The sequence below is a fragment of the Budorcas taxicolor genome, chromosome 5 (assembly GCF_023091745.1).
Source record: "Budorcas taxicolor isolate Tak-1 chromosome 5, Takin1.1, whole genome shotgun sequence".
Lineage (NCBI taxonomy): Eukaryota > Metazoa > Chordata > Mammalia > Artiodactyla > Bovidae > Budorcas > Budorcas taxicolor.
The window spans coordinates 16,310,434-16,554,000 of NC_068914.1; the positions used below are offsets into that span (position 1 = coordinate 16,310,434).

Genomic DNA, 243,567 nt, shown 5'->3' on the forward strand with positions numbered 1-243,567 from the left:
GCTGCTGGCTTTTCACAGAGCACCTCAGCTTCACTCCTGGAACCTGGCACAGTGCAGCTTAGTGGCCATAGGGGCCTCTATCATGACTTCTGGGAGGAGCAGATAGAGACTGGGCAGATAGCCCATCCAGATTTGGTGGTGGCATTCCATCCAGGTAAGAGCCATTGGTTTGGGGGAATAAGGGGTCATTCCTCTGGGAGTTTTCCATCCTGGCCCTGTACTTTTAGAGCCCTCTTCATTGGATCAGGTTAAGCATAATAAAGACCCTGTTTGATCATTATGTGCTTTATTTCGGTTCATAATTTTCTGTTGAAGAATCTAGGGTAGGTGATGGTGGTAGATGAGCATTGGAGGTGAGCTAGGTGAGGGGTGGACACAGTTATAGAACTATGTTGTTTGGGGTCTATCTTTGCGTTTCCCCTTTCTATTCCTATCTTATTTTGTTCCATAGGTTTCCATGCTTCCCCGGACTTGATGGAGGCTTGGCTGCCCACCCTCTTGCTACTTCGTGATTATGAGATCCCTACAATGATTACTGTTTACAGGTTTTGACTTCCTTTCTTTGTGGTACCTCCCTGATTCACTCACACCTCTATAGATAAGCTCATTTCTCTCCCCCTTGCTTATTTTCTGCCTTCTGGTGAGGATTTTCTTCCTTCATATACTTGGCTTTCTTATCCCTTCAAAGTGCTATGCTAATTAATTGAGCAGGTAGTATAGACATTCGGGAGTGGGGTGGCCATTGCCTTAGTCCGGCCTTAGGTAATATTGGGGGTTAATGAGCAGTTCTTCTGTCTTTTTCATAATCAGCAGAGCAATTTTTTTTTCTTTGTCTTCCATAGCCATCAGGAGTTGGCAGCCTCGTTGCAGATTTTGGTGGACCTGGATACACACATCACAGCCTATGGAGCTAACCCTTTTGCGTCCCTAAAACCTGAACAGGTCTACTCCAACCCCAACAAGCAGCCAGTTTACTGCAGTGCCTACTATATCATGTTTCTTGGAAGCTCCTGCCAGCTGGATAGAGGCAATTGGAAGAGAAAGTAAATGGCAGGGTATAAATAGCTGAGCCAGATCATGACTGGATGTCTAGAAAATGGAGAGGCTGTGATGAAATACCTGCTGATGCCAGATTATTGCCAACTTTCAAATCTACTATATCGTAAACCTAATTCACTTGTCTGGGTAGAGTCTAAGCTGAATGGGAGCTCCTGTATGATGTGACTCATTTCTAAGAGGTTAGCCACATGTTGCTTCTAGAGACAAGATTCTAGATTTAGTGTATGGCAAAAGGCCCTCATATTCAACTTAAGTTCTTAACAGTTTCCTTCGTGAGAAAGTTATACCTTTTGACTTGAACCACATGGCACCAAGGAGAAGAATGGCACCTTGCTCTTTTGAAAAAGACTTTCTTCTTATACAGCAGTTTGGGCTAAAAAAATGCAGATGTCTTAATGACTTGAAGTGGTGGAAGAAAGAACAATTCAGAGAAGTGGTTGGGAGCATGGGGGAGGTTGTGAGGATTGGCAAACTGTTCTACTTCCTGGCTTTTTCAAGATATATTTCTCATTTCCCTGTTTCTTTTGAGGACTTCTAACTTCAGAATCCCAGGGACAGAGGAGACTAGTGGGCTACCATCTATGGGGTCGCACAGTCGGACACAACTGAAGCGACTTAGCAGAAGCAGCAACTTTAGAGCAACTTTTTGCCCTTGTGTTGTATTTTAGATATCCCAGGGTGTATCTGTATATACTGCAGTTTGTTATCACTTGGTCTATACCACAATAAATTCAGTTTTGGGCTTCTTAAATCACTTGTCTTATCTTATTTCCTATTCACTGGCAAGTGTTACTTGTCTACATAGACCATCTCAAGATTGGAGTTTTCTCTCTTGCCAAAGGAGTGGTTAACATCAGCTCTCTTTTTAGGCCTGTCACTGTACCACATCCTGTCCATTGTCATCCATTTCTTATCACACGCTCAGGATTAGGATATTCCCTAAGTATTCTTTGGACTTCCCTGGTGGCTCAGACGGTAAAGCGTCTGTCTACACTGTGGGAGACCTGGGTTCGATCCCTGGGTTGGGAAGATCCGCTAGAGAAGGAAATGGCAATCCACTCCAGTACTATTGCCTGGAAAATTCCATGGACAGAGGAGCTTGGTAGGCTACAGTCTCTGGGGTCGCAAAGAGTCGGACACGACTGAGCGACTTCACTTTCACTTTAAGTATTCATTTCTACAACTTGTTAAGACCTCAACCTCTCCACTTGTATCCAGAATATTATATATAACTCTTAAAACTCAATAATAAAAGGACAAAAACCTCAATTTAAAAATGGGAAAATGATCTGAATAGATGTTTCTCCAAAGATACACAGATGATCAGTAAGGACATGAAAAGATGCTCAACATCATTAGTCATCTGGAAATACAAATCAAAAGAAATTTGTATTTGTACAATAAAAAAAAGCACTTCTTTTGCAAGGATAACAACAATAAAAAGATAAGTGTTAATGAGGATGTAGAGAAATTGCAACCCTCATACACTACTTGTAGGGATGTAAAATTGTGCAGCTACTTTGGAGAACAGCCTGGCAGTTTCTCAAGAAGTTAAACATTGAGTTACCATTTGATCCAGCTATTCTGCACCTAGGTATGTACTCATGAGAAATGAAAACATTTGTGCACAAATGTTCATAGCAGCATTATTCATAATAGCCAAAAGGTAAAAATAACCCAAGTGTCCATGAACTTGTGAATAGATAAAATGTGGTATGAACATATAATGAAATATTTGGCCATGCTGGGAAGGGTTGAGGGCAGGAGAAGAGGGTGACAGAGGATGAGATGGTTGGATAGCATCATCAACTCAATGGACATGAGTCTGAGCAAACTCCAAGAGATAGTGAAGGACAAGGAAGCCTGGTGTGCTGCAGTCCATGGGGCTGCAAAGAGTTGGACATGATTCAGTGACTGAACAACCAGCATGAAGTACTAATTCATGCTTCACATGGATGAACTTTGAAAACACGTTCATCCATCTTCATGTTAAGTGAAAAGCCAGTCATAAAAGACTACATATTGTCTGAGTGCATTTATATAAAATGTTTAGGGAAATCTGTGGAAACAAAGTAGATTAGTGGCAGCATAAGATGACTGATGAGAGTATTGAGGATGATGGATAAAACATGGGGTTAATTTTGGGGGGTGATGTGTTTGCTAAAATTGATTGTGGTGATGGTACAACTCTATATTGAAAACCATTAAACTGTACACTTTGTATCAGTGAAGTAAAATGAAGCTGTTACCAAAAAACAGTTTTTTAAATCAGAGTGTAAAAGAATATTTGTTAAGTGCTTAACACAGTGCCTAGCACATAGTATGTATTTAATAAATGGTAGCTATTACTGAATACATACCACTTTAAATTTTATTCAGTAACATAAATAGATTGAATTTACTATGCAAGATGGCTTGACAGGGAAATATGGGTTAGAATGCCATTTTTATGGTTCAAATGATGTACGTGTGAGCTAAAGTCGTTTATAGAGGGTATGGCAAAGGTAATTATGATATTTTGTAGCTAGAACATGTAAGTAAAATATATAGGGCTTCATTACTGATTATTATGTGTGAAGTGTGATACAGTTAAGAGTCTAATCAGGAGACAGAAACCATATAGCAGTGGGTGACACAAAAATTTCCAACTTAACAATGGTGATGACAATACATGAAAGTGCCTGCAGTTCAGTTCAGTTCAGTTCAGTCACTCAGTCATGTCCGACTCTTTGCGACCCCATGAATCGCAACACGCCAGGCCTCCCTGTCCATCACCAACTCCCGGAGTTCACTCAGATTCACGTCCATCGAGTCAGTGATGCCATTCAGCCATCTCATCCTCTGTCGTCCCCTTCTCCTCCTGCCCCCAATCCCTCCCAGCATCAGAGTCTTTTCCAATGAGTCAACTCTTCGCATGAGGTGGCCAGAGTACTGGAGTTTCAGCTTCAGCATCATTCCCTCCAAAGAAATCCCAGGGCTGATCTTCAGAATGGATTGGTTGGATCTCCTTGCAGTCCAAGGGACTCTCAAGAGTCTTCTCCGACACCACAGTTCAAAAGCATCAATTCTTCGGCGCTCAGCTTTCTTCACAGTCCAACTCTCACATCCATACATGACCACTGGAGAAACCATAGCCTTGACTAGACGGACCTTTGTTGGCAAAGTAATGTCTCTGCTTTTGAATATGCTATCTAGGTTGGTCAACTTTTCTTCCAAGGAGTAAGCGTCTTTTAATTTCATGGCTGCAGTCACCATCTGGAGTGATTTTGGAGCCCAAAAAAATAAAGTCTGACACTGTTTCCCCATCTATTTCCCATGAAGTGATGGGACCAGATGCCATGATCTTCGTTTTCTGAATGTTGAGCTTTAAAGCCAACTTTTTCACTCTTCTCTTTCACCTTCATCAAGAGGCTCTTCAGTTCCTCTTCACTTTCTGCCATAAGGGTGGTGTCATCTGCATATCTGAGGTTGATATTTCTCCCGGCAATCTTTGATTCCAGCTTGTGCTTCCTCCAGCCCAGCGTTTCTCATGATGTACGCTACATGTAAGTTAAATAAGCAGAGTGACAATATACAGCCTTGATGTACTCCTTTTCCTATTTGGAACCAGTCTGTTGTTCCATGTCCAGTTCTACCTGTTGCTTCCTGACCTGCATATAGGTTTCTCAAGAGGCAGGTCAGGTGGTCTGGTGTTCCCATCTCTTTCAAATAGCTGTGAAAAGAAGAGAAGCAAAAAGCAAAGGAGAAAAGGAAAGATACAAGCATCTGAATGCAGAGTTCCAAAGAATAGCAAGAAGAGATAAGAAAGCCTTCTTCAGCGATCAGTGCAAAGAAATAGAGGAAAACAACAGAATGGGAAAGACTAGAGATTTCTTCAAGAAAATTGGAGACACAAAGGGAACATTTCATGCAAAGATGGGCTCGATGAAGGACAGAAATGGTATGGACCTAACAGAAGCAGAAGCTATTAAGAGGTGGCAAGAATACACAGAAGAACTATACAAAAAAGATCTTCATGACCCAGATAATCACGATGATGTGATCACTCACCTAGAGCCAGACATCCTGGAATGTGAAGTCAAGTGGGCCTTAGAAAGCATCACTACGAACAAAGCTAGTGGAGGTGATGGAATTCCAGTTTAAGCTATTTCAAAGCCTGAAAGATGATGCTGTGAAAGTGCTGCACTCAATATGCCAGCAAATCTGGAAAACTCAGCAGTGGCCACAGGACTGGAAAAGGTCAGTTTTCATTCCAATCCCAAAGAAAGGCAAATGTCAGTTTTCATTCCAATCCCAAAGAAAGGCAAATGTCAAAGAATGCTCAAACTACCGCACAATTGCACTCATCTCACACGCTAGTAAAGTAATGCTCAAAATTCTCCAAGCCAGGCTTCAGCAATACGTGAACCGTGAACTTCCAGATGTTCAAGCTGGTTTTAGAAAAGGCAGAGGAACCAGAGATCAAATTGCCAACATCTGCTGGATCATCGAAAAAGCAAGAGAGCTCCAGAAAAAGATCTATTTCTGTTTTATTGACTATGCCAAAGCCTTTGACTCTGTGGATCACAATACACTGTGGAAAATGCCTTCACTTCATGCTAAATGCTGAGGATTCTAAGTTTGCTTTTGCCCTTAAAGTGTGTACAGTTTGCTCGGAGACTGACAAAAGCAGGAGCAATATAATGAGTTATATTTTCTAAAGTCAGCATATGAAGTAAATCTGTATTTTCAAAACTACATTGAAATTCCCTTAGGATAACACTCTTGTGGATTCCAACATATCTTTCTCTCAACAAGTATTGGAAAAAAAACTTTAGTTGATCACTGGATGAAATAATTGGCTTGAGTTTGGGGGTCCCTGTTGTAGTCAACAAAGGATTTATTGAAAATTTATTTCTAGTCACTAGAGATATCCCTGTTCTCAAGGAGCTTACATTCTGAGGGCAGCAGAGGAAGATGACAAATAGTAAATACAGAACTTGATCTGCTTTTAAGTGCTACAAAGAAAATTAAATAGGGCAATCAGTGTGTTTAACTGGTGGTGGTGGTAGTAGCAGTGGGACTGCTTACGCTACAGTGCTCAGGGAATACGTACCTTTCTGAGGAGATGGAATATATTTGAGATATACAATGGAGAACATTCTAAGTAGGAGCAGTAACAAGTGCAAAGATCCTGAGAATGTCTGGTGTGTTTGGTCATAAGGCTGGTATGTTTAGACCGAAGGTCATTTTGATCAGAGTTTACTGCTTGGAAAGGTAGATGAAGAGGGATGAAGTCAGCAAGGTAGGCAGGGGCCAGATTATATGGGGCATAATAGACCGTGGCTATTTGAGTTTGGATTTTATTCTGCTTTCAGTGGGAAGCTAGTAGAGTTTAATCAAAGAAATTACATGATCAAATCCATTATTTAGGAAGATCAGACTAAAGGAGTTTCTTAACGTCAACATTACTGACATGTCAGGCTGAATAATTCTTTGTTGTAAGAGTGAGCCCAGTGCATTGTAGAATGTTACATCTTTGGCATCTCCCCACTGATTCTAGTAAAACCCTTCTGGTTGTGACCAAAACATCTTCCAACTTCACCGAATGTCCCACTGGGGACAAAATTACTGTTCTGTCTGTACAAAAGCTGTGTGTTTTTAAGAATATTCACATTCAGTTCAGTTCAGTCGCTCAGTCGTGTCCGACTCTTTGCGACCCCATGAATCGCAGCACAGCAGGCCTCCCTGTCCATCAACCAACTCCCGGAGTTCGCTCAGACTCATGTCCATCGAGTCAGTGATGCCATCCAGCCATCTCATCCTCTGTTGTCCCCTTCTCCTCCTGCCCCCAATCCCTCCCAGCATCAGAGTCTTTTCCAATGAGTCAACTCTTCTCATGAGGTGGCCAAAGTACTGGAGTTTAAGCTTCAGCATTATTCCCTCCAAAGAAATCCCAGGGCTGATCTTCAGAATGGATTGGTTGGATCTCCTTGCAGTCCAAGGGACTCTCAAGAGTCTTCTCCAACACCACAGTTCAAAATCATAAATACTTCGGCGCTCAGCCTTCTTCACAGTCCAACTCTCACATCCATACATGACCACAGGAAAAACCATAGCCTTGACTAGATGGACCTTAGTCGGCAAAGTAATGTCTCTGCTTTTCAATATGCTATCTAGGTTGGTCATAACTTTTCTTCCAAGGAGTAAGCGTCTTTTAATTTCATGGCTGCAATCACCATCTGCAGTGATTTTGGAGCCCCAAAAATAAAGTCTGACACTGTTTCCACTGTTTCCTATCTATTTCCCATGAAGCGGTGGGACCAGATGCCATGATCTTCATTTTCTGAATGTTGAGCTATAAGCCAACTCATTCACATTAGGAGAAGCAAAATGGCTCCTGTTTCACATGAACTCTGGAGCAATTGATGACCTTCAGAGGTGTTTTGTTTTTGCTAAGTTTATGTGGTTAAATACAGGTAAGGTAAATGTATGCTATGACTACTGTTAAATGTGCCATAGCAAATAGCTACAAAAGGTTTAGTTGGGTGCACAAAGGGAGTCTTACCCAAAGAAGGTAAGGGAAAGGAAAAGTTCAGGAAAAGCTGCTTGAGGCAGGAAGGAGATGGGTGATCTTTGAATTGAATCTTAATAGATTCATAATTGTTGGAAGGCATGCAGTGCTTTCTAGGGAGAGGCAGTATGAAGAAAGGACCTCTGATCCTAGAAGGCCTTGTCAGGAAAGAAGGATGAATTGAAAGGATAAAGTGGAAAATCCAACAGTACTGCCTGAGTAGGCTAGTGGATATTTGGGCCTATAGCTCAGGAAAGTGGGCTGGAAATAGGCTTGGAAAATAACCTCTCCAGGTGATAGGGCAGAGGGAAGGGCAGGGATGAGATCAGCAAGGTATTAATAGTAATATAGAGCAAAGAGAAGTAAGGACACCCTTGTTATGGAATGCTGAGATTCCAGAGGTCTCCAGGCAGCCTGGGCAAAAAGGCCCAATGTTTGCCGGACAGACTGGTGGGAGTTGGGAAATTAATGCTGGGTTCCCAGAGAGTTGTGCAGTATCGTTTAAATTTTGGCAGTGACCTTTCTCTAGTACCTTACATTTCATCCCTGTTTTAGGGCCATGCATATTTTGCCCTTCCCACTTAAAAATTTCATCTACCCTATCCCACTCCCATGAGGAAGCCTTGGATAGTTCTCGAAGTTTAGTGTGCATAGACCCACCTTGAGGACTTGTGAAAACAAACTGCCAGGCTTCACCTCTAAACTCTCGAGGTGAATTAATTCAGAAGGTCAAAGGTGGAACCGAATAATTTGTGGTTCTAACACGTTTCCAGGAAATGTGGCAGCTGCCAGTCTGGGGGCCACAGTTTGAGAACCACTGTAAAAGGTAGCTAGCTGTCTTTTTGTTGCTTTGGAATATAAACTTTCCGGCTATGGTTTTTCCTGTGGTCATGTATGGATGTGAGAGTTGGACTTTGAAGAAGGCTGAGTGCCGAAGAATTGATGCTTTTGAACTGTGGTGTTGGAGAAGACTCTTGAGAGTCCCTTGGACTACAAGGAGATCAGCCCTGGGATTTCTTTGGAAGGAATGATGCTAAAGCTGAAGCTCCAGTACTTTGGCCACCTCATAAGAGTTGACTCATTGGAAAAGACTCTGATGCTGGGAGGGATTGGGGGCAGGAGGAGAAGGGGACAACAGGGGATGAGATGGCTGGATGGCATCACTGACTGGATGAACGTGAGTCTGAGTGAACTCTGGGAGTTGGTGATGGACAGGGAGGCCTGGAGTGCAGCGATTCATGGGGTTGCAAAGAGTTGGACACGACTGAGCGACTGACCTATTTAACTAATGAGTTTAAAATACTGCTCTGGGCCTTGAAATGGCCTCAAATGTTTAATGCTAGTGTGTGTGTAATTCGATAGGGCTCTGGTGTGAGGTGAGCCTAGAATCACCTAAGAATTCCCTTCTGGAGTGGTTTTGATTAATGAATCTCGTGTTCCCACTATTTAGGATCCCCAAGAATATTCATTTCACAAGGCACTATTAAAAGACACCATTCTTGTCCTTAGAAGATAACCAGAGAGGACTGCACATCAGGCAGAGAGGCTGCCGCTGGTCTCCAGTCTCGAGGCTTCTGCCGCCCTCCACTGAAGGGGCTCCAGGATGCCTCAGAACCGCCTCGGTTTCCCAAATGGCTTGAGACAGCTCAGAAGGAACTGTGATAAAACTGGCTGGTGCGCCCGAAGGGACCTCCTCCTCGCAGGTGGAGGGGCGACGCGGGGTCGAAGGGAAAGCCCGAGCCGGGGTCCCAAAGGTCGCCCGGACGGGCCCCGCCGGCACCGCCCTGTCCTACCCCAAAGGCGTTCCCGGCCTCAGCTGCGGCCCTAACGGGCTCTGTCGGCGGCCGGGGGCGCCCCGCCCTTCCCAGACCCGCCCCCGGCTCCATCTTGCTCCGGACCAGGTTGGGCCGTAACGCTGCTCCGCGGGGTCAGGTGAGGAACGGCGCCCCCGACCCTTGCAACCCCTCAGCCCCTCGGTTACCTCGCCGCGCCCAGCTCCGTGGCCCGCCACCCGGGAGTGGGCGGGGCCCCGCCTGCGGCCTCGAACCGGCGGGGAGGTACCGGGGGGAGGCTGGAGGGGCCTGTAGGCCCCAGGGGTGGCCGGCGAGCCGGTGCGCGCATCTTGGGACCCGGGCTGCCTGGTGGGGACGTTTGGGCGGGGTCGGCGAGGTGGCCAGCCCACGGGAAGTCCTGTTCGCCGGTTGTCTCTGCCCCTCGTTTGTCCGGGGATCCTAGGGAGCAGTGAGGCCTCCGGCGCAGGCAGGTGGACCACAGGTGGAGGGACGGAGGCCAGAGGATGGCCCTGCTGAAGCGGCCTTCTAGGAGAGCTGAGTAGGAAAACCAGCGAGCAGCTAAGTCCGCCTAGACTTCTTGGTGACACAGCAAATTTAGGGAAACGGGAAATCTGTACTTTGCTTAGTGAGCCCTAGGACGAATGCGGAAGGAAGCCTGAAATTGTACACTGGCCCAGGTTTATAATTCTTCGAAACTACTGTAGGAAGAAGCATTCCAGGTTTGATTCCTAGTCCCTAACCGGCAGCAAACCTATGCGGATATGCGCCTAACCTGGGTGAACTCTTCTACAGAAGATGATGGCTGATGTCCACCATAAAGTGACAGAAATGAAAGGAAGTCATGCACCTGCCTCTAAACTTCCTCCATTTCTGCCAGTTGGTGGGGAAAACTGATCTGATAAAGTAACCTGTCCTGATTAGATAATGAGTATAATGAGTTACCTACCAGTCAGCGAAGGGGTTTCAAGGTACTAGATAAGGAGGTAGAACTGCAAACCGAAGCCTTTCAGTCCTCCCTGGTGGTGTCTGCCTACCCTGTCCATGCCAGAGCCTAGTCCTGCCTCCAGTTCTTTATCGAAGAGCCCTTGCTGACAGATTTAAATGGTCCTTCCCAATCAAGAGGCAGATTTTGGAAAATTGTAGCATCTACTGTTGGCCATCTTCATTCACCCTTCCTGTTTTGCTTCATTTGTTTCATAAATTTGGAACAGCTACCTCCTGTGTTCCTGGGCTTCATGCCATCTCTGAGACTTGCCTAGTGAGACCCAACCCTTTTAGTAGTTGACTCACTGGGTGGGGATGGTTTGGAGAACCAGGAATGCTTTTCTAGTCTTTTTAAAAGTAGTTGCTGACTAAGAATGTTGAAAAGGAAGTAAAAATTGTGGTTCACTAGTATAGTCTAATTATTCTTTGGGCAAAGTTGAGTAGTTTGTTGAGTCACCCTTGGGTTTGTTTAAGCTTCGTACAAAAGCTTTTAAAATCTGAAATAGATGATACATGCATAATTCCAAAAGGTCTATAGCTACATTGAAAAGTCTCGTTATGGTCTAGTTCTCCTCTCCAGAGGTAACTGTTTCGTACTTTGTTGAGTCTACTTTCAGGGATATTCTCTATATACAAATAACTGTATGTTTTACACATTTGGTTGCAGATTATCTATGCAGTTTTTCATCTTGCTTTTTTCCCACTTAATGTGACTTAGAGATGATTTCATATATGAATAAAAGGAGAGCTGCTCATGTTTTTTTTATTAAACTGTTTCTTTTGTATTGGAGTATAGCTGGTTAACAATGTGATAGTTTCAGGTAGACAGCAAAGGGACTCAGCCATACATATAAGAGAGCTGCTCATTTTTAATAGTTGCCTAACATTTATTGTATGGCTTTCCGTAATCTGTTTTAGCTGTCCCTTATTAGTGGTCTTTTAGGTTGTTTTTAATGTTTTATTTTGGCCAAACTGCATGGCTTGTGAAATCTTAGTTGCCTGACTACGCCATGGCAGTGAAAGTGCTGAATCTTAACCACTGGACTGCCACGGAATTCCCTAACCTTTTTTTGTTACAAATAGTGCTGTAATGAATAGCTGTGTATGTATAATAATTTTGCATTTTTGTAAGTATTTTTATAAAGTACATCCTGGAAATGGCATTGCATTCTACTCTTTTATATTATTATTCTTTAAAATGTACCCAGATTCACTTTCTTAAAGTTGCTTTGTTTTCTTATATACAGATAGTATTTATCTTCATTCTGTTCTGCAACTCTTGTTGGCATAATTCCTCTAGAACCCTTAAAGGTGAGACTTAATGTAGTAGTTTTAGACTGTAGAAATAGGACTTTGTCACTGGAACAGGTCCTGAGATTTAGAAATTTAAATAGCTTATATAGTCTTTGGTGCTATAACACTTGTTGTCTTTAAAATTATTATTAATTTCTCCCATAAATTATTTTCAGACTTTTTCTTTGGAACCTGACCTCTTTTACCCTTGGTCCATCTGACTGTTCTTAGATGGTATTGCTTCTCCTTTACTCCTTTTATCAACTGGGCTTGGAGAAGAAGGAAAAAAAAATGATTTAACATCCTTTCCATCCAGATCTTTGGATCCCAAATGACTGCTTTAGAACTGTCTGAATCAGTATTCTTATTGTCTTTCTTAATAATTTTTAACTTCCGCTAGATATATGCCCACTCATTTTCAATTTAGCAAGTTTTTAGCTTCTGTATTGTGCTTATGTCATAAGGGACACAATAATAACTTAAATTTATTTTCTAATTTTCCTATACTATACATTCAAAAGTCGGGCTACGTCCCCCTGCCCCTCTCATCTCTTTATCGCACCTAGAACAGTGCTTTTTACATTATGGGTTTTTGTAAATGTTGAACTGGATTTGTTTGGGATCTTTTTTATTTTAATTGGAGTATAGATTTACAGTATTGTGTTTATCAGTGTTAGTTTCAGGTGTATAGCAAAGTGAATCACTTATACATATACCCACTCTAGATTCTTTTCCCATATAATCCATTACAGAGTATTGAGTAAAGTTCCCTACACTAAACAATAGGTCTTTATTATCTATTTTATACATATTAGTGTGTATATATCATTGTTTGGGGTCTTGATAAAAGAGAAATACAAATCATTTATAGCTGTACTGGGGAGAAGAGCCAAAACCCATATTGAGAAACTTGACAAATTAAATGGTAGATTCAGAAATACCTAAATATTCTGATATCAAAATATTGTTTACAGACCAGCAGCAATAGCATCACCTGGAAGGGTAGTTAGAAGTACAGAATCTCGGGCCCCATCTCAAAACTACTGAACCAGCCTGCCTGATAGACTCTTTCAGAAGATGTGATTTGATTTAAATTGTGACAATGTGTATCTTCGAAGGCCTTATTCCTTATAGGAAATTACAGAGGACATTTCTTATTGTTGTTACAGGATGTCATACCCAGGCTATCCGCCCACAGGCTATCCACCTTTCCCTGGATATCCCGTAAGTATTGCCACTCATGATGCTAAAATAGCTCATGCCCTGGGAACAGGTGTTGTATAGGACTAGCCAGCCCATGACAGATCTTACAAATATGCTAGAGCAGGGGTATTAAATTCAAACAGCCAGAAGTACTGAGTAGAGTACGTGAGTAAAGGCAGGGTTGTGGAGGGACGACAAAGACTTGCGTCACCTATGGAAAGGCACCTGTTAGTCCACTTCAGCCTGATGTGGCCATACAGGGAGGTTGATTCAGTGTTGCTGGATATTCCATTTCTTTAAGTAAAGCCAACAATCTGGATTTTATATGAAACTGCCCATTTTTTTTTTATTGGGAAATGCATATTTTTAAATGTTAAATACTGTATGATTCAATACAACATGTATGTAAACTAAATCCATCCTATGAGTCACTGGTTTTTAACCTTTGTGTTGGATGTTTAAAATAATTAAGAAGGGCTTGACTCAGAGAAGACAAATTACAGTGGATTAGAGGGCCCTGGATTTGTAGTTCTGAGACTTTTAGTATTCTGAGTACATGTTATAAATGTGCCACCAAGTTCTACTTTGTTGTTTATCTATACTGTTCTGAGGAATAACCTCATAGCTGAGGTTAATGTATTTCAGTTTTATGCTCGTAAGTATGTAGGGCTTCTTTGTAATTCTGGGTAAATAGAAAGAGGGGCCTATATGGATTAGTGACAATATGTGTACCTGTGTGTAAAGTGAATATATAGTTCTCCTGAATTTGTCATAGAGAAATGAAATTTGTAACTATGTTCCCAGGTCCCTATGTACTAAACTGGACTCTGGCAACCATTTCTGTCAGTATAGGCTGATGCTGAAACAGACAATCTCACCATCCCAATGCTTCAACACAATAAAAACCTATTTCTTGCTTACTTCAGTCTCCTAGAAGTCAGTGGTGGGGATGATGGGGGAAGTGTGTGGTAGGGAGCTAAGAGACTTTGTTCCATTTCATCTTGTGGGTTTTCAGGCTCCTTCTATCCTCTGTTGCCGTAGTATATTGACTCTACCTACCATCCTCTATTGCTTTGGAGTCTTCCACTGGATTCTTTGCTTCCAGCTGGCAGATGAAGGAAATGAGCGAGGAAGAGAGATCTTAGAGGACTGGGCAGGAAGCCGTGGGGACCAGGCTGGAAGTGGTGGACATTACTTCTGTCCACTTCTGTCCACTGTCGTTTACCAGTATTCAGTCATACAGTCCTATTTAACCGTAAGGGGGTCCTGGGAAATGTAGTCTCTGTGGCCTGGGGAAAAGTTTAGTGAACATGTAACCATCTCTTTGGGCTTCTTCCCAGGTGGCTCAGTGGTAAAGAATCCACTTACCAAGCAGGAGAAGTGCGTTCAATCCCTGGGTCAGGAAGATCCCCTGGAGAATGAAATGGCAACTGCCTCTAGTATTCTTACCTGGGAAATCCCATGGACGAGGAGCCTGGCAGCTACAGTCCATGGGGCCTCAAAGAGTTGGACACGACTTAGTGACTAAACAACAGTCTCTTCAGACTTAGACATTGTGTGATCTGAATTGAGGTCCAAAATGTCACACCCAGTATGTGCTTAGGTCACGTTTTTATTCTTTCCGTTATACACAGGTCCAGTGTATTACAAGAAAGCCATGAATTCTCTTTAAGGTAGAGAGGCAGATCTTTCCCATATTTCCAGGTGCTAGGAAAATGAAGAAACTATACTGAGCTTTGCTAGTTGTTCATGAAGCCTTGAGGTTTGAAACGAGGCACTCCCAAATAGAGAAACACTCTTCTTGCCTGACACAGGTAGATTTACATAAAACTGAATTCTGTCAGACAGGTATCCTGACAAACTACTATACTGATAAACTAGTATGAGATACCAGGACTTCTAATGGGCTTTTTAATATGTAAAAGAATCAGCTAGACCTTAACAGTTAGCTCTGTTTTCTTAGCTAGGTTCTGTTTCTCAATGAGCACATTCATTTGAAAACTTTTCTGGTTTTTCAGCCTACGGGTCAGGAGTCCTCTTTCCCTCCTCCTGGTCAGTATCCTTATCCTAGTGGTTTTCCTCCAATGGGAGGAGGTGCCTACCCACCAGCACCAAGTAGTGGCTACCCAGGAGCTGGAGGCTACCCTGCTCCTGGTGGTTATCCAGCCCCTGGAGGCTATCCCGGCGCCCCACAGCCCGGCGGAGCTCCATCCTATCCTGGAGGTGAGTCGTGGGTTGTGGAAGTAGTGTAACACTTCTTTTCTTGTCTCTTTAATCCTTTTCGTTCCTGCTTGTTTTGTATGAAATCAGAGTTGCTCTTAGCCTGCTTCCTACCTTAGATAGTAAAGACTTAGCTGGCAAGATAGAGGGATAAAGATTCTGAGGAGGCATGAAAGCTGGAGAATTCTCAGGAGCAATCTCCAAAATTCTGTTGTGAAGGAATTAGAATAAATCTCATGGTCATAAGGACTAATGGTTTGCTTGATAATTTGTAATCTTAAGAACTGATGGAGACATTTGATTTTAGCATGATTGTGACCTTAGGACAGCTCTGTCCACAAGATGTAAAAAAAGAAAAAAAGAAAAAACTTAGCACTTTTATATTGTAAGTCATTAGGGCAAATGAAAGAAGTAACATTTTTTTTAATGAGGAAGGAGTTGTTGAGAAGTTGAATTTAGATCAAAGGGACTGCTGCTGTAGCATTATAGAATGTTTCTTTTATTATTTGTAAAGTTTTCACTTCAATCATGAGACCTGTCACTATAGTTTATTTTTCTCTCTTGTTCTTCTTCCAGGCCAAGGGTTTGGAGCCCCACCAGGAGGAGCAGGCTTTTCTGGTTATCCACAGCCACCTACACAGTCTTATGGGGGTGGCCCAGCACAGGTCCCGCTACCTGGTAGGTATCAGTTGTCCAGAGAAGCACGATGGCTTGATATTTTGAATTTTTCAGTTGCCATTGAAAGAACTTAGTTTGTGTTTGGGATCATCTTTAGTAAATGTTTATACTAAATACTTCTTAGGTACTATCTGGTTTCATGAAAATGTATTAATCTGATAAAAAAGGTTTAATCATAAGATGGAAATAAGGACCTGTTTTTTTCAATTAAAAAAAAATATCTCTCCTGAAGCCAAAAAGACAAAACCTTTAGGAATTTCTCTGTCATTCATGTGACACGAAGGGAATGAGCCCAGAACCATGTGCTGCCATCCTTTCCAAACAGAATCAGAATTAATCTGGTTCAACTATTTTGTTCTTCTTTTTAAAGTATTATTTTTAAAGAAATTGTGTTAAATTGTTTTAAAGAAATTATAACATGGAATATTTTTAAAGGTCCTTGTGACCAAAGTTGTGTTTTGATTCAGTATATCATGATACCTAAAAATTATTCTAGTGAATAACATAAGTGTGAATGTCCTCATATGTTTCCATATTCATAATAAATCAGTGCTGTTTTGAAAAATTAGATAGTTAATACCTGTTTGCTGTATTTTTTTCTTAATATATAGGTGGTTTCCCTGGGGGAGCGATGCCTTCTCAGTATCCTGGAGGACAACCTCCTTACCCTAGTCAGGTATTTTTCGTTTCTGTCTTTTAAATTAAGTCTGCTAAAGAAGGGCACTACTCCTTTATTGATCTTAGAGATTTCCTTGAAGCAGGGAAGACGGTCTATAAGAGACACTTAAGACTTTAATCTTTGCTTCTGATAGACTCCATGCTCTTTGGTCCACCAGTGTCCTGATGACTTTGATAAGACCAACATAGGTCCCTTCTCTCAGGTGATGACACCCATACTCTTTTCTTCATAGAGATTCAATCATTAGATTGGATTCTCGGCACTGGTTCTAGTTCTCTTTCCTCGTCCCTTGCTGGCAGTGTAACTGTGAACTCAGGTGGCTGGGTGATTGATATTTCTAGCTGTGTTTTATGAAGTATTGTTTTATTTTCCATTTTTGCCTTTATAACTTTCCACTCTTCTTTCAGATCAATACAGAATCCTTTCCTTCCTATCCTGTTTTCTCTCCTGTTTCTTGGGATTATAGCAGTGAAGTGAGTAAGGTTTTCTAATGTTCACTAATCACTCAGTCCCCTAAACGTGCCTTCATTTGTTTCTAATTTCTTGTGTATTTGTCTCTCACCACTTCCTCGAGGGCTCATGATAGCTATTTTATCTTTATGTCCCTTTAGTGCTTGGCAAGCCCTTTAAGCGTGGTAGTGATTAATGTCTGCTGAATTGATTTTTCAGTAGTCTTAGAAGGCCTCCCATATATCAAATCCTTGCCCCATTTCAGTGTAGCTCCTTACTTTAATGTGAAGTTTTATTCTTTAACTGACTTGTTAATTCTTTTATACCCTATGCCGGTTACTAGGAACATAAGCAGTTTTACGTTTACTTTATCTTGATTTTCTCATTTCATACTGTCTATTCATAAAAGTCTAGCGTTTTTAAGCTTTTTCTTCGGCTGGGTTGGGAAAGGGATTACGGTATTGGAAGAGAAACAATTTAACCATTTTCTGGCTTACTTTCCTGATTTGAGGTATTTGAGCTCCAGAGAGATTAAGGAACTTGTCCTGGGCCACACAGCTAGTGAATGACAAAGCTGAGACTAGATTCTAGCTCTTCTGCTTTCCAGAACAGCGGTCTCTGTTAAAGTATGCTACTTTACTGATAGAGTAAATGATATTCCTTGAAAGCCCATAGTACGTTGCTTTCGCTTCTTTCTTAAAAAAATTATTGCAAGTTGATTGTCAATCATATTATAAAACTGTAGCTATTCTAATCATTTGTTATGAGAATTTTTATTTTAGTTTAGTTTAAGCATGTGTATACTTTTAAAGACATCATTTTATGAGTGAATATAAAAGATTTTTAAACATAAAAACACTTAAAGTAAAATACACATATACCTGCAGCTTATCTTGTGTAACAATTACCACCTTAAACTAAAACCAGGGAGTTAACAGAGCGGTAGATTTTGGAAGAGCTTTTAGATGGAGACGGAGTAGACTGCCTCGTGAGCTCCCTGTCACTGAAAATCCTCTGGTGGAGGTTGGTTGCTGTGTGTGTGTCTTGCTTGAGTAGTTCAGGCAAGTGACCTCTCCTGATTGATCCAATTCTAATTCTATGGCGGGTTTTCAGCAAGAAGGTTGGAATCAAATGGGTGTCAAAGGGTGGAACTCTTGGTGGCAGATAGTATGGGCTTTGCTGTGCTGGGAAATCCTCTGTAGTTAGTGATTTGACCTCAAGAACATGGACCCTGATTTCTTTGGAGTTCAAAATAATGCCTGCAGGATGATAGTATTCTTGATGAAGAGTCACTTCAAACTTAGACTTTGAACAAAGAATAAAACAAAGCGATTTTTCCCTCCAGATGAAAAGTGGAATAGGTTTTTGTTGTTTTTAGAAACAAGATGACAAAATGAGAGTCATCAAACAGTACCTGATGGGAGTTAGTTTCTCTTACTACCTAGTTCAGTATATTTTAAACAGAACCTTCTGCCCTGCTTAGGATTTTGGTCACAATGGTTACATCAAAGGAAACTTTCATAGTTTCATAAGCCTCATGTAAAGGCAATATGTTGAAAAAATTTTTCTATTTGAATATATGCTACAAGTAGAATATTTTTAGTTTTCCTTAAAACCACAATACAGATATTTCTTTGCTTACGTTGCTGGCTTAGAAACTAGTGACAGATGATTGTTAGGCTTATTGGTAGGAAAAAATGTATAGATGAGTGGGAGGAATTACAGACTGTAAAAGTGTTTGCTGAAAGATGGTCTGGTCTGCTTCTCCCCAAACACTTTGTCCCCACAGGTACTAGCATATTGCTGTATTCAATGGGTATAACTTGAAATACAGCTTCAGTTGCCTAAATAGCAGCTGAATAATTTTATGTTTTGAAGTGATGTTGATTTCATCTTTAAATGATACTTTAGAAATACTTGGTTAAATAAAACATATTATTAAAATTAATTTTTTTTCAATGTGGTGGTATATCATCTTGTCTCATCTCTCTTAAGCCCTGAGTTGAGTCTTTTAAGAAAACTAATAAACTGTTTCATAACTTTGTATTTAGAATTTTTAAACTTAATTTTGTAATAATTTCAGACATTAAAAAGTTGTAAAAATTATATATGGTTTAGTTACTAAGTGTGTCTGACTCTTTGCAACCCCATGAATTATATGTAGCCTGCCAGGCTCCTCTGTCCATGGGATTATCCAGGCAAGAATACTGGAGTGGGTTGCCATTTCCTCCTCCAGGGGATCTTCCTGACGCAGGGATCAAACCCAGGTCTCCTGCATTGCAGGTGGATTCTTTACTGACTGAGCCAATTCCTATATACATACCCTCTACTCAGATTCCCCAAATATTAACTTCTTACATAAATACAGTGATGAAGAATTAATGTTTTAATGATGCTATTACTCCACCTTTAGTCTTTATTCAGATTTCATTAACTGTCCCAGTAATGTCCTTTCAGCTCAGGATCAAATCCAGAATGAAACACTGCGTTTGTTGTCATGTCTCTTCAGTTTCCTTTAATATGAAATAGTTCTTCAATCCTTGTTTTCATCACCTTGACATGTTGGAAGAGTACTTCCAGTTATTTTGTAAAATATTCCTTTATTTGGGTTTGTCTGATAAGTCCCTCTGATTAAATCTAGGTCATGCCTTTCTAACAGGAATACCACAGAAGTGATGCTGTGCCCCTAGTGTCTCTTATTGTTGATTTACCCTCTTACTGGTGATAACTGGTGGTGATCATTTGTTTCAGACAATGTCTGCTAGGTTTTCTGCTGTAATGTTACAAAGTATACAAATTATACTTTTATCCACTAATTTTAGCATCAAATTAGTGACTCTTGCCTGAAACACTTATTACTGTGGTCTTTGTCATTGGTGATTTTTAAATTTCTTCAGAGACTGGTGTTTAAAAAATGTATCCAATTTATATTAAAAATAAATAAATAAATTTTTAAAAATAAAAAATGTATCCATTGTTTTGCTTTTTGGTTTGTCCTTAAAAAATTGATGAATAACTCCAAGAGTCTCTAGTCATCGATTTCATTTTTGTGCTTTTCTTATTGTAAGCTGTTTTATTTTATGTCTAGTAATCAGAGCCTATACTGAAAATGAAGAGAGATTACCAAAATTACTTTGCTTGTTTGAAATCTCACTGGGCAACTCCGACTCTGCCTCCCTAAAGCCATTATTATATTCTTTAAATAAAACACTGCCACTCATCTCACACTACTCAGGGATCAATCTCTTTTTCCCCCTATTCTCCCTTGAAGAAAACCAAGGCATAGAAAGATTGTGACTAACTTCACAAGCTTGACTGTCTTGTTTCCTGAAAGTCTGGTGTCATGCTGTCTTTTGGCAGGAGAAGGATGGTCTATATCTGTTCCACCACAAAAATAAATATTCTTGCCCTGAAACCTCAGCACTGGCTTTCTTGCCCAAGAGTGATGATTGGAGAAGTCTTAAGTTGTTGTCTTATTAGCAGAGAAACCTGAGTTGGGAGGGATTTTTTATTTTAAGCTAGTGTTTCTTTTATTAAAGATGAACATTTTTTCATACTGTTTTTCTCCCAGTTTTATTGAAACCCAATTGAATAGAACATTGTGTTAGTTTTAGGTATGTAACATGTTGATTTGGTATATGTATATATTGTGAAAGGATTAGATTGCCACAATAACTGACCTGGGTTTTATGCCTCTTGTTCTCAGCCTGCTGCGATGACTCAGGGAACTCAGGGAACAATCCGACCCGCTGCCAATTTCGATGCCACGAGAGACGCTGAAGTTCTTCGTAAAGCGATGAAGGGTTTTGGTAAGGAAAACGTATTTTTGTCTTATTTATAATCAGTTCAAGTGATTGGATATAAAGTAAAACTAAGGTTTATATCATAAAACCAAGTTTAAATGTGAGCCTGTGTGTACACGCCTCAATTTAATCTAGCACCAGGAACCTTGTAATCTAAAAAATGTCCTCAGTGAGCACCCCACACAGACCTCATCCTTACTTAGACATGTGTGGTTCTTCCAGGTACAGACGAGCAGGCAATTATAGATGTTGTGGCCAATCGTTCCAATGACCAAAGGCAAAAAATTAAAGCATCTTTTAAGACCATGTATGGCAAGGTATGCTTTGTTTTGTTTCATTTTCTTTTTAGGACTCAGCAAGAACAGTGGCCTGTAGGCCCCGAATTCTGTCAGGTTGGATACTATATTTTTATTAGTACTGATAAGTATAAAGTAGAGACAGCTAGACTTCAGAGACCCCAGAAGAGGTGTATTCAATATTTATTTCTCTTAAAAGCCTTTCCAGTTCTAGAGTAGTCCTTGATCTCATAATCATACCCATGTACTATGTCTGGTAGGTGACACATGTTCAGTAGAAAGTAGATCATGACCTTAATGATAATCATTAGCTTGGTTCAATCTTCTCCTTGAAGTGGGATTCAAGGACTTCTTATGTGGCCCTTGCTTATTCTTGGCCCGTGGCATCGTCTTTCACTTCTCTCCCTCCTTGCAGACATATCCTGTTTTACAGTTTTATAGAACCTCTTGCCATTCCCTGCACACATGCTTCTGTGGTTGATATATGTTGTTTTCTCGTCCTGGAATACCTTTTCCTCTTTTGTCATATGGCAAACAAGCTCTCCAGGATTTGGCTCGTTTAAGCTACTTTGTGAAGTTTCTCTCATTGCTTGTTCCACTGTGATCTCATAGCACTTTGTAAGACCTCTGCTGTAACTAATCTCAGTGCCCACTCCCTAAAAACTGTGAGCTGCCCTAGGGCAAACCATGTCATATTCATCATTGTGTTTATAGTACCAAGGACAGGAACAATAACAGATAGCCACATAAACATTTGTTGAGTGGATGATCAGTGAGTAAATCCATCAAGATCCTATGGCTGACAGGTGCCATGGCTTCTTAAATGTAAAGGGCAAGTGGGGGTAGCATTGGTTTGTCATTCAGATAGGAATCCTAATTTCTGACATTCTCTGGATCCAGTTAACTTTTCTCAGAATGGGAGTAGAGACCCACTGACCTGATTCATCTTTCCTACTCTGCTTTCCCTCTCTGCCCAACCCAGTGTCCACTTCCTTAGTCTTAAGTCTCCTTAAGCGACACAAGCTCTAGGTTCCCTTAGGGTGCAACATCAGCCTCATTTTTCTCACAAAAATATTTTTTATATTATGAATTTCTTTAGTTCACATGTAGTCTGTGCTTTGTTGTCCTAAATTTTCTTGTGTATCACTTTTGAATTAAAACTAAATTCCCAGACTATTTTCCTTACCCACCGCCACTTTTTCTCTGGACTTCTTATTAATAAAAACACTGTTCCTCTAGCCAGCTGTGGAGTCTTTGATCCCACATTCTTCTTTCTCAATCAGTCAGTGAATATTGTTTCAGTGCCTGTGTATGCCAGGCACTGCTTTGTCCTGGCAACTGGTTATTGCTTGTCTTGTAGATCTAATCTGTAAAAAGGCTCATTAGAAATGTGTCTTCTATCTCCTTCTTTTCATTCCATTTCCACTGTCACCACTCAAACCCAAACCTTTATTACTCCTTATCTAAATATTCCAGTAGGCTAAATTTCATATATATCTTTGGTCATTATAATCCATACTGCCTGTTGTTTTCTTATGTAAAAATTTTCAGTGACTCCTCCCAGCATGCAGAATCAAATCCATGTTCTTTAGCTTGGTATTCAAGGTAATCATTCAAGAATATAGTTTCAACTTTGTTTTTATTGTCTAAAAACATTATTCTTAACAAAATTGGTTGTCTTATTGTCCCACTGAGTAAACTTTGCTCATTCTTGTGTCTATACTAAGTAATTCTCAGCCTGAGCAGAATATCACAATTTCTTTTCACATTTAAAAACACATACAGAATCTCTGAGTATTCATTCTTGACCTAATTTTTTAGAAAAATTCTGCAGATCATTTTAATGCACATAGCCAAGGCTAGGAACAGCTTGTGTCTTCTTGTTTGTTTCCTTCCTCCTTCCCTGAAATATCTTTCTCCTTTCTCTTTGCTAATTTTTGCATGCTCTTCAATATCTTCACTGGTCTTCTCTGACGCTCTCTAGCCCACTTTAACTTTCCCTACTTCAACTTATTTCTGTGCTGCTTATTCAACTGGTGCTGGAGAACAGGCTGCTGTATTTTAGGTTTTAGGTGTTTGTCTTTTCTTCTCAAATAAGAACACAATGATGATGATTTCTGCTTCCTCATAAAACAAGAACAGTTTCTTACACTAAGTAAATACATGTTTATCGTTTTATTGATTTGAATTATTCTTTGTTTCCGATTCCTCTTTTTTTGTACCTGGTGTAGTGGCGGAACTACAGTAAGTTTATTATCAAGTATTTATTGATAGGATGACTGAAATATATCTTCTTGAATATAATAAGCTTAAATACTTATTCCATAGTGTATGATATTCTGAACAGAAATTGAGGTTTTCTTAAAGTAGTTCAATTCCATTTTTCTCGTATTTCCCTTAAAAAAATTTAAGCAAAACAAAATTTGGAGAGCTCATATACTGAATTTGTGTTTGTAATGTAACAGGATTTAATCAAAGATCTTAAATCAGAGTTAAGTGGAAATATGGAAGAACTGATCCTTGCCCTCTTCATGCCACCTACATATTATGATGCCTGGAGTTTACGGAATGCAATGAAGGTACTATATGGCATTTACTTTGAGTATTTTATCCTATTTCAAATGTAAAACCCCATAAATTATGGCAGTTCTGAGTTTACAGTGACAGGTAAACCAATATATTATTTTATATCATCTGAATATATAGAGCTCTTCAGTCTGGAGGCCAGAGTTATATTTGGTGGAACATTAAGATTTAATAACTTATAGAAATTTGCTTTTTGTTTGTAATTCTCTCTCATTCTCCCTTTATTTCACATAGGGAGCAGGAACTCAGGAACGTGTGTTGATTGAAATTTTGTGCACAAGAACAAACCAGGAAATCCGAGAAATAGTCAGATGTTATCAATCAGAATTTGGACGAGACCTTGAAAAGGACATTAGGTCAGATACATCCGGGCATTTTGAACGTTTACTTGTATCCATGTGCCAGGTGAGTATTGAATTAAGTGTCTGAGTGTTGGTGGAGGGAACATTCTTTACTGCCTACTGCCAGTGGGCATTCTTTATTCCTTTTAATATCTAGTCCCCTTGGAATCTTGACATCTTTAAGAGGGACAACAGAGAATCATTTGTATGGGTTTCTTTATTTCTGTATTGAAAATGATTTCTGCAAATCTGGTTGTTGTAAGGAATCGGCAATAAACCGCATGAAGGTTGTATGAAATCAGAAATCAACTTGAGGCTCTGTGTCTTAGAATGAAGCTGAGTCTGTATTTTTAAGGTTAGCATCGTTCTGCTAGTTAATTGGGACCATCAGCTGAAGATATGCAGGCCTGCCATGCAAGGTGACAAGAGTGAGACAGAAACGCAGGAAACGTTTCAGCATCCACTGAAACACCGTGCTTAAATACCTTCCTTGTTCTGATTCCCTAGATTTGCTGGCAGAGTTGCAGAAAATTCTCCAAATAGGGTATTTGGAATGATACTATAAATAATCAGGGTATATTTGAAGATGATGATGCAAAAGACTAGCATACTGATTCAGTATCAGGAGTTACTGGCTGTCCCGCTAGTACACAAGGCTGGACAGTCTTGAAGATTCTAAAAGCAGAGGAGAGGCTCTCAGAGCAAAGGGATGTAGTTGCAGAAAAGACAGTGTGCCAGAGCGTGTGGGTATGGAAATGAGAAAACAAAGCAAATGGGTGGGAGGACACTGAATTTACCGCAACAGAGCCGGAAGGTAGCTTAGCATGAAAAGAAACTCAGAAACACAGATTTAATGCTAAAGAAATGATTATTCAGACTTTAATGAGGTGCTGAATGTCTCTTTATGCAGGGTTCAAGGCCCAACCATTTTATAAAATAAAGGACCCTCTTCCAGGAAGTGGCTTTCTAGGACAGTGGGACCATATTGTGTGCTTGAACCCAAAGGCAGTCATCTGGGGAGTTGGTGTTGAGCTCCTTTGCCTGTGCTGTATTCAGCCTATTTAGAATAGGCTTCTATACATTGCTTGTGCCAGTGATCTTCAGAAAACAGTTCCTCAACCTTCAGGAACATGGCTCCATTCTGTTCCTCAGACAGACACTAAGACTCTAGAGGGCGACCTTTTCCTTGTTTGGGTTTGTGTTTCTGTTTCAGAGAGAAACCAACCACCCATCTAAGCTTTACTCTTACTCAGGCCCCGAGCTTCCTCTCTCCCTCTCTGCCCCATCCCATCCCAGGGAAGAGTTTGGTCTATAAATGGATACAGACTGTCAGCACTTGTGTTACTCACATATTAAGATTGCACTTGAATGAATGAAAGGAAGTTCACGAAGCCTCTATACTGTATGCTTCCTCTTTTGGCTTAACTTCCTTGGAGGGAGGGGCCTTGTCTTTTCTTGGGTCCCCACCACATAGCACATCCTGTTGGTTCTGTTCCTCTGGAGAACCCTGACTAATACACTCTGGTACCAAATAAGAGCTCCATACCTTTTAGGTACATGGTAAATGTAAAGTGGAACTCAGTATAATGCTGATTTTAAATCCCAGCTAAGCAAAATCATACTTTGTTAATTTGAGTGGTAGTTCATATCTCCTAGGAGACGAGGTCCGCAAAGTATGGCTTAGGAGTCGCTTCATCATGAGAAATCTAAAGTTACTTCAGACCTTGGAGTTCAGGGATATCCAGCTTCTGGGACATCTCAGTGCATCTCTCCCCAAGCTAGACAAGAGACAGTGCTCACTGGCTCAGAACATGGACTGATGGAAGGAGACCCTGTCACAAGAGAAGCGAAAAGTGAAATTCCTTTGATGGCCGAGGGATTTCTCCCAGAGGGTGGAAGTGGCTGCATTGTCAGTGTTCAGGACTTGTGGGTCATGAGTTTGTGTGTGTGGCCACAGCCTCTGGAGGTGCTATAGTCTGCAGTTTCAGTACAGTCTCTTTCTCCTGGCCCAGTTACCACCCTTCAAAGCACCTCCTCAGAGAAGCTTTCCTGGGCTCTCCTGGGCATTTGTCATTCCCTGCTCTGAGCCTGCATTTAATTCCCGAGAGTTTGGTTGTAGCCCTAATCCCTCTTTGGAGACACCTTTTATCTCCTTCGTGGGAGGAATGGAGTAGTGATAGTCATTTCCAATCTCTTTGGTTTGTATCATACCTAGACTTTCAATACCTGCTACTGGAGAAATGTTTATTGAATAAAAACAAAAAACCCCCACAGCTTGTAAACCAAGGATCAAACCCAAAAGAGTAATTTCTTTAAGAATCCCTGTCTCTTTAGTCTATAGAGAAAGCTTTTTAAACTGAATATCAGTAAAATTGTCTATACCTTCAAAAGTAAAATGTCTGTGTAATTTTTTATGGAAACGTTTTCTAATTTAGCTCTCAAAGCCCTGTAAAACCTCTTGTTTTAATATAACCTCATCAAACCATGATCATACATTATAAAATCCATAGTTGGCAATGTAATAAAATACTAGTTACACTAGTATAGTTTCTTTGGAAGTGAGAGACAAGTGTGACAAACTTTATGCATTAATTTTTAGTAAATTGTCCTTTTAAATTCAAAAGTGACCATATTGGAAAACCTTGTTTTAAAAATAAGACTTGTATCACTTTCTTCTAACTGCTGCTTTCCTTTTTTTGCAGGGAAATCGTGATGAGAACCAGAATGTTAACCACCAACTGGCTCAGGAAGATGCTCAGCGTCTCTACCAGGCTGGTGAGGGGAGACTAGGGACAGATGAATCTTGCTTTAACATGGTTCTTGCCACAAGAAGCTTTCCTCAGCTGAAAGCTACCATGGAGGCCTATTCCAGGGTATGAGCTTTTCTTTTGAAGATTTTGCTTCTATTTTGAGGTGTCAAAATATTTCAACCCCTATACTTTTTTGTCTACAGATGGCTAATCGAGATTTGTTAAGCAGTGTCAGCCGTGAGTTTTCCGGAAATGTTGAAAGCGGTTTGAAGACCATCTGTAAGACACCTTTCCTGTTTTCGTGTTTTGCTTCATTTTGTTTGTAAATGAGTGTTATTTGTTTCAAATAACTTTGAATAGTTGTTCCCATTAAGTGGTGATTCTTAGTATAGCCTCCCTGGAGTCTGCTCAGGCAGAGACAAGCTAATCCTATGTTTTTATATGCAGTTCCCTATGAATGGTTGGTGGTATGATCAAATAGGATTGTTTTGGAATTATTTGGTCTTTATTCTCTATACCCTTCTTGAGGACTATACAAAAATATATAATGGGTTGTAGCATTTCCATTAAGGTAAATGGGAAGCCCTAAGGAAACTACAGAGTGCCACCGCACAAACCATCATTTTGAGCCCCCAAACGCCTTTCAAGTATTTAGCCAAAGGAGACCCTTTTCCATTTGAAATTAAAAGCCCAGTTTTTGGTCCTGACGTCCAGAAGCTTAATGAAATGGAAATATTGTTTTCATGGAGAATATAAGACTAAAGAGAATATTAGTAACACATTGGTATTAGCAATTGAATATTTTATAAATACTACTATTGTAATTGTAGCTAACACAATAACGTACAGTTAGTCCATCTCTATGAAAGGTAGAGCCTTTGCTAACTTAATTTTCTTAAGAGAAATCATGTCAGATTTCTTATTATCATTCTCAAGTCTGTGTTTTCTTATTTATCTTGGAATCTATCTTACATCCTTCTTTCAGTCAAAGGATACATTTGACATCTAGAATTCAGATTTTAGTCATTTTTCCGTTTAGTTAGGTATTACCAGGCTACAGTTGCTACGCATTTTCTCATGTTAAGGGGGAAAATGTTAAGAATCTTAAGTGACTGCATCTGTGGAGAGAAAATAGGATTTACTGGCCAGAGGGAATCTTGTAGAATTGAAGGTAGACTGTCTGATGTAGCTGGAAAGAAAGAGGGATGCTGAGAAAAATCATGGGGGAGAGCACTCTACAACTCACCTAAGATTTCTGAGATAATTACATGGGAAATGCTCCAAAGCAGCTGGAAGTGATAGATGAAGCTGGTGTGTGGACATCGTCAAGTCACGATTTCTCGTCTGAAGCCTCTCTCGCTTTCAGTGCAGTGTGCCCTGAACCGCCCTGCCTTCTTTGCTGAGCGGCTCTACTATTCTATGAAAGGCGCCGGCACAGATGACTCCACCCTGGTCAGGATTGTGGTCACTCGAAGTGAGGTGAGGCGCTCTCTTTCTGTCTGATCGTCACTTGATTTTGAATGTTGATTCTTTTTTCTTAGTGATATATTAAACACAATTTTTCTTCTAGTTTTATTGAGATGTAATTGATACACCTCACTGTATAAATTTAAAGTGTGCTGCATAGAGATTTGACTTACATCAGGAAGCAATTGTCACAGTAAATTTAATGAACATCCATCATCTTATAAAATACGAGATTAAAGGAAAATATTTTTCCTTGTGATGAGAACTTCTAGGATTTACTCTCTATAACATAAAGCAGTGTTAATTATATTTTTCACATTGTATATTACACCCCTAGTAACTTATCTTATAACTGGAAGTTTGTACCTTCTGATTGTCGTTCTCCAGTCTGCCTCCCTCAATCCACTACCTCTAGTAACCACAAATCTTATTATCTTTTTGTTTAAGTTTGTTCGTTTTTGAAGTGTATTCGCCTATAGTACTCTGCTGGTTTCTATTATAAAGCATTGTGATTTGATATTTCTATACATTTTAAAAGGATTCCCATGAAAAGTCTAATTATGACATATCATCATACAAAAATATTCACATAGTTATTGACTGTATTCCCCACTCATTCATACTCTTCGCTCATTTATTTTGCAACTAGGAGTTTGCACCTCTTACTCTTTCACCTATTTCTTTCCTGCCCCCAACCCCCTCCCTTCAGGTAACAAATAGTTACCTGTTTGTTCTTTGTGTCTTTAACTCTGTTTTGTTATATTTGATCATTTGTTTTTTCAGATTCCACATGTAAGTGAAATCATACAATATTTGTCTTTCTCTGTCTCACTTAGAATGTTAATTTCTTAAAAGTTCCTCCGTTGGTTGTCAGTCCATGAGTGACGTTAAGAAAGAGCTCTGTTTTTCACTGCTGGTAGAGGTTGTATAAAGCATAGCGTTCACCTTCTTCCTGCTGTGAGAGGCTTGCTTTAGTGAAACAGACTGCCAGGGAATTCAAGAAGAGGTTTATCTTTTCATTTTCATTTTGCTTATGTAAAAAACTGGATGAGGGAATTCCCTGGTGGACTAGTGGTTAGGGTTCGGCACTTTCACTGCCAAGTTCAGCGGTCAGGGAATTGAGATCCTGCAAGCATGAGGCGCTGCCAAAAAAAAAAAAAAAAAATCAACAAAAAGCTGTATGAAAGACCTATGCAGATTAACCCTATTGGACATAAAAATTCTTAAAATTTAGCATGCACTGTATAATAAAATAACTTAAAAGTTTTATCTTTATCTTTTTACTTAAATATAGCCTCAGTTGTATTCCTTTCTTTGACTTTGTATATTTAGTAGACTTTTTTTAATTGAAAGAAAGCATGTACTACAAAATTGTATGAAAGATGGTAAATCATTTTTTAAAAGACAACTATAATACAATATTTGGAAAAACTTCGTTGTGTCTTTGTTTTTAGACTTAAATTTTCTAAGCAGGATCTCTTTCTCTTTAATTATAATAAAATATACGTAACACAATTTACCATTTTAATCACTTTTAAGTGTATAGTTCTGTGACATTAAGTACATTCCCATTGTTGTGCAGCCATCACCGCCAGAACTTTTTCAACTTAAAAAACTGAAAATCTATATTCATTAAACAATAATTCACCATTCTTTTTGCTTCCCAACTCCTAGCAGCCACCATTCTATTTTCTATCTTATGTACTGCAATTTGACTTCTCTAGCTAATTTATGTAAGTGGAATCATAAGGTATTTGTCCTTTTTAACATTTTTAGGGTTCAGCCACATTGTAGCTTGTGTAAGAATTTCCTTCTTTTCTAAGGCTGAATACTATTCCATTGTATGTATACATTGTGCTCATGTCCGACTCTTGGTGACCCCATGAACTATAGCCCGCCAGACTCCTCTGTCCATGGGATTTTCCAGGCAAGAATACTGGAATTCCTTCTCCAAGGAATGTATACTCTACCTTTTGTTTATCCATTCATCTGCCAATGGACACTTGGGTTGCTTCCACCCTTTGACTGTTGTGAATAATGCTGCTTTTAACATGGGTGTGCAAATATTTGAGCCTGTGTTTCACTTTTGTGGATACTCAGAAGTGCAATGGTTGTGTCATATGGTAATGCTATTTTTATTTATTTGAGTAATTACTATACTGTTTTCCAGTGGCTGCACCATTTTACATTCCTACCAGCAGTGAACAGGGATTTCAACTTCTCTGCATCCTGGCCAACACTTTGCTAGTGCTGGTATAAATGCTAGCTATCAAATGTCAGTCCTTTGGTGTTTTTTCCCCTCTGCTTTGGTTAAAATTAGGATCTTTTCACTACTAAAGAATAATTTTAATAGATTATCAGTTTTCTTTAACAACTTTTTTCTAATATTACAAACATCGTGTCTTACATGCAGATCGATCTTGTGCAGATAAAACAGATGTTCAGTCAGATGTATCAGAAGACGCTGGGCACAGTGATTGCAAGTGACACGAGTGGAGATTACCGAAAGCTTCTTCTGGCCATTGTGGGCCAGTAGGAGAGATTTTTATAAATGAATGAAGCTATTCAAAGCTTATCCTGCAAAGCAATGACTGACCTGCATGCAGCAACATCAACCCTCACCTAACCAAAAGAGCTTTTACTAAGGACTGTGTCAGGGTATTGTGCTTGGTTTGCACATGTGGTTATTGCCTTAATTCCAATGTTATTTTTTTCTCTATGTACAATCAAGTAAAGCCATATCACAATGATGAAGTAATAATGCAATGTTTGTAAAGCGTAATTCTCACTGCACTTATTCTAAATAGGATGCCGAATTGAGTAAAAGTCACAATAGTTTCAAATTCTGTGTAATAATATTGAATAAATTTTAATAAATAATATTGAACATTAGAAAAAACTCTTTGCTTTCCATTGGACAGTTATAATTGGTAGTATGTCAAAATTGTATTACTTTTTAAAACAAATTCAGCTGTTTTGACCTAAAAGAGTAATTTGCATCTTACTTCACATAAATCAGTATTCTATATTCATAAACACTGAACTTCCCACATAGAAAATAGTTTAGTATTGGCTGTAGCGGCTTTTTAAAAAGAGATTATATGTTTATATGCCTAAAATATATAGCCTACTTTTGTGTCTACTAAGACTGCCTATAGATCTTTATTGGCCCTTGATTTAAAAAAAAAATTATAAAATACTTGAATTTTAGTTGCAGTTTAATCATGATTCAGGAAAATGAAGCTTGACACATAAAAGGTGCCAAATTAATGAATGAATGAATGAAGCTTAAATCATCTTCCTGGGAGACTGAATATTAGGTTTTTGGAGAAGTAGTTCAGGAACTCAGTTTGTGCTATAGCAGTGTGATTTCAAACCTGGGTTTATTCCCAGTACTAAGCAATTGCTTATTATGTTGAGCATTACAATAGGAAGTTAGGGAAAGTACAAAGGAAGGAGGTTTGTAATCTAGTGGGGTATCTAAACAAAACTTAGGATACAAGGATATTGTTAGATTATAAATTCTTCTGAGAATAATAACCCTATTTGTTCTTTTTGTTGAACTCTCTAGCACAAAGCAGATTTTTAATATATATATGGTGAATGATTGTACTAAAAATTGAGGGAAAGAATAGTAAATATCAATTACAATTCAGTGAACATTTGTTTGGGGGTAAGTGCCAAGGGACATACATGCAAGGTGGTATAAGACACAACCTTACTCCTAGAGAGAGAGGCCTATGTATAGCTGTAGTGTGGGGCGAAAGCAAGATGCACTGGTAGAAGGATAGCAGGCCAAGATAGATTTCTGTCATAGATTTTGGAAAAATAACCAACAGCAATAGGATTTGGTAAAGGAAAAGGGGTGTAAGTTATTAGAGAAAAAATTTGTGAGAAATATATTTTTAAACTTTTAAAGATTGAGATATAACTCATATATCATACCATTCATCCTTTTAAAGTATACAATTTAGTGGGTTTTTAGGATATTCACATACTTGCGCAAGAGTCACCACAATTGATTGTTGAATATTTTCATCACCCGAAAAGAGAATTTACACCCATTAGCAGCCTTCTTTCCTTTCTTCCTGCCTGTCCCCTGGCCATCGCTAATCTACTTTCTGTCTCTGTGGATTTCCCTGTTGGGGGCTTTCGGTATGAATGGAATTATACAGTGTGTGGCCCTTTGTGTCTGGCTTCTTTTAACTAACGTACCGTTTTTAAGGTTCACCTGTGTGGTAGTATGAATCAATGCTTCATTCTGTTTATGGCTGAATAATCCATTGTTTGGTCCATTGTTTGGATTTACATTTTGCTTGTCCATTTATCAGTTGATGGATATTCGGGTTGTTTTCACCTATTTACCATTATGAATAATACTGCTATGAATATTCATGCGCAAGCTTTTCTATGGACACAAATTTTCAATTCTCTTGGCTATAATAACAGGAGTGGAATTGCTGGTAGTAGTAGTATCTTTAACTTTTTGAGGATCTGCCAAACTATTTTCCAAAGCAGCTGTACCATTTTACAGTCCTACCATCAATGAATGAGGCTTCCAATGTCTTCATTCTTACCGACACTATCATTGTCTCTTTGATTCTAACCATCCTAGTGGATGTAAAGTGGCATCTCATTGCAGTTTTGATTTGCATTTCCCTAATAACTAATGAATATATTTTCTTGATTGGCCATATTTTCTTGATTATCCATTTGCATATCTTCTTTGGGGAAATAGCTATTAAAATGCCTGTTTTTAAACTGGGTTATTGAGAATTCCCTGGCAATCCAGTGGTTAGGACTCCATGCTGCTGCTGCTGGAGGCCCAGGTTTGATCCCCCGTTTGAGGAACTAAGATCCCACAAGCCACGTGGTCCCAAAAAAGATTATGATGTATAGAAGGTAGGATAGTTATCTCAGCACAAACTCAGTCGTAATCTTCACTTGGGAAAAAATCCAGGGAGAAACGTCTTATTCAACAGTTACTTGTTTTTGTTTTTGAGAACTTTTATGACTTATAACACTAACTTTAAAAGCATTTTTCTCAATTTTTATAATTTTAATGTTTATTAGCAGGAAAGCAATTTATTTTTAAAATTAGACTCTGGTGACTCTCCATGGAAAGTAATGTGTGAGTGTGTGTATAGTTTAATAATTTGTTTTGAAATAATTTCAAATGTATACAAAAGTTGCCAGGACAGTACAAAGAACTCCCATGTCCTCTTTACCTAGATTCTCATACAGTTAATATTTTATTGGTTCATTACTTACTCTGAGTGTGTGTGTGTGCGTGCATAAGTCTTTTGTTATTAGTCTTTATCTGAACTGTTGGTGGGTTGAGAGAGCAAACTGCAGTCACGCTGTCCCGTCACTTCTAAACACTCCAGAGGGTGTCTTCCCCTGAACAGGTCACTCTTCTACATAGTGGCAAACAATCTTCCACATCAGTAAATCGATATTGGTACAACACTACCACCCAATCTATTAAGCCTATTCAAATTTTGCCCACTATCCCAACAATGTCTCTTTTCATTTCTGGGTCAACATCCTATACAGAAATACGTACTGCATTTAGTTGTGTATTTTCAGACTCCTTTAATCTGGAAGAGTTGCCAGTCTTTTGTAGCTTTACAGTTTTATTAAAAGGTACAAGCTTTTATTATAGGATGGCTTACAATCTGGGTCCTTTGTCTGTAGGAATACCACAAAATGATGCTTTGCTTTTCTCAGTGAGTCTCATCAGGAGGCATAAAATATGGACTCCTCCCCACACTGGTGATGTTAACCTTGATCACTTGATCATGCTGGCTTCTTAAATTCAGTTTTTCCCTTTGTAATTGATTAGCATTCCAAAATCATGCCACTAAACTATTCCTTATCAAATCTCCACATACCAGCCTTAGCACTGAAGACTCCTGTCTGAATCATCCACTTCTATAGTTGGTGCCAAGTGGTAATTCTCTATTTCAATCATTTCCTCTCCATTATTGGATTGACATTCAACTGCTATAAAGAGCTTTCCTTTCTCATTATATCAATGTGAACTTGTGTATTCCTATCTTATTCAACAGATTGTAATCCATTATCATTGTTTACTTTGATGTTTAAATTGTTTGATTTGGCCAGGAGCCCCCCTCAAGTGGCTCCTAACAGTGCAACATTTTAAAGTATGTATACTGCTAAGATTCATCCACACGGTGAATAGCTATAGTTAATCCATTTTGACTGCTTTGTAATATGCGATTTTTTGAATATATTATCAGTGTATTCATCCACTCTTACTTTGGGTTGTTTCTAGGTTTTTGCTATTGTATTTTGCCTTTCCAACTCTGAGGTAATGCTGAATTTCAAATGTATTAAATGTTTCCATTAACATCGTATACTTGGAGTCTATTGTGTAAATATTGCACACTAGAAGCATAGTGGTTTTGCATTCTTCCAACAGTGTGTGAGGCACTTACTTTGCAAATATTGTCTTAGCCGCATTTTTCACGGAGAAAAACTTAAATGATCTGTTTTCAAAATCGTTTAATAAAGGTTTTTATCTTTAAATAAATTTCTTTTTGGTTTGTCTATTTATGGAGGGTTATTGAAAGAAAGGAAATGGCAACCCACTCCAGTACTCTTGCCTGGAAAATCCCATGTACGGAGAAGCCTGCAGGCTACAGTCTATGGGGTCGCAAAGAGTCGGACACGCTGAGCGACTTCACTTTCACTACTGAAAGAAAGGAGTCGAGAAAGCAAACTCGAAAGTGGAAAACTTTGTACTTAGCCAACACCCTGGGTAAGGGAAAGTGGCATCTACGAAAATACGAAACCCCAGCCAGCCACGGAGGTTGTGGCTCAGGAGCAAGGTTTCCAGGGCGCACGCGCAAAATCTCACCTGGCGCCCCCACCCTTTCTTCCCCCGGGCAATGTTATCGCGAGTCTTGGGATCAACTTGTGGTGATTGCGGAGGCAAAGTTATCGCGAGAGGTAATTGGTTGCTATAGTTGCGAAAAACGCTTCTGCGGCTGTTCGGTAAGACTGATAGTACTCCTTAGAAAATCATCTCTTTTCGGGCTCACCACTCCAACCCTGCGGCCACACCGCTTTACCTTAGTCTCTTCTCCTTCAGCTTAACCCACAGGCCGCGTCCCTGCACGATTGTACTCGCGTACAGACCTGAAAGCTGCCGACCCCGATAGGCCCCCGACTCTCCCGCCAGGCCCAGGCCTCCCGCCCAAAGCCAGACTCAGAACCCACTTCCCGGTTTGCGCCGAGATTCCCCCCCAATAAGCGCACACTGGGCTTCTGTCTCCAGACCACCGCCAGTTAACATTATCTTTCATGTAAACGGTTCCTTTTTCGTTGTTTTTTTTAGCTATTTAAAATTTTTTTTATTATATTAAAATTTTAAAGATTGTAGTATAGTTGATTTACTGTAGTGCATCTAACCTATTTCTAATCTGACTTCCCCTCCTGAAACTTCTGAGCAGATAACAATCGCGTACCTTGTCGGTGGCAACAGGAGCCCCCACCTGATTGCCTTGACTATAACTTTTAGCTGGCCAGATTTCTTGCACTCATTTAACAAATATGCTGCTAATGACTCTTGCCAAGGCATGATGCCAGGCACTCGGGCTGCAGAAATGTGTGACAGATTACTTGTCTTTAAAGGAGTAATTGAGCATTCAGTAGCACTCAAGTAGTGCCTGTCAATAACACCTTTTGTGAAGTGCTTCATTGATTAAGCAGTTTTACTATTTTAGTGGATATTCACAACAAATGTGTAACAGGTCAGGTTATAGTATCCGTTTTACGGAAGGTGACACTGAGGCCCAGAAAAGTTAGGCATTTCTCCAGGGTCAGGCTAGTGAAGGCCTAATTCGTGTACTGCTTTTGAAAAAGAAAAAAGGAAACTTATATACAAGATCATTTCAAATGTAAACTTGGTAAGAAAGTTGTCAGGGCCACTTAGGCCCTAAGTCAGCCTGGAGACATAACGTTTCGCAAGTGATCTGAGACTTGTAGGTAACGGAAAGTGAGCGAGTTGTTAGAAAGAGGCAGAAGCTTGGGGACAGCAATATCTTTTTTTTTTTTTTTTACCACTAGCCTAGACACACTTAACAAAGTGTATCCTATGAAAATGTTGGAATTGCATTAAGTTCCATTTTTAATTGAGTCAGAAAATATGACCTTTTTTTTCCTTAACAGCTATCCACTTTATTTTTGAAAGTGTGTCCTTAGTGTTGTAAAATCATTTGAAAATATCTTTGACTAAATAAGACATATGTCAGAACTTTTTTCAGTGGGCTAACATTCTGTATGGTTGCTTCTTTCTTGTTATCAAAATGTGTTTTTCTAAAACTGAGAGCTTAAATAACCCTTGAGGGGAGTCTTGCACATCAGAAAAAAAAAAGAAAAAAGCTACCAAAACCACTATGAAGGATGTGGGGGATGGGAGGTGGGGTGATGGCATTCCTACCCTCTTTGCCTGGGCTTCCCTGGTGGCTCAGAGGTTAAAGCGTCTGCCTGGAATCTGCCTGGAATGCGGGAGACCCAGCTGCGATCCTTGGCTCAGGGAAGATCCCCTGGAGAAGGAAAGGGCAACCCACTCCAGTACTCTTGCCTGGAAAATCCCATGGAGGGAGGAGCCTGGTAGGCTACAGCCCATGGGGTCACAAAGAGTCGGACACGACTGAGCGACTTCACTTCACGTGCCTTGTCATAATTTGCTCGTAATGGGTAGTTACATGTATAAAGAGGATTTTTTAGCACTAACCAGCAGAGTCATCCTTGTGACTAGCTCCCTAAAGCACTGCCTGTCTGGCATCAATGGTTGGAAAGAGGACAAAGCAGTACTGGAGTAAGGCATTTCCCTAGGTTTTCCCCTGGTATTGGTTATGATGTAATGTGGATAGTTGTGCAGCTGTAGAATATAAGGGAACAGATTCACTTCTTATGTTCACAGAGCTCAAAGAAGACCAGAGAGGTTTTGCCCAGGTGCTGATATGGAGCAGGTGTCATCGACAGGCAGACCTGTGCAGATCACTGTGACAGAGGGATATGACTTGGTAAAGTTATTTTCGGGAATTCTGGAAGTCCCTAGTTTATTCGTTCTTGAGAGCACTTTTGTCTTTAGCCTCCTGTCTCCCTGTCAGTCATCCTATTGCGGCTTGGGCAAGAATGTGTTGGGAACATTAGCAGGAGGAATGGAGTTCTGCATGTTTCTGTCCCACCAAATCCCATGGCTTTACATAGTAATGGCACTTCCTTCTCAGTGTTCCTGTACTCCAGTACTCTTGCCTGGAAAATCCCATGGATGGAGGAGCCTGGTAGGCTGCAGTCCATGAGGTCGCGAAGAGTCGGACACGACTGAGCGACTTCACTTTGACTTTTCACTTTCATGCATTGGAGAAGGAAATGGCAACCTACTCCAGTATTCTTGCCTAGAGAATCCCAGGGATGGGGGAGCCTGGTGGGCTGCCGTCTATGGGGTCGCACAGAGTCAGACATGACTGAAGCGACTTAGCAGCAGCAGCAGCATAATCTGCAAGTCATGTTAGTGTGTATAAAATACCTGGCAATTTAAATACTAAACTTAATGAGGGTAAAACAGCTGGTTTTCATTTTCCTAAACAGCAGTTCCTTTCTCCTGAAAAGGATCTGAATTCTTCCAGAGCTTCTCTTGTGATTAATTTCATTTGGTGAAACTGCAGTATAACTATTAAACTTTAAAAGAATAATGAAATGTCAAAATATTCATTCAGTACTATGAAGTCAAACAGCTTATTCCAAAACAGGATATAATAAATGATCTCTACTTTATTTTAAAGGTATATATAAATGTGTATATATATATCTACATAACAGCAAAACACTAGAAAATATATTATTACAGGTAATTAGTTTTTCTATGTGCTTTCCTCACTTTTTCAAAACTTCCACTCCAATTAAAACAAAATCATAAAAAATTTCCAGTGTGCTTTTATAATCATATAAACACAATAACTTATTTTTCAAAACTTCCAACTTAATGGCCTTTAAATAGAATATTGCATTTAGCTGCAACTGTATTTGTTTAATGACTTTCTACTTCCCCCATTTGTATCTGTGGTATAGCTTGTTAGAAAAATGTTTGAAATGTGTCAGTTTAAGTCACAATGGGTTGCCAGACATGTGGGAAAATTCTTTATTTGAATATAATTGTAAAGTATGTTTCTGTCAACAGAAAGGTTTTAAAGGAGATACTTCAGTTACCTTTATTCGTGCAGAATTCAATCAAGTGGTTCTGGGAGACTCTGCAAAAATTACTGTTTCTCCAGAAGGAACTGCAAAATACAACTTCACTTGCAGCTTTGAGTTCAATCCTGAAGGAGGAGGAATCGCTTTAGATGACCTCGCCCACAAACCTGTGTTCTGTAAGTCCTTGTGATTCTAGATACATTAATTATGTGAATGATCAGGGTATTCTGAGGTATTTAGTAGATCTTGTTGGGACAGATGAACACATCTTAACCTTTTTAATTTAGAAATAACACAGAATAATTTGAGTCTTACCTGGTTCTGGCAGCTGTCACCATAACCTGCTAATTTTAATCAGTTTGTATCAAAGACCTTTTGACATGTAACTGGACTTTTAAAAATGATTTTAAATTTTTTTTCCAAATTGGCTTTATTCTTTCCAGCAGTTGATAATAAAACACATATATGATCAAAAAAAGAGAGAGAATTTGTACAATTTTAAAGAAACAGTAAGCAATAATATAGAAAGAAGTAAACATACTCTCTTATGAAAAAAAGGAACCCCAAGTTTGAAAGCAAAACCAGTGATATATAGATAATTTGATCTGTTCATGTGTACAACTCATTTTAATTTCCCTAAAAATATTATTTAATAACTATTTAGTAACTAGTAAGTTCTGTTAACAGTCAAACAAGAATGGAGATAATCCTCAAATAAATCCATGGTCATAAATGAATAGACATATAATTGGACTTTGCAGCATTGGTCTCCTAAGCTGGTTTGGAAGCTTTTCCTTTGTATTCTTATATTTAGGGCTGTTAGATTTAGGGGGGAAAAAAAAAAGCAAAAAACTATTTGAGACATATTTACACTAAAAAATTATGTGTTATCTGAAATTCATATTTAATTGGGCATCTGGCAACCCTATCTGTACTTCAGTATATTCACCATACTGTAGAGCAGTTTTTAACTATCTTCCTTTTTAGAGACACTTTTTGAAATCAGGCAGTGTCTTATTTCAGAATTTCTAGCACCTAGAAATATCTGGGATATAAAAGGGCTAAAAAATATTTGTTGAAAGAATGAATGGATAAATAAATGGACAGTTTCTATATTCACACTTTTACAGTTGCTAGCTACATAATATTATCTCTGAAACACTTTGTCCCTAAACCTATATTCTAGGCTAAGTCTTTTTTTGTTTTATTTTGTTTTAATCCATATCCTTTTTTTTGATAGTGTGATTTAAAAGTTTTATTTTGTTTATTTATTTTTATTGAAGTACAGTTGATTTCTAATGTTGTGCTTGTAAGGTAAGGGAGTTATAGAAGGCGAGGTTCAGAAAAAGAACGAGACTGGCACTTTATAGGAACAGATCACCTTTAGAGGCAAGAAGGGGCAGCAGTCAGATTAGCGAGCTGCTGCACTAACCTAAGAAATGAGTAAGTATATATAGGCATGTATGTGAAAAGTTACGGTCTTAAGGGGGCCCTGTTCTTCTCCAATGTTGTTCGGAGTAGTTATCTCTTAAATGGCTGGGGCAAGGAATTTTGGAGATCGGCCAGAGGCTGGACCAGCTGGGAGCTGCATGTAATCAACCTTAATGTCCATTGTTTTCCTTTGTGTGAGAGTTCTTTGTTTTGCATAGAATGGTGGGGAGAACCTGAAGGGGAGTGTTAGCTCCAGGCTATTTTGAGTCAGGTAACTTTTCTTCAGTGCTAATTTCTACTGTACAACAAAGTGACTCAGTTATACACATACATGCATTTTTTAAAAATATTCTTTTCCATTATGGTTTATCCCAGGAGATTAGATATAGTTCCCCGTGCTATACAGTAGGACCTTGTGGTTTATCCATTCTAAACTTGAGAGTTTGACTTATTGACCTCACACTCCCAGTCCGTCCCTCTCCCTTACCCACTTTGCCTTGGCAGCCACAAGTCTGTTGTCTGTGTCTGTGAGTCTGTTTCTGTTTTATGGATAGGTTCATTTGTGCCATATTTTATTTATTTATTTTTGTTTTGTTTTGTCTTTTTTATTATTAACATTAGTAGCCTTGAGATATGTTTAAATTGCAACTGTCATTTTGAATGTTCACATTAAGATATACTATAATTTGACTTATGAGGACTTTTTTAATTTAAAAAGTTTTTATTGGAGTATAGTTGATTTACAGTGTTGTGTTAGTTACTGCCATACAGCAAAGAGTCAGTTACACATACATATATATCCACTTTTTTGTGCCATATTTTAGTTTCCACATATAAGTGATATCATATGGTAGTTGTCTTTCTTTTTTCGACTTACTTCACTTAAAATGGTAATCTCTGGTTGCATCCATGTTGCTGCAAATGGCCTCATTTCAATTCCATTATGTGTGTGTGTGTGTGTGTGTGTGTGTGTGTGTGTGTGTGTGTATGTGTGTGTATGTATCCTCCTTATCCATTCATCTGTGGATGGACATTTAAGTTGTGTCCATGTCTTGGCTATTGTGAATAGTGCTACTATGAACAAGGGTACATGTGTCTTTTTTGAATTTTTTGAATTATGTATCTTTTTGAATTATAAATTATAGATGGATAAAATGTACGTACAAAATTAAATTATGTACCATAATTAAACAAACAGAGTAGTGAAGCCTTTCTAAGTATTTTACCAATGCAGAAGCCACAGAAGGAAAACAAAATACATTTTACATAAGCAACTATAAGATATCACAAACTGAGACACAGTTTGTAGTTCTGTACTTTCCCTTTAAAGAGCTCCTATATGCCAATGAAGAAAACACGTAGAACCTAATGGATAAATGCACAAAGCATATGAAAGAGATAGGAAAATTTCACAGATAAAGAAACATAACTTACCGTTAAACATATGGAAAATGTTCAGTCTCACTTTAATACGAGAAATAAAATTAAGCAGAGATTCCATTTTCACAATTAGCAAGATCACAGAGTTTAATAATGTAACATTTAGACAAGTATGTTACCAAATTGTATTAACTTTGCTAGAAATGCTGACAGAGGAACCTAAATTTAGAGGAAACAAGGATTGAGAAATAAATGCAGTGAGAAAGAAAAAAGATGAATCCAGAAGGTGAGATATTCTCTATAACTGTCCTGATGTCTTCAAGAAAGCAGTGCCATATTAAAAAAACATATGTGGGAGGAGGGACGGTTGTAAATGAAAAGAACATGAAGAAACATGACAGCCAATTGCAACATGTGGCCTTTGATACAAACCAGCTACAGAATAAATTTTAGGACAGTTGAGAAATGTTAGATGTAGACTGGGCATTAGATGCATTAAGTAAGGCATTATATTTAATGCTGTTGTGCATATTTACTAGATGTGATAGAGGTGTTGTGGTTATGTAGGAAAGTACTGTATCTTGGATTTAATATCTGGGAGTAAAATGTAAAGATGTCTGTAACTCACTTGGAAGTATTTCCACAAACCTGAAGCAAGTATATGCTAACTATTGTTAAACCTCCGTGATGGTTATCAGTCCAGTTCAGTTGTCGCTCAGTTGTGTCTGACTCTTTGCGACCCCATGAACCGCAGCACGCCAGGCCTCCCTGTCCATCACCAGTGCCCGGAGTTCACCCAAACTCTCGTCCATAGAGTTGGTGATGCCATCCAGCCATCTCATCCTCTGTCATCCCCTTCTCCTCCTGCCCCCAATCCCTCCCAGCATCAGGGTCTTTTCCAATGCGTCAGCTCTTCGCATGAGGTGGCCAAAGTATTGGAGTTTCAGCTTCAGCATTAGTCCTTCCAGTGAACACTCAGGACTGATCTCCTTCAGAATGGACTGGTTGGATCTCCTTGCAGTCCAAGGGACTCTCAAGAGTCTTCTCCAACACCACAGTTCAAAAGCATCAGTTCTTCGGTACTCAGCTTTCTTCACAGTCCAACTCTCACATCCATACATGACCACTGGAAAAACCATAGCCTTGACTAGATGGACCTTTGTTGGCAAGGTAATGTCTCTGCTTTTCAATATGCTGTCTAGGTTGGTCATAACTTTTCTTCCAAGGAGTAAGCATCTTTTAATTTCATGGCTGCAGCCACCATCTGCAGTGATTTTGGAGCCCAGAAAAATAAAGTCAGCCACTGCTTCCACTGTTTCTCCATCTATTTCCCATGAAGTGATGGGACTGAATGCCATGATCTTAGTTTTCTGAATGTTGAGTTTTAAGCTAGCTTCTTCACTCTCCTCTTTCACTTTCATCAAGAGGCTCTTCACTTTCTTCACTTTCTGCCATAAGGGTGATGTCATCTGCCTATCTGAGGTTATTGATATTTCTCCCGGCAATCTTGATTCCAGCTTGTGCTTCTTCCAGCCCAGCGTTTCTCATGATGTACTCTGCATATAAGCTTAATAGGGATATTCATTATACTGTGTGTGTGTGTTAGTCGCGTCCAACTCTTTGTGACCCCATGGACTGTAGCCCACCAGGCTCCTCTGTCTATGGGGTTTTCCAGCTAAGAATACTGGAGTGGGTTGCCGTTTCCTTCTCCAGGGGATCTTCCCAACCCAGGGATTGAACCCAGGTCTCCTGCATTGCAGGCAGATTCTTTACCATCTGTGCTACTCATTTTTACATATTTGAAATTTTTCATAATAAATATCAACACATACAAGGAATGATGCTGCAGTGAAAAGCCTGGTACATACCTTGCATGCTCTATAAATTACTCCAAGGTGTGCTAAGTCCTATGCTGGGCAATATGGGAAGATCTGGAACAGTGTTTTCAAACTACAGATGGTGATTTTTAGTCTTTCTGAAAATTGATTGAGGGAGTCATGACCAGTAATTTCTTATACATGAAGCATAATAGAAAATACCTAAGGATTTTGAGCTAGTAAGGATGAATATTATGTGAAGCTTTGTTACAGTCATATGTATCAGTAAATTTATACTGATGTGTGTACATGATTATGATCTAAAATCCTTTTTAAAAATAATTTGCATGGAAAGAAGTTTAATAAGTCACTGAGAAGGTCCAGCATCTACCACTGGAAGTTGCTAATAACAGTGCCTTCTCGAGTTTCCAGTTCATTTCTCTTAACTTGCTTCTCTGTGACAGTGCTTTGTTTGTTTGTACCTTGGTTATCTGATTTGTGAGTTAGACATATTCTCATTTCTTTGTTTTGATTTTTCTAGTAACAGTGACTGAAGTTTTACCAAAGGAAAAGAAACAGAAAGAGGAGAAGACCATGGTTCTTGGTCAAGCTGTGGTGGACCTTCTTCCTCTGCTGGAAGGTCAGATGTGTGATTTGCTCAACAGCAGAAATAACCAAGCCCATAAAACTTAGTTCCAGAGAAGTGCAAAAATCACCCGCAATGAATTTGAGAGATGCGATGAAAAGATGAGCACAGCTATCTCTGCAAAACCCTTCCTTTTTTGGCTTGACCTGGGCTTCTTTTCACAGGAGAAAGTTCGTTTGAAACAGTGGTACCACTGCACCCTGTGCCAGGTTCGCCCATAGAACCTTTTCGATCAGGTGTTAAGGTAATCAGAGTTTTAACTCTCCAACATTTCAGCCTGATGTTCAGTCAAGACTGTCTGCTCTTAAGGTTCAATTTAGTTGAGTCTAATTCGTCAGGCACCTTCTTTCCTTCTTTTCACAGGCACACATAGTGTTAGGTTCTGGGAAACAAAGATAAAAAAGGCAGAATCCTACCTTAGGAGTTCATAGTCCACTCATCAAAAGTTATGACCACCAGTGTGATTAAATGATGGGGTGGGGTATATGGACACAGAGTAGATATCTGTTACTTTGCCCCGGGGTATATATAGGGAAGGTTTACCCATCAAAATACCTCTTTAACTATGTCCTGGTGGGTTAAATTAAATAGTATATGAGTCAGCTAACACAGTTTCTGCATGGTAGCCTGCCCCTGACCACCGGAAGAGGGGAAGCATGAATCGGTAGGCTGTGCTACTGGTTTGTGTTCTGGGCCTTGTTTCAGTTTCTCCTGGCATCAGCAGATTCTTGAGGCACTGCTGTTACCATTCTTGTGCAGGTACACACTCACTCTTCAGCAGACACCACAGCTGCCTTCTGTTTTGCACAAGCAAAGGAGAGAGAAAGGCCCAACTGTCCCAACTATTCTGAATGCAGTTCCCTGTTTAACAGTTGAGGTGGGCCCTTCCTGATTCTTGTGGATTCTGCCACAATCCACTCCTACATCTGCTGTGATTCTCTCCTCTTATTCTAGGATATGATTGTTTTTTTCCTGTTTTTTTTTTGGTCGGTCTGATTTAATTTTCTTTCTGTCTGTCAAGGATTCCTAAAACTGTGTAGTCCAGGGATGGTGTTTCTTGTTCTTGGGCTGTTATAGCATTATTGTTTTATTGATGATAAGGATAATCATTTAGTATCTTTCTGTCATTTCATATGCTGGAAAGAGGTAGATATTTGAGCTCAATTTGCCTTCCTTGGTCCAGTGTCCCAGCCTCTGTGCTGTTGATTTCCTTTAAATCACTGTAGGGGAAAAGTTAGTCAAATGATTTGTCAGTCCTCATGACCTCTGCTCATAATATTCCTGTGTTTAATTGCTTCACATACTCAAGGAAAAAATATATGACAAGAGTTCTCACTAATTTTATATAGTAGCATATATACTAGTTTTTTCAAGACTCAGATGCTAAAATGACATAAACCTGTCCTTGAAAAGGAGACTTCAATTTGTCATCTGGTATTCCTTATCATATTCAATAATACAAATTAGAAACCTGAGGGACATTCCACTTATCTTCTCGGAGACATATTGATCAGAGATACCACATTCTCCAATGTCTCTCCTGCTTAAAAAGCTTTCCTCCCTTTGGTATTCTGATTTCTAGCTCACTGAGTCTACCTTCTTAGCTTCCTGAATTGCATCTCTTTCCCCTGGTGGTGGTGGTGGTAGTTACTAAGTCATGTCTGACTGTTTGCAGCCCCATGAACTGTAGCCCACCAGACCCCTCTGTCCATGGGATTTCCCAGGCAAGAATGCTGGAGTGGGTTGCCATTCCCTTCTTCAGGGGATCTTTCCGACCCAGGGATTCAAGCCAGGGCTCCTGCACTGCAGGCAGATTCTTTACAGTCTGACTCACCACTGAAGCTCCTCTCTTTCCTCTATCTGTTGCTTAGTATGAAGGTTCTGTCCTTGGTCACCTTCTTCTCTTAATCTGTGTTCAATTCCTAGGGAAGGGCTATCATCCATAAATTTGAGGGGAAGGGTATCATCCATGAATTTCACATGTAAAGTCTGACATTCTGAAATTCAGGAAAGGGATCTGAGCTGGAGCTGCTGAATTAAAAGTCTTCAGACCCCTCTCCTGAATTTCAGAATGTCAGACTTTACAATTACCGACTGATTTCTCTATAATGAAATTCCACTCAACATTTTAAAACTGAACTTAGCATCTTCCTTTTACTTTATTTTGGATAGTGGCATCACTCATTCATAAATCACAGGACATCTATAGAATCTATATTACTTCCATGACTGCTCACCCAGACTCTGACACTAACCTGCAAATTGGCCCTGCACCAAATCCAGCCTTTTCTGTATCCTCAGTGAGTGCCTTTGGAATCTCTCTTCTTAGCTTTATTCTTACACTTTACCACCTTATAATCTCTCACCTGGAACATTACAAGTAGACTTGTAACTGCCTTTGCTTTCCTCCAGTTCTGCCTTCCCACTGCTTGCAGAGTGACTTAAAAGTAAATACGATCTCATCTCTTCCCCTGCTTCAGATCAATTCAGTTCAGTCGCTCAGTCGTGTCCAGTTCTTTGCGACCCCATGGACTGCAGCACGCCAGCCCTCTCTGTCCATCACCAACTCCCAGAGTTCACCCAAACCCATGGCCATTGAGTCAGTGATGCCATCCGACCATCTCATCCTCTGTCGTCCCCTTCTTCTCCTGCCCTCAATCTTTCCCAGCATCAGGGTCTTTTCAAGTGAGTCAGCTCTTCACATCAGGTGGCCAAAGTACTGGAGCTTCAGCTTCAACATCAGTCCTTCCAATGAACACCCAGGACTGATCTTTAGAATGGGCTGGTTGGATCTCCTTGCAGTCCAAGGGACTCTCAAGAGTCTTCTCCAACACCACAGTTCAAAAGCATCAATTCTTCGGTGCTCAGCTTTCTTCACAGTCCAACTCTCACATCCATACATGACCACTGGAAAAACCATAGCCTTGACTAGATGGACCTTTGTTGGCAAAGTAATGTCTCTGCTTTTCAATATGCTATCTAGGTTGGTCATAACTTTCCTTCCAAGGAGTAAGTGTCTTTTAATTTCATGGCTGCAATCAACATCTGCAGTGATTTTGGAGCCCAGAAAAATAAAGTCAGCCACTGTTTCCACTGTTTCCCCATCTATTTCCCATGAAGTGATGGGACCAGATGCCATGATCTTAGTTTTCTGAATTTTGAGCTTTAAGCCAACTTTTTCACTCTCCACTTTCACTTTCATCAAGAGGCTCTTTAGTTCTTCTTCACTTTCTGCCATAAGGGTGGTGTCATCTGCATATCTGAGGTTATTGATATATCTCCCGGCAATCTTGATTCCAGCTTGTGCTTCCTCCAGCCCAGTGTTTCTCATGATGTACTCTGCATAGAAGTTAAATAAGCAGAGTGACAATCTACAGCCTTGACGTACTCCTTTTCCTATTTGGAACCAGTCTGTTGTTCCATGTCCAGTTCTAACTGTTGCTTCCTGACCTGCATATAGGTTTCTCAAGAGGCAGGTCAGGTGGTCTGGTATTCCCATCTCTTTCAGAATTTTCCACAGTTTATTGTGATCCATACAGTCAGAGGCTTTGGCATAGTCAATAAAGCAGAAATAGATGTTTTTCTGGAGCTCTCTTGCTTTTTCGATAATCTAGCAGATCTTTCAATGTCATTTCTGGTTCCTCTGCCTTTTCTAAAACCAGCTTGAACATCAGGAAGTTCACAGTTCACGTATTGCTGAAGCCTGGCTTGGAGAATTTTGAGCATCACTTTACTAGCGTGTGAGATGAGTGCAGTTGTGTGGTAGTTTGAACATTCTTTGGCATTGCCTTTCTTTGGGATTGGAATGAAAACTGACCTTTTCCAGTCCTGTGGCCACTGCTGAGTTTTCCAAATTTGCTGGCATATTGAGGGCAGCACTTTCACAGAATCATCTTTCAGGATTTGAAATAGCTCAATTGGAATTCCATCACCTCCACTGGCTTTGTTCATAGTGATGCTTCCTAAGTCCCACTTGGCTTCACATTCCAGGATGTCTGGCTCTAGGTGAGTGATCACACCATTGTGATTATCTGGGTCGTGAAGACCTTTTTTGTACAGTTTTTCTGTGTATTCTTGCTACCTCTTCTTAATATCTTCTGCTTCTGTTAGGTCCCTACCATGTCTGTCCTTTATCGAGCCCATCTTTGCATGAAATGTTCCCTTGATATCTCTGATTTTCTTGAAGAGATCTCTAGTCTTTCCTATTCTATTGTTTGCCTCTATTTCTTTGCATTGATCACTGAGGAAGGCTTTCTTATCTCTCCTTGCTATTCTTTGGAACTCTGCATTCAGATGCTTATATCTTTCCTTTTCTCCTTTGCCTTTTGCTTCTCCTCTTTTCACAGCTATTTGTAAGTCCTCCTCAGACAGCCATTTTGCTTTTTTGCATTTCTTTTTCCTGGGGATGGTCTTGCTCCCTGTCTCCTGTACAATGTCACGAACCTCCATCCATAGTTCATCAGGCACTCTGTCTATCAGATCTAGTCCCTTAAATCTGTTTTTCACTTCCGCTGTATAGTTATAAGGGATTTGATTTAGGTCATACACGAATGGTCTCGTGGTTTTCCCCCCTTTCTTCAATTTAAGTCTGAATTTGACAATAAGGAGTTCATGATCTGAGCCACAGTCAGCTCCCGGTCTTGTTTTTGCTGACTGTATAGAGCTGCTCCATCTTTGGCTGCAGAGAATATAATCAGTCTGATTTCGGTGTTGGCCATCTAGTGATGTCCATGTGTAGAGTCTTCTCTTGTGTTGTTGGAAGAGGATATTTGCTATGATCAAATCTTGGTAGCCTTACTAAAAAAGTTCATTCCTAGAGCTTTTCATGCTGCCAGAAATACTTTTTCACCTTTGAAAAACAGAAATATGTTGAAGAACATGATTTTAAAATATTTAATAAAAAACATAAAATTTTTTTCAGCTCTATATTTAAATTACAGAAATAATCATAAAATGCAGACTGGCAATAAAAGCACCCTAATCTCACTCACTCATGTGCAACTATTAATAACATTTTGGCATAAAACTTTCTGATTCCTTGTCTATATGTATTTGTATTCATACTTGCCCTCAGAAAGGAAGGGCTCTAACTTTGAGATAAGATTCTCTTCTTGGCTTTATCTCTAAATTATGGGACCTAGAAAGAGTTATTTGACTCCTCTGTATGGAAATAATTAAACCTGACCTTCTTACCTTGAACAGTGATGTAAGATTCAAGAGAGATAATGTGCAACCTGGGGAGGCCACTGGCGTTTTGAAATTTCTGTGTAATTTTACTCTTTTATAGCAGTGCAGCCTTGAAGTTAAAGTATTTGTCGCGGAGCCCTTATTGACCCCAGCCCAGATCTCAGGAGGCAGTCTTCTGAAGGTCACATTGGAGGCTGCCTACTCTGTGCCTGAATCCTTCATTCCAATAGGGCCGCTGCAGAACTACATGGTTGGTATGCAGGTTCCGTCAGCTGGAGAGGTAAAGACTTACAGCCCGATATTCATACAGATTTAGACACTCGTATGGCTCTCTCTTCTTCTCCTTCTAAGATTTTATTCAAAGCAAGCTCTGTTAACAGCTGAGTTTTTTAGGCTCAAAAAAAATCAAGTTTACTTTTTTTTATACATGGATGTTAATTTTATAGTTTACATGTTACATATAGTCTGTGTATAATTTATATCAATAAATACATATTTATTGTGGAAAATATGTGAATCACTTAAAAACTGACAATTTTTGGAAGTCGTATTTCTACAAAGATTACTTTTTGCATATATATTGTAAATTTTGTATAGTGTTTTACGTTAGAGTCTTTCACTTCCAAGTTATTTTCTTAGTCCAGATTTCTATAGAATGATGTGTATGGGTCTTTTGAGGCTCTTAAAAGAGTTTTTCTAATTGCTTGCTAAAAAAGTATAATAGTTCCATCTGTGTTATTGCCATTTCACACTTTTTATGCATAGAAATCTCCAATTCCTTTTCACCATTCAGCACTCCCACCTGCAGTGCAGTTTCTCTAATATTTACCAACTCTTGTTATTTTCTTTTTTCATAATAGCCATTTTAATAGGTATGAAGTAGCAGACCTTGTGTTTTGATTTATATTTCCCTAGTGAAATAAAAATTAAAGGATGCTGAGCATCTTTTCATGTGCTTATTGGCCATTTTATATCTTCTTTGGGGAAATATCTATTCAAGTGCTTTGCTCATTTCTGACCTGGGTTGTTTGTCTTTTTGTTGTTGGCATTTTAGGAGTCCTTTATATTTTTTAGCTGTTAATCCCTTATCAGCTGTGTGATTTGTAAGTATTTTCTCCCATTTTGTTGGTTGCCTTTTCTTATGCTGGTTAGTATCTTTTGATGCCCCAGAGTTTTCAATTTTGATGAAGTTCTATTTATCCATTTTTAAATTTTGTTATAACGAAGAAATCATTGCCAAATGCAGTGTCTAGAGGCTTTTCCCCTGTGTTTGCATCTAACAATTTTATAGTTTTAGCTCTTATGTTTTGGCCTTTGATCCATTTTTGAGTTAATTTTTGTATATGGTGTTAGGTAAGAACCAGTCTCATTCTTTTGCATGTGAATAACTAGTCTTCTTAGAACCATTTGTTGGAAAGACTGTCCTGTCCATATTGAATGGTTTTGACATCCTTAATTTTGTCAATTTTTGCTAGTATTATTGGGTTTTTTTTTTTTGAAGAGCAGATTTTCAAAGACTGTTACTCTACCATCCCGTAAAGGCCCCTCCTTCACAGAAGTTTTAAAACTTAACTCAAAGAATTAGAATAGTTGACTTACAGGTTATGCCAATTTTAACTTTTATAATAGACTACAAAATTGCTTTCCATAGTTATACCAATTTACATGTCCATCAACTATGTGTAAGAATACCATTAACTTTACAGTGCTGTCAACACTTAATATTTTCAGACTTTGACTCTCCCAATCTGCGGTTTAAAATGATATCTCATGGTTTTAATGTGCATTTCACTTATTCATGATATTTAGCATGTTTTTATTTAAATGTTGGATTTTCTGATTTGCTTTTCTCTAAATTATCTCTTTATAGACTTTGCCAATTTCCTGTTGCAAGTTTATTTTGGATGAATTGCAAATATAAAAATGTTTATATTTTTGGCCTTTGTCACATTTGTTTTGTAAAAGAATTTTTAAAACGATACATTGTGACTCTCATATAAGTATAAAATGAAATAAAGGGATTAAACCAATTCAAACAAGAATCTGAACAAATGACCCAGATTTGTTCAGAGGTAAGGTTGCTTACCTTTTCCTGGTAAGTGAAAGTGAAGTCGCTCAGTCGTGTCCGACTCTTTGCGACCCCATGGACTGTAGCCTACCAGGCTCCCTCCATGGGATTCTCCAGGCAAGAGTACTGGAGTGCGTTGCCATTTCCTTCTCCAGGAGATCCCATGGGATTCTCCAGGCAAGAGTACTGGAGTGCGTTGCCATTTCCTTCTCCAGGAGATCTTCCCTGACCCAGGGATCAAACCCGGGTCTCCTGCATTCCAGGCAGACGCTTTAACCTCTGAGCTACCAGGGAAGCCCCTATTTCTTGGTAAGCAACCAGGAAAGTTATAATATATTTGCTGATAATTCAAACCTTATCATCAGCCATAGGGGAATAATGAGTTATATTTTTACTGGACAAAATACATGTGCATATCTATGGACAAGAATAATTTGCATTATTATCAATTTTCTATAAATTAAAGAATTATAAAATAGCACAAAGACAAATGAAGGACATAGGCCCCTCTTTAGACTCAGATAATCCCAGAAGGGTCTGTTAGACAATACCTGATACTCCATTGAAAAGACACTTCGATAATCTTTTTTTGTCCACTTCAGAGTCTTTTACAAAATTTCCTGTTATATAGAAGGACTATCCCATCTTCTTCAAGAATGGAACTCTGAAGGTTGGAGGGGAAAGAGAACCTGTTCCTCGGCCCAAAAAATGGCCTATTGCCAACATTCTGGCTCCTGGAGCTAATAACATTCCTGATAGTTTCATCGTTGGTGGTCCTTATGAGGAAGAAGAAGGGGAACTCAACCACCCTGAGGTGAAAGAATTAGATGGTTTTTTGGTGGTAATCTCAGTGCACTGACCTATGATAAAACATGTTTATAGTTTGTAAATCACTGTAACTCATATACATCCATTACCTCTTAAAACAGTTATGTCAAAACAATTATCTATTAAAATCTGATTAAAATATTTCCCGACTTAAGTCCAACAACCAAAATAATTGATTTAATTCATATTTTACTGTTTATCTCATTTGCAATTTATTTATTTATGAGTAGGTTATAATATAGTCACAAGTTGAAAAAGCATGAAGAGAGATGCAGTTAAAGTCTCCCTGCTCTTCCTTGCCTCTTCTTCCTAATTCCTTCCTCGATCATCACCCTGATAGTTAACCTTCACTATAGTTTCTTGTGTTCCCTTTCGGATACTTTTTATGAATATAAATAAAGCAAAAGTACATAATCAAAGGAAGACTCAGAAGCAAAAATGTTTAGAAAAGTGAAGTTTCCTAAAGATTCCTCACAAAGGGCGCAAGGGAGTCAGATTTCGGAAAGACTGGCTTATAGACATCGACATAGTAAAAGTCAGGGATCAGATTGTTTTTCTTTAGGGAGTCTGGATTTACAGAAAGTATTCAAAGTCTTGCTGTTTTCAGAACTAGAACCTTTCAGGAAGACTATGCTATTTTTGCTTTATTTCAAGTGTGAAGTGTTTATTTATTTTTAACTGAGTATTATATAAAGTGCTTAATCATATTAGAAGCACAGAAAGTGTGTTTTTTCTTCACATATTCATACACACAAATACCTACATGTATTCTTTCCTTGTCATTTTTTTCCACAAATGGTGACATACTCACATACTTCTGCAACTTGCTTTTTTTGCTTTATAGTATATGATGGAGATTTTTCCTACCTAAGTATACGGAGAGCATTCTCATTCTTTTTCTTTATTTTACGTGCTATATGATATGAAATAGTATGAACATACTTAAATTTGCTTAATTAGTCTCCTGTTGGTGGACGTTTAAGTTGTTGAAATTATTCTTTTGATTCTTCCTTTCTTCCCTCCTGCCCTCTCTCCCTCTGTTCCTTCCTTCATATTTTTCTACAACATATGTTTATCAAGGGCATAGGAAATTCTGTAAACACATTTGCAAATGTGTCTTGAACAAACATAATCATTAGTGGAAACATTTGATGAAGTAATTTGATAGTGAGTGGTTGAATTACTTTAGCATCTGATTCTAAATATTTTAAATAGAGCCACTTGGGAAGCCCAGAGATAAGGCTAGCAGTATTTTTAAAATATTGTGTAGTGTCTTTTCTCATCATTGTGATTACTAAAAATTCATGCTTTACTTTTATTAATATTTTCACCTAGATCAGATATTTTATTTTAGATATTTAGATTTTATGTTCCATTTTAGTTTGGGTAACTAGTTCTCAACCTTGGTTGCTCATCATAGTCACATGGAAAGCTTTTAAAACAACATTGGCCAAACTCTAACCAGGTCAATTGTATAAGAATTTACTTTTAAAGTAATACCAATGCCCAAGTTTTGATTTTTTGTTTTTGAAAGCTTCCAGATAATTCTAATATGCATCCAGGGTTGAGAATCACTGATTGAGGTTACGTGAATGAATATTTGGCAGTTAGTATTGGATTGATAAAAGGATAATATAAGTAATTTATTCTGTGTACTTTATTAATAGTAAAGTACTCAAAACTTTAAGATGGTGTTAGTGTTTTTAGTAGTAGTCATACTTAGAGTAGTAATAGTAGTAGTAGTAAAACTATTATGATCAAATCCATTAAAAGAATGCCCTCCGATGGAGCTGGCGGCAACCATGCCATATTGAGAGAATAAAAGTCTCTGTCTTATGATTTTCTAGGATAGGGAATTTAGGAACCAAGCAGAATGCATGAAGAAAAGGATTACTTGGGACTTGGAAAGTCGCTGCTACCTTGATCCTCCTGCAGTGGTCAGGTAGGAAGAGGGAGGGAGTATGTCTAACCCATAGAGACTGTGGGAAGAAATGTTTTACTATACTTTTATTTACAATTGAGTTAAGGTGATCTGAGATTCTCTTCTACCACATCTGCTAATAGCAGGCTTCTAGTGATGGTGGTTTAACCATGGTGGATTCTTCTTCATATAAAAGATCAGACCTAGTATGTATGGTGGCTCTACAGTACTGTTAGGTATGCAGGCTCTTTCTCTTTGCTCTACCTTCTTTAATGTGTGCATTCCGTACACAAGGTTATCTCGTGGTTCAAGATGGCTGTTTGGATCTGCACCGTCACATTCCTGGCAGAAAGTTGGGAGAGGCAACTGCTCATGGATTAAAAAAGGACACATGCTGGCTGTATTAGCCCTTTTTGTAGAACCTTCTTTCATCTCATTGCCCGTCTCTCAAAGAAAAAGAGACTTAGGAAAGTGTGGTTTTGTTGGACACGTTGCCACCCATACCAGATCAGGATTTATTTACTAAAGCAGAACATGACACAGTTTTGTGTGGTTAACTGTCAATCTCTGGTCACAGTGACCTCGTGATTAGGGAGAAGTGAGACATAAAGGATTATCAATATATGTATTAGCTGAATGAAAATATATACATTTTTAAGTTAATAGGATATTTTTAGAACAGTTTTAGAATTATGAAAAAATTGATCACATATTTCAGAGTTCCTATATACCCAATGTGATCGTAGTGTATAATATAAATGTGCATTGTTAGGTTTGATTTGCTGATACTTCATTAAGGATGTATTGTTGCTATTATTACTTTGAACAGTTATCTATTTGACTAATTAAAAGTAAGAAAAAATTTAAATTTATTTTACCTAAATCTGTTTCATTCTTATTCTCTTCTTGTCTTTATATGGATCCACATTTCCGACCCATCTCATGTCTTTTTCTGTGAAGACTTTTAGCACTTCATGCATCACAGGTTTACTGGCCACAACTTGTTTCCATTTTTGTTTGACTAAAAGTCTATCTTTCCTTCATCTTTGAAGGATAATTCCAGTAGATACAGAATTCTAAGTTGGTAGTTCGTTTCTTTCAGAACTGTAAGTATTACACATCATTCTCTTCTTGCTTGCATTTCTGAAAGGAAATCCAAGATAATTCTTATCCTTATTCCTCTATAGGTAAGTTTTTTTTTCTCTGAGTTCAAGATTTTCTTTCTCTTTGGCTTTCTACAATTTGAATATGATATACCTAGGGGTAGATTTTATATATATATATATATTTATTTATTATGCTTGGTGCTCTCAGCTTTCTAGATCTGTGGTATCTGTCATTAATTTGGTAAAATTTGCAGCCATTGTGACTTCAAATATTTCTTCTGCTCCTTTCTCATTTTTTTGCCCCTTCTGGTATTCCTATATACCTTTTGTAATTGTCCCACAGTTCTTAGATATTCTTTTGTGATTTAAAATTTTTTTTCTCCTTTCTGTTTCAGTTTGGAAAATTTTTATTGGCTCAGTAGCTTCAAGATCACAGATTTTTTTCCCTCAGTTATGTCCAGTCTGTTGATAAGCCCATCAAATTAATTTTTCTTTTTTGTTAGTGTTTTTGCTTTCCACCGTTTCCTTTTGATTCTTTCTTAGAACTTCCATCTCTCTACTTATATTACCCATCTGTTCTTACGTGTTTTCTACTTATTCCATTAGAGTCCTTATCATATTAATCAGTTATTTTAAATTATCTACCTGATAATTTCAAAATCTGTGTCATATCTGAGTCTAGTTCATATGATAGCTCTGCCTCTTCAGATGGTATTTTTCTTACTTTTAGCATTTCTTGTAGTTTTTTCCCTTTGAAGGCTGGACGTTATGTTTTGGGTAATAAGAAATGTGGTGATTGGGTTTTTCAGTGTGAGGTTTCATGTTAACTGGGTTGGGAGGTAGGCTGTATTTAATACTTACTATAGCTGTAAGTGCTAGAGGCTTCAGTGTCCTTTTACTCCTTCCCTGTTGTCTTTGGATTTGCTCAGAGCTTTTTCCCAAATAGGGTATGTGTTTTGCAGATTATCAGTTATAATTCACTGTTATTATACTGGATCCTGTTGAATGGTGGTAAAGTGTTGGGGAAAGGAAGTTTTCTATAATCCTGTGATTAAATCTCAGTATTTCAATGAGTTTGAGTTCTGAGGTTGTGACTTCATAAGTGTGTCTTTTTTTCTTCCTCTTCTCATGTGAGAGAGGAAGGCTAAATAAGGCTAGAGTTGTCTAATTGCCCTTTCCTTGGGTCAAATAAAACTGTGATGAAGTAGTTTCCCTTACAGAGCAGGCCTTTATTACAGAGATCACTCTGGACATATTTTAATACAGTTACTTTTCCCTTCTTTCTTGCTAAGACAATTTTTCTCCTGTTTTCACCATGAGAATCTGATGGAGCTCCTTGATTTAAACCCTAAGAAGGTGTGGAGACTCCCTAAGAGTGGGCACCCAGGAGTTTTTAACTCTCTGGTTAGTTCATTCTGTCTCCAGCAGTTTTTCACAATTATCTTTAAAGTGTTTCTACCAGTTAAACTGGCTCTAGTGGCTTCTGATGCCTGTAAGCTAATCTTAGCTATGCTTCTCTGTACTTGCTTGTTTCTCTATTTTTCAAGGTGGTGATTTGCCATATGAACTTAATTCTTAGGTGGATCTAAGAAGTCATTGATTTTTTATTTGAACAGCTTTTTTCTTGTTGTAAAGACAAGAATGACAGCTTTCAAGCTCTTTATGTGTCCAAGGTGACACTGGAGATCCTACTGTGATTACTTTCACAGTAGAAATAAATGTATTTTGTACTTTGTGCAGACTTGTTTGATTATTTCTTTAGAATTAATTGCTAGAAGTAGAATTTCTGGGTCAAGGACTATGAACATTTTAAAGACTTTTGATTTATATTGTCAAACTGCTCTCAAAAACTACAACTTGCTTTTCCTAGCAATATAGGATAATTATTTTTGGAATTTTATAACTATGAGAAGATTTTAAAAGTTCACATACCAAATAAGAATTTTTGCATATAAGTATTCCATTGCTTTTAAAGAGCAAGATACTTCATTTTAACCTTAATTACATTAATCTCCTTTTTGCATATAATGCTAATGGGCTGATTCTTAATTTGCAGTTTTCAGAAGCGAATTGCTGATTGCCGATTTTGGCCTGTAGAGATCACAAGGGTTCCTCTGGTTGCTGTGCCCAAAGGGAAATCTGCTAAATTTGAAAAGGTAAATTTGTTCACTTAAAAAATATTTGTAGAAGAAATGCTGTGTCAGACCCAGCCTGTTACTCTACTTCTGATTCTAATACCAAAGGAAACTGTGAACTGTGTGGCTGTTCCCTAGGGTAGCCAGCTCATCCTAATTTGCTTAATATTAATAATTTCCCAGTTTTAGTGCTGCAAGTCTCCTGTGTCAGGAAACTCCTTGCTCCTGGCAAATCAGAATGACTGGTAACCCTAGTTCCCTGTTGTCCACTAAGAATTATTTAGGCTTTATTCTCAGATATCCTGTTTCCCTTTAGCCCTTTGTTATAGTTTTACCATAAGTAAAACTATGAAATAGCCTTTGAATATACCAAAAGTAGCTAAATATTGGCTGTATGGTTCAACCTAATACATCTTTCCAAATTTATTTTAGACTGACCTACTTAAAATGTTTTAGCCTGCTAATTTTCATAGATGTGCTACTATTCTATAAAGATATAGCTTTGATGAGCCTGGAACAAGTTCTCTACTGTTTTTTGTTTGTTTATGATAAAAATAAATGCATTTGTCCGAATGACTCTATTTCCAATTCATCCCACTGATGATGCCAACAGTTGCTTCCTATCCTGCTGAAAAGGAAACCACAGGAAGTAGGTCAATCAATGTCTACTGCAGAAGACCTTTTTTAAAAAAAATTGAAATATAGTTGTTGCACAATATTGTTAGCTTTTCAGGTGTACTACATAATGATTTGACACTTCCATACATTATGAAGTGTTCACCATGATAAGTCTAGTAGCCATCTGTCCCCGTGTAAAGTTATTACAGTAATATTGACCACATTCCTTATGTTGTATATTATTACAGTATATCTCTGTGACATATATTACATAACTGGTTGTGTGGACCTCTTAATCTCCTTCAGTTGTTTCCTCTCACCCACTGAATCACCGCTCCCTTCGGGCAACTACCCGTTTTTCTCTGTTTTTGTTTTGTTTTATTCTTTCTTTTTGATTCCACATATAAGTGAGATGATGTGGTATTTGTCTTTCTGTGTCTGACTTATTTCACTTAGCATAATACTTTCTAGATCCATCCATGTTGTCACAAATGGCAAGATTTCTTTTTTTATGGCTGAGTAATGGAACAACAGACTGGTTCCAAATAGGAAAAGGAGTACGTCAGGATGTATATTGTCACCCTGCTTATTTAACTTATATGCAGAGTACATCATGAGAAACACTGGACTGGAAGAAGCACGAGCTGGAATCAAGATTGCCAGGAGAAATATCAATAACCTCAGATATGCAGATGACACCACCCTTATGGCAGAAAGTGAAGAGGAACTAAAAAGCCTCTTGATGAAAGTGAAAGAGGAGAGCGAAAAAGTTGGCTTAAAGCTCAGCATTCAGAAAATGAAGATCATGGCATCTGGTCCCATCACTTCATGCGAAATAGATGGGAAAACAGAGGAAACAGTGTCAGACTTTATTTTTTTGGGCTCCAAAATCACTGCAGATGGTGACTACAGCCATGAAATTAAAAGATGCTTAGTCCTTGGAAGAAAAGTTATGACCAACCTAGATAGCATATTCAAAAGCAGAGACATTACTTTGCCGACTAAGGTCCGTCTAGTCAAGGCTATGGTTTTTCCTGTGGTCATGTATGGATGTGAGAGTTGGACTGTGAAGAAGGCTGAGCGCTGAAGAATGGATGCTTTTGAACTGTGGTGTTGGAGAAGACTCTTGAGAGTCCCTTGGACTGCAAGGATCACCAACCAGTCCATTCTGAAGGAGATCAGCCCTGGGATTTCTTTGGAGGGAATGATGCGAAAGCTGAAAGTCCAGTACTTTGGCCACCTCATGAGAAGAGTTGACTGATTGGAAAAGACTCTGCTGCTGGGAGGGATTGGGGGCAGGAGGAGAAGGGGATGACAGAGGATGAGAAGGCTGAATGGTATCACTGACTTGATGGACCTGAGTTTGAGTGAACTCTGGGAGTTGGTGATGGACAGGGAGGCCTGGCGTGCTGCGATTCATGGGGTCTCAAAGAGTCGGACACGACTGAGCACCTGAACTGAACTGAACTGATGGTTATTGGTATTGAACATCTTTTCACATATCTGTTGGTCATCTGTATGCCTTCTCTGGAAAAATGCCTATGAACATCTTCTGCCCATTTTTAAATCCAGTTGTTTGGTTTTTTTTTTTTTAATTATTATGTTGTGTTGTATGAGGTCTTTGTACATTTTGGATATGAACCCCATTTTGAATATATAGTTTGCAAATATTTTCTCCCGTTTAGTAAGTGGCCTTTTCATTTTGCTCTTAGTTTCTTTTCCTGTGTAAAACCTTTTTAGATTGATATAGTCCAATTTATTTTTACTTTTGTTTCCCTTGCCTGAGGAGTCTTATCCAATAAATATTGCTGTCAAAGAGTGTATTGCCTCTGTTTCCCTCTAGAAGTTTTATGGTTTCAGGTGTTACATTTAAGTCTTTTATCCATTTTGAGTTTAGTCTTGTATACATTTTGAGAAAGTAGGCCAGCTGATTCTTTTGCATGTCAAGTTTTCCCATCACCATTTATTGAGGAGGCTGTATTTTTCATGGTGTATCCTTCTTTCCTGTGTTATAAATTAATTGACCATATGAGTGTTATTTCTTTACTCTCTATTCTGTTCCACTGATCTATGTGTGTGTTTTTGTGCCAGTACCATACTGTCTTTATTACCCTAGCTTTGTAGTATAGTTGAAATCAGGGAGCATGATATCATCAGCTTTATTCTTCTTTCTTGAGATTGTTTTGGTTATTCAGAGTCTTTTGTGGCTCCTTTTAGAGCCTTTAGAGCCTCCTTTCGTGGCAAATTTTAGAATTATTTGTTTTAGTTCTGTGAAAAATGCCCTTAGTATTTTGATAGGAATTGCATTGAATCTTTAGTGCCTGCAGAGTAGTATTCTAACGATATTAACTCCGTCAATCCATAAGCATGGTATATTTTTACATTTGTTTGTGTCGTCTTCAGTTTCTTTCCTTAGTATCTTGTACTCTTCAGAGTACAGGTCTTTTGCCACCTTACTTATATTTATTCCTAGATAGTTTATTTTTTTTGATGCATTTTTAAATGAGAGTGTTTTCTTATTCTTTCTGATAATTCATTGTTAGTATGTAGAAATGCAGTGGATTTCTGATATTGATTTTATATCCTGCAAATTTATTGAATTCATTTATTAGTCCTAGTAGTTTAGGGATGGCATCTTTAGGATTTTCTGTGTACAATACCATGTCTGCGAACAGTGGCAGCTTTATTACTTGTTCCTTTCTGATTTGGATTCCTTTTTTTTCTTTTTGCTTTCTGAGTGCTGTGCCTAAGACTTTTAATACTATGTTGAATAAAAGTGAGAAGAGTGAGCATCCTTGTCTTGTTCTTGATCTCAGAGGAAATACTTTCAGCTTCTTACCTTTGAGGATGATGTTGGTTTTGGATTTGTCATATGTGGCCTATATGATGTTGAGATGCATTTCCTTTATACCCACTTTCTTGAGGGTTTTTAATCATAAATGCATGTTGAATTTTATCAAATGCTTTTTCTGCATCTGTCAAGAAGATCATGTGATTTTTATTCGTCAGTTTGTTAATGTAGTATGTTGCATTGATTGATTTGTGGATATTAAGCTCCAGGAGTTGGTGATAGACAGGGAAGCCTGGCATGCTGTAGTCCATGGGGTCGCAAAGAGTCGGACACGACTGAGCAACTGAACTGAACTGAACTGAACCTATTCATATATCCCTGTATTAAGTCCCAGTTGGTCATAGTGTATAATTCTTTTAATGTATTGTTAAATTTAGTTTCCTAATATTTTGTTGAGGATTTTGAAATTTATATTCATCAGGGATATGATTTCTAAAGCAACGTAATGTTATCCTATGAAGACAGGACTTTAAGTCTGATTTCTGATTACTGTTTTTGTCTTGTTTTCTTCTTTTCTTTTTGGTTATGCAGCATGTTCATTGCTGAGCGTGGGCTTTCTCTAGTTGTGGTGAGTGGGGGCTACTCTGTAGCTGTGGGCTTCTCATTGCGAAGCACAGGCTCTAGGTGTACGGGTTCAGTAGCTACAGCACACGGGCTCAATAGTTGGTGGCTCATGGGCTTAACTGCTCCATGGCATGTGGACTCTTCCTGGAGCAGGGATCAAATCCATGTCCCTGCAGTGGCAGGTGGAGTTTTCTCCATTGTACCACCAGGGAAGTCCTTTGATATTGTTATAATCAGCAAAATCAAAGAGATTACTTTTAACCTTGTAGAAATTAAATGTGTTTTCCTTCATTTAATTGATTTTTTCCTTGTAAATGTTTTCTATGGCAAACCATACAGCCATTAAGAATTATGTTAACGTATATTTACTGACATGTTCTTCATCTGTGTAATGAGAATTTAGATGAGGGCAGGGTTGACAAATATATGATGGCAGACTGTCATTCATCCTCCTTCATCCATGGCAGATAATACTGATCAATCAAAATATCCTTTCCTTTTGAACCCATCCTTTTGAATCCAGATAAGGATGTAGAATCTTTGTCAACACAGTATTCTAAAACACCTCCACTAATATCAGAATTTAACCATAAGTTAAATCCTGTTTGTCATCACTGGTCCAGATGATTTGTAAGGGTCTTTTCATTTATATGAACCTGTGAACTAAAGCTAAGGCCACAGTCTGATTTCTTTTAAGCCTTTGTTATTGTTATTGTTTTTTTGCAAAGTTTCATTTTTTCCTAAGAAGCAACATGGAGAAATTGACTCTTTGGTTGAATATACATTATTAGAGTATTTGCTTATCAAACTACTATCTTTACTGTTAATTAACACCATTAATATATATTATCTCAGTGATCATGATATTATTAAACCCACTTATAAATAAATAAGCAGAGACCCAAAATGTCTATATAACTGGCTCAAATCAAGTAGCATAGCTAGTTCCTAAAGTCAGGTCTTTGCACTGCTCAGTCAGAGCTCCAGACCTTATGCTACATTACTCTGTAACACTAACAGCTATCTGTTTTTATTCCTTTAGACTGATGATGAAGGTCAGTTTTCATTTCATGGTGTGGCTTATGTTAATATGGTGCCATTGCTGTATCCAGGTGTAAAGAAGATTCGGGGAGCTTTTCATGTTTACCCTTACCTAGATAGTACAGTCTATGAAAAGGTAAGAAAAATTAATATAGAAGTTATCATCCTAATTTATTCTTATATATGTGTTTACTTATATCTTTAGCACACACATCTTTGCAGTTGATATTTGAAAACAGTTGATACACTGGATGTTAAATATAGAGCCTTGAAGTCTTTTGCCTTTGAATCTTAAAAACTTTAGGATAACAAAAAGCCCCAAACTGGAAACAACCCAAATTTCTATCAACAGGTGTTCAGAAAAACAATTATGTGGTATAACCATACAATGGAATACTATTTGGCATTAAAAAGGAATGAGCTATTAAACATGCAACATGGATGAATCTCAAATGTATTATGATAAATGAAAGAAACCAGACAAAACAGGGTACATACTGAATGATGCCAATGAAATACAGTTATCAGAAAGTAGAAAGCAAATCATTGGTTGCTTGGGAGCAGGGATAGACGGAAGCATGGATTACAAAAGAAATATCAGAAAAAATTTAGAGATGGTGAGAATATTGGTTATTCTGACTGATGAAATCATATACTTTAAATATGTAGTTTATATTAAAAAGCAGAGACATTACTTTGCCAACAAAGGTCCATCTAGTCAAGGCTATGGTTTTTCCAGCAGTCATGTATGGATGTGAGAGTTGGACTATAAAGAAAGCTGAGTGCCGAAGAATTGATGCTTCTGAACTGTGGTGTTGGAGAAGACTCTTGAGAGTCCCTTAGACTGCAAGGAGATCCAGCCAGTCCATCCTAAAGGAGATCAGTCTTGGGTATTCATTGGAAGGACTGATGCTAAAGCTGAAACTCCAGTACTTTGTCCACCTGATGCAAAGAGCTAACTCATCTAAAGAGACCCTAATGATGGGAAAGATTGAGGGCAGGAGGAGAAGGGGACAACAGAGGATGAGATGGTTAGATGGTATCACCGACTCAGTGGACATGGGTTTGGGTGGACTCCGGGAGTTGTTGATGGACAGGGAGACCTGGCGTGCTGTGGTTCATGGAGTCGCAAAGAGTCGGACACGACTGAGTGACTGAACTGAACTGATATAGGCATGAGTGCGTGTGTAGTCACTCAGGCAGATCTGACTCTTTGGGACCCTTTGGACTGTAGCCCACCAGGCTTCTCAGTCCATGGACTTCTCCAGGCAAGAATACTGGAATGGGTTGCCTTGCCCTCCTCCAGGGGATCTTCCAAACCCAGGAATCGAACCACGTCTCCTGTGTCTCTTGCACTGGCAGGCAGATTCTTTACCCGCTGAGCCACTGGGGAAGCCTCCTATATAGGCATACCTTATTTTATTGTGCTTTGCTTTATTATTCTTCACAGATGTTGTGTTTTCTTCTTACGAATTGAAGGTTTGTAGTAGCCCTGAGATAAGCAAGTCTGTGGGTGATATTTTCCAGCCGCATTTTGCTCACTTTGTGTCTCTGTCACGTTTTGTTTATTCTCACAGTATTTCAAACATTATTGTTTTATTTGTTATAGTGATCTGTGTTTTTATGAATCTAATCATTTTGGCCTTTGTTTAGTGAAGAAGTGAAGAAGTATTTTTAAGTGAAGAAGTATTTTTAAATTAAGATCTGTACATTGGTTTCTGAGACATTGCTATTGTACACTTAATAGATTACAGTATAGTGTAAACATAGCTTTTGTTTGCATTGGGAAACCAAAAAATCCATGTCTTGCTTTACTGCAATATTTGCTTTATTGATGTAGTCTGGAACCAACCTGCAGTATCTCTAAAGTAAGCCTATATTTCAATTTTACCTCAATCAAGTTGGACACAAAATCTTTAGAATAATGCAAGAAGTCTATTGTGTTCAGTATGCAAAAATTTAAATCCATGTACTGATTAATGAGCTGTAATATGGTTCTTGCAATTTTCAGATGTTAAAATACAAATTATTTATTTAAGAGAAAGATCAGTTTTATGATGTTGCTTCTTAGGAGAAAGTGCAGCTTTATAAAAATCAAAAATAACAAAAACACATTACTATTTCAGCATTATTAGGACAGCTATTACTCAATAACAGAGTCATGAATGACCCATCATCTCTATTTGAAAACCAAATGAGTAATAAGCTCTGTATAAGTATCCTTTGAATCAGAAGTCAGGTTTATAGGGATGTGTCTGAAATAAATAATAGGATCAAAGGCCTTATATTCATGAAAACTTTTGGGGGTCAATAATAGCAAACCTAAACTTAAGATTAAATGTCTAATAATACAGGATGGATTAATAGACTATTGTAAATAAAAATGGTGGAACCCGCGCCCATTAAAAAGATAAGCATTATGGCTTCCCTGGTGGTCCAGTGGTTAAGGAATCCACCTTGCAACACGGGACACAGGTTCAGTCCTTGGTTCGGGAAGATCTCATATGCTGCAGGGAAACTAAGTCTGTGCATCACAACTACTGAAGCCTACGTGCCTAGAGCCTGGGCTCCGCAACAAAAGAAGCCACCATAGTGCAAAGCTTGGCACCTCAACTAGAGAGCAGCCCCCATGCTCCACAATTAGATAAAGCTTAGTGCACAAGTGAAGACCCAGTGCAGCAAGAAAAGAAAGTAATGAAGTATATATACTTAGGAAATAAAATTTTTTAAAAAGATAAATATTAATGCTTTGTAGATAATTAAATGCAAAAAAGGAAGCAAAAATTTTGCATATAGCATAGATCATGATAAATTCCTAGTGAGTTTACTAAAGTGAGTTAAATGTGAAGTCTATAGATATAGAAGTGGCTATTAATTAAATATATGAATTAAGGGAAGACTTCCTGTGCTTGAGAAGAATGAAAGGTATAAAAGATTTAGATTGCCAAAAAATAAAGATCTCCTATACATAGAAGACAGAGAAGGCAATGGCAACCCAGTCCAGTACTCTTGCCTGGAAAATCCCATGGACGGAGGAGCCTGGTAGGCTGCAGTCCATGGGGTCTCGAAGAGTCGGACACAACTGAGCGACTTCACTTTCACTTTTCATTTTCATGCATTGGAGAAGGAAATGGCAACCCACTCCAGTGTTCTTGCCTGGAGAATCCCAGGGACCGGGGAGCCTGGTGGGCTGCCGTCTATGGGGTCGCACAGAGTCGGACACGACTGAAGCGACTTAGCAGCAGCAGCAGCATACATAGAAGAAACCACTGCAAACCAAATTACAATGTACCTAAAAAATAAGGGGAAATGTTTGAATATGTATCAGAATGATGACTATTATTCCCAAAATACAAACTACTTTATCCTAACAGTCCTTTCAAGGTGCTCTGGGTGAGGGAAACAGTATATCATAATCAAAAGGTTATAGGCTTTGATGTCAGGCAGTTTCTAGATTGAATTCTGGAACTTCCAGACTAGCTGCCATTTACTGACTTACGGCAAGTGACCAAATTTCTCTCAATTTTATGTGTTAGTAAAATGGAGACAGTACTTGTTTCTTATAATTCTTTTACATATTAAAAGAGAGAAAATACATAAAGCACTAGAGATATATGTGACACACAGACATTTTTATTTATTACTTTTATTATATGCATGTGAAGAAGATTAATCAAATTATTCTTAGGAAAAACTTAAAAAACATGAACAGATACATGTGATAGTCTGTTAAATGAAAAAGGGTATAAAACTACATCTACTATGATCACAACTTTTTATACATACATAATCATAATTTTTTAAATATATGAAAAATACTTGAGAGGAATCACTTCTGGCTATGTCTGAGTGACAAGGTAGTCAAATTTTCTCCCCCTAGAAGCAACTGTAAAGCTCAACACATTGACAAAATGCCATTTTAGCACTCTGGAAATTGACCAAAGACATCAACAAACTGAGAAGTATTAATGCATGAAAAACTGTGGAGTTTGAGGCATTCTTACCAACATCTGCTTCTAAACCACCTCCTCCTCCCTTTACTCTGAAAGTGAAAGTCACTCAGTTGTGTGTGACTCTTTATGACCCCATGAACTATAGCACACCTGGCTTCCCTGTCCTTTACTCTCTCCTGGAATTTGCTCAAACTCATGTCCATTGAGTCAGTGATGCCATCCAACCATCTCACCCTCTGTCATCCCCTTCTCTTTCTGCCTTCAATCTTTCCCAGAATCAGGGTCTTTTCCAATGAGTCAGCTCTTCACATCAGGTGGCCAATGTATTGGAGCTTCAGCTTCAGCATCAGTCATTCCAATGACTACTCAGGGTTGATTTCCTTTAGGATTGACTGGTTTGATCTCCTTACTGTCCATGAGACTTTCAAACGTCTTCTCTAGCACCACATTTTGAAAGCATTACATAGATATAACTTATATACGATAATAGTAGCATAAAGGATGGAGAATAGAATGGAGCTGTAGTACAATAAAGTTTCCATTTTTACAAGAATTAAGTTAGGCTCAATGTGCAATAGATTGTGATTAGTTCAGATGCGTATTGTGATCTCTAAAGCAACCGCTAAAAAAAGTGTGTGTGTAGGTACCATACGCATGGGAAGATCCTCTAGAGGAGGGCATGGCAACCCACTCCAGTATTCTTGCCTGGAGAATCCCATGGACAGAGAGGAGCCTGGCAGGCTACAGTCAGTAGGGTCGCAAAGAGCTGGACATGACTGAGTGACTTAGCACTTGCTCACTCACGATACACATGCATAAAAGAAAAAATATATTTATTTAATATTAAAAGAAGGCACTTAAAGGAGGAACAGAGGAGCAAAAAAGATAAGATATATAGAACACAAATAGCAAAATGTCAAATATAAATGTAAATATTTTAATAATAACACATGTGAGTAGTCTAAACACACCAATGAAAGGAAAGAGGTTATGAGATTGGATTTTTTTAAAAAGTCGGGATTTGAGAAATCAAATATATGATATCACTTATGTGTGGAATCTAAAAAATAATACAAGTGAATCTATATACAAAACATAAATACACTCAGATTTAGAAAATAAACTTATGTTTACCAAAGGGGAAAGGAAGTGAGGGGAGGGGTAAATTAGGAGTATGAGATTAACAAACTACTGTGCATAAAATAGATAAGCAACAAGGATTTACTTCAGAACACAAGGTATTGTTTTCAATATCTTGTAGTAACCTATAATGTAAGATAATCTGAAAAATGTATGTAACTGAGTCACTTTTCTGTATATCTGAAACTAACAACTGTAAATCAACTATATTTCAATAAAAAAGATTCGATGATATGCTATCTATAACAAATACATTTTGATTCAAAGACATAAGTTGAAGTAAAAGGATGGAAAATATATCCTATGCAAATAGAAACAGAGCTAAGTGGCTATATTTATATCAGATAAAATAGACTTCAAGATGAGTAATATTATTACAGATATAGCGTGGCATGTCAATTAATCAGGAAGCTAAGATTTATAAATTATAGATTATTATATATAATACATGTTTAATAAATGTATGTACATCTAACAACAGAACCTCATTATGCATGAAGCCAAACTCAACAGATTTGAAAGAGGTAATAGGCAATTTGGCAGTTAACATTTAGAAATTTCAATATTCTACTCATAATACTTGGCAGAACAACTATTTAGAAAATCTTTGTTAAACATAATTTATGTTTAATAATTATGTTTATAATTAATAATTTAATAAACAGAATTACTTTAATATAGACAATCTGCATTAAATATAAACATAATCTATATTAAGCTTACCATATGTGTGTATGTGTGTGTGCTCAGTCATGTCTTTGCGCCCCTGTGGACTGTAGCCCACCAGTCTCCTTTGTCCATGGGATTTTCCCGGCAAGAATACTGGAGTGGGTTGCCATTTCCTCTTCCAGGGGATCTTCCGAACCCAGGGATTGAACCCATATCTCCTGCACTGCAGGTGGATTCTTTACTGCTGAGCCACCTGGGATTCCCCAGGTTTACCATGTGAAGTGAAGTGAAAGTCACTCAGTCGTGTTCCGACTTTTTGCAACCCCATGATCTGTCCATGAACTTCTCTAAGCAAGAATACTGGAGTGGGTAGCCATTCTTAGGAACCTACCAAGAGAACTGAAAACCTGCAGTTTTCACAAAGACATGTATATGAATGTTGATAGCATTATTCATAATAGCTAAAATGTCACAGCAATCCAAATGCCCACAACTAGTGAATCAATAAGCAAACTGTGGCACATCTATACTAGGGAATTAGTTCAGTTCAGTTCAGTCGCTCAGTTGTGTCCGACTGTTTGAGACCCCATGGATCGCAGCACAACAGGCCTCCCTGTCCATCAGCAACTCCTGGAGCCTACCCAAACTCACATGCATCGAGTCGGTGATGCCATCCAACTATCTCATCCTCTGTCGTCCCCTTCTCCTCCTGCCCTCAATCTTTCCCAGCATCAAGGTCTTTTCCAATGAGTCAGCTCTTTGCATCAGGTGGCCAAAGTATTGGAGTTTCAGCTTCAGCATCAATCCTTCCAATGAACACCCAGGACTGATTTCCCTAAGGATGGACTGGTTGGATTTCCTTGCAGTCCCAGGGACTCTCAAGAGTCTTCTCTAACACCACAGTTCAAAAGCATCAGATCTTCAGCGCTCAGCTTTCTTTATAGTCCAACTCTCACATCCATACATGACTGCTGGAAAAACCATAGCTTTGACTAGACAGACCTTTGTTGACAAAGTGATGTCTCTGCTTTTTAACATGCTCTAGGTTGGTCATAACTTTCCTTCCGAGGAGTACTAGGGAATACTATTTAACAGTAAAACGGAATGAACTACAAGTAATGTAATATGCCAAAATCATTGAACTTTATTTTTCCAGAGCAAACTGGGGAGAATTCATTTCATTGTCTCTTTTGAACTTGCTGCTGAAACGGAACCTTATTTCACCTTTGTTGATTTTTTTTTTTCCTACCCTAGTTCAATGAACTAGGGTAGGCAGCTAATTTTCTATGAATGCCCGTATGGCAAGGCAATTAAGCTTTTTAGCTTCTATTTATCTCTGATTGTACTATACTAAAATGATCTGGAAAACTAAATGATATTAAAGAATAATGTGCTCAGAAGTTTCTCCACCATTATACATAGTGAAGTAAGTCAGAAAGAGAAAAACAATATACTATATTAATGTATATATATGGAATCTAGAAAAATAATGTTGATGAACAGCAGGGAAGGAAAAGAGACACAAATGTAGAGAATGGTCTTGTGAACACAGGGGAGGGAGAGAGTGGGGCAAATGGGGACAGTAGCATCAACATACACACACTATCCGGGTGAGAGGGATAGCTGGGGAAAAGTTGCTGTGTAGCACAGGAGCCTAGTCTGGTGCTCGTGATAACCTGGAGGGGTGGGATGTGGGAAAGGAGGGAGACTGAGGAGGGAAGGGACATATATACAATTATGACTAATTTGTGTTGTTGTGTGGCAGAAACCAACACAACATTTGTAAAAATTTTAAAAACTCAATAAGAAAAATATAAAGGTTTTTTTTTTTAAGTTTGTTTCATTTGCCTGTGAGTAATTACATTTTTTGTTTGTTTCTTTTCAGACCAAATGTTTATTTAGCTTGTTCCGGGATACTGGCCATAATTTTATTCAGAATAATAAAGTAGGAGGAATTAATTCTCCAGTGTCTAAACCAGTTGTTTCTAAGAACCTGAAAGAGGATAAAACAGTCAAAGAAAAGGATATGGAAGGAAAGCCTAGGCCTGGGGATGTGGTAGGTTGTCGAGAAGTTGACGATTTTGCTGGTTTTGTTACTTTCCAGAGGCTTGCACTGATTTCTCTTTTGATGAATTGCTTCAGTTTAATTGACATTTTGATGTAACACAATGGTCCTTGCTCCTGCTGTTGTGGAGACCGTGTAAGAACTGAATTTTTGATGCGTGCTTATTTTGTTTCAGCAAGTACCTAGTATAAAGTCTCAGAGCTCAGATACTCCTTTGGAAATTGAACCCTCCCTTTGCAACAATCCAGAAGGACAGGTAACTATGCATGAAGAGTTTGAAAATGAAGTTTGAATCCATCAGTCCTTTCTAAGCAGGATTGTATCATATAGTGGAAAATGCTCAGGAAAATTCATTTTCTGAGTAACCATCCCATATTTGCCACGACTAGCTTACTCGAGTAAGGTCATGTCTTTGTCTTGTTGAGACTCTAAAATGAGTGGATAACAGATTAATTTCAAGGTCCTTCCTAGCATTAAAAAATTATGTCTCATTAATTATGCTTATTAAGCACTATTAGGGATGTAGAGATACTTATCATCTACAGCATTTATTCATATGCTCTCAGGACACTCAACACTCTGGTGGGCAAAACAGACTGGTATATAACTAACTGTAAGACAGACACTTGAAGACTGCTGTAGCAGAGGTGCAAATGAAGGCGCTGTGTGAACTCAGGAGTCAGATGAGGCAGTCTCAGAAGTCTTCAGGAAGGGGTGGCATCCAAGCTAAGTAGTGAAAGATAAAGGGAACCCTCTGCCAAATGGAGACGGAAGGAGAAGAATTTCAGGATCAGAGAATAACTTGAGTCAAGACACAAAGAAGTTAGCAGAACTCAGGGTATGTCAATTAATTCAGTGTATGATATAGAGAAATGACAACCCACTCCAGTATTCTTGCCTGGAGAATCCCATGGACAGAGGAGCCTGGAAGGCTATAGTCCATGGGGTTGCAGGAGTTGGATACAACTTAGCGACTAAACCACTGCCACCACCATGATACAGAGAAATGAAAAGAAAGTAATGGCTCTAGAAGGAGGTGATAAAGAAGAGAGAGACTGAGGTGGGGTTTAGAAATGCTTTGAAAGGCTTGCTGAAAAGTGTGGGCTTTATTCTGTGGAGGATGACGGACTGTTAGGCCTTATCTTAGAGATGCACATTTAAGTTTTTAAGTCATGTGGAGATAATACCTCATGAGTGTGTCAGGGCAATACTCTTGCCAGGATATGGAAAAAAGAGATTGAAGTTGTGGTAGGGGATTCAGATGTCAGTGTATAGGTTTTTCTTATAGTAGAGGAGTGTTAATGACAGTTTAATCTAGGGACAGGGTTGCAGTAAAGAAAGTAAAAAACCGGCAGAGGCAAGGTATGAAATTTGAAAGCTTTGGGTGTTGAGGAATAAAAGTTAAAGCTAACTTGGGTATCAAGCCTCACTTTCTGGAAAGATGACAGAATCACTAGAGAAAAATAAAGATAGTGGTTATTATAGGGGAATGATAAGTTCAGTTTTGGACCTGATGTATTTAAGATGCTGGCAAAAATCTAGGTAGAAGTGTCCTAGGTTGAAGTTGATAGATGGTACTTAGGAGGGTGTGGGTGGGAATATCAGGTTATGATATTATTGCTGCAAGACTCCTGAAAGATGTTTGCTAGAAGATAGAATGACACTCACTTAAAAGAATTCTAAGAATAGTGTTGAACAAATTAAACAAGACTTCAACTGGGGTAGATGTTTTCAAGAGTAAAACTGAAAACCTTTTTCTGCAAGAGATAACCACTGCCACTATTTTAAAAAAATATTTATTTATTTATTTACTTGTGGCTGCGCCTGGGGCTTTCTCTAGTTAGGGCAAGCTGGGGTTGCTCTTTGCTGTGGGGTGCAGGCTTCTCCTTGCAGAGGCTTCTCTTGTGTAGTAAGGGCTCCAGGCACACTAGCTCCAGTCCTCAGGCTCAGTGATTATGGTGCATGGGCTGAGTTGCCCTTCTGCATGTGGGATCATTCCAGACCTGGGATCAAACCTATGTCCACTGCATTGGCAGTCGGATCCTTAAGCACTGAACCACCAGGGAAGGCCCCCCCTCCACCATTACTATCTTTCTTTCCAGTTATTTTTCTATCTAAAAAATATTTTAAGTCATAATCACCCTATATATAGTTAAATATACAGTTTTCTCATTTATATTGTGAGCATTATAGTACTAAAATTTTTTCATGAATATGTATTTTCCTGGAAAGAATAAATTAGAGAAAAATGTCTTTGCAGCAATATGTAGAAGCAGGGACTTACATTGTGTTGGAGATTGAACTGGACAAAGCCTTGGTTCCGAAGAGAATGCCAGAGGAACTAGCCAGAAGGTGTGTGGCAATGGTTCTCATACTTGTTTTGCAAGACAATTTAGGTGACTTCCTTTAAAGGAAGTCATTTTGTCTACATAAATGTAATTTTTCTTGGGTTAAGCAGCAGACAGTTTTCTGGGTGTTTTTTTAAATGAAGTTTTTTTCGTTATTTTGTCTTCTTTTAAAAAAAGCCGTATAGGCCAATTACAAAAATATTGAAAATTTCAAGATCAGCAAGAAAAAAAAAATCAATAAGAAAGTATCTAAAAATACCCAGATTTCTTTCTACTCACCCAAAGATTACCATTTTTAACACCTTGGTATTTATCCTTCTGGAGTTATTGTAAGTCTCTGTATTACACACACACACACACACACACACACACACACACACACACACCCCTCTCATATAAATATGTGTAATTTTTTAGAACTATGCTTATGTTGTACCACAGTGCTTTGATTGTGTTTATAAGAAGTTGTCTGTTTCATCAAGGTTATCCAATTTATTGATGTATAATTATTCATGGTATCCTTTATTGTCTTTTTTATATAGATAGATGGAGAATAATGTCTCCATGTATATGAGGAATCCCTCTACATTTCCTCTCAACCTTCATGCCATTTCCCTACCAACACCCTGCACCCCAGGCCTAAGCAATCACTTATCTACTTTTTGTCTGTATAAATTTGCCAACTCTGGAACATTTCGTTTAAGTGGAATCATACCAATGTGGTCTTTGCTGACTGGCTTCTTTCATCTAATATAATGCTGTGAAGGTTCATCCAGAATGGAGCATGTATCAGTACTTCATTCCCTTATTGTTGAATAGTACTTCATTCTATGAATATACCATATTTGGGCAATTTATTCTTATTATAACATTCTGTGATGATTATATTAAAATGGAAATCAATTCATATAACTCCTCTCTTCAGAAGCTACCAGTGACTCCCATCATACTCTGAGTAAAAGTCAAAGTCTATAATGACCTACAAGGGGCTGGCTATGTATTCTGCATGTATTTTCTCCTCATTTTTTTCGGTCTAGCCAAAGTGGCCTCTTGTTATTGCTGACACATGCCAGGCATACTTTTGCAGCAAGGCCTTTACACTTGCTGCTTGCTTTTCCTATAATTTCCTTCACCCCAGTTATCTACATGATTTGTTTCCTCACTTCTATCGGGTCATACTCAAGTATTATCATCTCAGTGAAGCTTTCCCTGGTGAAATATGCTCCCCAACTCCACTGCTCCCAACCCCCAACATAGTTTGTCTGCCTTCTTGCATTATTTTTCTGTGTGGAACATATCACTAACATATTTATCTTATTTATTTTCCTTTTTCCCCCAACTAAAATGTAAGTGCCACGAGGGCAAGAATTTTTGTCTTTGCTTAATACTCTATCCCTGGCACCTGGAAAAGTGCCTGGTAGATAATAGGCACTAATATATATTTTCATTGAATGAATAACATTATCTCTAGAAAGGAGACTGGGTGGCTAAACAAGGCTGGCAGGAGACCATTTACTATATATTGTTTCATATTTCTTAAATTTTGAATCATATGGATATATTATCTAATAACATAGATAAAATTAAAATTAGGAGTTATGAGCAAGGTCTAAAATTACATAGAACCTATTCTCACTTTTCTTTTCTTTTTGGCCATGCCACGTAGCTTGCGAGATCTTAGTTCCCCAACCAAGGGTTGAACCTGGGCCACTGCAGTGGAAGCACCAAGTCTTCACCACTGGACCACCAGGGAATTCTCTCATATATAGAACCTATTAAAGAAAAATTAGATTTGTGAGTTTTTTGGTAAATTTCAAGACAGTATAGTATACCTAAGTAGGAATCTGAAACTATAAGAAGGAAGAACTATAATTCCGTTTGTGTGTGCGCTTAGTCGCTCAGTCATCTCTGACTCTTTGCGACCCCATGGACTGTAGCCCGCCAGGCTCCTCTGTCCATGGGGATTCTCCAGGCAAGAATACTGGAGTGGGTTGCCATGCCCTTCTCCAGGCGATCTTCCCAACCCAGGGATTGAACCCAGGTCTCCCACATTGCAGGATTCATTACCAAGTGAGCTATCAGGGAAATCCCTAATTTCTTTTGGGTTCTTGTAAGAACTCCTGAAAATGGAAGGTAAAAGTTTTGGTGTAAGTAGTTTAACAGTGGTAAAATGTATTCTCTTATTCACTGTAAAGTTTTTTTTTCCACCGTAAAGTTTGATGTCTTTACTGTAGCTTAATGCAGTCTTATAAATTCTGACCAAGAGTATACTTTTTATCCTTATTGTTATTCAGTCATTCAGTTGTGTCTGACTTTTTACAGTCCCATGGACTGTAGCACATCAGGCTTCGCTGTCCTTCACTGTCTCCCAGAGTTTGCGCAAACTCATGACCACTGAGTCAATGATGCCATCCAACCATCTCTGTCACTGCCTTCTCCTCTTGCCTTCAATCTTTCCCAGCATCAGGGTCTTTTCAAATGAGTCAGTTCTTCACATCAGGTGGCCAATGTATTGGAGCTTCAGCTTCAGCATCAGTTCTTCCAATGAATATTCAGGGTTGATTTCTTTTAGGATTGACTGATTTGATCTCCTTGCAGTCCAAGGGACTCTCAAGAGTCCTCTCCAGCACCACAGTTCGAAAGCATCAATTTTTCCTACTGGAGAGGAAAGAAAAGCTTTCACTTGCTTGTACCATTTATATTTCCAAAACTTTGTGCTTTCAGAGACTCTACCAAAAGTCAAAGCAGCTACTGTTAGTAGCTACAAAAAGCTACTAAAGTAAAAACACCTGTTTCTTTCTAATGCCTGAGTCATGTAGCTTCTTGTGTACAAGAGGTTTTAAAAAAATGTATAAGGGTAAAGCCGGGGCTCAAATTAGCCGGAAGTGCAACTTAGCTACTTTCCAGGTAGCTATTTAGTCGCTTCCTACCTTCCTTCCTAGTTCACAGTTATATGCTGTTCTGAAGTTCACGTCTAGGTTCTTACATGAGATAATAGCATAGTGGTCAAGTGTGATGGGCAACTGACCTTTGATATCCCTCACCCAGACCTTTGGAGGTGGGAAATGAAAGAACATACACTTGGATATAGGAAAGTTTATGTGTTGGTTTTTTTTCCTGATACAGGGTCAAGGAAATGATTCCTCCAAGGCCACCTCTTACCCGTAGGACAGGAGGAGCTCAGAAAGTAAGTGCCAAGGCCAAGGTGAAACTCTGAGATGTTGAGTGCACCCACTTGAAAATAGGGCATGGGCTCTTCAGTATGTTTTCCAGAAGGGGTGAGAAAGTGTAGCTTCACAAATTTTCCTGCTTCAATCTGACCAGTGGCATGCAATGAATAGCATACAGTGTTTAATCTTTGGCTGATGGTTTCTGAGATGGGAAGAGAAGGGCAATTTATCCCTAAAGTATTATTGAATGTAAAACCCAATCAAGTTTCAGACGTTCTTTCCATGTCTTGACCTCTTTGAGGCCCCTTTACCAGATATTTTGTATTTTTCTAGGCGGTGAGTGACTACCACATGCAGATTAAGAACATTGCTAGAGCCATTCTGAATGAATATCACAATATGTTTGGAAAACAAGTAGTCAAGACTGGGAATGATATAGACAGTGAAACCCTGGAGGAGCAGAAGTGCCAGCTCAACTATGAACTTAACTGCTCTGGAAAATACTTTGCTTTCAAAGAACAGCTCAAGGTAAATATTAATTTATTAAACCGTGGATTTTTATGAAGCATCTTCTCTGCATATGTGGTTATCATTTCTTTTCCAGTTATGTTCAGCTATGCTCTACCTTTCTTGCTACTGGTGCAAAGACCTATGTTCTCTATGATAGAATGTCTAGAGACATTCTTCCACTCCTATATAGTCTTGGTATGGTTCAGTATCCATACTGAGTGTAAGCCTGTAATAAACTAATTCCTCACTTGAAATTAGGCCAGATTTCGTGTTGTACTAGCAGGCAGACACTCTGTACCTGGTGTTGATTCCATGACAGTTTTCTGTTTCCCATTGCAAACCTTTTCCTAGCCCATAGAATCACTAAGATTTGAGAAATATTTACTTAATAATAATTTCCCAAATAATAATGGCTAACATTTATTGAGTATTTGTTGTATACAGACAGATTTTTAAATACTTCATATTTTACTAATTTCATCCTCACAACAACTATAAGAAAAAGGTACTCCTCATTTTATAGATAGAGAATTGCAGTATTTAGTTGGTTAAATAATTTGCCCAAGATTATAGAGCTAGTAAAGGTCAAAGATGGGACGTACATTCAGGCAATCTGGCTCCAGACTCAACTCAGAATCTGGCTTCTCATTTGCTACACTGCAGTGCCTCTCTGTGTACATTTACTATGTGCCCTAAACTGTACCAAACAGATACAAAGAAAGTACGTGGAAATAATAAAGTGAAAAACAACTGGTAGCCATGGAGACACGAGGCTCTTCTCAGGTGGCACAGGCGCATCTCAGTTTGATCCCTGGTTCTGCTATTAGTAGCTGGATGACCTTCTTCCCCTGTTATTTCTCTTTGGCCTCTCAATCCTCTTTTGAAGTAGGATAAGAATACCAGAAGTACGTATCCATTTAATAAATGAGGAAACCGAAATACCAAGTGTAAAATAATTTATGAGGTTGTACAGTGGCAGGATTAGAACCAGGATTCCATTGTTCAGTCTCTCAGATCAGGCCTTTCTCCTTTTCTCCGTTGAATCATGTTGCCACTATGAGAAACATAATGCTAAGGTTTTCTTTGGCTTTATGACTCTCTTTGCAAAGTGTGAATCCTGTATTGACCATTTTGATGATGATGGTAATGTCAAGAAAAGAATGATGTCATGAAGACATACTTTGATGTCATGCAAAGTGTGTTGATTGGAGGAAAATCAGAGAGCCAACAGTCTAGCAGTCACCAAGGAAAATCAGTTCACCTTCTGGGTTTCTGATGAGCCTTAGATCAGAAGCTCAACGGAAGTCTTCTGCTGAACTGTGTTATCAGATGGTGATGTGTGTCTCTTGCAGCATGCTGTGGTAAAGATTGTGAGAGAGAAGTACTTGAAGACAACATCATTTGAAAGCCAAGAGGAGCTGCAGAAATTTATCAGTGAGCTATATGTTTTCTTGGTGGATCAGATGCATGTGGCCTTAAACCAGGTAGGTGCTTTAGAACTAAGCACTCTTCCTTTTCTCTGTAGGTCATCAGGGTCTCCTCTAAATAGTTCCTTTCTTCTTGCCTCTTTTCTTCCTTAACACCACAGACATTTATTGGGGTAGCTGCTCTGTGCTAGGCATTGAAAACACAAAGATGAATGAGAAACTGCCTAACTTATAAGACGAATTTTTGGAAAAATAAGGGGGTATCCTCTTTCATGCAATCTCAAAAACTACAGAATGATCTCTCTTCGTTTCCAAGGCAAACCATTCAATATCACGAATGCCCCAACCAGTAACACTGAAGAAGCTGAAGTTGAACAGTTCTATGAAGACCTACAAGACCTTCTAGAACTAATACCCAAAAAAGATGTTCTTTTCATTCTAGGGGACTGGAGTGGAAAAGTAGGAAGTCAAGAAACACCTGCAGTAACAGGCAAATTTGGCCTTGGAGTACAGAATGAAACAGGGTAAAGGCTAATAGAGTTCTACCAAGAAAATGCACTGGTCATAGCAAATACCCTCTTCCAACAACACAAGAGAAGACTCTACACATGGACATCACCAGATGGTCAACACCAAAATCAGATTGATTATATTCTTTGCAGCCAAAGATGGAGAAGCTCTATGCAGTCAGCAAGAACAAGACCGGGAGCTGACTGTGGCTCAGATCATGAACTCGTTATTGCCAAATTCAGACTTAAATTGAAGATAGTGGGGAAAACCACTAGACCATTCGTGTATGACCTAAATCAAATCCCTCATGACTATACAGTGGAAGTGAGAAATAGATTTAATGGACTAGATCTAATAGACAGAGTGCCTGATGAACTATGGATGAAGGTTCATGACATTGTACAGAAGACAGGGATCAAGACCATCCCGAAGAAAAAGAAATACAAAAAAGCGAAATGGCTATCTGAAGAGGCCTTACAAATAGCTGTGAGAAGAATAGAAGCGAAAAGCAAAAAAGGAAAGATATACCCATTTGATTGCAGAATTCCAAAGAATAACAAAGAGATAAGAAAGCCTTCCTTCAGCGATCAATGCAAAGAAATAGAGGAAAACAATAGAATAAGAAAGACTAAAGATCTCTTCAAGAGAATTAGAGATACCAGGTGAACATTTCATGCAAAGATGGGCTCAATAAAGGACAGAAGTGGTATGGACCTAACAGAAGCAGAAGATATTAAGAAGAGGTGGCAAGAATACACAAAGAACTGTACAAAAAAGATCTTCACGACCCAGATAATCATGATGGTGTGATCACTCACCTAGAGCCAGACATCCTGGAATGTGAAGTCAAGTGGGACTTAGGAAGCATCACTACGAACAAAGCTAGTGGAGGTGATGGAATTCCAGTTGAGCTATTTCAGATCCTGAAAGATGATGCTGTGAAAGTGCTGCACTCACTATGCCAGCAAATTTGGAAAACTCAGCAGTGGCCACAGGACTGGAAAAGGTCAGTTTTCATTCCAATCGCAAAGAAAGGCAATACCAAAGAATGCTCAAACTACTGCACAATTGCACTCATCTCACACGCTAGTAACGCTCAAAATTCTCCAAACCATACTTCAGCAATATGTGAACCATGAAATTCCAGATGTTCAAGCTGGTTTTAGAAAAGGCAGAGGAACCAGAGATCAAATTGCCAACATCCACTGGATCATGGAAAAAGCAAGAGGGTTCCAGAAAAACATCTATTTCTGCTTTATTGACTATGCCAAAGCCTTTGACTATGTGGATCACAATAAACTGTGGAAAATTCTGAAAGAGATGGGAATACCAGACCACCTGACCTGCCTCTTGAGAAACCTATATGCAGGTCAGGAAGCAACAGTTAGAACTGGACATGGAACAACAGACTGGTTCCAAATAGGAAAAGAAGTACAGCAAGCCTGTATATTGTCACCCTGCTTATTTAACTTATATGCAGAGTACCTCATGAGAAACGCTGAGCTGGAGGAACCACAAGCTGGATCAAGATTGCAGGGAGAAATATCAATAACCTCAGATATGCAGATGACGCCACCGTTATGGCAGAAAGCGAGAAAGAACTAAAGAGGAAAGTGAAAGAGGAAAGCGAAAAAGTTGGCTTAAAGCTCAACATTCAGAAGACTAAGATCATGGCATCCGGTCCCATCACTTCATGGCAAATAGATGGGGAAACAGTGGAAACAGTGGCTGACTTTATTTTGGGAGGCTCCAAAATGACTGCAGATGGTGATTGCAGCCATGAAATTAAAAGACGCTTACTCCTTGAAAGGAAAGTTATGACCAACCTAGACAGCATATTAAAAAGCAGAGACATTACTTTGCCAACAAAGGTCCATCTAGTCAAGGCTATGGTTTTTCCAGTGGTTAAGTATGGATGTGAGATTTGGACTGTGAAGAAAGCTGAGCACCGAAGAATTGATGCATTTGAACTGTGGTGTTGGAGAAGACTCTTGGGAGTCCCTTGGACTGCAAGGAGATCCAGCCAGTCCATCCTAAAGGAGATCAGTCCTGGGTGTTCATTGGAAGGTCTGATGTTGAAGCTGAAACTCCAATACTTTGGCCACCTGATGTGAAGAGCTGACTCATTTGAAAAGACCCTGATTTTGGGAAAGATTAAGGGCAGGAAGAGAAGGGGATGACAGAGGATGAGATGGTTGGATGGCATCACCGACTCAATGAACATGGGTTTGGGTGGAATCCGGGAGCTGTTGATAGACAGGGAGGCCTGGTGTGCTGCGGTTCATGGGGTTGCAGAGTCCTACACGACTGAGCAACTGAACTGAACTGAACTGATGCCAGTTATATCTTCATAAACCTGGGGAGAAAAGAGAACGTCTGAAAAGATTTTATTGTATTTGGCCATAAAGAGGCTGTTGTTAACCTTTACATAGCGGTTTCATTGGTCTAATGAAGTAGATCCAAGTTATAGTGAATTGAAGAGTAAATGAGTGATCCAAAAGCAATTGGGATAAACATTCAAGAAGTTGGAAGATAAAGGGAAGAAGTAGGAAAATAGTAGCTGGAAATTAGAGATTTTCTTTTTAAGATGGAAGTCTTTAGAATGTCCTCAGGTTTAGGAAAAGGAGTCAGTAGATTGGGAGAAGTTGAAAGTTGAGGGGAAAGAGAGGGCAATCAATGGCAAACTTGGGATATACAAGTGGAAAAGGGTCAAGAATTTAGATGTAAGGATTAGTCTCGAAACAGAGAAGGATGTGATACCTCTTCCTCTGAGGCTGAAAGGAAAGACATACAATGGATGCAGGAATAAACAGTTTAGGGGCTTCCCGTCTTAACCACTGGTGGTTAAGTGGTTAAGAATCTGCCTTGCAATGCAAGGGATGCTGGTTTGATCCCTGGTCTACGGAGATTCCACATGCTGTGGACTAACTAAGCCTGTGCACCACAGCTACTGAGCCCATGCTCTTGGCCCTGAGAGCTGCAGCTGCTGAAGGCGCATGTGCCTAGAGCCTGTGCTCTGCAACAGGAGAAGCCACCGATGAGCAGCTCACACACCGCGATGAAGAGGAGCCCCCACTCTCTGCAGCTGGAGAAAGCCCACATGCACCGACAGAGACCCACCACAGCCAAGAAGTTAGATACATCTTAGAAAACAGAGCTTGGTTGTGGGATTCAAAAGTTGTAGGATTTTTTTTTTTTTTTGGCCTAATAATTTCTATTTCCTCTGTGAAGTAACTTCTTTACTGCAAGTGAAGGGAGTAAGTGTTGAATGTCAAGTTTGAAGAGAAGAAAATTTAGATACTGCCTAGCATAATGGAAAATGTTGCTGAACAAGGACAAATACATAGATTATTGAGAGTATTAAAGTCCTCAGCTAAGACCATATGCAGTTTTCTTCAGGCTCAATTAGCAGCTTCTGCCTAAGAAGGAAGAAGTCAGGTTGTAGGATTGTTTTGATTTGGGAGTTGTCTGAGCAAGTGCAGGAAAAGGACAAGGATGCCCAGGACTTGAATGTGCTGGTGAGAGAGCAGTATGAGTAGATAGATAATCATGAGGTCCAGGCTTATCCATTTGGGAAATTATAGGCGTATTGGAAGTCAGAGAACAGTTTTAGGGGACTAAATGACAAGAAGACAGAAGGCTTGTAATGTGGGTGTGGGGAGTGGATATTAGAGGTAAAATATTTCTGGTTTGGGCATAGGAGTGTGTTGCTATAGGGATTTGGAGCTCAGAATTAGAAAGAACGGAGTACAGAGGCATTAACAGTGATCAGAAGCTCTCTTTGGCCCATCCCAAACTTAGCTTCACTCTTCACATTCCTTAGTAACTCTCCTTGTTAAAGTCAATGATATAAGTTTTATTTCTGGTTAAGAAATCGGGGGAGGGGTCTTCCCTGCCTCTAGCCTCTGGCCCAAGAGATTGCTTGTCATACCAGACCTCGTTTCCTAAGGAGGGTATAAAGGATATGTTATTTTTCCTTCTACCTTTCTGGCTATGTCTAAAATGTCTCCTTGGTAGAAGAATCTGTCTATATATCCCACTGAAAATATAGATGTGGCTGCCAAATATTTGCTTTCTCGATGTTTGAAGATTCTAGCTAGTTCTTGCCCTTTTCATGTCATGACACCTAAAAAATGATAATATTTCTGTACACTAGAGAAAAGGAAAGAAGCTATTTGGGGTTAGAAGTGACTTAGGGATGCTGACTGCCCAGCCTTGAGGAGAGCAGTTCTGCTGTAAATAATTTTTACTCACTTCCATGACCTCAGACTTTTGGTGTTCAGATACCTGAGATTCTATTTCACCCTTGATATTTATCTGTTGGTTCACACGCACTCTGTTACTGTACTGGCAAGACTGTGAGAAACCTCAATATCATTTTAGATATCATAACTAGAGTCTCATATCTGGTTTATTCTTATAAAACTTCTCTGCTTATAACTGCTTCATTTTGTCTGCCTCTCATCTTGATGCTGACAAGACCATACCAGATGATGTCCAAGGCACCCCTCCAGTCATTTATACTAGCAGTGAACAGCTTCGACTCTTTGCATTTGAAGCAGAAGTCAGTGAAAACTATGAAATGGCGACAGTGTACTATGAAGAGGTAATTAAACATCTTTCTGGTGGTTGTTGCTACTACTAATTGTAAATATGGGTATAATACATAGTAGTGTTTGATTGTTTAAAATCCAACCTTGTTGGTGAAAAGACTGACACATAGATCAATAAAACAGAGTCCAAAAATAGGTCCAGAAACAGAGCCATTATATTTTTGACAAAATTGTTTACAAATTTAAAAATTCAATGCTGAAAGGATAGGCTTTTCAAAAAATTGTGTTAGAACAGTTGGTTATCCACATGCAGAAAATGAACCTGGAGGGAGAGAAATAAAGATGGCAGAGTAAGAGGACATGGAGGTCACCTCCTTGCCTTAAGCACATTAAAAATACATCTACATGTGGAACAATTCTCACTGGAAACTGACAGAAGGACTCCTGTACAACCAAGGCTGTAGGAAAGATACACGCATAATTTAGTTGAAAGGGAAGAAAAGTGATCTGGTTGGGACCTGTGTCCCTAGGAGGGGACTCAGAGGAAAAGGGAGGGTGCGCTGGTATATATTCAAACTGAGGAGTAAGTCAGCTGGAGGAAGATTGTCACATCCAGTTGTGAAGCTGTTACCCTGTGTTTTCTTCTGAGAATTTTATAGTTTTAAGTACTACATTTATGGCTGTGATCCATTTGAATTATTTTTTGTATATGGTGTTAGGTAAGGGTTCAACTTCATTCTCTGCATGTGGATATTCAGTTTTCCTAGCATAGTTTGCATAAAAGATTGTCCTTTCCCTACCGAATGGTCTTGACATCTTTGTCAAAAGTCATTTGACCATATATGTTAGGATTTATTTCTGGACTCTCCGTTCTATTCCCTTGGCTTATATGTCCGTCTTTATACTATTACCAGACTGATTACTGTAACTTTGTTAAGTTCTGAAATCAGGAAGTTTGAGTTTTCTAGTTTTGTTCTTTTTTAAGATTGTTTTGGATATTCAGGATCCTTAAGATTCCATATGAATTTTGGAATGGGCTTTTTTATTTCTGCAAAAAAATATCATTGGGATTTTGATAGATATTGCATTGAATCTGTATATTGCTTTTCACAGTATTGTCTTCTAATCTAATCTGTGAACATGCAATGTGCTTTCATTTGTTTAATCTCTCTTCTTTAATTTCTTTTAGCAATGTTTTATAGTTTTCACTCATCATAAGTTGTTTTTAGTATTACATATTTGTGGATAAGCTGATATTTGCCTCCTCAAGACTGTGACAGAAGTGATTATATGTAAATCTTTAAAATGAAACATAAAATGAATCTTTTGGTTCCCAAGTATTGGATGAGCATATGGTGACCAAAACACTGATACTAGAAAGCAATGAATTGAGGATTCATTTTTTTTTTGAGGCTTTCATTTTTTACATTATTTCCAGAAATATTTATTGACCACATAATATAAGCCAGACAAGTAAGTGACTGTTCTGGGCATTCAGAAGTTAGTGGCAAGCAAAAAAGAAGTCATATTTCTAATTTCATACAGCTTATAGTATTTTTGGAGTGCTTGCTCTGTGATGTTATGCGCATGAAGGATGTAACATAGCGTCACAGTAACCTTGGTCCTTCTGATGTTTCGTGTGGCAGAGGTTAGTTCGGGAGCCCCAGAACCTGGAGCACTGGCTGGACTACGGTGCCTTCTGCCTCCTAACTGAAGACAATATCAAAGCACAGGAGTGCTTTCGAAAAGCCCTTTCCCTGAACCAGAATCACATCCAGAGGTATGGTTGGAAGAGAGATGAGGAATGAGTAGGGGCAGATAAGCTTCGGTGTGAGTTTGCCTTGGTTCCTGTGACGTGGGGCCATGTTGTCAGTCATGCTGGTGGTCTCTTCTCAGCTTGTTGCTGTGTGGTGTCCTGGCTGTCCTGATGGAGAACTATGAGCAGGCGGAAGTTTTCTTTGAAGATGCTACTTGCTTGGAACCAACCAATGTTGTAGCCTGGACTTTACTTGGTTTGATACTTTCCTATGATACAAATGTCTCTTCTTTCATTAGAAGATTTTCCCTTTCTCTTTCCATTCTTTAATGGCTCATCATGTAATTCTTAAAGTTTGGTATAAGTGTGGGAAATCTAAATGAAATGCTGTCCTTCTACAGTATTTGATAGTGGGAAATTAGTCACATTTGTTTCAACGTCTTTTTTTTTTTCAGGCTTGTACTATGAAATTCAAAATAATGATATTCGAATGGAAATGGCATTTCATGAAGCCTTCAAACAGCTTCAGGCACGGGTTCTTCAGGCACAAGTAACGAGGCAGAAGAGTGCTGGCACTGTAGAGTGTGTTGAGGAAGGAGGGAAAGCAGAATCCAGCTTAGGTCCTTGGGGAGTTACCAGTGGTTCTTCTACAGCAGCCCTCAAAGTGGAAGCCCCAACAGGTAGGTCCAGGGAGATGGTGTGTGGCTATTGGAAGAATTATTGGCCTCATGAGTGGGACCTGGCACATAGTAGGTACTCAGTAAATAGTTGTTAAATGAATGAGAACGTGGAGTTTTGAGTTGTTCCAGGGCTACCAGGCAACAGTCCTTCTAAACATTTCCTCATTCATGTGACTGAAAGTTGGAAATTTCTACTGTTGTTGCTTGTCAATTTTTTGAGACTTAAAAATTTTTAGAGAATTTAACATCTCTGAAGGTGAAGCTGAAGGTGAAGTCGCTCAGTTGTGTCCGACTCTTTGCGACCCCGTGGACTGTAGCCTACCAGGCTCCTCCATCCAGGGGATTCTCCAGGCAAGAATACTGGAGTGGGTTGCCATTTCCTTCTCCAGGGGATCTTTCCGACCCAGGGATCAAACCCGGGTCTCCTGCATTGGAGGCAGATGTTTTAACCTCTGAGCCATCAAAAGGGGTATCATTTTAGCAGAGTAAGTTTCATTCTTTTCCCCCTCACTCTCTTCCCCAGGATCTAAAGTCTCAGTAATGTGATTGTAAAATTTTTAAATTTATTTATACACATTTTTTTTCCTGTTCTTCATTGACATTCTCCTTTCCTCCACTTTAGGAAATCATTCTAATGTGTTTAAGTTGTGTGTTTTTATGTGTTTCTTGCATGTGTTATTTTGTTTATAAGTTGTTACACTTATTAACAAAGAATTGTTAATTTGTGTACATATATTTTCAACAGTTTAAGGTATAATGGATATTTCATAAACTGCACATATTTAACGTGTACAGTTTGATAAGTTTTGACATACGAACACATCACCACAGTCAATATAATGAACATAATGAACATATCTGAAAACTCCAGAACTTTCTTTGTGCCCATTTGTAATCTCTTTCTCCCATCCAAGTACTCAACAGGCCTGACCCTGATCAGGTGAGATCTGGCACATTCAGGGTGGTATGGCTGTAGACTGTAATCTCTTTGTCTTGGCCCTGTTTCCATATAAACACCAATCAACTTTCTATTACTATGTGCTGGGAGCCAGCGTGAGGAATTCCACCCGTGACAAGGTCATGCGGCAGAGCTCTGATGGCAAGGCTAATCAGACCTCAGGTTTTACCCCTGGGATTTCCTGAGCATCCACGCCCAAAAAAATAAGAATCTGCCTGCTTTTCCACTCTTCTAATATTCTCTGGAAAAAGTCAAATCAGGGCTTTAGCCTTCTGCATTTGAAAGGGATGTTTCAGTAAAAACCCCTCTGATAACTCTCTAGCTTGCCTAACAGGTTCCCCCAGACCTCTTACAGCTTGTGAATTGCTTACAGCCCCCCAGCCGTGAGAGGCACAAAGTTTAAAAGCATCTTAAAGATACAGAGCCTTTTCTAAAGAGTTAAAAATTATATTGGTAGAGGGTTTTCACTGTTGACTCAATGACTGCTACCAGGCCTCCATATTCTTTATCTTTTAGGCACCTGGGAGGATGTTAATCAATGTAAACGGAATATGGAAAAAGATATATAGTAGTTTTGATGTTAGCAACACTAGACTTTTGAGTTAATTACTTTTGTTATATATCACTGCACTCCTCTTGTGTCCTTGCTATGTAAGAATGTAACTTTATTTAGTGCTTTCTGAGAGTGGCACCAGACTTTGGGAAGATCAACACAAATAAGTCTTCTGGTTGACAAACCCTTATCAGAAAAAAGGCTGTAAAATGTTAATTGGCCTTTTTGGCTAGAAGATGATGTCAATCACCTAAGACTTGTGTATACAATGAGGTATGCAGAGAGAAAAGCCTGGTTTTGATAAGAGTCTGGGCTGCTAATGCTGCATAACTTTGTGTTACCCATTGATCTCCATGTTTTATTAAAAGTATAAAAGGCCTTCTGAACAATAGAGGACGGGGCCAGTCGCTGGACTGGTTTCCCCCGTGTCTCCTCTTTACTCTAATTTCAGGCTGAATTCCCATCTGGAGTGGGGCGGCTCGCCATGTCTACTTACTTGTCCCGGCTTTTAAGATCCACGCGAGGGAGAGCCCAAGGCGGGGCATTCCCCCCCCCCCCCCCCCGCCCCCGATATTCAAGTGGGCGCCAGTGGCCCAACGTAGATGGTGCTAGCTCCTTGTCTGGAACTTTATTGGCCTTCCCCGTAAGCCAAGTTATTCAGCCTTCTTTCTCCACTTAATTTTCCTACTACACTATATCTTCCTAATCTAATCTTATATTAATAAATAAATAAGTTTTCCTCGCCAACACCGTCCCTGCTTCGAATTCCCTGGATCCACCGGGGCTGGACCCCGGCACCTATGGATGAGTTTGCATTTGTTATACTTTTACTTATTTATTTATGGATGCGCTGGGTCTTCATCAATGTGTGCAGGCTTTCTCTAGCTACAGTGAGTGCGGACAGCTACTCTTTGCTGTGGTGTGTGGGCTTCACATTGTGGTGGCCTCTCTTGTTGCAGAGCAAGGGCTCTAGGGCTTTGGGCTCAGTTGTGGATCACAGGCCCAGCTGCTTCACCGCGTGTGGAATCTTCCCAGACCAGGGGTCCAACCTGTGTCCTCTGCATTGGCAGGCAGATTCTTAACCACTGGGGATGTCCCAACTTTAGAATTAAAAAGAATTACACAGTATATACTCTTTTTTGGTCTGACTTTTTCCACTTTAGTTAGTCAGTCAGGTCAATCACTCAGTCATGTCTGACTCTTTGCAACCCCATGGACTGCAGCATGCCAGGCCTCCCTGTCCATCACCAACTCCCGAAGTTTACTCAAACTCATGTCCATTGAGTTGGTGATGCCATTCAGCCATCTCATCCTCTGTTGTCCCCTTCTCCTCCTGCCTTCAATCTTCCTAGCATCGGGGTCTTTTCATGAGTCAGCTCTTCGGATCAGGTGGCCAAAGTATCGGAGTTTAAGCTTCAGTATCAATCCTTCTAATAAACATTCAGGACTGATTTCCTTTAGGATGGACTGGTAGGATCTCCTTGCAGTCCAAGGGACTCTCAAGAGTCTTCTCCAACACCACAGTTCAAAAGCATCAATTATTCAGCACTCAGCTTTCTTTATAGTCCAACTCTCAGATCCATACATGACCACTGGAAAAACCATAGCCTTGACTAGATGGACCTTTGTTGGCAAAGTAATGTCTCTGCCTTTTAATATGCTATCTAGGTTGGTCATAACTTTCCTTCCAAGGAGTAAGCGTCTTTTTATTTCATGGCTACAGTCACCATCTCCAGTGATTTTGGAGCCCAAAGAAATAAAGTCTGCCACTGTTTCCACTGTTTCCCCATCTATTTGCCATGAAGTGATGGGACCAGATGCCATGATCTTCGTTTTCTGAATGTTGAGCTTTAAGCCAACTTTTTTACTCTCCTCTTTCACGTTCATTAAGAGCCTCTTTAGTTCTTCACTTTCTGCCATAAGGGTGGTGTCATCTGCATATCTGAGGTTATTGATATTTTTCCTGGCAATCTTGATTCCAGCTTGTGCTTCATCCAGCCCAGTTTTTCTCATGAAGTACTCTGCATATACATTAAATAAGCATGGTGACAGTATACAGCCTTGACATACTCCTTTTCCTATTTGGAACCAGTCTGTTGTTCTATGTCCAGTTTTAACTGTTGCTTCGTGACCTGCACACAGGTTTCTCAAGATGCAGGTCAGATTGTCTAGTATTCCCATCTCTTTCAGAATTTTCCACAGTTTATTGTGATCCACACAGTCAAAGGCTTTGGCATAGTCAATCAAGCAGAAATAGATATTTTTCTGAACCTCTCTTGCTTTTTCGATGATCCAGCTGATGTTGGCAATTTGATCTCTGGTTCCTCGGCCTTTTCTAAAACCAGCTTGAACATCTGGAACTTCATGGTTCACGTATTGCTGAAGCCTGGCTTGGAGACTTTTGAGCATCACTTTGCTAGTGTGTGAGATGAGTGCAATTGTATGGTAGTTTGAGCATTCTGTGGCATTGCCTTTCTTTGGTATTGGAATGAAAACTGACCTTTTCCAGTCCTGTGGCCACTGCTGAGTTTTCCAAATTTGCTGGCATAGTGAGGGCAATAATTTCACAGCATCATCTTTTAGGATTGGAAATAGTCCAACTGGAATTCCATCACCTCCACTAGCTTTGTTCGTAATGATGCTTCCTAAGTCCCACTTGACTTCACATTCCAGGATGTCTGGCTCTAGGTAAGTGATCACACCATCGTGATTATCTGGGTCATGAAGATCATTTTGTACAGTTCTTCTGTGTATTCTTGCCACCTCTTCTTAATATCTTCTGCTTCTGTTAGGTCCCTACCATTTCTGTCCTTTATTGAGCCCATCTTTGCATGAAATGTTCCCTTGGTATCTCTAATCTTTCTCATTCTATTGTTTTCCTCTATTTCTTTGCCGTGATCACTGAGGAAGGCTTTCTTATCTCTCCTTGCTATTCTTTGGAACTCTGCATTCAGATACTTATATCTTTCCTTTTCTCCTTTGCTTTTGGCTTCTCTTCTTTCCTCAGCTATTTGTAAGGCCTCCTCAGACAGCCATTTTGCTTTTTTGCATTTCTTTCTCTTTGGGATGGTCTTCCTCCATGTCTCCTGTACAGTGTCATGAACCTTCATCCATAGTTCATCAGGCACTCTGTCTATCAAATCTCGTCCCTTAAGTCCATTTCTCACTTTCACTGTAAAATTTTTAGCGATTTGATTTAGGTCATACATGAATGGTCTTGTGGTTTTCTCTACTTTCTCCAGTTTAAGTCTGAATTTGGCAATAAGGAGTTCATGATCTGAGCCACAGTCAGCTCCCGGTCTTGTTCTTGCTGACTGCATAGAGCTTCTCCATCTTTGGCTGCAAAGAAGATAATCAGTCTGATTTCAGTATTGACCATCTGGTGATGTCCATGTGTAGAGTCTTCTCTTGTGTTGTTGGAAGAGGGTGTTTGCTATGACCAGTGTGTTCTCTTGGTAGAACTCTATTAGCCTTTGCCCTGCTTCATTCTGTACTCCAAGGCCAAATTTGCCTGTTACTGCAGGTGTTTCTTGACTTCCTACTTTTGCATTCCAGTCCCCTATAATGAAAAGGACATCTTTTTTGGGTGTTCTAGAAGGCCTTTTAGGTTTTCATAGAACCATACTTCAGCTTCTTCAGCATTACTGGTCAGGGCATAGACTTGCATTACCATGATATTGGGTTGCCTTGTAAACGAACAGAGATCATTATGTCGTTTTTGAGACTGCATCCAAGTACTGCATTTTGGACTCTTGTTGACTATGATGGCTACTCCATTTCTTCTAAGGGATTCTTGCCCACAGTAATCAATTTAATAGTCATCTGAGTTAAAATCATCCATTCCAATCCATTTTAGTTCGCTGATTCCTAAAATGTCAGTGTTCACTCTTGCCATCGCTGGTTTCATCACTTCCAGTTTGCCTTGATCCATGGACCTAACATTCCAGGTTCCTATGCAATATTGCTGTTTATAGCATTGGACCTTGCTTTCATCACCAGTCATATCCACAACTGGGTGTTCTTTGTATTTTGGCTCCATCTCTTCATTCTTTCTGGAGTTAGTTCTCCACTGATCTCCAGTAGCATATTGGATACCTATCGACCTGGGGAGTTCATCTTTCAATGTCCTATCTTTTTGCCTTTTCATACTGTTCATCGGGCTCTCTAGGCAGGAATACCACACTTTGTCAGAACTCTCCACCATGACCTGTCCATCTTGGGTGGCCCTACACAGCATGACTCATAATTTCATTGAGTTAGACAAGACTGTGGTCCATATGGTTAGATTGGTTAGTTTTCTGGTGGTTTTCAGTCTGTCTGCCCTCTGATGGAGAAGCATAAAAGGCTTACGAAAGCTTCCTGATGCGATAGACTGACTGAGGGGGATACTGGGTCTTGTTCTGATGGGTGGGGCCATGCTCAGTAAATCTTTAATCCAATTTTGATTATTTTGAGACTCAAGCATGTTGTTGCCCATATAAGTAGTTCATCCTTTTTTATTGCTAAATAATATCCTGATGTGTGGTGATACCACACTGTATTTATTTAATCAACGTTGGGCTGGAAGAAGCACAAGCTGGAATCAAGATTGCTGGGAGAAATATCAATAACCTCAGATATGCAGATGACACCACCCTTACGGCAGAAAGCAAAGAACTGAAGAGCCTCTTGAAAGTGAAAGAGGAGAGTGAAAAAGTTGGCTTAAAGCTCAACATTCAGAAAACGAAGATCATGGCATCTGGTCCCATCACTTCATGGGAAATAGTTGGGGAAACAGTGTCAGACTTTATCTTTTTGGGCTCCAAAATCACTGCAGATGGTCACTGCAGCCATGAAATTAAAAGATGCTTACTCCTTGGAAGAAAAGTTGTGACCAACCTAGATAGCATATTGAAAAGCAGAGACATCACTTTGCCAACAAAGGTCCGTCTAGTCAGGGCTATGATTTTTCCAGTGGTCATGTATGGATGTGAGAGTTGGACTGTAAAGAAAGCTGAGTGCTGAATAATCGATGCTTTTGAACTGTGGTGTTGGAGAAGACTCTTGAGAGTCCCTTGGACTGCAAGGAGAGCCAACCAGTCCATTCTGAAGGAGATCAGCCCTGGGATTTCTTTAGAGGGAATGATGCTGAAGTTGAAACTCCAGTACTTTGGCCACCTCATAAGAGTTGACTCATTGGAAAAGACTCTGATGTTGGGAGGGATTGGAGGCAGGAGGAGAAGGGGACAACAGAGGATGAGATGGCTGGATGGCATCACTGACTCGAAGGACGTGAGTCTGAGTGAACTCCGGGAGTGCATGATAGATAGGGAGGCCTGGTGTGCTGCAATTCATGGGCTTGCAAAGAGTCAGACACGACTAAGCGACTGAACTGAACTGAACTGATATATATTTGGGCTGTTTCTAGTTTGGGACTGTTAAAGTTGCTGTGGATATTGTGTACAAATTTTTGTGTAGACATGGACTTTCATTCTTTTGGATAAATACTTATTATTTTTTGTCGCAAAGTTGTGTTTGACTCTTTGCAACCCCATGGAATGCAGCATGCCAGGCTTCCTTGTCCTTCACCATCTCCCAGCATTTGCTCAGATTCATGTCCATTGAGTCAGTGATACCATCCAACCATCTCATCCTCTGTCACCCCTGATACTAGGAAAGATTGAGGGCAGGAAGGAAAGAGGATGAGATGTATAAATACTTAGAAGTCGAATAGCTGGGACTGTTCAACTTAGAAGTTGAATATCTGGGTTATCTAGCCATATGTTTTTTATTTTCTAATATTTGAGAATTTTTCCAGATATACTTGTTTCTTATTTCTAATTTAACATAATAGTGGTTAGAAAATGTACTTTACATGATTTGAATCCTTTTAATTCTATTTTGACTTGTTTTATGGTCTAGTAGTTTAATCTGACTTTATCCATGTACACTTGAAAAGAGTGTATATTCTGAGGTTGTTGAGTGGAGTGTTGTAAAGTGAGTTTAATTAGTTGATTATGTTGTTCAGCTCCTCAAATGCTTTATAGTTTTGTGCCTTTGAAGTTTTGTTTAAATAGTTCTTCCTACCTCAAGTCACATTTTCTTCAGTTAACTTTATAATATTAGTTTTACATTTACATGTTTAATCTGTCCAGATTCCATCTTTGAGTGTAATGCTAGGTGGGAACTAGTTTCATTTTTCTCCATGTAGAGAGATAATTTTCTCAAAACCATATGTTAAACAATCATCTTTTATCATTTGATTTAAGGTGTATATGTCTCTGAGCTCTATGTTCTGATTTGTCTGATCTGAAAACAACATCACATTCCTTATTGCTGTGGTGTTATACTATGCCTTGGTTTCTGGCATATGAGGTTTTCCCATTTACTTGCTTTTTGTATACCTGATTTACCTGTTCATGAATCTTTATTCACCTATATGAATTTTATAGTGAGTTTATCAAGTACATTAAAAAGCCAGTTGGACATTTTATTTCGACTGTATTGAGTTTATAAATTAATTTAGGGGTAATACACATCTGTGCTTCTGTGCCTGGTCCTCAGTCATGTCCAACTCTTAGTGACACCGTGGACTGTAGCCGTCATGCCCTCCTTCAGGGGATCTTCCCAACCCAGGAATCAAACCCAGGTCTCAAGCATTGCAGGCGGATTCTTTACCGTCTGAGCCAACAGGGGACCCCAGTAGACATCTGCATATTATTAACCATTCTATCCAAGTTTGTGGAGAATCTCTCCATTTACTCAGGTCATCTTCTGGGTTCTTTATTAAAGTTTTTAACATTTTTTCACCAGTGAGGCCCTGTTTAAGTAATTCATAGTTGTTTTATTGATTGCATTGCTATCAGAAGAGTATCTTATTTTAATTATGTTTTCTAGTTGGTTATTGCTGGTGTTTTTTAATGTATGCTATTGATTTTCTACATTTTAGATTTTAGTGTATACTATTGCTCTTTAAATTTGACTTGTGTATGATAATCTAATTTGACTCATTTTTTTAAAATAGGGAGCTTAGTTTATTTATTTGTTTATTTTCAGCTGGGCTGGGTCTTCGTTAGTATGCGGGCTTTTCTCTAGGTGCAGAGAGTGAGGGCTACTCTCGTTGAGGAGGGCAGAGTTCTCCTTGCAGTGGCTTCTTTTATTGCCGAGCACAGGCTCCCGGGCGTGCAGGCTTCGGTAGTTGTGGCACTTGGGCTCTAGAGCACAGGCTCAGTAGTCGTGCACAGGCTTAGTAGCTCCTTGGCACGTGGCATCCTCCTGGACCAGAGATCGAACCTGTGTCTCCTGCACTGGCAGGAGGATTCTCCATCGCTGAGCCACCGGGGAAGCCCGTAATTTGACTCTTATTGACTCAGGTAGATTATTACTTCTATTGTTTTTTCCAGAATATGATTATTATATCATCTGCCAATAATGATAGTGTTACCTTTTCTTCCCAATTCTCATACTGCTCACCTCTTTTTATTATTTACAGTAATATGTTGTATATTAGTTGTAGTGTTCAGCCTTGTCTTCTTTCCCTAAGGGGAATGAGTTTAAAGTTTGTCTATTAAATCTAAAATACGGTTTTAAGATTTTTCTTAAAAATAAGAAAAACAAAACCTTTACAGAATTAAGAAAAGTCTCTTCTGTTCTTAATTTCCAAAGAGTTTTTTTTCATTAATAAGTATTGATCTTTATCAGATTCTTTTTCTGCATTAATTGAGAAAAAATTTTCTCCTTTTATCTATTAGTATAGTGAACAACATTGATAGATTTCTTTTATACTGAACAGTCCTCGCAATAATTGAATAAATACTGCTTGATCATAGTGTATTAACTCTTAATATACCTTTTGATTTGAATAGCTAACTCTTTATTTTGGATCTTTGCATCTGTGTTCATAAATGAAAGCCTATAATTTGTTTTGTCTAGTTTTATGATCCAGATTATTAGGTACCTTTTGTTCTTTTGCTTTTAGTCTTTAGTGTATTTGTATTTTATGTTTATTAGTGTTATTCATGGCATTTTCTACTTTTTTGCATTTTCTACTTTTTAGAGTTCATCAATTTCATCTAGGTTGAAAAAATTCATTAAAAGGACATGTTTTTTCATATTAATATATTATTTTTATACAAACTTTATTTTTTAGAGCAGTTTAATTTCTAAGGTTATGTCTTGTTCTTTTATTGATAACATATTCATCTATCTCTTCATTTTCCCCAATTCTCTATTTAGTTCTGTGTTAGATAGGTCGGTTGGCTACATTTCCCTGTCTTGAAGAAGTGCCTTATGTAGGAGATGTCCAATGGGGTCCAGCAGGGCACTCTTCTCTGGTCACCAGAGGTATACACTCTAGAAGTATCCCTCTTCTCTTGTGGCAAGGTGAACTTTATCGGCATGCTGGTAAGCAGGACTGGCCCCTGGCCCAGTTGTCCATGAGGCTGTGCCTCACGTGGTGACTGAGGGCCCACTGGATAGCACAGTATCTTCCTGTGTGGTTGGTCGTGCGTCCCTGAGGGACTCAAGGCTGGTGCCAGTCCACTGGTGGGCAAGTCCGTATCCCCAAACAGCTGTTTGTGAGCTCCAGGGGAGCTCATGGCTTGTGCCAACCCACTGGTGAGTGGGGTCGATTCCCTTTGGTAATAGGCCGAAGGGAAGATTCTAAAATGGCATTTGCTAGTACCAATGTTATTATGGTAGAATGCTTCAGAAATAGCTGTTTCACCAGTGTTTGCATCCCTAGAGGGAGTACCAGCTTCTGCCACTCCAGAAGGTTCTCCAAGATCAGCAAGAGGGTCTGACCTGGGCTCCTTTCAAGTTAATGCCTCTGCACTGAGACTTGGAGCATGTGAGATTTTGTGGATGCCGTTTGAGTGGATTATCTATTTCCTATAGTCCTTTGGCTCTCCTTATCCTAAGCCCCACTGGTTTTCAAAGCCAGATGTTCTGAGGGCTTGTCTTCCTGATGCAGAATCCCTGGGTTGAGGAGCCTGATATAGGGCTCAAACCCCTTGCTCCTCGGGGAGGACCTCTATGATGGTGATATTCCTCGTGTTTGTGGGTCACCAAGCTGAGAGTGTGGATCCTGACTATACCATGTCCCCATCCCTCCTACTATCTCATTGTGGTTCCTTTTTTAAGTCTTCAGTGTGGAAAACATTTTCTTCTAGTCTCAGTCATTTTCATAGATAAAGACAGCTGTTCTATAAGTGGTTGTAAATTTGGTGCATCCAAATTTACACCTCCCTCCAAATGGGAGGCGGTGAGTTCAGGGTCTTCCTACTCTGCTATTTTGGCCACCTCCAGTTTCTTTTTTTTTTTTTTTCATTAAGATCATCATGTCTCGATGATCAGTCTGCATATTTAACCAGTCTCTTTTTCCTGAAATGCATATTGTATTACCTCCATCTCTAATAGTTTGGGTTTCCTTCTCTTTCTTGTTCTGCCTACAATGCGGGAGACCTGGGTTCAATCCCTGGGTCGGGAAGATCCCCTGGAGAAGGAATAGCAACTCACTTCAGTACTCTTGCCTGGAAAATCCCATGGATGGAAGAGCCTGGTAGGCTACAGTCCATGGGGTTGCAAAGAGTCGGACATGACTTAGCAACTTCACTTCACTTCGCTGTCTTGATACATCCATTGGGTGTAATCATTTCCCAGTAATATTGTCTTACTTTCTAAGATCTCACCGACCCTCACAGTTTCTGTTTCTCTTCTCATAACTCTCAAATGTCTGTCTTTAATGCTGACGCCCCTCCAGAGTCTAGCAGTGGATTTTTCCACTAGTTAACTCATCTCCCCATATCTCAAACTGACTACATTGTTATATTAGGCACCCAAGCTCATGATCTCAGAGTCAGTCCTGCTTCTTCTTGCTTGCTTACTTGACCTTCCCCATATCTTTATATCAAGTTGATTTCCCAGACCAGCTGATTCTCTTTTGAAATATTTCCACCGCTATCCATTACCAATATCCAGAGTGTTATAACAGCCTTATTATGGACTTCTTCATCAACATTTTTTTCTCCTTGCTGCATAGTACTGCTAGAGTAATCTTCATAAAATACCACTTTAATCCTCTGATTTTTCTGCTAAAACTCTTCATTGTAACCCTCTTCTTTTTCTTATAGAAGAAAACTCCTAGCATTCAAATACCAATACAGTCTAGCCCCTAACCTCCCTTTCCTTAATTTTTGCTATGCAGTCCTCAGTACCTATTAAAATAATTAGCTTGCTACTCCCAAGCTTTAGCCCCTACCTCTTTACCTATCCAACTTTTACCTATTTTTCAAAGCCATATCTTTTTCTCTAGCTGAGAGTGACCTCTTCTGAGTCAGAGCTAATTGGCATTGATCATTTCCTAACTGGCATTGCTTTTTATTTTTATTCCTAAAACATGTATTTATGTGAGAGGCAGCATGGTATGTTTAAGAGCTTCAGCAAATTAACTTTTCTGTGGTGGTTCACTTTGTTTAAGGCAACATAATAAACATATCTCATAGTGTTGTGAAAAATAAATAAAACTATGCATTACAGTCCTTATGTTCAAATACAGTCATGTTCAAATGGAGCTACTTTATATGACGATGATGATGATGGTGACGATTTTTGAGTAATGAGATACAATGGAATTCTTGTCCTCAAGGAGTTTTAATATTTTGTAAAACTATGTTAATATTCTCCTTTGGATTCTTGAGATTCTAGGTATAGCTTTGGCAATAGGTATTTGTTTGGCATTATCAGGTCTTGGGCTCACAGCAGGTTTGGACTAGCGAGTCATTGTGGCAGGAGCTGTGCTGTCCGTGTAGCTTGTGCTCTTTAAATTAATCAGAATAAAAGTCTGCAAAACAACGTTTCTTTCCATGAAATATTTAGAGGATATGTATGCTTTGGAAGTTACTTGTATTTTATCTTCTTTTATAATAAATTTTTTTCACTGTATTTGTCTTTCATTTTTTAAATTATGAAAATATGATAACACATTTATAGGAGACTTGAAAATGCATAACAGAGTTACTTGTAGTTCCACTTATATATTATAATTATTTTTTAAAGTAGGTAAATTAAGAGTTTTAGTTGGAGATTCAATATCAAGCTCTCAAAGATTAACAGAATGAATATACAGAGAAATAGAAGGATATAGTAGACCTGAAAAGCACTATAAACCAATTTGACATAATTAAGATTTACACAATTTTCATATAACAATAAGAAACAAATTCTGTTCAAGGTCCCATAGACTATAAACTATGAAGACATTGGAACATATCCAGTGATATAAGACCAGGTGCAAAAATTTCATGGTCTAAATATACTGATATCATACAGTCTGTTCTCTTTTCACTGTGGTATTATGTTAGAGATCAACATCGAAATATATTTGAAAATAACTCACATATTTTCAAGTGCAATATGACATTTACCAAGAGAGATATTTGACTTAGCTATTGAGAGCCTCAACAAAATTAGAAGACAAAAAACACAGAGGGTAGTTGCAGAGAAGAAAGTGTTTGAATGAGAAATTAATATCAAAGATACTTTAAAAATCTCATTTTGGGGAAGTTAAATGTCACAAATATTTGTAATAGAATAAAAATGAAAAGAGAATTTACCAGAATTTGTTGTACACTGAAGCTGCTCAGTGCAATTAAATACAATGTGGAGTCTTGAATGAAGTATGAAAACAAATAATGGACACTAGCATAATGAAGGAAATGGCAACCCACTCCAGTGGTCTTGCCTGGAGATTCCCAGGAATGGGGGAGCCTGGTGGGCTGCCGTCTATGAGGTCGCACAGAGTCGGACACGACTGAAGTGACTTAGCAGCAGCAGCAGCATGATAATGAATAAATACTGTATCACATGTTAACTTCCTGTTGTTTTTTTGCCAACATAGTATTTCTTTATATTTTCAGAATTGGATTAGAAGTTTCAAGCCTCCTTCAAATTTTTTCCTATAATAAACATTTAAATATTAATACAGTTTAGGAAGGTGTTTCTTTTCTCATTAAAATATAATCTTTTTAGGACTAGGAGCTCCATTATCCATTCTAGATGAATTTCTTGATGAATCCTCTCAGCTGCAGTCTGATTCCCATGAACCCATTTTGTCTGTACAATCTCAGGATCCAGCTGCCAGCCAAAAAGCATCTAACATACTTATCAAGGAGACAGCATCAAAAAAAGGTAACTAGAATAAAGATTTCTGCTTGAAAGAAGGGCATAAACAAACTAGGCAATGATAAAGACTCTTATGATGACCAAAATGGCAGTCTTGTTTGAAGTTGATTGGTTTATGTGTTATGTTTAAATTCCTTCATATGAGGCTAGTCTCTGAAATCCAATATCTAAAGGTTCAAAGTATCTACAGATCTGTTTCACATTCAGGAAGATCTGAATACTTTTTTTTGGCCGGAGAGGGGGTGGGTGCATGCTGTCCAACATGTGGGATCTTAGTTCCCTGACAAGGGGTTGAACTTGTGCTTCCTGCAGTGGAAGGGGGGAGTCCCAACCGCTGGACTGCCAGGAAAATTGCAGGAAGATCTGAATTAAAAAAAAAACTCTCATTTCATTCAACTTTTATTTGGAACCACCAGTAGACTAACCTTGAGAACCTATGAGATCTCTTTGGGGGCCATTGTTGTAGAATAATCTATAGCTTTCAAGATTATACTTTCTCTCTTATAATTGAGTAGAATACTCTCTCTTCTATGTATCTGAGGTTCTGAATTTTTTCTTTATATCTAATTGTCTATTATTTTAATATCATATTTTCAGAAGCCCTAAAATCTCAAGAGTCATCAACTTGTCTGCATTCCACCCCGTATAGCGTTTCCCAAACTCCTACCACCATTTTCATGGAGACCATACGCTTCTTGATGAAGGTCAATGCTGTGCAGGTAAGAATATTTGGAATAGGGCAAGTAGAGGGAGAGATTTTAATGAACTACTTATTCTATTATAGTGGTGTCTTTGCAAGTTTAAATGTGTATGATGCAGAAATCAGACATGTTTCTAAGAGCACACTGTAGGCCTAATGGTATAAACATCCAAATGTGAACTACTCTCTGCAGAAAGCATTAGCAGACCTCACTGCCAGTCTGCTTCCTATAGAATATCAGCAAAGCAAAGTCAGACTCTGAGTTGTATAGCCTGATGTTACTTTAATATGGGAACTCATATTATGTGAGTGTTAGGGGTTCACAGGAGCCTAAGCACACCCTTCTTTCCTTCCAGATTCTGAACCAATTGAAACTATTACACAATGCTATTGAGGGATAAAAATATTAACTTTTTATTGGTAAAACTGGGCTGGATATGTGATTGGTCCCAGATCTGACCTAGCCGTGCAGTCATATGTGGAACAGCTGGAAAGGTGCAGTCTCCTCCCAGGGAAGAAGAGCATCCTGCAAGGTCTACCTACCACATAGGCAATGAGGAACATACCCATGAAGCAAGCAGTAAGAGAGAGAGCAAGATGCAGGAGCCAAGAGAGCTGGCCCTCAATCTGTAGAGTGCATGTCCCACTTGAGGGTGGGCAAACTCAAGAAAGGGCAAGAATTACAAACTCAATGAGAGTGGACCGCATAAAACAGGAGCCTTTAACATACTAACCATTCACAGTAGCGAAACAGGCTCTCTGTCTTCCTAATTAAATGAATCACTTTTCCCCCCAGGTCCAAGAGCCTGAGTGCAGGTAGAGGAGAGAGCTGCAGAGCCTTCCCCTGTATTTTCCTAAGCAGGTATTAATGTTAGTGGAAGTTTCTGTGTTATAGCCTGGGATGAGAACAGAGGGAGAAGGGTTTCTCCTCTACTTAGCAAGTATATATGAGTTTGTCAAATTTGCAGGCCTTAAATCATATTAAAAACAAAGAATAGCCCAAAGTATAACTGGTGAATCTAACAAATATTTGAGAGTATGTCAGAAACAGACATTTATGTTTCTAAGATCCCAAGTCTAGAATTTTAGAAAGGGAAGTTTTGCCTCATTCTGAGTTTCCTTGTAAATGCCTGAACATTTATGTTATATGTTAATTTGGTGGTTGATGAAATGCCTATGTATGCTACACAGTAGGCTAAAATTCATCTAGTATGATGAGCAAGAACAGGATTGTATAGTACTAAGATAATTAACTTGGAAATATTCCCACATGAATAGCTCTTACTGGAGCCATGATATGCTGAATGTTCATAACTCACCTCTAGCCTTTTGAAATTGATAATCATCTCATTCTATAATATACTCTTTATTATTTATTATCAGAGACACAATCTTCAACCATGAGAGCTGTGGAACTGACACAATGCAGTCATTTACATGTTTCTTATCATCTGATTTTTCCTTGCAGTATGTACACAGAGTGCTTGCCCATGAGCTACTGTGCCCTCAAGGAGGCCCCAGCTGTGAGTATTATTTGGTGCTGGCCCAGACACACCTTCTCAAGAAGGACTTTGTCAAAGCAGAGGAATACCTTCAACAAGCTGCCCAGATGGACTACCTGGTAATTACTTTTGCTGCTGCTGCTACTGCTAAGGCGCTTCAGTCGTGTCTGACTCTGTGCAACCCCATAGATGGCCTCCTACCAGGCTCCCCCGTCCCTGGGATTCTCCAGGCAAGAACACTGGAGTGGGTTGCCATTTTCTTCTCCAATGCATGAAAGTGAAAAGAGAAAGTGAAGTCGCTCAGTCGTGTCCGACTCTTAGCGACCCCATGGACTGCAGCCTACCAGGCTCCTCCGTCCATGGGATTTTCCAGGCAAGAGTACTGGAGTGGGGTACCATTGTGTCTTAAATTTAGTTTGGAGAAGGGACAAGCAGTTAACTCATTTTATCTAATTTCCTTCCATTTGTTTTTCTTAATTAATCATGACTTTTACAAAGGCCAGAGAAAAGATAAGGACAGCTGTTTAGCAGACAGTTTATCTACTTCAGTTTTCCTGAACTTCTACTTTCTCTCTGTAAACACCATCATGAATGTTTTTCTTAATATTTACCCGAAGGACAAAATGACTTTGAAGAATGAGCGGGCAGTCCTAGAGCAGTATTTCCCAGTACAACTGAATGGCCCTCTTTCTAATTTGCAAAAAACACGGACTTCATTTAAATAAAAATATTAAACAAAAATCATTAATATGCTTTTAAATACTATCTCATCCCATGTACTACTTGTTCTTCACTTTCTCAGAACCCTAATGTCTGGGGCGTAAAGGGTCATCTCTATTTTCTGAGTGGAAATCATGTGGAGGCCAAGGCATGCTATGAGCGAACCATTAGTTTTGTAGTGGATGCTTCTGAAATGCACTTTATCTTCCTGCGCCTGGGGCAAATATATCTGGAAGAGAAAGAGGTGAGGAATAGAGGATGGGGAATAACTGGTCATGGGCTGGGACCTGATTAACATTAACATCCTTCTTTGAGGATTAAAAATAGTAATATGATACTTTTACATCCAAAGGTAGTGACTTGCTCAACATCAGATAACCAGTAATTAATAGAAGTAGGATTCAAACTCAGGCAGTCTAATATTCAGTTAGGTTCAGTCGCTCAGTTGTAGCTGACTCTTTGCGACCCCATGGACTGCAGCACACCAGGCCTCCCTGTCCATCACTAACTGCTGGAGCTTACTCCAACTTATGTCCATTGAGTCGGTGATACCATCCAACCATCTCATCCTCTGTTGTCCCCTTCTCCTCCTGCCTTCAATCTTTCCCAGCATCAGGGTCTTTTCAAATGAGTCAGTTCTTCACATCAGGTGGCTAAAGTATTGGAGTTTCAGCTTCAGCATCAGTCCTTCCAATGAATATTCTGTGAAAAAACATTTATAGAGGATACACTGCTTTGTAATAAAAATACTGTGAAAAAAATTACAGAGAAAAAACATTTACAAAAGAGACACCGCTAAAGGCTGCTATCCAGAATATACAAAGAACTCTTAAAACTGAACAATAAGAACAACAATTCTTTAAGAAAACAATATTTAAGAAAAGGGCCAAGAACCTTAACAAACACAATACAGATGAAATACAAAAGACAGAAGGGACCTGCCTGGTGGTCCAGTATTTAAAATTCCATGCTTCCACTGGAGGGAGTGCAGATTTGATCCCTGGTCAGGGAACTAAGATCCTGCATGCCACACAGTGGGGCCAAAAAATTTAATGAAAGAAGAAATACAGATGGAAAATAAACACATGAAAAGATGCTCCACATCATATATCATTAGGGAAATGAAAATTAAAACAGTAACGAAATAAAACTATACACCAAAATCTGGCCAAAATCTGGCACATTGACATTGCCAAATGCTGCTAAGGATGTGGGAGCAACAGGAATTCTCTTTCATTGCTGGTGGGAATGACAATTGATACAGCTACTTTGTAAGACAGTTTGGCAATTCCTAACAAAATCAGAAATATTTTTACCCTCTGATGCAGCAGTTGTGCTCCTTGTATTTACATAAAGAAGTTGAAAACTCATCTCCACACCAAAACCTGCACATGGGTGTTTATAGTAACTTTATTTATAACGGCCAAAACTTGGATGCAGCCAAGATGTTTTTCAGTAGGTGAATGGATAAATAATCTGTGGTACAGCCAGATAATAGAATATTGCTATGCTAAGTCACTTCAGTCGTGTCCGACTCTGTGTGACCCCACAGATGGCAACACACCAGGCTCTCCCGTCCCTGGGATTCTCCAGGCAAGAGCACTGGAGTGGGTTGCCATTTCCTTATGCAGTGCTAAAAAGCTATCAAGCTGTCAGGCTATGAAAAAACATAAAAGGAGCCTTCAGTTCAGTTCAGTCGCTCAGTCGTGTCTGACTCTTTGCGACCCCATGAATCGCAGCACTCCAGGCCTCCCTGTCCATCACCAACTCCCGGAGTTCACTCGGACTCACGTCCATCGAGTCAGTGATGCCATCCAGCCATCTCATCCTCTGTCGTCCCCTTCTTCTCCTGCCCCCAGTCCCTCCCAGCATCAGAGTCTTTTCCAATGAGTCAACTCTGCACATGAGGTGGCCAAAGTACTGGAGTTTCAGCTTTAGCATCATTCCCTCCAAAGAAATCCCGGGGCTGATCTCCTTCAGAATGGACTGGTTAGATCTCCTTGCAGTCCAAGGGACTCTCAAGAGTCTTCTCCAACACCACAGTTAAATGCTTGTTATTTAATGAAAAAATCAAATAAGCGCAAGCTAGGCAGTGCATGATTCCAACTGTATGATATTCTGGAAGAGGTAAAACCATGGTGACAGTAAAGGTATCAGTGATTTCCGGGGACTGGAGGAAGGAGAGTGATGAGTAGATGAAGCATAGAGGGTTTTAAGGGCAGTGAAAATACTGTAATGATGGAAAAATGTCACACGTTTGTCCAAACCCATAGAATGTACAACACCAAGAGTGTACCCTGAGGAAAACCGTGGACTTTAGGTGATGATGATATGTCAGTGTAGGTTCATCAGTTTTAACAAAGATAGTACTCTGGTGGAGGATATTGCTAATGGGAGAGCCTATGCATGTATGGGGACTGGGGGTAATTGGAAAATCTCTGTATTTTCAGTTTTGCTGTGAACATAAAACTTCTCTTAAAAAGTTATAATATGAGTCCTTAATAATCCAAGGACTCATCTAACTTAGATTGGTGTGGAGTGTTAATACAATTACAGAAGCCCCATGATTATTCTGGCAATGCAGTATTTAAAGCTTCTAGAAGAACAACAGCTTAGTGGTGCTTTCTTTCTACAGTACGGAAAGGCAAAGAAAACCTACTTGCAAGCCTGTAAGAGATCACCTTCATGCCTTACCTGGCTAGGACTGGGAATCGCCTGTTATCGGGTAAGAGTATGAGGTATTGAGACTAGCCTGTGCGTATAGCTGACCTTGACTCCTTGGCCTTCCAGGCATCCATGGGGTTTGAATGATGGTGGGAAGGCTATCAGGGCAATCTTCTCTAATAAAAAGCTGCTCTTCAAAGCTGTTCAGTAGAAAAGTGAAGTTCCATCTGAACTACAAAAATAAAATGTTCTTTAAAAATCCCACAAAAACTAAAGTGTGAAGCTATATAATAAAAAAATTAATGTTATTTGGTACATAAGCTCATAATTTTATGATATTACCTGTAAGAGAAAAGTGATATAGGATGTGAAGAATCTACTCAATTAAAGAAGCTAATTGATGCTTATTAAGCTCTGTGGCCCTTCTATATTCAGGAAAAGTTGCTACAGCCTCTGGCAGATCTTCTGTTCCTCTGCCCCTGAAAACTCTTTAGTCACCCTTCCCTCCTTTTCTCTAATCTTTGAAAGAGGCATGTGTTCTCCTGTTCTCGTCTAACTCCTTCATGCATATTTGTGATCTTTCCCTTTCCTTTTCTCCTAATCCCTTACTTTATTAATATTTTCTTTTTTTAAAATTTACATTGCTAAGCTTTGCTTCTCAATCAGCTCTTTCCATATACTTCCTCCTTCTTTAACAGCGATAACAACCTCCCTGGTTGTTAACCTTAACCAAAAGAGTGTTTATGTGCCTTGATTCCTATCCCTCATTGCTGTTTTATTTTTTAAGTCATAAAGGTAAAATATGATCATTATAGAAAATATAGATGATACACAATATGAAGAAAACATGAAAGTATTCTTAATCTCACCATTGATGATAACCAAAGGTGTTAACGTTTGAATGCATTTTCCTCCAGTCTTTTTTTGTACATATATGGTGCTAGTGGTAAAGAAACTGCCCGCCAGTGCAGGAGACATAAGAGACACAGGTCTGATCCCTGGGTTGGGAAGATCCCCTGGAGGAGGGCATGGCAATGCACTCCAGTATTCTTGCTTGGAGAATCCTATGGACAGAGGAGCCTGCTGGGCTATAGTCCGTGGGGTCGCAAATAGTTCGACATGACTGAAGTGACCTAGCACGGAAGTAATTTTAATGTATAAGATTGTAAATAATATATTTGCTACTTTGTAATCTTTTTTCTACTTGACAATATAGCATTGGTACTTTCTCACATCTTCAGTTAGTCTAAAACATGAATTTTGATAACTGTGTAGTATTCCCTGGTTTGGATGAATAAGTAAGATTACCATGTAATTTATCATATAAACCTGGACACTTTTAAGAATGTAAAGGGCAATATTAATACTTACACTGGGATATAGTCAACTGGGACATGTGATCACTTATATAGAAGCCGTATGCCCTCTGTTCCACCTTCCCAGAAGGGATGTAAAACAACTGTTGGTGTTAAAAACCAAACAGCACTTGCGAAAGTACAAGAAACCAACTATATAAACTAGTCAGCATAAATCATGCTTCTGTTTGTTTTAAGTAGTATAAAAATATTTTTATTGATATAGAAATTCAGAAAAACTTGTGTTAAGCCCTACTGCTAAGATGTCCAAGTAATCTCTGCCCCCCAATGAGTGTTTCAGTCGTAGTTATACTATATCTATGTGTGGGGATATCACAATTTACTTGACCAGCCACTTAGTATTGGACTTGTCATTAGTTTCTACAATTATATTATTATAAATAAAGCAGGAATAAACATTCTTAGACATAAATCTCTGTGCATAATTCTGTTATTTCCTTAGGATATATTCACAGAGAATGTAGAAAAATGTTAGTCTTTATAGTGTCAACTCATGTTCTAGAAAGGCTATATACTGATTTTTACTCTGCCAGGTAAGAGAATCCATTTTACTGTTAACTTCATCAACAACGGGCATTATCATTTGCCAATTTGATATGTATCTTTTGTTCTTGGCTGTGCTGCACAGATTGTAGGATCTTAATTCACTAACCAGGGATTAAAACTGGGCCCTTAGCAGTGACAGCATGGAGTCCTAACCACTGAACCACTGGGGAATCCCAATATGTATCTTAATTTACATTTTCATCACAAAGAAGTTGAAATCATGTGATACAAGTATTTCTTTACTTGTGAATTATATGTTCATTTCCTAGGTTGCATTTACCCTTCACTTCCTTGCAATTAGATGTATAACCCTAACACTTGGCTGAAACTTCTCTGACAAGGACCACATATAACACCTTAATTGCCAAATGCAGCAGACCCTTAGATGAATTCTGTGACAGTTAACCTGTTGACTGCTAACTTCTTGAAGCCCTCTCCTCCATTGACTTCCACAAGGGTGTCCTTCTCAGCCTTTTTTTCGCTGACTCCTGGTCTTTTACCCACCATAATTGTTGGGTCCTCCTGGGTTCTATAGCCAGCTCTTCTGTCACTGTATTTCTTCTCACTAAGAAATATCATCCACCCCAGTGGGCTTAACTACCGCCTGTGCCCCAGTGAATTCTAAAGTTTCAGTTCCTAACACTTTCATGTTCTGACCCTTCTGTCAAACAGCTCCCTTTGGTGGTCCCCGAGACACCTCATAATTTACATATCCAAAATATAACCTAACTTATCTCTGAAGGATTCTCACATTCCTTAAGCCTGTACGTTCCCCTTTATTCCCTATCTTAGTGAATGGGACTAAATGAACTCTGTCAACCAAACCAGAAACTTACAAGCTATCCTAGTCTACTCCCATTACTTCTAATTAGGCATCGAATATCCTATTAATTTTGCCTCCTAAGTGTCTCTATTCTATCCTCTTCATCCTACTTTTGCTGCTCTAATTCAAGCTTTATCCCCTTTACTTGCTAGGCTGGTCTCCTGTTCTCCCTCAATTCGTCTGCTGCTGTTGTTATCAAAGTGGTCTTTAAAATATGCAGATGCCTATTACTTCCCTATTTAAACCCTTCAATACTACCCCTTGTTTCAGAATAATAATCAGATTTTTTTAAAATTGATCTGGTCTCTCCCTAATCCTCTCAGTGTTATCACTTCCTTTGTTCTCTTTCTCTCTCACCTTATTTCTCTCTCCCCCACCCATCTCTTCTCCAGCCACACAGGTTTATTAAGAGTTTCCTGAGCATGCCATTCTCTCTGAAGCCTCCATGCTTCTGTATATGAAATTCCTCTTATCCGGAATGCTTTGAAATACAGCTAACAGCTCTTTATTTGCTGAGATTGACTTTAGCAATGTTTCTTCTCTGAAGCCATCCTTTACTCTCAGGAAGAATTATTCCTCTGTCCCTCCACTAAATTATACGTACATACACGTATATGTGTGTGTGGGTGCTTATTTTGTATCAGGACTCTTCATGTGTTTGAGTTTTCATTTTGTCTTAATTTTTTATATATCTGTCATAAAAGGGCAAAGGTTGTATTTTTTTCTTTTGTATTTGAGGACAAAGATTGTATTTTTTCTTTTATTCAAATTATCTAGCATATTGCCTGGCACAGAGTAAAGCCTTAGCAAGTATACGTTGATTAAATAATTAATATCTCCAAGACATTTAAAGTATGGGAAAATGTATGGGCATTTTTGAAAGGCCATTGTTCATATTGTCTTGGGCCTAGAAACCAATTATCATCTTTTATAAAACAGGATAATGAACAGCAGTTTACTAGGGAGAGAGAAGTATCTTATCCTTTCCTTAGGTGGCCTTTTGGAAGATTTTACAAAGCAAACTCACCATATTAGGGGCAACAATGATATCCATGTGCCCAGACCTCAGGGAGCACCCTAGAATCTCTGAATACTTTATAGATTGCTCAAGATTGTGCTATCAATAACTAATGTTAGGGGAAAGAGAACCTTTCTGACCAATAGTAATTTGACAGACTAATAGGACTTTAACTTAAGAAAGGGATACATGATGTAAATGAAACAACTACAGATGTCTCTGACACCCCATTGTGTGCAGGGAAATCACTGAATGATGCACACATGATAGAGAATACTTTTGGTTTTTCCAACCCTGGCACCTGAAGCTCCATGGGGCATGGAAGCCCTCATGGGCCTGCTGTAGAGAGAGGGAAGAAGAGGGGTATAAATTGAGAGCCCAGCAGACAGGGCTCCAGATTCCCCTACCTGATTTTTTTTTTTTCAGTAGTATTTTTTTCTGCATGTTCTTTATTTACTTACTTATTTTTGGCCACATGTGGTCTTAGTGGAGAAGGCAATGGCATCCCACTCCAGTACTCTTGCCTGGAAAATCCCATGGACGGAGGAGCCTGGTAGGCTACAGTCCATGGGGTCGCTAAGAGTCAGACACGACTGAGCGACTTCACTTTTTCTTTTCACCTTCATGCATTGGAGAAGGAAATGGCAACCCACTCCAGTGTTCTTGCCTGGAGAATCCCAGGGACAGGGGAGCCTGGTGGGCTGCCGTCTATGGGTCGCATAGTCGGACACGACTGAAGCGACTTAGCAGCAGCAGCAGTGGTCTTAGTGGCAGCATGTGGAATCTTTGTTGTGCCATGTGGGATCTTTGCAGTGCACGGGCTCTTCCTCGTGGAACTACGCTTCTCTCTAGTTGTGGTGAGAGGGCTCAGTTGTCTCATGGCATGTGGGATCTTAGTCCCCCAGCAGGAATCGAACCCACATCCCCTGCACTGGAAGGTGAATTCTTAACCACCAGACCACCAGGGAAGTCCCCTACCTGATTTTTTAATCAAAGCAGTTCTACTTTTAACTCATTCACATTGCTCAGTCATGTCTGACTCTGCGACCCCATGGACTGTAGCCCACTAGGCTCCTCCGTCCATGGGATTCTCCAGGCAAGAATACTGGAGTGGGTTGCCATTTCCTTCTCCAGGGGATCTTCCCGACCCAGGGATCAAACCCAGGTCTCCTGCATTGCAGGCAGATGCTTTAACCTCTGAGCCACCAGGGAAGCCTCATATATTGGAACACCACCACAAAAGATTTTGTTTGAACAATGATTTCTGTTGCTAAAATTTTTTTTAAGTTGAAAATTATTAGTATGGGTCACACATACACCAGTTATTTGGACATAGCATTTTCAGCCAAACAGATTCTAGCTGGCTTAAGTGGAAATTACTCTGACTTAACAAATCACATATCTTCTTTTCCTTTCAAGCTGGAGGAGCTCACAGAGGCTGAGGATGCTCTCTCTGAAGCCAATGCTTTGAACAACTACAATGCTGAAGTGTGGGCATATCTGGCTCTGGTCTGCCTGAAGGTGAGTGTTTATTATCCTTACACAGTGTCCTTGGGCAGAGAGGTGAGGGGCCAAGTAAAGAAAGGGATAGTGGGAAGGCCATCAATTCATGATAGTTGAGGTCTGGTGAGCTTAGATTTGGTCATTATACTGGTGATGAAGGAGGGGCCATGTCTGGGAAGCTTCTCCTTAAAATGTGCCTGAAAATTATATGCTTAGGTGTGTTTGTCTGGAAAGGAGATTCTAAAAATAGAAGTGAGGCACTTGGATTTGGTGGTCTCAGGTGAGTGGTAAAGAGGGTGGACTGGAATTGACCACCAGTGGGGGTTTCAGGTGGAGTGGGCTCCATGAGACATTTTTGAGCTGTTCATCAGGCCCAACCCCAAGCCACACAAACCAAGCCCAGCCCAATGTGTGCCCTGCCCCAAGATGAAGGAGCATGTACAGATCAGATTGTGGTCTGGGGCTGTAGTTAGGAGATGTGCAAGGGTTATGCAGTGGGATGGCAGATTAGACTTGGGGAAGAGAGGTTCTCCTTCTGCTCTCCTTTTAGCACCCTCTCATGTTTAGGACCTCAAGTCTGGGAATTGTATAGTCATGCCATTTATGCTCTGGATCTACCAAAAATGTAGGATATGGTCTATAAAAGCGATATAAAAATCCAGTGATTAAAAAAAGGCAAAGTAGCCTATAAGGGTATAGACATAAATGAATTACCAACAACAGAAATCTCTGATAGACTGAAGCTATTTTCCCCAAAAGTCCTATCATTTAAAACATGTACCCAAAGCTGTGAAGCATTCTTCTTCATAATTGTCTCTGACATTTTTCTCTGAGAGCAGAATTCAGATAGTTTAGCTATTCAGAAAGATAGATTAGATATTTACCTGAGTTCTTACCTCAGCTCTACCAAACTAATCAGGAAAGGCATGGTGTTTATATGTTAAATGTATTTAGTTATATTTAATGACCTGAGTTCCTGTTTCATTAAAGAAGTTTTCATTTAAAAGAATTACAAATGGGAGTGATATTGTATCAGAATGTAACAAGGTCAGATACCAGCAAAGGAGATTCTCTTATACTGTTTCTGAATCATTCCTTCCTGTTGAACTGCTGGCTAAGGGTGGAAATTTGTGATAGCTCCTTAACCTGTAGGAAATAACCCTCTCATAATTAAAATAACTTGCTTCAATAACTTGCACATTAGCCTAAGATTCAAATTGGGAATGATGAGAGTGGCCCTCAATTTTTTGTTGGCCAACATAATACAGAACCAACAGGGTATATTGTGATTATAAGAGAAACTAACAAAATAAAAATGATTGAACTTTCTCTTTGGAGTAAATATCAGTATGAGGAATACATGAGTTCTTACCCCAGCTCTGCCACAACTAGCTGTGGGATCCTGGACAATTTATTTAAACTTGCTGGGCCTCAGTTTCTTCATCTATAAGCTAAAATGCAAGCTTTCAATACACTTTGCTCAGAAACTGATTGATAAAACATGGAAAAAATTAAGGATATTTAAGTACAGGAGACAGGGATCAAGATGATTCCCATGGAAAAGAAATGCAAAAAAAGGAAAATGGCTGTCTGAGGAGGACTTATAAATAGCGGTGAAAAGAAGAGAAGTGAAAAGCAAAGGAGAAAAGGAAAGATATAAGCATCTGAATGCAGAGTTCCAAAGAATAGCAAGGAGAGATAAGAAAGCCTTCCTCAGCAATCAATGCAAAGAAATAGAGGAAAACAACAGAATGGGAAAGACTAAAGATCTCTTCAAGAGAATTAGAAATACCAAGGGAACGTTTCATGCAAAGATGGGCTCGATAAAGGACAGAAATGGTATGGACATAACAGAAGCAGAAGATATTAAGAAGAGGTGGCAAGAAAACAGAAGTGTACAAAAAAGATCTTCACGACCCAGATAATCACGATGGTGTGATCACTCACCTAGAGCCAGACATCCTGGAATGTGAAGTCAAGTGGGCCTTAGAAAGCATCACTACAAACAAAGCTAGTGGAGGTGATGGAATTCCAGTTGAAGCATTTCAAATCCTGCAAGATGATGCTGAGAAAGTGCTGCCCTCAATATGCCAGCAAATTTGGAAAACTCAGCAGTGGCCACAGGACTGGAAAAGGTGTTTTCATTCCAATCCCAAAGAATGCTCAAACTACCACACAATTGCACTCATCTCACACGCTAGTAAAATAATGCTCAAAATTCTCCAAGCCAGGCTTCAGCAATATGTGAACCGTGAAATTCCAGATGTTCAAGCTGGTTTTAGAAAAGGCAGAGGAACCAGAGATCAAATTGCCAACATCCACTGGATCTTTGAAAAAGCAAGAGAGTTCCAGAAAAACATCTATTTCTGCTTTATTGACTATGCCAAAGCCTTTGACTGTGTGGATCACAATAAACTGTGGAAAATTCTGCAAGAGATGGGACCACTTGACCTGCCTCTTGAGAAACCTGTATGCAGGTCAGGAAGCAACAGTTAGAACTGGACATGGAACAACAGACTGGCTCCAAATAGGAAAAGGAGTACGTCAAGGCTGTATATTGTCACTCTGCTTATTTAACTTATATGCAGAGTACATAATGAGAAATGCTGGGCTGGAAGAGGCACAAGCTGGAATCAAGATTGCTGGGAGAAATATCAATAACCTCAGATATGCAGATGACACCACCCTTATGGCAGAAAGTGAAGAGGAACTAAAGAGTGAAAAAGTTGGCTTAAAGCTCAATATTCAGAAAACAAAGATCATGGCATCTGGTCCCATCACTTCATGGGAAGTAGATGGGGAACAGTGGAAGCAGTGTCAGACTTTATTTTGGGGGGCTCCAAAATCACTGCAGATGGTGATTGCAGCCAGGAAATAAAAAGACTCTTACTCCTTGGAAGGAAAGTTATGACCAACCTAGACAGCATATTAAAAAGCAGAGACATTATTTTGCCAACAAAGGTCCGTCTAGTCAAGGCTATGGTTTCTCCAGTAGTCATGTATGGATGTGAGAGTTGGACTGTGAAGAAAGCTGAGCACAGAAGAATTGATGCTTTTGAACTGTGGTGTTGGAGAAGACTCTTGAGAGTCCCTTGGACTGCAAGGAGATCCAACCAGTCCATCCTAAAGGAGATCAGTCCTTGGTGTTCATTGGAAGGACTGATGTTGAAGCTGAAACTCCAATACTTTGGCTACCTGATGCGAAGAGCTGACTCATTTGAAAAGACAGTAATGGTGGGAAAGATTAAAGGCAGGAGAAGGGGACAGAGGATGAGATGGTTGGATGGCATCACCAATTCAATGGACATGAGTTTGGGTAGGCTCCGGGAGTTGGTGTTGGACAAGGAGGCCAGGCGTGCTGCAGTCTATGGGGTCACAAAGAGTCGGACACGACTGAGCGACTGAACTGAACTGAACTGACAATATACAGCCTTGACATACTCCTTTCCCAATTTGGAACCCGTCTGTTGTTCCATGTCCAGTTCTAACTGTTGCTTTTTGACCTGCTTTAGATTTCTCAGGAGGCAGGTCAGGTGGTCTGCTATTCCCATCTCTTTCAGAATTTTTCATAGTTTGTTGTGATCCACACCATCAAAGGCTTTGGCATCGTCAATAAAGCAGATGTTTTTTGGGAACTCTCTCATGCTTTTTTGATGATCCAACAGATGCTGAGTGAAGTCTATTAGTGAAGTCATATTATCTCATTTAAGTCTTACATGAGCAAGTAATGCCAGTATCTGCTTCTTCCACGATGGGATAAATTTTAGCAGTTAAAAACTGGGACTCTGGAGCCAGGCTGTATTGTTTTAATACCCGGCTCCTCCACTTACTAGCTTAATAACCCTGGCAAGTTATTTATCTTTTCTGTGCCCAGACTTCTCTATCTGTAAACTGGGAATTATAAATAATAGTGGCATGTAAATGATATACAATATAAATGTAAATAATAGTGGTATATATGAAAGTAAAGCACTTTAAAAGTGTAAGTGATTAAAACAATGTAAACTACAAAGCAAGTGCTATGTGTGTTAGCTAATATTAACAGAATAGCTTCAATACTAAGAGGAACAAATGACTTATGGTGCTTTCAGGAAAAAAAAAAAAGGCCAAGTTGTCTTTCAGCTATTTGAAATGAAGGAGGAATATATATATATATATTTATTTATAAGTATATATTATATTTACTATCTGGTTTCCCCACCACCTTTCATTTTCCTGCTTCTGCTTTTCATTCAGAGGTTCTTAACCAAGAAGCTGTGGAATCTTCCGCTTTAGGCAGCAATGGCGGCAGTGTGCCTTCTCCGTTTAATGATTATGGTATATCTTCATCACTAAATTGTGCTGTTTTTTCAGGCTGGACGGCAACTGGAAGCTGAGCAGGCCTACAAGTACACGATGAAGGTATGATGCAGATACCTTTGCTATTTGTAGTATACTGACATTGGGAATGCTAGGAGGAAGGTGCTGGCTTAATTCAAGACTTGACTTCACGGCATTTCACGATACGAAGATTTTTCTAGAGGACTTTCTTAACCATCTTTGCCATAACCCACGTATTACCATGGGAGATCTTTTTTTTACCCTCCATGGGCCTCATTATCCTCACATACAAAATGAAGGTGGTGTTCTAGTCCAGCAGTCAGCAAATTTTTCTGTAAAGGGCAAAATAGGATTTGTGGGCCACGTGGTCTCTCTTGTAGCTACCACACTGTGCCCTTGTAGTGCAAAAGCAGCTACAGACAATATGCAAACCAATGAGCACAGCTGTATTTCGAGTAAAACTTTACTTAACAAAAACAGGCAGCAGACTAGATTTGGCTCATGAGCTATTGCTTGTGAATCCCTGGTCTAGTCTATTGGTTATGATTGCAAATAATGTGACTTGGAAGCCAGTGGCTTAAACAAATTAGGAGTTTTATTTTTTCTCATCTAGTGAAAAGTCCAGAACATACTGGTACCACAGCTCCACAGTGTTAACAGAAACCCAACCTCTTTCTTTCTGCTTCACCAGTCATAACATGAAGTTTCCAGCCCTCACAGTTGCAAGACAGCCATTGTACCTCAAGCTATCACATGCATATTTCAAGTATAGTAAAGAACAAAGTAGGCAAAGGACAAAAGGGCCACACTAGCTATTTCACCTCCCTTTAAAGAGATGTGACTTTAGCTTACATTTCATTGATCACAATTGAAATTACTGTTAGCTGCTGCTACTCTGTTGCTTTTTAGTTGCTTACATTGCTGTCCTGAAAAGAAATGAAGATTTTGTTAGTGAAAGAAGAGAGTGGATTTGTAGGCAACCAGATGTGTCCATTACACATTGAGACTTTAAAATTAAATTCAAATCTAATGGTTTTGATTCCTATGTATTTTATTCCTGTCTCTCACCTGCCAAACAGTATTATACATTAGTTAAGAATATATTTGGGTATTAGGGTAAACTTTTTAAAAATAAACTTTTTTTTTATACAAAAAAATGTACAAATTGTGAGCATTCATACTATGTAAATTTTTGTAAAGTGAACACTTCCATGTAACCAGCACAGTGTTCTGAGACTTTTTAATGGAGTTACCATGAAACAGAGAATATAGGAAGAGTCAATTCCAACCTGAGGAACTATATTCTTTAGCTGTGGCCCCACAAATAAGGAGCCTCCACATAGCTATGTCAGGCGTGACGTATGTGTTCTTCCCTTCTACCTGTTATGCAGTTAAAATTGAAAGATGAGAATCTGCTTGCAGAGCTCCACATGGTTCAGGAGACGGTTGGCTTTGGAAATCCATCTTTCTGACATCCTTCTACCTGAAGAATTTTCTGTATGGGATGCTGAGCTCCTTTCTTTCCAAGAAAAATTAAACCCTGGATGTTTCACCAGAATGAAGACTGGGGATAAAGAAAGAAATGATCATCAATATAACTGATACCCATTCATTTATTTCCATTGTCTTACTGAATGGCTATTGTTACTGGATGTTTTACTGTTTGACAGTTAACTAGATGGCAATAGAAAAAAATCTAAATAAAAAACTCAGAATTCATCTGTTATTGTATGCTGAGATATACATAAGAATATAACTATTTGTGTGTGTGTGTGTATAAGATATAGTATGTTAATTATTAGTGAAAGCTTATCAGAATTACTCCTGTAGGAAGTCAACTGCTAAGGTCTGTGACCAGGTTCACTTACTGGAACTTAGGAATTAAGGCATCATTTTCTAAGGTGGGTGGAAAGGAAGAATGCTGTGCTGGGTCACTGCATTAGGGCAAAGAGCACAAGAGTTGTGCCCAGATCTAACAGTGAACAGAGAAGCTGAATCGAGTGGTCTTTGCTGACAGTATCTTCATGGATATAAATCACAAGGGCTCTATGAAGAATCCAATACTATGTAACAGATGTAAAACTCCTCACAATTGAGGCCGTTATTCTAGGGCTAGAAATGACAAAGGAACCATACCTCACCCTTGTCCTCTTGGATCAGTGCACAGCAAAACCAAAAATAAAGGCTTCCTGTCTTTATTTTTTAAAGGAGGACACTGAGGGAATAAGAGGGACATGGAAAAACAGGAGGGAAAGTGAGAGGCACATTGGTAAACACAGGACAAAATCATTCATTTATAGTTCTTCTCTAGTTTCAGCCCTAATGCTACCTCCTTTATGAAGTCTTCCTGAGGAATTACCAGATTCACCTTCTCTTCTGCTCAACCCAGGACTGTCAGCTGCCTAGGGGCAAGGACAGCCCTCTTTCATCTTTGCGTTCTCTGGCACTGCGCCTAGGTCCTAACTGGTGCTCGGAAAACATCTGGTGGAAGGATGGATGGTGGCCTTCTCTGCTGGTCTCAAAGCGGTAAAGAATTTGCCGCAATAGGTAAGACCCGGGTTTGATCCCTGGGTCAGGAATATCCCCTTGAGGGAAGAATGCAACCCACTCCAGTATTCTTGCCTGGGAAATCCCATGGACCCAGGAGCCTGGCGGGGTACGATGCATAGGGTCGCAAAGAGTCGGACACGGCTGAGTGACTAACACTTTCACTTCCCCCCTTCCCGGGATTCTCCCAGTATTCCTCCCTTGGGCAGAGACCCACAGGGCAGTGAGGGCCGGAGATCCCACCGGACTCGGCTCGCAGGGCATTCCCAAGTTGTACCGCTTCTTCTTTGTGGCAGTTAAGACACCTTAATGCTCTCCGTGTTGTGTTACGGAAGTGCAGGGAAGGGGCCGGAAGAGGCGGGGCGAGTGGACCATTCGCTTCCGGTACCATGGTGCCTGGGCTCGGGTGGAGGAGTGTCGAAGTCCGCGGTTCTTCAGCGTTGCGCTTTCTGGCGGGTTGTTCGCGCAGCCGGAGGCTGTAGAGCGGATTCGCTCCGGCTCCGGGAAGCTCCGAGGCGTCGCAGCTGGCGCACAGGCCCCGGGGCCCGCCGGTTGCGCCATGGTCCAGCTCAGTGAGTGCTGGGGGCCTCGGGAGACCTTCCGGGGCGGTCGTGGGGATAAGAGGGAGTGTGGACTGACTGGAGCTGCGCTCTCCTAGGCGAGCTAGAGACAGTCCGTACCTGAAACTGCACACGTTTGATTCTGCCCTCAGTGGTTTTCTTGTTCGCTTTTAAAGTTTTCGCTGAACTCCTTTGAGATAAATGGCGTTCATTTTCTAGATGAGGCAGCCGGGCTTCAGCTTGTTCCAGAGACAGTAAATATCAGGCCTGTGTTGAGTGCGATGGGTATAGCTGGAGTGTTTAAGAGGAGTTTCACAAAGAAAGGGTTTCTGAGTCAGACTGACAAGAATTGGTTGAAAGAAAGGACATTTTGGGCTTCCCTGGTGGCTCAGAGGTAAAAATCTGCCGGCAGTGCAGGAGACCCTGGTTCGATTCCTGGATCGGGAAGATCCCCTGGTGGAGGGCACGGGCAACCCACTCCAATAGTCTGCCTAGAGAATCCCATGGACAGAGGAGCCTGGCTGGCTGCAGTCCATAGGGTCGTACAGAGTTGGACACGACTAAAGCGACTAAGCAGCAGCAGCAAGGACATTTCAGTGGGTGAAGGGGGTTGTCTCATTTCCTTTTCTGCATTTTGTGCTCTCGATTCTTGTGTCTTAACCACTTATTTGTCTACAGCTACTGTCCTTTGCAAGGCCTACCGTGGAGGCCACTTAACCATCCGCCTTGCGCTCGGTGGCTGTACCAACAGGCCTTTCTACCGCATCGTGGCTGCTCACAACAAGTGTCCCAGGGATGGCCGTTTCGTAGAGCAGCTGGGCTCCTATGATCCAATGCCCAACAGTCATGGAGAGAAACTCGTTGCTCTCAACCTGGACCGGATCCGGCATTGGATTGGCTGTGGAGCCCACCTCTCAAAGCCTGTGGAAAAGCTTCTGGGTAACTCAGCTAAGCCTTACCTCTTTGAGGGGATTTTAAATTGAAGTCATTTCCAAGATGATGAGAATTAAGAATGATTTTCACTATCTCCAGGCTAATCAGGACTGGAGGGAGAACTGAAATTGATCTAGTTGCCAGTTGAAATCTGGAGATTCCTTTTGTAGAGACTTCATGAGACTTTTTGGATGACTGAGATTTTATGCTAAAAAAAAAGAAGGGGAATGGTGTGTCTTGCATGACTGTCAGTCGATGATTTTTTCAAGTAAGGAAAATAGTGTTAAGAAGTAGACAACATCCATTGTGATCTTGCAGTAAATAGAAGGAAGGGAGCTGGGGGAAGAGGTGAAAACATTTTGGCAAGTGAGGAATTTGTTTTGAATCTCTGTCTTGGATCAAATCTCTGTTAGACTTCTGTTCTGTGAGACTGAGTTCCCAGGTAAACATTAGTTTGTATTGTTATAATGAATGAAAATCCTGTTACTTTTAGGTCTTTCTGGCTTTTTCCCTCTGCACCCGATGGTGATCACAAATGCTGAGAGGCTGCGACGGAAACGGGCACGAGAAGTCCTCTTAGCGGCTCAGAAAACAGATACAGAGGCTACAGAAACAAAAGAGAACTGACTTCAGTGAACATAGCAGTGGGAATGAACTTGAAGTCCTCTTAAAATGTTTGTGCAGAACTCTTAGTTTTATTATATTTAGAGGTGAATAAATGGAATTTTTTAAGTCATCCATGATCATCTGGCCTGATCTGAACAGAGCCCAGGGAGAAGTTTGTTCTTGACCGACATAAAGCTGGGTATAGATACTAATTCTTTCAGCCTTCTTCAGGGGAAAGACAGTGGTTGTGGTGTAGATTGGACTCTGGGTCCCCTGGGCGACTTTATAGCCTACTACCTTCCAAGATTTCCCTGTTTCAAAGTCCCCAACCAGCATGTCTGTCCTCTCCAAGTATTCCTTGTTTAATCATTTATGGTCATCCCACCAACTCAAGAATACGATTACTTCACTTACTGTTTTTGTAATTGCAGATTTACATTGTCTTGTCAACATACAATCTCAAATTTACAAAGGTAGTTTGTTACATGCTTTTAGGCTCTAATAATCTACTTTTTAAAGAAAGAATGCCTGGAAGAAAGTAAAGTACCTATGTACAACTTCCATGCAAGGTTATTTGTGAGAATTATAAGGTATCATGAAATTAGGTAGGATTGTCTCCAGTTTATCAGTGGGGAAGCTGAGGTTCAGAAGTAGAAACTTGGTCAAGGCCAAGTATTGGGCAGAACAGAGTCAGACCCCGATGTTCCTACCTGGAGAGCCCTTTCCAACATGTTATGTCTGTAGTGGGGGTAGTGAGTAAAGATAAAGGGCCTTTTAAAAGTCAGTGACAAAATTAGGTTGAGGTATCATGGTTTGTCAGAGAAGGCGATGGCACCCCACTCCAGTACTCTTGCCTGGAAAATCCCATGGACAGAGGAGCCTGGTGGGCTGCGGTCCATGGGGTTGCGAAGAGTCGGACACGACTGAGCAACTTCCCTTTCACTTTTCACTTTCATGCATTGGAGAAGGAAATGGCAACCCACTCCAGTGTTCTTGCCTGGAGAATCCCAGGGATGGGGGGGCCTGGTGGGCTGCTGTCTATGGGGTCACAAAGAGTTGGACATGACTGAAGTGACTTAGCAGCAGCACCATAGTTTGTTAATATACGTGACTCGTTGTGTCCCCCCAAAGCCTGTTATCTGTTCCACCATAACTGTAGCAGGGTTAGATGGCTTTAGTCGTCATTCTGAATAATACAAATTTCATAATCTGGTGTAAAACTAAAATATGGGAGATTTATATAGGAGATTCTAAAGCCTTATTGTTGTACCAACCTATCCTCAGTTTTATATTCTGAGAATAATTGCCAGCCACCTCAAACTCAGGTCATCAAGGCTCTCTGAGTTGTCACTGGATGGCCTCCACTTGCTTTGGGGAGGCTTTAAAGGCAGGACAGGCAGAGAGCAACTGACTATGGGAGTTTGATCTTGAAGGTAGGAAAAAGAAATGCTTTGAAAACCATTTCAAAGTTTAAAGGAGAACAGTCTATCCTGGAGAGTTTGAGGTCTTTGGAGAAACCTTAACTGGTAGAGTAGAGGAGAATGTAATTCTGGAAAGTATTGGCCGATGAAGGGAACTGATGTGAAATAGGTATTATTTTGAGCTGTTGAATTTCTGCCAATTCGTGTATTCACTCTGTGCCCTGGTCTGTCTTTTATTTAAGACACACTTATGGAAACTTCTGTGTAAGCTCATCGTCTCCCTGATTTCCAAAGTTTCCTCTAGTCCTACTCTTGCTTTGGATTTCCAGAACCAGATTTTTTACCAATTCTTGGATGATTGCATCTGTCTGTCTTGCTACCATCTCAAATCCAACATGCTCAAACCCACGTCTGCACTTTAGAAAGCCTTTGTTTCTAAAGCTTATATTTTTATCAAGATGGGGGTTTGGATCATGTTATCTCCACCAAAGTGGAAGGTGATTCAGGGACTGGAAGGTGAATGGAAATGATTCTGTAAAAACTGTCAAATCTAGAAGTTCTATCAATTAGATAATTTTTAGAAGACTGGTATTTTGTGCTTTTTGTTTAATGTAGGTTTTTTAAATTGCAGGGCTCAAGGGAGAGTCCCTGCCTAGCAGTCCCAACTTCAGTCACTCAGTCGTGTCCGACTCTTCACAACCTCATGCACTGTAGCATGCCTATCCTTCACTATCTCCCAGAGTTTGCTCAAACTCATGTCTGTTGAGTCAATGATGCCATCCAACCATCTCATCCTCTGTTGTCCCCTTCTCTTCATGCCCTCCGTCTTTGTCAGCATTGGGGTCTTTTCCAGTTTGTCGGCTCGTCACATCAGGTGGTCAAATGATTGGCACTTCAGCATCAGTCCTTCCAGTGAATTTTCAGGGTTGATTTCCTTTAGGATTGACTGGTTTGATCACCATGCTGTCCAAGGGACTCTCAAGAGTCTTCTCCAGCACTACAGTTTGAAAGTATCAATTCTTCAGCACTTAGCTTTTTTAATACTGTCTAGGTTTTTCGTAGCTTTTCTTCCAAGGAGCAAGCGTCTTTTAATTGTATGGCTACAGTCACCACCTGCAGTGATTTTGGAGCCAAAGAAAAAATCAGTCACTGTTTCTATTTTTTCCCTGTCTATTTGCCATGAAGTGATGGGACTGGATGTCATATCTTGGTTTTTTGAACGTTGAGTTTTAAGCCAGCTTTTTCACTCTCTTTCACCCTCATCAAGTAACTCTTTAGTTCTTCACTTTCTGCTATTAGGGTGATGTTCTGTACATATCTGAGCTTTTTGATATTTCTCCCTGCAGTCCTGATTCCAGCTTGTGATACATCCAGCCCAGCATTTCGCATGATTTACTCTGCATATAAGTTAAATAAGGGTGACAATTTACAGTCTTGACTGACTCCTTTCCCAGTTTGGAACCAGCCCATTGTTCCACGTCTGGTTCTAACTATTGCTTCTTGTAGTAGTGTAGTTAATCGCTCAGTCTTGTCTGACACTGCCACTCCATGGGCTGTAGCCTGCCAGGCCCCTCTGTTCGGTCCATGGAATTCTCCAGGCAGGAATACAGGAGTGGGTTGCCATTCCTGTCTCCAGTGGATCTTCCCCACTGGGGTATCGAACCCAGGCCTCCATTGCAGGCCGATTCTTCACCGTCTGAGCTACAGGGAAGCCCATACAGGTTTCTCAGGAGGCAGGTAAGGTTGTCTGATATTCCCATCTGTTAAGAATTTTCCACAATCTTGTGATCCCCAAATTTAAACCACATGAGATTGCCAAATGCTGCTGTTACGCTGTTTTTTTACTGGAAAAAAAAGCAGAAAGCAGCGCTAGGTTAAACCTAATATGAACGTTTACATTGTTACATAAACTGAGCTGGGACATTGGGGAAAAGGTAGAGATGAGGTTTTCAGAGTAAGGGGAGGATGGCCGGGGCTGAGAGAATTTGTGGAAGGAGATTTCGGTGTTAGGAGACTCACCGCCTCAATCCTGGCCGTCCCCAGCTTGGCCACGCCCCCATTTCTCGACGGCCGTAAAGTGCGGCGTCGTGGCCCCGCCTCTTCCGGCGCCTCTTGTGACGCTAGCGCCTCGGGCTTTTTGCGCGGGAAAAGGTAGGCGCTCTTGAGCTTTACTCAGTGTAGTTGGGTTCAGGTGTTTTCGCTGAGCCCGCAGCCCCTTTGCACCGCTGCCGACCATGGGGCTTCTGGAACTGTGCGAAGAACTATTCGGCACCGCCGACCTTTACCAAGTATTGGGCGTGCGGCGCGAGGCCTCAGACAGCGAGGTCCGACGCGGCTATCACAAGGTGTCCCTGCAGGTGCACCCGGATCGGGTGGGCGAGGGCGACAAGGAAGACGCCACCCGCCGCTTCCAGGTGCGCTAGACTCTATCCACCGGCCGCCCGGGCTTCGCTCCGTCCTATGACCCCCCGGCCTCTCCCGGAGTGGAGTGAGCCGAACCCGGCCTGGCGTTTTCTAATCTTTATTTCTCGCGGCGCGGTTTCAGTGAGAGGCGGAGGGGTGATTTTAGTGTACTCTTTCCCGCAGATCCTTGGGAAGGTCTACTCGGTTCTGAGTGACAAAGAACAGAGAACATTATACGATGAACAGGGAACAGTGGACGAGGATTCTGATGTGCTCAGCCAAGACCGGGACTGGGAGGCCTATTGGAGATTACTCTTTAAAAAGGTAAAGAACTCTGGAGATCTTGTGACCGTTAACATTTCTCATTCAACAAACCTTTACTGAATGCCTCTAAGGCCTTGCGTTTTGTGTTATTAAGAATGAGGATTTTTTATTTGGTCTCTAAATATTAATAAACTCACACACAACACAGACATTCCTTAGGAGAGACCCACTTCTTTGAAGAAGGGCAAACTTATCTAACCATTCTGTTGAACCATGTATATATGTGTGTTATAACACATGCATGTACATACATAGATACACACACTTACTGAAATGGGTCTTTAACTATCTGTTGGTGTAGAGTGGAGTGAAAGGGGACGTTAAATTTTTTTATAATATGTGTTTATTTTACAGAGCCAGGTGTAAGGCCTGAGTATTTTTCTGGGTCTCTTCTCACCTTTGGAAACTTCACTTAAATTTTCCTGGTGTGTAGCTTAGCAGTTCTAAAGATTGGACTAGGGAAAACCCTAGAAAATCTTTAACATAGAAAATTTGCTTCCCTGTAACAATTTCAACTCAAGCAGCTGTTGTATTTGGGGAGAAATATTTTGAAACCTGAGTTAAGTTTTTTCTTGTATTCCAATTATTTAAAATAAACTGATTCAGAGTTACAGCATGTGTCTCTGATTTGTTCAGATATCTCTGGAAGACATTCAGGCTTTTGAGAAGACATACAAAGGTTCTGAAGAAGAGCTGACTGATATTAAACAGGCCTATCTGGACTTCAAGGGTGACATGGATCAGATTATGGAGTCTGTGCTGTGTGTGCAGTACACAGAAGAACCCAGGATAAGGCACATTATTCAACAAGCCATTGATGCTGGAGAGGTCCCATCCTATAATGCCTTTGTCAAAGAATCGAAGCAGAAGATGAATGCAAGGAAAAGGAGGGTAAGATTTTGAATGCCATTTACTATTTATATCTTGACTACTTCCCAAAAGAATTTGAGGATATTTATAACATTGAAAATAGAAATAAGACTGCTGAAATAAAGATAAGGCTTAACTTCTAGTTGCCATCTAACTAAATGAGCATAATGAGATCATTAAGAGAAACTTTTTTTCCCTACTCTGTTGTGCTCAAAAGGATTTTAATGCATGGATTAGATAATCAGTATCACTTGAAATTAGCACTGAAATATTCTTCATATGGGCCAGTTCTTTTAACCTTGCTGAGGCATTCTAAGGCAATAAAGTAACAGAATCCAGATACCTAGGCTCCACAGTGAGTCACTTGGTTAAGGGGTGAGAAGGTGAGAGAGACTGTAGGACTATGTCTTATTAATTCAAATTCCTGTATTGCCCAGTTTGATGGCAACCCATTCCAGTACTCGTCTGGACCATGGAGGAGCCTGGTAGGCTTGTCCATGGGGTCGCAGAGTCAGAGATGACTGAGTGACTTCACTCACTTCGATTCTTGAGTTGGACCCAGAATATACATTCAAAAAACAAAAAAAAAAGGGGAGATGGGGTGAGTGAAAAAAACACAACCACCAAAAACCAGTTTATTTTGATAATGATGTATTTCCAAACATCCTTTGAGGTACACTTTTGTAGAGTATCAAGGATTGTGGTTTGTGTGTCCTTTTCACTCATATTAAACTGGGGAGTTGGTGAGGGTAAGGACATCTGGGTTTCAGGAGGGAGCAGATTCAAAGTAACAGATAGCTGTGCCTCTGGTCTTTACGGGAAGACTGGACTGGTATTAAAGTCACTCTTGCCTCAACCTGGCTTTCATAATGGGAACTCCAGGGAGAGCAGACAATGTAAGATTGTAGCTCTTTGGCGGGTACTTTGTTTGGCTGAATTGGAGGTGGAGTTAAGTGTGAGGCTTTTATGTAAAAACGTGCAGGAGAAACCTGACAAGTGTGTTGAGAGAAGTGGAATATGTATCAAGATCATCACTTTGGCTTATAGGCTACATCTGTTTAGATTTCAAGCTGACAGTTTAAGTTGGCAACTTTTTTTTAGGTGAAGCTGAGCACAGCTGTGTTCAGTAATAGCCTGTTAGCTTGAAAAATTTCCCTAGAGTTTGGGGGGTGGAGTGGGGAATGGAATAGTTTTGACAAAGAGTTCTGCAAACTTAGAGAAAAAATAATATTAAAAGAAATAAATTGATTTCAAGGACAGAAAGTAGGTAGGGGAAACTCATTAGAGTAACAAGGTTCTAACATATCATCATTCACAGTATTAATAGTATTCATTGCTATTTAGAAAATTCTCGGGGGATTGGGGCCTCTCCTAGTCTTAGGTGTTGCCCTGGAGAATGAATTTACTAACCTTTCCCAAGGTATTCTTGGAATCAGTGCCCTAGTAAAATGTGGCAAGAGGAGGTGGCTTTGAAATGTTAAAGAAACGTTAAAACGGAATTTGTTAGAGTTTATCCTAACTACTCGGGAAATCTTAAACCAGAGTTGCACTCTTGGCTACCACAAGTCACATGTAATAAATTTGGTTTCCAGAGGAGGAATTTGAGGTGCCTGTGTCCTGGCAACATTTTGAGAGCATCCTTGGTTAAGTGACCTTTCTTAGCTCTTCTAGCATTTTGTTTTCCTTCCTGTCCCCCTATGGTTTATGGAATCAAATGACCTGCTTACCCCTAGCAAATACAAATGGGGAACACTCAGAAATGCATATCGGAAAAAGAGGATCTACTGCTTGATTTTATCCTTTTAATTTATATAATCCTCAAATTGAAATGGTCTTAACAGATTTGCTTTTGGGAAAGAGGGTGTATTTTTAGTATTTGTTAGGTTGGCATTGTATCTCACATGAGTTTCTGTTTTAGGCTCAGGAAGAGGCTAAAGAAGCAGAAATGAGCAGGAAGGAGTTGGGGCTTGATGAAGGAGTGGATAACTTGAAAGCAGCCATTCAGGTAAACTGTGAGGTTGTCTGTGAAGCTTACCGCCATTTCTTTCAATTTCTGCTTCTTACTGCTAGTATTTCTTTGGAGTTCATATAGTATTGTAGGCATTTTGTTTTCATTTTTTAAGACATTCAGGAACCATACAGTCATCCTTTAAAATGTACAATTCAGTGGTTTTTTTAGTATATTGATCAGGTTTTACCATCATCAGCACTAATTCCAGAACATCTTCATCACTATAAACACAAACCCCTTATCCACTAGCATTCACTCTCTGTTCTCCCTTGGCAACTGCTAAATACTTTATTTCTGTGGACAGTCTTGAGTTTTGAAAGCTTGTGTTTTAACTTCTTAAACAGAGCAGACAAAAGGATCGGCAAAAGGAAATGGACAATTTTCTGGCTCAGATGGAAGCAAAGTACTGCAAACCTTCCAAACGAGGAGGGAAAAAAACGACTCTCAAGAAAGAAAAGAAATAATGGAATATTCTCTTCAAAAGTCCATAGGTGTTAACTGATGCCTTTGTAGGGAAGGTACAGTCAAGATTTGAAGAAAAAAGTCAACTCAACTCTTGAGAAAAGTTGTCTTTCAAGCCTAAATTATTTGGATCAACTATCTAAACCAAGTAGACTCTCTCAGCCTGGTCTTAGTATATCCTAGAAATACGCTGACATTCTGTGAGGTCCTCCTATGAAGGAGTTTGGTGATGGTCACTGAGGGAGCGGGAGGGTGAATGCTTCCTTGAGAGTACTCTTCTGTATGTCTTCTGTATAAGAACTATCTAGAATGCAGATCTGTCCCTACCACTTTTAGCGATTGATATTTTGCCACATAGGAGTGAGCTTCAGGGTATTCAGTGGTGTGTGTTTTTTAGGACATGTACTCCACCTAGCCTTCAACACTTGCTGGACATCTATTTTCCAAATACTTGCCAGTTTGCTTGCAGTCTTAATGTTCTTGCATACGTCCTCTCTTTTTTTTTTCCCTCCTCAACCAAGTTTGGCACTCTTTGCTTGAGGTGTATAGGAGAAACAGGTGTTCAGATTACTTCAAGCACTTTTGTAAGAATTGTATAAGATTAAATAATCAAGTGAAAGATGACTGTTAAGTTCCCAGGACTTTTAAGTGATCTCAATATGATCATTTAAGAGATGATTTATTAAGTATATGAATGGTGCCTAGGATAAAGAAAAGAGAAGAAAAGTAGTTCTAGCCAGCATTGTAGCAGATAGCCTAGTTTAAGTTGCAAGAGATGCTGTAACCCTCTCTGTAACTGCTGAATGTCCTTAGAGTCAGGTTACTGAGCTTCTCAGAACTTGTTTCGTCATCTATAAAAGGGTGAGGCTAAATGCCTTGTTAACTTCGACCTTGAAAGGCAAGCTGTCTTGATCCAGTGGTTTGTTATGTTCTTATGGTATTGATTTGTGAGAACAGTACAGAGATTTTCATTTATATTTAGTAGAACTGGTATGAGTTCAATAGAATATATGAAAATTTCTTAGAGACTGTTCAACTTAAAATCTCTGATTTGTAAGCTAATATATTTAATACCATATGCATAAAACAAGCCTGTTACTGAGACTCATGTACATAATTTATCTGAGGTAAGCATAAGACATGTTTTCAGTTTGTGATTACAAATAGGTTAAAAAATACTCTTTAATTGTATTAAAAATACAGTTTAATGCAGGTTGTTTGCTGTATCTGTCTTCATATGATAGTATTAGAACACTTTGAAACAATAAAATTATCCCAATTTATGATCATTTGAATTTATCAACTCTGAAGATTAATAGAAGATCTAAAACCAAAATGATCATCAGAATTCAACGAAATTTAAATAAGTTAAAACCATTGCTGCATTCATGAGTGCACTCGGGAAAGGTCCATGTGAAAATCAGAAGAAGGTCAAAATTCTCTTCCTTTGCTCTTAGCATATGTTTATACTAGACAGAATGGCAGGGTTTCAGGAATTTTAAGAAGTTGTGTCTTGCTGGCTCACTAACAGAAAGATTCTATAAATTTTTAAATTGCATTTCTTAGACCTGCAGGAGAAAATCTGGCAAGGCAGGTGTGATATTTGGTGGGGTGGGTTGGGGATGGGGAATGACCACTAAAGTACTTTGAGAAGAACACAAGTATAACCTGATGTTAGGCAGCTGTTGTAAGGCTGAATTGTCCTACCTGGGGAAAAAAAATTCATTATTTATTACATGGATTACTTCATACCACTGCTCAACATTTGTTTTTAGTTATTCATCCCTGCCATATATATCTGCCTATGGATTTGGACATCTAAGAGAAAACTTTAGGTATCACATCTGTGTGATGTGATTTTTTACAGAACTGTCTCCTAAAAATGACTGACAAGTGAGTACACCCTCCAGAAATTAACACAAGCAGAAGTATTCCAAAGCCAATAATAATGTTATCAAACGATTTGCTACATTTTGTGTACATGTAGTCTGATAGCATGCTGTAGTAATTGAACTGATCATTGTTAACAGACAACATAAGCAGTGATTTGGAGGAAATTATTCATTTGTTACATCTTTGGCTATAAACTACTGTCCAGTGAAGTGATTAACTTATGCTGAACAGAAGACAGTAATTGGAGATAGAAACAGTACCCATGTAATCTTTGGCTGATACTGTTCTCAGTCTGTTGTACCAAAATAATTCACAAAGATGGTTTCAGGTTGTCTCTTGTATACAAGGTCTGCATCATGAGATGACTGAACATTGATTTGTGAAATCTTCCCATGTGTTCCCTGCAGCCCGAAGAAAGTTCTCCTCATTCGTGCTATGGTCCCTGCCTGGTTCTAGAGATTGGTCCACTTCTGTTTTGAGATTTTGTAGATCCATGTAACTGAGGACCTGAGAGACAAAGATGACATCGTAGAGTAACATGAATAGACATTCTAGATTTGATCGTCTTGAGCTCCTATGTACAGACTTCTTTTGCTCCAACTGTTAGACTTTAAATTTGGAGACTGTGGCTAAGTAGTAAAGTTTATATTTACTAAAGCAATAAAAATCGTGTTTACATATTTTATGATGTAAAAACAAAATCTATGTAAGATGTGATGTAGTAACCTAATTTTAGAAAATAGTCACTAATTAAAAAGGAATAAAATGTGTTTCACTTACCTAAACAGTATACTAGTTATACTGGACCATCAGCATGGCCAGATGTAATAACTAGCTCAGAGGCAGTAGTGCTTCCCTGAGGACTGATTCAAGAACAGAATCTGCTGACAGCATTCAAAGACTACCAAGTGTTGCTACTAGGAACCTGAACTAAGAGAATCCACTTGAACTACAGAGATGATTTCAGGCAGATTACTTTTTAACATACTTGCTGATTAATCTGATTATTAACAGGAAACATTTCAACTGCCTGGTAATTCTAAATTTCACCTATAACATAAGGAAAAAATGACCCTGGTGGTGAGAAGACCATTATAGGAAGAATTAAGACATCCTTAAATTTTCTTCTATCACTCCTACAAGAACAGAAACTATAGAATATAACTTAGACAAAAAAGTTAGTGGGAAAGAATCAGACTCCTCATGTCTTGACATTGTGAATTTCTTTTCTTACCTTGGCCTACCAGTTTAACTGATTAGAGCAGTTTAATCCATAGCAGTACAGGTTTTTGCCTATATAATAAAATCCATGCAGTGTTTGAATGCTATGAAAATGATTTATTTGGCTTAATTGGTTTAGATTTAAAAAAAAAAGTATTGTTTACTCTGCCTGAATAACAAGAGGTTAATTTATATATGAGAAAACAGATCTGGAACTTTTTGGCTTTGAGCAGTTAGAGTTCTCTTATTTTTCTTTTTATTACTACTATCCTATATTCCAAAATGAATTTGAGATGATTTACAAAGATGTAGGAAAGCAAAATATAAAATCTGGAGGAAGGAAAAATAATAAGCATGGGAAAAAAGCAAGATCTTAACAAGACTTTAGTAAAATAATCCACCTGTAGTAATATCTCCACCTGTCCCTGCAGATCCCCTACCAGGTCGGGCCTGGTGAGGATACTCAGCAGCACACGCATGACGATACTGCGTATCTGGCTGAAAAAGAGAGAAGATGAGTCACTGCTTACAGTGTGACTTCTTCCAGAGGATGTGTTAGTTGTTTTACAAGGGAAAGCCCTGAAGTCAGACAGCAGTGTAATTGGCATCATCTGTCAGTCTGAGGGACAGTTGGCTGAATATACTCTTAACATTCCAAGTTAAAAATCCCAAGCCAGCAGCCCACAGAGTGACTGTTAACTTGTAAAAATTGCAAGTTCTGCAACTTTATTAATATGCCTTTAAGAAAAACTCAGCATTTATAAATAATCCATATGGTTTAATATTTCTTAAGTACTCATAATTGGCTCTCAAGGGAATTTGAATCTGATTTCCAGTGCCTGCTGACTGTTTAAAACAACAGAACAGAACGTTTTCAGCAACACTGACAACCTCCATGCTTAAAATGTGACTCAAACATTTCAAAGTTTAAGGGATTTAAAGATTTTAAGATACAACTAAAATATCCACATGCAGATACTAAAAAAAGAGCTATCATGGCCATTTTGCTAGTTCTTCTGGGACAACAAACATCCCCTCAGTTTCTTGTCAGCACTGGAATAAGAAATTTGAGGGTTTGTTTTCTTTCCTCCTGATAAAGCCCCATGTTTTCTATCAGTGGTCAGCAAACTTTTTTTTTTTTTTTTAAATAGAGGACCAGATAGTAAACATTTCAGGTTTTGTGGAACATACTGTCACTGGAACTATCCCGTTCTGCTGTTAAGAGTAAGAAAGCAGCCACAAAAGTACAAAATTGAATGTGGTGGCTCTGCTCTAAGAAAACTTTGTTTACAAAAACAGGCAGTTAAGCTGAACAGCTCATGAACTAGGATAGAGGCAAGAAAAGATTCTTCCCTAGAGCCTGCAGTGGGAACGTAGCTCTGCTGATACCTTGATTTTGGACTTAACAGACTCTGGAACTGAGAGAATAAATTTATACTGTTTTAAGCCACCCAGTTTGTGGTAATTTGTTATGGCAGCCCTAGGAAGCTAATACAATGTCCCATTCATTTATTCTCACCACTCTTCTAATGGAGGAAAGATCATATGGTGCTTTAGGCTGATACAGTTTAAGAATTATGAGTTGAGATAAGTGGGTTGCAAACACCACTGTCTTGAAAACTGGTTTAGGATGTGGGTGCCTGGTTCTTGGGCCACAAGTGTGCCCTCAGTCACTCTCTGGGCTTTCCAAGCCCTCTTGTACAAAGCAAATGCTGTGGGGCTGAGTTTGGGGCAACGTGAGTGCCTGACCTCTAGTCTCCCAGTCAGGTTGTTTCTGATGTTTAAAAGTAAAAAGTCTAGTAAATGTACATTTAGTGGTGACAGTGTTAGCATTTCAAACACCAGTTAACAAAAACTGCAAGTCTTAACTTGCCCATCCACCAGTCCACAAAATAATGTTACCACTTTTTGTTTAATTCCCTCAGAGCAATGTTAAAAGAATGAAGTTAACGCTAATCTGATATGCACTGGAGTTTAACTTTTTTTGATTATTCTCAGAAATATCTAAATTTTAAATTGCTTAGAATTTGCTGTTTATATATAAGGCATTTTACCTTATTTTTACAAGTTAAAATAATGAGTGGCAGAGAGCAATTAGAGTTTCAACAAATATACTTAAAACGATAAAGTTTTTATTAGAACCTCAGCTTTTACTCTTAGAGTTGATTAAGTCACCAAATAAAGCCTTAAGCCTGCCAAACTAGTTTTTTCCCGTTTGCTCAGCTATCAGACAATAGAGGAAGTATGTCACTCTACCAAAAATGACTGAGTTGTATTGGGCCTGGAGAAAAAGTCAGGTAACAGGAGCCTCTCCTGGGGCTGCTGATGGTTAGGCTCATCCACCACTGCACTTCGAGCTCGACTGGAATCGCTATGGGTTTTCTGCAGAAGGGATAAGAATTACAGAAACAGTTAATTTATAGTGGAGCTGTGCATGTCCAGTATCAGCCCTAACAGGTATGGTAATTGCAGGCTAAGCAGCTCCAATTACATTGTCAAATCAGAATTCAGTTTGTACATTTGACAAAATGTACAAGTCAAAACCAGAGCACAGATCCTGCAGAATTACTGACCATGAGGTTTTATAAACATTGGAAAGGCAATAGGAAGGAGACATACCGTTTGCCTTTGTGGCCCCACCATGCTCAAGTGTTCTGCTTTAGAGGTGCCAATAGGTGGCAGCAGATTATTTCGACTCAGCGGCAGTGGTGAGGGAGAGGAGAGCGAGTCAGCCGCCACAGGGCTGCAGATCCCACCAGCGAAAACCAAGATATGAAAGCATAAAATTGTAACAATATAAACAAACTGGTTAGCATCAAATACATTGAACAGATGAGTTTAATGTCATGCACAGAAAGCTTTAAGCTGCCTACACTTTTTTAAGTGAAGCGATGTCAGAGGATTTTGGAGAATGAAAATTTTGGGCTTCATAGTATTTTCTTATTTTTGGTTGAAGCTTCATCCTATGTGCACAGCAGAATTTGACCCTTTCTCCCATAAAGAACTGGAATAGAACAATTTTCCCTATCCTGGGTTGTTTTTTCCTGACAAATTCATAGATTGGTAATTTCGCATCTGATGAAACTCACAGTTCTGGGCCTTCTGGTTGTCCTTTTCACTAAAAATTATAATTTCCAGGTAAGGATCCTAAACTTTTATTTCCTTCCAAAGGATTTGGAGCAGTTACAGTATTACTCATGCCCAAGACAGTAATTAAAGCTGAATGATACTTTTCATATCCCAGAAAAAAACAAAGTAACTTATTTTTCCACTTCGAAAAAAGCACTGTCGAGGGATGAGAGATTAATTTTACATCAAAACCACTCATACCCAAGTGAATGTATAGCTTTACTGGTATAGATAATATACCAATAAAGTCAAAATTAAGAAATGTTGGGAGAGAAGTATAGTGACATATGCTTCATTCAGAGGCTGAATTCAAAACGCTGAATTCAGTTATGGTGTTATTAATTCCTACCCTTGATCATAGTCTTAGAAATCAACCCTCATAAGATGTTTTAAAAATTAACAACTAATGGAAGGATTTTATTTTAAAAACTTGACTTGGAGTCTTTTGCACAGTGAGATGGGAAAAGGGAAGAGGACATGTTTACTGTTACTTCCTAGGATGTGCCAAGGGACATTTTTTCCTGGGGTACAGGCAGCTACTTATCTGAGATTTATGAAGTTTTCATTGTCAGTGAAATAAGTAAATCCTATTGGTATGGAAAAATATTAAAGGAGAACTAATCATCATTTGGGGGAAGAATTTTACTGAGCATGTTCCCACTAAGGAAAATGTTTTAATAAAAATATATATAGAATGTCTTCCTTTGGTGAGTTCCGTTGAAATATTCTAGCCAACATTTCATTTGTGAAAATATGTTTAGCTAAATCAGAAGGAAGATAAGTATAATCAGAAGATAAGTAAATCTATATATTATTCAAATATAACTCCCATTTTTTCTGTGTTAGATTTAAACCAGTGTACAACTCATCATAAGAATATGTAGTGATTACTGCCTAGGCATATATTTCAATCTTATCTTTAAATTCATTCTATATGTAAAATTTTTCATTAGTTTTACCACAGATTCCAGAAATTCTGCTTCTGAAACCTACACTCGGGATCCTCTGCGTATTTCATCCATAAGTCTTGGTGTTCCAGCGCGTGAATGGCTTGTGCTGATGGGATGAAGGGTACGTGGTGGGGGGTTGCGTCTCCTGGCGGACTGCACTGTATATGACAGAAATGATGTACTAAGCTTCAGGGCTTGATTTGGCCAATTTCGAGTTGAAAAGATGGTACTGGACCCAGGTCTCATAAGTAGCTTGTCATCAAGATCTCTAGTGGCCAAATATCAGAAACCCACAGTGAGATCAAGACTGCTCTGTACAGGGAGACAGAACTCACAGGGTAAAAAGCCTTAAACTTTCAAGTACATTCAAGGGAGAGAAAGGCAAAAACAGAAAACAATCAATCAATAACCTAGTTTTAGATGTCATATAATTTATCTCAGGAATGAGAATGTGTATCTGAAAAAAGGACATCATTTCAGTCTTACACATGATTTACTAGAGTGGAGACTTGGGAAAGCAAGTACTTTATTCACCTGCCATCAGAGTCACTTCTTCAGTTACTGGTAAAGGCTAACCTGTAGTGTAGCTACTCCAAAGTGGTTCCCAGAAGTTTACCTCAGGGAATGTGCTTCCTACCGTGTTGGAGGCATTCTTTTTGCTGAAGGCATGTCATCAGAAAGACTTAGTTGAAAGGCCAGTACTGCTGCTTAGTAGTGCTGTGGCACTAGTGTGGCTCACATTGCAGAGATTAAAATGCTGAGCTAGCTGAAGCCCACAGGGGTAGGGGTTCCTTAGAAAGCTGGGAACAGCCAAAGGGTTCAGAGCTTTGTGCAGCCCAGGTCAGTAGATCCCCATTTGCGTAAACAGCTGTGAAACACAATACTCTTCTGTAAGTACTCTGGTAAATAAAATACCATATTCAACAGTTCAGGAGCTTAAACTCTGCCCCACAGATTCAGGTGCTTCATTTTTATGTTTTAAGCAGATGAGAGACCGTTTGATTTTATTGTAAGGCACCTAAGAGATAGTATTTATGCTGTGATATGGAGGGAAAGTGGAAGAATAACACTCTGCCACAGGCCATGTTCTTCAAGCTTTCAGGCCACTTTGGTATCCTCTAGCACAAAATATGCCTCAGAGTTTGGAGAACTTTGAAGGAAAAATGCCCATCACAGAATAGGGCTAAACCTTGAGCATTACTTGTAAGAGATCTTTCTGGTCTTGCCTCCCTAACCACTCACTTAAGCCCTTTGTTTACACAGCCTTCCTGCTTTCTAATTATAGGAGTTTAGGCCTTAGCTGCTCTTCATTCATCTTTATTTTTCCTCTGGACTACTCACTCATAAGTGGGTTTATCACCTCTATACTTCTAGATCAGTCTCCAAATCTGACCTCTTCTATATGGCCCATCATTATAAACTCAACAGACCCTACACTCATCTCCCCCATCCCCAAACTGTCTTCCCTTGAGCTTGAAATCTGAGTTCACCTTTATTCCTCTGTTTTTATAGAATCTGATTTCTTTTATGATAACTCCTAAACAGTTTTATTACTTTTTTAGTCTTGGCTACATCTTGAGAACAGACCCATAACTGCCTGAATTCCTGCATTAGACTTCTCCTTTACCTTCAGTTCCTCCTTCTTTAATCCAATCTATGTTCTACTGTGTGAAATCTTTCAAATTCCTGATTTAAACTGATGTTCTCCAAAGCTGAACACATACACTGCTGGGTGGGAATGTAAAATGGTACAATTCTTTTGAAAAAATTTTATGAGTTTATTATAAAATTAAACATATACTTATCCTTTTACTTCTGTATATTGATAAATGAGAACATAAGTCCAGACCAGTATAAGAATATGTATAGTGCCTTTTATATATAACAGCCCCAACCTGAAAAATAGCCCAAGTGTTCATTAACAGAAGAATGGATAAATAAATTATGGTATATTATTAAAATAGAATACTAGTTGGCAGTAAAAGAGAATCACATAACATACAACATGAATGGATCTCAGAAACAAGACATTCAAAACCCTCCACTGTCTGGTTCCAAAGTTCTTTAATTTCAGTCTCTGCTTTCCCACTAATCACACCAGTGGTCTTTGATCAGAACATTGAAGTTCTAACCTATTGTCTCCTGTTCTACTACAGCAAAAAATGATCCGCTTTCTCTTCTAAATATTTGTATTTTCCTGTCTCCAAACCTTTCCCCACGTCATTTCTCATATCTAGAATAGCTTTGCTACTCTTCTCTGCTTATCTATACTTCCATCTTTCAAGGACACATTTAAAACCTGCACTTCCCACCAAAATGCTTCCCTTCTTTGGGAATGCCATAGTGTTCACTCACTTGAAGTACACACACTTGGTACTCAGTCACAGGAATGCCCTAAATGGTTAGGTCTCTTTTTAGTTGTGTGTCTTCTCACCAGTTATTTTATCAGCTCCCTGAAGGTGGAGACCATTTTCCTTATATATGTCTACTCCCCACGTATCTCTGGTTGCTTGGTAGGCACTCAATACATGCATGTTGATTGACTTGACTTTGCTTTCCTTTTATTTTTTAGTGATCTACTTAAACTCTATAGTCTTAAAATTTTATACTTCTTACAGGAGCTTGTCCATTAGAGAGAGATTTCTTGGCTGTAGAGGCATCCCATGAATCAAGAGACCATTCACATTTGGCTGATGACCACTTGCTGCTTGACAGAGACTCATCTACATATCAAAAGAAGATGTTTCTCATTGGTTGGTGATGATACCAGCTTAGTTTCCCAACTTTGCCAAAAGTTAATATTTCCAAATTAGATCATTTATATATTTTTTTCTCCTATGTCTTAACTTTGGTAGTATCTTGGCCAGTATCCCATCTGGGGCCCCAAGTCCACTGTTAAGATGACAAGATCAGAGTCATCCTCTTCATTTCTGAATGGGGAAGCCTGATCAACTTACGTGAAAGCAATCAGTAGCCAGTCTCATTGGGGAGAGAGGACCTTTATTATTATTTACATTAGAAAAAACAACATGGAACAAAAATGGGAAGAATAAGGGTAAACTCTAGTATATAATCTTTTATCATCACATAATCCTGTGCTCTGCTAATGCTTTCTCTGCTACACCTGGAGCAGTCAGCTCTCAATAATAAGCTCAAATCTGAAGACTATTAGGAGGAGTTAATCTTATTTGTTCTAATGTTAGCAGGATTTAGTCTTACATGGACTGCCACTGCCACCTTAGTGTCCTGTTTATTTTCTCTCTTAGGTAATCAGTTCAGGGCCCTTTCTGGTTAGCTCCTCCTCTCCCAAGTAGGCATTCTTCTACTTTCTCTCTAGAATATTTGGATTATTGCTTCTCCTTCCTTTGGTCATTAACAACTAGAAATGTGTATGTTAACTTTTCAGGGCTTAGGCTACTTAAACCATAAGGAGACCAGTTTGACATATAGAAGTATTTTATTACTGTCACAGGAATATTAGATTACCTGGGTCATCCTCTAGTGTGATAAGATATGGGCCTTGCTGAGTTTATTTTCTAATTGAAGTATAATTGATGTACAGTATTATATGTTACAGGTATGTATAGTATAGTTATGTACAAGCTGAATTTACTTTTAAATAACCCTTTAAAAAATATAGCTGCACAATATCTGGCCAGTATACCAACAAAGCAAACAGTAGATCAGGCTCATCAGCCTGCAAGAAATGGCCATCTTATATGCTGAAGACTGAAACCATTTTCTCCTTTTGATTTGCCTTTTACACCTGGGTAATGATTGCTGCTAAGCCTCCAAAAGCAAAAAAGTCAACAGATTCAAATATAAAAAGTGAAAACCAGGTAGGTCACAATAACAGAAAAAAAGAGGGAAGAAATCAAAAAGAAATTCAAAAGATAGAATGTTAAGGCCATAGAAAATCTGACATTGGTCCCTCATTTTATTATATATTTCATTCTTCCCAAAGCTGCCTGGAGCTGACCATATAGTTGAATCTTGATTGCAGAGCTTATAGATACCTTTTCAAAAGAGCTGAAAATTACTTATCGACTCTGCTAAATCGTTTCAGTTGTGTCCGACTCTGTGCGACCCCAGAGATGGCAGCCCACCAGGCTCCCCCGTCCCTGGGATTCTCCAGGCAAGAACACTGGAGTGGGTTGCCATTTCCTTCTCCAATGCATGAAAGTGAAAAGTGAAAGTGAAGTCGCTCAGTCATGTCCGACTCTGTGCAACCCCATGGACTGCAGCCCATCAGGCTCCTCCATCCATGGGATTTTCCAGGCAAGAGTACTGGAGTGGGGTGCCATTGCCTTCTCCAACTTATCAACTCTAACTTGCTGTTTTTTCAAAATGAAACTTTTGCAAAGAATCACTGGATTACTATGATAACACATAACTTTACTGGAAAAAAAAGTCATAGTGATACAATTAAGCCAAATAACTGAGCAGACTTCTCTATAAGAATAGGTCTAGGCTCTCCTGTACATTCCCCTGTGGGACTTACCGGATTTGAGGTGATAGACAGCACCTTAGACTGTGGCACTCGAGGTAAGACCAAAGGTTGTAGTTCACTCAGCACACAGGGGCTTTGTGAAGCTGGTCTGGTGATTGCAACATTACTCTCATCATCTGAGCAAAGGAATAGAATCTATTATCCATGGATATCTTCAGACCCACAGCAACAGTACTGTGAAAAAAAATCTCCCCTGAGAATTCATAATCTCAAGCTAGGCTTCACTAATCTTTATAGCCCAGTTTCATACCACCTGCATGGTTCCAAAAAAACACTTTAAACCATGAATTTATTTTAAAGTGGTTTCTCAGGCTGGTGATGCCTGTTGGTTCCTGGCAGAATGAAAAGCAAAGATTACTAGAGCAAAGCTATCTAATGGGACATTTGGAGATTGAAGGAAATGTTCTATATATGCACTCTCCAGGATAGTGGCCTCAAGCCACATGTGGCTATAGAGGATTTAAAATTTGGCTACTGTGGGGCCTAGTAAAACTTACAAGCTATTGCAGAGTAAAAGAAACCATAAACAAAACGAAAAGACAACCTGCAGAATGAGAGTAAGTGTTCGCAAATGACATGACTTAATTTCCTAAATACACAAACAGCTCATACAGCTCAACAAAAAACAACCCTATCCAAAAATTGGCAGAAGACCTAAGTAGATATTTCTTCAAAGAAGGCATACAGATGGCCAATGGGCACAAGAACAGATGCTCAACACTTCTAATTATTATAGAAATGCAAATCAAAACAATGAGGTACCAGCTCACATGAGTCAGAATAGCCATCATTAAAAAGTATACAAATAACACATGCTAAAGAAAGTTCAGAAAAAAGGGAACCCTCCTACACTGCTGGTGGGAATATAAGCTCGTGTAGCCACTGTAGAAAACAGCATGGAGGTTCCTTAGAAAACTAAAAATAGAGTTACCAAATGATCTAGCAATCCCATTCCTGGGCATATACCTGGACAAAACCATAATTCAAAAAGATGCATGTACCCCAGTGTCCAGAGCACAACAAGAGCCAATACATGGGAACAACCTAAATATCCACTGACAGATGAATGGATAAAGATGTGTGTGTGTGTGTGTGTGTGTGTGTGTATATACATGGAATAGTACTCAGCCATAAAAGAATGGAATAATGCCATTTGCAACAACATGGATGCAATGAGAGATTATTATACTAAGTGAAGTAAGTCAAAGAAAGGCAAATACCACATGATATCATTTGTAGAATCTAAAATATGACACAGACCTATTTGTGAAACAAAAAATTACGGACATAGAGAACAGACTGGTTTCTAAGGGGGAGGAGGCTGAAGGAAGGATGGAGTGGTAGATTGGGGTTAGGACATGTAGGCTTTTATATATCGAATGGATTAAAAAAAACAAGGTCCTACTGTATAGCACAGAAGTATATTCAGTATCCTATAGTAAACCATAATGGAAAAGAAGATATGTAAATATGGATGACTGAATCACTGCTGTACAACAGTAATTAACACAACCATTGTAAATCAACTATACTTCAATTAAAGAAAAATTTAGCTAGTGTGATTGAGAATGGAAATTTAAAATTACCTAATTGTAATTAATTAAAAATTTAAATAGCCACGTGACTAGTGAAACTTCATACCCATTACCACTGCCAGTTTTTGTGGCAGCGGTAATTATATATGTCTTTAGGGAAGATATATACTGAGTGTATAATAGTGTCACATCTATATCCACTTGTTTATGGCTGCTTTCAAGGGCAGAGTTAAGTAGTTGCAACAGATTGGATGGTTGGCAAAGGCTAAAATATTTACTGCCTGGTTCTTTATACACAAACTTTGCTGACCCCTATTTTAGGACATTTCAGTCAACCACCAAACCAGTCAGAGATCCTCCAGCTCCATTTTAAAATTACTTCTTTTTTCCAAACTTTAAGTTTCACAATAACCTAAATTTATGGATACACAGAAAAATAAGTGGTGTTTAGCATATTTGAAATGTTGTACATGAAGTATTAGTTACTTGGGCTGCCATTAAATGCCAGAGACTGGGTGGCTTAAACGACAGAAATTAATTTTCTCACAATTCTGGAGCCTCAGAGTCCATGATCACGGTGCTGTTGGGGTTGGTTTATAGTGTGACCTCTCTTCCTGGCTCCTAGGCACAGTTGCCTTTTCACTTTGTGTTTGTTTGCATGACCTTTGCTCTTTGCATGCATAGAAAGAACTCATTAATGTCTCTTCCTTTTCTTAAGGATACCACCCCTATAGGAATAGAGTCTCACCATTCTGACCTCATTTAACCTTAATTATCTCTCTAAAGGCCGTATCGCCAAACATAACCACATTGGGCGTTGGGGCTTTTGGATTTTAAGGGGAACACAATTCAGTCCATAACATGGATAAACCATTTGTTTATTCATCAGTTGATGGATGTTTAGGTTGCTTCCACTTTTTTTACTCTTATGAATAATGCTGCTATCAGCATTCATGAAAGGCTTTTGTGTGGCTCTATTTCACTTCTTTAGGCTATATACATTTGAGTAGAATTGCTGGGTCATATGGTTAACTTTTTGAGGAACTGCCAAACTGGTTCCACAGTGACTGTACCACTTTGCATTCCCACCATTAATTTACAAACATTACAATTTCACATCCTCATCAATACTTGTTACTGTCCTTTTTTAATCTTTAATATAGTCACACTAGTAGGTATGAAGTGGTGTCTCATTGTGGTTTTGGTTATTTGCTTCCCCTAATGAATAATGATTTTGAACATCTTTTCATGTACTTATTGGCTATTTGTATATCTTCTTTGGAGAAACTGCTCTTTATTTGCTGATTAATTGGATTGTTTTTTCTTTTGTTTTGGGGTTGTAGTTCTTTATATATTGTGGATAATAGATTCTTGTTAGGTGTATGTTTTACATATATTTCCTCCCATTTTGTAGGCTATCTTTTCACTTTCTTGATAATGTCCCTTGATACACCCTAAAGTATTTTGTTTTGATGAAGCCCAATTTATCTGTTTTTTCTTTGGTTGTATGTGGTCTTGGTGTCGATGACATCTAAGAATCAGCTGCCAAATCCAAGCTCATTGAGATTTACTCCAATGTTTTCTCCTAAGTTTTATGTAGCTCTTAAGTGTGTTCCTTTGGTCCATTCTGAGTTGATATTTTTTATAAAATGTGAAGTAACGATCCAACTTCATTCTTTTCAGTTCTCCCAGCACCATTTCCCTTTTTTTCCCCATCTGAATTTTTTTTTGATTGACAGAGTTGATTTACAATATTCAGTAAGTTTCAGGTGTACAACATAGTGGTTTACAATTTTAAAAGGTTATACTCCATTTATAGTTATGATAAAATATTGGCTATGTTCCCTGCCAGCATCATTTCTTAAAGAGACTCTTCTTCCCTCATAGGCTTGGCTCCCTTGTTGAAAATCAACTGACCATAGATGTGTGGGTTTATTTATGGACTTTTTATTCTATTCCATGTATCAATATATGTTCTTATGCCAGTACTGCACTGTTTTGATCACTGTAGCTTTGTATTATCTTTCAAAATCAAGAAGTGTGAGTCCTCCAAATTTGTTCTTTTTCAATATCGTTCTGGGTATTCAGGATACCTTGCATTTCTATATGAATTATCTCTGCCTTTTAAAGAGGGAGCTGGAATTTTGAGAAAGTTGTACTCAGACTGTAGATATATTTAGGGAAATCGCCATCTTAACAATACTAAGTCTTCCAATAACAAAAGCAGAGCCTGTCTTTCCATTTCTTTGTGTGTGTGTGCCCAGTCACTCAGTTAAGTCAACTCTTTGCAACCCTGTGGACTGTAGGCTGCCAAGCTCCTCTGTCCATGGAATTTTCTACCCAGGAATACTGGAGTGGGTTGCCATTTCCTACTCCAGGGGATCTTCCAGACCCAGGAATCGAACCTGCATCTCTCGCGTCTCCTGCATTGGCAGACAGATTCTTTACCACTGCACTGCCTGGGAAGCCCCTTCTGTTTCTTTCAGTTCAGTTCAGTCTCTCAGTCGTGTCCGACTCTTCGCAACCCCACGGATTGGAGCATGCCAGGCTTCCCTGTCCATCAACAACTCCTGGAGCTTACTCAAACTCATGTCCATTGAGTTGGTGATGCCATTCAACCATCTCATCCTCTGTTGTCCCCTTCTCTTTCCGCCTTCAATCTTTCCCAGCATCAGGGTCTTTTCCAATGAGTCAGTTCTTTGCATCAGGTGGCCAAAATATTGGAGTTTCAGCTTCAGCATCAGTCCTTCCAATGAATATTCAGGACTGACTTCCTTTAGGACTGACTGGTTGGACCTCCATGCAGTCCAAAGGACTCTCAAGAGTCTTCTCCAACACCACAGCTCAGAAGTATCAATTCTTCGGCACTCAGCTTTCTTTATAGTCCAACTCTCAAATCCATACATGACTACTGGAAAAACCACAGCTTTGACTAGATGGACCTTTGTTGACAAAGTAATGTGTCTGCTTTTTAGTATGCTGTTGAGGTTGGTCATAGCTTTTCTTCCAAGGATCAAGTGTCTTTTAATTTCATGGCTGTAGTCACCATCTGCAGTGATTTTGAAGCCCAAGAAAATAGTCTCTCACTGTTTCCATTGTTTCCCTATCTATTTGCCATGAAGTGATGGGACCAGATACCTTGATCTTACTAGTTTTCTGAATGTTGAGTTTTAAGCCAGCTTTTCACTCTTTTTTTCACTTTCATCAAGAGGCTCTTGAGTTCTTCTTCTCTTTCTGCTGTAAGGGTGGTGTCATCTGTATCAGTTCAGTTCAGTGCAGTTGCTCAGTCATGTCCGACTCTTTGCGACCCCATGAACCACAGCACGCCAGGCCTCCCTGTCCATCACCAACTCCTGGAGTTCACCCAAACCCATGTCCATCAAGTCGGTGATGCCATCCAACCATCTCATCCTCTGTCGTCCCCTTCTCCTCCTGCCCTCAATCTTTCCCAGCATCAGGGTCTTTTCAAATGAGTTAGCTCTTCACATCAGGTGGCCAAAGTATTGGAGTTTCAGCTTCAGTCCTACCAATGAACACCCAGGACTGATCTCCTTTATCTTTATTGATATTTCTCCTGGCAATCTTGATTCCAGCTTGTGCTTCATCCAGCCCGGCATTTCACATGATGTACTCTGCATATAAGTTAAATAAGCAGGGTGACATATTGTCACCCAAGGGTGACAGCCTTGATGTACTTTCCCAATTTGGAACCAGTCCATTGTTACATGTCCGGTTCTAACTGTTGCTTCTTGACCTGCATAAGATTTCTCAGGAGGCAGGTCAGGTCGTCTGGCATTCCCATATTTCCACAGTATGTTGTGATCCACACAGTCAAAGGCTTTGGCATAGACAATAAAGCAGAAATAGATGTGCTTCTGGAACTCTCTTGCAACTGCTTTTGGCTATTTCATCTCTGGTTCCTCTGCCTTTTCTAAATCCAGCTTGAACATCTGGAAGTTCACAGTTCACAAACTGTTGAAACCTGGCTTAGAGAATTTTGAACATTACTTTGCTAGCATATGAGATGAGTGCAATTGTGTGGTAGTTTGAGCATTCTTTCGTATTGCCTTTCTTTGGGATTGGAATGAAAACTGACCTTTTCCAGTCCTGTGGCCACTGCTGAGTTTTCCAGATTTGTTGGCATATTGAGTGCAGCACTTTCACAGAATCATCTTTTAGGATTGGAAATAGCTCAGCTGGAATTCCATCACCTCCACTAGCTTTGTTTGTAGTGATGCTTCCTAAGGCCCACTTGACTTCACATTCCAGGATGTCTGGCTCTAGGTGAGTGATCATACCATCATGGTTATCTGAGTCATGAAGATCTTTTTTGTATAGCTCTTCTGTGTATTTTTGCCACCGCTTCTTAGTATCTTCTGCTTCTGTTAGGTCCGTACCATTTCTGTCCTTTATTGTGCCCATCTTTTCATGAAATGTTCCCTTGTTATCTCTAATTTTCTTGAAGAGATCTCTAGTCTTTCCCATTCTCTTGTTTTCCTTTATTTCTTTGCACTGATCACTGAGGAAGGCTTTCTTTAGGCCTTACCTGTTTTCTTTCAGTGTTTTGTAGTATTCTGTGTAGAAGTCCTATACTTCCTTGGTTCCGTTTATTCCTAAGTATTTTATTCTTTTTCATACTAGTGTAAATAAACTTGTTTCCTTAATTTCATTTTTGATTGTTCATTGATAGAAGCTGGAAGAATTTTGAGAAGCATGATAGAGAAGTCACAAACTACCTTGAATAGACTTAGGAGAAATTTGGATTTGGAGGGTGCTGTAGGGGAAAGCTCAGAAGGAAATGAGGAACACATTAGAAACTGGAAAAAGGGAGAACATATTAGAAACTGGAAGAAAGGAGATGCTTGCTGTTTTGTGACAGAAAGTTTAGTGAAATGGCCTCTTATGGTCATGTGAACAGCTGAACTTTCAAAGTGATGATTCTGGTTATATAGCTATGGAGATTTCCCAGCAAAGTGTTAAAGGTGAAGCCTGATTCTTTTTCTTGCTGCTTATGATAAGACACGAGATGAGAGAAATTGAGGGAAAAACTATTAAACATAGGGAAAAACTATTAAACAGAGAGAAAACAGGACTTAATGATTTTGAGAATTCTCAATCTCTCTAGATTCAAAAGATTCCAAATAAAGGAAGGCTATCAGGCCCCCCAAATTCTACTGGCAGGACACAACCTAATAAAATTACTTAGCTACAAACATGATACCTTTCATGTTAACAGGATGACTCAGAGGGTGAAATCAAGAGCTCAGAGGGGAGAGCAGAGAGCTAAGAGGATTATTTCTAGGCCTTGAAACTTGATGAAGGAATCCCGAATATTTTCACAGGTGGATTTCAGAATTGCTAGGGATCCCTCCCCCACCCCAGCCTTTAACTGGAGTGTCTAGAATGGTTATCCTTTTCCTGGCACACAACTATATGTTGGGTTTGTTGGGGTCAAATATCAATAATCTGTCTCTAGGAACAGAATGGCTGGATTAAATAGTTAGATGTTTATGTACCTCTGTATTTAGTTTCACAGGGCTATAAAATAGAAATGAATTGTGCCCCCAATAACTTCACTTGCCCTGTATTACATCCAGGAACTTCATTCTTACCTGATTCAAAAATCTTTGGAGCTGAGGCTCCATCATTCCAAGAATGATTCTCTTGGAAACCTTTAAAGAGAGTTGAATGTACTTTGCATGTGGGAGCACATGACTCACTGGGGGCCAGTGGGAGGACTGTAGTGGACAAATTCCAATGTGCCTCCCCAGCCCATGATTCTCATCTCTGGGTGTTCAAACCTTTGTGTAATCCCCTCCCTGGGAGTGTGGGCAGGACCTGTGACTTGCTTCAAACCAATAGATGATGGTAAAGGTGATGGGATGTCACCCCCTTGATTATGTTACATCATCTTCTGTCTTGCTAGTAGATTAGCTCTCAGTCTTTCTTACTGAGAAAGCTTTGGAGAAGCAAGCTACCATGACTACTACAGCTACAAGAAACTGGATGCTTCCAAAAACATGAGCCTCAACATGAGAACCAGCTCTGACCAACACCCTGATTGCAGCCTTGTGAGATCTTAAGTAAAGGACTAGCTGGCTGTTATTGGACTTCTGACTCACAGACCTGTGATATAATAAATGTGTATTGTTTGAAGCTGCTAAGTTTGTGTTAATGTTTTATGCAACATAGAAAACCAATGCAGACAATTGTTAGGACATTAAATATACATTTGACCATATACTCTGACAGCTCCACTCCTAGAAATCTACCCAAGAGAAAAAGGAAATATATGTCAAAATGTATGTCTTGTACCCTAGTGTTCATAAAAGCACTAATAGACCAAAAATGAAAATAGTCCAAACATCCATCAACAGATAAATGGATAAACAAGTTGTGGAACAGTGGAATACTACTCAGCAATAAAAGGAATAAATTATTGACACATGGATGACTCTCAGAATGATTTATACTGGGAGAAAGAACATGATAAAAAAAAAGTCAATACAACATGATTCCATTTAAGCAGATAAGTTGTCACTTCAGGATAGTGAGTTGGGCAAGGGTAGGAGGGAGGGATTACAAGGTCATGAACTTTTGCGGGTAATGGATATGTTCACTGTATTGACTATCATAGTTTCATGGCTGTATATACATAAATCAACTTATTATATACTTTAAGTTTTACTGGTTTATTGTAAATCAGCTCTTCAATAAAGTGGTCTTTAAAATGTATTTGTGACTTGCACATGTTTTTTTTCTCACAAATAATTACATTCAAAAAGAAAGCTCAATCTCTAGTCATCATAGACTAGGCCTCATTACTCATCCAGTCATTCCCAAATATTGTCCAACTATCTGTTAGTTTCTATAAGAAATACAAATATGACACTTCTGTATTATTAAGCATATAATCTAATAGACTGGTTAGGGTTTGGAAGTCTTAATTATTTTTTTACATTGTTTTCACAAAGAGCCTTACCAGAAGCAAATCCCTCCCAGTGAGTACGAGTCAGCTGCTCCATACAGCTTAGGACCTTGCTCCACACGTCATCAAACACATAAGCAAGGACATCCTCTTTCATGCAGTAAAATGGAGCAATGGGTGGATACCCTAATTTCTGTTTCTCTGTAGCTGCTTCTGATTTCTTTCCATGAAACTCCTCTTCCCTGTAACAGAAACAAGAGGGAAAGGTTTCATGGTTCTTCTTCACTGAGTGTTCACCACTGTCTTTTGTGCTGCTTAGGAATGTGATCTGTGCTTCTCCCCCATAAATCTGTCCCCCCCCCCCCCCCTTGACATATATAGCACAGATGTTAAGTTCTCTTGTGAGCTAAGGAAGTTTTCAACAGAGGAGACTGCATTTTCCTTTTTACTCCGATTCCACCCCCCTATTCTGGCAAAAAATAGAACAAGAAAAAGAAGGGTGAGAATCATTGTACTTTTTTTTAGCTTTAAACAGATGGCACTGTCAGTTGAGCAACAAGCAAGCTATGACTTGAACACAGAAATAATCTTTTTGTTGTAATTGGATAACATTTAGATGATATTAATGTGACACACTGGTATAACTGTGATTATGCTGCATAGTTATTTGAGGCAGTGATTCATTAGGGAAATAGTCCACATAGATTATTATATTGTATACTTTTACTAACCTAAATAAACATTTGGTAATTGATTGTAAAGGAAAAAGAGGGAAACCCAACAGCATAGGAAGCTACTCAGGCTCTTCTGGAATCTGTACCTATAATTCAGAAACTCCCAATTAGGCAAGGCTATCTCTTCCCTGGCAGTGAGTATCAATAGCACAAATAGATTTCTAGGGGAAAAAAATCTGGCTGATAGATGTGCTTATCTGTGATAGTATAAACTAAGACAAAGCAAATTGTGGAACCGACTTGGGTGGAGAGAAGTATCTTCCCGCCTTAACAGTGGAAGTCACTCCTAGGGTAACAAAGTACTCAAGAATGAAATAGTAAACTAGGCTGGAAAGAAGGATGCTAAGATTTAAGCAGGACAGCCAGACTCTCTGCTTCTCCTTTCCAAAGGAAGAGCTAGCTTGGCATTAAGTGGTGGAGGAGGCTGTGTGTGTGTCAGCTGCTCAAGTCGTGTCCGACTGCGACCCCATGGACTATCACTTGCCAGGCTTCTCTGTCTCCAGGCAAGAATACTGGAGTGGGTTGCCATTTCCTTCTCCAGGGGATCTTGACCCAGGGATGAAACCCAGGTTTCCTGCATTGTAGGCAGATTCTTTACCATCTAAGCCACCGGGGAAGCTGATTAGTATTAACTGTATTTCAATTTATATTTCTTTTAAGAGGAGATAACATAGCCATATGATGAAAATTCAAATTGCTTAGAAGGAAATGTATACATGTAGTGAAAAATAAGTTTCCTATATCTCTACCCCAGTCCTCATTCCCAGAAGCAAACATACATAAGTCCAGAGAAAGTTCCATTATACACTGTACTGCACCTTGCTCATCCAATTATCAATGTATCCTGGCCCATGATCCCTATCAATATATATAAATCTGCCTCTTTAAAAAAATAACTGCAGAGTATTCCATTGGATATACCACAATATATGTAGCCAGGCAGCTGTTGATCAACTAACTTTTTGCTTTTATAATCAATACCACAATATATTTCTAGAGATATTCCTTATGTATTAGGTTACAGCCCAATAAACTAACAAAAACATAAGTAAAAAATGCATTTAATACACCTAACCTGTTGAACATTATAGCTTAACCTAGCCTCCTTAAATGTGCTCAGAAGGCAAATTAGCATACAGCTGGGCAAAATTATCTAACACAAAGCCTATTTTATAATAAAGTGTTAAATATCTCATGTAATTTATTTCATACTCTACTGAAAGTGAAAAGCAATGGTTTATGGGTATAAAGTGGCTGTAAGTGTATTGGTTGTTTACCCTCATGACAGTGTGGCTGACTGGGAGCTGCAGCTTGCTGCCACTGCGTAACATCCTGAGAAGAGTGTCATACTGCATATCGCTAGTCCAAGAAAAGATAGAAATTCCAGCAGACAGTTGCTATTCAATGTGTATCAGTTCTATACCATTGTAAATCCAGAATCCATAAGTCAACTCATCTTAAGTTGGGGACTGTATGTATGTAGTTCTTTGGCTACATAGGTATCTTATTTGTAGGGTAGATTCCTATCAACAGATTACTGAGTCAAAGGGTATGTGCATTTCAATTTAAAGAGGTGGTACAGTTCTCCAGTAATGAAAGAATATGCCTACTTTCTCATTCAAGGAATAATCAGATTTCTTTCCCTTTTGTCTTTTGATAGTCTGTCAGGTAAAATACTCATGATGGTTTTGATTTGCATCTCTGAATGAGACTGAGTTTCATTTCATATATTCAAGATCCATTTTCTTATAATGTGAACTCTGCCATGTTCTTCGTTTTGTCCTTAATTTTTTCCTTATTGATATACATGTTAAGGAAATTAAGCCTCTGTGCATGCATTAACTGCAAATATTTTTGCCAGTTTGTCTTCTGACTTTATGAATTTTTTATCCAGAAATTTTAAGTAGTTATTTTTAAATGACCTGTAGATTTTAAGCTGTAGTTAGAAAGGCCTTCCCTATTACCAAACTATTAAAAAAAAAATCTTTCATATCTTATTTTCTTCCAAACTTACATGATTTCATTCATGACATCTCAGTATCTCAGTGGTATCTCTAAAGAGAAGACTGCCTTCCTAAAAATCTTCCCTGTATTACTTGAAAATTCATTGGGTTTGAGTCATGAACATCACGTTTTGGAGTAGTTAAATCAGCTTTATTTAAAGCTAAAATGAAGGGAAAAGACCTTTGAGGAAAAAGGAGGAGAAAATACAGATAATTTGACTCAGGCCAGATGAAGTGAAAGGGAAGGGGGAAATCTCTGGAAAATCAAAAGAGCATACATATGATTCTCTTGGAACAATTAGCTAACTCATTGCCATGTACAGAAATCTGAGTTATGTCTACCTTAGCCTAGGACTGTATACATTGAACATAAAAGTAAGCATGGCTCAATAGGAAATAAGGGAAGAAAAGTCCAGAATCATGTGACACTAACTAGACCTAACCACAGCCTCATAGCCTGAAATTCTCACTTCCAGATGTGCTACTGTGACTATCATTCTGAACTTCTAAAGGCTGGGAGGAATAGTTTAAGAGGTTAATATTTCAGGGACACAGCATTGAACAGTAAGAGAGCCTGGATTTAGAATAAGATGAATAAAGTTTCCATGAATTACTGGTGATAACTGACAAAGAAGAAAAATCAAATTATATGGAGAAAAAATTAATTCATTGAAAACTGTTTAATCCCAGTAAGAGGCAAATGACATGTGCAGGAAAAAACAATTTATATCAATTAAATATATGAATGCTGGACAACTGAGAAGTAATAGAACATAAATAACACAAATTTAATTATAGATAATATTGGTGGCATACTTTAGAAAAATAAATACTAATACACAAAACAGGGGAGTGAAAAAGTTTATAAGATATAATACTCACATGTCTGTGCGGTCAAATGCTAGGTATTCTTCTATTATTCCCTCAGAAAATATGATACAGTCTTCTTCTCCGTCCATAGAACACAAGCAAGGGGATTTGGCAATGGAGGATGCTTTAGGACCATATGAAGATGAAAAATGCAACTTCTTTCCCCTAATGCCAAATCTGGGAGAGGGGAAAGATAGTAATTATGTACAACATAAACAGTTCTCACAGGAACTCATTCATGCAGGCTTCAGCTCAAAGTCCCTTCCCCTGATGACACCTTCCTGGGCTACTGTAAACTTTGATACCTATTATTTCTCAGAACAGGAATAAATACGAGCCACACACCCACTCTGCTTTGGTGTATTATGCACCTAATACTGAAGCAGTTGAATACTACTTGCTATCTTTTCAGATGCAATGGCTATGGCTATAAAATAAGCTTTCTTTTTTTTTTTTAATCTAAGAATATTTACATTCATGTTCAACTCTTTGAAGTACCTCAGGAGATTATAGGTTTATTTCAGTAACTTCACTGTTGTTAAAAATGCATGCACATTATTGTGCAACAGATCTCTTGAACTTATATTGCAAAACTGAGACTCTGGTATCCATTAAACACTAATTGCCCCTTCCCCTTCCTCTCCTCCTTTGGGCAACTATGCTTCTATTTTCTGCTTCTATGATTAGACTACTGTAGATACTAAGTATGGGTGGAATCATATTGTATTTGTCCTTTTGTGACTAGCTTATTTAACTTATTAAATAATACCTTCAAGGCTCATCAATCCATATTCTGGCATGTAACAGGATTTCCTTCTATAATATTCCATTGTGTGTATATAAATTTTCTTTATCCATTCATCTGTGATGACCATCTGGGTTGTTTCCACCTCTTGCCTATTGTGATTAATGCTTCAATGAATACTGGTATGCAAATATCTCTTTGAGATCCTCCTTTGAATTTTTTTTGGATATACACCTGAGTGGGATTGCTGGTTCATATAGTAATTCTATTTTTAGTGTTTTAAGAAGCCTCCATACTGTTTTCCAAGAGACAACAGGAGACTTCCCTGTAGCTTAAATGGTAAAGGATGCCTGCGAGGCAGGAAACCAGGGTTCAATCACTGGGTTGGGAAGTTCCCTGGGAGGAGGGAATGGCAATCCACTCCAGTATTCTTGCCTGGAGAATTCCACGGGCAGAGAAGCCTGGTGGCCTACAAGTCTGTGGGCTCGCTAAGAGTCAGACACGACTGATCACCTAACACAGCCCATACTGTTTTCCTTAGTGGCTATACTGTTTTACACTCCATTTCTCTCAACAGTTCACAAAGGTTCCAATTTTTTGTCTACATTTTTGCCAAAAGTTGTTGCTTTCTGTTCTCTAGTTAGTGGCCATCCTGATGATGGGTTGTGGTGGTTTAGTCACAAAGTTGTGTCTGACTCTTGTGACCCTGTGGATTGTAGCCCACCTGACTCCTCTGTCCATGAGATTTTCCAGGCAAGAATACTGGAGTGGGTTGCCATTTCCTTCTCCAGAAGATCTTCCTGACCCAGGGACCAAACCAGCATCTCCTGCATTGCAGGCAGACTCTTTATTGCTGAGCCACCAGGGACACCCAAAGAGACTGTTACATGTTGACTATACTTTTTCTCAGGCCACAAAACTAGACTACATTTCCCAGGACCCCCATACAGTTAAACGATGGGTTCAGTTCAGCTCAGTCACTCAGTCATGTCTGACTCTGCGATCTCATGAACTGCAGCACACCAGGCTTCCCTGTTCATCACGAACACCCAGAGCTTCCTCAAATTTATGTCTAACAAGTTGGTGATGCCATCCAACCATCTCATCCTCTGTCATCCCCTTGTCTTCCTGCCTTCAAACTTTCCCAGCATCAGGGTCTTTTCCAACGAGTCAGCTCTTTGCATCAAGTGGCCGAAGTATCAGGGCTTCAGCTTCAGCGTCAGTCCTTCCAATGAATATTAAGGACTGATTTTCTTTAGGAATGACTAGTTTGATCTCTTTGCTGTCCAAGAGGCTCTCAAGAGTCTTCTCCAACACCACAGTTCAAAAGCATGAATTCTTCGGTGCTCAGGTTTCTTTATGGTCCAACATTCACATCCATACATGACTACTGGAAAAACCATAGCTTTGACTATATGGACCTTTGTCATTAAAGTAATGTCTCTGCTTTTTAGTATGCTGTCAAGGTTTGTCATAGCTTTTCTTCCAAGGAGCAAGCTTCTTTTAATTTCATGGCTGCAGTCACTATCTGCAGTGATTTTGGAGCCCAAGAAAATAAAGTCTCTCCTTGTTTCCATTGTTTCCCCATCCAGTTGCCATGAAGTGATGGGACTGGATGCCATAATCTTAGTTTTCTGAATGTTGAGTTTTAAGGCAGCTTTTTCACTCTCTTCTTTCACTTTCATCAAGAGGCTCTTTAGTTCTCCTTCATGTTTTGCCATGAGGGTGGTGTCATCTGCATATCTGAGGTTATTGATACTTCTCCCACCAGTCTTGATTCCAGTTCATGCTTCATCCAGCCCGGCATTTCGCATGATGTACTCTGCATAGAAGCTAAATAAGCAAGGTGACAATATACAGCCTTGATGTACTCCTTTCCCAATTTGGAGCCAGTCTGTTGTTCCATGTTCTGTCCTAACTGTTGCTTCTTGACCTACATACAGATTTCTCAGGAGGCAGGTAAGGTGGTCTGGTATTCCCATCTCTTTAAGAATTTCTCACAGTTTGTTGTGATCTACACAATCAAAGGCTTTAGTGTAGTCAATGAAGCAGAAGTAGATGTTTTTCTGGCATTCTCTTGCTTTTTGTATGATCCAATGAATGTTGGTAATTTCATCTCTGGTTCCTCTGCCTTTTCTAAATCCTTCTTGAACATCTGGAAGTTCTCAGTTCATGTACTGTTGAAACCTGGCTTGAAGAATCTTGAGCATTACTCTGCTAGCGTGTGAGGTGAGTGCAGTTGTGCTGTAGTTTGAACATTCTCTGGCTTTGCCTTTCTTTGGGATTGGAATGAAAACTGACCTTTTCCAGTCCTGTGGCCAAGTTTTCACCAAACTTGCTGGCATATTGAGTGCAGCATTTACACAGCATCATCTTATTTAAAAAAATAACATTTATTTATTTTGGCTGTGCTGGGTCTTCACTGCTGTGTGTGGGCTTGCTCTAGTTGCGGCTACTCTCTAGTTGCCATTTGTAGGCTTCTCATAACGGTGGCTTCTCTTGTTGTGGAGCACAGAGTCTAAGGTGCATGGTCTTCAGTAGTTGCCTCACATGGGCTCAGCAGTTGTGGCACACGGACCTAGTTGCCCTGTGGCATGTGGGATCTTCCCACATATGGGACTGAACCAGTGTCCACTGCACTGCAAGGTGGATTCCTAACCGCTGGACCACCAGGGAGGCCCTCACAGCATCATCATTTCAGACTTGAAATAGCTCAGCTGGAATGGGTATGAGGTGGTTATTTCATTGTGGTTTTGATTTGCATTCCTCTTATGATTAGTGATGTTGAGCATCTTTTCATTTACTTGTTGGCCACTGGTTTATCTTCTTTGAGAACTGTCTACTCTCTTGTCCTTTTTCTATTTTTAAATTGGGCTCTTTTTGTTGTTGTTGGATTGTAGAAGTTCCTCATGTGTTCTAGATATTAACCCTTTATCAGACATGTGACTTGGAAATATTCTCCCCCACTCCACAGGTTGCCTTTTCACTTTAATGATTTTTTTCTTTGGGTGCATAGAAATTTTTGAGTTTGATGTAGTCCCATTTGTCTATTTTTGCTTTTGTTTTTAGGTTTTGATGTTCTATCCAATAAATCATTGCCAAATCCAATATCCTGAAGCTTTTCCCCTGTGTTTTATTCTAGGAGTTTTAATAGTTTTAGGTCTTACATTTAGGTCTTTGAAATCATTCTGAGTTAAGCTCTGTATATGGTGTAAGATCAGAGTTCCACTTCATTCTTTTGCATTGTTTTCCCAGCACCATTTGTTGGGGGGATTGTCCTTTCCCCACTGTGTAACCTTGGCACCCTTGTTGAAAATTATCTAGTCATATACACAAAGGTTTATTTTCTAGTTATCTATTCTTTCAATGATTTTTTTTAACAGTTATAATTCTGCATACAGTTGTACACTTTGGCAACTTATTAGATATTATAGTTAATTTTTGTTGCCGTATGTATTTAAACTAAGGGTAGACAAGCCCCTTAAACTAACTTGCAGCAGAAGATTACAAAGTTTTTTTTCATTTAAAAAAATTGTATTTATTTTGTGCTATACAGTAGGTCTTTGTTGGTTATCCATTTTAAATATAGCAGTGTGTACATGTCCACACCAAACTCCTTAACTATCCCTTCCTCCCATCCTTACCTGCCCCGGACCCGGAAACCATAAGTTTGCTCTCTGTGAGTCTCTTTCTGTTTTGTAATTAAGTTCATTTGTATCATTTCTTTTTAGATTCCACATATAAGGAATGTCATACGATGTTTCTCCTTCTCTGTCTTACTTCACTCAGTATGAATCTCTAGGTCCATCCATGTTGCTGCAAATGGCATTATTTCATTGTTTTTAATGGCTGAGTAATATTCCAGTGTATATGCTGCTGCTGCTAAGTTGCTGCAGTTGTGTCTGACTCTGTGTGACCCCACAGACGGCAGCCCACCAGATTCTTCTGTCCCTAGGATTCTCCAGGCAAGAACACTGGAGTGGGTTGCCATTTCCTTCTCCAATGCATGCATGCGTGCTAAGTTGCTTCAGTCATGTCCAACTCTGTGTGACCCCATGGACAGCAGCCCACCAGATTCCTCTGTCCGTGGGATTCTCCAGGCGAGAATACTGGAGTGTGTTACCATTTCCTTCTCCACCACTGTATATATGGACCACATCTTCTTTATCCATTCCTCTGTCGATGTTTTTTTTCAAATGGGAATGTTCTCAAACTCATCTGTTCAGGATCCTTTTCTGGCCTGTGTTTTCTCTTTATGCTACCACCATTTTCTATTGTTATAAAGTTCCTGGAATTCCACTTTGATCTATATATGATATTTGTTTTGATTGCTAACACTGTTTTGCAGCCATAAGTTCATTTTTATGGAGTTTGTTGTCAAATAAATATGATATTTAATTTAGTTTTTTTAAAAAGTTGATTCTAACTATATTCTAGGCATTGTTTTAGGTGTTAGAGATACAAAGAGAAAGCGACTGTATTTTTGTGTTGTTTTTATACCAATTTCCTCTGGCCCAAGAACTCAAGAATGGAAGCTGAACCAAATATCTTATTTAGTACATTTGAGATGTGAAAAATAATCCAATGTGGAAGGATTAATGAACGAGAGAGTGACAGAAGATAAAGACACAGATGTAGACTGGGGCCAGTTTATGATATAATTTTAAATTTATCATAAATTCAATGGGAAGCTACTGAAGATTTTTAAGTGAAGGACAGAAAGGATTAACCATGAACTTTAAAAGGAAAATCTGATGTAATGTGGTGGGGCAAGAATGGATATAATTTGAAATGTTATTTTGTAGAAAATCTTAGTAGCTGATAAACCTCATATTTTATGGAAAACTAATTTGTTAAACTAAAAAATACCAAAGTTGTATTTCTGACACATTTTTTTTACATCACTTATTTTAAAAAGTGGCAAAATTGCAGCATCACCACCAACTTAAATATCCTCAACTACCCAAATTTTGTTCTCAAATACTAGTAGTCTCTCAAAGAAGTTAAGTGTTTCCTTGACTTTCAGCTGCTTCCATGCCTTAAAGAAGAAAAAATATTTTTCCAGGATAGGCCTGGAAAAAAGGACAAAAACGAACCAGCTTGACACGGCTGTAACAATTTGAGCATCAATAACAATTATAGTTAAAATATATAAATATTTTGCAGTACAATGAGCTCCTTAATGGTACTTGAGAGAAAAAAATATCAAGTATGGACAAACTGGTAGTGATATGCAAGTAAATATGGATTATATTTAATTTGTTATTATTTTCTTTAAGTAGTGATATCCTAATATAGCTGAGTAACTTGCTTCATTTAACTATATGTCTGTATAAAGTACAGATAGGTATTTACTTCATCTGTATAGTAAAGAAAAGTAATTACTGAATACTGTAAGTCAAATAATCCAGAACCAAAAATAAGAAGGACCAAGCAGCAACGGTAGTAGCAAGTAAAACAGACAGAAAAGATGTCTGCAGTGTGTTGCAGAATCATGATTTAGCCAAATGTCCTAGAGAAGGAGGAGTTAACTGTTCAGACTTGTTCCTTATTTCTTTGGAATCTCTAAAAGGAAATGCTATTTACAATTAGAAAATAAAAGGCATATATAAAGTTTAAACTAATAGATCAGGTAAATATATCTTAATCACAGGACCTAAGTTATCTAATTTTGGTCTGTGAGAATTAAAGAATACATCCTTTCTGTGGGAGACAAATTAGTCTATAAAAATCTGAAACTTATATAAAAGGAGTTAATTTTAAAAGGCTTATTGGTGTAATACATGAGGCTTAAATTTAGAAAGAAATCTCAGCCTGGTAAACAGAACCTTGAGTTTAAATTACTCTGAAAGAAGTAAACAAATCCCACTCTCTGACCAAAAATCAGTTAGTTGATAACTCAGATCCCATAACCTTAACTAACCTAAGACAATGTTTTACTTTGTGGTCTGATGAAATTACTACAAGCTTTAAAAGGCATCAAAAGCAAGTATCACTACAACTCTTAACTGGTATCAGTATAAATAAAATTACAGTCTTAGGAAATAGTAAAGGAATAATTTTAAAATGAATTAAAACCATGACATTTTACCACAGAATTAAGGGTAAGCATAGGTTTTTAAAGCAATCCTATCTGGGTTTATTGTGCTACTGTTAAAAGAGTTTGAGGTATTCAAAGAATTAGCCATTTTAGCTAATGACTAATTACCCATTTTAATAATATCAGTTTAACTTCCATAATAATTAGTATTACATGTTTAAGAAAACCACTTTTTCAAAAAAAAAAAAAAGAAAACCACTTTTTCAAAATTTTTTTCGAAACAATTTAAAATTCTATTTCTTAGATCCCTGAATTTCTTTAAACCACTCTATTGACACATTTATTCCAGGAAGAAAGTGCTTGTATTTATACATAGACAGAGATATAAGTATCTATGGATATGAGTAACTCTTAAAATTCTAGAGAAAATCTTTTTTTTACCTCATCTTTTTAAAACCTAAGTAAAAAAATTCTAGTATGCATAAAGACTATGATTAGTCTTACAGAATTTGCTGTGCTTTACTAAATACCAATAAATAAGTATTTTAATCCTTTAGTATAAGTGGCAGAATAAAATACTTGCATATTTAGAATATATAAATACTTATATATTAGAATACTTACATAGTAGAATCTCTTTCTTGAGACAGTGTTGCCTCACGTGAAGCTGAAACAGCAGAAGGGGATCTAGGGTACAGTCCATAACCTTCACTTGGAGTGATTATCTGCCGACCTAGAATCCTTCAAAGTGAAGAACATAAAGAGACACTTAAGCACCTTCATCCAGCATACATACAAAATATAGGTATTTTTGGAACAAATGTGATGGCTCTCCAGAGAAGTCTAGTACATACTTAGTCCCTTATTGATTTAGAATGATTCTTGAGAGAAATGTGAATCCAGAGCCTTTCTGAAGGTATCTCTCTCTCCTATACAATGGAGACAGAATGGATGAAGCTTTTCCACCCCACCGAAAAAGAACCCAAGGAAACTGGGCCAACATTTAAATTTACCCTCCACCCTCCATAACAATCTTCATTAAATTTGCTAAAATGAGTGAAAGCCAGGCCAAATTAGTAAAAACTGAATTGTATTCTTAAGAACATGAAGCTTTATAAATTTTAAGTATGTGTAGTAGTGTGGTTTCTAAGGGAAGCTTCCTAATAGCCTATGTCTGCTTTCAAGTATACATGTATAAGAATTTACTTATAGACAGTAGTGTAATCAAATACATTTTCTGATGCTTTTGTTCAAAAGAAGGTCTCTTTTGGGCAGATACAGATCGCAGCTACTGGTATAGAAACTGTTTTACTTGATTAGGACAACTAGTTATGAAAACTCTGAGAAACTTCCATCAACATGAGTTTTCTATCATGAGGCTTTATACCATATCACCTTAATGATACAAATCCATGCCCATTAAGATTTCAGAATATAAGGTTTCTTGGAAATCTGCTTTTCAAATTTTAGTATTAGCCATGAATATACAGGATTCCAATACCTGAGATGAGGAAAGCTACATGTCCACTGTTGGCACTCTTCTTGGAGACTTTTAGTATGTACACTCAACTTTTGCTCATACAAGAGGTCGTCAATGGCTGTGAACATTGCCTGGACTTTTTCAGTGGCATTTTGATCAAGTTCCTAAAAGAAATTATCACCCCAAAATACTTAGGTGAGCTTCAATCTCTGTTAAGAATCATAATCATAAAGGTTGAAAGCAATCAGATTTTGTTTTGTTTTCAATATTTAGTTCATTTGTGTGAAAGAAAAGTTAAGTTAGTCAGTTTTTCAATCTTAGAATATTCAGATGGCCTCCCTATTCCTATTTAAAGAGACTTCGTAGAAACAGCAATGTTTCTAAGCAACATTTTCTTATCATACAATACAGAAACAAATAAAAATAAAAATTATCAATAATTCTACCACTCAAAGACAATGGTTGTTAATTTTATTACAGTTACTTGGTTCCAGTATTTTTTTTAGAGCCTAAGGTAGACAGTCAGTCCTAAAAATATATCATTTCGTAGTTTACAGTTTTCACCTCACAATTTAGGTTAGCTCTTTACCCTATAATCTGTCCTCCTGCAGCAGCCAGAGGGATGGGAGTCTGATCATGTTATCTGATTCTCTGCCTGCTCTCTACTTCATATTTTTTATGTGCCCTTTTACATTCTGGAGGAAGAAAAGTTAATACCTTCTTTTAAAAGTATACGATAAGAAATATGTATTTTAACTCTTAACAGTGAGTCAGGTGCTATCCAAAATAAAAAAAAGGAAGTGGCAACCAACTCCAGTTTTCTTACCTAGAAAATTCCATGGGCAGAGGAGCCTGGTGAGCTACAGTCCATGGGGCCAAAAAGAGTCAGACATGACTGAATGACTGAGCACAGAGATAGATTTAAGCACACACATAGGTTTAACTTTAAAGACTCAACACAAATATATATATATTTATATTCATATATATATATTCATTTATTTATCTGCGCCACTTCTTAGTTGCTGCACACAGGCTCTTTGATCTTTGTTGCAGCATGCAGGATCTTTAGTTGTGGCATGTGAAATCCAGTTCCCTGACCATGGATTGAACCTAGGCCCCCTTAGCGGGAGCTCAGAGTTTTAACCACTGGACCACCACCAGGGAAGTCTGTGTTTTATCTTATGTACACACACTGGGTTGCAATATCAACTATATGTCTTAGTGTGGGTTGCAGTTTAAAAGTTTGAAGGTTACTTTCTAGTCTAAACCTTCCTTCCTTTAGCTTACAAGATGACTGAAAGGAACAGAAAGGGATGTAGGGGTTTGAGACATCTTTCGCCACTTTGATAAATGACATTCCAATTATGTGAAACAAAAATTTTTTTTAAAAGGACTTTGATATGCTTCAACTTCCCTGTAAACATCTTCTGTGTGATTTTTATCTTTGATATTCTTTAATTCCCCTCTCAGCATCTTATATTGAATTTCAGCATTAGTGTTGTTTTTAACACATAAAATGTTATTGTTATTTGTTTTAGTAACTACCAATAAAGCTTGCCAATTATTTTACTCTCTGTTGCTTCTTGTATCCCATTTCTTTCTTCTGGCTTTATTTCCCTTTTGCTTCAGTCTGTCGTTTAATCATTCTTTTAGTTGAGTATATAGGAATGGGAAACTCTTACTCTATAGATATTTAAAATGTCTTTATTTTGCCTTCTCTACACACATGCACATTGAATGACAGTATATCATATTTATGTAATAATTTTATTAATCATATATATGATGGAGATGCATCACTCATTTTTTCCTTAGCACTTTAGAGATACAGAATCATTGTCAACTGACATTGTTAATTGTGCGCAACCTATTTTAAGTCTGAGTTTTACTCCATTATATGTAGTCCCTCTTTTCTAGTAACTTTTGTAATTTATTAAAATCTTTTAGTCTAGAAAGTTGTCCATAAGTTATCTAAATTCTTGACATGAAGTTGCTTATTATGTTTCCTTAGTCCTTTTACTTTCCATAAGGTCAGTAGTTATGTCTTTGTCTTCATTTCTAATCTTGTTAATTTGTCTTATTTTTTCTTGATCAAACTGAAGACTTGTCAATTTTGTTGATTCTTTTCAAAGAACTTTACTGAGTTTCTCTATTGTTTTTCTGTTTTCTATTTCATTAATTTCTACTCTCATCTGTATTATTTCCTTCCTTCTGCTTGCACTGGATTTAATTTGTTCTTTTTTAGTTTCTTAAGGTGGAAGCTTATGTTAGTGATTCAAATATGCTCCTTTTTTTCTATAGGCATTTTTCTTCTATGGAGGTATAATTGACATACAACATTATATTAGTGTCTGGTGTGTATAACATAATTCAATATTTGTATATAAAGCAAATCAATCTCCACAGTGAGTCACCATACGTTGTTACAGAATTTTTTTCCTTGTGATGAGAATTATGATCTTTGCTCTTAGCAACTCTCAACTGCATAATAGAGTATTTTAACTATAGTCACCATGCTGTATATTATATCCTCATGACTTATTTTATAACTGAAAGTTTATACCTTTTGATATTCTTCATCCATTTCACCCACGCCCAATCCCACCTCTGTCATCATGAATCTGTTCCATATCTGTAAGCTTGATTTTCTTTTTACATAGGTATTTAAAGCTGTAAATTTCCCTCTAAGCACCACTTTAGCTATATCTTGTAAATTTTGATATTCTGTTTTTCCCTTTCATTCAAGATATTTTCTGATTTCCCTGTAGACTGTTATTTAACTCATCAGGTTTTGACATCAGTAGTACACTGATCTATAAAGTGTTGTGTGACTGTTATTTCTTCCACAAATGTATGTTCTTCCATCTGAGCCTGGTGCTTTATCTGTGAGAATAGATAATGATTCAGTTTAAGAGTTTTACAGCTGTTAGATTTTTAAGGACTTTGTCCATTTCTTCTAAGTTACAGAATTTATTGGCATAAAACTATTTATATTATTATGTTAATAGTGTTTTACTAATGTCTCTAGAATTTGTAGTGACATCTCCTCTTTCATTCCCTATATTTATAATTTGCATTTTCTTGCTTTTCCTTGACTAATACCACTAGAGGGCTTACTATTAATCTTTCCAAAGGGTAAACTCTTGAACTTGTTCATTTTCTCTTTTATTTACCTATTTTCTATTTCATTGATTTTGCTTTTAATTATTTGTCATTCTACTTTGGGTTTAATTTACTCTTCTTTCCTAGCATCTAGGGTAGAAACTTAGGTTATTCATTTTAAAGCTTTCTTCTTTTCTTAAATAAGTATTTAAAGCTATAGATGTCTTTATAAGGACTGCTTTAGCTGCCTCCATAAATTTGGATGTTTTGTAGTTTTATTGTCATGTAGTTGCAGAATACCCTCTAATTTTCCTTGAAATTTATTATTTAGAGCAGTGTTGTTTAATTTCCAAATATTTGGGAGTTGTTATAGGTATTTTATTATTATTGATTTCTATTAAATCTATTGTAATCAGAGAGCATACACTGTATGATTTAATCTTTTGAACAATATTTATGGTCCATCATACAGTTTGTCCTTGCGAGCATTCCATATGCTCTTAAGAAGGATACGTACTCTGCATTTGTTGGGTATACCATCAGATCTTTTATTTATTTCTGATTTTCTAATTGCTTTATTAATAACTAAAATCTCTAACAATAATTATGGTTTAACCTAATCTCTTTAATTTTATCAGTTTTTCTTCATACATTTTGAGACTCTATTAGATGTTTATTTATTTAGAATTGTTATATCTTCCTCGTTATGGACTGAACTGTGTCATCTCAAATTCCTATGTTGAAGCCCTCATCTGTAATGTGATGCTATTTCGTTAATGCCTTTAAGGTGGAAATTAAGGTAAAATGAGGTCCCAAGGATGGAGCTCTAATCTGATAGAACTAGTGTTCTTATAAGAAGAGGAAGAGAACCAGAGATCTCTCTACCTATGCTTGTGCCCAGGAGAAAGGTTATAGAGAGGATACAGTAAGCCAGGAAGAGTAGCCTTACCAGAAATCAGCTCTGATGGCATCTTAAGTTTGGATTTCTAGCCTCCAGAACTGTGAGAAAATAAGTATCTACTGTTTAAGCCACACAGTCTGTGGTATTCAGTATGGTAGCTTCAGCTAAGGCAAACTGCCCTAAGTGTTACTATATTTTGTTTTAAACAGGTTTTTGTTTGTTTGTTTTTGGCTGCACAGCATATAGAGTCTTAGTTTGTGCCCCCTGCAGTGGAAGCATGGAGTCTTAACCACCAGACCCTCCAGGGAGGGCCCCAAACTGCCTTTTTATCACTAAAAAAACACTCTTCTTTCCCAGTGATCAACTATGCGTCTTTAAGTTTATGTTGTCTCATATTAATACAACCTCGTCAGCTTATTGTGTGTATAATTTTCTCTGTCCTTTTAATTTTAACCTATTTGTGTCTTTATATTTAGAGTTAATCTCTTTCCATATAGTATATGGGCTTCCCAGGTGGCACTAATGGTAAAGAACCTGCCTGCCAACACAGGAGACATAAGAGTGGCAAGCTTGATCCCTGGGTCAGGAAGATCCCCTGGAGGAGGGCATGGCAACACACTCCAGTATTCTTGCCTGAAGAATCCCATGGACAGAGGAGCCTGGCGGGCTACAATCCACCGGGATGCAAAGAGTTGGACATGATTAAGTGACTTAGCATGCAGACATATACTATACAGTTGAGTCTTTTTTTTTTTAAATCCATTCTGCACTTTATCCATCTTTTACCCATTCTATTTACATTTGTTTTAATTGTTGACATGGTTGGATGGAAATCTACCATCTTGCTATTACTCTTCCATTTGTCCCGTTTTGGGAGGTGGGTCCTTATTCTTTTCCTTTCCTGTCTTTTCCTAGGTTAATCAAATGTTTGTTACTATTCCATTTCATTTTTCCCATTGGCATCTTAGCTTATTCTTCTTAAAAATTTTTAATGTTTGCTCTAGGGCTAATAATGTGCATTCTCAACCTATCAAAGTCTAGTCAGTCAACATATTACCACTTCATACCTCCCTCTTCATATACTTTTCACTTCTCTCTCGATACCTGACACAAATGTAATAACTTTTTATCACAAATGTAATAACTTTATAACACTATACTTCTGTTTATATTCACCCATCCTTTGAGTTGTATTTGTCTCATCTTTTACTTCTATAAATATAAACTCCATCTTGTACTTTTTTGCTTTATTCAGCTAGTTATCCCTTAGAGAAATCGCCAAATAATATAGACTTTTGTATTTACCCACTTACCTTCTGGTGTTCTTTATCGCCTCGTGTCCTAAAGATTCTAACTGCTTCATCTGCCCAGAATTCCGATCTCTGTTACTCAGCAAAATGGGACCACTATGCTTTGTTTGGACTCTGTCTTACAACTCCATAGTCAGAAAATTATTCCCAGGCAGGAAGCTAGGTTAAATAGGGGTCTACCTTATGAGTTTCTTTTCTCTCAGGGATTATAGGTATATGCTGCCTGTTAACCAATGCCTCAAGAGACAGCATGGAGTTTCAAAGCCAGAACAGAATAAGGAAAGCATCAACCTGGGAAGGCAGCCTGGTACAAGACATTGAAACCCAAGCACAGTAAGAAGAGCATCTGTGTAGGAAGATGGCCTCTTGTATGGTAGGAGCCTAAGAGAGAGAAAGAGAACATCTAAGCAGTTTTTCTGACCCTGAGCAGTGTGAGAAGGGTGTTCTAATTACTTTGGCAGTGTACCAAATTACTCCAGAACGAAATGGCTCAAAATAGCAATAATCATGTGTTCTCTCTCCAGGTTTCTACGTGTCTGGAATTTACATAACTCACAGCAGGAATGGCTTGTCTCTTCTCTGCAGGTGAGATACCAGTTGAAAAGCTCAAAGGCTTGGAGCTGAAAGTATCTGAGTGCTCGTTCACTCATATCTAGCAGTTGATACTGGCTTTCAGCTGGGGCTTCAGTTTCTCACTACCTGGGCTTTTCCATGTGGTTTAAATGTTCTCACAATACAGTAGCTGAACTTCAAGGTTAAGCATCCAGAGAGAGAAAGAAAAAGAGCCAGATAGAAGCTGCGTTGCTTTCTAACCTAAAAAATCATGCAGCATCACTTTCACTGCATTCTGTAGGTTGAGGCAGTTAAACAGTCCATTCCAGGTTCAAGGGGAAAGAACACAGAGCCTTTCTCTCAATGGAGGAGTATTAGTATCTTGTAAGAAGAGCATGTTAGATGGGATACATATTAGCATGGCTTTTGAAAATGTAATCTGTCACAGTGGGTGTTTGCATGGGAAGCAGTTTGTTGCAGAGTGATGGAGTACAAGTGAGATGAGGATGTCCATGTGGAAGAGCAGTCAGCTTATAATGTTAGAACCACATTTAAGAGAGGGAACTTACCATACAGGGTGTAGGCAGCCCCACACAGGGTGATAGCCCAGTGTGAGGAAGGTATATGGACGCGAGTACAACATTGGGTGTCTGACTGAGCAGGATGAGGCCATTCAGTGGGTGGAAGGGTGCAAGGGGCAGTGACCCAGCACAGGGTGTTGAAAACATATGTGGAGTGAGAAGGGCTTTGCAGAGGTTAGGAGGCAGTGAATTAGTGGGGAATTGGTTATGTTCAGGGGGATTAATCAAATAAGTAAATATATTAATTATAAGGGGAGCTATGTTCTATCAGAGAAGTTACAAATTTGCAAAAGGAAAAAACTAGAATGAAATGGGTCATTTCACAGTAGAATCAGAAGAATACTTCTGTTCTCTAGTTCTGTCCACTGGGAGGGTTTAGGAATCAGTGACACCTAAAAAGCAGTAAGCACACTTAGCACCCAAATCTTGTTTCTAAACATGGCACTAAAAGGAATTAGGGCTCGTTGGAGAAGTGGCTGATTCCATGGCTGTGGCAAAGAAAATACAAAATAAGCCTGGATACCTTGTGTCAGACAGTAAGGAAATACTCAAAGAATGATGGGAACATGTCAAAATGGCACAGAAACCAGCTTGAAGGGAACTCTTACTGGTAAAATCTGGGACAATTGGAACTTCAAAATAAATAATGATAACTATGTATTATAACTAACTGAACAAAATAGGAATCCTTGAGTCTATACTGATGTAAACCATAAACTGAAAGTTAGAGGAGGAATAGGATAGTAGCTACATAATTTCAGTGTACCTCCCCATAAAATACTTTTAAATGCAAAGGAAAGTCACATTAAGTGATTAAAGTGAACAACATCAATAATGGGAATTACGTGCCACGTAATAGAATGAAATGAGAAAAGCAAGCTCATTTCTTGGGTATCACAGATTGAAGAACTAGTCCAGATTGAGGGAGACTAAAGAGACCTGACAATGTGATATAAGATTTTGCCAAGAAGAATATTATTGGGACAACTAGTGAAACTTCAACGGAATCTGTGTATTAGATGGTAGCAGTGTTAATTTCCTAAATTTGATGCTTGCCCTTTAGTTACACAGAGTGTCCTTGTTTGAAGGAAATACACACTAAAATGTTTGGTGCAAGTATCATGTCAGTAACTTACTCTCAAACCATTCAGGAAAAAAACAGTTGGTCTTCGACATCCATGGGTTTGTAATGTAAAACCCATTTACAGTGTATTAGGTATTTTAAATAATCTAGAGAGGATTTAAAGTGTATGAAAGGATATGTGTAGGTAATATGCAAATACGGTGCCATTTTATATATGAGACTTGAGCATCCATGGATTTTGGTATTCATCGGGGGTCCTAGAATCAGTCCCTTATGGATATCAAGATACAAATGTTCTTTTTACTATACTTGTAACTTTTCTGTAAGTTGGAGGTTGTTTCAAGTTAACACAGTATGCAGTAATAGCAACTGATCACAAAACTTGAATTTCATTAATTAAGATACAACCTTACTAACAAAATAATGGATTTCAAAGGAATAACCTACTCTGACATACATGTGAAATCTCCAATGAAATGTTTGTGTAATTCAAGGAAAATATCAATATTATTTACATACTAACCAGGAACCATGAACAAAATCACAATTATAGGTATAAATTTCAAAGAGAAATGTATTCTTCAAAATATTAAACATAAAGTTTTTATATCACCCAGCAATTCCACTCCTAAGGGATATACCTAAGAATATTCAAAACATGTCCACAGAAAAACTCATACACAAATGTTCATAGTAGCATTATTCATAATAGCAACAAAGTGAAGCAACCCAAATGTCCATCATCTGATGGATAAACAAAATTGGTATAGCAATGCAATGAAATTATATTTATCAGTAAAAAAGAAGTACTGGCATATGCTGTAACATGGATAAAACCTGGATATATACTAGATGAAATAAGCCAGATATAATAGGTGACACAGTATATGCTTCATTTATATGAAATATCAGAACAGACAAATACATAAAGACAGAAAGCATATTAGTAGTTGCCAGGGGCAATGTGAAGAGAGAAGGTGGAGAGTAATTACTAATGGAGACTGGGTTTCTTTTTGGGATGATGAAAGTGTTCTGGAATTAGGATAGTTTACACAACAGTGAATATACTAAAAAACACTTGTTTACTTTAAAAGAATGAATTTTATGTATGTGATGATAGTAAAAAAGGTAAAAATAATTAATCCAATCAAAGTCTAATCTTATGTTAAACAGATAAGAAATCTATTAAAATATTTAAATGAAATATCAGAAGTTTTAAACACGTGACAAAGAATATAAATTTCTGCCAGAAGTCAATATTAGCCTAGAACTCAGTTCCCTTAAAAAAGATGAACTCTACACCTATATACTAGCAAAAATAGATTAAAAATACAATTTTTCATATACCATGCAAGGTATCTAGGAATAGATTTTCAACAAATGTACATTACTTTCATGGATAAAATTATAAAAATGTATTAAAAGACATTAAAGAAATGGATATTAAATGGATAGATTTATATATCATATTTATGATTAGGAGAATTCACTATCATACAGATAGCTGCTGCTGCTGCTGCTAAGTCGCTTTAGTCGTGTCTGACTCTGTGTCCTCTCCAAATTGACCTATGCAATTTAATAATCAGATTCTAACATACATGAAAAAGACTGGCCAATACAATTATGAACAGTGTAGTAAGACTTCCCTATCATATATTATAGATTATTATAAAGCTATAGTTTCATTAAAGTCAGTTGTAGTAACATGATTTTAGAATAGAATAGTTTAGATAGCCCAGGAACAAACCCTTTTATATTTTGAAATTTATAACAGAGATAACAGCAAATCAACAAGAAAAGGATGCAACAAGGATCAGGAAGATCCCCTGGAGAAGGGAATGGCTACCCACTCCAGTATTCCTGCCTGGAGAATTCCCTGGACAGAGGAGCCTGGAGGGCTACAGTCCACGTGGTCACAGAGTCAGACACGACTGAGCGACTAACACTTTCATGCTACTCCTTTCACATGGAAGAAGCTGGAAATGTGTATGTGCATTTTTAGTGATCACAATGACCAGAGGTTGCTTTAGGTATTTAATAGGCAGAGATGATGAATACTCAACATCCTGCTATATATATGGGACATTTCTGTACAGCCATATCCAAAATGCCAAAAATGCCCTTGCTTAGAAATCCTGAACTAGTCAGTAAATGGTGTTGAAACAATTCATTATCCACATAGAAAAATTAAAATTATGTTCCTTCTATATGAATGTACCAAAAAACCATTCCAGGGGATTAAAGACCTAAGTATGGAAGAATTTGTGAAAGTTACAAAAGCCACTTATCAGGAAAAGATATTTGGAATACATTTCACAAAGAATTAGTGTATTAGTGATGAACTGCGCTTAGTTACTACTAACAAAAACAATAATAGTGGCTTAAACAAAAGTTTATTTTTCTCTCATAAAAAAATTAATCTACAGGTAGGCATTAAAAGCTGATATGGTAGCTCAGCTGATACAGTAGCTCCATGGCTACTAAGGATTCAGTTTCTTCTATCATTTCCATCCTTAGTGATGCTTTATGGTTCAAAACGGCTGTTTTTACCTTTAGCCATAGGTCCATGTTCCAGGCAGGAATTAGGAGAAGGGATAAATGGAAAAAATGGCATTCCAGAAAGCCCCATCTCCTGACTTATTATACAATTCATTAGCTACCTCTACCTGTAACAGCAGTTGGTAAATAAGTTTTCAACTGGGTACAATACCAAAAGTTCTGTAGTTCTACAGGGTGAAGGGACACAATGCAGCTTCCTAACAGTCTCTGTTAAAAGTATTTAGAATAGGGGTCAGCAAACTATGACCAGAGGGGTAAATCCAGCCCACAACCTGTTTTCTAATAACATTTTATTGGAATCCTGTCATGCCCATTTATTTATGCACTGCCTACGGCTGCCTTCTCAATGAGAACTGAGGGTCCTGACAGTCTGCAAAACCTGAAATGTTTACTATTTAGTCCTTAATAGAAAAGTATACCTCCCTTGTAGCTCAGCTGGTAAAGAATCCACCTGCAATGTGGGAGACCCTGGTTCAATCCCTGGTTTGGGAAGACCCCCTGGAGAAGGGAAAGGCTACCTACTCCAGTATTCTGGACTGGAGAATTCCATGGACTGTATAGTCCATGAGGTCGCAAAGAGTTGGACACAACTAAGCGAATTTCACCACACCTAATCTAAAAGATAAAGAACTCCTAATTAATAAGAAAATGATAAATTAAAAAATAAGTGAGTATGAAATACAAATACACAATTCACAGACTACAAATATATGCAATATCATGTATGAACTGTCCAAAGAATTCTAAGCAAAAGTAGCCAGATATAACTGTTAATACATACTATAGGATTCCATTTATATGAAGGGCAAGAACAAGTAAACCTGGTGATAGAGATCAGAATAGTGGTTATCTTTGGGACTGGGAGAGGGCATCTAGGAGCCTTGTGGAAGCTGACTGTCTCTATCTTGGTCGGTGTACTGTTTTCATACACACACAAGCGCATGCACACCCAATACATAAGTTATGCAATTTTCTTTAAGTTGTACAATTTTTTTTTCCTCATCAACCGCACTGCATCAGATACCCTTTAAAAAAAAACTAAGAGACTTCCCTGGCAGTCCTGTGATTAAGACTTTGCCTTTCAAAGCTGGGGATATGGGTTTTGGGGCGCTAAGATCCCACATGCCTTGTGGCCAAAAAACGCCAAAACATTAAACAGAATAAAAATACCTATTGCATCAAGGCGATAAACATGCATAAAATTTGTCTTTTAAATTTTCTTTGAAGGTTGTTGGTCTTAAATACAATGGGAGATAGTCAAGAATGAAAAAAATAAACCTCATCACAATACTCAATTAATAATAGCTGAATAACATCTTAGGTAAACACCTTTAATCTTTTTTCTAGTATATATAAGCAAAAATATATGTAAATAAAATTAGAATCACACTACACATTGTTTTTAATGGGCTTTTAAAAATTTAACAATATATTATAAACATTTTCTGAGTCTATATGGCTTAGTAGTAACTTTCAAAAACATTTTAAACAACAAGGTAACATTAGTAGTGGAGAGACACATTAGTGGACTGAGCACAACACAGTAGATCCGGGCCCAGATCTATACTGACCTGCAGCTGCTTAAGCCAAACACTAAGCATCTTTAAGGATCAACTACTCAGAGGACTGATGCCTTCTTTACAGCTGTTTTAAAGGGTAAATAAACAAAGTAGGAGGGACTTCCCTGGTGATCCAGTGGTTAAGACTCCATACGTTCACTGTTTGATTCTCTGTTGGGGAATTAAGATCCTGCATACCACATGGCGTGGCCAATTAAAATAAAATAAAAAATGTAGGAGAGGGAAGGCATGAAATATACTGACCAAACGGACAAATCCTAACTCCCAGAACAGTCACGCAAGCACTCCATGAGACCAATAACATAAAACTCACACCATATCCCCAGGAGAAGTCCGAGCTGCCTTCAGTAGAGATCCCTGTGCTTGTATAACTTGGAAAAGCAGACCTTGAATTTCCAGTGTCAGCTGATGTAAAAGGTGATTCTTGTGTGATGTCAGATTCACTAAATGCACAAGTGGGAAGGAAAAGAGAAAACAGAAAAATTCTTCTATTTCCTCAAGTTTCTGTAGCATTAACTACTCAGCAATCTTTTAGGTGTTAGACATTTGTACAAATACATCCACAGAGATAAAAATAAATGAAGAATTTGAAATGTAAGCATCACAGTAAGGTCTGACCTAATTCCTACAGAATTGATGGCAGCCATTCTAAATAATTCTAATCTTAGTTTACAATTAATATTTTTTAACATTTCACTTATAACATCTACACTCAAGAAACTAAAGACATTTCAGAAATACTAGGAATAGTATGTGAACTTGTATGCCACTTTTAGTTTACTAAGCACTTTCACAGATATTAACTGCATTTATCCTCACAATCTGGTGATGTAAAACTCACCAGTACATCTAGTGATATACTTTAAGACAAAAACTCTGGAAATTTAGTACTAGATTTTGAAACAAGGTTTTATGACTATAGTTTTTGTATGATACCACAATTGCTTTTCAGAATCCTCTGTGAAGTTACCATCTCCTCTGTCCTATTTCTTAAAATAATAATTGCAGCTAATATTTACTCAGCATTTACTATATTTTATCTCATTTATATTCACTACACCCTTTAAGAGATACTATTACCAGGTAAATAACTTGCCCAATATTATTCAGCAGCTGCTGCTGCTGCTGCTGCTGCCAAGTCGCTTCAGTCGTGTCCAACTCTGTGCGACCCCATAGATGGCAGCCCAGTAGGCTCCCCCATCCCTGGGATTCTCAAGGCAAGAACACTGGAGTGGGTTGCCATTTTGAAAGTGAAAGTGAAGTCGCTCAGTCATGTCCAACTCTTCGTGACCCCATGGACTGCAGCCTACCAGGCTCCTCCATCCATGGGATTTTCCAGGCAAGAGTGCTGGAGTGGGGTGCCATCGCCTTCTCCAATTATTCTGCTAATAGGTAGCAAAACCAAGATTAAAAATCTGATCTGTTTGGATTCCTCCTGCGTTTCTGCTTTTAACTACCTCATAATACTATTTTTCAAAGATTACAAAAATAAGTATCTTTCTACTAGTTGTTCCAGAATGGAAGTTGAATGGTATTGAAAAATGTGACAAAAATTCTTTTGTTTCATCAGTACAAGGCTTGATACCAATCCTAAGGCAAAAAACCCAAAACTTATGCCATTATCAAGTGCAATAAGCAAACAGTACACTTTGTGTCATTACCTTTGGGAACTTAGGTCCTTTTCACGGCTGTCATTGGCAGAGGAAATTTCATCCAGTTGCTCAGGAAGAGGATGATGATTAAGAGCATGTTTTGTTATTCCTTTCCTGTGAAATGGAAAAATAGTTATATTTTTGTAAAGAAAAAAATATATACTTTTCAGTAACTTGATCTACAAGTCACCTACTTCTTGCTGTTCAGGAACTGCACTATCCAATGCAATAGCCATTAGCCACTAGCAGTTAAAATGTGGTCAGCTGGAAATGAGATACACTTTAAGTATAAAACACACAGGATTTTGAAGTCTTAGTACAACAAGAATGTACAATGTACCACTAATTATTTTATTTTGGTTACATGTTAAAATGATAATATTCTGGATATACAGGGGTTAAACAAAATATATTAAAACTTATTTCACTGCAAATTGAAAACATAATAAGGTATAAAACACACTTATTAGAACAGCTAAGATAAAATACAGTGATAACACTAAATGCAGGCGAAGATATGGAGAAACTGGATTTCTCATACATTGCTGGTAGGAATGTAAAATGGTACAACCACTTGGGAATAATTTCACAGTTTCTTATAAAACTAAATGCATGCGTTAATCATAAGACCTACCCATTGCACTCTTGGGTTAATCCCAGAGAAATGAAAATTTATGTTCACACAAAATCTGTACACAAACATTCAGAGCAGCTTTATTTATAATTGAAAAAAAAATTAGAAGAACTGAAATGTCCTTTCACAGGTGAATAATTCAACTTTGGTATCTCTACACACACAGTGGAATATGATTTAGCAATAAAAAGGCATGAACTGATACATGCAACCACTTGGATGGATTGCAAAGGCATCATACTTACTGAAAAAAGCCAATCTCAAAAGGTTACATACACTACATGATTCTATTTATATTACATTCACAAATGAGAAAAATACAGAGGTGAAGAAAAGATTAGTGGTTCCAGGGTATGGAGAAAGGAATGGAAGTGACTATAAAGGGCTATATAAGGATGTTTCTTGGTGGTGATAGAACAGCGCTGTATCTTGATTGCACTGGTGGTTAAATAAATACATAAATGAGACCAAATTGCATAGAACTATGTATACATATACATACACAAAAGAGTGGATATAAAAATTGATGAAAACTGAGTAAGGTTTATAGTCTACTTAACAGTACTGTACCAATGTCCGTTTCATGGCTTTGAAAGTTACATAAGTTGTCATCATTGGGGGAATCTGAGTGAAGGGTTCATGGGACTCTATGTACTATTTTTGTAACTTCCTGTAAGTCCATAGTTACTTAAAAATAAAAAGATTAAAAAGTTAATATCACCTGTTTCTACTACTTTTTAGTGTGAGTATCTCAAAGTTTTAAGTTATGTGTTTTGTATTATATTTCTATTGGACCGTGCTGTTCTAGAGAGTTCAACATGTGCATTAGAATAAACTATGAAAAAAGTGAAAGTGTTAGTTGCTTCAGTTATGTCTCACTCTTTGCGACCCTATACACTGTAGCCCGTAAGGCTCCTCTGTCCATGGATTCTCCAGGCAAGAATACTGGAGTGGGTAGCCACTCCCTTCTCCGGAGGATCTTCCTGACCCAGGGGTCAAACCTGGGTCTCCCACACTGCAAGTAGATTCTTTGCCATCTGAGCCACTAGGGAAGCCTCAGAATAAACTATGGGGTCAATTATTGTATGTTCCAATCCTAATCATCTATAGTAGACTTTCTTTCCACACAAAATCCTATAGTCAAATAACTTCATAGGTTAAACAAAGTTACACAGGTTTCTTTACAATAGGTTTTCCAAGGGCTTTTAATATGCAAATGTGTATTATAAATGTAATACTCTTGTTTCACAAGAAAGGAAAGCGAGGCACTGAAGGATTAAGGAACTTGCTTAAGGTCATATGGCTAGTAAGTGATGGAGCCAGGATTCAAATCCAAATAGTCTGTCTCAGGCTGCTCAGAGCAGATGAATAGTTTGAGATTTTAATAAACTGTACCATTTTTGTATATTAAGATAAAGACCTACTCAGCAGAGCTTGTACTTTAAATTATTTCTCAAATGGTGGAGCTGAATTAGTGGAGAGCTTTTTTCTTCTCATTCAATGATCTTATAACCAAAAGCTTGTCTTTGAAACACTGGTGGAGATCAGAAATGTGGATTCCAGTGATGAAATAGAAACTTAAGACATATTTTAGTCTGTCAGAGAAATTTGGTTATGAAGTAACAATCAGATAATACCAAAGATATATTAACTTTGATCATAGACTTATGGTTATTAAATAAGAAAATGTATATAATTTTTAGAAATGCATAATGAAGCATATAGGGGGAAATGATAATGTCTGGGGTTTTCCAATATTTCACAGATGACAGGCTGAAAAAATATACAGATGAAATATGAAGCAAATATATTAAAATTTTGATAACTGTTTTAATGTAGGTGATGGGTTCAGTTCAGTTGCTCAGTCGTGTCCGACTCTTTGCAACCCCATGAATCACAGCATGCCAGGCCTCCTTGTCCATCACCAACTCCCGGAGTTCACTCAGACTCACGTCCATTGAGTCAGTGATGCCATCCAGCCATCTCATCCTCTGTCGTCCCCTTCTCCTCCTGCCCCCAATCCCTCCCAGCATCAGAGTCTTTTCCAATGAGTCAACTCTTTGCATGAGGTGGCCAAAGTACTGGAGCTTCAGCTTTAGCATCAGTCCTTCCAAAGAAATCCCAGGGTTGATCTCCTTCAGAATGGACTGGTTGGATCTCCTTGCAGTCCAAGGGACTCTCAAGAGTCTTCTCCAACACCACACTTCAAAAGCATCAATTCTTCAGCGCTCAGCCTTCTTCACAGTCCAACTCTCACATCCATACATGACCACAGGAAAAACCATAGCCTTGACTAGACGGACCTTAGTCGGCAAAGTAATGTCTCTGCTTTTGAATATGCCATCTAGGTTGGTCATAACTTTTCTTCCAAGGAGTAAGCGTCTCTTAATTTCATGGCTGCAGTCACCATCTGCAGTGATTCTGGAGCCCCCCAAAAATAAAGTCTGACACTGTTTCCACTGTTTCCCCATCTATTTCCCATGAAGTGATGGGACCCGATGCCATGATCTTCGTTTTCTGAATGTTGAGCTTTAGGCCAACTTTTTTGCTCTCCTCTTTCACTTTCATCAAGAGGCTTTTTAGTTCCTCTTCACTTTCTGCCGTAAGGGTGGTGTCATCTGCATATCTGAGGTTATTGACATTTCTCCCGGCAATCTTGATTCCAGCTTGTGTTTCTTCCAGTCCAGCGTTTCTCATGATGTACTCTGCATAGAAGTTAAATAAGCAGAGTGACAATATACAGCCTTGACGTACTCCTTTTCCTAGTTGGAACCAGTCTGTTGTTCCATGTCCAGTTCTAACTGTTGCTTCCTGACCTGCATACAGATTTCTCAAGAGGCAGGTCAGGTGGTCTGGTATTCCCATCTCTTTTAGAATTTTCCACAGTTTATTGTGATCCACACAGTCAAAGGCTTTGGCATAGTCAAGAAAGCAGAAATAGATGTTTTTCTGGAACTCTCTTGCCTTTTCCATGATCCAGCAGATGTTGGCAATTTGATCTCTGGTTCCTCTGCCTTTTCTAAAACCAGCTTGAACATCAGGAAGTTCTTGGTTCACGTATTGCTGAAGCCTGGCTTGGAGAATTTTGAGCATTACTTTTTTACTAGCATGTGAGATGAGTACAATTGTGTGGTAGTTTGAACATTCTTTGGCATTGCCTTTCTTTGCAATTGGAACGAAAACTGACCTTTTCCAGTCCTGTGGCCACTGCTGAGTTTTCCAAATTTGCTGGCATATTGAGTGCAGCACTTTCACAGCATCATCTTTCAGGATTTGAAACAGCTCAACTGGAATTCCATCACCTCCACTAGCTTTGTTCATAGTGATGCTTTCTAAGGCCCACTTGACTTCACATTCCAGGATGTTTGGCTCTAGGTAAGTGATCACACAATCATGATTATCTGGGTCGTGAAGATCTTTTTTGTACAGTTCTTCTGTGTATTCTTGCCACCTCTTCTTAATATCTTCAGCTTCTGTTAGGTCCATACCATTTCTGTCCTTTATCGAGCCCATCTTTGCATGAAATGTTCCCTTGGTATCTCTGATTTTCTTTGAAGAGATCTCTAGTCTTTCCAATTCTGTTCTTTTCCTCTATTTCTTTGCATTGATCGCTGAAGAAGGCTTTCTTATCTCTTCTTGCTATTCTCTGGAACTCTGTATTCAGATGCTTATATCTTTCCTTTTCTCCTTTGCTTTTCGCCTCTCTTCTTTTCACAGCTATTTGTAAGGCCTCCCCAGACAGCCATTTTGCTTTTTTGCATTTCTTTTCCATGGGGATGGTCTTGATCCCTGTCTCCTGTACAATGTCACGAACCTCATTCCATAGTTCATCAGGCACTCTATCTATCAGATCTAGGCCGTTAAATCTATTTTTCACTTCCACTGTATAATCATAAGGGATTTGATTTAGGTCATACCTGAATGGTCTAGCGGTTTTCCCTACTTTCTTCAATATATTATTCACTATACAATTATGCTCGAGATTTATCATTTTTAAAATGTCAAGCTGTATGCTTATGCCAAAATCTTTTTAATATCTATAATTTGGAACTATTAGAAAACTAAAGTTAGTTCTTCAAAGCAAATTATAACACCAAAAGGGAAAAGTACCTTTAATATACTGTTATTTAAATGCATATAATCTTCATTATTGTCATTATTCACATTATTCTGACACTTCTAGAAAATCATCTTTTGGGAGAGTTATCTTTAGGGAGTATGAAATCAACAATAGAGAACAAGTAACATAACCAAGTGGTTCAGTGGTAAAGAATCTGTTTGCCAAGGCAGAGAATGCAGGTTTGATCCTTGGGTCAGGAAGATCCCCTGGAGAAGGAAATGGCAACCCACTCCAGTATTCTTGCCTGGGACATCCCATGTTCAGAGGAGCCTGGTGGGCTACAGTCCATGGGGTCGCAAAAGAGATGACTAAACAAGAACAACAACAACATAACCATACTGGGTCAATAATTCTGGTCCAATAAATGCAATCAACAATTTTTTTCCATAAATGATACTTTTTTCACTCTCATAATGGTCAGAATTAATTATAAAACCAGGTTTTTGGCTAAGCTCTGCTCCCTAGATTGGGAAATGACTTTCTTCTTCCTAGTTCCTAAAAAGCTTAACTGAGTCGCTTCTGCGTCTATCCTATTATTTAATAGATAACAAGCTTCTGAAAGGCAAGGAAAGATCATAGACTGATTTTCTTTGTATGGCTATTGTACCAAATAGAGATGGGAAGGGACAAGGAAATTACCACTCACTGAGGACCTACTATGTGTCAAGCTCTATGCCATCACTTTTAGATAAGGTCTTAGCCTATATTGCAGAAGTGAAAGCTCAAAAATTTAGTAATTTGCCTAAAATGAATAAGGCTAGAAAAGAGTCTAAACAGAAACCCAAATGTGACTGAAAATACCATGCCTGTTATTACTCTGTATAGGTAATAGTTAATAAACGTATGGTTGTTAAAATTACACAGTTCAGTGGAGGGAAAAAAATTGGTATTTGGGGTTGAAAAGCCCAAGCTCAAAACCTATTGGTTATATAATCTTAAGGTATGTACCTTTCTTATATTTCATCTGCTGAAAAACATACTCATCTTACAGAGTTGTCACAAGAATGAAGATGTGAAAGTATTTTTGAAAGTATAGTGAAAGTGAAGTCGCTCAGTCGTGTGCAACTCTTTGCAACCCCATGGACTATAGCCTACCAGGCTCCTCCGTCCATGGGATTTTCCAGGCAAGAGTACTGGAGTGGGTTGCCATTTCCTTTGTATCTTCCAACCCAGGGATCGAACCCAGGTCTCCCTCATTGTAAGCAAGACGCTTTACCGTCTGAGCCACCAGGGAAGTCTAAAGTATTAACAAATAGATGACATTCTCATTACTTCCTAAATTACAACATTTCACTAGGGGAGGGAGGTGGGTCTTTAAGCCAGAAATATTTGCTCTCTGGGCTTCCCTGGTGGCTCAGATGGTAAAGAATCTGCCTGCAATATGGGAAACCCAGGTTCCATCCCCGCATCGGGAAGATCCCTTGGAGGAAGGCATGGCAACCCACTCTGGTATTCTTGCCTGGAAAAAATCCATGGACCGAGGAGCCTCTGTGGCAATCCAGAGAGTATCTAAGAGTTGGAGAAGCCTTAAGTGACTTAGCACACAGCACACTTGCTCTCTAAAGTCTCAAAAGCAAAACTGATCCTCAAGGATTCCGACACTAAGTTGCAGAGGTGGGGAGGCAGTTATGTGTAATGGTTATGACCACAAGCTTCAAAATCAGACAACAGGTTTATACTTCAGCTCCACCACCTTCCGGCCGTGTGATCTCTGGCATGCTACAACCTTTAAACCTGGAATCTTTATCTGTGCAAAATAATAATAGTTCCTATCTGGTATCCTTATTGATAGAGTTGTGAGCTAATGCATATAAGTAGCTTTGCAGTGTGGTTGGCGCCAGACGTATTCAACTTTCTTGTAGCATTCAGCTATTAACAGTTTCACGAGTTGTCAATGGCCATTGACACTGGGGCGTGGAACACGTGGAAACTACAAAATGCCTTAGGATACCAAGTCCCTAAGCTCAAGAAGTGCAGGCCAAACAGACCAAGTTTCTAGGACAGCACAAGTAACATGCCCTTATTAGCTGGAGCAGGAAACAGAAGGGCCAACGTCCGGCAAAGCTGGTAGGAGAGAATTCCAAAGATTTTCTTCCTCACCCTGGGAAAGGTAAAAGGAGCAAGGGACTGGGCAGGAAGGGTCCCCAGCGCGCCTGCGACCCTCCTCGGCACCCCCCGGCCCGGGCTGGAGTAGCTGAGCAGTTCACTCACAACTCCAAGTTCTGTGGCACCGCCTTCCTAGTGTATCTGGAGGTCATTCTCTTCTTCCTCCTCAGCCGCGGCGGGGGCGGACAAGCCAGGGTGGGGGCCTCCAAGCCTGGCCCTCGCGCCCGCTCCGGCTCGGCCCCCTCCCGCCACCTTCCCGCCCCGTCCGCCCCGTTTCCTAGACTCCAGATCGCCACTTTGCCAGGGCCCCCACCTCCCTAGTCTTCCGGCTTGCCCGTGGGGGCGGAAGTGACGATACCACAGGAGCACTCGCCTAATGCTTCCGCCGATGTGCCTCGGTACGACGGCCCGGGGTTCCGAGGCTGAGTCGTTTCTAACTTTCGGAGTTTCCTCGGGGTTCTGGTTCCAGACGAACGTGTGGACCCATCCGGGGCCTGGCTGTGTCTACTGCTGGCAGTTCCCCACCAGCTCACTAGGTAGGAGAGACGGCTGAGGAAAGGTGCTGCGACAAAGACTTGCCGAAGAGGCCCAGGCCCAAGACCGTAAGCGGAATTTGCTTCATTTTGTTGGGCGAAGGAGAGAGCCTAGTCTGAGTAAAGAGCCCCTAGACTCCAAGCCAGGCCTCTGTTGCTTGGTTGCAAGCAAGCTTGCAGTGCTCCCAGTTTTCTCATATATACAGTGTGGAGTTAGCCTGCGTGGTCTCAAAAGTCCCTTCTAGCCCTGTCACTAGAGGACTTCCCTGGTGCCTCAGACTGTAAAGGTCTGCCTACAATGCTGGAGACCCAAGTTCAGTCCCTGGGTTGGGAAGATCTCCTGGAGAAGGAAATGGCAACCCACTCCAGTATTCTTGCCTGGAAAATCCCATGGACGGAGGAGCCTACAGTTCATGGGGTTGCAAAGAGTCGGACACGACTGAACGACTTCACTTCAGCCCTGTCACGAAATTCTTCATAATAAGGCTTTCCCGGTGGCTCAGACTAAAGAATCTGTCCGCAGTGGGGGAGACCCGTGTTCGATCCCTGGATCGGGAAGATCCCCTGGAGAAGGAAGTGGCAACCCACTCCAGTATTCTTGCCTGGAGAATCGCGTGAATTCCCAATCCATAGGGTCGCAAAGAATCGGACACGACTGAAGCGTTTAGCACGCGGGCACTTGGGTTAAAAGGCCAAATGGACAGTCTGTAGTGAAAGAATGTCTGGATAGAAGATGCAAGTTCCTCTGGACCTCATTTTACTAATCCGTTAGAAAAACAAGTCTGAAAATCGAATTGCAGCGGTGAAGTGGATGATCCAGCGCAGTTTTTTCTTTTACCAAGCCTCTGCTGCTGCTGCTGCTGCTAAGCCGCTTTAGTCGTGTCCGATTCTGTGCGACCCCATAGACGGCAGCCCACTAGGCTCCTCCATCCATGGGATTTTCCAGCAAGAGTACTGGAGTGGGTTGCCATTGCCTTCTCGGTACCAAGCCTCACCTGACAACAATAGTGAACTAGTACTTCTGTATGTAAGCGAAACCTTTAGAAGAGAGTTATTCACCACCTCCTAATATCCCAGAGCTATACCCTCTGAAACCTGAAAAGGGAAAATTTAGAACAGATAGTTGTAGGATCAAGAGCCATGGGCAGATTATTTGGGGGTGAAATGATAGGAATGAATGTTTTGTAGTTTTGAATTCTTCTATCCCACACAATGGGAAAGATTTAAATTCTGCGGAGGAAGGGAGATTGTGCTTAAGAATATTTAAATATTAAAAATTTAACTAGGGAAGGATTATAGAGATAACAGATAACAGTCTCATTCTCCAATTAAGGGAAAAGCCACAGAAAGAGAAAATGAAATGCCCAGAACACAACTGGGACTTTAGGCAGACCTGGGATTTTTGATAGTGTTTCAAAAGATGTTATTGCAGTTTTTCCGAAAGTGTGTTGTACACACCACTGATAATGCAAGGGCAACATTTTTTATTTTATTCTTAATGCTTATTTATTAGTTTGGGAATGTGGTATTGGATTTCCATTTGTTATATATTAAAAATTCTTTTAATATAAGTATAAAATTGTCATTAAAAGAATATTAAATAAGTGTTACCATAGTTGGTATGTGGTCAGTGCAAAAATCATGATGATGGTATGTGAATCACTGAATTAGGGGAACAGTGTTAATGGAATTGCCTAGCATAGTTCAGGGACTAGGATATTACTTCTGCATTATTCTATATGGTTTATATTATTGAAACTTTAAATGTAACTTTCAAAGAAGAATGGAGGAAAATATGAAGTTTGCTACAGTGGAAGACACCGTAGAGTATCGCCTGTTCCTGATACCAGATAAACCAGGGGACCCAGAAGAATGCAGAGAGATCCTTCAAAAGTACATTGAGAGGATAATGACCCAGTTTGCACCTATGCTGGTCCCCTATATCTGGCAGAATCAGCCTTTCAATCTCAGATATAAACCTGGGAAAGGTAAGGTTATTTTGCTTATTTTGCTTTGATACATGTGACTTTTAATGTCATTCTGACACCAGTGATGTGTAATAGTCCACAGTTCATTCAGTGTTGTCAGGAAGACTTATATCCTGAACTCTTTATGGTATTTGCTGAAATTCAGTTAAGCTCTTGAACTTAAAAAATTAAAAAAAATATTCATGTTGATGAAAGCTTTCTAATAGTCATTATCTTAGGAACTAATACATACTCAACATTATCAAGCCATGGCTTTACTTTTGAACTTTACTATGCCATCATATATCTAGGTTCCTACACTAAACAGGTTCCGGCTGGCTTCTTTAACCATAGTTCTTTCAGCTGTTACTCTGTATTCCTCGGTCTTGATAGTGTGTTTACTAGGCTGCCTTGTTTCAAATAGTTGTTTTGCTAAGGGTCTAAGAGTGGCTCTGCTTGGCTTATAAAGAGAAATAATTGAGCTAAGCAACCACTATTTTCCACCCAGAAGCATTTTGACATTCCTTCACTGCTCCCTGTATTGTCAGTGCATGAGATCTGACCTGTGGCCAAATAATGGCACTTTGTCATCTCATTTCTTATAACTTTACTAAAATGAGTCATGGATAACTTACCAAGGCTCTATTCATGCAACAACAACTTCTGTGAGGTCTTATTTCATATCAGGAGCCTGACATCTTGTGATTCCTTCATTCTGGCTCATTTTAATGCTTCTCTGTTAACCTTTTGGCTGCTGCTGCTGCTGCTAAGTCGCTTCAGTCGTGTCTGACTCTGTGCGACCCCGTAGACAGCAGCCCACCAGGCTCCCCCATCCCTGGGATTCTCCAGGCAAGAACACTGGAGTGGGTTGCCATTTCCTTCTCCAATGTAGGGAAGTGAAAAGTGAAAGTGAAGTTGCTCAGTCATGTCTGACACTTCGCGACCCCATGGACTGCAGCCTACCAGGCTCCTCCGTCCATGGGATTTTCCAGGCAAGAGTACTGGAGTGGGGTGCCATCGCCTTCTCCAACCTTTTGGCTAGCAGTTGCCAAATGTAAAACGTTAATTTTATTGAATGCCTTATCACTGATATTTGTGACACTTATTGGCAAGAACACTGTCCCATTAGCATAACATGGCCAAAACTAATTCCCTATCTTTTTTCTCGAAAATAATTTTTACACAGTGTTTTCTTGTCTTGCTTAATGGTATTGCTATCCACCTAGTAGTCAAGCTTGTTAGTAATTCAAAATCATCCTCAAATCCTCACTTCACTATGTTCCACAGGCACTAAATCCTACTGTTATTACCCTTGAAATCTGACCCTTTCTCACATCCGTTTGGCTACAGTCTAAGCCCTCTTCATCCGGAAGACTACAGTGGCCCCCTAACTAACCTCTCTGGTCCCAATGTCTCCAGTTCCTGACAGTGTTGACAGTTACCTTGTAAAACCAATCTGATCATGTCACTCTCCTGTCCAACACCCTGCAACAGTTCTGCATTGCTTCTGGATGAAATTAACATTGAAGTTTAATATGTAAAGTGAAAGTCATTCAGTCATGTCCGACTCTTTGTGACCCCATGGACTATACAGTCCTTGCAATTCTCCAGGCCAGAGAATTCTCCAGTGGGTAGCCTTTCCCTTCTCCAGAGGATCTTCCCAACCCAGGGATTGAACCCAGGTCTCCCTCGTTGCAGGAGGACTCTTTCCTAGCTGAGCCCCAAGGGAAACCCTTAATATGTAAGGTAGATAAAAATGAAGCCACTCTGACTGGAGCTTCTCTAGTTGAAGGAACTTGGGAGATCTAGAGTAGGGAGAAGAGTTGGTTGGGCGGTTTGTCCCACCTGTGTGGCGCTTTTTTTGCCATGGCAGCTCTTGAGACACTCCGCAGTACACTTGTTTGACCTTCATTCTGTTAATATGGTATATTACGTCAGTTGGTTTTCCTGTGTCAAATCATCCTTGCATTCTAGGAATAAATCTCACTTGGTCATGGTGTACAATCCTTTTAACATGTTGCTGAATTAGTTTGCAAGTGTTTTGTTGGCTCATGCTGGCCTCATAAAACAAGTTTGGGAATGTTTCTTCCTCTTCAGTGTTTTTTTTTTTTTTATGTTAATTCTTCTTTAAATGTTTGGTAGAGTTTTCCAGTGAAGTCATCTAGCCCTGGGCTTTTCTTTGTTGAGAAGTTTCTGATTGTTAATTCACTTTCCTTACTTTTATAGATATGTACAGATTTTCTACGTCTATGTGTCCCAGTCTTGATAAGTTGTGTGTTTCCAGGAATTTATGCATTTCTTCTAAGGTATCCAGTTTGTTGGTATACAGTTGTTCTTTGTGTTTTCTTATAATTTTTATTTCTGTGGCATAGGTTGTGATATTCCTTTCCTCTTTCATTTCTGATTTTAGCTATTTGAGTCTGTTTTACTTAGTTAATCTAATGTTTTGTCAATTTTGTTGATCTTTTAAACAAACCAACTCAGTTTAGTTGATTTTTTTAAAATATTGTTTTCCTGTGAAAATGCTGCACTCAATATGCCAGCAAATTTGGAAAACTCAGCAGTGGCCACAGGACTGGAAAAGGTCAGTTTTCATTCCAATTCCAAAGAAAGGCAATGCCAAAGAATGTTCAAACTACCGCACAATTGCACTCATCTCACATGCTAGTGAAGTAATGCTCAAAATTCTCCAAGCCAGGCTTCAGCAATACGTGAACTGTGAACTTCCAGATGTTCAAGCTGGTTTTAGAAAAGGCAGAGGAACCAGAGATCAAATTGCCAACATCCGCTGGATCATGGAAAAGGCAAGAGAGTTCCAGAAAAACATCTATTTCTGCTTTCTTGACTATGCCAAAGCCTTTGACTGTGTGGATCACAATAAACTGTGGAAAATTCTAAAAGAGATGGGAATACCAGACCACCTGACCTGCCTCTTGAGAAATCTGTATGCAGGTCAGGAAGCAACAGTTAGAACTGGACATGGAACAACAGACTGGTTCCAACTAGGAAAAGGAGTACGTCAAGGCTGTATATTGTCACTCTGCTTATTTAACTTCTATGCAGAGTACATCATGAGAAACGCTGGACTGGAAGAAACACAAGCTGGAATCAAGATTGCCGGGAGAAATGTCAATAACCTCAGATATGCAGATGACACCACCCTTACGGCAGAAAGTGAAGAGGAACTAAAAAGCCTCTTGATGAAAGTGAAAGAGGAGAGCAAAAAAGTTGGCCTAAAGCTCAACATTCAGAAAACGAAGATCATGGCATCGGGTCCCATCACTTCATGGGAAATAGATGGGGAAACAGTGGAAACAGTGTCAGACTTTATTTTTGGGGGGCTCCAGAATCACTGCAGATGGTGACTGCAGCCATGAAATTAAGAGACGCTTACTCCTTGGAAGAAAAGTTATGACCAACCTAGATGGCATATTCAAAAGCAGTGACATTACTTTGCCGACTAAGGTCCGTCTAGTCAAGGCTATGGTTTTTCCTGTGGTCATGTATGGATGTGAGAGTTGGACTGTGAAGAAGGCTGAGCGCTGAAGAATTGATGCTTTTGAAGTGTGGTGTTGGAGAAGACTCTTGAGAGTCCCTTGGACTGCAAGGAGATCCAACCAGTCCATTCTGAAGGAGATCAACCCTGGGATTTCTTTGGAAGGACTGATGTTAAAGCTGAAGCTCCAGTACTTTGGCCACCTCATGCAAAGAGTTGACTCATTGGAAAAGACTCTGATGCTGGGAGGGATTGGGGGCAGGAGGAGAAGGGGACGACAGAGGATGAGATGGCTGGATGGCATCACGGACTCGATGGACGTGAGTCTGAGTGAACTCTGGGAGATGGTGATGAACAGGGAGTCCTGGCGTGCTGCGATTCATGGGGTCGCAAAGAGTCGGACACGACTAAGTGATTGAAGTGAACTGAACTGAACTGAACTGATTATTTATTTCATTGATCTCTGCTCTAATCTTCATTATTTCCTTCCTCTAGCTTGGAATTTAGTTCTTTTTATAGTTCCTAAAGGTATCAAGATACGTTGTTGATCTGAGATCTTTTATGACTGTAAACTTCCTCCTAGCACTGCTTTCACTGTATCCCATATGTTAGGTTTGTTGTATTGGTTTTCATTGAAAGTGTTAAAGTGAAAGTGTTAGTTGGTCAGTCGTGTATCTGACTCTTTTCAACCCCGTGGACTATAACCTGCCAGGCTCCTCTGTCCATGGAATTCTCTGGGCAAGAATACTGGAGTGGGTTGCAATTTCCTCCTCCAGAGGATCGTCCCCACTCAGGGATTGAACCTGGGTCTCCCGCATTGCGGGTAGATTCTTTACTGTTTAAGCCACCAGGGAAGCCCTGGTTTTCATTAGTCTCCCAATATTTTCTAATTCCCCTTACGACTTCTTCTTTGACCCATTGGCTATCTGAGTATATTGTTTAAGTTCTACATGTTTTTGGATAATGCACTTGTTTGAAAATTTCTGCCGATACTCCCAGAACACACAATCATCTCTCATGCCTCTGTGCCTTTACACATGCATGTGTTCTCTTTCTGGAAAGCCTACTGTGGTCATTCCTCCAGAGGCGCGTAGCTCAGATATCACATACTTTATGACCACGTAGCCCTCAGTGTATACCTCTGTTCATCATCTTGTTTTGTGATTGGTTGTCTATCTCCTGTTGTCCAGACTCTAAGCTCTTCAAGAGTAAGCTTCTTTCTTATATCTTGTTCAGGATTGCAACCCCAGCTCCTAGTATATGGCCATACTCCTGGGGCATAGCCAGTCAATAAGTTTGTTTAATTGAATGATTGCTTGTACTTTTATTTGAACTGATAAATTTATTTGATTATATCATTGCTTTTCTCTTGTTTTTAGGAAATGTTCCTGCTCATATATTTGGCATAACAAAGTTTGGGGATAACATTGAGGATGAATGGTTTATTGTTTATATAGTGAAGCAAATTACGAAAGAATTTCCAGAGTTAGTAGCAAGGTATTATAGTTTTATTAATAATTCTTAAACAAGTATCATATTAATGCATATATATGAAATCTAGAAAAATGGCACTGATGAAGCTAGTAGAGAACAGACTTGTGGCTAAAGAGGGGGACGGTGAGGATGGGATGAATTGAGACAGTAGTGTTGACATGCATGCACTATTATATGTAAGACAGATAGATAGTGGAAAGTTGCTGTATAACATAGGGAACCCAGCCTCCTGCTCTGTGATGGCCTAGAAGGATGGGGTAAGGGGAAGGGAGGGAGGCTCCAGAGGGAGGGAGATGTGTATATACACACACACACATATGTATTTGTAATTATGACTGATTTGTGTAGTACTGCACAAACCAACAAAACATTGTCAAACAGTTTTCCACCAATTAAAAAATAAAAATTAAAAAAAATAAAGAAGCCAGCTTCACCAAAAAATAGTAATTCTTAAGAAATTCTATTATTGAAAGTCACTATATTTTTATCCATTTAGTAATTTTTTTTCTGTAGCTGGTGGAAATTGTACAGATTTGAGATACAGATTTTAAATGTGACTTCTGTGTTTTCTTCCTTTTTGCTGGTGACTTCCTTTTCATAAAGAAGAATTAAAGTATCATCTGAGAGTTTAACTTTAAAAAAATTTCACACAAGACCTGCTTAGTTTAGGTTTTCTCTTTTTTTTATTCTTGTTATGAAAGAACAAATACACATGATAAATAAAATTCAAGCAATACAAAAGGGTGTACTGCTCTGATTTCCCAAAAGTAATCACTATCAAATTTCTGTGTCTTAAACAGAAATTCATATATATATATATATTTCACAGATTTCCCTATCTCTTCCTCTATAGCTCTATTTTTTTTTGAGCAACTGTAGACAGAAGAAATTTAAAGAGACATCAGTGAACAATTGTATGGATAGGAAGCAAAGTAGATAATAATGCATTGTAATCCAGTTTTTAAAATATTATAGGAACTGATAATTCTCTGTCATTCTCAAGTTAGTTGCTCTGTGGCGTATGGAATCTTCCTGGATCAGGGATCAAACCCAAGTCTCCCGATTGGCAGACTGACTCTTAACAACTGAGCCACCAGGGAAGCAAGAGTGTTTTAAAACAAACCTCCAATATTATACCATTTGATTTTTAAATACTTTAGGATGTAAACTTAAGAGATAATGCAACACTACTGTTACCATACCTACAAATAGGTAGCCATGCTTTTTAAATAAATGGTAGAATTTTCAATAAACAGGCACAAATATGGTAGTTTATATCTTTACTAGGGTAATAAGGAGGGGGCAGTGCCTTTCATATGCTGATTCTGATATTTATATATGCAGTGATGGGTCATACTTACCCTCTAGGCCTCTAAAGCTCTTTTAATAAGCATCTACTGTCTTGTCAGTTGTTTTTTTTTTTTAATTAGAAAAAGAAAGACATTTTTCCTCTATGTCTCTGCCAGATTAATATTCCTAAAGTAGGGCTCAAACCATTTTACTTCCCTACTCTAAAACATTTCACTTGTTTTGTTTATAAAATTAAACTCATTCTCACTGGATTCTGCCAACATTTAAAGCTCTTCACAAAATGATATAACTGTGCTTTTCTAGTCCTTTTTTTTAAAATTTGTTGTCAGTCTTCAAATTTCTACCTTAAATGCCACCTCCATAGTTTTGCTTATGCCGTTCCCACTCCCCAAAGCATCTCTCCTTTTTCTGGATAAATTGTATCTCCACCCATTAAAAGTGAAAATAATCTGGGACAATAAATATAGTATGTTACCATTCATGCAACAGGAGAAGAAAAAAATTTATATTCCTATTGACTACTTTACACATCAGCAAACTCTAGAAGGATAAACAAGAAGTAACAATGGTGGAGGGGTTAGGCACATTAGATACAAACATACCAAGGAGACTTTTTCATTGTATAACTATTTATGTATTTTTTAAAAGTTTTAATCATGTGACTGTATTACATATGCAGAACTTAAATTTTTAAAAAGTGATGCAGATGAGGCAAACAGAAGTATCTTTCAGGGCCTAAAGGTACTTCCTCCATAAAGGTTTTTCTAATCTTGGCTGTATGTGATTTTTTTTTTTTCTTTTGAAGACCTATGTACTTGGTTTATTTTTCACATTTTTTTCTACTGCTATTTATTTATGTACTTATTTTTTTCTCCTTATCACTCTCGAATTCCTCCTTATAATTTTAGAGTCTCCCTTCAGTACTTAATGGTATCTTAAAACATTTTGCTTAATTATAGACATCTACATATTTATAGAAATGTATGGTATATACTCATATATTTATTTACTAAGATTAGGGCAAAAATGTATTAGAACAAATTTGTTTTGATTATTAGCAAATATGTACTTCTTTTAATTCAAAGTTGAAATTTCTTTTGGGTTAGGATCGAAGACAATGATGGTGAATTCTTGTTAATAGAAGCTGCTGATTTTCTCCCTAAATGGCTGGATCCTGATAATAGTGCCAACAGGGTAGGTATATCCAAGTTTAGAAAATTTACAGAGGTGAAACCATGTTGCATCATTTTCATATGTCCCTGGATTTTGTCAATGCCAAGTATGGAAACTATATCACTTTGCAGGTATTTTTCCACCAAGGGGAGTTGTGCATTATTCCTGCACCAAAGAAATCTGGAACAGTATCCTGGTTACCTACCACACCCCCAACAATCTCACAAGCACTGAGTATAATCTCAACACACCCAGAAAAAATTCTGGCTTCAGAATCTGTACGAGCTGCTGTGAATAGACGCATCAGAGGGTAAGAAAACTGACACTTCCACTGCTAGTCAAGGAGCCTTTTGACTTGTGTTGCTCAAGTCTTTTGTTGAATCTAAGCATTTCTTTCACCTAGATTAGTGCTGATTTTCATTCTGTCTTCATCCTTTGTGAGATTGACCAACAAATTAAACTTCATGTGTTTTAAAATGGAGAAACAGATGTACTTTTTAGTTGCCATTTGAAGGTTATAGGCCCAATGTTTTTGCATTTATTTATCTTAGTGTGGCCAAGTATTATGTAGATCCATAGATAAAAATTTTCGGACCTTTAGAAATGAAAATCTGAGTGAACACAATCTGTTCAGGATTTTTCTCTGATTCTGGGTGTATATATGGGATTCTCTGACTTAGTTGGAACACATTAGGTTCTATTCAGAAGAGAACACCTTAGTCTAATAACGTATTAGTTCAGCCATTCAAATTTGAATACCTATTAAATGTTTAGTACTATTCAGATCATAACAGTATTAAATAATAATCTCTTTTAGCTTTGCTTCAGTACACTTTGTACCATTTTTTAGGAGAATAAATTCTGATTTTCTTTTCAAAGTATAGTAGTAACATTTTCATTTTGTTTTTATTGGACCACCTTAATCCCTTTTCTTTATTTTCCATTTCTTTCGCTTTTTCTTTCTCTCTTTTCCTACCTGTAGTCTTTAGTATATAGAGTATCTTTTTTAAACAATTATTTTTTTTGCCACTCAGCATGGAAATCTTAATTCCCCAATCAGGGAATGGACCTGGGTTGTTGCTGGCAGTGAAAGCGCCAAATCCTGACCAGTGGACCATCAGGGAATTCCCAAGGGTGATAAGAGAGTTGTTACTCTTTTCATCTCACTCATCTCACTCCTGATGAACCAAGACAAGATAAAATGCTAAGAGGAAAGTAAATGGTATAAGAATCCTAGATATTTACATCAGTTCAGTTCAATTCAGTTGCTCAGTTGTGTCTGATTCTTTGCAACCCTGTGGACTGCAGCACACCATGCTTCCCTGTCCATCACCAACTACCGGAGCTTGCTCAAACTCCTGTCCATTGAGTCAGTGATGCCATCCAACGATCTCATCCTCTGTCGTCCCCTTTTCCTGCCTTCAGTCTTTCCCAGCATCAGTGTCTTTTCTAATGAATCAATTCTTCACATCATGTGGCCAAAGTATACTGGAGGTACAGCTTAAGCATCAGTCCTTTCCATGAATATTCAGGACTGATTTCCTTTAGGATGGACTGGTTTGATCTTGCAGTCTATGGGACTCTCAAGAGTCTTCAGCAACACCACACTTCAAAAGCATCGATTCTTCAGTGCTCAGCTTTCTTTATGGTCCAACTCTCACATCCATACATGAGTACTGAAAAAACTGTAGCTTTGACTGGACGGACCTTTGTTGGCAAAGTAATGTCTCTGCTTTTTAATATGCTGTCTAGGTTGGTCATAGCTTTTCTTCCAAGGAGTAAATGTCTTATTATTTCATGGCTGTAGTCACCATCTACAGTGATTTTGGAGCCCAAGAAAATAAACTCTGTTGTATCATAAAATAAAAGTGATTATGTTACCTGTCACAGGTACCCAGAAAAAATTAAAGCCTCCCTTCATCAAGCACACTGCTTCCTCCCAGCTGGCATTGCAGCAGTGCTGAAGCAGCGCCCCAGATTGGTGGCTGCAGGAGTCCAGGCGTTTTACCTCCGGGACCCCATTGACCTGCGGGCCTGTCGTATTTTCAAGACATTCTTGCCTGAAACACGAATAATGACATCGGTAAGATAGCTCTCTTGGTCGTTTAGTTTCTCTCACTGAAAGGAATGTTGAACATTATTTTAATTGTTCACCAGGAAAAAATTGGGAATATTCTGTTTCCTCATAGCAAGTTAATATAGACTTTTTTTGTTGTTATTGTTCAGTCACTAAGTCATGTCCAACTTTGCAGTCTCATGGACTGCAGCACACCAGGCTTCCCTGTCCTTCACTATCTCTCTGAGTTTGCTCAAACTCATGTCCATTGAGTTGGTGATGCCATCCAACTATCTCATCCATTGTTGCTGCCTTCTCCTTCTGTCCACAGTTTTTCCCATCATCCAGGTCTTTTCCAGTGAGTCAGCTCTTCACATCAGGTGGCCAAAGTATTGGAACTTCAACTTAAGCACCAGTCCTTCCAATGAATATTCAGGGTTGATTTCATTTAGGATTGACTGGTTTCATATCCTTGATTTTTTTCTTTTCTCTTATCCAGAAGAGGAAGACTATAAGAGACCTGACTTCCTATTTTATATCTCAGTGTTTCCTAGCTATTTTTGACCAAATTTTCCCTATTTGAGCAGTTATATCTTTCTTAGCAATAAAACATTTCATTTCCTCCAGAGAATTAAGAATTATTCTTTATCATCTACCTGCCAAAATTGCCATGTAATGTAACTAATGATTTGAGTTACCTTCAGTTCAGTTCAGTTCAGTCACTCAGTCATGTCCGACTCTTTGTGACCCCATGAATCGCAGCACGCCAGGCCTCCCTGTCCATCACCAACTCCCAGAATTCACTCAGACTCACGTCCATTGAGTCAGTGATGCCATCCAGCCATCTCATCCTCTGTCGTCCCCTTCTCCTCCTGCCCCAACCCCTCCCAGCATCAGAGTCTTTTCCAATGAGTCAACTCTTCGCATGAGGTGGCCAAAGTACTGGAGTTTCAGCTTTAGCATCAGTCCTTCCAAAGAAATCCCAGGGTTGATCTCCTTCAGAATGGACTGGTTGGATCTCCTTGCAGTCCAAGGGACTCTCAAGAGTCTTCTCCAACACCACAGTTCAAAAGCATCAATTCTTCGGCACTCAGCCTTCTTCAGAGTCCAACACTCACATCCATACGTGACCACTGGAGAAACCATAGCCTTGACTAGATGGACTTTCGTTGGCAAAGTAATGTCTCTGCTTTTTAATATGCTACCTAGGTTGGTCATAACTTTTCTTCCAAGGAGAAAGCGTCTTTTAATTTCATGGCTGCAGTCACCATCTGCAGTGATTTTGGAGCCCAAGAAAATAAAGTCAGCCACTGTTTCCACTGTTTCCCCATCTATTTCCCATGAAGTGATGGGACCAGATGCCATGATCTTCATTTCTGAATGTTGAGCTTTAAGCCAACTTTTTCACTCTCCTCTTTCACTTTCATCAAGAGGCTTTTTAGCTCCTCTTCACCTTCTGCCATAAGGGTTGTGTCATCTGCATATCTGAGGTTACTGATATTTCTCCCGGCAATCTTGATTCCAGCTTGTGCTTCTTCCAGCCCATCATTTCTCATGATGTACTCTGCATGTAAGTTAAATAAGCAGGGTGACAATATACAGCCTTGATGTACTCCTTTTCCTATTTGGAACCAGTCTGTTGTTCCATGTCCAGTTCTAACTATTGCTTCCTGACCTGCATATAGGTTTCTCAAGAGGCAGGTCAGGTGCTCTGGTATTCCCATCCCTTAGTGACAACTGAATATAGACAGTGAAGGTAAATTTTATGGTGTGTGAATTATATCTCTGTAAAGCTGTTACTAAAAGTGTAGACAGTAAGTAGGTTGAGTCTTCTTTGCATTTATCTGAATGTGAAGCTCATAAATGAAGTTATTGTTGTTAACTGTGAAATGATAGTCAGGCATTTTAATTTCAGGAAGACACTCACATATTTTGTCCTAATGTCCAGGTCACTTTCACTAAATGTCTGTATGCACAGTTGGTGCAACAAAGGTTTGTGCCGGACCGGCGGAGTGGATACAAGCTGCCTCCTCCATGTCATCCCCAGTACCGAGCCCATGAATTGGGCATGAAGTTGGTAATGTTGAACCAGAAAATTTAATTTTCTTCCTTAATGTCAAAGGGCTCTTCATAGAATAATGACACAACTTAGAAATCTAGAAATACACTCTGTTAATGTATTAAGAATGTAGTAAGATGTGGTATTTGAAATAAGGCAAAATGGATTATTCTGTAAGGGATGATAGAACTGTGTGTCCAGCTGAAAAAGTTATTACATCCATGCCAAAATGAATTCCAGTTGGACCAAATATTTAAGTAAAAAAAACAAAACCATAAAATTTGGAAGAAAGTGTAGGGAAATTTATGAAAATATGAGTAAGAAAGTCCTTCCTAAGCATGACTTGAAACTGGAAACAAGAAAAGATTGATAAATTTGATTATATAAAAATTAAACATTTCTATATGGAAAAAAACCCATAAATATACTCAAAATATAGTTAACCTGGAGAAAGTATAAAATATCTTTGCAGTTTAAATGACAAAAGAGTAAAAATAAAACTAGTAAATGACAAAAGTTGCTTTATCTAGTATATAGCATTGCTACAATTCAAGGTGAAAAAAATAGTAGTAATCAATCAAAAATGATCAGAAACCATTAACAGATAGTCCAGAGAAAAGGAAATACAAATGATTTTATGAAAAATGTTGACACTTGCTCATAATAAAAGGATTGCAATTTAAAACTACAAAGTAATGTTTTTCACCCTTTGATTGACAAGTATCCAGAAGCTTGATAACAAATACGAGGTTTGTAAAAATACGTAAAGAGGTACCCTCAAACATTATTGATAGGAATATGAGTTGATTCAGTCTCCTAGAACAGTTTATCACTTTCCATAATATTTAAAATGCACAAACCCTGCTGCTCAGTATTTTCACTTCCTGAAATTTATCCTCCATATATTTTACTCGTACACAAAGATGTATGAAGATACTCGTGAAAGCATTGTTTATCGTAGCAGAAGACTGGATAATACTTAAATGTCTACTAGTAGAAAAACAGTTGGATAAATTATGGTCTGTCCGTGAAGTGGGATGGATAAATGTATGTGTTTGTATGAAATCATCTCCAGGGCATATCTCTAAGAGAAAAGCAAGGTTCAGAGCAGTGTGTATGTTGCCATTTAGTGATGAAGGGGATGAAGTAGGAGGATATATGTATGCACACGCACACATATCTGCTTGAGGGCGAAGATTACTTCTGAAAGGATATGCAAGGAATTGGTGGCAGCAGTTTTCTCCAGAGTAATCAGGGAAGCTCCCTATTAGAATTATTTTGCCTTGTGCATTTATTATATTTTTTAATCAAAGGACTCTTAAAATGAAGTGATTCCCTCCCTTTACTATTCCTAAGACCATGCTTAATTCATTTATAATTGTGTTAGACAAGAAACCTTTTGCAACCTTTTTTAAGAAAGCAAGAAACAAGTTTAAATTTCTAGTTTTTTAATCAGTGAGAAGAGAAATCTCTTTCAGGAAAATAAGAATTTTTTGTTTTCTGTTATTTGCTTCCCCTTTATAATTTTTAGTAATCTGTAGAGATTAAGAAACTTGGAATTAAAGTCATATTTTTTTCATCAAATTTAGAGTATTATAAATGTTCACATACCCATATGTCCAGTCACCTAGTTCTTGAATGTGGTTAAATGGAAAGAAAGTAACCAAATAATAAAAATTCTGTCTTTTCCATGTAGGCTCATGGATTTGAGATCTTATGCTCCAAATGTAGCCCACATTTTTCTGACTCCAAAAAATCCCTTGTGACTACGTTACCACTCTGGGCTGGCTTCCTTGAAAGTCTGAAAAAGAATGATTACTTTAAGGTAGGACTTACTATGCACTCTTTAAACTGTACAGTCTAGGCAAAATCAAGCCAGTGATCTAAAGTGTTAGGTCCATATTTAATGTGTGACATAATTGTAAGAACTAGAGTTAAAAGGGACCATTCTAGTTTGGTGGTAATAAGGGAGTGTCTATAAACTGTTTCTAATATTTTAGAAAAATTACTAACATCTATGCTGCTGCTGCTGCTAAGTTGCTTCAGTTGTTTCCGATTCTGCGACCCCATAGATGGCAGCCCACGAGGCTCCCCCATCCCTGGGATTCTCCAGGCAAGAACACTGGAGAGGGTTGCCATTTCCTTCTCCAGTGCATGAAAGTGAAAAGTGAAAGTGAAGACGCTCAGTCGTGTCTGACTCTTAGCGACCCCATGGACTGCAGCCTACGAGGCTCCTCTGTCCATGGGATTTTCCAGGCAAGAGTACTGGAGTGGGGTGCCATTACCTTCTCCAAATAACATCTATACAAAGTGATAAAAGTTATTATTTATATCAGATGAATAACTTGTGCAAATCTATGAAGCAAACATGAAGACACCAAATAGAAAAAGTAGCAAAGACATAGATTAAAAAATTATATGACCTAAATGGGAAGGAAATCCCAGAAAAAGGGGATGTATGTAGATAGATGTATGGCTGATTTCACTTTGCTGTACAGTGACGTACACAACAGTATAAAGCAACTATGCTCCAATAAAAAAATTTATGAAAAGGGAACTAGTAAATTTCTCTTAAAATAATCACTCACACATAGTAAAGATATGTATATTAACACAATAATAAAGACCATTTTCACATATGTAAAAAGCATATGAAAGATATTCAGTGCTATTGAGAATATAGTGAAAATAGTTACACCTATCCGTTGCCGATAACATTGTAATAGTGGCAACCTTAACTGGAAAGGAATTTGATACTGTATTCCAAGAATTATACAGAAGTTCAAACTTGGAACCTTCACTTTATTTTATTATTATTTTTAATTGGAAGATAATTGCGTTACAATGTTGTGTTTTGTGTTTCTGCTGTACAACGCGTGAATCAGCTATAAGTATATGTATGTCCCCTTCTCCTAAACCTCCCTCCTCCGCACAGCCCCACCCCCTGCAGGTTATCGCAGAGCACAGAGCTGAGCTCCCGGTGCTGAACAGCAGCTTTCTAGTAGCTGTCTGTTTCAAAGGTAGTAGTGTATATATATCAGTGCTGCTGTCTCAGTTTCTCCTACCCTCTCCTTCCCCTCCATGTTCACAAGTCATCCTCTATGTCTGTGCCTCTGTTCCTGCCTTGCAAATAGGGAAGCTTTATGTTAAATAATCTACACTTTAAGGAAACATCCAAGAAGTAGAAAAGGCCTTAAGAATATGATAATTTTAAAGATTGTGTAGTGGTATGGAAAACTGCTTATATTATAGTATATTTTTAAAGAATGTAAAGTATTAAGCATAAATGCCATCATAAACATGCCTGTGAAAGGTAGAAATGATAGTTAAGGTTAGGGTTATGCTATTTTCTGAGCTCTATTTGTACTTTGTTTTATAAATTAGTTGCTGGTTAATCAATTGTTTCTTTATAACAAGTTATTAATAAATAATAGAAAATGATAGAAGACCTCCCCAATTGGAAAGAGGCCCTTAAATGGTGAAAAGGATGAGGTCCCATCACATTTAGCCTAGTCCCTTTTCTGGAGAAACTGTACATCCATGACAAAACAAGGACGAGGAGTCAGGCCTCATGATTTTCGTACAATATATTAGAGTATTGTATACTGCCTCCCTGGAAGTTGCTGGTGAGCAGGTTATTTTAATGATATCATCTATACCAGGTTCTGATGGGCATTATTATTTTTTTAGGGACTGATGGAAGGTTCTGTTCAGTACCAGGAAAGGCTAGAAATGGCCAAGAACTACTTCCAGCTCTCTGTAAATCGGCCAGAAAGGTGAGTTTATCTCTACCCAAACAGGGCAGCAGAGTGATAACTTGCCAGAAGTTAAGGAGTTACTTACTCCTGAGATGGCTGCACATGTTGGAGCTGCCATATTTAAACTGTTAACGGCAGAACTCATGACTACTGAAGGAGCTGGTGTCAAGAGAGGAGGTGTTGTTATGGGAGTTTGCTGGCACTTGTAGCCACCACCACCACCACCTTCATCATCAGCATATAATGGCTAATGTATGTTGAGTACTTACAAAGCTTAGGCCACTAACTCATTTAACCCCCTCTTAAAGCCCTGTGAAATAGATATAATTGTTATTTTCTCTATCCACAGCTGAGAAACTGAATCTAAGAGAGGTTATGTAATTTGCCAAAGGTTACACAGCTCAAAGTGACAGGCCTAGGGATTTGAACTCACGGATTCTGTTATTGAGCCACATGCTTAATTCCTGTGGGAGTTCTGGGCTGTGTTGAGTTTTTTAAGGTGGATCTGAATCACAGGATGAAGCAGGCATTCAGCTTCCAAATGATATCTCATTCTAACCTGCCATATATTTTCTGGGGGATGAAAGAACTGAGCACAAGGTTGAAAGAAAATGGTGGTAGTTTAGTCGCCAAGTCGTGTCCAACTCTTGTGACCCGTGGACTATAGCCTGCCAGACTCCTATGTTCATGGGATTTTCCAGGCAGGAATACTGGAGTGGGTTGCTATTTCCTTCTCCAGGGTATCTTGCCGACCAAGGATTCGAACCCACATCTCCTGCATTGCAGGCAGATTCTTTTACCGACTGAGCTATGAGGGAAGCCACATGGAAGAAAATGGCTGCCCTTTAAAATTCGATAAAGTTGAGTTTCAGTTCTGGTAATACTGAAGTGTCATCTCAGACTAACTCCCTGCTAATTTCAGTGATAACCCTGGGCAGAATATTTTTAAAAAAGAGGAAAAACAGTTATTTGAAGACACTGGAGAAAAAAGCAAGCAAAAATCAGAAGGAATAGGTGCTTGAAAAAAGAAAGTCCCTCTTGTCTGACTTGTCCCCTGAGAGCGCTTCTAGTCAGTATGGTCCAAGGATAATGGAGCTTCTGCAGAAGGGTTTATTGGGCTGAGGAATCAAAGGTCAGAATTTGAGCACCGGAAAAAATTCAGTTTCTGTTTGCAAAACTGAATTTGAGATACTTAAAGCTATTAAATAACATGAAAGAAATAACTCTGTAAATGTTGTGACTCAGAAGGTCCCCAGTTGTGTGTGGATGTGTGTTTTGTTTTGTTGTTGGGCTTTTTTTCTCAAACTGAACTGGTTTTGAACCTTATTTGTTTTGCCAACATCTCAAATATCACATATATGTGTAATACTTAAAGATTGTATGAAGCAAAATTGATGGCGAGAGAACTCTAACCGCAGTATCTGTGAGATAGTAATGACTTTACAGCAGTCTTTATTCTTTTGTATTCTTGCCTGGAGAATTCTGTGGACAGAGGAGCCCTGATGGGCTGCAGTCCATGTGATTGCAGAGTCTGACACAACTGAACGGCTAACACTTTTTTTCCCACTCTTTTGTAAGTGTCTAGAGGTGCCTTTGTCCCATTCTCATCAATTTTACGGCAGTAATTTGTGGAAAAGAGGATGCCTTCTTAGGGTATGTTTTAAGGAAACTTGGGAAAGAAAGTAAAGGAGGTGGCTCTCATAATTAGGGGAATCTCCCCCAGATGAATCTTGTCACCTCTAGGAGACCACTTCCCTGTTGAATAGCATTACTTTATAATCTTAGGTTGAAAAGAAGTTAAGAAATTAGAGAGACTCATGTAGGAGATTTAGGGCTATCTTATTCTCCCATGAAATAAGATAGATTGAGGGTTTGATAGTTCTTTTTAAAAAACAATGTCTTTTATTATTATACAAATAACATTCATTCATATAGCGAATAGAGAAAAACGTAAGAGGGAAAAATTTATATCATGAGTAAGCTACTATTATTCCAGTTTATATCATGAGTTAGCCACTATTATTATTCTTCTGATTTACTGCCTTCCAGGATTATTATTCCCCATAACCAATTGATTTTTTTTAAAAATTTTACATTATCAAGAAATTATGTATCTTGTTCATAATTTTTACTTGTTGTGATCTTACATTTTCCCATGACCTTAAAATGTTTTGATAAAGTGTGTTTTTAAATAGCTGCACAGCGTTTTAGCAAATGGACTCTAATTTACTTATTGCAAATAGCTTCAATATCCAACATTTTCATGAGTGTTGTAGGAGAAACTCCCGTTCACCAACCAGAATGACTTCTTTGCAGTTTGAAACCAAGCTCACATTCCCCTCCAGACCTGCTCTTGGCTCCTAAAGCTTCTGTTTGTTTGCTTTGCTTTTATTAGCTGAATTAATCTCTTCGACTGTGTCCTGCTGGCTTTTAATTGTACTGCCATCCTTCTTATCACCCAGACCTCCTGGCTCTCCTTGGATCCAGTCCTTAGATACTGTTCACTGTTATCTTGTATCTTACATTCTTTTACCTTACTGCCTGGCTAGATACTCTAATTACTTAGTTATTGAACTCTCAGTTCAGTTCAGTCGCTCAGTCGTGTCCGACTCTTTGTGACCCCATGAGCTGCAGCATGCCAGGCCTCCCTGTCCATCACCAACTCCCGGAGCCCACCCAAACTCATGTCCATTGAGTCGGTGATGCCATCCAACCATCTCATCCTCTATTGTCCCCTTCTCCTCCTGCCCTCAATCTTTCCCAGCATTAGAGTCTTTTCCAGTGAGGCAGCTCTTTGCATGACGTGGCCAAAGTATTGGAGTTTCAGCTTCAGCATCAGTCCTTCCAATGAACACCCAGGACTGATCTCCTTTAGGATGGACTGGTTGGATCTCCTTGCAGTCCAAGGAACTCTGAAGAGTCTTCTCCAACACCATAGTTCAAAAGCATCAATTCTTTGGTGCTCAGCTTTCTTCACAGTCCAACTCTCACATCCATACATGACTACTGGAAAAACCATAGCCTTGACTAGACAGACCTTTGTCAGCAAAGTAATGTCTCTGCTTTTTAATACACTGTCTAGGTTGGTCATAACTTTCCTTCCAAGGAGTAAGCATCTTTTAATTTCAAGGCTGCAGTCACCATCTGCAGTGATTTTGGAGCCCCCAAAAATAGTCTCTCACTGTTTCCACTATTTCCCCATCTATTTGCCATGAAGTGATGGGACCAGTTGCCATGATCTTAGTTTTCTGAATGTTGAGCTTTAAGCCAACTTTTTCACTCTCCTCTTTCACTTTCATCAAGAAACTCTTTAGTTCTTCTTCACTTTCTGCCATAAGTGAACCATATTGAACTATAGCTATACCTAAACTTATTTCTCAGCCTCTAGCGACTCTTCTCTTCCAATTCAACCATTAGAGCCAGGAAAATCTGCTTGAGATACATATGTACTCATGTTACCTCCCTCTCCTAAAAATTATTAGAGATTGTAATAGTGAAAAATTACGAACAATGGAAGTGTCCACCAATAATAGATAAATGAATTTCAGTGTATTTATATGATGGCTTACTGTCCATTAGTTAGCCAGAGATTATATAAATATCCATAAATCTAAGTAAGAATTTCTCAACCTTGACACTATTGACACTTTGGACCAGATGGTTCTTTGTTGTGGGGAACTATCCTGTGCATTGTAAGATGAAGCAACGTCTCTGACCTCTACTCAGTAAATTCCCCTAGGACTGACTCCCCACCAATTGTGACAACCAAAAATATTACCAAATGTTGCCAAATTGTCCCAGTTGAGAATCACTGGTCTAAATGAATAGATTAAAAAAAATACAATGTTGAATGAAAAATACAAGTAAAATGTAGGTGCTATGGATATAAATTGTAAAAATACACAAGATATTACATATTATAGATACATATATCCTCATTCACTCAGTAAGTATTTATTATCTCCTATATGCCAGGCCCTGTTCTAGGCACTGGGAATACAACAAGTGAACCCCGATTCTCCCTGCCCTGTGAAGCTGCATACTAGTGTTGGAGAAAGATGATAAACCATTATATGATGATAGATAGTAATTAGTACTTTGAGGAAAAGGCAGTGTTTGGGGAGAGAGATGTAAGGGCTGCTCTTCTAGAAAGGTTGACCCAGGAGACCTTTCCAAGGAGGTTTTCTTTCAAAAGAGATCTAAGAATGTCAGGGATTGAGGCAGACAGGTGCTAACTGAGGGAATGGTATCAAGGGAATAATATGTCTGGTAAAGAAAACAGTGTTCTCTTACTCACTCAGTGGCTCAGAAAGGTTCTTGTGAGAGCTGTCACTTCTGGGCAGCAGAGAAACAGATTGGAACTAGTAGTTGATCATCAAAGGGAATACTAACTTTATCTATCATATATTTTTTAAAGTACGTGCTTAAAGAATTCACCTGCAGGAGATACAGATTAGATCCCTGGGTTGGGAAGATCCCCTGGAGGAAGAGGAAGTGGCAACCCATTCCAATATTCTTGCCCAGAAAATGCTATGAACGGAGGAGCCTGGCAAGCTGCAGTCCATGGGGTCACAAAGAGTCAGACACAACGGAACACCACCACCACATATATTACTAGTTTGGTTTTTATGTTAAACTTATTAATGTAATCATATATTTAGAGATAAATATAGCAGTATTTTAATTCTGGGTGGTAAGGATATATTATCTTTTTGACTTGTCTATATTATTTTAATCTCATAAAGCAAAAATTAAAAATAACAAGCCATCAGTGATCACTCACTCCTTACTTCACTGAGTCTAAACTTAGCCTTTTCAGCCTCGTTGTGCTCTTCAGTCCATCTGTTCAGCCTCAGATTTCACCCTTAAGCCAAACTGAACCCGTTTGCTCTCTCTGAACATGTTCCTCACTTCCCCACCTCTGTACAAATGCTCATTTTTCCCCTTACATTTCTCTATCCTGTCTTACCCATCAAAATCCTCTTGGTTCTTTAAGGGCTAACCCAGCTTCTTCCATGAGCTCTTTTTTTTTTTTAACTTCTCTGTCTCCACCCAGTGAATGTAATTACCTTCTCCTATGATTCTTTGAACCATTTGGTATTGCTGTGTGACTTTATATGTTTTTAACTTATCATAATTATTTGTGTATATTTTTTCTCTGTCTTAGCAATATTTGCATATTACAGAGTAGGGATAATTCCCTGTTACCCACATGATTCAGCAAGGTATGCAAATGTTTATTAAATTAATGCAAGTCCATTATATAACTTGGTTTGTTCCCTTATAAATAGTTCAGACAGAGTTCCATAAACTTATATAACAAATCACATCACCATCATAAAATAGCTCACTCTGTGTGTATTTCCCTATCAGTTTATAGTAAGAGGAGCACAAAATAGTATCAGAAGACTTGATTTCAAGCCTTTGCTCTGTCCAACTCAATGACCTTGCAAAAATTATAGAGATTCACTGGGCTCTGAGTTTCTCCTTTGTAAAACAGGATTATTACCTCCTTGTAATAGTAATTAGAGGGCTAAATAAGAAAATGTATTTGAAGTGCTAGCCTAGCGTTTAATACGTGATAGATTAATTTTTGTGCGTACTTTCTTTGGGTTTTCATTTCCTCATAATATGATATATGCAAATTGAAAGAGCTACGCTAAATCAGCAGCTTCATGATGGTGTCCATGGAGCCTGCTGCAGAGCAAAGGGGAAGGCAAGAGGAGCAGGTCTCCAAGCCTCCAGCTTCCATTTCAATCAAAGCAATCTTTCAGGGTTCTTTTTAGTTTGACTGAGGTATAATTGACAAAACTGTAAGACACTTAAAGTGTCACTGTGGTGATTTGATATACCTGTACATTATGAAAAAGAGTCCCACCACCTAGTTAATTAACAGATTCTTCACCTCACATGTTTATATTTTGTGTGTATGTGAGAACATTTAATATTTACTCTCTTAGCAGACTTCATTTACACAATAGTGTTATCAACTATAGTAACCATGTTTCACATTAGATCCTATGACTATGTTTACTTACAGCTGAAAGTTTGAATCCTTTTTCCAAGATTTTTGTGCTTATTTCCGTCACCCCTTAGTCACTGGCAACCACTTTTATTCTCCGTTTCCATGAGGTTGACGTTTTTTTTTTAGATTCCACATATAAGTGATACCATGCAGTAATTAACTTTCTCTGTCTAGCTTATTCCATGCAGCATAAAACCTTCAAGGTGCATCCATGTTGTTGCAAATGACAAGGTTTCTTTCTCTCTCATGGCTAAACAATATTCCATTATATTCCAGTGTGTGTATATATATATATATATATATTCCAGTGTATATCCAGTATTTATATATATATGTATATCTCCAGTGTGTATATGTATATCTCTGTGTGTGTTTGCTAAATTGCTTCAGTCGTGTCCAGCTCTGTGTGATCCCATGGGCTGTAGCCTGCCAGGCTCCTCTGTCCATGGGGTTCTCCAGGCAAGAATACTGGAGTGGGTTGCTGTGCCTTCCTCCAGGGGATCTTCCTGACCCAGGTATTGAACCTGCATCTCTTTACATCTGCTGCATTGGCAGACAAGCTCTTTACCACTAGTGCCACCTGGGACCCCATGTAGATCTCTGTCTCTGTGAATTTATCTGTCTGTCCGTTCATCCATCTACACCACACCTTTATCCAGTTATCTATTTGTAGACACTTAGGTTGTTTCCAGTCTTAGCTACTGTGAATAACACTATAGTGAACATGGGGATGCAGACATCTCTTTGAGATTTTGTTTTCATTTTCTTTGGATAAATACCCAGAAGTGGGATTGCTAAGTCATATGGTAGCTCTATTTTTAATTTTTGAGAAACCTCCATACTGTATTCCATAGTGGTTGTACCAGCTTGCATTCCCACCAACAGTGCATGAGGGTTCCCTTTTCTCCACATTCTTGCCAATGCTTGATCTCTCTTTTCTTTTTAGTGATAGACATTCTGACAGGTGTGAGGTGATATCTCACTGTGATTTTTATTTGCATTTCCTTGATGGTTAGTTGATGTTGAGTACCTTTTCTTGCCATTTGTGTATCTTCTTTGGAAAAATGTCTATTCATTCTCTGCCCATTTTTGAATCAGATAACTTGGGGTTTTTTAGCTATTAATGAGTTCTTTTATATATTTTGAATATTAATCCCATATCATATATGGTGAGTGAATATTTTCTCCCATTCTTTAGGTTATCTTTTCATTTGTTGATGGTTTCTTTTTTTGCAAAGCAGTTTCTCTTTTCTTTACTTTTTGGACTTTTTGTTGGTTTGGCTGTGCTGTGAGGCTTGTGGGATCCTCTTTCTCTAATCAGGAATTGAACCAGGGGTCATGGCAGTGAAAGCACCAAGCCCTAACCACTGGACCACCAGGAAACTCCTCAAAGCAGTTTTTCTTTGAGCTCTTTTTATATTTTGAGTTCCTGGTGAAATTTTGAGAGGAAGGATTCAGTATCCTGAACAAATGTTTAAAAACAAATTAGACTAGATAATCCTTTCCAACTTTAAAATACTCTGTTTTTGTGGTTATTATTCTAAGTTCTCATTAAATACCCATATCTTTGATTTTTTTATAGCTCTCATGCTATGAGCCCAGGTGAAGAAATCTTAACGTTATTGCAGACAGTACAATTTGATATAGAAGAGCTTAAGAAAGAAGAAGCTTATCTTCCCCCAGAAGATGGTAAGTGATGGGCCAGGATAGAGCACGGAGTTAGAAAGAATTGAAACATCCCAGTAAGTCTCAGAGGGTACTTTACTGAGAGTATACCTGTTTCCTGTGAGTATAGTATGGCAGTGTCACATTTCTTTTTCAGATGAACGGTGGTTAGATCTCTCACCAGATCAGCTGGACCAGCTGCTGCAGGAAGCTGCTGGCAAAAAAGAGCCAGAGCCCACTTCCAAGGGGCGGGAGGAGAACTATGACTTAACCCAAGTCTCAGAGAGCATGAAAGCTTTCATATCCAAAGTTTCAACCCACAAAGGAGCAGAGCTGCCTCGGTAATTTCTGTTAAAGTATAATTATCTGAATAGTTAAAGGATCTATGTTGGCATCATCCAATCATTGCCAGTTCTGTGGTTTTGTTTTGTTTTGTTTTTATTTTTAGTAAATGATTTTCAATGCTTTGTTTTCCTCTTTTGGTACCTAGTACTATGATAACTTACTTATCTGGAATCAAATTTCTGATAACCTGATTATGATCCTTGAAGTGAGCCAGAGAGATCACTCAGATCTAAAGGCCACTGCCCCAGAGCTGGCCAGGGCAACCATATACTTTACTTTTTAGGCTTTTACTCAGAATATTATGGACTTTTAACATCTAGCTCTCATCAAGATCAGACATCTGATCTTGTACCCTCAAGTAGATTGGAAGCTTCAAACTTGAAAGAGGAGGATAAGTACCGCTGGGTACCTTGAACAAGTTATCTTCTGCTCATGGCACAGGAACACCTGGAGTTCCACCTTCTGGAGATAAACTCTTTCCTTTCACTTTTTGGTGGTTAGTTCACCAGTAGTCAGGAAACTTACGGAAAGTCTCCTTTTTGGATTCTTAGCATTCCATCTGAAGATATTGCCAGAAACTTAATTTTTCTGTGTGTGCCAAGTCTATATTTGAACTATGGGGTCATGGAAAGTGTCCGGAGGAGCTGTACAGTTCTCTTAAAAGCTACCCTGTTGAGAAGGTTGTTCCATTTCTGCATTCAGAGTCTATGTATAAAATAAAGATTCACACATTTAATAAAACCTTGACACAAGAAGAAAAAGTCAGATGAATAGATGCACTTGAATTTCTGTCATTTGAAGGGAAAGTGAATTTAAAAAAGCCACAACATATATTCTCTATTTTGGAAGATTATGGTTTGGACCCAAACCACATCCCTGAGAATCCACATAATATTTATTTTGGTAGATGGATTGCAGATGAACACAGAGAGCTTATTGAGTCATACAGTGTCAAAAAGAGACACTTTATTTGAAATACAAGCATGGATGCTGGTTTATCATTCATCATGGCCAACCATGGAAAAGTGAAAAAAGGTGATACTGTATTTGATCCATTTGTTGGAACAGGTGGCCTTTTGATAGCGTCTGCTCATTTTGGTGCATACGTATATGGAACAGACATAGACTACAATACTGTTCATGGCTTAAGAAAGGCTAGTAGGAAAAACTGGAAATGGAGAGGACCGGATGAAAACATCTTCATCAGTTTGGTTTAGGGCAAGTCTTCATCAGTATGGTTTAGAGAAGTATTACCTTGATGTCGTGGTTTCAGATGCATCGAAACCCTCCTGGAAGAAGGGCACTTATTTTGATGCAGTAATCACTGATCCTCCATATGGTATTAGAGAATCTACAAGAAGGACAGGTTCACAGAAGGAAATACCAGAGGGAATAGAAAATGTCCAGAAAGCCACGTTCCTGTTTCCTTGAGTTATCTGTATGACATGTTTTTTGACCTGTTAAAGTTCTCAGCAGAGACCCTCGTATTAGGTGGAAGACTTGTCTATTGGTTACCAGTATACACACCAGAATACACCGAGCAGATGGTACCCTGGCACCTCTGCTTGAAACTCATCAGCAACTGTGAGCAGAAGCTTTCCAGTCACACATCAAGGTGCTTGATAACAATGGAAAAGGTGAAGGAATTTAAGAACCGAGGCCAGTATTCACATTTGCTGAGCGATCACTTTCTGCTGTACCAAGGTCATAATTCCTTCCATGAGAAATGTTTTAGTGGGGTAACAAAAAGAATTACCAAGGAAGAAAAATCTAGCAGGAATGAAAAATTAAGATTTTTGACAATGGAGAAAGAATAAAGATTTGATAGAAAAGACATCTGTATGTGAATTTTCATGTATAATACAGAAAATGTACTGTTTTAAATAACTTTATATAATAAATGCTACAAAAAAGAGGAGGTGAAAGTGTTTATCAGAGGAAGAAATAATAACAGAGAACAAGGCAATGGCACCCCACTCCAGTACTCTTGCCTGGAAAATCCCATGGGCGGAGGAGCCTAGTAGGCTGCAGTCCATGTGGTCTCGAAGAGTCGGACACAACTGAGGGACTTCACTTTCACGCATTGGAGAAGGAAATGGCAACCCACTCCAGTGTTCTTGCCTGGAGAACCCCAGAGATGGGGGAGCCTGGTGGGCTGCCATCTATGGGGTCGCACAGAGTCGGACACGACTGAAACGACTTAGCAGCAGTAGCACCAGCAGCAGGGGAAAAAAGGTAGATGGAATTGTTCCTTGCCCAGCCAAATACATCTTTATTAGTGTTGATGCCATTAGCCTCATAAGATTAAAATTTATGTTCAGTATTCTCTCTTTAAGACAGCAAGGATAGTGAAAGTTTGATCTTTTTTATGTTTAAAGGTTTGGTTCTTAAAAAGATAGATTTTATTTAAATGAATTTGGATAAATAGCTTCTTTTGCTAATGCTAGATATATCTGATAGGAGGTGGTAGGTTGGCAGATCCCTAAATCAGCATAAGTTAAAAATGTGCATAATCAAAGTGCAATTTTTACTTTTATTTCTTCTATCTTTCTCATTTCTGTTGCCCTGCAAGATCAGTAAGCCGAATGGTTTTTAAAATTTAAACTACAATTTTCCTTGCTCTGCCTCCTTTGAAAGTTTATCTCTGGTAGTATTCCTAAGAACAGCACCAATTTAGACAAAGTTTCAAAGAGTTTTGTTTGGGATAAATTGTCTTTTTCCTTTAATCTTACAGAGAACCTTCTGAGGCTCCAATCACTTTTGATGCAGATTCTTTTCTTAATTATTTTGATAAGATTTTAGGTGAGTTACAGTGATGTTTACTTTTATTTTGCAACTGTAAGTTGTATAGAGATTGCTAGAGCTTTGGAGCATTGGATCTCATTTGTATTTTGTTTTGTGTGTGTGTGTGTGTGTGATTTTGAGTTGCTTTCAACTATTAATTATTGCCCTAAGTAATTTTGCAGAAGATGCCTTGCTTAATGCCTGGCATAGTAGTTGCTCGTTAAATAGTAGTTGCTCTTTGTTGAGTGAATGAGTGCTGTGTGTTTAGATAGGGTTTTACATGGGCTCCAGTATTACATTGTTCTTTTTTTTTCTCTTTTAAACATCCTGCACTTATATACTGTGCTTCCCTGGTGGCTCAGACAGTGAAGAATCCGCCTGCAATGGGGGAGACTAGGTTCGATCCCTGGGTTGGGAAGGTCCCCTGGAGGAGGGCATGGCCACCCACTCCAGTATTCTTGCCTGGAGAATCCCCATGGACAGAGGAGCCTGGCAGGCTACAGTCGATGGGGTCGAAAAGAGTTGGACACAACTGAGCGACTAAGCACAACAGCTCTTATATATTACTAAAATAAAAAAGACAAATAGCCCAATTAAGAAAAAATCAACAAAGAATATAAACAGGTAGTGTCTTGAAGAAGAAATATAATCAATAAGTATTTGAAAATAGTTAACTCTTTCTGGTAAACAAGTAAGTATACAATAAAAGTAAGAATTAGTTTTATTGCCCATCATATTGGGAAAAATGTTAAAGGTTGGTAATAATCAGTTTCCTCAAGTGTGGGAGAAAGGAGCACTGTCCAACTGTGGAGGTGGAGGTATAAGTTGTCTTTTCTCAAGGCAGTTTGGTACTCCAGAATGTTGATAACCTTTGACTTTGCTATTTCACTTCCAGGAATTTACCTCATGAAAAAGCTGTGTGTGCTAAGATGGTGATTGCAACATTGTAGTAGCAAAAACTGGGTTATAGTACAGTTTTATCCCCCACCAAAAAAATTATAGTACATTTATTTTATGAAGTATTATATAGCCTTAGTGAAGAATGAGGTCCATTTATGGGTTTTGACAGCAAAGGACCTCCAAGATATATAAATAAATAGAAAAACAAACCATAGTTCAATATATCTATGTAAAAAATATTTTGTATACACATACAGACACATACAGAATTACATAAATAAAGGTCTGGGTACCCACTGAACTGTTAAAAGATGTTTAACTCTGGGAAGAGAATGAAATGTGAGACAATAACTCTATATAACTTGAATGTTTACATCGGAATGTATTCATGTATTATGTAGTTTTAAAATTTCTTAAGTAAAAATTTTTAATCAATTAAATTCACCTAAAACAAAAAAAAGGAATCTTTCAGCTCAGCCTGTGTACTTTTCTGCAAATGTCTGCCAGCAGTATCATTTTCTGGAGGGGATTTTTCTGAAGTACTTTGACTATGTATATTCACCTTTTTTTTTTTTTTTCAGAGAATATTCTAATTCTTTTGAGATGTATAGTTATGCCAAAAAAATGTACCAAGTGACTCTTTCTGTGTTGGGGTCTGTGTAGGTTCAAAGTCCCATGAGTCAGACTCTGATGATCTGGATGAGGAAGACTCTGAATGTTTAGACAGTGATGATGACTTGGATCTTGAAACACAGGAGCCTGGAGAAGAAGCATCTGTAAAAGGGACTCTGGATGATCTCAAGTCATACATGGCCCAGATGGACCAGGAACTAGCACATACCAGCCTTGCCAAAAGTTTCACCACCCAGAAGCAAATGGTATATGTTCAACCTCTTTCCCTTTTGAGTCTAGTACAAAGGACAGCTAAAATTATTTTATCTTAGTTTTTCTTTTTCATTTGTGGTAATTTTTTGTGATTTGAATTTGATCTTTTGATTTGAATAAGGTTAATTTTTTCCTAACTCTGGTTGAATGAAAGATTATTTTCTTAAACATAAGCTTAATTATACTGCTTATTCTATGTTACATGTGGGTAGGAGAGAAATCTACCTTCTTTCACTTAGAGAAAATTTCAGATTCTGTTTTATTTATTTTTAACTGTTCATTTTTTTTCTGTGTATTTCTTTTAAAACTCTTAGGCAAGCTATAAATATATCTCCTTACCTCTGGTTATCTCCCTTGGGCTATTTCAAAATCGGGAAGGAATCCATTTAATTTGTAGAAACTTTTCCTAGGAAGAACTATGCTATAATCTTTGGAACTAGATTTTAATGTGTTTGTTAAATTACATAGTTTATTATTAGACTTCATTTTCTTTCTGTCAAGAAGGGAATTTCCTTTCTAATATGTAACTCAACTTTACGTTGTTGCTTTTTATTGTAACTGCCATCCAACCTAGTCGTACTGTCCCATGACTTTCTTTTCCTTCCATGAACAAGGAACCTCTATCCCAGACTACCAATGACAATTCAGAGGAAGAAGATTCTGGCACAGGAGGATCTGTTATGACGCCAGTGGATGTGGACCTGAACCTGGTTTCAAACATATTAGAGTCCTACAGTTCCCAAGCTGGACTGGCAGGACCTGCTTCCAACCTTTTACAAAGCATGGGTGTGCAGCTGCCTGACAACGATGATCACAGACCCACAAGTAAGCCAACGAAGGATTAGCCAGCCAACCCAGCCTCTCTTTTTCCTTCTTGAATAAATACTGAGTCTGACTATGCTCATTTCTAGTTTTGATTACTCATCTAGTAAAAATGTTTTCTTCAAGTTCATAGGTTAACTTTTCTATGAGCCCCAAATGTTGCCCTCTTTGTACAAGTCTTTTGTGATCTTAACTCTGGGGTGCATACAAGGTTTCGAAATCAGCAGAAGAAAGAGAATCAAGCCCTTGAGATAAGACTTACACACTCTATGTTTGGAACATTAAGTTTATCTTTATTCAGGATTAAACATTGGGTGGAGGAAGGAAGGTAGACTGGCAAACATAAGGAATGAATGAGCTGCTTTATTCCAGTTACCAGGAACGACCTTGAGTCAGTCTCCCTCTGGTGTCAAATAATTGAATGTTCTACCTGTTTTTGGTATTCTTCTTCAAGGACCCATCAGGTTTTTTTTATTCTTAGCACCTTCATAATTCAGTGCCACAAAAATATTCTCCAGTCAGGTAAGCCCTATACCAAAGTTTCTTTTATTTATCTGCCATTTTTTAGGACCCCAGCCCATCCTGGCCTCATTTGCCTCTGCTCTCAGTTATCCTTGGAATTCTAAGAACCAAAGCACTCTTTCCAGTCACTGCTGGAAAACAAAGTTCAATGTTGCAGCTCCTCCTATTAACTACTGTCATTTTTTCTTTTCCAAAACAACACATTAATCCAAAAGTAAACAGTTACTTCGTGGTAAGTTGAGAAACTCATAACCAGGAATTCTGTACACTCCTCTTTCTATCAGTATTTTCAAATTGGGGATATGTACACATGTGGTCACAAACACACCCACATAGAGATAAGAAAACATTGGGAGGCGGTACTACTCATGGACCCTGAACTGTTTTCTTCTAACTGCAAGATATGAAGAAATCTCAGGACCTCTCTTTCTAGAGTGTTTTTTCCCTTCTATGTGCTGGGTTCAGCCCAGGTCAGGGCAAGCTGCCAATCTTAACAGGACAATCGAGTCCCATCACATATTATCCCTCAGCATTTCCCGATGACAGCAGTTTGATTTTCCCAAAGCCGTGATGGTGTGCTGGCAGTGGTGAAAGGCATCTAAAGGAAATTCAGTGCTTCATCCTCTCTAGTTCTAGAATCTGTTTTACTTAGTCGTGTGGGACTTGGGTGTGTGAATCATCTTAGGGTCTCTGGCACTTGTGTCTTTAATCACTAGTTAGTTGCCTAAAAGTACCTGAACATACGACTCTTGCCTCAGCCATTCCTCTTCTCAAACAGACTTCTCACAGCATTTCTTCCCAGCGTTGCTTTAGTCACTACACAGACTTCACACTAATAGTTTCCTCCCTCACACCCTCAGTTCTCGCTTTCTACAGTTTCCTCACTTCATAAGATAGAAAAATACATCTGAACAGAGGCTGAGAAATGTATTTCATTTCCTCCAGATCAGTGCTTCTCTCCTGTGATAAGGTACAGAATGGCATATATGAATGACGAGAAATCCTAAATTTAGTTTATTCCATAAAACTCAAGAAATGGTTCATCTTCACTGGTCATTTTATTGCAGTTACAACACTTACTGGGTGTGCAAATGGCTGCAACCATTTTTAAGTTTAGGAAAACAGGCGTGGCAAGGGATACTCTTTTCCCTGGGTCGCAAACTGAGCAAGTAACAGCAAAAAATGCTTACCCTCTTGAGCCCCACTGGCATGCAGTTACCTCAACAGAACATCACTGTATCTGATTTATTACAGAGCACCTTGAGGAAGACCTTAATTCCTGCTTTCCTGGGATGAAGGACTTAAGGAACTATGACTTTTACTTAACTACTATATATAAAACAATTACCTCTATGCAAATTCAAAAATGTTGTGCTACTTTTTAAAATTCTGTGAACATAAAAAGTAACTCAGTTGAGATCTGCTATATATTTTTAATACTAAGATAAAATTTTAACTGAAATTATACCAGGCACATTTTGGCAGTTAGTATAAATCCAGCATTGATAAGCCATATGCCAGAAGATGTTTGCTTCCACAGCCCAGGAGAAAATGAGTGAACAAAGGGCCTGTATCCAAACTAACCAACTTTTGCTTTGATTGTTATCTGATGGGTTTTGGCATTTTTGATTGCCTGTGGTTAGGAACTTCTGTTAACACTGGCAGATGTGTCCTGCAGTAGGCTCACCATCTGTTCTGCCTTATGAGGTTGGCCTGGGATGGGCTTTTGTCTCCTCCTGTTTATCGGTTGTTCTCTGATGTGCCCCTCTTAGATCGTGAGGAGGGAGTTATCTGATCAGGTAGCCTGATCTGAGCTAAGCAGGCAGGGGAGAACAGGTCGGTTTTTCCACCCACTCCTTTATCAGTTGATGGGCAATGGCTAACTTGGGGGGCAACCAGAACGGGACGGCCCCACTCTGTTGTTGATTAGATGGGTTGTTTCTCCTCAGGACTGTGGCCACCTCATCACGACTGAACCAGGCAGCTGCTTCTAGTTCTTTCAAGTTCACCTGGAGCTGAAAGACATAAGGAAAAACAGGATATAAAGTTAGGAGATACTTAGAGTACAACGGCCAAGGGTGAGAAAATGTTCCAGAACTGAGCAATCTTAGAAGATGGTATCTGGATTCTATTCACTGGGAGATAATATTCTAAATAATGTCCAGAAGCAAAATAACCATAATTAAGGGAAGAGAGTTAAGTATATTTTTTAAATATTAAAACACACACACATTAAAAAAATCATGAAAGTGCAAATAGTAAAATATTAAGAGTGGGTTGGGGGTTTCCTAACAGTCTAGTGGTTAGGAATTTGCGCTTTCACTGTTTCGGCCCAAATTCAATCCTTGGTGGGGAAACTAAGATCCTGCAAGCCATGCAGTGCAGCCAAAAAAAAAAGTGGTTAGCACTGAATATAAGTTATGAATAATACTGTTTCTTTCTGTGCCTAAATGATTATATAACTAAAAAGGAAACATATAAGTGTTACTCTTCTTTGAAAGGTAAGTGTTAATTCATGATAGTCAAAAGCACAGTATCTTCCTTGCAGGAATGCAAACTGCATCCACAGTTTATTACAGAAACTGAGATAGGTTAGATATTACTGTATAGAAACCAAAGCATACAATAGGCAGACTTTGGCAAATAGGAACCACAACACAATCTGTTAAGATTTACGAAAGAGCAAGATGAGGTTGGATAAGACAACATCGAAGTCCCTTTCAGTCAGAAGTTTCTGTGACTTTATATTATTAGTCCCCAACATCCTGACTGACTTGAGCTATAAGACCAATTCTGAAATCAGTCATTAAATTTTATATATTTATTGTGTGCCTACTCAGTGTAAAACATTGTTAATTTCCTGATGATGAAAGGTAAATTGTCTCATGATTGAGATATATATACAAGGAAGAATGGTGGTCATGTTGACATTCCTAATTTTTATGGTGAATTTGTTTATAAGACTGTAAATTGCTTAAAGGTATAAATCATATCTTACACATCTTTGTATAATCTAGACAGTGCTGGACTAGGCAGGTGCTTAGTAAGTAACTATGGACCAGCTCAGATGAGGCAAAGGATATGTCATAAGGAAAGCATCAGAACTTACCTCTGTCTGCCCTGGTTTCACAGTTGCATGACAAGCAATCATGAGTGTGCTGTTAGGAAAGGGCCAATGCTGGGATGCAGAGTAATGCAGTCTGTCCACCTCCAATCCCACCTCTTCTGCAATCTCTCGCCGGACAGTCTCTTCCAGACTTTCACCTATAAGTACTCAGATTAATTCAGAACAGCCCTGTAGCAGGAAGGGTGATGCAGATGCCCATTTTTGAAAGGAGCATAAAAGTGACTTCAAAGTCAAGGAAATACTTTTGGGAAAGGCCTAAATCTCTGAGTCTTTACACTAGGAATCAACTCTGGAGTTGGGTATCGAACTGCCAGTTCTTGAACCTGCTATGTTCGTTACACAAAATAAGAGTTGGAAAGGCTACTGCTGTCCTCAGCTTTTTAATAAAATTCGAATGCCACATGTCAGCATTTGCCGATTTTACTGCAATGGGCTGAGAAAAAAACAGCCTGTAAATAAATATTAAATTTTAGTTAATAGAATATTAATATGTATGCTGAAATATTTAGGAGGAAGTGTATTAATGTCTGCAATCTATGCCTCAGAAAATAAGAATGATTAATGGATGGATGGAAGAATGAACAGATTTGTGATAAAATAATTATCGAATTTAGGTGGTGAGTATATGGGTGTTTACAGTATAAATCTTCCATATGCTTATATTTGAAAATTTCCCTATAAAATATTGGAAAATTATAGTGCCAGAAGGTAGTTTTCTTGATAAAATAGGAGAAAATGTGCTTGAGATTCCAAGTACTCTGGCAATAAGAATAAATACGTAACTATTGAACATTCCTGGTGGTCCAGTGGTTGAGAGTCCACCTGCCAATTCAGGGGACATGGCTTCAATCCCTGGTTTGAGAAGATTCCACATGCTGCGGGGCAACTAAGTGCCACAACTGCTAAGCCTGCGCTCTCGAGCCTGCAAGCTGCAACTACCGAGCCCACCCACCACAACTACTGAGCTCGTGTGCCCTAGAGTCCTGTTCTGCAACAAGAGAAGCCACCTCAATGAGAAGCCCGGCCACCACAACTAGAGAAAACTGGAGTACAGCAACGGAGACCCAGTGCAGCCAAAAAAAAAAAGAAATACATATTATTGATAAGCTTTCATTTCCTTCAATGTTATCTGTATATGCCTAAATTCCTTACCTATATCACAAAAACCTGCCAAGGCAGAATACATTCCCTTGGGAAAGGAACTCTGGCGGACAAGCAGGCATCGAGTTCCATCTGACACCAGAGTGATCACCACAGGTGCCACCTAGGAAAAGGGGACGGAAACTTAGGGCTTTAGGGCCCGTTAATGAAACCAAGTAATGGGTAACTAAGGAAAGCCTTTTGGCTTGGATTACCGTACTTTTAAAGCAATGCTTACCTGTGGATAATAGATGATGTTATTGGAAGGGCACACACGCTTGCTGCCAGACACATTCTTCTTGGTGGGCTGCCCACTTCTGCTGCAGAACTGATGAGCATCATGCCAACGGAGAAGAGCCTGAGCCTAGGAATACAAAGATGGACTTGGCACCGTTTGGAGAGAATGTGGGTTTCATCTGTAATGGTGCTGGGGCTACTAGTATTGAGAGCAACTCAAAGGGACATGTCATTCCCTTTCCAGCTCACCTGCTTTAAATGGTTATTAATTATTTAAACTTTAAAGGAAACTCTCTGAACATAGTCCTCTATCATTTTAAGTATGTATTTTTTTTAAAAAAGCATTTTAAATGTATTATGAATTATTTTTTTAAAAACTATCATAGTAAACACCCATGTACTTATGACACAGCTTAAGAAAACATTTTCTATATAATGGCAACCAACTCCAGTATTCTGACCTGGAGAATTACATGGACAGAAGAGCCAGGCAGGCTACAGTCCATGGGGTTGCAAAGAGTTGGACACGACTGGGTGACTGAACAACAACAACAACAAAATACCTCAATATGTGTACTCCCCAATAAGTCTGGAATTGATTTGCAAATAAATGTTTAGAGATAGCTCTTTAACTTAAATGGACAATCCAATATTATATAGCAACTGAATTGGGAAAAGAATTTGAAAAAGATATGTGTGTGTATATATATATGTGTAGATATATATGTGTGTGTAGATATATACATATATCTGAATCACTTTGCTGTGCCACTGAAACTGACACAACAGTATTAATCAACTACGCTGTACTGTGCTATGCGAAGTCATTGCCGTCGTGTCCGTCTCTTTGCAACCCTACGGACCGTAGCCTGCCAGGCTCCTCTGTTCATCGGATTCTCCAGGCAATTTGAGTGGGTTGCCATGCTCTCTGCCAGGGGAATCTTCCTGACCCAGGGATTGAGCCCGAGTCTCTTATGTCTCCTGCATAAGTAGCTGGGTTCTTTATCACTGGGAAGCCCAATTAAATGGACAGTCAAAAGCCATTTCAGCAAGTGAAATCCAAAGGTGGAGAATAAGTTATTAGGGCAATGTAGAGTAACTTCTCACCATATATATGTCATGCTGTGGGTCACTAAAAATGTTTATAAGGCCTATAGGTCATAGTGCCATAGATGTATACACCCTTAGAAGAAAACGGTACTGACAAAAACAGGGTAAAAGAAGAAACACAGTGTCCTTTCTCCAAAGTCTATGATCTGCAAAAAAGAAATCAAATCTTTCCCAAATACACTACTTCACTAAATTTCCTACAGAACCAAGAAATCAATCTACCGTGGACAGCAAGGAGGCATCCTTCACATTCAGCTCAAAGAGAGCCTTTGTCAGCTTAATGAAAGACCCCTGGAGGGCTGTCTCCATTTCAGCTTTCTGTAAGGAAGCTAAAATATTAGAAAAGAGAATGAAATGAAAATGAAACAAATGTCAGACTTTACCTCGGGGACCTTCTCTAGTATATCTTGTTAGAAGAGTGTTTCCCAAACTCACCTAATAAGACTCAACTAGGAAGAATTAAAAAATATTCAAGTTCTCAAGCCCCTACCTAGAGATTCTGAATAGCAGATGAGTGAGGCCTAGAATTTTTTTTTTTTTTTTTAACAAGCACCAGGAAATTCTTATATTCAGGCAGAGTTGGGTTGTTTCCCAAGATTTGGGTTGTTTCCCATAGTGTTTCCCAAGATCCTCTCTGGGACAATAAGGACATTTGGACTAGCCACACACTATCCCTGGAAAAAAGATGAAATGGGACCTTTGAGCCCCTATCTAAACCTCATTCCAGCATCATTGTATTCACAGCTGATACCCTAAAACAGACACAGAAGGACTGATAAGGGCCACAAGCTCTAGCAAACCAGTTCCCAAATGCAAGTCGGAAGACTCAGAGCTACTCCAGGGTAATGTGTTTATTCACCTGCATTGATAAGAGAAATAATACTGTCATGAACTTTAAAACATTTCTTTCTTCTTAAGATATATAAAATACATGAAGGTACAGAGAATAATATAACAAACATCTGTGTACCACCATATAGTTGAGAAAGAAAGCATTAAAAAATATCCTTTATTTTATGTAATGATGGTAGTATTTTTTAGTGTTCTTATTTAAATGCTTATGATTGGATGGCTTCACCGACTCAGTGGACACGAGCCTGAGCAAACTCCGGGATATAGTGAAGGACAGGGAATCCTGGTGTGTTGCAGTCGCAGGAGAGTCGCAAAGAGACACAACTTAGCGACTGAACAACTTAAAAACTGAGATTGCTTTATATTCTTAACACGTTCTTTGAAATTTTATTATGAGGAGTCCCAAAGCCTAAGAACCACTGGGAAGTGTCCATCAGGAATAATGTTATGTACCATTTATGGAAGAAGAGCTATTTAGACCTAGATCCAGAGCAAACCATGCTTCTTGCTGTTCTGAGCATCCAATTAGCACGGAATCTTCTAGTATTTGTGAGTCTTGTCCAAACTTACCCAGGAGCCTTTCCAACTCTAAGAAATGCGAAAGGGGGGAAAAAAACACAGGGTTTTAGTTAAACCACCGGAGCCCTACTAGGCTTATTAGAAACCATCTACTTCAGCTTAAAGAAGGCACACCTGGCTCCCAGTCACTGCGCTGCATGCTAATTAGCTGTGCAGTTTTGATCTACTCACTTAACCTCTGTTGGCCTCCATCAGCAATCTGAAGAGTTTAAAGGAATTCTTTCTGTGTAATCCTGTATTACTCTATGATTATATCATGAAAGCGGCATATCCCCTAGTTTTAAAGACACATCATAGTTAACTTACTAAAGCACTGAAAAAAAAAAGTGTCATACTTAAAATGGTAGACCAAAGCAGTTCTACAATTTCATCTCCAGATTATGCTGCTTTTATGGGCCAGGGTAGACTCCTCATCTGAGATCCTGGTCTGTAAGGACAAGTGCTGTATTGGGAGAAAATCTGTTCTGTGCATGAAGGATTCATAGTTATTTGTTCATAATACAAGATTACGTTGCTATCCTCTAAATAATGTTTAGTGCCTTCTGATAAACATCCTCATATACTTATGTACTGCCAGAAACTATCAAAGTATTCCAACATATGCAGTGCATAATCTGGCCCTGGCAGTGTATTTAGAAGTTGGCATATAGTGACACAGGGGCTTCCCAGGTGGCACAAATGGTAAAGAATCTGCCTGCAGTGTAGGAGATGCGGGTTTGATCCCTGGATTGGGAAGATCACCTGGAGAAGGAAACAGCAACCCACTCCAGTATTCTTGCCTGGAAAATCCCGTGGACAGAGGAGCCTGGTGAGCTACAGTCCATGGGGTTGCAAAAGGGTTGGCCAAAACTCAGCAACTAAGCAACAACATCTAGTGACATCATGTAAAACTGAAAGGTAGCATCTTGAATGCCAATTCCTAATGGCTTAGATATCTCTAGTTATATACCTTAAAAGCAAATTATATGATATGTACTTATTAATATATCAGTAATTATATGTAATTATATGTAAAATTATTGTATTTATATAAAACTTATTATATCTCAAAGCAAGTTAATCCATGTTTAACTTTGACCCTTCTAAGGAGAAATTAAGTCATGATACACATCTTAAACAGTTGTGCACACATGCTAAGTCTCTTCAGTCATGTCTGACTCTTCGTGACCCTGTGGACTGTAGCCTGCGAGGCTCCTCTGGCCATGGGATTCTCCAGGCAAGAATACTGGAGTGGGTTGCCATGCCCTCCTCCAGGGGATCTCTCTGACCCAGGGATCGAACCTGGATCTCCTACATTGGTAGGCAGGTTCTTTACCACTGAGCAACCTGGGAGGTCCATACCATCACCAAAAAATATCCAACTGGGCAATTCAGTTTATATACTAAATTAATTGGCCAAAGCATTTGGAAAAAATCTGGACTCTAAAGTTGGAGGATTCTTCTCAGGGATCTAACATGGACTGAATTCTGTTCAGTGGTCACAGGCTGGTCTACTTTGCTGGTCTACTTTCAGTTCAGTTCAGTTCAGTCGCTCAGTCGTGTCCGATTCTCTGCGACCCCATGTTGGGCTTACCTAATAGGCTATACTGGGGGGCCAGGTATTGATGTTCTGATTTCTGAAGCAAAGGAGCCAAGTTATGAAAGAGGTAAAATGCTCCTGTCTGCTGGGCTTTTTTACATGCATCATCATCTTCTTTCAGTTCAAATAAATACCTGTGTTTTGGAAATAATCAAACCATTACAAAACCATCCTTAGCTTCCTGTACAACGTTCATCTTTGAGAATTATGTCCCTGCATTGCTCTCCTACCACAGTTATTTCTTTTTATTTATTTACATCCTAAACTGCTTTAAAAAAGGATATGACTCTGGGAGATCATTCCCTCCTTTGTCCTACTGTATACCTTGCTGATACTTCTGTGACTGAACTAACATGGTTCTATTTGTTAATCTGTCTCGTCTAAGATTGAAATCTTCTTAAGGGCAGGCAGGGTCTGTTTCAGTTATGTATCTTGAGTAATTAGCATATTGAATGGCTCAATTCAATAAATATTTGACTTGAACTTCAACAGTAATAAATAGTTACTGAATTGAACCTCCAGGTACTCTGCCAATATGCTGTGAGGCAAGAATTTACATGCAGTGGAGCGAAAGGAAAATAAGTACAGTGATAAAACATCCACCACAGAGTACCTGGAGATGGGAGCAGACTTTATTATTGCAGACAAGGAGCAAACATATACCTTCAGAAACCCCTTTTCAACCTAGGGATGATAAAATTTTTATCTTAAATGCAGTCTTATTTCAAGCATCTATTCTCCCAACTGTATGCCATTAGCTCCTTATCTCTACTAAAGGGACCACTGATGAAAGTGAAGCCATATTTGACATTTATTTAATAAGTAAAATTTTCAGTAGCCAGAATTAAACTGTAGGAAAAAGAGCATCCTATAATTAGTTTCTCAAAAAAAAAGAAAAGGAATGGAGCAAATTCTGTACCTTCATTAAAGATGGCCTGAGTCTATCCTTTCAAGAGCCTCAGGAATCAGAGCAAAGTCTGTGTGATTTGGGGAGGTCTGAATGTGGACTCCCCTTCTGGGGCCTTAGGGATAATGATTTGTGTTTTGTTTTGTTTGTTTGTTTGGCTGTGCCATATGGCTTGCAGGATGTCAGTTCCCCAGCCAGGGATTGAACCTGGGCCACAGCAGCATAAGCCCATGATCCTAACCACTAAGCCACCAGGGAACTCCCAGCATAATGATTTTGACTGTTGAAATCCCTAAAACAGACTCTCAGGTATGCAGTACATTTTGTCCCTTAAAGCGGGAAATACAGTTTACAGATATTTTCTGTAGAATCTGGGAGCTTTTGAAACACCAGTAGCATTAGCTCCACATGAAACTACAAAGTAAAATGATAAACATGCCCCAGTGGTATCTTTAGAAACCTATTTTTGACTGTATGATAAAAGCGATTGCAATGAGCTCTTTGTAAACAGAAGACAAAAGGAACCTGAGATTTTAATACTCAAGATATTTTTATAATTATTGTGAGTGACTGTAATCTCCTGGGACAAAGACTCAGTGTATTTCAAAGGAGAGACAGGTGCCACTCAGACATTACCAAATATTAATATAAGCAACAGAACATACACTGGTGCCTTTGTAAAAAAGCAGTAAGCGTTGTACAACCTGTGCTTTATCCTAATGACCATAAAAAGCAAAACATCTACAAAAATAACTAGGTTAAGGTCTTTTTTTTTTTTTTTTCCTCTGAGGCATTTTATTTGTATGTATTACATCCCTAGAAAAAGAATCCAAGGATTTTCCCTCCTGTATGTTTTCGTCTTGCTTCTTCATGGTCCATGATGCCAGCTGAGGTTGTCAGTACAATGAAACCAAACTGACGGGATGGGAGCAGGTTATTCTGCCATTTTTCTAGATCTTTGAGTTGTACATCAAATCTGGGGCTGATCACTCCACACTTATTTAGCCTGCCTGTGAGGTTCACAACAATTTTCCCAGCCCTGTGATCATCAATGATTTCAAATTCGCCAATGTAACCATGCTTCATCATCACTGTTAGAAACCTGACGATGACTTTGAAGCACGGCCTAATAAGGACCTGGCGTTTGCCTCTCTTCTCGGCATTATTGATACTCTTAAGAGCATCAGCCAGGACATTCATGCGCACCATTATGGTGGCACGAAAAGATGGCGGAAAGAGCTAGGTTAAGGTCTTAAATCCAGGGTCTCGTTGCAACTGGAACTGAGATCCCAAAACTTATACTCTTCTTGATTGGAACACGTTTCTTAGAAATGCATTTTCTTGTTGTACACCTGAAACATTGTAAATTAACTATATTTCAATAAAAAATAAGCTATAAGGATATATTGTACAGCACAGGGAATATAGCCAACATTTTATAATAAGTTTAAACAGAATATAACCTATAAAAATTTTGAATTATTGTGTTAAACATCTGAAACATATAATAAATCAACTATGCCTCAATAATCAGCCACTTAAAAATGCATTTTCTCCTTTTAAGTATAACAATATGGAAACCACAACACACTAAGATTAACAAACTTCAACTGTTGTTTTCTTGTTATAAAAGTTGACAAATAGTCATTCTACTGAAATTAGAATATGCAGTTACCAATTTTTTTAAAAAAGGGAAATCATCGAGAATCTCACCACTCAGAGATGATCACTGTTTATCCCTTGGAATTCTCCAAACTATGTATTAATATTATCCATTTATACATATACAATAAATTGTACAATAAATACTTTTAGACTCTATCTACTAATTTGTAGCCTTTTTTTCTTAAACATTAACATTTTCACACCATAGTCTTCACTGACAAAATTTTATTTTTCTTATGATTATTATTCATTTTCAATATATTTAATCACCTTGACACTCATTTTTTTAGACTAGTCAGTAATTCTGTTATTGTTCTCAGGGTCTCAGCCTGAGAACTGTAAATAATTCAAATGTCAATATCTAAAACAAGTATTGCAATTTTGTTTTCTCACTGTTGCTCGTATAAGATTATACATGGTTGTGTGCTTTTAAATTTTGGACTGGGCACTCATGTATGGGAGAGCTTTCAACATGAAAAGCTCTGGTTGTGAGGGTATCCCTCCAGAGGGGTTTTACACTTGCTTCTGCAGGTCTACAAATGCTACTTAAATTCTTTTCATAGGTTCGGAATTTGGAACTACACCACATAGCTGGTGCAAATTTATACCCCAAAATTGTATGACAGCAGGCTAGTGATTTCAAATTCACAGATTTTACACTTGCTCAGACTGATGACAAAGAGGTCCTTTTTCATCTTCCTGTACTGCTGTGCTGGGAGGGATTGGGGGCAGGAGGAGAAGGGGATGACGGAGGATGAGATGGCTGGATGGCATCACGGACTCGATGGACGTGAGTCTGTGTGAACTCCGGGAGATGGTGATGGACAGGGAGGCCTGGCGTGCTGCGATTCATGGGGTCGCAAAGAGTTGGACACAACTGAGCGACTGAACTGAACTGAACTGAACTGTACTGCTGTAGATACTTTTTTCCAGACTGCCTCTCACTGAGGTTTGTTCTTGGGGGAAGGAGTTTGGGAATCATAGTAGGCAGGGAATGGAATTACCTACCTTATTTTCAGCAACATTAATGAACTATTATTCAATATAGTTTTACTTCCATCATAACGGCTGTATCATAATTTAATTTCTCCCTTACTGTTCATTCATCCATTCAACAATATTTCAGTGCTTACTATGTGGCAGATACTAGGGTTCTATGCATGAGGGGTACCATAGTGGAAAAGACTATATTATTACCTTAAAAAAAGAACATATTTAAGTATGTCAGACACTTTAGATATTATTGGAAATTTAGTTTAGAAATTCTCTAATTATATATAATTTGCATTGAACATCTTTACTTGTAAATCTTAATCATACATCCGTAAGCCCCAATATATAATTTTGAGATATTTATATTTTATAATTTTAATGGACCAAAGATAGAAAAATCAGAGCTCAGTTTGGTCAAAACTTACCGTGTCTTAGTGACATAGGTTGACAGCAGCCTATAACACCAAAAAAATTTTCTCCTGCAAGCAGTTCCACAATACAGGGACATTGTCAGGTCCTTAGGAGAAAAAGGAATTAAAAGAAAAAAAAAGAGCATGCAATTTGAAGTAATGAATCACCAAGAGGGTTATACTTTAAGCCAGAAAAGGATCACTGTTTAATATTAAGAAAAGATAAACTGAATAGAAGTCATGATCTGGCTTCTAAATTACATCTCTACTGCTAACTAGCTGTGGGATGTCAACTTTTCAGAGTGTGCCTGCTCAGTTGCTCAGTCATGTCTGACTCTTTGAGACCCCATGGACTGTAGCCCGCCAAGCTCCTCTCTCCATGGAAGTTCCCAGGCAAGAATACTGAAATGGGTTGCCATTTTCTACTCCAGGGGAACCTCCTGACCCGGGAATCGAACCCGAGTCTCCTGTGTCCACCGCATTGGCAGGTGGATTCTGTGCCACCTGGAAAATCCCAACTTTTCAGAACCTCTTTCGTATCTACAAAATTAAAACCTGCTCTGCCTAGCTAATAGGTTGTGAGAAATAGATAACTGCCCACTAAAAACCTTGAGGTCCTGCTTCCATATTGCGGAATTCTTGCTGGGTGGTAGTTGCCAACCCAAGGCCTACATTTCTCTCCTCCTTTGTTTCTTTGATGGGATTAAAATTAGGTCTAAACAGTATAATGTTACTGAAAGTGATGTGTATCTCTGCTAGGCTGGCACAATTAAGTATGGGTTTGCCTTCGCCATCATTTCCCCATCTGCTTGGATGACTTCAAAATGGCAGAGCCATTAGATGGAGGAGCCTGGATCCCTGAATCACTGCTGTTGCTGCTGCTGCTGCTGCTAAGTCGCTTCAGTCGTGTCCGACTCTGTGCGACCCCACAGACGGCAGCCCACCAGGTTCCCCCGTCCCTAGGATTCTCCAGGCAAGAACACTGGAGTGGGTTGCCGTTTCCCTCTCCAATGCATGAAAGTGAAAAGTGAAAGGGAAGTCGCTCAGTCGCTTCAGTCGTGTCCGACCCTTAGCGACCCCATGGACTGCATCCGACCAGGCTCCTGTGGCCCATGGGGTTTTCCAGACAAGATTACTGGAGTGGGGTGCCATCGCCTCCTCCACCCTGAACCACTATGTGGAGAAAAGCCATCCACCAAGCAAAGACTCCCCAAGAGTAAGATACAAGCTTCCACTATATTAAGGCACTGAAATTCTGAAGTTGGTTACAGCAGGTACAATTACACTAACAGACCAAGTAAGCCTAGGACTGTCTCCAGACTAATGTAGCCAAATTTCTCAGCATATGTGAAAAATGAAGTCCCTTTGAAAATGAAGAAGAATCTTGTAGATACGAAAAATATAAAATCACAAGCATTAGGAAAATATTTCAAAAGGCAGCTATGCAAACCCACATGAATCTAAGATATTTCTTATTTTTTAGTCTTTTTGTGAGAGGAAAAATAACTCTATATCTTAAGAATCTATTCTGTAGAAAGGGACGTCTTTTAAATTGTATATCAGTAAGTTTTTTATTCTCCATGAAAACTACAATTCACATTAGCAATAAAAAAGTCAAGAAATAGAAAATTAGTTAAATAACCAAACACCCTTTTATTTATTTATTTTAAAAATTTATCCAAACACCCTTTTAACTGTGTCCAAGGGAAGCAAGTTTTGACACTAAATCACCAAGGAATGTCTAAAGTTTAGGCTTACTTCTCAGTTGCATAATTATGAATCACTGATGACTAATCCTTGGACAGCTTTGCCTATAATCTATATCCTAGCCAAGGGTAAAATATATTTAGTAAGCAACATTCAACAAAATATTTATTGAGTACTGACTTTATGCAGGCTTTCTGAGGGGACACAATAATGTACAGGATAAAAATCCTGCCCTCTTGCAGGAGAGAGAAAGCAAATATATAGCTTTCACAGACGGCAGAATGTGACATGTGGGTTACAAAGTATTCCAGGAGAATATTAAAAGTATAGTCTCTATTTTAATAACCCAAAGGCTGGTGTGATATCCTAGAGGAAATGAATTTAAAGTTAATATTTCTATCTCAGGTCCAACTCTGAGAATGTTATTGATATGATATTTTTAGAGGGAAATTTTGAAATATCTATTAAATGGTGAAAGTAAGCACCCTTCCCCTGCAATTCCACTTTTAAGAATTTATCCTAGGAAGAAAAGGATACATATAAGACATTAACTGAAAATTTTGATAAAAGGGAATAACACAGAGCTGTAAAAACAAACAGATAAGATAACAGTATGACAAAACATTTGTAGTAACAGAGAAAGATATTCAGAATATATTATTTAAAAAACCAAAGAGTAGTTGGTTGGTTTAGCATTATCTAATTAATTTGTAAAGAAAAGGATATATATATACAGGCCAGTAGAATTAATTAGATATGTATTTTTTTATTTTAAAAATGACTAGAAATCCACTTGCCAAGCTATTAATGGTGACTAATTTGAGAGAGTGATATGGAGATAGGGATTAAAAAGGGTACTCATAATTTTTACTTTTTACATTTCTGCACTTAAAAGAGTTTTTTAACCAAGTGTTCATATTTCTTGTACATTCCCAGGACTAACTTCACTGTGAAGCTTTCTACAGGCCACTGTTCCCAGTAGCACTGCATCACATTCCCTGAGAGTCATGGGGAATTTCTTCGGTGAGTTCTTTGAATTCCTTTGGTGATACTGTAAGAGCTGTTTGTAGTTATGACTACCAGCTAATCTGTGTGGCCCACTGTGCTTTGCTAAATGTAATGCTTACTAAATTAACCTTAGCCAACTGTGGATTTACATGGCCTGCTGACTCATAAGTTAATGATCTCAGAGCTGGTAAAAGACATATTAAAGTTCCTCATGTAGTTTTAAAAAAGAATTGATAATCAAGAGGAAGACATAATTTAACTGAGAATTGTACCTTCATTGGTATAGTCATAAATCTAGTAAAGATTAAGTCTAATACCTTTTCGAAATGGCTCCTTTTTATACATATAAAAAGCAGTGTAGCCTATTTCAACAGAGAAAATTATTTCCTTTAAATTCAACTTTAATTGTATTTCTCTTTCAAATATATAATTTAAATTAGCAAATTAATACTATATTACAGGACATACAGAAAACAGAATTGTGAGAACACCCATGTTTTCACCACATTAATATAATTTATATACTAGTCTTCTGCACATATGACCTTTACATATTTGTAATCAGTAAACATTTTTTCAACTTGCTTTCATGAAGCATGTCATAAGCAGTTTTCCATCTTTTCCTGTAAGTTTTATCTATTTATTTTTGGCTGTGTAGTATTACACCAAGCAGACTTCTATCGTTACTTGCTATATATTCCCCTAATTTTAGACATTTAGGTGGCTCTGATTTTAAATTACCAGAAATAAAAGACTACTAAATACCTCTGTGCTGATATTTTCTGATTACCTCTTTAAAGTAAGGTCTCCAACATAGAACTACTGGGCCAAAATTTGTTTTAAAATCATATGGTTCTAGATTGCTACACTTACAAAGTTTGATAACATCTGGTTAAAAAAAAACAACTTTATATTTCATTGATCACTACTGAGATTCAAAGTGTTTTCAGATTTTTAACAATACTAGCTCCCCTTTTGTAAAGTGTCGGTTTGATTTCCTGTGCTTAGTTATTTATTGTGCCTTTACTCTACTTTTGCCCAGTCTAATTTTTAAAATATTATAGGATATTTACAGCATTTTCCACAATATGATCACTGAAATGCATTGTAGGAACCACTGGTGTACTGCTTTTCTCTGGGAAATTGTCATTCAAACTGAACCTCAGCACACACACAAAAAAGACTCTTAACAGTCAAGAGGCTATGTGAGATTACTTTTTGGATAAAAATAAAATTTCTGATGGCCCTATATTATTTGTAAATCTAATACAGGAAAAATTTTGCCACTGCTTTTCTGAAATGCTTTGTGATTTCCACTTTTGGGGTCTTTGGTGTGATGTATTATTCAAAATGTATTGACCCAAGGGCTCACACTTGGTAAACATACTGGTCTACAGCTAGAAAACATGCTGCATATGAAACACATCCAGTTGCTCAATTGCCCCATTAGGAACAGGATAGTTGTTTTTGTTTGAATTGGCAACTATTATTATACTTTATGCCAAATCACGCACTGGAGATAAAAATGCACTATTCACAAAATTAGTCTTAGAAGAAAATATTAGCACCCTTATTTTACTTTAGATGACAAGCCCAGGCCTGCCTTCTGTTTTGTTTACAGTGCAAATGCATGTCTCCTCCAAAGCAAGAAAGGGACAGGGCAGTCAGACTTGGACTGCAGAGACTCAAACTTTTTTCCTGGCTCTCTCACTGACTGAATTTGTGATCTGGAGTTGTCACCTAACTTGTTGGTTTCTGTCTCATTTTTCATAGAGGAAGGAAAGGGAGAAAAGAGATCTAAAGTGTATTATTACTGTGTCAGATATTATTACCTAATTCTCAGCTCTAATAGATTATAAAATCCTTAAGGGCTGGGATTGTATCTCCCTATCTACAGCATCTAGTACAGTCCCTATCACAGAAAAAAACACAATATACTGAATGAAAAAATGAATTTATTCCATTTTATAAGAGAGGAAGGTAAAACTTTGAGAGGTTAACCAATCTGAGATACAATATAGAGAGCAATAGATGAAAACTCAGGGCTATCTGGCTCCAAAGGTCATGTTTTGATGAGAAATACATGAGGAAGCACCTTCCAACATTCATGGACTACTTAAGTTTTAAAAAGTATAATTTTTTTAAAGTACTTTTAAAAGTAACTTTTTAAAAAGACTGATACAGATAAAAGTTAATATTTTTTTGACTAAAAACGATTAAATAATGATGAGGCAAGGCCCTTAAGCGGAACAATTTCTCTGAACCTCCTATAATAAAGGATTCATACACACTTCTCATCCTGTTCATCTTAACGGAAGAAAGATTCATTTAGAAAGCACTATAACATGACAAAAAAGTCCACCCCTAATCTCTGTGATTACTTCTACTAAGAAGAGGCCAGGTTCAGTACTGTTTGAGAGAGTCTTTTTCAGGGAGTCTGACTTTTGATGATTGTGGACCTCAGTGGGATGGGAAACATGCAGAATGGAGGAGCCACTGGGAAACACATCAGTGACCAGCTTTGTGGTTGGCTTTCTAAAAAATAAATGTTCCTCCCTTAATTCAAAATAATTCAGACAATGCAGAGAAGTTAACAAATTCCATTTTTAAATGACTCTCCAAAAAAGTATCAGAAAATTATTAGCTGGAGGTAATCTGACAGCTCCAATAATTTATGATGCATAACTATGGTTTCTGCAAGAAGGAAGAAAATCTGACAGCTTTTTTCAAGTTCTGGTTCTGTCTCTTCATAAAAACTTTCTTTCATTTAGAATCTGAATATGTTTCTCTTCCACTGTACTTACTCTGAATTCTCTTAGGGGTGCCTTCCTAGGCCTCAAGAATCCAAACAACCAGGGAACTCCAAGTCTTCCTGGGAAGTTGGACTCTTTCCTCAAAGAATGATTGCTGCCTTTGACACACTTCCCAGAATGCTTCTTGAGATGCACTCTGGGAAATGTAGTTCAATCCTCATGCCTGCTTGCTAAGCTCTCCAAAGTTAACCATGATTGTCAAAAGCATGCTTCTGCCACACTTCCCAGAATCCTCTTAGGATGCATTCTGGGAATTGTAGTTCAATTCCCAGGCATGCTGCTATGCCCTCAAACTACATAGTCAACCATGGTGGTCAAAAGCATGATCTTCTAAGATCTAAATTCATTACCAGGAGGACTACTCCGGTAGTTCTAGCATTAGATCCATGAAAGTGGAAGTGTTAGTTGCTCAGTCCAACTCTTTGTGACCCCATGGACTGTAGCCTGCCTGGCTCCTCTGTCCATGGAATTCTCCAGACAAGAATACTGGAGTGGGTAGCCATTCCCTTCTCCAAGTGATCGTCCCAACCCATTGTAGGAAGATTCTTTACTGTCTGAACCACCAGGGACGCCCATTAGATCCATTTTTCAATAAAAAATATAGTCTTTACACCCATCCTTCTACATAGAACAGGGCTTTCCTGGTGACTCAGATGATAAATGAAAATTTCTGTCTCTGTGTAACTTACATTCTAGAGAAAGAAACAAGTAAATACATAGTGTATCAAGTAGTTATAAATGTCAGGGAGAAAAATAAAGCAAGAGAAGAAGACAGAGGATTTTGCTATTTTATATATCTGCCTCATTGTTAAGGTGTCATTTGAGCAAAAACTCTGAAGGAGCTGAGGAAGGAAGCCAAGTGAATATTTATGGGAAAAGAGTTGTAGACAGAAAAAAAATTATCAGATGCCAAGACCCTAGTGGGGAAGGGTGCCTGGCAGCTTTGAGGAAAGTCTAGGACAAAGCCTGGTGGTCAGAGATGAGATTAAAGAGTAGCCAAGCACCAGATCACATAGTACTTTATAAGTTTTACAGTTCTTATAGAACTATTGTAATGCTTTTGGCTTTTACTCTGAAAGGATGGGATGTTACAGAAGAGTTTGAATGGGAGAGTGAGATGTTTTGACTTACATTTTTTAAAAAAACCACTCTGTGTGTGATTAGGCTGTAGGGGATAATAAAAGTTATTAAATCTTGAATGTCATTGTTAATATGTACCAGGTTACCTGGGAAAGAAGAGTAGTAGTTCCAGTTAGTTGATCAATTATTTATTTGGGATCTTACTATTAGCACATAAACCTAAGCTTCTTATCAGATTGATAAGCTTCTTATCAGCTTTAAGGAAGGCACAGAAAGTTTGAGGGAAACAAGATATAAAGTTGGTGAATTCCAAAGGAATGAGGAAGCATGCTTAGAGAAAGTTTGGGCTCTGACAATTTTTTAAAATAAAAAACTATATTTTTCAGCAATTAAGTGTTAAGTGCTATAATAAAAAATATGCCATGGTCTAAATGTTTCCATTCCCCAACCCACTGATGAAATCCTGATGCCCGGTGTTAAATTTTCATGTGAGGTCTTTGGGCGGTGATTTGGTCATATGGATTGAACCATTATGCTCAAAGACATGGATGCTCTCATATAACAGGCTTGAGAAAGCTTCCTTGCCCCTTTCACCACAAGACACAGCAAGTAATCTGCAATTCGAAAAAGGGTCTTACATGAACCTGACCATGCTAGCACCCTGATCTTAAAACCACAGCTCTAGCTCCAGAACTGAGAGAAATAAGTTTCTGGTTTTTTGCAAGCCTCCCAGTCTGTGGTATTCTGTTATAGCAGCCAAAACAGACTAAGACAAATAGCTAACATTAATTAAGTGTTTACTGTATTCAAGGCACTATGCAAAGTGTTTTACATATTTATCATTAATCCTTGCATCCTAAATGATACACATTATTCTTTACACTTTATAGATGAGAAAACAGAGGCTTAGAAAAGTTAAATACCTTGTCCATATTTATACAGCTAGTCAGTAGAAGGGCTGGATTTTAACTCAAGCCTATCTGACTCTAGACAGACATTGTGCCTTTGACTATCATAATGTACTATAGACCTGGGTTATATCTGACTGGGTATGGGGAAGGGAAACTCAATAAAAATATTGGAAAACATTGGACTGCTGGAAATAATCTCATGTTCATAGATTGGAAGACTTAATTTTGTTGAAATGGCAATATTCCTCTAATTGATCTACAGATACAATGCATCCATATCAAATCACAGGTAGCTTGCTTCCACAAACAACAAAATAAAAAGTAGGACTTCACCAAAATTTAAAAACCTTTGTGCTGCAAACAGTACCACCAAGAACTTGGCAAGAACACCCACAAAATAGAGAAAAACTGTATTGCCAGTCATACATTTAATATGGGACTTATATCCGAAAAATGTAAAGAACACTTACAATTCCATAATAAAAAGACGACTAACTGAATTTTAAAATGATCAAAGGATATGCATAGATATTACTCCAAAGAAGATACAAAAATGACTAATACAGACATGAAAAGATGCTGAACATCATTAGCCATCAGAGATGTGCAAATCAAAATCACAATGAGATAGCACTTTATGCCCATGAAGGAGGCCACATCAAAAGGGCAGATAATGACAAGGAGTGGTGAGGATGTGGAGAAAATGGAATCCTCATAAACTGCTTACAGGATCGTAAGTGGTGTAGCTGCTTTGGCAAACAGTTTGGCTGTTCCTCCAAAAGTTAAACACAGAGTTACCAAATGACCCAGCAGTTCCACTCCTGGGTATATACTCAAGACAACTGAAAACATATGTCCACACAAAAACTTGTACACCAAATTTAATAGCCGTATCATTCAAAATAGCTCCAAAGTAGAAACAATCCAAATGTCCATCAACTATGAAGGGAAAAACAAAATGCAGTATATCCATAAACAGTATTTTATTTGGCAGTATAAAGAAATGAAGTACCAATACATACTAAAACATGGATGAAGCTATTAAGCATGCTAAGTGACTCTATTCACAAAAAATCACATATTGCATTTATATAAAATATTTAGAATAGGCAAATTGATAGAGATAGAAAGTAGTTTAGAGGTTTCCTATGGATAGGGATCAGGGAAGTGTTGGAGGAGAGTGGGGAGTGACTACTGGTTGAAACAATTTTGTTGTTGTTTTGGAGTGATAAAATGTTGTAAAATTGATTGTGGTGATGGTTGCACAATTCTGTGAACCTACTAAAGATCACTGAATTGCACACTTTAAATGGGTAAGTTATATGTCATTTGAGTTATAGCTCAATAAAACTGTTAAAATATTCAGCCAAATCATTAATTATGCTTAACAATTATAGTACATGTTTAATAGATAAGACAAATGTGATGTAAGTAGCTAGAATCCTCATAGTTTTTTTAGGTCATAAGGTAAAAATTGTCTCTCCTAGGGTGTGCTTAAGTTCAAAGCAATGGCTTTGTTTGATCATGTAATAATTTAATACCATATACTCTTTTAAGAGCACAAATTGAGCCTCAAGTCATTGAATCCTACTCTAGCTTTTGCTGGAAAGTAACAATGTATTTTATACATATGTTTATTAATTCATTGAACACATTCTTATTGAAAACCTATTATGTGCCAAGCATCATGCTAGAATTGGGAACACAATGGTGAATAATACGTTGTCTCTGCCAGCAAAAATTAATTACTCTTGTACATGTGTGTATGTGATGCAAGTGACGCATTGTGTGTGTGAGCATGTAAGTATGTGAGACAAAAGCCCAATTACTCAGTGTTTGACCAGTTACAGGAGTGGACATTAGGATGCAGGGACACTTGAGCAAACTTGGAGGGAAACTGCAAGTTCATTCTGTAAGCAGGCTTACAGTTGGATGTTGTCTCACTTCATGTAAGACAAGAAATAGATCTTAGCAAGTAGGGTGGGAAGTGGTTTCATGAGGGCCCCTTAAATATTAAGCTACTGGCAAAGGGCCCTGTGTGTCTGCATGGCCAATGGTGCCATAAACACTGGCAGGTCTTTATGCTTCTTTTCAAGGGCAAAGTACAATGGGTTTCCTTCTCTTCCACCTCCCCAAATATGAAGTAATGTTTAACACACAGTGGGGGAAAAAAACTAAGACTTGTCTCCACTGGGAGACAAGATGAAATAGGACAATTCAGTTCAGTTCAGTTCAGTTCAGTCGCTCAGTCGTATCCGACTCTTTGCGACCCCATGAATCGTAGCACGCCAAGCCTCCCTGTTCATCACCAACTCCCGGAGTTCACTCAGACTCACGTCCATCGAGTCCGTGATGCCATCCAGCTATCTCATCCTCGGTCGTCCCCTTCTCCTCCTGCCCCCAATCCCTCCCAGCATCAGAGTCTTTTCCAGTGAGTCAACTCTTTGCATGAGGTGGCCAAAGTACTGGAACTTCAGCTTTAGCATCATTCCCTCCAAAGAAATCCCAGGGCTGATCTCCTTCAGAATGGACTGGTTGGATCTCCTTGCAGTCCAAGGGACTCTCAAGAGTCTTCTCCAACACCACAGTTCAAAAGCATCAATTCTTCGGTGCTCAGCCTTCTTCACAGTCCAACTCTCACATCCATACATGACCACAGGAAAAACCATAGCCTTGACTAGACGGACCTTGGTCGGCAAAGTAATGTCTCTGCTTTTGAATATGCTATCTAGGTTGGTCATAACTTTTCTTCCAAGGAGTAACCGTCTTTTAATTTCAAGGCTGCAGTCACCATCTGCAGTGATTTTGGAGCCCAAAAAGATAATGTCTGACACTGTTTCCACTGTTTCTCCATCTATTTCCCATGAAGTGATGGGACCGGATGCCATGATCTTCGTTTTCTGAATGTTGAGCTTTAAGACAACTTTTTCACTCTCCTCTTTCACTTTCATCAAGAGGCTTTTTAGCTCCTCTTCACTTTCTGCCATAAGGGTGGTGTCATCTGCATATCTGAGGTTATTGATATTTCTCCCAGCAATCTTGATTCCAGCTTGTGTTTCTTCCAGTCCAGCGTTTCTCATGATGTACTCTGCATATAAGTTAAATAAGCAGGGTGACAATATACAGCCTTGATGTACTCCTTTTCCTATTTGGAACCAGTCTGTTGTTCCATGTCCAGTTCTGACTGTTGCTTCCTGACCTGCATACAGATTTCTCAAGAGGCAGGTCAGGTGGTCTGGTATTCCCATCTCTTTCAGAATTTTCCACAGTTTATTGTGATCCACTTGGGGTATACTAAAGTAAAAGTTAATTGGATTTCATGATTTTGTTATTATAATGTAGTCAGTAGACTGAGTATGGGTTTCTGTTTCATGTTAATTGAGCTGTTACTCTCTTTGCTTTAATTCTTCCCTTTTAGATTAAAAAAAAATTTACAACTACCTCTGGCCATTTTATTGAAGTCACTGGAAATTCTATCAGAAAGTTGGCAAAGTTAAAAAAGAAAAAAGTTTCATATTAATAAAAGGTCTGGCAAGTCTTCCAATAATTGGTTATAATTGTAGTTAACTTTCACTTCTGTATTGTCTTGTATAGTATTATCTTTACCCCAATATCCAAAGGGGTTCTGAGTATTAGACAAAGTGTATACTGTCTGTGGTTGTATTCCCAAGTAAGTATAATTTTTTCTGTGATTATTTCATTTCTCAGTTATAGCTATCCCTAAATATCTAATATTTTATAGCATAAGGAATATCCAAATAGATGGTCATTAAATTTTCAGTGTTGGATGAAAAGAATTTGGAGGTTTCTCCTGATTTACAGTATCTGTATGCTCTGTATTCCTATATCACAGTGGAAGCTTATGAAGTAGTTGTTATCAGTAATCTATTGTCAAAATAATACTTCATAGCAAACATCCCTGAAATCACAATATTACTCACATACTTGGAGTGATTGGCTAGGTGCTTCTGCAGATCCTGGTCAGGCTTGTTTATGTGTTTAGGGGTATTGCACTGTTGACTAATCTAAAACGTTCTTGGCTGGGACAATGAGGGTGAGTTGGCTGTGCTCCATGTATTTCTCATTTTCTAGCAAGCTAACACGGGCACATTCTTTTGAGGATGAAAGAGGGCAAAAGCACAGAGAGTAGACAGAGGGTAAAAGCACAAGTGGAAATGTGCAAGTCTCTGCCTGCATGACATTCAAAGCATATTACATGGTCAGGCCCACAGTTACAATAGGAGGGTTTTACAAGGTCTCATGTTGTGAGGGGTTTAGGTCAACTACATAGTTATAAGGAACAGTCCCCAAGAGATCACTTGCCCCCACTGCTCCAGGAGATCATTCTTACTTCCAATACCAACAGCATCTTCAAGGGGTTTCCAAAATCATTCTCAGGTTTTTTTTTTTAATATTTATTTATTTGACTGTGCTGGGTCTTAGTTGTAGCATGCGAACACTACAAGTTGCAGCATGTAAACTGTTAGTTGAGGCATATGGGCTCTTGTTCCCTGACCAGGGATGTGACCCAGGCCCCCTGCACTGGGAACATAAAGTCTTAGCCCCTGGAACACCAGCAAAGTCCCTATCTGCAGTTTTGATAGAAGGACTCATAAAACTCACTGAGAAGTAATTATACTCATGGCTATAGCTTATTATCCATCAGAGGGCAGACAGAATGAAAACCACAATCACAGAAAACTAACCAAACTGAGCACATGAATCACAGCCTTGTCCAACTAAATGAAAGTATGAGCCATGCTGTGTAGGGCCACCCAAGATGGATGGGTCATGGTGGAGAGTTCTGACAAAAGGTGGTCTACTGGAGAAGGGAATGGCAAATCACCTCAGCATTCTTACCTTAAGAACCCCATGAACAGTATGAAAAGGCAAAGATATGACACCGAAAGATGAACTCCCCAGGTTGGTAGGTGCCCAATATGCTGCTGGAGAAGAGTGGAGAAATAGCTCCAGAAGGAATGAAGAGGCTGAGCAAAGCAGAAATAAAGCCCAGCTGTGGACATGTCTGGTGGTGAAAGTAATGTCTGATACTGTAAAGAACAATATTGCATAGAAACCTGGAATGTTAGGTCCATGAATCAAGGTAACTTGAAAGTGGTCAAACAGGAGTTGGCAAGAGTGAACATCAACTTAGGAATCAGTGAACTAAAATGGACCAGAATGGGCAAATTTAATTCAGATGACTATTATATCTACTACTGTGGGCAAGAATCCCTTAGAAGAAATGGAGTAGCCCTCATAGTCAACAAAGGAGTCTGCAATACAGTACTTGGGTGCAATCTCATAAATGACAGAATGCTTTCCATTCATTTCCAAGGCAAACCATTCACTATCACAGTAATCCAAGTATATGCCCCCAACAAGTAATGCTGAAGAAGCTAAATTTGAACAGTTCTATGAAGACATATAAGACCTTCTAGAACTAACACCAAAAGAGATGTCATTTTCATCACAGGGGACTGGAATGCAAAAGTAGGAAGTCAAGAGATATTTGAAGTAACAGGCAAGTTTAGCTTTGGAATACAAAATGAAGAAGGGCAAAGGCTAACAGAGTTTTGCCAAGAGAATGCACTGGTCATAGCAAACACCCTCTTCCAACAACGCAAGAGATGACTCTACACATGGATGTCACCAGATGGTCAATCCCAAAATCAGAATGATCATATTCTTTGCAGCCAAAGATGGAGAAGCTCTATACAGTCAGCAAAAACAAGACTGGGAGCTGACTGTGTCTCAGATCATGCACTCCTTATTGCCAAAATGGTTGTCTGAGGAGGTCTGACAAATAGCTAAGAAAAGAAGAGAAGCGAAAGGCAAAGGATAAAGGGAAAGATATACTCGTCTGAATGCAGAGTTCCAAACAAACAATAGCAAGGAAAGATAAGAAAGCCTTCCTAAGTGATCAATGCAAAGAAATAGAGGAAGACAATAGAATGGGAAAGACTAGAGATATCTTCAAGAAAATTAGAGATGCCAAGGGAACATTTCATGCAAAAATGGGCACAATAAAGGACAGAAATGGTATGGACCTAGAGAAACAGAAGATATTAAGAAGAGGTGGCAAGAATATACAGAAGAACTGTACAAAAAAGATCTTCATGACCCAGATAACCATGATGTTATGATCACTCACCTAGAGCCAGACATCCTGGAATGCTAAGTCAAGTGGGCCTTAGGAAGCATCACTACAAACAGAGGTAGTGGAGGTGATGGAATTCCAGCTGAGCTATTTCCAATCCTAAAAGATGATGCTGTGAAAGTGCTGCTGTCAATATGCCAGCAAATCTGGAAAACTCAGCAGTGGCCTTAGGACTGGAAAAGGTCTGCTTTCATCCAATCCCCAAAAAAGGTAATACCAAAGAATCCTCAAACTACCACAGAATTGCTCTCATCTCTGCTGCTAAGCTGCTAAGTCACTTCAGTCGTGTCCGACTCTGTGCGACCCCATAGACAGCAGCCTACCAGGCTCCCCCGTCCCTGGGATTCTCCAGGCAAGAACACTGGAGTGGGTTGCCATTTCCTTCTCCAATGCATGAAAGTGAAAAGTGAAAGTGAAGTCACTCAGTAGTGTCTGACCATCAGTGACCCCATGGACTGCACCCTTCCAGGCTCCACCGTCCATGGGATTTTCCAGGCAAGAGTACTGGAGTAGGGTGCCATTGCTCTCATCTCACACACTAGCAAAGAAATGCTCAGAATTCTCCAAGCTAGGCTTCAACAGTACATGAGCCAAGAACTTCCAGATGTTCAAGCTGGATTTAGAAAAGGCAGAGGAGCCAGAGATCAAATAGCCAACATCCGCTGGATCATCGAAAAAGCAAGAGAGTTCCAGAAAAACATCTGCTACTGCTGCTGGTAAGTCACTTTGGTTGTGTCCAACTCTGTGCGACCTCTGAGACAGCAGCCACCAGGCTCCCCCATCCCTGGGATTCTCCAGGCAAGAACACTGGAGTGGGTTGCCATTTCCTTCTCAAATGCATGAAAGTGAAAAGTGAAAGTGAAGTAGCTCAGTCGTGTCCGACTCCTAGCAACCCCATGGACTGTAGCCTACCAGGCTCCTCCGTCCATGGTATTTTCCAGGCAAGAGTACTGGAGTGGGGTGCCATTGCCTTCTCCGAGAAAAACATCTACTTCTGCTTTATTGATTACGTCAAAGCCTTTGATTATGTGGATCACACAAACTGTGGAAAATATTTAAAGAGATGGGAATACCAGACCACCCTACCTGCCTCCTGAGAAACCTGTGTGCAGCTCAAGAAGCAACAGTTAGAACCGTACATGGAACAATAGACTGGTTACAATTGGGAAAGGAGTACGTCAAGGCTGTATATTGTCACCCTGCTTATTTAACTTCTATGCAGAATACATCATGTGAAATGCTGGGCTGGGTGATCCACAAGCTGGAATCAAGATTGCTGGGAGAAATATCAATAACCTCAGATATGCAGATGAGATCACCCTTACAGTAGAAAGCAAAGAAGAACTAAAGAGCATCTTGATGAAGGTAAAAGAGGAGAGTGAAAAGCTGGCTTTAAAGAGAACACTCAAAAAATGAAGATCATGGCATCCGGTCCCATCACTTCATGGCCAATAGATGGGGAAACAATGGAAACAGTGACAGACTTTATCTTCTTGGCCTCCAAAATCACTGCAGATGGTGACTGCAGCCTTGAAATGAAAAGACACTGGACAGCATATTAAAAATCAGAGACGTTACTTTGCCAACAAAAATCCATGTAGTCAAAGCTATGGTTTTTCCAGTAATCATGTATGGATGTGAGAGTTGGACCATGAAGAAGGCTGTGCACTGAAGAATTGATGCTTTTGAAGTGTCGTGTTGGAGAAGACTCTTGAGAGTCCCTTGGACAGCAAGGAGGTCAAACCAGTCAATCCTAAAGGGAATCAATTTTGAATATTCATTGGGAGGACTGATGCTGAAGCTCTAATACTTCAGCCACCTGATGAGAAGAACTGACCCATTGGAAAAGACCCTGATGCTCTGAAAGACTGAATGCAGGAGAAGGGGATTACAGAGGATGAGATGGTTGGATGGCTTCACTGACTCATGGACGTGAGCCTGAGTAATGGGAGATGGTGAAGGACAAGGAAGCCTGGCGTGCTGCAGTCCACAGGGTTGTAAAAAGTCAGACACTACTGAGCAACTGAATGAACGACAACGATGGCTTATTACAGGATAAGAATACAGATTAAAATCAGCTGAGGGGAGAAGCACATTAAGGTGAAGTCTGGGAAAATACTAACTATGGAACTACCACTTTTCTCTCCTTATAGACTCAGTTCAGTTCAGTTCAGTCTCTTAGTCATGTCCGACTCTTTGCAACCCCATGAACAGCAGCACACCAGGCCTCCCTGTCCATCATCAACTCTCGGAGCCCACCCAAACTCATGTCAGTTGAGTCAGTGATGCCATCCAACCATCCCATCCTCTGTCATCCCCTTTTCCTCCTGTCCTCAATCTTTCCCAGCATCAGGGTCTTTCAAATGAGTCAGCTGGCCAAAGTTTTGGAGTTTCAGCTTCAACATCAGTCCTTCCAATGAACACCAAGGACTGATCTCCTTTAGGATGGACTGGTTGGATCTCCTTTCAGTCCAACGAACTCTCAAGAGTCTTCTCCAACACCACAGTTCAAAAGCATCAATTCTTTGGTGCTCAGCTTTCTTTATAGTCCAACTGTACGTGACCACTGGAAAAATCATAGCCTTGACTAGATGGACCTTTGTTGGCAAAGTAATGTCTCTGCTTTTTCATATGCTGTCTAGGTTGATCATAACTTTCCTTCCAAGGAATAAGCGTCTTTTAATTTCATGGCTACAGTCAACATCTGCAGTGATTTTGGAGCCCCCCAAAATAAAGTCAGCCACTGTTTCCACTATTTCCCCAACTATTTGCCATTAAGTGATGAAACTGGATGCCATGATCTTTGTTTTCTGAATGTTGAGCTTTAAGCCAACTTTTTCACTCTCTTCTTTCACTTTCATCAAGAGGCTCTTTAGTTCTTCTTCCCTTTCTGCCCTATAGGTGGTGTCATGGGCATATCTGAGGTTACTGATATTTCTCATAGACTCAGAATGGATTATTTTCCCAGCATCAGTGCATGACAACAAATACACCATGTTGCCAACCAGGGAGACTCGCTGGAGTGTTGGTGTCCCGAATTTTCTGGGGGCTCCCTCTCCTAAAGCCCCCACCCTAAATCACATTGTTGGTCTTTTTGGTGTGGCCACCCCGTACTCTAAGACTACTGGGTATGGCCAATCCCCACTCTAAATCACATTGGTAGGCTAGCCACTATGACCTAATACCCTGAGCCAAGTAGACACTCTTATCAGGTATGAGATTATAAGCAGACCTTATTTTGGTAACATTTTTTTACTACACAAGAGGATAGAGGAAGTAGGGAAGAACTGGGACTACTAGTGCAATCAATCCTCCATGGTAGCTCTATTAGAAGTATTTCTTAAATTGGTATAGGACAGGAAGCAGTGTTCTTTAACTTCAGGATTGACTTAAGAACTAACATTAACCATAGACTACTTATAGATGCTGTGTGTAAGCATCCTTGTATTTACTGCTTGCATTTCTTAAAATTTATTGTTCATAATTATTTTCAAAGTCATCAAAACAGGTATAAAATTCACCAAATTGGTTCTGTGACTGAAAAAAAAAATGAGAAAACAAAACCTCACATAGTTTTATACTATATAGCATGCAATGATGATTACTCTTATTAATATAGTATTTCATACTTTCACAAGAACTTTCAAAACAGCCATCTCAGTTGATTCTCATATGTCTTTGAGTAGTTGATAGGGGAAATATCATTATGGCCATTTGCTGAATGAAGAAATTTCAGCATAAAAGTTAAAGGGGTTCACTCAGGGACACCTTGCTGTACTGTTAATGATGCACAAGAACTTGGGTTCATTGAATCTACTAGTGCTCCTTCCAGAACAAAAGTTTTTCTTCCTGAAAAATACTATAATTCTGTGACTGAATGAATTTCAGGTCCTAAACTCTTGACTCTCGCTTCATCAAATAAAGTTAGAATTTCTGGCATTCTTCTCTGGTTTGTTTGAGTTCCTGACAAGCTCATTTGGGTCAAAGAAATACTTGGACTAGTCAAGCTCCACAAATCTTTCCGACAGTCAAGGCAGATGCTATTTGTTTATACACAGAAGCATTCTTCTGAAGTGTAACTTATTGTTTTCAGTAAACTATTTAAAAATTTTGCATACATTTTCCATGCTTGACAGAATAGCTGTTGGATATTCTCCTGTAAACTATAGCACTTGAAAATATTTAATATTTAGGACTCCAGCTATTTATATTCAATGAGTTATATACATTGCTAAGGAAAGATAACAGAACATGGAAAAGGAAGTGCAAATGAAGGCTGAAACAGCTTTCATGCTATCCATAAATTGTTCACAGAGAAAATTAAGAAACAACCCTGTCTTATTTCTAATACCTGATAAAATGCCTGAAATAGTAGATCCTCAGTAAATATTTGTTGAATGAATGAATAAGTGTTAACTAAAATAGGTTTCCAGTTATACCAGTTACTTGGTAACAGGCAGTATTCTCTTGACATCATTGTTTTCCTCTTGGAAAACGAGTACATATCCTTTGGGAATTAGAAATTTGGTTCAAAACCAGAGAACAGTTAAGAGATGAGTTGGAGCCTTCTCTACAATGAATCATACTCATATAGGGTACTGCATGAGTTAAGATGTGCTTAGTTACTTGCAACTGAAATTTGATAAAATGCAAATTTAATTTGCTTGAACAGCAAAGGAACTCATTAGCTTGCATAGCTAAAATATCCAACTGAAGTTCAAGGCTCAGATACCACTGTATTGAGGTTTTACTCTGTTTCTCTCACCTCTTACCTATTTCATGAGCTGTCTTTGTCCTCAAGTTGGCTTCCTTCATGGTCAAAGAATGGCTAAAAGATCTTGGGGGCTATTTACTTTCTTGTTACTATCCAGGCAGTATGTCCACTCAGCCTCGAAGCAGAAGTATTGGTCTTCACTGTATTTGGGTCAGTTTAGGTTATAATCCCCTAACCAAACAATTCCTGCAGTCGAAGGAATGTCATGAATTGACATGAATTGGCCCGAGTTAAGTGCCCATCCCTAAACCAATCACTGTGGCAAGACAGATTGTGATATTACCGATATGAATCAGGTTTATCAGGGTGAGGGGCCACCCCTGATTTTGGAGAGCAGTTTCTTTGATCTGCAGTTTAATATATTTTATTGTTCTTGGAGTGTTTTCTGCCATCATCTCTGCAAATATTTCTAAAGCCCCATTTTGTCTCTCTTCTTCTGAGACTCCAGCTACTATATATGTTGGATTATTTGATCCAACAGCTTTGGATGTTTTATTTGTTTTTCACTTTTTTCCCAATTGATTTATTGGTTTGGATGACTTGATCTTTTTTTCAGCTGTGTTGAATAACCAATGATTTCATCAGAATTGTCTCTAAATATCATGGGATTTTCCTCCCTAGCATTTCATTTGACTGTTTCTGTTTTTATTTATTTAAAACTTTGGGGAGGATTAAAATAATACTAGTTATTGAAGAAATGAATGAATGAGTAAGCAAAATTCAAGTTAGCCAATTTGCTTAATATTGGGAGACTCTTTATTAATTGGCCTCAATTCATCTATTTGTTGTAATTTTCATCTCTCAACTGAAATCCCCCATTTGTTCATGCATGTTGTTAACTTTTTTTTTTAAGCTAGTCAGTCCTTATCTGATAGTTTGAACATCTGGCTTATCTCTGAATCCATGCCTATTGAGTGCCTTATCTCCTGACAGTGGATTTTTTAACTGTTTTGTGTGTCTAACGGTTTTTCTAATGAATGCTGGACATTGTGTGTAGCACAGTATTATTTTTTGATAAGTTGTGCCCACACCTTGCAATGAACATATCTCTTCTTCTGTCAGGCTGTCAATCTGATTAGGAGCTGAGCTGAGCTGAGGCTTTGTTGTTGCTATAGTTACTTTTGTTATATAGCACAACCTTCAAATTCCTTCAGGAGGAAGAAGCTGTGTCCTTGTGCCTACATAATGTGGGGGCTGGGGTGCCAGAGAGTTTTTCTGTACTCCTGCTTCCCCCTTGACTTTCAGTTGTCTCTGCATTCTTATGCCACGGAGGAGCTCTCTTCTCTACAGCCTCAGCACACTGTCTCTAACTCTCTCCTCTCTGAGTTTGTGTGGAGATTCTCTGTCCTCTGGTCCAGTCTCAGTCTTAGGCAGGCCCTGTGTGCCTGGGCCTCGGAAGCTAGGACTTTTTCAGTCTCTCGAAAGGCAGCCACCTCAGCCTTTCATGGTTGGTCTTGGCCAAGAGCTTCCTGCCTCTCGCTCAGCAATAGTAGACCTCAGCTTGTCATCAGTGAGGGATCCAGGGTCCAAGAGAGTTTCCTGCCTCTCCCCTAAGAATAGAGGGCTGTTCTATAGTTTTTCCATCCACAAGGAATCTTTACCTGTGCCCTGGGGAGCAAAGGATTTCCTGCCACTTCTCCAGGGGCTTAAGACGTTTGCTTCATAAGACAGAAGATCCTGGGGGAAGAGGTTTGCGCCATTCAGTGCAGCTCTGTGCTCTTCTGCCCTACTCCCAGTCTTTCATTTGAGCACCACTAAGCTGGTGGGATCTTGCCTGGAGAATCCCAGGGACGGCAGAGCCTGGTGGGCTGACGTCTATGGGGTCGCACAGAGTCAGACACAACTGAAGCAACTTAGCAGCAGCAGCAGCAAGCTGGTGGGAAGAATTAGTAGTACAGTCTCCCCTTGTGCTTGAGGCGCCAAACTGATAACACTGAGACTTCCACAATTTGTTAAAATTTTTGCTGGGTTTTTTTCTTAACTCTTCAAAGACCTAAACTTTGTATCCCGTCACTCTTTGGAACTCAGGTTACTTGATTGCCTTGCAACCTGTGCTCTCTGATATGCTGAAGAACATTTATGATTTTGTAGATTATCTGATTTTTTTTTTGCAGTGTAGAGGTGGAAGCAGAATTCCTTGCAGGTTTTTACATCCTAAGCAGAAGTACAAGTCACACCTAAACTGAAAGGCTGGATAATTTGGAAAGTCTTAATAAAGTTGGTGAAAGGAAGAATGAATACTAGGTAGGCAACCCACAGTGTCCATTCTAGGTAAAAATATAACTGATAAGTACAATTCTAGTAATAGGTATTGTAAAGGAAAAGTTTGGCTTGCCTTGTTTAAGCAGTAAGTAAGTTAAGAGAGTAATGCTATGATTATAAACAACTCTAACTTAACATTCTATAATGTTTATTTTTCACACAAGTTATACATTCAGTGTAACTTTGGGGCTCTGTTCATTGTAGGAACTCAGAGACGAAGACTGATGAAGATTTCATCTTGACACAGCTTCTGTGGTAACTGCAACAGAGGGTTGGAAACATGGTGAAACACATTCTGACTTTCAAATATGTTGTCTTCATTGACCAAAGCAAATTAGTTGGCCACAAGTAACTTCAGAGAATGTGAAGAGCAGATCTTTCTATCTGGGAAGAGAAAAGCCCTAGAACCAGTTGGTGGACAACATGAATGAACGCCATGGGGAGGTAACCCTGCCTTCTCAGCCAACAGCAGAGAGATATGAACAGTTAAAATGTGCTTGA

The 243,567-nt window shown here is 38.9% G+C and overlaps 9 protein-coding genes, 1 long non-coding RNA gene and 1 other non-coding gene across 15 annotated transcripts in view; 6 read left to right on the plus strand and 5 right to left on the minus strand.

Moving 5' to 3' along the window:
- Positions 1-1,801, plus strand: part of MSS51 (MSS51 mitochondrial translational activator) — an 8,244-nt gene extending 6,443 nt beyond the window's left edge. The window contains exons 5-7 of the mRNA XM_052639441.1: positions 1-154; positions 452-545; positions 843-1,801. The exon at positions 1-154 is cut by the window's left edge and continues 413 nt beyond it. Of these exons, the coding sequence (XP_052495401.1) occupies positions 1-154; positions 452-545; positions 843-1,047 (453 nt within the window). The 3' untranslated portion in view covers positions 1,048-1,801. The remainder of the gene's footprint in view (positions 155-451; positions 546-842) is intronic.
- A 7,674-nt stretch (positions 1,802-9,475) lies between these two features.
- Positions 9,476-34,711, plus strand: ANXA7 (annexin A7). Of its 3 annotated transcripts, XM_052639678.1 has the most exons (15): positions 9,476-9,544; positions 11,637-11,700; positions 12,852-12,906; positions 14,904-15,108; positions 15,682-15,783; positions 16,395-16,459; positions 16,870-16,935; positions 20,619-20,721; positions 20,938-21,032; positions 23,477-23,590; positions 23,832-24,002; positions 26,641-26,811; positions 26,892-26,967; positions 28,055-28,167; positions 30,569-34,711. In XM_052639678.1, the coding sequence occupies exons 3-15, from the start codon at positions 12,853-12,855 to the stop codon at positions 30,689-30,691; spliced, it is 1,458 nt and encodes a 485-aa protein (XP_052495638.1). In that variant the 5' UTR covers positions 9,476-9,544; positions 11,637-11,700; position 12,852; the 3' UTR covers positions 30,692-34,711. The 3 variants fall into 3 exon arrangements, with proteins under 3 accessions (XP_052495638.1, XP_052495640.1, XP_052495639.1); XM_052639680.1 differs by lacking the exon at positions 16,870-16,935; XM_052639679.1 differs by lacking the exon at positions 11,637-11,700 and having other exon boundaries at positions 9,482-9,544.
- A 2,437-nt stretch (positions 34,712-37,148) lies between these two features.
- On the plus strand, positions 37,149-115,156 carry CFAP70 (cilia and flagella associated protein 70). The gene is made up of 27 exons (XM_052640446.1): positions 37,149-37,211; positions 38,369-38,558; positions 43,552-43,650; positions 43,821-43,900; positions 48,944-49,123; positions 51,543-51,725; positions 53,587-53,681; positions 56,823-56,922; positions 61,977-62,111; positions 69,623-69,793; positions 69,978-70,058; positions 72,063-72,154; positions 75,277-75,337; positions 75,654-75,848; positions 77,183-77,314; positions 82,248-82,373; positions 83,967-84,100; positions 84,217-84,332; positions 84,532-84,756; positions 98,274-98,432; positions 99,024-99,145; positions 100,595-100,747; positions 101,431-101,592; positions 103,984-104,073; positions 109,195-109,296; positions 113,632-113,679; positions 114,990-115,156. The coding sequence occupies exons 1-27, from the start codon at positions 37,149-37,151 to the stop codon at positions 115,068-115,070; spliced, it is 3,375 nt and encodes a 1,124-aa protein (XP_052496406.1). The 3' UTR covers positions 115,071-115,156.
- Positions 51,133-51,205, minus strand: TRNAS-GGA (transfer RNA serine (anticodon GGA)). Its single transcript has one exon. It is a non-coding gene; the product is annotated as a tRNA-Ser (tRNA).
- LOC128047995 (uncharacterized) lies at positions 114,840-116,466 on the minus strand. The gene is made up of 3 exons (XR_008199372.1): positions 116,363-116,466; positions 115,735-115,813; positions 114,840-115,162 (listed from the first exon to the last, which is right to left on the minus strand). It is a non-coding gene; the product is annotated as an uncharacterized LOC128047995 (long non-coding RNA).
- A 63-nt stretch (positions 116,467-116,529) lies between these two features.
- MRPS16 (mitochondrial ribosomal protein S16) lies at positions 116,530-118,374 on the plus strand. Its single transcript, XM_052640786.1, has 3 exons — positions 116,530-116,717; positions 117,384-117,644; positions 118,132-118,374. The coding sequence occupies exons 1-3, from the start codon at positions 116,705-116,707 to the stop codon at positions 118,263-118,265; spliced, it is 408 nt and encodes a 135-aa protein (XP_052496746.1). The 5' UTR covers positions 116,530-116,704; the 3' UTR covers positions 118,266-118,374.
- A 3,512-nt stretch (positions 118,375-121,886) lies between these two features.
- On the plus strand, positions 121,887-126,842 carry DNAJC9 (DnaJ heat shock protein family (Hsp40) member C9). The gene is made up of 5 exons (XM_052639795.1): positions 121,887-122,079; positions 122,252-122,392; positions 123,029-123,283; positions 125,181-125,267; positions 125,618-126,842. The coding sequence occupies exons 1-5, from the start codon at positions 121,900-121,902 to the stop codon at positions 125,735-125,737; spliced, it is 783 nt and encodes a 260-aa protein (XP_052495755.1). The 5' UTR covers positions 121,887-121,899; the 3' UTR covers positions 125,738-126,842.
- A 208-nt stretch (positions 126,843-127,050) lies between these two features.
- FAM149B1 (family with sequence similarity 149 member B1) lies at positions 127,051-178,270 on the minus strand. Its single transcript, XM_052639794.1, has 14 exons — positions 178,063-178,270; positions 171,107-171,211; positions 169,759-169,888; positions 157,795-157,937; positions 156,918-157,034; positions 149,521-149,685; positions 145,956-146,143; positions 137,430-137,554; positions 135,545-135,651; positions 132,972-133,196; positions 131,469-131,592; positions 131,106-131,231; positions 129,251-129,347; positions 127,051-128,135 (listed from the first exon to the last, which is right to left on the minus strand). Exons 1-14 carry the CDS (start codon positions 178,107-178,109, stop codon positions 128,062-128,064), a joined length of 1,773 nt encoding a protein of 590 aa, XP_052495754.1. The 5' UTR covers positions 178,110-178,270; the 3' UTR covers positions 127,051-128,061.
- A 135-nt stretch (positions 178,271-178,405) lies between these two features.
- Positions 178,406-209,308, plus strand: ECD (ecdysoneless cell cycle regulator). 2 transcript variants are annotated; one of them, XM_052640084.1, is made up of 14 exons: positions 178,406-178,559; positions 180,270-180,478; positions 185,333-185,450; positions 187,865-187,952; positions 188,063-188,241; positions 189,822-190,014; positions 191,936-192,064; positions 193,743-193,871; positions 195,737-195,822; positions 203,412-203,518; positions 203,652-203,835; positions 206,574-206,641; positions 208,187-208,401; positions 209,023-209,308. In XM_052640084.1, exons 2-14 carry the CDS (start codon positions 180,274-180,276, stop codon positions 209,251-209,253), a joined length of 1,932 nt encoding a protein of 643 aa, XP_052496044.1. In that variant the 5' UTR covers positions 178,406-178,559; positions 180,270-180,273; the 3' UTR covers positions 209,254-209,308. The 2 variants fall into 2 exon arrangements, with proteins under 2 accessions (XP_052496044.1, XP_052496045.1); XM_052640085.1 differs by having other exon boundaries at positions 180,273-180,478.
- A 1,502-nt stretch (positions 209,309-210,810) lies between these two features.
- On the minus strand, positions 210,811-227,957 carry NUDT13 (nudix hydrolase 13). 2 transcript variants are annotated; one of them, XM_052639635.1, is made up of 9 exons: positions 227,871-227,951; positions 222,367-222,458; positions 218,371-218,510; positions 216,672-216,806; positions 215,589-215,695; positions 214,258-214,383; positions 214,032-214,143; positions 212,862-213,016; positions 210,811-211,767 (listed from the first exon to the last, which is right to left on the minus strand). In XM_052639635.1, the coding sequence occupies exons 2-9, from the start codon at positions 222,447-222,449 to the stop codon at positions 211,567-211,569; spliced, it is 1,059 nt and encodes a 352-aa protein (XP_052495595.1). In that variant the 5' UTR covers positions 222,450-222,458; positions 227,871-227,951; the 3' UTR covers positions 210,811-211,566. The 2 variants fall into 2 exon arrangements, with proteins under 2 accessions (XP_052495595.1, XP_052495596.1); XM_052639636.1 differs by lacking the exon at positions 218,371-218,510 and having other exon boundaries at positions 227,871-227,957.
- Positions 220,060-220,516, minus strand: LOC128047434 (40S ribosomal protein S15a-like). The gene has a single exon (XM_052639638.1). The coding sequence runs from the start codon at positions 220,490-220,492 to the stop codon at positions 220,100-220,102; it is 393 nt and encodes a 130-aa protein (XP_052495598.1). The 5' UTR covers positions 220,493-220,516; the 3' UTR covers positions 220,060-220,099.
- Positions 227,958-243,567: the final 15,610 nt, after the last annotated feature.

Coding starts and splice junctions, on each gene's coding strand:
- ANXA7 (XM_052639678.1), top strand. CDS start 12,853: ATGTCATACCCAGGCTATCCGCCCACAGGCTATCCACCTTTCCCTGGA. Junction 16,936..20,618: donor CTTGGGATTATAGCAGTGAA/GTGAGTAAGGTT, acceptor TCTTGTTCTCAG/CCTGCTGCGATGACTCAGGG. Junction 24,003..26,640: donor TACTTGTATCCATGTGCCAG/GTGAGTATTGAA, acceptor CTTTTTTTGCAG/GGAAATCGTGATGAGAACCA.
- CFAP70 (XM_052640446.1), top strand. CDS start 37,149: ATGGAGCAGGTGTCATCGACAGGCAGACCTGTGCAGATCACTGTGACA. Junction 53,682..56,822: donor GATCCTCCTGCAGTGGTCAG/GTAGGAAGAGGG, acceptor CTTAATTTGCAG/TTTTCAGAAGCGAATTGCTG. Junction 113,680..114,989: donor CCTACAAGTACACGATGAAG/GTATGATGCAGA, acceptor CCTGTTATGCAG/TTAAAATTGAAAGATGAGAA.
- MRPS16 (XM_052640786.1), top strand. Junction 117,645..118,131: donor GCCTGTGGAAAAGCTTCTGG/GTAACTCAGCTA, acceptor TGTTACTTTTAG/GTCTTTCTGGCTTTTTCCCT.
- DNAJC9 (XM_052639795.1), top strand. CDS start 121,900: ATGGGGCTTCTGGAACTGTGCGAAGAACTATTCGGCACCGCCGACCTT. Junction 122,080..122,251: donor ACGCCACCCGCCGCTTCCAG/GTGCGCTAGACT, acceptor TCTTTCCCGCAG/ATCCTTGGGAAGGTCTACTC. Junction 123,284..125,180: donor TGAATGCAAGGAAAAGGAGG/GTAAGATTTTGA, acceptor TTTCTGTTTTAG/GCTCAGGAAGAGGCTAAAGA.
- FAM149B1 (XM_052639794.1), bottom strand. CDS start 178,109: ATGACCTCCAGATACACTAGGAAGGCGGTGCCACAGAACTTGGAGTT. Junction 146,144..149,520: donor GCATTTGACCGCACAGACAT/GTGAGTATTATA, acceptor TTTCTGTTACAG/GGAAGAGGAGTTTCATGGAA. Junction 137,555..145,955: donor CTGGGAGGGATTTGCTTCTG/GTAAGGCTCTTT, acceptor TCCTTTGCTCAG/ATGATGAGAGTAATGTTGCA.
- ECD (XM_052640084.1), top strand. CDS start 180,274: ATGGAGGAAAATATGAAGTTTGCTACAGTGGAAGACACCGTAGAGTAT. Junction 203,519..203,651: donor TTATCTTCCCCCAGAAGATG/GTAAGTGATGGG, acceptor TTTCTTTTTCAG/ATGAACGGTGGTTAGATCTC. Junction 206,642..208,186: donor TTATTTTGATAAGATTTTAG/GTGAGTTACAGT, acceptor GGGTCTGTGTAG/GTTCAAAGTCCCATGAGTCA.
- LOC128047434 (XM_052639638.1), bottom strand. CDS start 220,492: ATGGTGCGCATGAATGTCCTGGCTGATGCTCTTAAGAGTATCAATAAT.
- NUDT13 (XM_052639635.1), bottom strand. CDS start 222,449: ATGTCCCTGTATTGTGGAACTGCTTGCAGGAGAAAATTTTTTTGGTGT. Junction 216,807..218,370: donor CCCCCAGTATAGCCTATTAG/GTAAGCCCAACA, acceptor CGCATTTCTTAG/AGTTGGAAAGGCTCCTGGGT. Junction 215,696..216,671: donor TAGCTCTTCTTCCATAAATG/GTACATAACATT, acceptor CTAATATTTTAG/CTTCCTTACAGAAAGCTGAA.